This window comes from Mesoplodon bidens (assembly GCF_964165515.1).
Source record: "Mesoplodon bidens genome assembly, chromosome: 17".
Taxonomy (NCBI): domain Eukaryota; kingdom Metazoa; phylum Chordata; class Mammalia; order Artiodactyla; family Ziphiidae; genus Mesoplodon; species Mesoplodon bidens.
The window spans coordinates 21,959,697-22,248,054 of record NC_138174.1 but is presented as its reverse complement, the minus strand read 5'-3'; the positions used below and the strand labels follow the sequence as shown (position 1 = coordinate 22,248,054).

The window sequence follows — 288,358 nt, the reverse complement described above, 5'->3', positions numbered from 1 at the left end:
CCCTGTTTAAGAGTAATTTGACTTTGCAGGAAAGGAGTGGACTTTAGGTTTGAATCTCGGATGCTTGCACAAAGCCAGGTGACTCTGGGCAACTCACTCTTCTTTAAAATGGGAATAAAGACATGTACCTTGCAGAGTATTTGCAAGGAGTAGAGATAAACATGTAGAACCCTTGGAACATAGTAGACGGCCAATAACTAGAGGCTGTTATACTTCCCTTGTATTTACTGCATCCTATTTGAAAGCGAATCCCACCCTCCACTGCTCTCCCTCCTCCATTAACTCAAGGCTTTATACCTATGGGGACGCCATCACAGAAGCCAGCCAGGGTCACCAGAAGCTGCCTGTTGGCCTTTACCTTCTGTGTGCTTTGTACATTCATTCATTCATTCATTCTGCAAGTATTTCTTGAGCACCTACCACATGCCAAGCACTAGATCTTGTGCCCTGTTGCTTTCTAGCGTCACCAATGTCCACTGTTAACCAGACCTGCTTGACCCCTCAGATTCTCCTTTGTTCATTGTCCCCAGGTGCATGCTCAGCCCTGAACCTCCCTCAGGCCACCTGGGACAGTCGTGGAGACTGTGCTCTACACAAGTCTTGCGGCAGCATCCTCAGCCTACTTCTTCCTTCCTGCTTATCCTCCCTGCCTATGTGCACCTAGGGGATCTTTCTGAGCTTATGATAATAAGCAAAACTAATACAGTAAGATCCTAGAACCAGGCTGGAGACCATAGTGAGGGGAGAAAATGTTCCTCCTGAGTATATAAGGCTCATCTCTGCCCCTCGTGCAGGACAACATTCTGCCTGGGGGGCAAAATTATTAATCACTATAGTGCCCATATGTTTGTCTTTTCCTTTAATGCTCAAGGGAATCTTGTGGAAAATGTTATCATTTCCATTTTATCAATAAAGAAAGAGAGCCAGAGGAATTAAATAATTTGCCCAAGGTCACAGAGCCAATGAATGGCTGCGTTAGGACCAAAACTCAGTTCTCCTGACTCCCATGCCCGTTTCCCCATGAGGCAGGTGGTTCAGCAGCACTGTCTAATAGAACTTTCTGTGATGATGGAAATGTTCCATATCTGCAGTGTCTAATATGGTAGCTTCCAGCTAAAGTGGCTATTGAGCACGTGAAATGTGGCTAGTGCAACTGAGGACCTAGATTGGATTGGATTGGATTGGATTTTAATTAATTTAAATTTAAAGAGCTATGTGTGACTAGTGGCTACCATATTGCACCATGCAGGTAGGGCCTTAGTGCTAAACCTGAGCTGCACAGGGAGGAGTTCCGAGTCGCCCTTGTCTTTCCATAGGTACCATGCCCTAGAGCTATCCTTCTCCATTCCAAGCCCCAGACCCAAGTGAACCTACTCATAAAGAATCATGGAGTGTCCCCAGAACCCTTGAAGAGGGCGCTGACCCTAGACATGGTCAGAGCCCACAGACTTCCCAAATGGTTGGATGAGAGCTGGGACACTTACTTACACCTACTGATCACTTGCACCTCCCATGAAACCTCAGTTTTCCCCATCAGTTTCAGTACCTCCAGGTCATGCCTTTGAAGGTGAAAGGAAATTGATTGCTATGAAGCCATTATCACCCTTGGAAATTAATTAGTTGAGCAGTAACCTCCCAGGATTGAGAGACAGGCTTAGAGAGAGAAAGAAAAAGGAACGTGGCATCGCCTAGGACAGAAGCACAGACGAGAGGCCCCCAATGGAATCCAGTCTAAACTCTTATTTTATTTTGGCCAATGTAAACTATAACACAAAAGGTTAAATTAACTGGATTTCCAATATTTAAACATAATAAAATTTCAGATGAAAACTTGTTTTCCCATACGCCTGGAACCTTGGGCCATCTTGCGATGCCCTGTTTCATTAGTATGACTAGCATCAATCACCTGAAGCAGTAGCAGCTGCCCTGTTGAGATGGACAAGAAGCTGTCCAGTTCTCTGCAGCCCCTACCACTGGCTCCCCACGACATCTTTCTTTACTCACTAGGTTGACCTGGCTGATATCTGTAGGCATTTGTGGTTTGATCCCAAAGTAGGTGTGCAGGCATGGGCAAGGTGCCTCTGCAAAGGTCTGGGATAACACAACAGTGCTCGCTTGATGTCTGGAGGCCCAGGGGGTGCATGTTGGGAGAGGCTATAGAAAAGGGGCCCCCAGAGGGAGGAAGCGAGGAAGCTGGAGCACACGCCAATGAAACACCACCACCTCTGCACTCCGCCTCCTACCTCACCTGCATTGCTTTGTGCCAGACGTTTCCTGGAACGTCTTGATCTCCAGCCCCCAGAGCTTTTCACTTCTACTTTCTTCCAGTACCTAGAACAATGCCAACCACGCAGAAAGAACTCAAGAAATGTGAGTCATTCACAATAAAACGCACTCAATTCAGATGCCTCTGTCAGACTCCCCCGTTATTGCTGCAACCTGTCATTTTCCCCACTGAGTGCTTCTGTATACTCCCTCCTTCTTAAACTCACGCTGAATATCTGTAGTTAATCCCCACTGAGGTGGGTTTCTTCCTTCCAGACCTCCACCCACATGACTGGCCCAACCAAGTAATGGCACAACAGAAGATGCAATTCCCTCGTGTCTCTTGACATGGTCCTGGAAGCTAGGTCAAAAATGAGTAGCCGAGCTGTGACCCATTATATGACTTGAACACTTTTTCTCTTTCTCCTTTTGTCATTCAGTCTGTTCGCTCGAGATTTTCGCCAGATAGAGAGGAAGGAATCTGGAAATGTCACTAGCCCATATGCTCTGTGGAAACAGGAACTATGCGTTTTCATTGTACTCCTAATGCTAGAGGAGTCTACGGCACAGAATAGGGGTTCTCCAGATAAAGTTCTGAGTTAGCACAAGTGTGAACAGAAAAATAAGGAAACCCAAGACTAGGGAGGGATCAAGGACACAGGCTCAAAACACTGCTGCACCTTTTTCCACCTATGTTAGCTAATCCACATAATCTATCTGAGCTTCTCTTTCCTGATCTATGAAAAATAACTAGTAATATATAACCTGTTGTTGACTGGTATAATCCTTAGTCAGTCAGAATGTCACTTAGCAGCAAAAAGCATAAAGATTTTTTTTTTTTTTTTTTTGCGGTACATGGGCCTCTCACTGTTGTGGCCTCTCCCGTTGCGGAGCACAGGCTCCAGACGCACAGGCTCAGTGGCCATGGCTCACGGGCCCAGCCGCTCCGCGGCATGTGGGATCTTCCCGGACCGGGGCATGAACCCATGTCCCCTGCATCGGCAGGTGGACTCTCAACCATTGAGCCACCAGGGAAGCCCGCATAAAGATTTTTAAGAATATTGACTCAGTGATCCTGATCCTAGGAGCTTATTTTAAGGAATGAATTCAGCAGAAACAACACTTATGTTTATTAGGAATTATAGTCAGTAATGAAATATTTAATGTTACCTAACTATTCGCACTAAGGAAATGATTACCCACGTATAGTATTAAAACATGACAGGGACTTCCCTGGTGGCGCGGTGGTTGGGAGTCCTCCTGCCAATGCAGGGGACGTAGGTTCGATCCCTGGTCCGGGAGGAGCCCACATGCCATGGAGCAGCTAAGCCCATGCGCCACAACTACTGAACCTGCGCTCTAGAGCCCACTGTGCCACAACTACTGAAGCCCGCGCACCTGGAGCCTGTGCTCCGCAACAAGAGAAGCCACCACAATGAGAAGCCCATGCACCGCAACTAGAGAAAGCCCGCACACAGCCATGAAGACCCAATGCAACCAAGATAAATAAATAAATAAATTTATAAAAAAAAAGACAGACGATTTTTCATCAATAAAAATTAATGTTTGTGAAGACTATTTAAACACACAGAACCTATCATCCTTAATACCACTAGAATATTCCTTTAAACCTAAAATCTCTTCATATTGCTACCCTGCTTAAAATGATTCAACGGTTACAAACTCAGGGATGGGACTGCTTAGTTAATGTTTATGTACATAAGAAACTGCCAAACCATTTTCCAAAGTGGATGTACCATTTTAGTTTCATGTCAGCAGTGTCTGAGAGGTCCAGTTCCTCCACATCCTCATCAGCACTTGTTATGGTGAGTCTTTTTAATTTTAGGCAAGCTAATAGGTATTTACTAGTATCCTGTTATGGTTTTAATTTTCATTTCTTTATGATTAATGATGCTAAACATCTTTTCATGTGCTTATCATATATTTGTATAGTTATTTACCCAAGAGAAATAGAAACTCATGTCTACAAAAAGATTTGTACATGAATGATTATAGCAACCTTACAATAGTTCAAAACTGGAAACCCAAATACCTGTCAACAGATGAATGGATAAACAAATTGTGATATACTCATACAATGGAATACTACCTAGCAATAAAAAGGAATGGACTTCTGATACACCCAAGAACATGGATGAATTTCAAAGATATATTGAGATAAAAGAGAGCATACTGTATGATTCTATCAATATGAAATTTTAGCATAGGCAGAATTAATCTATTATGACTGAAAACAGATAAGTGGCTACCTGGAGCTGGGAATGGAGGAGGGCACTGCAGAAGAGCACAGGAAACTTTTGGGGTAGATGGAAAAATGTACTATATCTTTATTGGGGCAGTAGTTACACAGGTATATATGTCTGTCAAAACTCACCAAACTACACACTTAAAATGGGTGTATTTTAGAAAGGGAAAAACCTGCAACCAAGAATGCTCTACTCAGCAAGGCTTTCATTCAGATCTGATGGAGCGACCAAAAGTTTTACAGACAAGCAAAAGATAAAAGAGTTCAGCACCACCACTTTACAAGAAATGTTAAAGGGACTTCTCTAAGCAAAAAGAAAAGGCCACAAATAGAAACATGAAAATTACAAAAGGAAAAAGCTCACTGGTAAAGGCAAATATACAGTTAAGTAGTGAATCAACCATGTTTAAAGCTAGTAGGAAGGTTAAAAGACAAAAGTAGTAAAATCATCTACATCCACAGTAAGTAGTTAAGGGATACACAAAACAAAAAGATGGAAAATATCATGTCAGAAACCATAAACGTGGAGTGGGAGCAGGGGTATAAAAATGCAGGATTATCAAAAGGTGTTTGAACTTAAGAGATCAGCAACTTAAAATAATCATATATATGGCTATACATAAACCTTACAGTAACCACAAACCAAAAATCTGTAGTAGATATACACACAGAAAAAAGAAAGGAATCCAGGGCTTCCCTGGTGGCACAGTGGTTGAGAATCTTTCTGCTAATGCAGGGGACACGGGTTCGAGCCCTGGTCTGGGAAGATCCCACATGCCGCAGAGCAACTAGGCCCGTGAGCCACAACTACTGAGCCTGCACGTCTGGAGCCTGTGCTCCGCAACAAGAGAGGCCATGACAGTGAGAGGCCTGCGCACCACGATGAAGAGTGGCCCCTGCTCGCCACAACTAGAGAAAGCCCTTGCACAGAAATGAAGACCCAATACAGCCAAAAATAAATAAATAAATTTTAAAAAAAGAAGGAAAGGAATCCAAACATAACACTAAAGGTAGTCTTCAAACCACAAGGGAAGAGAACAAAAGAAGAAAAACATCCCCCAAACAATTAACAAAATGACAATAAGTACATACCTATCAATAATTACTTTAAATGTAAATGGACTATATGCTCCAATCAAAAGACACAGAGTGGCTGAATGGGTACAAAAACAAGACCCATATATATACTGCCAACAAGACGCTCACTTCAGATCTAAAGACACACAGCCTGAAAGTAAGAGGATGGAAAAAGGTATTCCATGCAAATGGAAATTAAAAGAAAACCGGGTTAGCAATACTTATGTCAGACAAAATAGGCTTTAAAACAAAGACTATAAAGAGAGACAAAGACATTACATAATGATTAAAGGATCAATCCAAAAAGAAGGTATAACAATTGTAAACATACAAGCACCCAATATAGGAGCACCTAAATACATAAAACAAATATTAACAGACATAAAGGGAGAAACTGACAGTAATACGATAATAGTAGGGGTCTTTAACACCCCACTTACATCAATGGACAGGTCATCCAGACAGAAAAGTAACAAAGAAACACAGGACTTAAATGACACATTAAAACAAAATGGCTTAATATTAATAGAATTCTATCCAGAAGAAACAGAATACACATTCTTTTCAAATATACATGGAACATTCTCCAGGATAGATCACACACTAGGCCAAATGCCCATCAATAGATGAATGGGTAAAGATATATAATGGAATATTACTCAGCCATAAAAATGAATGAAATCTTGCCATTTGTGACAACATGAATGAACCTAGAAGGTATTACGCTAGGTAAAATAAGTCAGACAGAGAAAGACAAATACCGTATGATTTCACTTTTATGTGGAATCTAAAAAACAAATGAACAAGCATAACAAAACAAAAACAGAGTTATAGATACAGAATACAAACAGATGGTTGCCAGAAGGGAGGGGGTTAGGGGGCAGAAAGAAATAGATGAGGGAAATTAAGAGGTAGAAACTTCCAGTTGCACAGTAAATGAGTCACGCGTATGAAATGTACAGCGTGGGGAATATAGTCAATAACCATGCAATATCTTTGTATGGTGACATATCGTAACTAGACTTATTGTGCTGATCATTTTGAAATGTGTAGAAGTGCCAAATCACTGTGCTGTGTAAAAGGAAGTAACATAGTGTTGTAGGTAAATTATGCTTCAGAAACAAACAAACAAACTCATTGAAAAAGACATCAGGGAGGCTTCCCTGGTGGCGCAGTGGTTGAGAGTCCACCTGCCGATGCAGGGGACATGGGTTCGTGCCCCAGTCCAGGAAGATCCCACATGCTGTGGAGCGGCTGGGCCCGTGAGCCATGGCCGCTGAGCCTGCGCATCCGGAGCCTATGCTCTGCAACGGGAGAGGCCACGATGGTGAGAGGCCCGCGTACTGCAAAAAAAAAAAAAAAAAAAGACATCAGGGAGTTCCCTGGTGGCCTAGTGGTTAGGATTCGGGGCTTTCACTGCCATGGCCCAGGGTTCTATCTCTAGTCAGAAGACTGAGATCCCGTAAGCCAGGCGGCCAAAAATAAATAAATAAAATTAAAATTAAAAAGAGAGATCAGATTTGTGGTTACCAGAGGTGGGGATGGTGGGAGGGGGGATTGGATGAAGGCAGTCAAAAGGCACAAACTTCCAGTTCTAAGATAAATAAGTACTAGGGATGTAATGTACAACATGATAAATATAATTAACACTGTTGTATGTTATATATGAACATTGTCAAGAGGGTAAATCCTAAGGGTTCTCATAACAGGGAAAACTTTTTTATTTCTGTTTCTTTAATTTGGTAACTATATGAGATGATGTAAATTCACTAAATTTATTGTGCTAATCATTTTCTGATGTATGTAAGTCAAATCATTATGCTATACACCTCAAATTTTTACAGTGCCGCATGTCAATTGTATCTCAATAAAATGGAAGAAACAAATAAAATGGGTGTGTCTTATTGTATTTTAAATGTACCTTAATAAAGTTCATTTGAAAAGAAAAAAGTATTCAATTGCTCCTCGTTACTTCAGAATAAACTAAAAAAAAATATTAGTATTACACACAAGGTCTTTGATGATATGACCCCTTTCTATTTCTCCAACTTTATTTCCTGCTAGAATCCCACCCATTTTGTTCCTGTCATACTGAAATACCTGTTGCTTCCCCGTCACTGTATTTTTTTCATGCCTCTATATCTTTTTTTTTCTCTTTTTTTTTTGCGGTATGCGGGCCTCTCACTGTTGCGGCCTCTCCCGTTGAGGAGCACAGGCTCCGGATGCTCAGGCTCAGCGGCCATGGCTCACGGGCCCAGCCGCTCCGTGGCATGTGGGATCTTCCCGGACCGGGGCACGAACCCGTGTCCCCTGCATCGGCAGGTGGACTCTCAACCACTGCGCCACGAGGGAAGCCCATGCCTCTATATCTTTATAAATGTTATTCCCTCTTCCTGGAATCCAAACCCCACCCCCTGCCACCTTGTAATTTGACTCACTCCTATTCATCCTTCAAGATCAACTCAAGCCTGCCTGAATTTCTCTCCAAGGCTGAATCCAGTACCTCTCTGATGTGTTCTCATAGTGTCCCGCATATACCTCTAGTCCCATGTTTTCACACTGTGGTACCATGGCTAATATTCTTACTATGCTCTGAGCATCTTAAAGCCTGGGTCTGTCTTATTACATTCTTAACCCCTAACACAGAGCTTGACACATGTTGCTTAGTAAATGTTGAATGAATGAATGAACAACGCCCTGCCTACCCTCAAAAGGACCCAGTGAGGATCAAGTGAGATAAGGGATGTGACATCCTGTACTCCATTATATGGGTGTTTGATTTGGCTCCGTAATACAGTTGTGCCTTCTGAGAACTTCCACCTCCATCCCAGGGTAGAGCCAGTAAAGAGAACTTGTCCGTTCCTGTCTTGGGATCGGGGTGACAAACCTCCCAAGATGGCATGAGTTTCCGAGCTCTTCAAGAAGCAGTCTAAAGAAGTTTGATTCCACTGACTGACTGAGTTGACAGGCGGTAGGTAGCTGCTACCCCCGTCTGTGGGGTAGCATACCCCAAACCACAGCTGTTCATTCCTACAACATTTTTCTCTGTTCTATATAATAATCGTTAATTGATTTATGTAACTAAATTGGATGTGCACTTCTAAGAACAGCTGTTTTAGCTTAATGTACACTCTTTAATTCCTGAAGAGTCTGACAAGTGGCTGTCACCAATATCTGCCCAGGCAGACACGAGGACCTCGTTCTCCGAGACTCCCTTGGCTATCTACTTGATGACATGGAGTTGAAGCAGCTCCTTTCCACGACTGTGATTTATTTTCTTCACCTTTGCCAGAGCCAGAACTCCGCCAAACCCCTCCCCCTTTCACCGCCTTGCTGTTTCCTCAACATCTCGCCAGCACCCAGTCCATTCTGTCAACATCACTTCCAGCACACACACCTGGCTGATGAAGAGTGACAGCCAACCTAGATGTCATTTTCTCCAATGAAGGGAATGAATGATATTTTAAATCATTCCTTGACCTTTTCCTCCTACTTTTGTTTCAAAAGCCTTCCGGCTAGAATTCATCAGAAAGCCATTCAGCCTCTGGTCCTGTACAATGGTCACTGGTGGTCTTTTTTACTGTCTGACACTGAAGGTCAATCTGGCAAAGTAAATATTGGTGAGTGACTTCGCCAAGTCAGTGCTCAAAAGCAAGGGGGTGAACTTCTAGAGGGGAGAGTAGGGAGAAGGTTGATGAGAGGGGGAAATACCATTAAATATAAAGTTGGGTTTTCAAATCCTCTTTTCAAATTATGAGGAAGGATTCCTTTGTTCATTCAGTCATTCATGCATTCATTTGTTCTTTCAATCTGGCTAGATCTCCCAGAAAAAGGCCAAGTGTGGCCTTATCTCTAATGTGGGCCCAGGGCTCTGGTTCTGTCGGGGGCTCCAAAGTCCCCCAACCTCACTTCCAGGCTTACCCTGGAGAGTGATGTTTTGTGGACATTCAAATCCAGAGCACGTAAACATGGTTCTTTTGGGAGAGGGCCAGGAGATGGAATGGCCATTATCAGCAATCTCTTCTCTGAAAAATCTCAGTCATATGAACAAACAACCTAAGCCTCACATAGTGTCAGGCAGGGAATTTGGGGACTGTAATGTTTGTTCATATTTTCCTAAAATATCCAGTGAACCATGAGCCTAAACTCCACACCTGAGGCAAGCTGGGAATTGCTATTTTAACAAAGCACAGTTTAGAAAACAAGCTGCACACGATTTGCAATTTGGGCCGGCCCCACAGAGACTTCCGGCAGCATTTTACGGGTGACTGACACTCAAGTTAAAAATCAACACGGGTTTTCCAAGCACAGCCTCTCTGAGGGTGAAAGGTAGACTTTTCCCGTGTCTGCTAGAGCTTGCTTCAATGTGCTTTGCCACATGGGTTCTGGAAGGAAGCTTTTCCTGGACATACAACAGAGCTTTTGAGATGTTTGTGAGTATTGTTGTCTAATCTAGGTAGGCTCTCTCCTCTCGGTCTCTTGGCATATCTCTGGCAGAGAAGGACAAGAGAAAGCATGTGTAACGTGAGACAGGAAATGCGCTCACTAATTTCACAAACGTGTAGCGCTCCTCCCTCTCATGGGGCCACGGGGGAATACCACGATGACTAAGCTGCCTTCCAATGAAGGCAGATAGGAAAACAAAACAATGCAGCCAAGTGCTGAATAAGGCTTGTACCAAGGGCCGTGGAACAGAGAGAAGGAATAATTAATTTTGTCAGAGGCAGTTAAGGACGGTTGTGTAGCCGGTACCTTGACAAGTGAGTTGGAATGTCCAGGTGAGACAGGAGAAGAAAGGCTTTCCAGGGGAGGGAACAGCAGACACAAAGCATGCAGGTAGGGGCGGCGTCAAGATGGCGAGCTAGGAGGACATGGAATTTCTATCTCCTCACAACTGGGGCACCTACCAGGTACCGGTGGGGGACCATGGACATCTAAGGGGACGGGAGGGACCCCCAGCAACCAGGTAGGACGGTAAGGTGTGGGGGAAGTGAAGGGGGGACAAGTGGAGGTGGAACGGGACTGGCGCCCCTGAGGGGTGGCTGGGGGATGGGAGAAGTACCTACAGCCAGTGGGACCCACCCACGGTTAGGGGTCCAGCAGCGATGGGGGAGACCCTGGGGGAGATGGTGGGGGAGGGGAGCAAAGGAAGGGAAGGGAACAGGGCCAGTGCTTTCCCTGTCCACTTAGGCACAGCAGAGCCTGTTGGGCTCATAGGCCTAATCCTCTGCCCTCGGAGCCTCCCTCCTGCCGTGCAGAGCCCAAGTCCCGCCCCTACACCCCCTCAGGGCCCCACCTCTACACTCGGAGACCCCCTCTGAGACCCCCTCCAAGGCACTGGGCCTAAGCCCCACCCACACACCCTCAGGCAGGAACCTACCCCCAAACTCCCGATCTCCACACTCGAGAGACCATCCTTTCCACATGCTGCCTCTCCCCTTCCCCACTCAGGTCCTAAGCAGAGGCTGCGCCCCATGCTTGAATGTCACCCCGCCTAGGCCCCGCCCCACACTCAAACGTCAGCCCCCCACCAGCCTAGGTCCCGCCCCTAAGTTCCACCCCCCCAGCCTAAACTCCACCCCCATAGCCAAGGCTTTTTTTTTTTCCTCTTTTCTTTTTTCCTCTTTTAGATTGGGGTTCTGTTTTACCTTGTAGATTCACTATTGTTGATTTTTTAATATTTTTATTTTTCCTAATAAATCTTTTATTTTTCTAATTTTATATTATTCTTTATACTTTGTTATTGTTCTATCCTTTTGGTTTGTTCCCCCTCTCCCTTTTTTTTTTCTTTTTTTCTGTGGTGGTTTTATTTTACCTTGTTGCAGTTGTTTCAATTATAGTTTTATTTTTCCTAATATATTTTTTATCTTTCTAATTTTATTTTGTTTTTTATTCTTTGATATTGTACTGCTCTTTTTTTTCTTTCTTTCTTCCTTTTTTTTCTTTTTTTTTCCTTTACTGTTCCAGAAAGCTTGCAAGATCTTGGTTCCCAGGCTGGAGGTTGGGCATAAGCTCCTGTGGTGGGAGCTCTGAGTCCAAACTGCTGGACTAACAAAGAACCTCAGACCCCAGGGAATATCAAGTGGAGTGAGGCCTCCCAGAGGTCCTCATCTCAGCACCAAGACCCAGCTCTATCCAACTCCCTGCAAACTCCACTCCTGCAAATGTCTCACGCCAAACAACCAATAAGACAGGAATACAGCACCACCCATCAAAAAAAAAAAATGAAATGACAAAAAAATATGTTACAGACGAAGGAGCAAGATAAAAACCTACAAGACCAAATAAATGAAGATGAAATAGGCAACCTACCTGAAAAAGAATTCAGAATGATGATAGTAAGGATGATCCAAAATCTTGGAAACAGAATGGAGGAAATATAAGAAACTTTAACAAGATTCTAGAAGAACTAAAGAGCAAACAAACAGTGATGAACAACACAATTACTGAAATTAAATTTACTCTGGAAGGAGTAATTAAATGCACCAACATCCAAATTATAAGGGTTCTAGAAGAAAAAGAGAAAAAGAAAGCATCTGAGAAAATATTTGAAGAGATTAGAGTCAAAAAATTTCCTAACATGGGAAAGGAAATAATCAAGTCCAGGAAGCACAGAGAGTACCATACAGGACAAACCCAAAGAGAAACATGCCGAGACATATTAATCAAACTATCAAAAATTAAATACAAAGAAAAATATTAAAAGCAACAAGGGAAAAGCAACAAATAACATACAAGGGAATCCCCATAAGGTTAACAGCTGATTGTTCAGCAGACACTCTGCAAGCCAGAAGGGAGTGGCAGGACCTATTTAAAATGATGAACGGGAAAAACCTACAACCAAGATTACTCTATCCAGCAAGGATCTCATTCAGATTCGATGGACAAATTAAAACCTTTACAGACAAGCAAAAGGTGAGAGAGTTCAGCACCACCAAACCAGCTTTACAACAAATGCTAAAGGAACTTCTCTAGGCAGGAAAAACAAGAGAATGAAAAGACCTACAAAAACAAACCCAAAACAATTAAGAAAATGGTAATAGGAACATATATATCGATAATTACCTTAAATATAAATGGATTAAATGCTCCAGACAAAAGACATAGACTGGCTGAATGGATACAAAAACAAGAGCTGTACATATGCTGTCTACAAGACACCCAGTTCAGACCTAGGGACATGTACAGACTGAAAGTGAGGGGATGGAAAAAGATATTCCATGCAAGTGGAAAAAGGAAACCTGGAGTAGGAATTCTCATATCAGACAAAACAGATTTTAAAATAAAGACTATTACAAGAGATAAAGAAGGACACTACATAATGATCAAGGGATCCATCCAAGAAGAAGATATAACAATTGTAAATATTTATGAACCCAACAAACTCAATACATAAGGCAAATGCTAACAGCCATAGAAGGGGAAATCCACAGGAACACAATAATAGTAGGGGGCTTTAACACCCCACTTTAACCAATGGACAGATGATCCAAAATGAAAATAAATAAGGAAACACAGGCTTTAAATGACACATTAAACAAGATGGACTTAATTGATATTTATAGGACATTCCATCCAAAAACAGAAGGTTACACTTTCTTCTCAAGTGCTCATGGAACATGCTCCAGGATAGACTGTATATTGAGTCACAAATCAAGCCTTGGAAATTTAAGAAAATTGAAATCATATCAAGTATCTTTTCTGACCACAACACTATGAGACTAAATATCAATTACAGTAAAAAAAAAACTTAAAAAAATACAAACACATGGAGGCTAAACAATACACTACTAAATACCAAGAGATCACTGAAGAAATCAAAGAGGAAATCAAAAAATACCTAGAAACAAATGACAATGAAAACACGATGACCCAAAACCTATGGGATGAAGCAAAAGCAGTTCTAAGAGGAAAGTTTATAGCAATACAATCCTACCTCAAGAAACAAGAAACATCTCAAATAAACAACCTAACCTTACACCTAAAGCAATTAGAGAAAGAAGAACAAAAAACCCCAAAACTTAGTAGAGGGAAAGAAATCATAAAGATCAGATCAGAAATAAATGAAAAAGAAATTAAGGAAACAATAGCAAAGATCAATAAAACTAAAAGCTGGTTCTTTGAGAAGATAAACAAAATTGATAAACCATTAGCCAGGCTCATCAAGAAAAAAAGGGAGAAGACTCAAATCAATAGAATTAGAAATGAAAAAGGAGAAGTAACAATTGACACTGAAGAAACACAAAGGATCATGAGAGATTACTACAAGAAACTCTATGCCAATAAAATGGACAACCTGAAATAAATGGACAAATTATTAGAAAAGCGCAACCTTCCAAGACTAAACCAGGAAGAAATAGAAAATATAAACAGAACAATCACAAGCACTGAAATTGAGACTGTGATTAAAAATCTTCCAACAAACAAAAGCCCAGGACCAGATGGCTTCACAGGTGAATTCTAGCAAACATTTAGAGAAGAGCTAACACCTATCCTTCTCAAACTCTTCCAAAATATAGCAGAGGGAGGAACACTCCCAAACTCATTCTATGAGGCCACCATCACCCTGGTACTAAAACCAGACAAAGATGTCACAAGGAAAGAAAACTATAAGCCAATATCACTGAGGAGCATAGATACAAAAATCCTCCACAAAATACTAGCAAACAGAATCCAGCAGCACATTAAAAGAATTATACACCACAATCAAGTGGAATTTATCCCAGGAATGCAAGGATTCTTTAATATACACAAATCAATTAATGTGATAAACCATATTAACAAATCAAAGAAGAAAAACCATATGATCATCTCAATAGATGCAGAAAAAGCTTTCAACAAAATTCAACACCCATATATGATAAAAAGCCTCCAGAAAGTAGGCATAGAGGGAACTTACCTCAACATGATAAAGGCCATATATAACAAACCCACTGCCAACATTGTTCTCAATGGTGAAAAACCGAAAGCATTTCCTCTAAGATCAGGAACAAGACAAGGTTGTTCACTCTCACCACTATTATTGAACATAGTTTTAGAAGTTTTAGCCACAGCAATTAGAGAAGAAAAAGAAATAAAAGGAATCCAAATGGGATAAGAAGTAAAGCTGTCACTGTTTGCAGATGACATAGAGAATAGACATACATACATACACATACACAGACATACACAGGGAATCCTAAAGATGCTACCAGAAAACTACTAGAGCTAATCAATGAATTTGGTAGAGTAGCAGGATACAAAATTAATGCACAGAAATCTCTTGCATTCCTATACATTAATGATGAAAAATCTGAAAGAGAAATTAAGGAAACACTCCCATTTACCACTGCAACAAAAAGAATAAAATACCTAGGAATAAACCTACCTAAGGAGACAAAAAACCTATATGCAGAAAATTATAAGACACTGATGAAAGAAATTAAAGATGATACAAACAGATGGAAAGATATACCATGTTCTTGGATTGGGAGAATCAAAATTGTGAAAATGACTGTAGTACCCAAATCAATCTACAGATTCAGTTCAATCCCTATCAAACTACCAATGGCAATTTTCACAGAACCAGAACAAAAAATTTCACAATGTGTATGGAAACACAAAAGACCCCGAATAGCCAAAGTAATCTTGAGAAAGAAAAACATAGCTGGAGAAATCAGGGGCCTGGACTTCAGACTATACTACAAAGCTACAGTAATCAAGACAGTATGGTACTGGCACAAAAACAGAAATATAGATCAATGGAACAGGATAGAAAGCCCAGAGATAAACCCACACACATATGGTCACCTTATCTTTGATAAAGGAGGCAAGAATATACAATGGAGAAAAGACAGCCTCTTCAATAAGTGGTGCTGGGAAAACCAGACAGCTACATGTAAGAGAATGAAATTAGAATAGTTCCTAACACCATACACAAAAATAAACTCAAAATGGATTAAAGACCTAAATGTAAGGCCAGACACTATAAAACTCTTAGAGGACAACACAGGCAGAACACTCTAAGACATAAATCACAGCAAGAACCTTTTTGACCCACCTCCTAGAGAAATGGAAATAAAAACAAAAATAAACAAATGGGACCTAATGAAACTTCAAAGTTTTTGCATAGAAAAGGAAATCATAAACAAGGTGAAAAGACAGCCCTCAGAATGGGAGAAAATATTTGCAAACAAAGCAACTGCAAAGGATTAATCTCCAAAACATACAAGCAGCTCATGCAGCTCAATATCAAAAAAACAAACAACCCAATTCAAAAATGGGCAGAAGACCTAAATAGACATTTCTCCACAGAAGATATACAGATTGCCAACAAACACACGAAGGGATGCTCAACATTACTAATCATTAGAGAAATGCAAATCAAAACTACAATGAGGGATCACCTCACACCAGTCAGAATGGCCATCATGAAAAAATCTCCAAACAATAAATGCTGGAGAGGGTGTGGAGAAAAGGGAACCCTCTTGCACTGTTGGTGGGAATGTAAATTGATACAGCCACTATGGAGAACAGTATGGAGGTTCCTTAAAAAACTAAAAATAGAATTACCATATGACCCAGCAATCCCACTACTGGGCATATACCCAGAGAAAACCATAATTCAAAAAGACACATGCACCCCAATGTTCATTGCAGCACTATTTACAATAGCCAGGTCATGGAAGCAATCTAAATGCCCATCGACAGACGAATAGATAAAGAAGATGTGGTACATATATACAATGGAATATTACTCAGCCATAAAATGGAACGAAATTGGGTCATTTGTAGAGACGTGGATGGATCTAGAGACTGTCCTACAGAGTGAAGTAAGTCAGAAAGAGAAAAACAAATATCATATATTAATGCATATATGTGGAATCTAGAAAAATGGTACAGATGAACAGGTTTGCAGGGCAGAAATAGAGACACAGATGTAGAGAACAAATGTATGGACACCAAGGGGGGAAAGTGGCAGTGGGGTGCTGGTGGTGAGATGAACTGGAAGATTGGGATTTACATGTCTACACTAATATGTATAAAATAGATAACTAATAGGGCTGCAGAATTGTAGTTCTTCTCGCTTCTGCTGTCTGCCCTCTTGTGGATGAGGCTACCTAACCTTATGGTTTTTAACTTGGATAAAGTCAGAAAGGGATGCTAGTGTGGAAATGAGGAATTTATTTTCAGAGCCCTTCACCCTTCAGGTGTGATTTCCAGGTGGAAACATCCAACAGATGCTCGGCAAAGTGAGCCAGAGGCTCCAGGGGCATTAGAGTCAAGACTATACCGAACCCAGCACCTCCATATGCCGGCACAGTGGTGTGGCAGGGCCAGCTCATCCCAGCATGGGAAAGGCAGTGGGTAAATTTTCTGAAATTTTGCAAACTGGCAGTGAATACAGCCATCATTAAAAATCGAGTCACAAAAACTTACACGTAAATGATTTTAAAAGCAAGCATAATAAATTCTCAAAGCTCTCCACTTCCTAATTACTTTACTATAGTTTACCTGTGCTTTTGAGGTGATTTGTATCTATTTTATAAGCCTGGTGGGAAAATCATATAAAGGTGTCCTAGGTGCGTCTCTGCCCAACTCCTATTGACATCAGCCATGTTGTTGGCTTGAAATCAGCCATGGGGAGGAGTGTTTACATGGTGAAAACTGATATCGCAAAAACTACAAATTCAGGCTACCCCCATCCCCCAAGAGCCAGCACACCACTACCTAAAACTGTATCATGATCCTGGAGCCTCATTAAGGTAAAGCAAAGAGAATAAGGCAGAAACTAATACTCCACAAATGAGGGGAAGAAATTAACGCTAAAAACAGTTTCTAATATTGACTGATATTTCCCCAAACACAAGCTTTTTGCACTACTCAAGTCCTCTGGGGTTGCTGCTATTTGAAATAAAGCTGTTTCATTTAGCTCCATGAATAAGATACTTCTAGCCAGAGAAGACATATTTTATATGCACACATAAAAATGCTCTGTATGTATATAGCACCTTCCTTTTAAGGAGCTCACAGCAATTACACATGTGCTGATTATTCCTATGGACACCCTAGGGAGGTAGCTAGGTGGCAGAGGAAATAGGAATGGAAAAAAAAAAAACTGTTAACTTAGGAATCAGGGCATTACCTAGCCTCAGTGCTATAAACAATCTTTCTTCTCCCAGTGTAGGAAACCCTGACTTCAGAATGTTAAAGTGTCCTGCTTAAGAAGGTTCTAGAATTGGACTCCTGTCACTGGCATTTTTCCATGAGCATGGCCGTGGAAACCTCCCACTCTCTCCCTTCTTTTGTCCTGGTTCTCCTGCTAGTTTGTCCCTACCTCCTACTTGGGCCAGGGCTGGAGTCTGCAATCCAAGCTGCCTGGCTTCAGAACCCCAGGGAATTCACCAAAGGGCCTCAGGGAGGGAGCAGCAACCACCTGTGTCAGGCGTTGTTCTCACGTGACTTGCTGCCTCTGTGATGACCGTTCCCAGATACCAATGACACCATCGTCCCCTCTGCACCAGCTGCCTCATCCCACTGGGGATCCCAATGGCTCCTCTGACTTTCCTAGGCCCCTCCCCGTGAGGCTCTGGACAATTCCAAATCGGCCCTTTGGAGTACAAGTGAGCATAATGTTAATGCTGGTATGGTCTCCACGCACCCAGGATTTAACTGTCCATCGAGCAGAGTGTTCACGGTTGCTGGTGATGACAAATAGGGGAAAGATGAACTAGTGTGTGTGTGTGTGTGTGTGTGTGTGTGTGTGTGTGTGTGTGTGTCAGAAACAAAGGCAAAGACAGAAACAGAGACAGAGAAAGGAGAGAGGCAAAGATTTGCTGAAGCTGTGGGAATTCCTGAACACAAGAATTATTTTCTTTGGAGGTGTTTTGTTTTTGACTCTGAATTTTATTGTTTGTTTGTAACTGGTGGGAGGGCAGATTTATAAGATAAATCTTCCTCCTGGGGAGCCCTGGGCTCCACCCAAGCCAGACCACGCGTCGCAGTGTCCCCTTAACAGCTGCCTCTGGAGGCAGCCCTGAGTGGGACTGGGGGGAGACCTTTGGCTGGAGAGCATTGTCTCTGAAAGCATTTGTCTCTGGCCAGATATATCTGGATCTTCAGAGGGTCGGGACCCGGTCAAGTCTGAAAGAGACTCCCTCAGCTTCCCAACCAGGGCCTCCTACTGGCCCCAAAGATGGCAGCGGGTCTCCCGTGGGGAGACTTCTCACCAAGGAGTGGGCTGAGATAGGAGGGCCCTCAGACCCAGCTTGAGTGGCCACACCGGACACACAACAGAAATCAGCCAGTTAAGCAGCTCTAGCGTGAGGGGCAGGAGACAGGTTTTCATCTTCCTGGCTCCATCACAGCTACTGTGGAGCGAGTCTGCTGCTCTGAGATGTCAGGGTGTGAGCAGTTGCAGTCCTTGATTCAACAGTCATTTCCTGAGACCCTGCTGGATGTCAGGGACAGCCTTGGGTTAGAGAAACACAAAGCAAAACAGCCCACCTGGACCCAGGCATCAACAGGCTTATAAGATACACCCTCCAAGGGCCTTTCCCGTCCTAGAACAGTCTCTAAATATTTTCTTACTGGCCAGAGGGCTTCCTTATATCTCCCAAGCTAAAGAATTCATCCCCTACTAAGGAAAAGGAATCATGTTTTGCTTGTCTATTTGTTTACATTTGCGTTCCCAGACTTAACCACTTGGCACTCACAGTGTCTGAGCTGCTCATGGAGCCTCGCCAGAGCCCCTGGGGAGAGGTGAGTGTGGCAACGTCTGCCACACCCAAAAACACTCATTAGGCTCCGGTGTGCTTGGGGCATCTTGTGCTCTAAGTCAAAGAGGCACAGCCCAGCTGTCCAGAAGCTTCTAGAAACCCTGGAGCTTGCCCATAGGAAGGACAAACAGCAGAGCAAACTCTAAGATGGTGCTGTCTGACCAACAAAGGGAACGCAAAGGCAGAACCGGTGAAGTTGGAGGGAGAGAGGGGCTTAGAGAACACGCAACACGGTGGGGAAATCTCTAGCTGTGTCTTCTTGTTAGTCCAGGGTTGCCAGGTTTCCCCCCCACACCTCCCCTGACACACAGGATCTTAGTTTCCCAACCAGAGAGCAGACCCATGACCCCTGCATCGGGAGCACAGAGTCTTAACCACTGGACCCCCAGGGAAGTCCCAGGATTGCCAGGGAATGGTGGAGAAAAGGAGGGTAGTGAGAACTGGGATGGGGACCTAGGAAAAGGGCCCTCCATGACTGCCCCCCAAAGGCTTGGGACATCAGTGCAAAGTCAGAAAGCTGAGGTAAAACCCCTCCAGCTCTTCACTACAACGATGACAGCCTCCTTCCACGCTCCCTCCAGGGCCCTCCTTACCCCCTCTAACATCTTACATAAGAGCCTCCTATTGTGTTAATATCAGGGGGAAAAGTGACTAAGGGCGAGTGTGTGACTAAAGGGAAAGAAAACTAGGAAAGGAGTCTCAAATGCTTGCCCCCATCCCCAGGTTATCTTGGCTCATTCCCTGATTCCGTCAGTTCACAGGCTCTGACATAAAAGGCAGGAAGTTACACACACTAAACAAAGCTCCTTAGATGTCAGGAAATTAACCTGGGAAATCGGAGCCAAAAACGATTAAAGGCGTTGCACTCTGAGTTCAAAAACCACGATGGCGCTAGATCAAAAGCTGTTTGCCGGGCACCCCAGGCTTGGCTCCGCCAAACTGCACATCCCCAGCCCGGGAAACCCCGGCTACAGGGCCTGCATGCCTGTGTGCTGTGCTTTTTTTTTTTTCCAGCCACGTGACTTAATCCTCACTCAGATCTATAGCTTTTGACCCTTGTTGCCGTCGGAGTTTGGATGCCCGCCCTTGGCAAGTCTGCCCCCAGAAGAGCAGCTGGTCTGCCCAGGCTTCCTGATTAGGGAAGAAGATCACACACCTGACCTCAGAGGGGGTCCAACAAGTGGCCCCAGAGGAAACAAAGAAAGCCCTTAAAAGGGGAAGGAGGGAAGGCAGCCTGGGGATCCTAACCTTCCCAGCTATGAAAACAAATGCCTAGTGGAGGGTGGAAAGGTTGGACCAGAGCAAGCCCAGAATTATGAGGATGATTATTTATGTTCACAGCAATAATAACATCTCTTTGAGCCTCGGTTTCATACTCTTTACAATTAAGGGGTTGGACTAAGTGTTCTTTATGATACCTTCTAGCTAGGATATCCTGGAATTCTTAAACGTTGTACATCATAATGAAGTTGTCAAGGGGGTTTGCACCACAGCACCTCATTGTATCTCCAGCAATGGGTATTAACCCCATTTTACAGAGGAGTAAACTGAGGCCCCATGAGGAGAAGACGCTTGCCTAATGCCACAGAGCTGGTAGATAGCAGAGCCTGTAACAAACCCTCATCCAGCACCTCCTGGTCCAGTGCTCTGGAAGGGCAATCGCGGACAATAGCCTTGTCCCCAGAATGACAAAAGTACCTTTGCAATCACAAGCTCAACGTGTTGCTATGCCTTTTTTTTTTTTTTTTTTTGTATTGGGAAACAATACAAAAGGGGTAAGGGGGAACCATTTAACATGTCAGCCTTCTGAGAAGTGGAACACTCAGAGATGTCAACCCCATGATGACCTCATAATAGTGTAAAACCCTCTTCTTGAGTCTGCAGAGGTGAGGTTAGTTGCATTCACAGAAGAGGAAAACAGTGAGAGAAACGTTATTCATTCAAGAATAATAGCACCTTCAAGAACCTGCTGTGTCCCTACTCTGAATGCCCTGGGTCTATGACCCACACACCCCTCCTCCAGAGCTGATTAGACCAGGGAGAATCACCACTGAGAGTAAGTCAGAGGTGCTCTCCCACAGGACTGGATTTGACACATAGAAAGGACAATTAAAGCATCTGTGAGCCTGCAGCTGTACAATCACTGCATTGGTCAGGGTGCTCCGAGAAAACAGAACCAATGGGATGCATAGAGATATAGAAAGAGATTTATTATAGGGAATTGGCTCATGCAGTTATGGAGGCCAGCAAGCCCCAAGATCGACAAAGTGATTAGGCAAGTCTGGCAGGCTTGACACCCAGGAAGAGCCAATGGCTCAATCTGAGGGCTGTCAGGCAGGAGGAATATCTCTCCTACTCAGGGGAGGGTCAAGGTTTTTTGTTCCATTCATGCCTTCAACTGATTGGATGAGGCCCACCCACGCTGGGGCAGGGGAGCTGCTTCACTCAATCTACCAATTTAAACATTAATCTCCTCCAAAATCACATTCACAGAAATGCCCAGAATAATGTTTGACCAAATACCTGGGGTCCAGTCAAGTTGGGGAATGGGGTGCCCAGATGTTTGATCAAACATTATTCATAAAATTACACCAGTTTTCTTAGAGTCATAAAATTAACCATCACATAGAGAGGGGCCAGAACCCAGGCGAGACTGAATGGGGAAACCCAGGGTTATAAGAGAGGAAACTGGGCGTTCTCAGCGAGGAATCAAGATGAGGAGTGGAGAAGGTACTGCCTGGAGGACTTGTGGAGCCCATGAGACTCCCCTGAATCCTTCCAATCCCCCTCCTTCGCTCAGCTGGCTTGAGCGGGTTTCTCTTTCTGGCAACCGAACCTCCTCTGATTATAACAAACACATTGTGGCTTTTACTAAGTTGCCCCATTCTCTAAGCCATTTACCAAGTGATAAACATATTGGGTATCCAGTACTGCCATGTTACATACCACGTATACTTGGTTCTTGAATGATTTACTTTTATAATTTTGACTACAGGCAAGTAACCACATGCAACTGAAATAAAATATTTTCATGAGATTTGGTACTTTGATCTATAGCGCTTCAATGCAAAAGAAATGAGTAACTCAACGAGTGAGTGATCTCACACAGCTGCCCAGCATCCATATCATGGTGCACTGTTGCTGTTCTCAACTCACTGTTCTGCAAGCATTTTCTGAGGAAAAGCATCTATTAAGAGGTTTTCTTACACTACCAAATGTAAAATAGAAAGCTAGTGGGAAGCAGCCGCATAGCACAGGGAGATCAGCTCAGTGCTTTGTGTCCACCTAGAGGGGTGGGATAGGGAGGGTGGGAGGGAGATGCAAGAGGGAGGTGATATGGGGATATATGTATACATAGCTGATTCACTTTGTGATACAGCAGAAACTAACACAGCATTGTAAAGCAATTATACTCCAATAAAGATGTTAAATAAAACATTTTAAAAAGTATAAAAAAGAGGTTTTCTTGAATTGGGAGATTTGTGACAGCCCAGGCTGAATCCCTTACAAACGCTGTAGGTCTACTACACATTGTCACTAACATATTTTTTAGAAACCTCTGTCTCTTCTACTATGAGCTCTTTGGAGGATGAGCTCCCTGCCTTACGCACCTTTGTCACTCTTCTACCCAGAACACAGTACCTGGTACCCAGTAAGCACACATACATTTCTGAGTTAATTCTCTCATTGGATTCTCACAAGAAGCCCATCCGATATATCATATTATTCTCAATTGTATTAATCAGCTTAAGCTAAGTTACGCTGCAATAACATATAACCTGGAAATCTCAGTGTTTACTGTGGCACAGATTTGATTCTCACCAATGTCACCATCACACATGCGCTATGGGTCATCTACGGCCGATCTTCATGTCTTCTTCATTCCAGGCCCCGATGACAGAGAGAAAGAGAGGTGGCAGACCACACAATGGCCCTTAAGGTATCTATACAATAATGACACAATTATTCATAGTCTCTTTTGCCAGCCAAGGCAAATCCCATAGTCAAGCATGATGTCAATAGGGCAGGGATGCCTACTCTTCGACAGGATGGATGGGTGCCAAGAATCACATGGCCATGCCTGGCACCGTGGGACTAGGATGCAAAAATCCTCCACCAGAGAGAGACAGCAAAATTACAAACACTAATACTATGTATCACACCGTTGCACAAAGAAACTAAGGTGAAGCAATTGCCTGACCCAGTATCTTGTTAGTGGCAGACTCAGTATTTGAAGGAAGTCTTCAGACCCCAGGTGGAGGATGCGGTCCACTACAGCACGGTTGTTTCCGCGTCTTCCTCTGGGAGAGATGCATCTCCAGGACCTGATCTGTACCTTATGCCACTCTACAGTAGTGTTCACATCAAGTTTGTAATGTTCGCATCAGTAACGTTCACTACAACACTTGGCCCTTGAATGCTTTATTCATCAGGATCGTGTGTCCAGGAGAATCCAAGTGAGCCAAGGCAGACGAAATTAACAAGTGCCAATCAAGAAATATAGACCGGGCTTCCCTGGTGGCGCGGTGGTTGAGAGTCCGCCTGCCGATGCAGGGGACGCAGGTTTGTGCCCTGGTCCGGGAGGATCCCACATGCCGTGGAGCGGCTGGGCCCGTGAGCCTGTGAGCTGCGTGTCCGGAGCCTGTGCTCCACAACAGGAGAGGCCACAGCAGTAAGAGGCCCACATACTGCAAAAAAAAAAAAAGAAATATAGACAGAGCCAACACTTTAAATCTCAATAAGTGGAGTCATTTTAAATTTTTCTTGGCTTAACCAGACTGAAGATAGAAAGGAGTGGTGGCCCCTGAGAAGGACAAGAAGTTGTCACCCTCTAGGGTGCTGTCCGTTTTCATCACTTCCAGATGATGTCAGCTGGGTCCCTCTGGCCATTGGTTGATTGCATCCTGCAGTAGCCGGATTGAGGGGTCTGGGAAGCTCAGGGACTGATGCTTGGGAAGAGCCTGGCATCAATAATTTACAAAAGGCCTTAACTGTGACCTGGTCAGCGTCTCCAGAGTTAATTATTCCCATGACCACAAACAGCACCCATCCCACATGGGCATCCTGGTCGCCTGTGGTTAATGATCTCTCTGGCCAGTGAGTAATTTTGCTCAAGGAAAGAACCTGACTGCATGCAGGTCTCCAAGTATAGAAAAACAAGTCAGAATTCACTGGAGTTTTTTTCTGGATTATTTCATTTCCTTGGTTACATAGGTAACATGTTTGGTGTTCGGATGGTGCAGGTTATGAAAAGTTCAGCACTCCCACACTTAGCAACAGAAGCTCTGTGGAATACCCGTTCCCCAACTCTGCCAATAACATTTTTAAGGAGATTGGGCTTGATTAAAAAACACATGGTAAGTCATGAATCCAACCTGTCCAGGATGTATCAGGTTGCACAGTGTTATGAAACACACACCATCCTGGATGTTCTTCCAGAAGAATGTGTACAGAAAAGCCTGCCCTTCTGCTAGAATAAAAGCTCCTTTCCAGCCCCCGTGGCTCTCTACCATCAGTCCAAACGCCCAACAAGCTGGAGCGTGCAGGCAGCCTTGACTGAGCCCTGTACTGCCTTGGGATGCTCTATACCATCTCTCCTGTGTTGTCTTGCATGTGTGAGACCAGTGCCAACACCAGGGGGCTTTGAAGGACAAAAGTAAGGAGGCTCCATGCAACAACTTCCACAGCATCTCACTGCTCCGTTCTGCTGGTAAGCAATCAGCAGAACTTCCTATAGAAAACTCAAGAAAATTGGAAGGCAGGCTCAGAATTGCAGCCTGGCTGCAGACCACAGTGTAACAGATATTATGTATGGATGAGCATGTCAAAAACAGCATGTCTATGCTCAATTCATAGGCCTGACGTGGGTCTGTGTAATTGAACACTGGGTAGCTCAAAGCCAAGTCTCTGAAAGCATCCTCCAAAAAACACCCAAGGTTGCAGTTCCAAAGTTACTATAATTTCACTACTTTGCTGTTCATGCTAATAGTACACAGGCAAAAGGATATTAAAAAAGATGATATTAATGTTCAGGGAGGTGGCATTTGCAGGGCTATGGTCTGATGATAAACCAAGAGCATTTAGCAGCCAACCCAGAAGAAATGGATTTACAGCTGAAGTTCCTTCCCAATTTGGGCAGCAACAGCATTCTCTGAACACTCGTTTTACACGCATTTGTTGTGAACCCCATGTGCCAGCCACCATGCTGGGGTCAACATAATACAGAGTTGGATGAGCCGTGATTCCTGGCACGGGGAGGCTGACAGGCGAGTAGGTGAGATAGGACCACACACCAGCGAGTGAAACGACACCCATTAAGTGGAAAGTGCCACAAAAGAGGCGCAGATGAAGCGTTTTAGGAAGTGTGAAAAGAGAGCTTACCCTCCTACAGTGGAGAGACCATGGCTTTATGGAGGACAGGCATTCAGCTAAGTCTTTCAAAGGGGTAAGGATACAGGCACGCGGAGTTGGGGAGGACGAGAATCCATCAGTTGCCTCCACGGATGTAATGGAGGTGCTGAGGTCTCGCTCGGATCCCCTCAGCGGGTAGGGCAGCTGGGGCTTCTGTTGCTCATGGCTCCAAGCTGTTCCCCATCTCTGAGGTTTGCCTTTGGCTGACCACAGCACCCCACCGGAGGGAGCACCTCTCCTGCCTCTCAGGATGGCTGACAGCCAGGGACAGACTGATACAGGGGCACAAAAAGCCAGCCCCGTTGCCTCAGCATGGGGACAATTCTGCACCCCATGCCCCAGAGGATCAGCCTAAGGCTACTCTCTGCTAGGTTCGTTCCCCTTTCCTAACCTGCTTCCTTGCTCTCTGGGGTATGTTTCCTGAGAACGCCTCTTCAGTAAATCAGAGGCATCCAAATCTCTATCTCAGGCTTTGCTTCTAGGGAACCCAGCATAAGCCTTTGACTTTCCCTTTTGCAGCTGCGCAGATGCACCAAGGAATCCTTGGGGGTAGCCTTCCAGTTCCCAGTACAACACCTGTTACACCCCCATTCCTTAGCTTCCTCTGTTCCAGCCAGAACTGCGCCCCCTCTATTTCCACACCGCATGTCTTATTATCGTTCTTTCTCCTGCCTAGAGAGCTTCCTCTCTACCTATTCCTTTCTTTCGAGACCTAACTCAAGTTTTACTTATTCCAAGGTTTGCCAACCAGACTATGCCTATACCCCTAATGTGTGTATTTTTTAGCACTAAGTGATACGTCAAAACATGTACCTACTTTTATTTTTTAGACAATTAGATCAGAACTTAATCATCCAAATTAGATGTTGTCACTTTTCAAAGTACTCATCTTGGGCTATTAATCACTTCCTCCAATAAGCCCACTCCCCATCCTCATTTGGGGATTCTTCTTTTGGGTTTGACTTCAGAGTATGTATCATACACCACTGAACACAATAAATAGCCTACAGCAATTCTCTTTCCTTTGAGGTTTTAGGGAATCATTCAGGTGATTGATTGCAGGTTAGTGAGAGTACATGTGTATTTTGTAATTCCACAATTTACACATCCAGAGCAGTCCCTTGGAGGATAAAACCCTTTCTCCCACAAGGACTGCCCTAAATCCAACCAACCCCAGTGATGGCAAATATTTGTCCTGTGAAAGTGATTTCCTTTCCTCTTTGAGACATTTGAATCCACACCTGATGAGTAATGTAGGTATTGATTCATTCATTCAACAAATATTTGTTGAGTGCTTTCCACACGCCAAGGATTGTGCTACAAGTGAAGCTGGAAAATCAAATAAAACATAGTTTTTACTCACATGGGGCTTAGAGCCTATTAGAGAAAAGTTACAAGTAAATTGGCTTTATAGAATAGTGCGGTAAATGCTGTGATGGGGACAGGCATGGGGGTCTCTTGGAAGAAGAGGAGTAAAGTTAGATTGGAGGGTCAGAGAAACTTCTAGAAGATGTTTTGAAGGATGATTAGGAGTTTGCTAGATGAAGAAGGTTGATGAGGGCATGATGGGAGGAGCTGCTTGTAGGAAAGCACAGGTAGAATTCTGAAACAACAAAGACACATTCAAGACCCTCCCTGTGAAGAGTGAATTGGGAGAATGAACACAGAGATGAGAGAGGCACTCAGGCTGCTCTGAAACCTCGGAGGGCTTATCCTGAGAGCATTAGGAAGCCACTGATGGCTCAGGCTGAGATAGAAACCAACCAACAAACCAAAACCATATTGTGTCACTAAAAACTCATGAAATGATTTTTTTTTCTTGCGGTACACAGGCCTCTCACTGTTGTGGCCTCTTCCGTTGCGGAGCACAGGCTCCGGACGCACAGACTCAGCGGCCATGGCTCACGGGCCCAGCCGCTCCACGGCATGTGGGATCTTCCCGGACCGGGGCACGAACCCATGTCCCCTGCATCGGCAGGCGGACTCTCAACCACTGCGCCACCAGGGAAGCCCTCATGAAATGATTTTAATGTGTGTGCTCAGTACTTCTTCACATGTGCTAGCCTGGTTCATCCTCTAACAACTCTGTGAGAGACACATTGTTATGCTCACTTTAGAGGTGAGGACACAGAGACCAGAGAGGTTAAGTAACTTGCTCAGGGTCACACAGCTAGTAAGTGGCAGAACTGGAATTCAAACTCTCTATCTGTCTCAACTCCAAAGCCCCAAAGGACCCCCTAAAAGAAACCCAGCAAAGGATATGAACAGATACATCACTTAAAAGGAAACTTTAAATTCTAAATATATTTATAATGCTCAACCTGGGCACAAATCAAAGCATCAAAAAGTAAAACAGGGGCCTCCCTGGTGGCGCAGTGGTTGAGAGTCCGCCTGCCGATGCAGGGGATACGGGTTCGTGCCCCGGTCTGGGAGGATCCCATGTGCCGCGGAGCGGCTGGGCCCGTGAGCCATGGCCGCTGGGCCTGCGCGTCCGGAGCCTGTGCTCCGCAACGGGAGAGGCCGCAGCAGTGAGAGGCCCGCATACTGCAAAAAGAGAAAAAAAAAAAAAAAAAAAAAAAAAAAAAAAAAAAGTAAAACAATAATATTGAACCATTTTATACCCATTTAACTAGCAAAACATTACTAACCATGCACAATGCCATCTGTTTTGTATCACTCAATGGACATCAGTACATTTGTAACAGAGAACAAACATGACTCCATATTGGATCTCTTCCTTTAGCTTTAACCTTTGTGCTCTGTTGTCTGTGCTTAGTCATGCTGGCTCTGCACCTCTTATAAAAGACTGTTGCCTATAGCCTGAAATATACAGAATAGCCCATTCTCAAGGCTCTGACCTTTAAAGGTATAGCACTTTTCCATTTGTATAGAGATAAAAAGTTGCAGAATAGAGAATACCATTTGTCTTGTTGGAGGCTTATAGGAACATTGTGACCAGACCTAGTGGACAGCTACAAGAACAAAGGAGTTAGCAACAAGCAGCCACACCCTCTCCCCTTTTAGTACAAAAGAAGCCTGAATTCTAACTCAGGTAAGATGGTTCTTCCGGACACGAGTCCACCATCTTCTAGGTCTGCTGGCTTTCCAAATGAAGCCTCTGTTCCTTGCCTCAACAGCTCATCTCTCGACTATTGGCCTGTTGTGTGGTGAGCAGTATGAGCTTGAACTCGGTAACACTTTGATGGTCATACTGTAAATTTACATAAATGTTTTGGAAAACAATGTAATAATTTATCCAAAGAAAATATTTCAAAAATAGACTCAAAGTTTGTCATTGCAACATTAACAGTGCAAAATTGAGAACAAACTAAATGTGGAGTGACAGGGCAATGGTTTGGTAAACAGTCATACAACAACTCAATGGAATATTGTGTGGTCATTTAACATGATCTTTGGGCTTCCCTGGTGGCGCAGTGGTTGAGAGTCTGCCTGCCGATGCAGGGGACATGGGTTCGTGCCCCGGTCCGGGAAGATCCCACGTGCCGCGGAGCGGCTGGGCCCGTGAGCCATGGCCGCTGGGCGTGCGCGTCCGGAGCCTGTGCTCCACAACGGGAGAGGCCACAACAGTGAGAGGCCCGCGTACAGCAAAAAAACAAACAAACAAACAAAAAACCAAAACAACAAAAAAAACCCATGATCTTTACGAGGATTATGTAACACCATGGGAAAATATTTATAGGAAGTAAACTTGTCACGTGAAAAGGTAGAATAGAGTACACTCTTGACATTCATGAGGAATATAGCCTAATATCTTTGCAAAGTCCCAGATAAGTGAAAAACGTTGTAGCATACAACTGCCCCCTTTAAAATGCAATAACTAAAAATCTTAAGGAACCCCCTGAGACTCTATGAATCTATGAGCTAAGGATTTGCTTATAAAGCTATAAAAATAAATTATGCCAATAAAATAAATTCTAGATTACATTATATCACATCATTAGTGTACTGCAAAGAAACAACATCTTTATCACTTTATGATAGTTCCTTACAAGCTCCATAGGCAAGCACAAAAGCAAGCTGTATTGAAATGCTGCTCCCAGCAATGGTGGGAGGGCTTGTTCACCATATGTGGTCTCTTCCTTTCTTGCACACCAGCTTTTAAACCCAGCCATTTCAAAGTCAATCCCCTGCAAAATTGCAAACTATTGGGACCTTTGATGTCCCAGGCAAACAATTGAAAGTGAGAATGTCAAATTCAAGAATGTCAACAGTCTACTACTATTCATAATATGTAAAATTATATTACATATGTATACATATTATATATACACATGCATTACATATATTATATATAATATTACATATGCAGTATGATTATAACTATTTGAAAATGTAGACATACGGCTAATGCTGCCTAGAAATACAAAATAAAGACAGTAGTGTTGGGCAAAGGAATTCTAAGTAACATTTTCCTTTTAAAATATGTATTAAGTATTATACTGTCATTTTATAATAAAGTTCACACAAACGATTTACTACTCTACAGCCACATTCTTATAGGTTGAACTCGATGGCCTTTAGCCCATTGGTTTTATAGTTTTTAATGTGTGTGCAGGGCTTTTGGGTTGCAATAAATGGGTAAAACCTGGGGAATTAAGCAGGAACTTGGTACAGAGCTAACCACATCATACTTTCTACGGCATTCAACTAGACATGCCAAAATCAGTATGTCTTTCTAGCCATATATACTGGGAAACTACACCAGGACTTGGGCTTCAAAGTGGAGCTGACAGTCAGTCAGATAAGGAGATGTGCCTCTGATTTCTGAAACCCCACTGACTGATTTGACAGGAAGTGCAACTTACATCCAGGGGCTCAGTCCACGTGACACTAGGAGAGGGGGAGGGAGGAAGGGAGAGGAAACACAGAAAGAGGGGAGGAATCATGTATTCATGCTAACAAGCACTGCCAATTATTTTCTTTTCTTCTTTACTTATAGCTCCTGTGTTGACCCCCAGGGGTCATTCTATCTGTCACACGCATGTCATCAGAGATGGGGGGCCGCAGACGGAGCAGAAGAGAGCACCTCAGCCTGTACATGAGTATGTGAAGCAGTCAGAGCCGGGGCTCCCTGATAGTCCTCCAGGGGACTGGGGCATCCAGAAACATTTCACTGAGAAAGTAGATGCCCTCCGCCTTTGCAGGAGGGGACCAGGGAGAGAAGAGCCACAAATGTTAAGGTCCATGAATTTTACAATTTGCAAAACTCATTGTCTTTTCATTTAGTATAAATAAAAACTGAGTAATAACACAGAGCAAGAAATTCTGTTGTTCAAGCATAAACTGAAACACCCTGAGAGCAACACCAGTAACAAAGACTAGCAGAGTGGAGGAGAACAGCAAAAATTACAGTTTAGCTTGGATCTTGAAAACTGTGAATTTTCTGTGACATCTCATTTCCACTTTTTAAATAATGGAACTTCATAACATCTTAAAACTCTGGGTGTATGCACATTTCTTATCAACTATAGAAATTCAAGGGACTTCCCTGGTGGCGCAGTGGTTAAGAATCTGCCTGCCAATGCAGGGGACGTGGGTTCAAGCCCTGGTCTGGGAAGATGGCACATGCCACAGAGCAACTAAGCCCACACACCACAACTACTGAGCCCGCATGCCACAGCTACTGAAGCCCATGCGCCTAGAGCCCGTGCTCCACAACAAGAGAAGCCACCACAATGAGAAACCCGTGCACTGCAACAAAGAGTAGGCCCCGCTCACCGCAATTAGAGAAAGCCCACGCGCAGCAACAAAGTCCCAACGTAGACAAAAATAAATTAATTAATTAACTAATTTTAAAAATATTCGATAGAGATGTAGGATGACGGCCCAGGACAAGAAGAGAGGAGAAAATTCAAGTATGCAGGGTGAATATGTTCTGGAGATCTAATGTACAGCACGTGATGACAGCTAACAATACAGTGTCATATACTTGAAATTTGCTAGGAGGCTAGATCTTAAATCTTCTCAACACACGTGTGTGCACACACACACAGTAACTATGTAGAGGTGATAGATGTTAACTATCTTGATTGTGGTGATCTTTTAACAATGTATAGGTATATCAAAACATCGCCTTAAATATATAGTTTTTATATGTTGATAATGTCTCAATAAAGTTGCTTTAAAAAAAAAAGGAGAAAAAGTTGTTTTTTAATTTTAGGACTATTAACACCTCATTTTTTGTTTGTTTGTTTGTTTGTTTTTTGCGGTACACGGGCCTCTCACTGTCGTGGCCTCTCCCGTTACGGAGCACAGGCTCCGGAGGCGCAGGCTCAGCAGCCATGGCTCACGGGCCCAGCCGCTCTGCGACATGTGGGATCCTCCTGGACCGGGGCACGAACCCGTGCCCCCTGCATCGGCAGGTGGACTCTCAACCACTGCGCCACCAGGGAAGCCCAGCACCTCATTCTTTTTTTTTTTTTTTTTTTAATTTTTTATTTTTTGCTTTATAACAAATTTAATCAGTTATACATATACATATGTTCCCATATCCCCTCCCTTTTGCGTCTCCCTCCCACCCTCCCTATCCCACCCCTCCAGGCGGTCACAAAGCACCGAGCTGATCTCCCTGCAGCACCTCATTCTTTATCAGACTATCCCTCTACTGCTGCTGGAGTGAAGGACGGTAAAGAAAAAGAATTAAGCACACTCACTAAGATTGCATCTCAAGCTTATACAACCAGTACTCACTGCCCTCCCTCCCCAAACTAATAAAAACTAAATACTGAATGTCCCCATTGTCCAGGCACATCCAACCTTCATCCCATTGAATCCTCTCTCAGCTCCACCCTCTTACAGACAGAGAAATGGCAATGCAAGCAAGTTAGGTAACTGAGAGAAGAGAGCAGTGGACCTCGTGGTTGACTCCCTGATGTCCACGCCTCCACACCAGTGTAAACAAATCAGACCATCCCCAGCCAGGAACTAGCTCAGGAATGATCCTGGGACACTTTTCTGATGGAAGTCTTCTGAGGAAATCTTCCCTCTCCTGAGACAGTGTCCTAGATGGGATGCTCTCTCTTCCTCCTCAGATAAGGCTGTGATGCATCCTTTTCCCAGCAAAGATCAATCCAAGGATGGCGGAAGAGCAAGAGGGAAAGACAGCAAGGGTCCTGGGTGGCATCACTGAGCAGCCAACCCCGCCCACCCCACAGCCAGGTCAACCTCTGGACTCCAAGATACACGAGCTAATAAATTTCCTAAGTGTCTACCTCAGGATGAATCAGATTCTATTTCCCTTTCATCAAAAGCAGCCTGGCTGATGCAAAAAGTGGAATCCAAACTCAGGTCTGTCTGATGATCAAGTACCTATTCATCCCAAGAGTTTTCTAGTCTGAGAGTCTGTCTCCCTGGGCATAAAGTCTTGAAGGGTTTCCAACTCAACAGCTGCACTGGCCCTCAAGTCAGACTTGGGTTAAATCCCAGCTCTGCCACTGATATTCTGTATGATCGCGGGCAAATCTCCTCCCTTCTTTACTCCTATTGCCTCCTCTGAAAAATGGGAATAGTATTAGTGCTGGCTGCAAAGGATGTTTGAAGACTCAAGTACATTTCCACACAGTAAGTGACCACTTCCCATTAGCTCCCACAAGAGAGTCGCATGACTTTTAGTGCCTAGATTGTTTTCAGAAACCTTATGATGTTTTGAAGAAAGTGATTTTTTTTTTTTTTTTTTTTTTTTTGCGGTACGCGGGCCTCTCACTGTTGTGGCCTCTCCCGTTGCGGGGCACAGGCTCCGGATGCGCAGGCTCAGCGGCCATGGCTCACGGGCCCAGCCGCTCCGCGGCATATGGGATCCTCCCAGACCGGGGCACGAACCCGTATCCCCTGCATCGGCAGGCGGACTCTCAACCACTGCGCCACCAGGGAGGCCCGAGAAAGTGATTTTATTTTCTCCTGGTATATCAAATCTATGTCAAAATTAAAATGTGGTGTTTCTTTCATGTTTGCACTTACCTGAGCTTTTGGCTTTTTAATTAGTGACCGTCCTAATTCTTTTTTGAAAAGACACAACATCATTAAACAAACGACTTAAAATGTCACCCTTAGTATCACACTACCTAATTAAACTATTTTCATTCTTTGATATTACCTCTTGCGTGTAATATTTACATATCCACAATTACAGTGAACATTCTGTTTTGTTTACTGTTATTTTTACTTAAATTATAGCACTTTTCTCCATATTTCTACCTGTTCTTTATAATTATTCATTTTAAGAGTTTTACAATATTGATATAGCATAATTGACTAAACATTCTCCTAGCATTGATATTTTTACATAAATGTGTCTTTATTTTTTATCTTAAAGATGATGCAGCAGTGAACATTTTTGTTTACACATTCTTTCGTTTCTGTGCATTATTTCCTTAAGAAAAATACCTAGGGCTAGCATTACTGGGTCTAGAGGCATTTATTATCTTTCTGTCTCCTACTATATATAAAACTCTTTCCCAAAGGATTATTCCCATTTGCAGCTGTAAATTTTATCTTAACTAGTCAAGACTGAAATTGAGCTCCTCTAAGCAGTTACTTTTGAAATACCACAAAAGTCTTTTACTTTGGGGAAATCAGTATTTTGATTGCCTTATCACGGGTTTCAAGCTTTATAAGTCAAGTTCTGCTTTCTTGCTTTGAAAGTTCCCCCTCAAACCAGTCAGTCTTATCTTTCATAGACCGTGAACTTTTAAAAGGCTGTCTGCTTTTATCTCCTTGTCTCTCTTCATGAATCTGATTGGATTGATGTAGACCCCCAAGGATGTATAAACGGCTCAAGAACACCATTTTAATTGGATGATCAAGCCCAACTTTATACTTCCTGCAAGAGGCACATTTTTAGTCTGGGAGCAAAGTGGTACAATCATTCCATCCAGATGGAGTAACACTGGTTTCCCCTGGCAAAAGGCCAGGTCCTTGGAAACCTACTGACCACTTCATGAATATCTGGAAACTTAGTAGGTCAAGTAACTAAGAAAAATGCACCCCATGCAAAGTTTAATGTAGACCTTCCTTACACTCCTCCATATAGCAAAAATAACTACCTTCCTTTTCCATATAGCAAAAATAAATACTTTCCTTTTCCCTTGGAGCTGCGAAAGCGTGTTTGGCTATGCCAGGATGAGTCTCTTGCAGGTGGAGAAAGCTTATGTATTTTTCTCTGGCTCTGAGTTGACTTGACTTGTGGGCAGATGCCTCTAAGTCATAGGCAAAGTAGTTAGAACAGCCCTGGATGCTCCTAAAGGGCGTTTGTCTAGCCTGCTGTGAGGTCTTTCCACCTTCTCATGTTTCTAACAGTCATAAACCCAAATCCAGATGCTGCCACTAAAACACAAGGCACTGTGATCAGGTTCTGGAGAAGCTGTGTGGAAGACACAGAGCATGCTCATGTTCACTTTAACTCCAGATCATCATAGACATGAAACTCAACATTTAAAAGTTCCTGTATAGGGCTTCCCTGGTGGGGCAGTGGTTAAGAATCCGCCTGCCAATGCAGGGGACACGGGTTCAAGCCTGGTCCGGGAAGATCCCACATGCCGCAGAGCAACTAAGCCCATGCGTCACAACTACTGAGCCTGTGCTCTAGAGCCTGCGAGCCACAACTACTGAAGCCCATGCGCCTAGAGCCCGTGCTCTGCAATAAGAGAAGCCACCGCAATGAGAAGCCCCTGCACCGCAACGAAGAGTAGCCCCCGCTCGCCACAACTAGAGAAAGCCCACACACAGCAATGAAGACCCAATGCAGCTAAAAATAAAGAAATTAAAAAAAAAATATATATATATATATATATTTTTAAGTTCTGGTATAATTCTAGAAGTATGTCTACAGATCTTACTGGAGTGACAAACTCCAGATGAAGAAACACATCAAGGTCAAGGGTCTAGAGGTTTTTTTCTGTAAAAGGCCAGATAATAAAGATTTTAGGCTTTGTGGGCCATAGGGTCTTTGTCACAATTATTCAACTCTTCCAGCACAAATGCAGCCACAGACAATTTTTAAACAATTGGATATGGTCGTGTTTCAATAAAATTTTATTAACAAAAAGTAGTAATAGATTTGACCCAAGGGCCATAGTTTGCCAACTTCTGATGTAGTTGCATACACTACAGTTCTGTTGTTAATTCGCCTTGTCTCTGTTAATATGACCCAAGACTTCATGTTTTGGTGATGTAGATAGAATTGGTTAAGAAAATTAAAAGTTGGATCGTAGCAGGCAGTATAAATCACTGTTCCAGAACTTCTACTGAGCAATGGGATCGAGCCTATTTTTTGAGTTCAGAGCAGGCTGTTGTGAATGGCTTCTCTAGGGATCAGTGAAGCGTTGAAGGCAGGGGAGCTGCCTGATGAAGCAGAGCCACTGAGCTCTGAGCTAATACTGGTCCTGCAAATATTTAGCTGTGTGACCTCTTCTTGGGCAAGTCGTTTCATTTCTCCAAGACTCAGTTTCGCCTTCTATAAAGCAAGAGATTTGGATGAGATGAATTGGGTTAGAGGAGGCCTATATCTGCTCAGGTTTTGAATATTTCAAGTTTTCTGTCAATTGACCTAGATTGAGAGGCTTCCATTATGTCAGAAAGCAAGCAATTTGAGTTCTGCTTTTTGTGGAGCTCAAGTATATATCTTATTAAGGTCCCTCACTTTGGTTTCCCACTAAATTAGGACATTTCATTCATATTGGGGACCGCAAAGATTATGAAAATGTATCTGGCTTAAAAGTTTTCCACACAGTGTGGAAACCAGGCAACAGCTAACTGTAACCCAAGGCAGGGTGAAACCACGGAGATAAACTGTGGGATTGTGGGGAGAGGAGGTACTAATTCTTACAAGAAGAGGAAGCATCTGAATCAGCCCTGTGGATTGAACAGATTTTAATAAACATTGAAGGGGGTGCCTCTCAGGGAGGTATTAGAATGTTTTGCTAACAGGGGGTAATTGAAATGGAGAAATATGGTGGAAGAATGGAGGCCGCATCCCAGAGTCATCATTCAGAGTAATATCACTTTGTGAGTAAATGTTTTCATTGGATCCTGTTTCTGTTTGTACCGATCTCCAATGGTTCATCAACAGTATTACAGCAAATATGCAATGAGGATTTTTCATTAAATACTAACTCTTTAAACTTTGAGTAAGGCATCTTGATTTACACGTTTCAATTGGTTTGTCCTTCACAACCATGGATGCATGGTTTAAAATAAGGTCAGGTTAAAATGGGAGAGTGATGACTATGATAAATACTGTGACTCAAACTAATAAAAGGAATTATGTTGACAAGTATGAAAAATGTAGATACATGGGTCTACTAGTAAGCCCAATATTAGCAATTTACTTTCAGCGAAACATCAGCTAACATACCAAACAAATATTATTAATTTAAAAGTTATCAATATTTTTGTCTTGTTTATATTTAATTAGTAGATTTTCAATGAGTGTGTAATGAATAAAGCATATAGAATATTTGTACAGGGACTTCCCTGATGACACAGTGGTTAAGAATCTGCCTGCCCACTATTTATAATAGATAGGTCATGGAAACCACCTACATGCCCATTGACAGACGAATGGATAAAGAAGATGTGGTACATATATACAATGGAATATTACTCAGCCATAAAGAGGAACAAAATTGGGTCATTTGTAGAAACATGGATGGATCTAGAGACTATCATTCAGAGTGAAGTCAGAAAGAGAAAAACAAATATAATATATTAACGCATATATGTGGAATCTAGAAAAGTGATACAGATGAACTGGTTTGCAAGGCAGAAATAGAGACACAGATGTAGAGGACAAATGTATGGACACCAAGGGGGAAAGCGGGGGGAGAAGGGGCTGATGGTGGGATGAATTGGAAAATTGGGATTGACATATATACATTAATATGTATAAAATAGATAACTAATAAGAACCTGATGTACAAAAAAATAAAATAAAATAAAATTCCAAAAATAAATAAAGAAAAAAATAAAATGGTGCTGGACCAAAAAAAAGAATCCGCCTGCCAATGCAGGGGACATGGGTTCAAACACTGTTCCGGGAAGATCCCACATGCCACAGAGCAACTAAGCCCATGAGCCACAACTACTGAGCCCGCATGCCACAAATACTGAAGCCTGAGTGTGCCTAGAGCCTGTGCTCCGCAACAAGATAAACCACCACAATGAGAAGCCTGCACACCGCAACAAAGTGTAGCCCCCACTCACCACAACTAGAGAAAGCCTGCACACAGCAACCAAGACCCAACGCAACCAAAAATAAATAAATAAATAAAATTTTTTAAAAAAGAATGTTTGTACATTTTTATATAACTCTATAGAAAAATAATTTGTCAACACTTAGAGTCTATGAGAACTTTGTTTAAAGATATTCATTACTCAAGTTTTCTAAACATCACATTCAATGAACTTGAAGCTTATTTCTTCATATAGCAAATGGAGATGATACTTGTTTATTTTGCAGGATTATTTAAGAGGGTGAAATGAGATAACGGTTGAAAGAGGTCTGGAAGACATAAAGTGCTACATAAAATCAAGGAGATAAAACAGTATTTATTATAAAACAGACACAAGGAAAAGCCAAAACAGCTGCCCGATATCTACCTCTGGGCCTCCACACCCAGGGCTCTTGGCAGAACTGTTCTTATAGGTAAAGAGCAATGACTCACAACTTAGATGTGTCCCTTGGGGATCCCTATACACACAGCAGAACTCCACCCGCCTGACTGCATCATTGTCTCTGTAAACATGTGAACACTCAAGTTTACCCATGGCTCCTCTCGTTTCAATGCAACAAAACTCAGCCCAGAGTAAATGCAGCTGCCAATTAATGAAGCTGAAGCTTCGCAGAATGGTTTGCAAGCAGCTGACGACAGAACACATCTTGAAATGCAAGCTGGAAAGTCTTTGGACTGAGGCAGATGGGCAAGAATTTCTATAATATGTTCTTTAGCATCAAGGGATCCAAATGGTATGCACCTCATAAAACACTCAACCCAGCCTGGGTTCAGGGAGGTGGGTGCAGGCAGGACTCACTAGGCAGTTGTCTTTCCAGCTCAAAGAGTGGAGGACAGTGATGGGGAATCAGGATTTCTGCATGAAGCTGCTTACTGATACCCAGGCATTGGTATTTACCAAAGAGAGGGTGGGTCACCTCCACCCATGAAAATTAAATTTGAATAAGCTAAGCATTAACTAGTAATTTCAGGAGTTTAAATTTTGATCTCTAGTGCCAGTTTTTCAATTCTTTATTCAAAGTGAGTCAATTCAACTTATATACAAATGAGAAACAGGCTCACAGACTTCGAAACAAACTTATGGTAACCAAAGGGGAAAGGTTGCGGGAGGGATAAATTAGAAGCTTGGAATTAACATATACACACTACTATATATAAAATAGATAATCAACAAGGACCTACTTTATAGCACAGGGAACTCTACTCAATCTGTAATAACCTATATGAGAAAAAGAATCTGAAAAAAATGTATATAGGTATATGTATAACTGAATCACTTTGCTGTGCACCTGAAACTAACACGACATTGTAAATCCACTCTAATATAAAATAAAAATTAATTTTAAAAAAAAGTCAGTCAATTCATATTTCTTGGGCATCCAGAGGATGCCTAGATATTAAAGTTCTTAACTTTCAGTTGCATTATTTCAATGACAGTGACATTTTCCTGGATGATAAAAGTTCTTATAACCTCCAAGAATGTTTTTGAACTTCACAATAAGATTGTATTATGATTTTTGACATAGATACCTCTGAACCATTATGCCGAGGATTTTAGTCAAAGTCACTGAGCAAAATCAGTCCTTATAATGACTCTCCTTCTCTTCTCAAATGCCTGACAAATTGCTCTAGTCAATGCATTCTCTTAAAACAATGTACTCTCCCAATTCACTGTTGGTGAGAGTTTAAGCAACTGGACCACCACATAGTGTGAGGCGCTCTCTGTGCTCCAGCTCGCACTAAAGATGGAGTCCTCTTCGCTAGGATCCTGGATGACAAGTGATGCAGCTTCAAAACTCCATCTTATTGCCTGCTTTCCTGGACCCCTCCCAGCACCAATTGTTGCAGGTTGGTAGTGATTCTGGATTCTCTAGAAGCAGACTCTGAGATGGAGTTTGACATACAGGATATTAATTAGGGATCAACAGCTGTGGAAGAGAGGGGGAGGGGGTAGGATTGGCCAGAGAGAGAAGTCAAACCAATACAGGCACAAGAAAACCTTGTCCAATCCCACAATGAGCTCAGGAGCATATGTGACCCATGAGGGTTGTCCCCCACGGGGCTGAAATGGTTAGGTTTTTATACCCACCTCAAACAGGAAATTTAATTTATAGCTCCCTACCTTGCATCTGTTTTCAGGGTCATGGACATTACTCAGCATCTCTCTCTTCTGCTATCTCTATTTGATTGATTCCTCTTATCTTCAGCCACCACATCTGCTGGCCCTAGTGGCTTACCTAGGGTCATGACCCAGACTAGCCTCTCTAAGGAGTATGAGTCCCTGACCACCATGACCTTCTCAGGCCAGGATGTGTGTAAGTGGAGGGAAGCGGAAGGGAGAAAGGAGAATCCATTTTCCTATTTCTCTTTCACCCATTAGAAGGTCCATCCCACTTTAGTTGGTAAAATTAAGAGGAATTTATTTATCATCTTCCATAAGACTTTATTATGCTAAGTGCTCTGAGGAAAAAGTTATAATATACAGATCTGGCCTCTGAGGAGCCTTGAAACAAACCAGTACAGAAAAGTTAAAGCCTCCAGTGGTCCTGGACAGTGCTGTGGACGGTTTTTATCGTGAGTGTGGTTGCCACTGGTGATGGCAAAAGCAGATTGGCATGGCAGCGTTAAGCAAGGCGCCTTTGAGCAGGAGAGATGGAAAGAAGCTGTGTTAAGCATCGTGAAGGAAGTGGGTGACAGAAACATGGAACTCAGGAGTTATTCTGGAGAGCGGTTCATAAAAGGGGCTTAGGGCTTCCCTGGTGGCGCAGTGGTTGAGGGTCCGCCTGCCGATGCAGGGGACACGGGTTCGTGCCCCGGTCCAGGAAGACCCCACGTGCCGCGGAGCAGCTGGGCCCGTGAGCCATGGCCGCTGAGCCTGTGCGTCCGGAGCCTGTGCTCCGCAACGGGAGAGACCACAGCAGTGGGAGGCCCGCGTACCGCAAAAATAAACAAATAAATAAATAATAAAATAAAATAAAATAAAAGGGGCTTACACCCGTGCTGCAGAGGACTCTTCCTCTTCAGTTGAGAATATATATTTTGAAATCCAAAATTCAACTATTCCACGATAGTGACACGCGAAAGAAAACAGGCAGACCCTACACCCTCTCTGTGAGTTGGGCCCTCTCGGAATAAAAATTTAGGAGCTGAAAGGTGCTTTGGGATAATCTAATCCAAGTACTTCATTTCACAGCTAGGTCCTGGGGTCCAAGAAGCGGAACACAGAACAGACTTTCTTCAGGATAAAGTGCATGTCGATGGTGAGGCGAGGGCAAGATGTGGGGTCTCTCCACTTTGAATGTAGTGGGTCTAACTCTTCTTTTTGCCTCTTAGGTCTCTTAAAGTTTCTAATCACTCAGGGATTGTTTGCATGTGCTTTGCAGACTTCCTCTCTTTACCAGCCCATCTGTCTCCCATCCTGGCCAGGAGGCTGAGGCCCTTTGGAGGAAGGTTCTGGTGTGCTGGGGGCATCTGCCTCCGTGGCCTCTGGTGCGGTGGCCCCTGCCCCTGCTGTTGCCAGCAGCATGCTTGACTTGGTTTCCCTGCGGATCAGAAGCAGATTAGCAAAGCTGGCGTGTAGGCCAGCCGCATCCTGGTTGGCTGGGCGGCCCTATTCTGGATCTCACACAGACCCCACCTCCGCCACTCCAAGCTGCTGGCCGTGCTGGCAGAACAGACTCCCTGCCACCTGCCCAGGGCTACTCCTACCTGCTCTTTAGCGCTGGGAGCCCTCACCTCATGAGAGGTTTCCCCCAGCTGGTACTAGCCTTGGGCCCCGGGCCATCTTCCCTAACTGGTGCATTGGGTTTGTGTCTGCAGCTCCTGTAAGAAGCCGTGTTCCTTCTCACATGTCTGTCCCTGTGGCCAGTGACTTTACCACGTATTTAACACCTGTATTTGGGTATCCAACCAACTTGTCCCCATTACCCAGGACTATCCTGGTTTTAAAACTGCGAGTCCCACACCCCTGGAATCCCTCAGTCCTGGGCAAACCAGGACAGCTTGTCACCCTACCGACATGCTTTCTGTGTAATTTCAGGCCCTTACATGCATTTTCACAAACTCTCACAACCTATGAGGTTGGTGCTATCATTGTCCCTATTGAACAGATGAGAAAAGTGATACTCCTGGGGCATAATAACTTATCCAAGCTCACACAGCTTGCACCTGTCAGTCATGATTCAAACCCCCAAATCCACTCCCCACCCATCGCGGCTCCAAAGAGATGCACAGGCTGGGCACCTGGCTTCTTGAGGCTTGTAGCCCCCAAAACAACCTCTTGCATTAAGGATCCAGAGCCAGGATTCTCTTGATCCACTTGGTTGGACTCGTTGCCCACGAGCCCTCCCAGCGAGACTGCAGAGCCCTGGAAAGATAGAGGGCAAAGCCTGGCCATTCGAAGAGGAAACTCAAAACTCTGCTCTACTGTGGAGACACTGTCCTCTCAGGCTTTTACTCCAAGCATTTACACTTAGCCATCACATCACACTTTCCTAAGTGAGCTTCCAGTTTTTAAATCCTGTTAAAAAAAATCATCTGTTAAGGCAGCATCCTTCCCTTGAAGCCTTTCAAAGTCCTTTCATAGTTCTATAGGTGTGAGCGCTCGGCACTCTCCTCTAAGGGTTTATTTCCTGGCAGCCTCAGACCCTTTCTTCCCACCTAGGGGTCAGAGGGCAAAAGGAGACCCAGCCGAATAGGACAAATATGGTTATCCCTCTGGGGAACTGGAGAAACAAAAAGCTACCTACGCAGAAACTCACAAGAGACCGTGTAGAGGAAGCTCCCTTATCATGAAAAAGTCTCATTCATTTTAGGATTGGAATAATATCACATTAGAAAGATATATGTGAACAGTTCTTTACTATTTTTTAAATGCTTTCTAGAGCACTATTATCTCCTAGAGGCCTCTCAAACAGCTCTTTGAGGTAGATGTCATTATTTTGTCTGTTTGTCAGAAAAAGAAACTGAAGTTCAGAGTGGTTCAGTCACTTTTGCGTGACCAGCATGTGAAAGGAGTCTGAATACAGAGTCCTTAAAATCCTCTGGTGATGGATAGTGTCCTGCAGAGAAATCTCCTTTTGTGGTCTCCCCACCTGCCCCGCTTCAGGACTGGGGTCTCATCAATGGCCTCATCAAACTGGATTTGCCCCTTGGTGGGTATCGAGCCAAAAGACACAACCAAGCCGAAGACTGGGAGAAGGAAGGATTTATTACCTGCAGCAAGGAAGGAGAGCACTGGGGATCTTTCCCAAAGCACTGTCTCCCCGAGTAGTAAAGTTGAGGAAGTTTTAAGCTAAGGGTACATGCATATTCCCGAGGGGGCTTGAACAGAGGAGAATTAAGCACAGAACTGGGGCAAAGGTTGACAGAGTCCAAACTTTAGTCGATTGAAGTCCTGAGAGTCAGAAAAGATCAACATCATCATTCCATCTTCCACCTGGATGGGACCCTTAGTTCCTGCAGAACTCAAGACATACTGTTCTGTATATCCCTTGAGGAAGACCTAGGTCTGTGTTTCTTCACTGAACTATTGTTTCTTGACTGCTTTACCTTTTTCCTACATTCTCTCACTTCCCTTAAAATCATTATTTATTAAGAACTGTTCAAGGGCAAGAATTCTGGCCAGGCTTAAATCACAAAATGGCTTAGGGCAAAAATGGCTTCTCTTATGTCAAGAAAGCCATGCCTGGTTCTCTTTCTCTGGGGAGCCCCCTACCCTGTCTGCTTACAAGTGCAGTGGAGCTAAGTCCACCTCCTTCGTTAGAGGCTAGACAAGCCCTGACAGCAGATGTGGGAACACTCGGAGGTTCCCACATTTCTGCAGAGGTCCTGGCTAGGGGTCTAATGTGGGCCTGCTCGGGTCATATCCACAGGACCACTGGAGGATAATCTCCTTTTCTAAGACCCCTCCTAAGTCTCCCTGGAGCCTAGTTTCCTCCGATGTCTCAAGCCTTTGCCTTTAGGCTTGGCCTGTTAAATTGCAAATTCCCCTTGGGAGAGGTCTAGTTAAAGTTCTCATCAGCCTTTTCACTTTAAGATAAACACATTTCAGAATCTTTCCTGGGGGTAGTTTTGTTGGGAAAATGCATGGCAATTGGAGCTTGCACACTCCCTAGGAATGGAGAAACGTGTCCAAGGGGAAAGGGGAGTGGAGAGGAGAAAACAGAGCAGGGGGTCTCCCATTTATTGAGCGTGGATCCTCGCTCCTGTTTGCTGCAGGTTTGGAATTATCTCTAGGAGGGCAGAGCTGTCAGAGTTCTTGGTTTGCAAGTAACAGAAAGCTGCCCAGCTAAGCTCAGCAGGGAAGGTATATTGGAAAGGCTTTTTTTTTTTTTTTTTTTTTTTGCAGTACGCGGGCCTCTCACTGTTGTGGCCTCTCCCGTTGCGGAGCACAGGCTCCCGGACGCGCAGGCTCAGCGGCCATGGCTCACGGGCCCAGCCGCTCCGCGGCATGTGGGATCTTCCCCCGGACCGGGGTACGAACCCGTGTCCCCTGACATCGGCAGGCGGACTCTCAACCACTGTGCCACCAGGGAAGCCCCTGGAAAGGCTTTTGAGGGGAAGACCGGAGGATAGTTAGTCTGAGGAGCTGAGTACAAAGGCAAGAAGCTCAGCTATGCAGAGTCACAGGAAGCCCTCAGAACCCTGAACACATCCCTCCCCAACCGCTGCCTCCACCCAGGACAGGGTGCCGGGGAGAATTCTCGCCAAGGAGGATGGCGTGCTGTGTCAGTCAGTCTCCCAGTGGCAAAGGCCCATTGAGAGAAGGAGCTCACTGGAAAAACGTTTCACCCTTCAACCAAATCAGATGGATTCTAACCTCCCAACTCCAGTATGAGGCAGAGATGCCGTAGATTTTGAATCAGGCAGACCAGAGCTCAAATCTTGGCTTGGCCACTTACTGGCTGCATGACCTTAGGCAAATGATTTCACCAGTCACAGCCTCAGTTTTCTCATCCATGAAATGGGGGTGACATTTTGTCTCTCACAAAATGGTTTGGGGGAGGTTTAAGGAAGTACAAACATAAAATAGCTGGCCCAGAGCAGGAGTTCAATAAATGCTCTTTTCCTCTCTCCTTCCATTCCAGGTTTCTGAATGTCCTTGACCCATCACATCTCCAGCTTGGAGCCCCGTGAGCGCTGGCCACAGTGGTGGGAATGTCTTTGTTCGATGAAGGGAGGGAGGCTGAGACCACATCAGCATTTCTGCAGCAAGGGAGCACTGGGAGCTTGGATTTGGGCCCAAACAACACACGAGGGGACTGTGTGACAGCCCAGCACCCACACATAGCCCAGCAGCCTGCTGGAGCCAGAAACACCGCGCTCCTGGCTGACTCTGCCCACCTGAGCTGAGGGGACGCCAGGCCAAGGGCCGTGGCTTTGTGGAGCTGACAACGTGAAGCTGACAGTATGAGAGCAAAAACAAACAGAAGCAAGAAAGGGCAAGAGACTTTTCCAAGGCCAGCATTTCTAACTATTTAAACCAAACCAAATATTTATTTAAGTTTGTAATACAGAAAATGTATTCTCTTCTAAATGCAAAGAAATCAGGGCATCTTAGAAAAGGAAAAAAGGCTCCCTTTCACATTTTCTTTATAGGGTTAAAGTCAGAACATTAGCAAACCCGGCAAATATAACCTCGAATAAGCCCCTCAAAATCCTTCCCAGGTGGAGCATGTTTGGAGAGAAAATTATGTCCAAGACCATCTTCTACTTGCCTCATGTTTGAGAACATGGTGGTTGAATGCCAGCACTGGAGTTGGACAAAATATTTATACCTCTGCAGTTTTGAACAACAGATGTGATTTCAAATATTCCATGCCGTTGCCCCCCACACAAATACTTGCCCAGGTTATAAATTTGAATTTAGAAAGATGCGGCTGGGCAGACGTAGGTCCACTGTGTTAAGAGGCCCCATCAGTACTGGGTTTGACGGCTGGGCCTGGAAGGAGCCTTGTAGAGCCTTGTAGTGTGTCCTGGAGGCGCTAACAGGAAGCCAACACTTGCCTTGAAGGATGTCACCGGACATGGCTTTCTTTGCAGCAGTCTAAGCCCAGGCCTTTTAATTTTTATTTTTTATTTTTTTGCGGTACACAGGCCTCACTGTTGTGGCCTCTCCCCTTGCGGAGCACAGGCTCCGGACCGCAGGCTCAGCAGCCATGGCTCACAGGCCCAGCCGCTCCGCAGCATGTGGGATCTTCCCAGACCGGGGCACGAACCCGTGTCCCCTGCATCGGCAGGCGGACTCTCAACCACTGCGCCACCAGGGAAACCCAGCCCAGGCCTTTTTAAAAAGACACACATGCGGACCATGGGAATGCCAGTAGTTATGAGGTCCCTAGACAACGTTTCCAACAGAGTAAGTCTCTTGGAACATTTAATAGCAGTTTTCCCCTTGGTTTTGATATTTGTTTTGTTTTTCAATTCCCGTACCAGCCTGCGGGGGCCTGTCATGGAAGTAAGAGTGAGACAGCAAGGGTATATTGGAGCCATATATTGGAGCAGCATGGAAACCCCCCTGTACACTCTGAGAAACAGAGGTTCAAATGTTCAAATCCCAGCAGAGCTGACGGTGCTCAATCCCCACAGGGCTGATGAGGATCAGCCTTTGGGGCAGCCTACTGCCTAAAGCGCTCCCTTACAAGGTTTCGTTATCTTCATGGCAATACCATTGCCCATTTCTATGAGAAACCGGTCCTTTAGCAAAACTTCACACATAAGTACAAATTACTCAATTTTTAAACTCAAAAGTTTACTCAGTTCCCCTTCATTAAGAACTACTTCCTTGGGTTTCCCTGGTGGCGCAGTTGTTGGGGGTCCGCCTGTCGATGCAGGGGATATGGGTTCGTGCCCCGGTCCGGGAGGATCCCACGTGCTGCGGAGCAGCTGGGCCCGTGAGCCATGGCCGCTGGGCCTGCACGTCCGGAGCCTGTGCTCCACAACGGGAGAGGCCACAACAGTGAGAGGCCCGCGTACCATGAAAAAAAAAAAAAAAAGAACTATTCCCTTAACTCTTGTATAAATTACTTACTTTTCATTTGAAATATCATTTAGATATTTAGATATATCATTTCTTTAAGTATTTGACAAGGATGCTGCCTTCAGATGTGTTGACCAGCAATAAGAAAAAGCCAAATATAGGGAGGATGGGAGGGAGGCGCAAGAGGGAGGGGATATGGGATATATTTATACATACAGCTGATTCACTTTGTTATACAGCAGAAACTAACACACCATTGTAATGCAATTATACTCCAATAAAGATGAAAAAAAGAAAAAGAAAGAAAGAGAAAGAAAGAAGGAAGGAAACAAAGAAAGAAAGGAAGGAAGAAGGAAGGAAAGAAAGAAAGAAAGAAAGAAAGGAAGGAAGGAAGAAAGCCAAATAAAGTGAAGAACAGTTCTTTCCCTGGAGCCTAAAGATCCCTCTCCCCAGGCCTCAAATTTTGTTTTGTTTTTTTAACTTTTTATTTTATATTGGAGTATAGTTGGTTAACAATGTTGTGTTAGTTTCAGGTGCACAGCAAAGTGATTCAGTTACACATATACACATATCTATTCTTTTTCAAATTCTTTTCCCAATTAGGTTGTTACAGAATATTGAGCAGAGTTTTTATTTTGAAGTATTTTTATCATCCTGGCTGCAAGTGGCTGCTTAGCAACTGCTCTTATCAACGATTCATGTTTTCTCCTGATTGCCCAGTAAGAGGATAGTACCTTTGGTACCTTCTATTTCTTCTCCTCCAGATGTAATAAGAAATGATTTTTATAAAAGGTAACCCACAAGAAATATAGTTTCCTTTATAAGCACGGCATCTAACAATCATGCAACTTCATTGGAAGATGTATAATAATTAGCGCTGTGCTTCCAACAGTGGTTCTTAAACATTGCTCTGCATCAGAATCTCGTGGGGAACTTCCTAAAAGTACAAAGATCCAGGCCCCCTCCTATTTCAAAGAGCTAGAGGCTCTATATTCTTTTGGAACACACCAGTGTTGGAGAATCACTACCAGACCCTGTATCCACTTGTAACAGAATAACCAACCAAAGCCCTGGTTCCCAAGTGTCCACCTGCTGGTGCCCATCAAAATCAGATCAGTGGGGCTTCCCTGGTGGTGCAGTGGTTGAGAGTCCGCCTGCCGATGCAGGGGACTCTGCATCGGCAGGGTTCGTGCCCCGGTCTGGGAGGATCCCACATGCCGCGGAGTGGCTGGGCCTGTGAGCCATGGCCGCTGAGCCTGCGCGTCCGGAGCCTGTGCTCCGCAGCGGGAGAGGCCACAGTGGTGAGAGGCCCGCGTACTGCAACAAAACAAAAAAACAAAAAAACAAAATCAGATCAGTGCTTGACTTTTCACAAGGGTACTAAGGAGATTTCTCCAATGCTTAATTACAACAGTGGACCAGAGCAAACTAGCTCTCAGAGTTTCTGCATCAGCTCATGTATCTGCCTGCTGTGCACTCAGAGGGGCTCAGGGATAATGTTTGGGTCATGGCCCCCAAGAGACGCAATCTACAAGAACATCAGAGAGAGAAAGGCAAGCCACACCAAGGGGAAAACAAGGTCCAAGTCTGGCTTTCTCCGAAGCTGAGATTTCTGTTAGCTAGTAAAACTCACTCTGCAATCGCAGTGCTCTGAGACACTGAAATTCATTGCAAAAAATGCTGTTGGCATTTCCTTCCCTGGAGACTTCAGGAGTTCATTAAGCCCTCTCTCTGAAGGAGTTTAAAGCGCAGCTCTGGCTACACATATGTGACGTGAAAGTCTGTGACCTTCAGAGAGAAGCAGGCTGTTTCCTGGAAGGGCTTAGAACATTTTCTCCAACCTACAGCACTGGGTCAAACAGGCCGGTACAAACGAAATGCAACTTCTCCAGACACAAGCAAAAAGAAATAGAAAATGTGGAGAAAGACCATGAAGTCAGAAAATACTCTGGACTTTGACAGAATTTCTGCTCCCAAGTTAATTCCCCCCACACCCTGACATAAAGAACAAACTGATAAACTTTTTTGCTTTAAAAAAAAAAAAAAAGACATTTACTAGTGGTTACCAGTGGGAAGACCCAAGTGGGGAGGAGTAAAATGGGGATTAAGAGGTACAAACTAGGGCTTCCCTGGTGGCGCAGTGGTTGAGAGTCCGCCTGCCGACGCAGGGGACACGGGTTCGTGCCCCGGTCCGGGAAGATCCCACATGCCGCGGAGCGGCTGGGCCCGTGAACCATGGCCGCTGAGCCTGTGCGTCCGGAGCCTGTGCTCTGCAACGGGAGAGGCCACAACAGTGAGAGGCCCGCGTACTGCAAAAAAAAAAAAGAGGTACAAACTACTGTGTATAAAATAAATAAGCTACAAGGATATATCATACAGCACAGGGAATACAGCCAATACTTTATAAGAACTACAAATGGAGTATATATAACATTTAAAAATTGTGGGGACTTCCTTGGTGGTTCAGTGGTTAAGCCTTCACCTTCCAATACTGGGAGTGCGAGTTTGATCCCTGGTCAGGGAGTTAAGATCCCACCTGCCTCGGGGCCAAAAAAACCAAAATATAAAACAGAAGCAATATTGTAACAAATTCAATAAAGACTTTAAAAAATGGTCCACATCCAAAAAAAATTTTTTTTTAAATTAGAATTAAAAAAATAAAATTGTGACTCACTATGCTGCACACCTGAAACTTATATAAGATTGTACATCAACTACACCTCAATTAAAATAATTGAGGTTCCTCAAAAAACTAAAAATAGAGTTACCATATGATCCAGCAATCCCATTCCTGGGCATATATCTGGACAAAACTATAATTCAGAAAGATACATGCACCCCAAAGTTCATAGCAGCACCATTTACAATACCCAGGAGGTGGAAACAACCTAAATGTCCATTGACAGATGAATGGATAAAGAAGATGTGGTATATATACACAATGGAATATTACTCAGCCATAAAAAGAATGAAATAATGCCATTTGCAGCAACAAAGATGGACCTGGAGATTATCATACTAAGTGAAGTAAGTCCGACAGAGAAAGACAAATATGATGTGATATCATTTATATGTGGAATCTTTGAAAAAATGATACAAATGAACGTATTTACAAAACAGAAACAGACTCAAAGACTTAGAAAACAAACTTATGGTTACCAAAGTGGAGGAGGGAGGGATAAATGGGGAGTTTGGGATTGACATATACACACTACTATATTTAAAATAGTTAACCAACAAGGACCTACTGTAGAGCACAGGGAACTATACTCAATATTCTATAAGAACCTAAATGGGAAAGGAATTTGAAAAAGAATAAATATATGTATAACTGAATCATTTTTTTGTGCAACTGAAATTAACACAACACTATAAATCAACTATGCTCCAATATAAAATAAATTTTTTTTAATTGTACAAGTACACCTAAATTAAAATAATTACTTTTTTTTAAATTTGATAAACAATAACTTTAAATGACGTGCTTAGAAAACACGTGTCATTCTTCCCTTAGTTGGAAAGACCTGTGGAGCAGACACCGACCACAAGGCTTATGTCCCTGGTAGCAGCATTTCTCAACTTCACTGGCATGTTCACAAATCACAGGAAGCAGAGTTCTCTAGAGTAGATCAGAAAGGATGCTCCTGGCAAGTCAGAGAAGATCTACTCTAGACTTCATTTCCACGTGTCCAGAAGCTCCTTGGCTACACACCCATCCTGAAGTCATAGCAAGAACTGGACTCTGGAGGTCTATATTTTGCACAACAAAAATTAAGCTTTACAGTAAAGTCTAAAAGCAGTCATCTTGTGCAAGTAACACTTTTCTAAGCACTATTGTTTGCTGTTTCATGATTAAAGAAGAAAGGATGACTGACAAATGGAAGGTTGACCATCAAAAGGTAGAAGGAATGGACTCTGGGTTCCACCCACCTTTCAGCTGTGTGGCCTCAGGAACAGTTGCTTAACTTGTCCAGACCTTAGTTTCCTCATCTGTAAAATGAGGAGAGTAAATGTAACCCCCTTATCGGGTTGCTGGGAGGACTAAATTCAATGAGATGGTGCTCGGAGCACAGCAGCCCAACAAAGAAAGTGCTCAGAAAGTGTCAGCTGTCATTTTGCATCTGGAAGGAAACAAGATCACTCTACACTTCAAGCAAAATTCTCAAGTCATTGGAAAGTTGGGCACTGTAAGAAAGAAAATGGAGGCATGGAAGATGGTGGAAGTATCCTGCCTGTTCTCTCTTCTAAAAATAAAATGCACAGGGAACTTAATCAATTATTTATTGAACAACTGAACTACAAGCCCAGGACTGTCCTTGGCATTATTGGGGGTATCAAATAGGGCCCCTCCCCTAGAAGAGGCTGTGGTCAAATTGTATAGACAAACCATACGGTTGTCTAACAGTATAGACAAAGAAAAACTAAGTACAAACCCAAATGCTATCTTCTGTGAAGAAATTGAGAGGAATGAGATTAGTGCAAGCTTGAGAAAGGCTTTTGGAAGGTCCCTGACGTCTCTGTTTACATCAGTCACCAAGGGAAACCCAAGCCTCCCGGACCAGGTCCCGTCCCCTGAACAGCTCTGCATCCTTCTATGCAGACCAAATCTCACTCTCTTTCTAACCTACCTCACCCTTCCCCATACCCTCTGATCCTCTTCCTCTAAGAGCTCTTGTCACCTTCCTGCCCTAACTACACCTGACTCCATGGGAAAGAAGCTGATTCTCCTGCAGCCCCTTCATACAGCAGTCCTTTCGAACACATACCCCCCAGCGACCCGCGGCCACTCTCCTCATTTCTCCTCCAGCCCCTCCTTCCAACCTCCAGCGACCCTCATGCACATACTCTCAGACCAGAACTCCTGGTGGGAATCTCCTACACATATCCTGAGCACATCCCCACTCTTGGAAGTTTTCAGCACTGGGATGATGGCTAATCTCTTCAACATTTCTCCCGTGATGGACAGAATAATGCCTGCCCCCCACCTCACCCTACCCCCCAAAAAAAAAAGATGTCTGTGTCCCAATCCCTGGAACCTGTGAATATGTGACATAGTGATATGGACTGAATTGCATCTCACCAACATTTGTATATTAAAGCTCCAACCCCTAGCACCTGAGCATCTGGCTGCATTTGCAGACAGGACTTTTAAAGAGGTGACTCGGTTAAAATGAGGCCCTTAAGTTAGGCTCTAATCCAAACCGATGGAAGTCTTTATAAGAAAAGGAAATTTGGACACACAGAGACATCAGGGGTGCACACGCTGAAGAAAGACCACGTGAGGAAGCAGTGAGAAGGCAGCTGTCTGCAAGGCAAGGAGAGAGTCCTCGGGAGAAACCAAACCTGCCAACACCTTGATCTTGGACTTTTAGCCCAAGAGGCAGAGGTCAAAGTGATATGATGAGAGAAGGACTTGACCCACTGTTGCTGGCTTTGAAGTGGGAGGAAGGGGCCACAATCCAAGGAATGCAGGCAGCCTCTAGAAGCTGGAAAGGACAAGGAAACAGATTCTCCTCTGGAGCCTCCAGAAAGGAACACAGCTCTGCCGACACCTTGATTTTAGCCCATGAGAGCTGTGTTGTTCTTCTACCCTACAGAAAAGTAAGATAATCAATTTGTGTTGCTTAAACCGCTAAATTTGTGGTCATTTGTTACAGCAACTATAGAAACGAATACAACTCTTGTCATAAGCCTTGGCGACTTTAACATTGCATGGGGTAGACAGTCCATCCAATACCCTCCAATCCCTCAGTTCCTTGAGTTTCCCTCCTCCAAAGGCCCCATTCCCATGATCTTGTCTTTTCCTCAAACCATAGCCTTTCTGTAATCTCACTCTCAAGTATCCCCCTCTCCAATCTCCACTCCTCTTATTTTTCCACCTCACTCCCCTAAGTCCAGAACTCAAACTCCAAAAGTCCTCCAGTTTCATTTTCTCTTACCTCATTCTCTTCCCAGTTCTGGTGTCATTGTCCATAAATACAGTCATTCCTTACATGCACCCTTAAAACTTTATTCCTCTTTCCCTTCTTTGTACTCATTGGAAAAACCAAGCCCTGGAAAATTCAACCCCCCACCTACTCTGTACCTGTACCCAAGCATCTGAACTTGGCTGGAGGAAAATATTCTGTCAGGCTCCTCAGTCTCAGTTTAAATTCATGACTAATAAACTCAAAAGGACCCTCAGTGCTGCCAGGCAATCCTATTGCATCCCCTCCATTCATTCTCTCATTCTCCTGGATGCGTATTTCCTACCTGAACGCTGGCCTTGAGGAGTCACCTCTTACAGGAAGCCCTCCTGACTTATCCCTAGCCACCCCAAGACTAGATGAGAAGACTCTTCTCAGGACTCTTAAAATATTTTGTGCATATTATTGCACGTACCACCTTGGATTGTAACTATCCGTACACCTACTGGATGATGAGATGACAGAGGGCAGAGACCAGGTGCTTTTCCGTGCCCTGCAGTAATCCAGCACAGAGCGGGCACTCAGTACATGCTTGATGAATGGATAAAGAAATGAATGAATGAACTGACAAATGAAGTGGAAGGAAAAAGGTGTAAAAGCCAGATGACTCACAATGTTATATGGTGGGGTATTTTTAGCCTCTGAATCACTTTTTCCCAAAAAAATAGAAGCCAGAGTGGCTGACTGGCCACCCAAGGCCGTTAGTGCACTGGGCAAACATCCTGAGACAGCCGTTGGAAAGCGGGTTGGATATATTTGTTAAAATTAGGATAGATTTCATTTGGAGATGTTCTCTACTGTGGAATCATGGAATCTTAAAAGAGGATGGGTCCTGTGAGGTTATTTAATTTGATGCTCTGAACGTATCCAGCCCCACCTGACAAGTGACCTTGGCTTCAGAGCAATATTGTTTGCCATTTTGGTGGATTTGTTACTATATTAACTATTTTGAACCCAAGTTGTTTAGAAGATGAAAAAGACACTAGAAAAGGAAAATAATCCCTTAAAAAGAGGCCAAGTAAAATTGGCCACTTTTGTACATTTTTTGGATTTGAAAAATTAAGACAGAACCAGAGGGAATGGAGACACGTTTCAACCAAAGTCAGGAAATGAAGATCTGCAGGCTCCCATGTGTACCTGTGTAAATCACCAGACCTTACTGAGTTTGCATCCCAGACAACGGAGGTTATTTATTATACCTCCATTCCCCTCCCCAGACCTGCCTGCATTAGGTAATGCCTGTAACTACATTGTGCTCTCTGGAGAGAGGGTATGAGCAAAAATCATACTGCTATAAATATGCCAACAACAGTGAGAAAATAACAGTCCTTTTCTGTAATTTTTAAAAATTGTAAACCACATGATTTGACCCAGCCAAGTTGTGAGAAATGTCCCTTATGATTTGACTCAGCCAAGTGGTGAGAAATGCAGCTGATCATCCTTTGACTTATGGGATTACAAATGGAAACTTGAGGATGTGGGGCTGCTTTTTTTTTTTTAAATTGAAGTCTAGTTGATTTACAATGTTGTGTTAGTTTCAGGTATACAGCAAAGTGATTCAGTTTTTATATATATATATATATATATATATATATATTCTTTTTCAGACTCTTTTCCATTACAGGTTATTACAAGATACTGAATATAGCTCTCTGTGCTATACGGTAGGTCCTTCTTGATTATCTATTTTATATATGGTAGTGTGTACCTGTTAATCCCAAACTCCTAATTTATCCCTTCCCCCCTTTGCCCTTTGATAACCATAAATTTGTTTTCTATGTCTGTGAGTCTATTTCTGTTTTGTAAATAAGTTCATTTGTGTCATTTTTTTAGATTCCACATGTAGTGATATCATATGATATTTGTCTTTCTCTTTCTGACTTATTTCACTTGGTAGGATAATCTCTAGGTCCATCCATGTTGCTGTAAGTGGCATTATTTCATTCTCTTTTTGTGTCTGAGTAATATTGTGTGTGTGTATATTGCGTGCATGGGTATATGTATAATATATGTATATATGTATATATATATATATATATATATATATATATATATATATATATGTATATCTCACATCTTTGTTCATTCATCTGATAATGGTTAGGTTGCTTCCATGCCTTAGCTATTGTAAATAGTGCTGGTATGCACCCTGGGATACCTGTATCTTTTTGATTTGTTTTTTTTTAACATCTTTATTGGAGTATAATTGCTTTAAAATGGTGTGTTAGTTTCTGCTGTATAACAAAGTGAATCAGCTATACATAAACATATATCCCCATGTGTCCTCTGTCTTGCGTCTCCCTCCCACCCTCCCTATCCCACCTCTCTAAGTGGACACAGAGCACCGAGCTGATCTCCCTGTGCTATGCAGCTGCTTCCCACTAGCTATCTATTTTACATTTGGTAGTGTGTATATGTCCATGCCACTCTCTCACTTAGTCCCAGCTTACCATTCCCCTTCCCCATGTCCTCAAGTCCATTATCTATGTCTGCATCTTTATTAGGGCTGCTTTTCACTAGGAAGAAAGTAAAATGCAAAAATGCAGAAAGCACAGTTTCTCTGAGCCACACCTGTGAGTTTTCCATAAAGAACATATATTTTTGTTTTAAAACAAAACATTTATTCAGCACCTACTACATGCCAGGTGCAGTGTTGGGCTAGGCCAAGATAAATCAAGATGATGAATTGTGATACTTTCAAGAGAGACACTCATATGTGAGGGGGTGGGGGAGACACACATATAAACAAATCACCACAAGCCTGACAAGCACTCCTAAAGGGGATCTACGGTAACCGGGATTTCATCCACCCATATTTCTAGTTACCCTTCCAGGCAGGGGCGAGTTGCTCTAGTCAATAAATGTCAGAGAAATTGATATGGGCAGAAGCATTTAGCTGCCAGTGTGAGACTCCACAGAGTTTTCATCTGGTATCTTAGTGATTGTGAAAGGATGAGTCAAATGCAATGCTAAGTCAACACATGAGGTCAGCGACCCAAGAGAGGCCCCCAAACCACAGCCAACTCTGCATCAACTAGAAGTACATTGCTGTTCTTCTAGACCTGTAAGATTTACGGAGTGTTTGTTATCCACTTCTCCTGACTAATTCAGGTGTCTACTAAGTTCACTGAGAGTAGAGAGGGAATTTGATGAATTGAAGGAAACATTCGTAGTGGAAGTGCCTTTTGAGCCAAGTGAAAGGGCCTGGGGAATGGAATGCGGTCTGGTGTTTGTGTACATATACAATGTATACACCTGGAGGGTGTATATACACAATGTGAGGAGTTCTAATTTTTAAAGAGATTTAGGCTACAGAGCATTAGAGGTCCTGGTAAGGAGTTGAACTGATTCCTATGAACTAGTTTTTTCCAAAAGGTACTGAGGATCAGTGTGCTTATGCCAAGGGTCTTTGGGTGGTTCTGCAACAGGGAAAAATAATATCTAATCGCATAGTGAAAAACATTATTCTCTTAGAATTTTTCTTTTAAAACTTCTAATTCCATCAAGTGTGATGCTCTTCACCTCACTAGAAATAACAGCCCAAGTCCTTTTGATGGGCTGCAAGACCTACGACAACTTGAGCCATGAGCCCTCTTCCTTCATGTGCTCTCCTGGAGCCACACGAGCCTCCTTGCTACTCCTTGTACCCCAGGACCTTTGCACTTTCCATTCTCTCTGCCTGGAATGCTCTTCCCAGGATAACTTGTGTCTCACTCTCTCACTTCCTTCAAGTCTTTGTTCACATTTTATCTTCCCAATGGTGCCCTCCAGACAGCAGTTATAAAAATTATAACCCCTTGGGACTGCGCTGATGGCGCAGTGGTTAACAGTCCACCCGCCAGTGCAGGGGACACTGGTTCGATCCCTGGTCCAGGAAGATCCACATGCCGCGGATCAACTGAGCCCGTGTGCCACAACTACTGAGCCCGCGACCCACAACTACTGAAGCCCACACGCCCTAGGGCCCGTGCTCCGTAACAAGAGAAGCCACCGCAGTGAGAAGCCCAAGCACCGCAACAAAGAGCAGCCCCCGCTCACCGCAGCTAGATAAAGCCCGCGTGCAGCAAGGAAGACCCAACTCAGCCAAAAAAAAAAAAAAAAAATTATAACCTCTTTACAATCTCTTCCCTGATTTGTTTTTTTCAATAGCTCTTATCACCAACTAATATACTATATAATTATAAGCTTATTTTGTTTAGTATCTGTCTATCCCCACTAGGATGGAAGCCCATCAGTGGAAGGGGTTTTTGACACTTTATTGACCACTAAATTCTCAGCTCTTAAGATGAACAGCAGGTCTCAAAAATTTTTTTTAATTTATAGTTTGGTCTCATATTTCGATTTATGGTGTACTTTGAGTTAATTTTTGTGTATAGTGTGAGCTAAGGGTCTAAGTACTTTATTGTTGTTGCTGTTGTGTGTTTGTTTTTGCGAATAGATATCCGATGTTTCCAGCACCGTTTTTGAAAAGACTATCCTTTCACCTTTTGCCCCCCTTTTCAAAAATCAATTGACCACAAATGTATACGTTTATTTCTGGAATCAAGTCTCTACCATTGACCTATATGTCTATCCTTATGCAAACACCACATGTATTTGATTACTGTAGCTTTATAATGAGTTGAAATCAGGTAGTGTAGGTCCTCCAACTTTATTCTTTCACAAAACTGTTCTGGCAATTTATGTCCTTTGCATTTCCAAATAAGTTTAAGGAAGAGCAAACAATTTTTTTTTTAGCTTATGGAAACAGTTTTTATCTTATGGAAACAGTTCTGTATCTCTTCTACTTTTTTTTTTTTCCTGAAAGGTCAGAATTCAATCCGACAAACAACAAAGATTAGTTAGTAGTTTAAAGCACATACAGTTCTGCCTGGGGTATAATAAGCACTAAAGAATGATTAGTTCTCCTCTCCCTTCTGCACCCCAGCTTGCATCTCCCCTAGGAGCTGGGAGTCAGAACAACATAGGCGTAGACTCTGCCTCTGTAATGCACCAAGGGGGTGATCTTAGGCAAATTATTTAACTTCACTGAGCTTCATTTCAGAATCGAGATAATAACATCTACCTCATAGGGTTGTTCAACTATTAAATATTATGTGCCTGGTACATAAAAAGATTTTATGAATATTTCATGGATGAATGAATAAATAAATGAAGAGTTGAGGATTAGTCAAGCTTTATGACAGAATGAACCAATAACATTCCATGGCTTCATGATTAAAGAAACATTTGGGAGAGAAGAACTCATCTCCTGGCTTCCCACAGACATTCCTGGTAGGAAACTAACCTCTCTGATTCTGCCTACCTCTGCGATAGCTGGAAAGGATATTTAACATTCCTCCCACAGGAGTCTCGGCTAAGATTTTCAGAATTCAGCAATCTGCTTTTCTCTTTTTTGTGTTCCATATAAAGCTCTTGGAGCCCAGGACTGCATTTAGTCCTGGGCAAGAGAGAGCGTGTTCTTTGCCCTGAGGGTTGCCAGATTTAGCAAATAAAAATACGGGATGCTCAGTTACCTTGGAATTTCAGACAAACAATGAACAATTTTTTAGTATAAGTATGGAATTATACTAAATCAGTATATATCCGTACATGTAGGATATCTTAGTATATCCTACGCAATTGGGATGTACACTTACACTAAAAAGTTAGTCCTAGTTTATCAGAAGTCAAGCTTAATTGTGTGCCGTGTATTTTATTTGTCCCTGCTTTAGAGGGCCTACATAACACAAACAGTCAAGAAATGTAGTAAAGAAATACATGGGGACTTCCTTGGTGGCACAGTGGTTAAGAATCCGCCTGTCAATGTAGGAGACACGGGATCGAGCCCTGGTGGGAAGATCCCACATGCCGCGGAGCAACTAAGCCCGTGAGCCACAACTACTGAGCCTGCACTCTAAAGCCTGCGAGCCACAACTACTGAGCCTGCGTGCTGCAACTATTGAAGCCCTTGAGCCTAGAGCCCGTGCTCCGCAACAAGAGAAGCCACCGCAGTGAGAAGCCCGTGCACCGCAACAAAGAGTAGCCCCCGCCCGCCGCAACCAGAGAAAGCCCGCGTGCAGCAACGAAAACCCAACGCAGCCAAACTTAAATAAATAAATAAATTTATTTTTTTAAAAAAAGAGAAATACATGGGCACCTCTGTCATTTGTTACTAAGATCTGGCTTTCATCGGTGGCACAGCATAACCTGTAACCATAAACATTCCCTCTGATAATGAAACCATTCTCACAGCAAGCACCATTCAGGCCCCAGTGAATCACCTGTCCACTCCCCTTGCTCTCCTGTCCTTGAAACAATAAACAACTGTATCTAAATGCTGTGAAGGTTTGTGGGTTGGGTCACTGCCAAGGTCAGTGGTGAACACTGGGAACGTTTGAATGACAGAAGCATGAAGGTAAAGACAAATTAATTAACTTGCCGAGATCTTCCTTTCAGATAGCCTGGAAGACACAGACCCTTGCAAAATTAAATACTGTTTCACAGTAGTGCCAGATAACTCATTTGTGCTCCAGGGCATGGTTCTGCAGGTACTCTCAGATTAGCAGGGCATCACAACATGATGACAGAGAACCATTCTGCAGTATTCAACAACTCATATTACTCTTAAAATTGTGTATTTATAAATATACACATGACATGCGAACATGTTGGCAACTAAAGAGACATTTAATGCTAGAAAGACAAATAGATGTATTTTTATAAAATATTTGATAGGATTCAAATATTCAAAGAATTAAATTAAAAACACAACTCTTTAAATCATTTTGATTAAAAGTTTTATATTTCTTAATTATAATCTATAATTTGCCTCAATTTTAAAAGGTAATTTTCACTACTTTAGGAGAAAATAACTATTGGAAAATGTATATAAAATAATTATAAATTTTCATATTTAATTTGCTTTATAAGTAAAATATATTTATACTTCATTACCTTCAAATAATTACAAAGTAATTTTAACAGTTAATATCTGCTATCAAGTGAGCATAAATGATGTGAAAATCTTGATTATAACATAACTAGTAATTAAGCTGAAATAAGGCAAGAAAAATAAAATGTATGTAATAATTATACAATAATTTATTATTATTTAGGCTTTTTAAAATTATTTATTCATTGTCAGCTCATGAAAAGATAACTCAGATATGTACAATGATAATTAAATTCAGTCATCTTTAATTTTTTGTCACCTATTACTCAAGTAAAAACTATAACCCTGGGGCTTCCCTGGTGGCGCAGTGGTTGAGAGTCCGCCTGCCGATGCAGGGGACGCGGGTTCGTGCCCCGGTCCGGGAAGATCCCACATGCCGCGGAGCGGCTGGGCCCGTGAGCCATGGCCGCTGAGCCTGCACGTCCAGAGCCTGTGCTCTGCAACAGGAGAGGCCACAACAGTGGGAGGTCCGGATACTGCAAAAAAAAAAAAAAAAAAACTATAACCTTTCATATATTTTACAATTTTAATGCTGTTTTGTGCGGTGGACATAATATATTTCATTTAGCCGTTAATATTTGCCCCACTGATGAGCTTTCAGTACATGGATGTGTTGGCTGTGGCTCTCCATTGAAACTCTTGCTCTCGCCTGAGCAGTCCAGGTGGGCAGAGCAGTGGGCACGATGCCTTATCGCCCTTAAAGGAAAAACAGAGAGAAGGACCAGCAGGCTCTTTCCGCAGCTGGTTGTTGGGGAAGTCTGGCTCTCCACCCCGTCTGACCAAAGACCTCTCCTCTCGCAGTTGTGCTGGAGGCAACGTCAAGCCAGATGGGGAGGCCATAGAATCGCAGGGACGGAGACCAGGGGGTGCTGGGATTCAAGGGGCAGCCTTGGCTGGGGCCTGGGAACACTCGCGGGCACAAGGTAGAGGGACACATGCACTCGGCACACTGGACAGTGAGGTCCAGCCCATCAGGGGTCCTGGCACAGGACGAGTCCAAGGCCGGGCGAGGGCATGGAAGGCTGCGAGAAATTGCTTCAGATAGGTCCCTGACTGTAAGAAAGGGCAGACTCGGGAGTGATCAAGGTCCACAGAAGGTTTGCTCTACGTAGCTGGCTGGGTAGCCGTCGTCTGGCTCCGTATGACCTGATGAGGGCGAACCACGACAACCTCCGCGGTCCCTCGCTCTCCCTGCTAACAGCTGCCGATATCCCTTCCTCCAGTACTGGCTGGCCCTTTGTCTCCAGCAGGAAGCCCATGCGAGTCACCAGCAGCGGGGCTGGCCCTGCCTGGCCTGCACTCCCATCTCCTTGGCTTCATCTCCCCTCCCCCACCTCGTCCTGTGTCCCAGGAAACTCTGAGCGACACCAGAGGGCTTGCGGGCCCTCCCCACGCTGTTTCACACTCGCCTGCAGTTCTCCTCCTGGTCGCCGCCCTTCTGTTGCCGGGGGACCCCACACACCTTCAAGACCCAGCACGGTGCTACCTCCCACGTGCTGTCCTTCCAGAGTGATGGCCATGGCCTTCCTTGGGCTCCTGTCACACAGAACAGACTTGAGCATCCACGGGCATCCCTTAGTATGGAACTGGTTGAACGGTCTGTCCCCACTACCTGGGAGTGCTTGAGGCTCAAGGGCCCTTTCATCTTTTGTTCCCAGAAACTGGCACAGCTCCTGGCACATAACCAATACTCAATGTTTGCTGCCGAATGGAACATAATCCCTCTTGAATTCACAGCACCCAGGAGAAATGGACATATTATCATCTCGTTTATATAGGTGAAAACAAAGGCTTAAAGTGATTAAGTTCCATGGCCAAAGATCTCGGTGTTAAGTCTTCCGGTTTCAAAGGTCACACACAGGACTTTCTACTACATTGTGAGTGTTAAATTAAATGGCTTTTTTTTTTTTTTTAAATTTAAGGAGGTTTCTGTAGCTGTGAATTCTGTTTGAAGAACAAGGGAACAAGTGGTTCTCACCTCTGAAGCTGTGGAGCAATAGTTATACACTTGGGAATGGTCCTTGGACAATGAGGATTGTTTTTGAACCTTTCCTTTGCATAAAGTCAAGCTGGTATCATTAGTTGGGAAATAATGACAGACCACTCAGCCCTCAAGAGTATTTGTTTTTTTTTAATCAGCCTTTTACAGGAAGCTGGTTTTCACCCAGATAACTGCTGTAAAATATTTACCCACAAAAGAGAAGCAGTCCTCAGCCAATCGAAGGCATCTCTGTTGTGTGACTTCAACTACCTCATTACCCTTTACTACACCGGCCGTGTAATTATCTTCAGTATGGACCACATACCGTTTCCGCTTGCTCAAATGCTCCAACTGACATTTTCTCTGACTTTCCAGAGCTGTGCTGGGAAGTCTCAGTCAGACAGGTAAAGAGGAGGCCTGACTGGCTGAGCCCCAAACCTCTGCCTTCGTAGCCTGTTGGGGCGCAGCCAAACGTAAAGCCTTACCTGAAGGTAGACACACACCTCACCTGGGGAGGTCCCTTGGTCCTTGAGGGAGACGGCTGCTGAAGGAGCAGGTGGCTGCAATCAGGGCACAGGAAATAACGCCCTGGGGTTCACACATGTGCATGTCCTCCGGGTGATCCTGGCTCACCTCTCCCCAAGAACACACCTGAAAACCAGTAACAACTGCCAGAACATTTAGGTGGAGCCTGAACATTGATGGTCACCACAAATCTCTGATAAGCTTATTTTCTATCCTTTGGCACAGCATCACGAGTAGAAGCGGGTTAGGTGTTCTAAAGGGCCAGCATCTAGCAATCCTTGGCACTCTTTAGGTGGTGGGTGCATCACTATAATTTTTGCCTCTATCTTCACATGCAGTTCTCCCTATGTGTCTGTGTGTCTGTCTGTGTATCTAAAAATCTCCCTCTCTCTCATAAAGACACCAGTCATTGGATTTAGGACCTACTGAAACCCAGAATGATCTAATCTAAAATATATTACATCTGCAAAGACTGTATTTCCAAATAAGGTCACGTTCATAGATGCCAGGGGTTAGAACTTGAACATATCTTGTTGGAGGGCACAGTTCAACCAACAATGGTCTGCTCTCTGGTCCCCCAAAATTCATGTCTTTCTCACCTGCAAAATGCATTCACCCACTCCTAACATTCCCAAAAGTCTTATCTCTTTCCGACATCAACAATAAATCCAAAATCTCATCTAAATATGATAAACCCAAGAAGTCCCAAGTTTCATCTTCTAATTCATCTAAATCAGGTATAGGTGAGATTCTGAGTATGGCCCAACCTGAGGCAAATTTCTCTCCAGGGCAAACTTCTCACCTTTAACTATATGGACAGGCTGAGGATTTTCCAAATCATCAGTTTCTGGTTCCTATTAGTTTAACAGTTCCTTCCTCACTTTATCTCATCTCTTTCATTCTATCATAAGCACCAAAGAGAAACTAGGCCATACCTTCAACCCTTTGCTTAGATAGCTTTTTACCTAAATATCCAAATTCAGCACTTTACAAGTTCTACTTTCCACACAAAGTTAGAATACAATTCAGCCAAGTTTTCCGTCACTTTATAACAGAAAGGAGGTGAGCGGCGACGAGCAAGCGAAGCTTCATCTGCCGCTCCCCATCGCTCACGTGACCGCCTGAGCCATCCTCCCCCACCCCCAGTCCATGGAAAAATTGTCTTCCACGAAACCTGTCCCTGGTGCCAAGAGGTTGGGGACCACTGCTTTATAACAAGGGTCATTTTTTTTTCCAGTGTCCAATAACACTTTTCTAATTTCTGTCTGAGAAACTCAACAGAAGCACTTATAATACTCATATGCTTTAAATAACCTGGTTTGTGGTAAGTTGTACAGCAGCCCTAGGAAATGAATACATACCCCTTTAAAATCCATTCTTCTCCCTACCTCCAGCCCTTGCCAACCACAGATCTGTTTTCTGCAACTATAGTTTTGTCTCTTTCCCAAATGTCACACATAGAATCCTATAGTATGTAACCTTTTGAGTCTGGCTGCTTGCACTACACAAAAAACTGTACCCAAATGTCCCTCAATTGGTGAATATATAAACAATCTCTGGTACATCTGCACAACTGAATTCTATTCAGTATAAGAAGGAATGAACTACTGATATACAAAACAACATGGATGAATCTCAAATGCATTGTCCAACCTGTTGGCAATGAATAATTTTTCAAGAAATGCAATAGTTAGACATCCTAATTTATACTGTTATATTTTATAGTGTTTCATAATTTTTTATGTTTTTCCATAGTTTCAATAATTATTTTATGAGGAGTTTCAGAATATTATTTTATTTATTCAAATTTACCAACTCATTTCTACTATTTTGGATAAAAAATAATTAAATAGAAATAAGAAATTAAGAAGTGTTCTCTTAGTTGAAAGTAAAGATTGTACTGTAATGAAACTCCTCCATCAAATATTATTTTGCTTTTTAAAAATCATATTATTAACTAATGGTTAGAATTACTACTCATTCAGTGGTATGCCCATGTTTATGGTTCATGCTATCTATCTACTGTCATATTGCTTTCCAAAAGATTGTCAACTATAATAGCATTAGCACTAGAAATTATATCCACTCATTGCAAACTGGATATGTACTTCATAACAGGTTTTTTAAGAAAAGATTTTATATAATTTAGTGTGATTAAAATTGTAATTTAACTCAATTACTTGATTACTGAAGAGAATGAACATTTCTTATCTGTTTCTTTACTTTTTCTTCTACAAATCTTTTTCAGACTAGGGTAGGATAAAAATAAAAGTACGTACATGAACAAAACTAGATAAATAAATACAGGGCCAGCATCAAACCCCAGCTCTGCCTGCGGCATGTCCTGGAGCAGGTTATTCAACTCACCCAGCTTGCTTCACCATTTGTCATATGTATTTTGTAATTTGTATTTGAGGATAATAGTATTTACCTCACAGCTATTGTGAAGATTAAATAATACAAGGGTGTAAAGTACAGAGCGTAAATGTCTGGCACAGAACCGGCCTGTCACTAAATATTACTTCTCTTCCTTCTTTATCCTCTGTCTCTGGAAGCTGTAGACAGGGATTCTAAGGGCCTGCTCAGAGAACAATAGCTTAACCATCATGAAGGAACCGTGAAGACTGGAAATCACAAGAGCAGAAGCTGCAAATTCAGATTCCTCCTAAGGCCAGGCAGGAGATATAAATAAGTACATCCCATGTGTGGGCACGGAAGCCGTGACAAATAAAAGAAAGCATGCCCATCGAGAGGGCCTCTTGGGAGTATCTTAAATACATAGGAATCTGGCCCAGTGTTAGCAGAGCTTCAATTTTTTTTTTAAGAGAAGCAAGAAATCAAGATATTTATTTGAGAGTTCCCAGTTTTTAAAAGGTGAGTCAAATTAAAATAAATCAGAGAGTTATTACCACAAATAGCTGACATCTGATGAGTCCTTACCATGTGCCTGCATTACCGCATCTAATCCTAACAACCCTCTAGTGTAGGTGTTAAGATCACCATTTTGCAGATGAGAAGAATGAAGCTTTGAGATGTTTCCCAAAATCATCTATTTGTTGAGATGGAGCTGAGATCAGCTAATAAGTACTCCAAGTCCCAGTTTCCTTAACACTACACAAGGTCTAATGCATAAGTGGACTTGAAGAGTTCAAGGACAGGGGCCCAGGGAGAATCCTATTACCTGCATGTCTAGCTGGCACAGATTCTTTTTTTAACTTCTGGCCGCACCTCGTGGCATGCGGGATCTTAGTTCCCTGACCAGGGGTGGAACCCATGTCCCCTGCAGTGGAAACCCAGAGTCTTAACCACTGGATCACCAGGGAAGTCCCAAGTTGGCATAGATTCTTAAGAAACATCGCTTTTATCTGGAAGCAGGACATTTTCTTCCAGGGGCCTTTGTCTGGAGGCGTTTTGTACTCCACAAGCTCATCAGGAAGATTGGTTCCTAAATGTACCCAACCAATAAACCCAGAGAAACCTACACTTAAGAAAATTGGGGTCAATATTTGTTATGGCCTTGTAGTCCTGCAGACTAACAGGATGTGGGAAAAGAGGCAGTCATCAGCCTCAGGGCATGACACATCTCCCACACACATTGTTGGCCACACCCTAGCCTGCCCACCACCTCTCTGTCTGCTGCAAACTCTCAGGTGAGAATAGAGGGTAGACGCCTGATAACCCCTGGGAGGCCGAGTGTTTTGGGACTGTGGGCACAGGCCATTCGGATGAGCCTTAGCGCTTGTAGGAACTAAAACCTCACCAGTAAATTAAAACAACAGTTACCATTTCCCACTCATTGGATTTGCAAAATTCAAAAAGTTGGATGATACTGAGTGTTATTGAAGACGTGGGGGAAATGGGAATTCTCACACTCGGCTGGTAGGAGTAGAAACCAATTCAAACATTGGAGAACATTTGGTAATATGGAAAATGCACACGGCCTATGACCCAGCTAATCCAATCTAGGTTTACACCCTAGAGGGAATGCTCGTTGTGTGCAGAAGGGGGTTGACTATAACATTCTATATGACAGCCAAAAATAGGGGAATTAATCGATTTTGTGGTGTATTCACCCTATGGAACAGTACGCAGAAATTGAAATGAATGAACTGGATTCATATAAATAACATGGTGACATCTTAGGAACATAATGTGAAGGGAACAAAGAAAGTCATAGGATGATAAATATAACATGCCACCATCTCTGCCAATGTTTTAAAAATATACTATTATGTTAAGTAGGGAAAGCAAAGAGACACACTAAATTCATGGTGGTGGCGACTGATGTCTAGGAAGGAGGGAATGGAACGGGACTGGGAAAGGGAACAGAAGGGACTTTGGCTTTCTCTGAAGCAAGTATGGTAAAACGTGTACATCTGTTCCGCCTGGCTAGTGGGCACAGGGTGTTTGTTATATTCCCTGTTGTTTCTGACTTACAAACTTTTCGTCCAAAATAAAAATGGTATCATGGAAAGCACTGCCCCGGGAAGCTGTCCGCCTCCACCCCTTGGCTGCGCCATCCGGGCGTCGCATCACCATCATGTCTCTGGCGTGGCTTCCTCTCTGTCGAGGGCAGCAAGGGCAGCACGTGCAGCCCGTCTGCAGGAAGAGGCCTGAGCAGGTTGGTCTCTTGGCTCTAGTCTAATTATGGGGGCAGGCATCACGTGCAAGTCAGATGTGACTCGTGATTTTAAAAGGAGGATCGGGATTTCCCTGGTGGGCCAGTGGTTAAGACACCCCCACCCCCACCCCCAGCTTCCACTGCAGGGCGAGTAGCTTCCCTGGTCGAGGAACTAAGATCCCACATGCCCTGCGATGCGGCCAAAACAACAACGAAGAAAATAAATAAAATAAAACAAAAGGAGGATCATCTAGGGGTACACAAATATTGCCAGCCAAACGTTTTCTAGCCTTAAATACAGTCCGAGAAAAAGTGAAACTTCCTGACAGGTCAATGTACAATAAAACCCAATGTGGCATAATAGGCTTGGGAATCAGGCAGACCTGGCTCGAAATTCCAGGATCATCATTTACTGGTTCTGAATCATTTGGCAGGGTCACCTATCTGCATCTTGGTTTTCTCATCTGTGGAAGTGTCAGGAAGAATACTTTTCTCATGGGTCTGTTGAGGGAACTCAATGAGTAAAGGAGACGTGTCCTTATTTGTTCCTCAGGCACAATAGACACTCATAGTAGCTGTGTGTAAATCAAGATGTATCATTATTAGGCTATTTTTATTATGAAACATTATTAGGCTATTTCCAAATATATATTGCCAAACCTAAAGGAAAGTGCTAATAAGAACTTAGCTCATTCTAATCCGTCATCTTAGCCTCCTTAGGAAAAAAAAATAGGGCTCCTCCCGGCCCTAGGAGGTTGTATCCCTAAAATCAATCAGCGTAATCTTCAATGTGCTTTCTTTTTCTCCTGCAGGGAAGCCAGAAGGAGAGACAAGCAGCTCAGAAGAAAGTATTAAGTGCACAGTAACAGCAGTAAACAAGCCCCGAGCTCATCTTTTTAATAAGCAACAGAAGTATTTGCTGAGCAGTTTTGATAAGGGGAAATTTGAGAATTTTGAAATATAAAAAAAAAATTGTGAGAGGAAAATAAGGTGGAAATCCTGGGGAAATGTATATAATAAAAACACATATTATAGTTTATATTTTTCAAAGATTTTTCACCTATTTTATTTTAGGTGATCGTCACAATCACTCCACGAATTAAGTGAATAAATATTATTATATTATTCTTGTTTTACAAATCAGACCTGGGAATGAGGCCTGGGAATAAGTAGTGTGTTGAGATCACATAGCTAGAGGAAATAGGAGAAGAACCCAAATGTTCGAATTCTCAATCTAACTTTGCTTTTTTTTAAAAAAAATTTTAATTTTTAACTATGTGTTTAAACTGAAGTATAGTTAATCCACAATGTTGTGTTAGTTTCAGGTGAACAGCAAAGTGACTCAGCTATGTGTGTGTGTGTGTGTGTGTGTGTGTGTGTGTGTGTATCCATTCTCTTTCAGATTCTTCTCCCTTAATTGTTACTACAAGATACCGAATATAGTTCCCTGTGCTACACAGTGGGTCCTTGTTGTTTATTTTATATATAGTAGTGTGTATATGTTAATCCCATCCTCCTAATTCATCCCTCCCCTCCCCGCTCTATCCCCTTTGGTAACCATAAGTTTGTTCTCTATGTCTGTGAGTCTGTTTCTGTTTTGTAAATAAATTCATTTGTATCATATTTTAGATTCCACATGTAAGTGATATCATATGATACTTGTCTTTCTTTGTCAATCTAACTTTCTTCTCAGAGTGATCCAGAAGAAATCACTTTACAAAACTTTTATTCTGTGGTCTGTTACAATGAGCTCGAGTGCCAGATGATTTCTTAGATTTCTTGCTCTTCTGATCACTCTTTCAAACTATTTCATAAACAACAGCAACTGAGTTACTATCCTTTTCTTTCATTCCAACTACGTACCCATACAATCATTTTTTAAAAAATATTTGACAATTTGTCGTGCCAGCAGAAGCCAATGTATTCACTGTCATCCTATCCCAGCCTGGCAATTTTCCCGTGTCTTCTGGCACATTATGATAAAATTACTGCTCAACTTATGGTGTACTTCCTCACAGCCCTGAGTGAATTCCCCTGCCCCATTAATCTGTAGTTGCATCTATCCAAGATGTCAACTTGATATCTTATTTTCCATCCTGCATAACTCAGGAGTAACACAATCTGGGAAACAACACATCAAAATGGAAATTGCTCCTAGAAAAATGCAGCCATGAACACATGTGAAGTTTATAATATGGCAGAATTATTTTTAATACAGTTCAGATAGGATTAGGATATACAAAGTCAAGAATGCATCTGTGTTTTTATTTTCAAACCCAGAAAGTGAGATCTCAGAGTTCTTCAAAGTGTGATTTTGATCTTCAGAAAGTTTGTTGTTAACGGCCCATTGCTGATCAATCATCCACTCTTTCCATGTTCTGGAACGACACAGGAAGATTAATTTGTATTCTGTGGAAACTCTTGAGGAGAAAAGAAGGGGAGGTGAAGGTAAAAGATGAGAAGTCAGAAAAACAAAAACAAAAAAATTCCAGAGAGCCCAAACCAGATATTTTCCCTTCTGGGAACAGTCTCACCAAATTATGATTGACCCCTTTCTGTGAGCAAAGTGCTATGTTTGGTGTTTAATAAAAGCTAGCCCAAGGGCAGATGCAATGGTAAACACCTCAGAGAAGACCTGATTCTTGTCCTTGATGAGCTTACACTCTTATTGGGGAGTAAATCAGACATTAAACACAGACAATGAATGGTCTCCATCAGATGAATGACTCAGAAAAGCGCAGGAGGATTGCAGAGAAAGCAAAAGGTACAGGTCAACTTGTCAGAAAATGCTTCCTGAGGGAAGCTTGGGCCTGAATATTCTGCTAGGAGAATCATTTTGCATCTGTTCTTCTTTTTATCTTTAGGCACATCTGCACATTTACCTTGATCCTTCTGGACCAAGATGGAAGAAAACTAATTCAAATCCTTTCCTCCTTCCTACCTCTCTCTCTCCAAAAAATAGAAAATGATGACAACTGCTCTAACCAAAACATTGAGATGGTCTCCTTGAGTGGCCTGCTTCAGTTCTAGTAGCTTTATCCTACCCCGGCCACAAGTATATATGTTATTTACACTCCCACCCCAAAGGCATTTGAAAGTGCTCTGAATGTGCCCAAGGGCCCACCCTCCAGCTGTTAACTATTTCCTCAAAAGTCCCTCGAAGAAATAATCTTCCTTTTAGAAATCAGCAAGCCCTGCCTATAATAAAAGAAACATAGCCCATGTGATTCCTGTTTCCTAGAAGCAACTAACCCAGTGCGAGCATTTGTAAAAATGGGTCCCTTATCACCATAAAGGAATCTCAAAAATTTGATCTATAACCATGAACCCAGAGTTGTAAATCTCTGTAAGTCCAGCCATGTCAAAATAGAAGCCTGAAATAGACTCTAGAAGTTTAACAAGTCCCTTTCCTCTTGACGTGGCATCCCATCTCTGCTGTTGAATGGGATTTATAGACATTGGGTCAATTAAAGGGAATTATATGAGGCACATAGAATAGGCAGATTTATAAAGACAGGAAGCAGACTGGGGGTTACCAGAGGCTGGAGGAGGGGCAAATGGGGAATTAGTGTTTAATGGGTATGTATGGAGTTTCAGTTTGGGATGATGTGAATGTTCTGGAGATGAATAGTGATGATGGTCACACAACAGTGTGAATTTACTTAATACCACAGAACTGTGCACTTAAAAATGGTTTAACTGGGGAACTTCCCTGGTGGTGCAGTGGTTAAGAATCCACCTGCCAATTCAGGGGACACAGGTTCGAGCCCTGGTCCAGGAAGATCCCACATGCCTTGGAGCAACTAAGCCCGTGTACCACAACTACTGAGTCTGTGCTCTAGAGCCTGTGAGCCACAACTACTGAAGCCTGCCTGCCTGGAGCCCGCGCTCCACAACAAGAGAAGCCACCGCAATGAGAAGCACGTGCACTGCAACAAAGAGTAGCCCCGCTGGTCGCAACTAGAGAAAGCCCGTGCCCAGCAACGAAGGCCCAATGACCCAATGCAGCCCAAAATAAATAATAATAAAATAAAATTTTTAAAAAATGGTTAAAATGGTAAATTTTATGTTATGTATATTTTATCACAATTTGAAAAAAGGAATATAGGGAACTTGTTTCAAAAACATTATTGTCATTTGCAGCAACATGGATGGACCTAGAGATTATCATACTAAGCAAAGTCAGTCAGACAAAGACAAATATCATATGACATCACCTATATGTGGAATCTAAAATATGATACAAATGAACTTATTTACAAAACAAAAACAGACTCACAGACATAGAAAACAAACTTATGGTTACCAAAGGGGAAGGGGAGGGGATAAATTAGGAGTTTGGGATTAGCAGATACAAACTACTACATATAAAATAGATAAACAACAAGGTCTTACTGTATAGCACAGGGAACTATATTCAATATCTTGTAATAACCTATAATGGAAAAGAATCTAAAAAAGAATATATATATAATGTGTGTGTGTGTGTGTAACTGAATCATTTTGCTATACACCAGAAACTAACACTACATTGTAAATCAACTATACTTCAATTTTTGAAAATGTTCTTAAAAAGAAAGCTAAACCCATTATTAGAATATCTAGGGGCAGTAACCAGGGCAATTGCCACCTTTTAATGACAAACCAGTTTTTTGCAAACTATTTGAAAAATACCATGAATGAAGGGAGAGGAGAAAATAAGGATTTGAAGAGCATTATACGAAGGAAAGTCAAACTGTTTGCTAGGAGCCATAGGATGAGTAATTCAGGTAAAATGTGGTTGTTTCCTGGATTATTTAAGGAAAGATTCAGTCCACCAGATGGTTCGTTCCACAATCTGATAGAAGTACACTGGGGCTTTGAGCCAACTATTATCCGTTTAAGGATGCTAAGTCTTCAAAACTGTATTTCAATACCTAAAAGAGGCAAATTTATAGAGACAGAAATAGAATAGATGTTACCACGGGCTGGAGAAAGGGGGGAATGCCTTAGTGGGTATAGAGTTTCTGTTTGGGTTCGTGAGAAAATTCTAGAAACAGTGGTGATGTTTAATGCCATGAAATTGTACACTTTAAAAGGGTTAAATTTTATGTTATGTGTCTTTTACCACACACACAAAGGTAGAACATCTCAGCCACTTGAAGTAACAATGAAATGAAGATATTTTCCAGGGGGGGAAAAAAAAGGCGAATCCTAAGGAAAAGGTTAACAATTGGTAGACACTAGAAATGGGGGAGGAGGGGAATGACACTGTATTTCACCAAAAGGGCTCTTATGGTCACAAGGCAGCATTTAGCCAGTCGACTCTGCATACGTCTATCCTGGATCCTTGGCTGGTAAGGTCTTATTCAGCCAGAAGTTTTCCAAATGGCCCGTCCCTCTTTCTCTGGCCTCCTTCTGAACTATTCAGAACTCTAACTGGTCATTTTCTTTCTTTTATATTGGCAACCTCCCACGTTGGATAAACACAATACACAGGATGGAGGGGGTGGGTCAGGCGGAAACACATTTCAGAGTTAAGAAAACAAATAGCCAATGAAGCAGAAGAGACCACAATTTGACTGAGACAAGTTCAGCTGTGGAAAGAAGTGTCAGAGGACACAATTGTTTCCAGATCTCAGCAGGCCGGGGATGGAGAGAGCAAACCACACCATTTATGGCAGTGAGTTCACGTGGGGTGCAAAGTCAAGGGAATGGAGGGAGAGAAACAAGACCGGGAGTGAAGGTCCCTTTTCATTAAGTTGTCACTGAGAAAGCCAAGTCTGTAATAAAGCTTGTTGGGTACTGATTAGACTCTGTGGGTTTGCACAGGAGAGGAAAAAGGATAAAATACCAATCATGACATGACACCTTCTCCTTGACTCTCACTGGGGTTGTACAGAAAGAGTTGGACCGAACCAAGCACAGAGGCTGCAGAGCCGCCCGGTTCCCATGGGCCACCCAGGTTTGAGCATCTCAAGAAGGATGAAGGAAGCAGGGGGAGATAGGGATCATGGGAAGGTGAACTGGATCCTGCTTGGTACTCGTGACCGTCGGGAGACAGGGAGAGACCCAGGTGGACCTGGTCTTTCTGTGAGCTCTTCACAAGGTCAGAAGCACAAAGGCAACTAGAGCCTTAAAAAAAATCTGTTGTTTGCTATAGTTGAAGTTCATTAGGCCCTGTTTTCTCAGATTAGGAGAGCTGCAGAATGAGCCAGATAAATTGTTTGCAAGTCAAGGCTTCCCTTTTGGGAGATAACAGTATAAATATTCAGCGCTTTCCTATTGTGCAGAGTCAAAATGTTGAATGTGCATTCAGGCAATACTTTGCCCATCCAAAGTCCGTGGGCCTGGATGTCAGTGCCTTTGGCATGGCGACTGTGCAGTAGAACACCGTGGAAGCACTGAACGGAAGGTGACCAGAGAAAGAGAAAACAGGTCATGCAAATATGAACCAAGTGAACACACTCATGGAATATCAGTTATGACAAAGGAGTCATGCAGAAAAGGAGCACCACGCTGCTAAACAAAAAACCAATGTTTAGATGGAGTCAGTCAGGGGAGCGTCCCAGAGAACGGCTTGCCAGTAAAATAGGGAACTTTTGTTATTAAAACAGCAGTGCTAACACTAACCCGAATGAATATGAAAGAAGAATGTTTCTGTTCCTTCAGAGCAAAGAAACAAAAAACCCTCAGTGGAACCAGTCATATTTCCATTCCTTCTAGACTTTGATCCTTTAACTGCCAAACTCTGTTTATGGCTTTTACGCGTGAATGATAATTAACTGTGTTAAAATGAAGGAATGTATTTTAACTACATGTCCTACATATTACCGAAACGATAGAGAAAGCAAAAAAAAATGAGCCCCCCTCTTTCTACACACTCACACACACTCAGATTCGTTGAGAACAGTTTTTGCATATGAAAATGATCACAGTTACCAAGCAACCATCATGAATTTTTCTGCATCACCTTAAATGAGGAGTTGGACTGAATAGCTTCCAAGGTCCTTTTCAACCCTAAAGTCCCATGACTCTGTTCAGGAGGTGGGCTCAGGGATTGTTAAATAGGAAGCCCTGGCAAAGAGCAGAGGGACTAGCAACCTGAACCCTCACCAAGTGCCACCACTGGTATATATGTGACAACCCCCTGGCAAAGTCACATCTGTCACTGTCGGCCATGGTGGTGCCGAAGAGACAGTGCCAGGCATAGAGGCTGGGTATGCTTGAAGTTTTCTTAATTTTATATAGAATACTATGCAAGCATAACTTCAAGACACATTCCTATAATTCAAAAGATACATGCACCCCTATGTTCATAGCAGCACTATTCACAATAGCCAAGACATGGAAACAACCTAAATGTCCATTGACAGATGAATGGATAAAGAAGATGTAGTACATATATATGATGGAATACTACTCAGCCATAAAAAAGGATGAAATAATACCATTTGCAGCCACATGGATTGACCTGGAGATTATCATACTAAGTGAAGAAAGTCAGACAGAGAAAGACAAATACCATATGATATCACTTATATGTGGAATCTAAAATATGACACAAATGAACATATCTGTGAAACAGAAACAGACTCACAGACATAGAGAACAGACTTGCTGCCAAGTGGGAGAGAGGGGTAGGGGAGGGATGGGTTGGGAGTTTGGGATTAGCAGATGCAAACTATCGATATTATATATAGAATGGATAAACAATAAGGTCCTACTGTATAGCACAGGGAACTTTATTCAATATCCTGTGACAAACCATAGTGGAAAAGAATATGAAAAAGAATGTATTATATATGTATAACTGAATCCCTTCACTGTACAGCAGAAATTAACACAACATTGTAAATCAACTATACTTCAATAAAATAATTTTTTTTTAAAAAGGACACATTCTTACCACTGTCCACTCCATCCCCTTTCTAACCAGATTGTTGGCCCTCAGGTCCTCCTTTTTGGGAATTCTGTCACAGTCACCATCTGTGTGCCAGTTTCTCAGCTGTAGACCTGGGATAATAATAACATTGACCTATCTCCCAGTAGTGGTGTGGGGATTGGCTAATCAAGTCCTGTAAATGTCTTGGAAAATGGACAAAGTAACACTCTCTGCCTATCTCTCAGAAGGAATTCACAATGTTTCTGTGGGCCTGACCCACAGTGGATGCTGCAACACTTGTCACTCTTTGCCGGTATTTTGTCACTCTTGGACAAAGGTCTCTGGGGTAAAAGGGCAGCTTAAATCACACACCCTCTCAATATCACGCTCAGAGGAATTCCTGGGAATCAATTTATTGCCGACGACTGCCAGCTGCTCTAAATCACTTCCTTTCCTCCCATAGACTGGCTCTTTCCTGATTTCTGCTTCTAGATGAAATGGGTGTGTATGTGGGTATGGGAGAGGGGCCATGGCTCTAGTCCCAGGCTTACATTTCCAAGTGACATGGGGGTTCTAATGTTTCTATAGTGACCGGAAGGGACTCCCTTCAAAGCTTCCTCTTCTTCTTCCCTCACCTATGTTTCCTCATCCAGGCTCAGATTTCATTGTGATATTGAACAACCTTAGGGCAGCCCCTGCCTAGTACACAGTTCCACCCAGATGACTGTGGGAAACCCAAATGGCCCAGAGCTTTCCACATACAAAGTCACACAGGGATGTTGTGTGATTCAAAAGCTACTGCGGTTTCGGTGAAAACAGTTTCGTGCAAACGTCTGAGCTTTCTACAGATGGTTTACTAATCCGTACACATCATTGCCAATAAGCTCTTTATGAAATCCTTTTAAAGTCCATTAGATGTGACAAGTTTCCAGAAGCTGGGATCATCGGTTTAATGTGCTGACATTCAGAAAGGCCAATAGCATTCTTGATCATCCACAAAGCTCCTTTCAAGCAACTTTGTGATGATGTTATTGAAAGGACTGGATTTTTAAAAAATTTGGTGGGACAGGGATAAAAATAACAACTATAATTAGGAATAAGTGAATCAGACCAGTAAAACATGTATGTTATTTAAAACGGTGATGTAACTTTGAATTTAAATCAAAGGAAACTAACATAGGCAATGAAATTGGGGCATAAAATGTTATCTATTGTAGATGACTGAGTTACAACTTGGAGTACGAACTTCCTTCGTGCACCTAACACAAGTTGACATGTACTCTGAATGAATGAAAAACTATATAAAACACTAAATAGATATTTATTGTCGTTAATATCCAAATCCCCCAAATCCTTTCAGTTTTCACTATTCTTTCATTCAATATTCACTTAATACCTAACACATGTCATCAGACAGCCTCTGGGGATACCATAAAGAACATCCAAGGTCTGTATCTTGAAGGAGCTGACAACCTACTAAAAGCAATTTCTGTACAATAAGGATTGTTCATAAATATAAGTCCTCTTTCTCTAAATTGTTTAGAGCTCTATATTAGATATAAATGTCTTGCGACAGCAAAGAACAGTATTATTTATTTTTTTAAAGTTTAAATTTTTGATAATTCCCTATTATTAGAAAAGTAGACTCTAAGGAAATCCAGAAATGGTCAGGAATATTGCCTATCTGTCCATTTTCTCCTGTGGTCTCTATTGTGACTCACAGACCAAGGAAAGAACTAACCTTGATTAAGGAGACAACAAAGCTAATTGACTACTTAGTGGACAAATTCATGACCTTGGCCTCATTATTGCACTCAGTCCCACTAGGAAAGACTATAAAGAAACAAAAAGAAGTAATGCTACTCACCCAGGAGTGCTTGTCCAATGCCATATAACTAAGAAAAAAATAGTCTGAACCCACTCATATACATTATGGAGGGAGTATATAAATTGATACAACATCTCTGGAGGATAATTTGGCAATATCCGTACACTTTTACACACATAACTTTTGGCCCAGTAATTACACTTCTAGGAAGTCCTCCAATAAATATATGCATGCATTTTTGCAAAAATATATATGCATGGCTATTCATTGATTTTTGTAGCAATAAACTGGAAACCATCTAAATGTCTAGCAATAGGGTATTGGTTAAGTCAGTTATGGTATAGCCATACACAAAATACCATGCAGCCATTTTAAAAGAATGAAATAGATTTAGATATAGTGATATGGATCAATCTCCATGATATGGTATCAAGCGAAAAAAAAAACCAAAATAAGGTACAAATCATGTTGAATAATGGGATACTGAGATTTTTTAAAGGGGAATTAAAAGGATTTTGTAAAGAGCTTATTTAAATATATTATACATAAATAAACATGTATAATATATGTACATATATAAAAATGTATTATGCATACATGCTTGAATATCCATAGAAAGACAGGTAGGGGTTGTTTTGAACTCATTGGGGTGTGAGATGAGAAAGACTGACTTTTCTCTACATCCCTTTGGTATGGTTAATGCATGAAGGTTTTTTCAGATTTTTAAAATAGTTTAAAAGAAAAAAATGACCTGGAAAGATTGTCCACATGTCTCTCAATGCAATGGCTCCTTGAGTTCATCTGGACTTAAAATGTTCGGCAGTGTTTAAGTACCTCAAGTAGACTCCAAACTGCTTGAGGGTAATGACCATGGATCATTGTCTTGACCTTCCTTGGGCAAGATACTTAACTTCTATAAACCAATTTCTTCAGTGGTCTATGGAGATAATAGTAGGGACCGACATTTACTAAATAATGACCAGGGATCCATGCTCTGCGTTTAGTGTTTTTAACATGAATAATTTCATCTAATCTCAAAACAACTCTGTCTATTAAGCATTATCACTATAGCCTCACTTTATAGATGGGGAGAGAGACTTATCACCCAACTAATAAGTGGAGAGGCTGGAATCTGTTTCCAGAATCCATGTACTTAGAGGGTTGTATCAGAAGTGAGAAAGTGCAGGCAAAGCATTTAGCAATGTCTGGCCCTCAGGAAGTGCTTAGGAAATGTTAGATATTATTACTGATGTTATTTCTTCCCTACCAGGAAACTCTTCCAGCCATTAAAAACATGCACCCAACTGAACAGAAACAAGGTGGCTTTGTCCTGAAAGCACGGTTGAAATTTTAGCAGAGGCATGGTCAGGAGTATGATACACAGCTTGAATTCAAACATGAGGAAACACCTCGCATCTCTTTAGCCAAGAGTGCATTGCCATGGGAGGTCATTAGGGAAAGCACTGTGACAGGGGATGATTCTTTTCCCCCCCTCGGGATATGATGGTTTTACTGCTATTAATAACAGCTGTGGCCAGGCAATTACAGACTGGTGATGGGTAATCACATCTTGCATTTTAAAGCTTAGTCTGATCACCTCTAGGGTCAGGGAATGCCATGGTTACTGTAATGGTTAAAGTCTGTCTTGTGTCACCATTTATGGACCAAAGTTCAAGCCTTGGAGGTCTGGAACATAGTTTAGCTTTCTTCTGCAGTATGCATGTGTGTGTGCACGTTTGTGTGTGTGTGATTTATTTTCTGTGCATGTAGAGGCTGCTCCAGATCTCCCAAAGCTGCACCCTGGCTCCCACTCAAGTTTACCTAGTAAATGTTTCTTTTGAGAAAACAGGAAGCCAAGAGGCCTCAATCCTGCTTTCAGCTCGGCTACAACTCCCTTTGCAATTACAAGGCTTTTGCTCATTTGTGAAACGAGGGCAGTCTCCCAAGGTTTACTCCTTTGTCACAACCAGGAGCTTTCTAAAGGCAGAAACTCTTATATCCATCACTGAATTCTCAGTGTCTAAAATAGTGTCTGGCATATAGTAGACACTCAATAAACATGAAAGGAATGACTGAGTTTCCTTCCAGTTACAATGTGACATGATTCTGTAAAGTCATAACCGAATGCATTGAGTTGATTCTAACGCGTGCAGCAGGTAACGCTGGCTGTGAGCTCTCTTATTTTTCTCTGCCTACAGTTGAGACATCATCATGAACGTTTCCACTGGAACATAATACGTGCAAAAGGAGATGATCTGCCAAATTTGCCTCTTCTCCAGCAGTATTGGAAATGGTTTGGATGAAGAAGAAACTGAAAATATTAATTTGAAGTGTCAGTAATCTGCTGGTTTTACTTTTGTAGAGTGTACCTGTCAATCAGTCTCATTCATAATCAATAACTGGCCACCACAGCACCTGTCATCAAGGCCTCTACACTCAGGTCCCCTTGATGAATTAGGTTGAAGAGAGGCCACTAGCTGACGATGTCTGAAAACACCAAGTGAGATGGTCATCATTCCAGATCTGGAAAGGGAAATGACCAAGGAGGACATTCTGGGTTTTTGTCTGTTTTCATGTACATTAATCAGTGTTCTTGGCTGTGAACAAGACATATAAACTCTGGCCAAGAGAAGCAGCAGAATAATTTTTTTAAATTTATTTATTTATTTGGGGGGCTGTGTTGGGTCTTCGTTGCTGCGCACAGGTTTTCTCTAGTTGCGGTGAACGGGGGCTACTCTTCGTTGTGGGGTGCAGGCTTCTCATTGCGGTGGCTTCTCCTGTTGCGGAGCACGGGTTCTAGGCGTGTGGGCTTCAGTAGCTGTGGCACGTGGGCTCAGTAGCTGTGGCACGTGGGCTCTAGAGCGCAGGCTCAGAAGCTGTGGAGCACGGGCTTAGTTGCTCCGCGGCATGTGGGATCTTCCCGGACCAGGGCTGCACTGGCAGATGGATTCTTAACCACTGCACCACCAGGGAAGTCCAAAGTAGGAGAATTTATTGTAAGGATTGCCGGTACTACATAATAAGTGAGACGCCACCACCGGGTCCACCACCACCACCTCCACTACTAGATACTGCTGGTGTCTTAAAGACCCCACCACCAGGGTGAAGTTTAACCTGTCCCTTTATCCTTGCACTGCCAGCTCAAGTTTCAAAGTTCCGAACAGGAGCATCTGACTGGCCAAGCTGGGTCACACACCCCGGCCCTAGCTGCCAGGGTTTGGGAGACCAAGTCCCCAGTGAGCTCCCATAGTGGGAGAAACGGTCCTGAGACTCACACAGGGCAGGAGTCCCCCCAGAAGAAGTGAGGTCTGCATGCTGGTCAGCCACAGAAAAATGACAGGTGTCCACTACATCACAGCTCAATAGAGTCACATCTGTAAGCTTTAATTATACATCATTTATAAAGATGGGTAAAACTCAGTCTCTGTAGTCATAAACCCAGGGTCCTAAATGCAGCAGACTTATGATTAATGGACACAGGTTTGTTATGAATTCCTGCTCTAAAAGTTGACAAACTTACCAGCCTAGATTAACTTTTAATCAGTTAGCAGTTTCCTGCTTCTTTACCCAAGGCAATTATAGAAGTTGTGGTTGAGCACTGCACGCTAAATGTATGTCAAAATTTCTGCCGCCAGCACGATTAACCCAAAGGAACTTTCTACTCTTGATCAAGTTTCCATTCTCCTCCTCAATTCTCCCACCTCAAAAATGCAAGATGGGGCTTCCCTGGTGGCGCAGTGGTTGAGAGTCCGCCTGCCGATGCAGGGGACACGGGTTCGTGCCCCGGTCTGGGAAGATCCCACATGCTGCGGAGTGGCTGGGCCCGTGAGCCATGGCCACTGAGCCTGCATGTCCGGAGCCTGTGCTCCGCAACGGGAGAGGCCACAACAGTGAGAGGCCCGCGTACTGCAAAAAAAAAAAAAAAAAAAAGATATATGTACAGGAATGTTCACTAAAGCATTGTTGGCAAACACACACACACACACACACACACAAAACAAAAACTGTCCACCTATAGTTCAATATATTACTATATAACCATACTATGGAGTACCATGTGCCTATTAAAAAAAGAAGTGATGTGTAAGTAGATGCAATCATATTGTAATAAATTGAGAAAAGCAAGTGGCAGAACAGTTGGCATAGTACGATTCTGTTTGTTTTTAAAAAAGGGATACATAAGTAGGCTTATATATGAGTAAAAACTACTGCAAGGGTAATCTAGAAACAGTGGGAATTAGTGGGAGGGGGCAGGGAACGAGACCTTTGCTTTTCACTTTATACCCTATTTCTGTTTAAATGTTTACTGTGAGTACACAGTCTATAATTAAAACAGACTGATTTAAAATGTTGTAAAAGTGAAGCATAGCAAGAAAAAAACAGTAAAATTGGCCAGTATCAAGCAGGAGTCAGGGGTCAGAAAATATTTTTTTCCTCAACAAGGCAGCACCCCTAAGCCTGAGGGAAGGCAGGCTTCTGATCCTGAGGAACACCTCACTGCTTGCAGGCCCAAATGGAAAAACATCTCTGTCTGTATCTTTTCCTTAATGTTACTCAGAGCCAGGTCTGTGCTCAGCTCAGGGGGGCTCCTACCTTCATGCCACTTCTCCAGAAATCTGGATGAGTTCTTAGGAAGCTGAGTCATGGAGAGGCACGCCCTGGGCCTCACACCACAGCCAGATTCAGCAAGCATAACTGAGGGAGGGATGGCCCTTTCTCCCTTCCCCACCAAGAATTCTTTCTCCCTTCCCCACCAAGAATTCAAGTGTTATAAAAGCACCGCACTAGTTGGGCCTGCTTGGTTTGTGGTCCTGTAAGTACGGGCTGGTGCTGGTGGTAATGGTTAAGCAGATGGAAACTAGTTTGGAAATGACTGATCTTTAGAAGAGAAAAAGAATGACCAGACTTTACTAATGATGCTAGGTAGCTTCTGTGTTACCAAAAGCAGCCCCTAAACAGTCCATATTGTAGTTTGCATGACAAGGAATGGGGAGGGGCATGAGGATGAGCTTAGTAAAGGGCCCCCCAAAGAAAGAAGGAGCTCTCCCTCACCCTCCCACTGCCACAGGGGAACCTCACCCCATAAAACCTGGTAGAAACGTAGCCACGGATGCCCAAAGGGGAAGGATTGGGGTGCATTAGCCAAAGCGGGTCTAACTCACAGCTCTTCTTCCCACCGCTTCCCAAAGCCCCAGATCTTCCAGGCTGAATTCTCCCCTCTTCTCAACTCTTCTGGTCTTCTAAGAGCTAACTCTAATCCCTTCAGCACGGAAAAGTGAGGGACTGAACCACTTTTCCCCCTTCCCCCCAACACTAGACAATGGGTAGGGCCTGGTACCAATGTTTGTGAGTCAGGATAACTTCCACTTTTATCCGGGTACCGCAGGGAAACTCCCAGTTCAGACTCCCGGGGACAAGGGTGGCTGGAGGGGATCCAAGCTGCGCCAGGGGGTCAAAGCGACCCACCTCCAAACAGCAATCACCAAATCCCGCCTGGGCGGCAGGCCTAAGGTCTTCCTCCACTTTTCACTCAGATGTGGCGCTGGCCCGTCTTCCGTGTAACCCACGCAATCACCCAGGCAGGAAGGCCTATCCCAACTCCATCCCCACACCCCGTTTATCCCCATCCCCGGGGACATCCGGCCCTTTTCGCAGCACTTGAGAAAGCTCCTGCAGTGACCTTCCCTCGCGCAGGTCCTTCCCCAGACCCCTTAAGGGGAGGCTCCTTCGGACTGTCCCCCAACAGCGCGGGCCCAGCCCTGTCCTTGTTCAACTTGTCTTTTGAGGACCCCGGGTCGCCACCTCCAGCCCAGCCCTCGGCCAGGGGGCAGCGGTGCGGGAGAAACAGCGCGACCCCGCTCGAAGCGCGGCCGCCCCAATCTCTTCCCCGGGACCCAGTGGGTCCCGGCCCGAGGATCCCCCGGCCGCAATGAGCGCACAAAGCCCGCGGCCGCCTGAACCCTCGGCCCCGCCACGTTCGGCCGCTGGATCCTGACACCCCTGGGGCCCCGGGGCCCGAGCCGCTCGGCGCGCTGCGCTCCGGCCGCCAGGTGCGGGGAGGACGCGCCGCAGCGCCCGCCTCGGGGCCGCGCTGGTTAGGTAGCTGGGGGGACCGGAAGGATGGCGAGGAAGTAGGAGAGGGTTTCCTGAGATGAAAGATTACTTCCGTCCGGGCTCTGGCCTCTCTCTGGAGCCGGCTCATTGGGGGCTGGGGAGCGGGGTGCGCGGGGCTTGGGGGCCGCGCGTTGCCACCTGCAGCGCCCGGGGCCGGCGGGACGCGCTCGGTCCTGTCGGGGGCTCACGTGGGGGGGTGATCCTTGCAGGTGGGAGTCGAGAGCATTTCCTAGCGCCCGAGCCATGGTGGCCAAACAGCGCATCCGGATGGCTAACGAGAAGCACAGCAAAAACATCACCCAGAGGGGGAATGTAGCCAAAACCCTGGTAAGGCGGGGGCGGCGCTGACCGGGCGGCGTGGGGCCGGGCCCGGGCTGGGAGGGCGCGGGGCCAGCCTCCCCCTCCTCAGCGCCCCGGGCAGCCCCTCCCGCGGGGTCCCGCACGGTGGGCGCTGAGGGCCGGGCTCCCCGCGGCGCGGACTTGTGCTCGCTTGAGCGGAGCGGACCCTGGTTGGCCGTGGCCCCTCTGGGAGCGTCTGCTGGGGCTACCGCGGAGGCGCAGAAGGGCCTCCCCAGGAGAGAACTGGGCCTTTGTCTCCGGGAAAGACCAAAGTCACATCCTTCAGGGAACAGTTAAACCAACTGCTTGACGCCGGGGCCTGGAACCTAGTAGGTGCTAGCTCGGTTTTGTTGAATGAATGAATGAATGAATGAGTAAAGGGAGGCCCTTTGCCACGTCTCCCTCCTAGGCTTCATCCCCTGCCCTCCATCCCCAACAAACACACCAAGATAAGGTTTTCTTTCCTGCCCCTTTGTAATGGTCTCCCTGTATAAACGGGGAATTAGGAATGCTATTCAGCCCGTATTTCCCTCCATGCTCCTCTTTGCCTCTTCTGCAGGAGGCCCTGCACCACTCGGCGAAAGTTTAAACGCAACATTCCCCTTGTTCACCTCGTCAATTCCGGCTCATCCAGATAGTATGTTCCAGAACTTTAGAGACTAGCTTATTATTGCCAGGCATTCTGCACCTCCAAAACTGTAGACTAAAGCTTTATAACAATGCTTACGTAAAATCTGTGCCTTAAGTACAGGGTTTTGTGTGTGTCTGTGTGTGTGTTGTTTGTTTTTAGGAAAGCAAATGATCTTCAACAGAAATTGCCAGGCCCATGATCCTGGACATTCAGAGGCGGCCCTCGGATGAGTTGTTGAGTAGTGCTTGTCTCCAAGTGTATGAGCAAAGGCGCATGGAATCTATTATCCCAGACACTTCAGTGGAAGTTCAGCTGAAACTTGAGGTTTGGCTGGAAGAGCTTGCAGACTTGATGAGGCAGTTGCTTTTAGCCAAAGGCATGAAGCTGGTTTGCTTAACTGAGCACAAAGCTGGATCTGCAATCTCTACCAGAATTCTTGCAGAACCAAGCAGTACTATGGCAGAGAAACCTTAGCATCAAATTTGGATCTTTGTAGGCAGCTACAAGCTTAAGTTGTGCTGGAAGTTCTCTCATTTGGGAAAACGCCAGTATGCCATTGAATTGGAACTATTTTTCACGTAGATCTCTGTTTTCCTTATTTTTACTCAGAAAAAAAAAAAACAACTTGCTGTCCAAATTGACATTGAAAAACAATTTTTAATGGATGTTAAAGTATTCGGGGTTTATATCCCTAGGAGATCAATTCTTCCCAGGATATCATACAGACTAGCTGATTTACTCAAAATTTCTACTTGTGTGGTTCCTTTTAGTGAACTAAAAAAACAGGTCACGGGCTTCCCTGGTGGCGCAGTGGTTGAGAATCTGCCTGTTAATGCAGGGGGCACAGGTTCGAGCCCTGGTCTGGGAAGATCTCACATGCCGCGGAGCAACTAGGCCCGTGAGCCACAACTACTGAGCCTGCGCGTCTGGAGCCTGTGCTCCGCAACAAGAGAGGCCACGATAGTGAGAGGCCACGATAGTGAGAGGCCCGCACACCGCGATGAAGAGTGGCCCCCACTTGCCACAACTAGAGAAAGCCCTCGCACAGAAATGAAGACCCAACACAGCCAAAAGTAAATAAATAAATTAATTTAAAAACAAAACAAAACAGAGGTCACTTAATTCTCCTCAGTAGACAACTGATCTGACTGCAGAAGTAACGACAAAACAGAAACTGCTTTGCAGAGCTGTTTTACCCATTAGGCTTGATAAAGGCAGTGTCTGCCATTTCTAGCTTCTTAAGACTACTAGAAAATGTTTGGTACCTGAAAGAAAAATGATTGGCTCCAAAATAAGAAAAGAAGGGCTTCCCTGGTGGCGCAGTGGTTGAGAGTCCGCCTGCCGATGCAGGGGACGCGGGTTCGTGCCCCGGTCCGGGGAGATCCCACATGCCGCGGAGCGCCTGGGCCCGTGGGCCATGGCCGCTGAGCCTGCGCGTCCGGAGCCTGTGCTCCGCAATGGGAGAGGCCACAGCAGTGGGAGGCCCGCGTACTGCAAAAGAACCCAAAAACAAAACAAACAAAATAAGAAAAGAAAATGGAAAAATTGGAGAAAAAGCTGTTTAAATATCTAGGAAATGTAGTCAACTTGACGGCAATTCAACTTAACTTTCAGAGATATTTTCAAATTATGTTTAATGTATGGTCTGAGTGGATTTTTAATAGGTTCTGATATACCATGGAGTGGGCCCTTCAGAAGTGCCTGGCGCCTATGAGTGTTTCTAAATGGTCCTACTCACTTTGTAATGAAAGGTTTCCAAACCAAGCCACAATGTATGTTTATTTTCCTTTGGTTAGAAAGGCTTTTTGGTTAACTTTATTGTAAATGGATCAGCATCCAAAAAGAAAAATGAAATTCTCTTTCAAAAAGAAACGCTTTAAAGCTTAAATCTCATTTTCCTAATTAGAGATCAAACATGATTATACTTTGAAGGAAGTAACTTGTAAGGGGTAACTTGTTCAGAATGAAATTCAATAAATGCAGACACATGAACAGATTCTAACAGAAACTTCAGACTAATTGTTCAGAAATAAACTCCTTTAATTGTATATAGATGCTTGGGTATTTCATTATCAGCTTACAGCTATGGAGTGAATCAGTACTGTTCTCCCAGATAACAGAAATGGAATAATCATTTCATGATTATACAGTAGTAACTTCTTCAGAATGAAAGGGCAATTTCAATTTCAGAGTTCTGAGTTACCCTGCTGGTATCTTATCACAGGGAAAGCCATCCTCTGCATTTTGGAGCCCAGGGAGTGACAAATTCCTGCGGGAAATGAACCATGTCATTTGCAGGATTCTACTGCTTTTCTTACCTTTCCCAGCAATAGATTCAGGCTTAGGTGAATTGTCCCAACAGATTTGTGCTGGGCACTGCTTCCCCAAAAAAGCAACTCCAAGCCCTCAAAAAACGATATATTGGTATTATGACCAGCCAAGGAGTTCTTGAGCTCTGAAAGTCCACAAATAATATTGATTCACTGTGGAATGTCATCAGAAAGGATTTTGTGTTATCAGGATGCAAACTCTGTATCCTGATAATTTGAGTTTTTCTGCAAAGGAAAAAATAAGTGACTCCATTTGGTATCTGCATGAGATCAAAACTCCATCTACAGGCTCCTGGATTCACTTGTTGACTCTGCTGGAGATAGAACTAAATGAATTTTTTCGTTTAGCATCAGTGGGATGACAGCAACAGAATTTGTTTCTGGTCAACTGTCACAAGTGATTAGGAAGTTGGCCAAGGGGCAGAGGGGTGAATGTCACACTCTGTTCAGGTAACTGTATTTAATACCTCTATTACTTACTTGCTCTGATCTTGACCTGGTCTTAAGTGCCAAAGAATGACACAGTACAAATGCTGATTAAAGTTATCCTATGCAATTATTTAAGACTGATTTTGTCTTTCTTCTAGTCAAAAGAAACGATCTATTCCCTTGCAGTGAGATTTGCCACCATACAAGAGTGTTGGTAGATACAAGTGGTCAAGGTCAGAGAAGTGAGTGGTTTTAATCCTTAGATTCTACCTGCCACTGACACTAATCCATACTTCTCTAGTAAGAGAAATGCTGGAATAACCCTATCGCCAATTGGGGAGTATTAAAAGAGCCAATATCCTTCCTAGACCCTTTTTTTTTGAGGTACACGGGCCTCTCACTGTTGTGGCCTCTCCCGTTGCGGAGCACAGGCTCCGGACGCACAGGCTCAGCGGCCATGGCTCACGGGCCCAGCCGCTCCGCGGCATGTGGGATCTTCCCGACCGGGGCACGAACCCGTGTGCCCTGCATCGGCAGGCGGACTCTCAACCACTGCGCCACCAGGGAAGCCCCCTAGACCCTTTCTTTACTCTAGCTGACCTAAGACATCGTATTTAGTGGGGCTTGTATGCTTATTCATTCTTCCAAGAATGTTTATTAAGCATCTATTGTGTTTAAGTTCTGGGCCAGACATTGCTATACATTGATATATGAAAGAGACACAGTGCCTGCCCTTGCAGGGCTTACAGTCTAGCGGAAAGACAGACATCAAACAGAGTATCACAAGAATAAACATCGAGATACAAACTGTGATAAATGCTATCTAAAAAAAGTACTTGGTGATTTAAGTGCCAAGTGAACTCAACTGAGGTAGAAGAGAGAAGCTTCTCTAAGAATGGAACAGGTAAGCTGAGAACCAAAGAACTGTTGCCTTGTCTATGATAAAATAAGTTCTTTAACCTACGTTGGCCACAGCCTATTTTTGGCTCATGCCAGTGAGGGAATATTTAGTGAGTTCTTCATGTTTCTTCACTCTACCTCCTCCCTTTTCACTTGAGAAATTCTCCACATTTTCAGCTGCCTTTCTCAGAAAATATTGGTTTTCCATTGACTGATTTGCTTGTAAGGACCAAGCCTTACCTGCACACAGACCCAGAGGAGTTGCAAAGAGACCTTCCTCTGACGTCTGTGCTTTTGGCTTGAGAAGAGCAGGAGGTACGCAGGGCTGGTCCGTGTGGGAACCACAGTCCCCTTGTGCTTCCCGGGGATGCTGAGATTTCTCCCAAGCATAAGCTTCACTAAGAATTAGGAGGTTTATTACAAAACGCCGCTCCTCTCATCTCCACACACAGCTGCTGTGGTGCATCTACTGTTCCCAGGGTTTCCACTGCAGTGGCTTCCCAGGTTTTTAGCACTTAGAAAGTTTTGAGAAAATGGCTGTGCTCTGTAACCCTGCTTGGAAGCCGCGGGTGCAGGAATTCAAGATGAATCTGCTGGAGGAAAATCCCCTGGCTCCGTAAAGAGGCAGACCTAAACGTGAATCCCAGCTCTTGTTCCCGTTAGCAGACCTTGAGCCTCAGTTTCTCAAGTACAGGATGGAGATGATAATACTGGCCTTGCGTGGAGTTGTGAGTGCTAGAGATCGCAGATGTTGGCTGCTTTCTAGAGTGCCTGGCATGAAGTGTGCTTTCAGCCAACAGAAGCAATGATTAGTAATATCATTTTTGGCTTCCCAAATCACTGTATTGGTTTGTGTATTTATACCTCATCAGTCCCCAGAATATTTAAGAACCACCAAGTTCATTGAGTTACAGGGGTGTAAGTAAGGTTATTGATGAATTTTTCCAAACCAATCTTGATCCCTTAATATTGACTTTGTTCATCTAGATCTGCCTGCTGGCATTGAGACTGGGTCTGTCTCATTCACAGAGGTGTCTAGTGACTAGCCATACTCAGTAAATGTTTCTTGAATGAATGAAGCTAATCTTACTTTCTCCCATTCCCTTTCAGAGGCCGCAAGAAGAGAAATATCCTGTGGGACCATGGCTGTTGGCACTGTTTGTTTTTGTTGTCTGCGGCTCAGGTATGGGTTTCTCGCTGCCCTTATATCCCATGGTCTCCTTTGTCCTATAAAAACACATGTTTTATTCTCAAGGTAAATAGACAAAAACTATATTGGTCTGGGATTCAAGTTAATTGCTGCCTGAAGCCTTCATCTTAATAGGTTTTGATTTCATTTCCATTCCAGCAAACAGAGTAGAGACAGAACTGATATGTTATCAAATCATAATCATAAAATGATTACAGTGAGCAATTAAGTTGGCTGGCTACACTTCAGAGTTCAGTTAAAGCTTTCTCTGAAGACCTAACCTAAAAAGGGCATTTGGAACAGAAAGTGGAGCACCTGTCTGCCTGAGATAATCTACATTCCAGAGAGAAGGAGAGGCCTTCCGCCTTAAGGGAAGCTCTGCAGAGGTGCTGGGTAAAACAGAGCCTTTGACCTGAGCCTCAAGGTGCAGTCACCTGATGCTGGAAGGTAGCAAGTTAAGAGAGCTTTACTTACACACACACACACACACACACACACACACACACAGTGCAGACTTGACCAGAAGGATCATGCAGTTGTTTCTAGTCGACTTCTGTAATTGGGAGCCTTGATTAATTCCTGGTCCCCATGGATTGGGTCTCTGAAGTACTGGTGAGTGGAGGTCACTTCTATCAACAAGGTAGGTCTTTAGATGTTCCCATCCTCCAGCTCCTCACTGTTGCTGAGGGCAGGGAAGGCGAGGAGTACACATCTTCCTGCAAAGATCTAAACCTCCCAGGAAGACGTCATTCCTCCCCAATGGCAAGAGACGCCCACGACTACAGGTGCCTCTGACCTTTAGGAGACCACCCTTCCAAGGAAACGAAAGCTCTTAGGAGGAAGGAGGGATCCGATGGTCTCGGCACTATTGCCAAACAAGCCTTTGTGTGAGTCTCAATTTTTTCAAAGATGATTCCAAGATGAGAGAAGGTCTTCCACTCCAGGAAATGAAAGTGTATGCCATCCCTAAAGATGTGTCCTCAAAGGGAGCCTTTGGTCCAATACAAGGATCCCTCATCTTTAATAGAGTTTACCCGGCCACTGCTGGAATACTTCAGGGGCGCTCACTCCTTCAAAAAGCCTATCCCATTTCTGTGCAGCTCTGATTCTATCAGAAACATCTCCCCTCCTTTGAACCACATGGTGCCGTCTTCTCGGTAGTTCAGGTGTGGATGCCGAAAACCAAACGGCTTGCACTCTTTTGCTTCTGAACGTCTTGACTCCTTGGATATTTCCAAGATGACTGCTTAATGACTCCTTCTACAAACTCAACTTCCCTAGTTCTCTCAACCTTGTCCTCATAAGATGTAGTTTCTAGACCCTTCTGTACATGCCATGACTCTCTTAAAGTATTGCATTTGCAACTGCAGAAGTTGGTCTAGAAATGGTGCAACTGCTACAGAGATAGTAGGTCTGTCCCTGCTTTTTGTCTCATAACCTTGCTTTTATTAATATGCCCCAAACAGTTTATTTATTTATTATTTAACATCTTTATTGGAGTATAATTGCTTTACAATCTATGTTAGTTTCTGCTGTATAACAATGTGAATCAGCTATATGTATACATATATCCCCATATCCCCTCCCTCTTGCATCTTCCTCCCACCCTCCCAACCCACCCCTCTAGGTGGTCACAAAACACTGAGCTGATCTCCCTGTTCTATGTGGCTGCTTCCCACTAGCTATCTGTTTTGCATTCGGTAGTGTATATATGTCAATGCCACTCTCTCATTTCGTCTCAGCTTACCCTTCCCCCTCCCCGTGTCCTCAAGTCCATTCTCTACGTCTGTGTCTTTATTCCTGTCCTGCCCCTAGGTTCTTCAGAACCAATTTTTTTTTGGATTCCATATATATGTATTAGCATACGGTATTTGTTTTTCTCTTTCTGACTTACTTCACTCTGTATGACAGACTCTAGGTCCACCCACTTCACTACAAATAACTCAATTTCATTTCTTTTTATGGCTGAGTAAAATATTCCATATATTCTATATATGTGCCACATCTTCTTTAACCATTCATCTGTCTATGGACATTTAGGCTGCTTCCATATCCTGGCTATTGTAAATAGAGCTGCAATGAACAATGTGGTACATGACTCTTTTTGAATTATGGTTTTCTCAGGGTGTATGCCCAGTAGTTCGATTGCTGGGTCATATGGTAGTTCTATTTTTAGTTTTTTAAGGAACCTCCATACTGTTCTCCATAGTGACTGTATCAATTTACATTCCCACCAACAATGCATGAAAGTTCCCTTCTCTCCACACCCTCTCCAGCATTTATTGCTTGTAGATTTTTTGATGATGGCCACTCTGACTGGTGTGAGGTGATACCTCATTGTAGTTTTTTTTTTTTTTTTTTTTGCGGTACATGGGCCTCTCACTGTTGTGGCCTCTCCCGTTGCGGAGCGCAGGCTCAGCGGCCATGGTTCACGGGCCCAGCCGCTCTGCGGCACGTGGAATCCTCCCGGAATGGGGCACGAACCTGTGTCCCCTGCATCGGCAGGCGGACTCTCAACCACTATGCCACCAGGGAAGCCCTCATTGTAGTTTTGATTTGCACTTCTCTAATGATTAGTGATGTTGAGCATCCTTTCATGTGTTTGTTGGCAATCTATATATCTTCTTTGGAGAAATGTCTATTTAGGTCTTCTGCCCATTTCTGGATTGGGTTGTTTGTTGTTTTGATACTGAGCTGCATGAGCTGCTTGTATATTTTGGAGATTAATCCTTTGTCTTGCAGTTTATTTTTAATAATCACAGGACCTCCTAGACTTACAGAGAGCTAATGGCCAGCCAGGCCCCACCAAGCTCTTCTTCACGTCAACTTGCTGCAAGCTTCAGAGATGCATCTCCGTACCCTCCCATCTAAAGTTGTCCCCTATCTGCATCACACATTGTTTTATTTTATTCATGGCCTTCATCAACATTTGAAATTATTTAATTTGCTTACTTATTATCCATTTCTCTCTACTAGGATATAAGCTTAGGGAAGACAGTATTTAACTTCCACTAAATTTTTAGATACTAGCACAGTTTTTAGCACATAGGGAGTGGTTAATCTCGTTGGCTAGATGGATGGATGGATGGATGGATAGATGGATAAAACCAAATATTCCCCATGCTGTAGATATTAAATAGACTTTTTTTTAGACTTAATATAAAGCTCCATGAACATTTCTATTTTAACTTCATTGTTGGTTGTAAGCTGTTTTTCTACAGAGTAGACATAAAGTATGGAAACATAGAAGAACATAAATAATAAATGGCTTACGGATATTATGTAATAATGTACAGTATGGTTAGTGATGTTACATGATGTATTCAGTGTATTGCATTGCCCTGCATTAGCAATGCATAGTTCAGAGCACTGTGAAAAATTGCAGTGAATGTGGTGCATCAATGCAGTATTTCCCTCAGTGCCTGCATAGTCATCTGTGATGCATTGCCTCAGATGATCGCTCTCTGATTTTCTCCCCAAAACAAAACAAACCAAAAAACAAACAAACAAACCAAAAAAAATGCCATTAGCATGCCACAGAAAATCAAGAGGAAAAATCCATCTGTATAAAAAAGTTATCTATGTTTTCACCATATGATAATCTCAATAGATGCAGAAAAAGCTTTTGACAAAATTCAACACGATTTATGATAAAAACTCTCCAGAAAGTAGGCATAGAGGGAACCTACCTCAACATACTAAAGGCCATATATGACAAACCCACAGCCAACATTGTTCTCAATGGTGAAAACCTGAAACCATTTCCTCTAAGATCAGGAACAAGACAAGGTTCTCCACTCTCACCACTATTATTCAACATAGTTTTGGAAGTTTTAGCCATAGCAATCAGAGAAGAAAAAGAAATAAAAGGAATCCAAATCAGAAAAGAATATGTAAAGCTGTCACTGTTTGCAGATGACATGATACTATACATAGAGAATCCTACAGATGCTACCAGAAAACTACTAGAGCTAATCAATGAATTTGGTAGAGTAGCAGGATAGAAAATTAATGCACAGAAATCCCTGGCATTCCTATACACTAATGATGCAAAATCTGAAAGAGAAATTAAGGAAACACTCCCACTTACCATCGCAACAAAAAGAATAAAATACCTAGGAATAAATCTACCTAAGGAGACAAAAGACCTGTATGCAGAAAACTATAAGACACTGATGAAAGAAATTAAGGATGATACAAACAGATGGAAAGGTATACTATGATCTTGGATTGGAAGAATCAACGTGGTGAAAATGACTATACTACCCAAAGCAATCTACAGATTCAGTGCAATCCCTATCAAACTACCAATGGCATTTTTCACAGAACCAGATAAAAAATTGCACAATTTGTATGGAAACACAAAAGACCCCGAATAGCCAAAGCAATCTTGAGAAAGAAAAACGGAGTTGGAGGAATCAGTCTCCCAGACTTCAGACTCTACTACAAAGCTACAGTAATCAAGACAGTATGGTACTGGCACAAAAACAGAAATAAGGATCAATGGAACAGGATAGAAAACCCAGAGATAAACCCACACACATATGGTCACCTTATCTTTGATAAAGGTAGCAAGAGTATACAACGGAGAAAAGACAGCCTCTTCAATAAGTGGTGCTGGGAAGACTGGACAGCTACTGTAAAAGAATGAAATTAGAACACTCCCTAACACCATACACAAAAATAAACTCAAACTGGATTAAAGACCTAAATGTAAGACCGGACACTATAAAACTCCTAGGGGGAAACATAGGCAGAACACTCTATGACATAAATCACAACAAGATCCTTTTGACCCACTTCCTAGAGAAATGGAAATAAAAACAAAAATAAACAAATGGGACCTATTGAAACTTCAAAACTTTTGCACAGCAAAGGAAACCATAAACAAGATGAAAAGACAACCCTCAGAATGGGAGAAAATATTTGCAAATGAAGCAACTGACAAAGGATTAATCTCCAAAATATACAAGCAGCTCATGCAGCTCAATGTCAAAAAAACAACCCAATCCAAAAATGGGCAGAAGACCTAAATAGACATTTCTCCACAGAAGATATACAGATTGCCAACAAACACATGAAAAGATGCTCAACATCACTAAGCATTAGAGAAATGCAAGTCAAAACTACAATGAGGTATCACCTCACACCAGTCAGAATGGCCGTCATCAAAAAATCTACAGGCAATAAATGCTGGAGGAGGTGTGGAGAAAAGGGAACCCTCTTGCACTGTTGGTGGGAATGTAAATTGGTGCAGCCACTATGGAGAACAGTATGGAGGTTCCTTAACTGAAAATAGAACTACCATGCGACCCAGCAATCGAACTACTGGGCATACACCCTGAGAAAACCATAATTCAAAAAGAGTCATGTACCACAATATTCATTGCAGCACTATTTACAATAGCCAGGACATGGAAGCAACCTAAGTGCCCATCAACAGGTGAATGGTTAAAGAAGATGTGGCACGTATATACAATGGAATATTACTTGGTCAAAAAAAGAAACGAAATTGAGTCATTTGTAGTGAGGTGGATGGACCTAGAGACTATCATACACAGTGAAGTAAGTCAGAAAGAGAAAAACAAATACCATATGCTAACACATATATATGGAATCTAAAAAAAAAAAAAAAAGCTTCTGAAGAACCTAGGGGCAGGACAGGAATAAAGACACAGACTTAGAGAATGGACTTGAGGACACAGGGAGGGGGAAGGGTAAGCTGGGACAAAGTGAGAGAGTGGCATGGACATATATACACTACCAAATGTAAAATAGATAGCTAGTGGGAAGCAGCCGCATAGCACAGGGAGATTAGCTCCGTGCTTTGCAACCACCTAGAGGGGTGGGATAAGGAGGGTGGGAGGGAGACCCAAGAGGGAAGGGATATGGGGATATACAGGGATATACGTATGCATATAGCTGATTCACTTGGTTATATAGCAGAAACTAACACAACACTGTAAAGCAATTTTCTCCAGTTAAGACGTTTAAAAAAAAAAGTTATCTATGTTTTCAGGCTTTATGGCCAAACTGTAGATTGTTAGATCTTGAACCTTAAGCCTTTTATCTAATTATCTCTCTCTCCCAGCTTTATGGTTTCTTGAAAATATATTATTCGCCCAAGGCACTGATAAAAGTCTAGATTTGGAGAAGCCACAGAAAACAATTAGAGACAACTCCCCTCAGGCTGACTTTGAACCTCTCAGCAAAACTCCTGCAAGCAGTCCTCGTGTCTTGAGGGTCCCTGGTGTGCCTGGCACTGTGCGGGCTCTGGAGATACAAACTCCTTCAGGGGGCAGCTGGCACTGGGGAGACAGATAAGGAACATGTCATTGCTCCCAGGAAAAGAGCGGTCTGACAGCAGAGCACCCGGAGGGCTTGGCAAGCGTGGACGAGGGACCGACTTAGTGCCTTCGGGCTGCTATAACAAACGACCATAGACTGGGTGGCTTATAAACAGCAGACATTTATTGCTCACAGTTCTGGAGCCTGGAAGTCACATTAGGGTACCAGTGTGGTCGGTTGGGGGCCCCTTTCCCAATCACAGACTTCTCCTTGTATCCTCACACGGCATCCACACGTGGTCGAAGGGGCTAGGGAGCTCAGTAGGGTCTCTCTTGTAAGAGCACTCATCCAATTCATGAGTCCTCCGCCCTCAGGACCTAATCACCTCCCAAAGGCCCCACCTTCTACCACCATCACATTGGGCATTAGCATTCCAACATGTGGATCTCGGAAAACACAGTCAGACTATATCAGGGCCTTCTAACTCATACTGAACAGAAGAGAAAGTTTCCCAGAGAAGGTGCCATTTGAGCTGAGTTTTGAAGGACAAACAGCCAGACAAAGGGAGGGTTATTCCACATGAGGGAACACTGCATGACAAAGGCACAGAGGCCTGAGATAGTACGACAGGCTCAAGACCGGCCAAAGTCCAATCACAGGGATCTGTGAGCCTCGGTCATCACGTAGCCCTTGTTGTCAGGAACTAAATAGATACAGAGCTGGTGTTTTGGGTTTTTTTTTCTTTTTTGGCTTCAAGATACACAGTAACCGGGGCCCTCTCTGGTCTGTGCCCTTAGGTAGCATATAGGAGAGGGGGAAAAGCCAATAAGTCATTTAGTCTGGCTTATTTTTCTCCAACCTGTGCTATTTCTCAATATCCATCCTTTCCAAAGGGATTAAAAACCTTCCCTAAATTACATCTTAATTAAAATTTTGCCAGGCTTATTGGTTCACATAGTAGGAACTGTACCTTTCCCCCCCCGTTTGGGTAAATTGGGACATTTGCTGACCACAATCTTTTGGAATCTCCCCAGTCTCCATTAGTTTGTTCAGGGATCAAGTACATTGTCTCTGCTATCCTCTCTGTTGGTTTGTCCAGGGGCGTCGGATGGGAGCCTGCAGGGCCTGGAGATTTGGACTTAAAGTGGCCAAAAGGACACACCACTTACTGGCATACTACATCCCCTGCCTGCATGTCTAGTGCTCTTCTAAGGATGCTTCTTTAAATCGACTTAAGACCACTAGCTTCTATGGAAAGGCTAGACATCAAACGGGGAGTTGGGTCCTCTTAATGTTACCCTCTGTTACCATGCCACCATGATCCCCAAGCAACGGACCTCCTCCTTTTTTAAATCATAGCTAAAAATAATCCACCACCATCTCCCTTTTTTTTCTTATTTTCTTTCCTTTCTTTTTCTTTTTTTTTGCCAACTTTTGCATTTTTTTTGCAAGCTTCAGCTCAGGCCAAGCTCTGTTCTCACAGAAATGTGTCACTCTTCTCAGTTCATCCTTGGTACTGTGCCCTTCCTTCTATCTTTGTCCGTGTCCTTTCCTAAACCAAACACGTCATGAAAAACACAATAGCTCCTTTAGATTCATACCCGTTGCCACGTCTCTGGGTTTAGTCAAGATTCAGTTCTTGCAGCTCCTACTCTCCCTCCTGAGTTCCTCCCTTTTCAGAGTCGCAGACCATAGGCTCCTACCTATCTTTTTTATTTAATTTATTTTATTGAAGTATAGTTGATTTACAGTGTTGTGTTAATTTCTGCTGTACAGCTAAGTGATTCAGTTATCTGCCTATCGCTTCTCTTCGTTTAAAAGAATGCGATTATGACCACCTAGAGGGGTGGGATAGGGAGGGTGGGAGGGAGACGCAAGAGGGAGGAGATATGGGGATATATGTATACGTATAGCTGATTCACTTTGTTATAAAGCAGAAACTAACACACCATTGTAAAGCAATTATACTCCAATAAGGATGTTTAAAAAAATGTGATTTCCTCAAATCTAACTCTTCCCTTTATCAGTTCCTCTGCTTTCCGTAATGAGCCTTGTCAGGTGCCTGAATGATTGAAGCCCCTTATCACTGCTCTCTCTCGCTTCTGTTCCACTTTTGTAGCACAGAGTAGGAGAGACCCGCCCCATCTAGCGTCCTGCCATCATCTGCAGTGTGCACAACAGCACCTTCACCCCTGCCCTTGCCTGTCACGCTCGCACAAAATGCATTGGAGTTTGCGGTAGGATTTCCTTACCTCTGTAGACACACCCCTTCCTGTCCCTGTCCAGCGAGTCCCTTTCCTTTGAACAGGATATACCCGTGTGCCAGGCTTAAGTTCCATTTCACCAAGTCCCTGGGATACCTCTGAGGTCATTTGCCCTCTCTGAGTTCATGTGGTTAGTTATTCATATTTTGTAGGTCTTTATACAGACAGGAAACATATGAAATCTTCTAATAGTAGTGAAGATGTTGATCATTGATCTGATTCTCTTGCTTTCGTTACCTCACTCTATTAAACCCACTTTTCTAATTGACGGTGGGCTGGGCAAAGGGCTCTTTTTTAGAAGTAGTGTCACATAGAAAACAAACTTATGGTTACCAAAGTGGAGTGGGGAGAGGGGGAAGGGATAAATTAGGAGTTTGGGATTAACAGATACACATTACTGTATATAAGAAAGATAAACAACGAGGACCTACTGTATAGCACAGGGAACTATATTCAGTATCTTGTAATAACCTATAATGGAAGAGAATCTGAAAAACAATATATATATATATATATACTGAATCACTTCGCTGTACACACCTGAAACATTGTAAATCAACTACACTCAGTTTAAAAAATTATAGAGGGCTCCCCTGGTGGTGCAGTGGTTAAGAATCCGCCTGCCAATGCAGGGAACACGGGTTCGAGCCCTGGTCCGGGAAGATCCCACGTGCCATGGAGCAACTAAGCCCGTGCACCACAACTACTGAGCCTGCGCTCTAGAGCCCGCGAGTCACAACTACTGAGCCCACGTGCTGCAACTGCTAAAGCCCACACGCCTAGAGCCCGTGCTCCGCAACAAGAGAAGCCACCGCAATGAGAAGCCCGCGCACCACAACGAAGAGTAGCCCCCGCTCGCCGCAACTAGAGAAAGCCCACGCCCAGGAACAAAGACCCAACGCAGCCAAAAATTAATTAATTAATTAATTTTAAAAAATAAAAAATTATAGAAATACTGTCAGTGTACCTAGGGTAAATAAATTTTCAGGTGAGGCAAGTCACAAGGAATGCAGGTTTTATCTGTTTTCCTAGTATCTTTTGGGAAAAAATGAAGAATGGTAAAAATGTTGACCTTTAAGTATAGGCTCACTTATTGGTCACCCTTACTCCATTTTACGTGGCAAAACAAGTTAGCAAACCTCCAAGAAGTTATGGGACCCCATTATTATGGGGAGTGATGTGTCACAGCAGACTCTTGGCCCCTTCCTTCTCAGCTTCTTTCCTTGGCCTTCCTTGTTCTCCACACATGCCTTTCGTGCCAGCAGTGCTGGTGCTGATAAGAGCCAGATAACGAAAAGGAAGGAAGAGGAACCAGGGGAGCAGTGAGGGCGCAGCACACAGGCACCCAGAGACCCCCCGGCACAAAAACATGTGCCCAGGGAATGCCCACCCCTCACCAGGGAGGCCCCCCGAGATCCCACCCCAGCCCAAGTCCATGGTTGTAACCAGTCAGAGGACATCTAAATACTAAATACACACCCCCTTCAGAGGAAGGAAATTTCCACTTTCCAGGATTGCAAAAGGTCTCTTAGGCAAGACACTACTTTGAAAACTGACCAAATGGCAGTAAATGGATAGGAGGCTTCAGAGGGGAGGATAGTTTGGGGCTCCACCAGATGTGGGTTCAAAGCCTGGATTCGCTATGTTTCTGCTGAAGAACCTTGGACAAGTTCATTACTCTCTCTGTATTGATTTCCTTACCCATCAAATGGGGATAGGAGGGGACCCTCCAGAGTTTGTCCTGGTACTGAATGGTTCCAGGGATGTAAGTGCTGGCCCACAGCACGCTTGAAACCTGCAGCTTCAGTCACCACCATCTCTGTCCCCATCACCCTCATGTAAAGTAGTGGCACCATGAGTGGGACTGGTGTGTCATGGACACTTTAGGCTCCCATTGTCTTCCATCCTCCCAGGCCACGCCTTCACCTGGCAGGCTCAGCCACTCACATTGGTCTTGACCTTCCAGAGAGCTGTAGACCCCGCCTCTTCACTCCAAGGAGGAGTGTGAGCAATTTCAGTGATAACACTCCCAGTGGGTGAGACTATGTTCCCACGATAAAGCATCAGAATCTTTCAGACCGACCCAGGCAGGAAACAGGAAGCGCCCAGAGGTACACTAAAATCAATGAATAGGGGTTTGTACTTTAAGTTGAATATCAGAAATAAACAAAATTTTATTCCCTTAAAGCAACCCAAATACACCACCGTTTTGCTATTTAAAAAAAAAAAAAGTTTTCTTTGTGAGATGCAAAAGCTCGGTGAACAGAGTGTTCTTTTGAGACGTGGAATTGTCCAGATAGGACATCTCAGGGCCATATCTTGCTTTGTCTGGTTTAATTTGGAAACTAGCCTTATTGTAGTTAGTATTATATACATTCCATCAGTAATCTAAAACCTGTTTCTTAGTCAGATATCTCTTCTGGGTCCTCTCAGGTGACTATTCCAAACAGGCCAGAAACTTTTCTTGTTCAGATCTTGACCCAGGACTCTTGCTTGGGCCTTTTTAACTGGTTGCCTTTGTCTTTATTTGATCTCCTAGGACCCCAGATTCACACTGAAGCCCCAAGGGTTTAAACACCCCCCTCTTAGAGACTTGGCCATTTTTTCTCTCCCGTTTTTATAAAAATATTATCTTCCATTTCTGCAGGCGGTAGGGCCTCTTTCCAGATAAGCAGCTCGTCCTGACTCTCAGTCCCCGGTTTCAAAGCCTGCCTCTTTAGAGAACTGTTTGATAGCTTCTGAAGAGTACTTGTTTTTATCTTGAGACTCAGAGACAAGCGTGACCCAGAATGTCCGTCTGAGGCGGCAGAGATGCCGTCACACAGATACGCCAACTGCTATCTGCGCGAGACACTTGCCGTCTGTGTGTGCTTCCCCGGACCATAGATGAAGCCTGTCCTGCTGGTTGTGCCCACAGCCCTTGCCCCTGGCTTTCCCTCTCCCTTGTGTCCTCATCTCTTTCAGGAGCCTTGTGGAGAAGGGTTCGGAGGCCTCCCCAGAGCTCTGTGATGTGGACGCTGCTGTGCATCAGTAATGTCTGACCTGAACACGGCAGTGACGGCAGGGTTCCAACCCTGGCCTGCCCATCTTACAGTGTCAGTGCCACAGTGTTCACAGGACAACTGTCTTCAGCAGTTTTGACTTTCCTCTTGGCCTAGAAGTTTCACCTGGACTCAGTGACAGTGGGTCTTTCCCTTCACATGCAGTTGACCAGACAGTATGTTAGCGCTTACATGTGTCTTGTGATCCTGTTGTATCATTCACCTCTCCTGAGCCCAGGTGCGTCCCTGTGTGTGGACAGGAAGCAGCAAGCTGCGAGCAGTCTTCTCTGTCCTCATCCCTCACTGAGGCTCCAACCGGGGTCAATGGAACCACCGTTTTTTTTTTTTTGTTTTTTTTGTTTTTTTTTTTTTTTTTATCCATTTTTTTTTAAGTTTATTTATTCATTTTTTTAATTAGTTTCTGCTTTATAACAAAGTGAATCAGTTATACATATACATCTGTTCCCACATCCCTTCCCTCATGCATCTCCCTCCCTCCCACCCTCCCCATCCCACCCCTCCAGGCGGTCACAAAGCACCGAGCTGATCTCCCTGTGCTCTGCGGCTGCTTCCCACTATCTATCTACCTTACGTTTGGTAGTGTATACACGTCCATGCCTCTCTTTCGCCTTGTCACAGCCCACCCTTCCCCCTCCCCATATCCTCAAGTCCATTCTCAAGTAGGTCTGCGTCTTCATTCCCGTTTTGCCCCTAGGTTCTTCATGACATTTTTTTTTTAAATTCCGTATATATGTGTTAGCATACGGTATTTGTCTTTCTCTTTCTGACTAACTTCACTCTGTATGACAGACTCTAGGTCTATCCACCTCATTACAAATAGCTCAGTTTCGTTTCTTTTTATGGCTGAGTAATATTCCATTGTATATATGTGCCACATCTTCTTTATCCATTCATCCGGTAGATAGATAGTGGGAAGCAGCCGCAGAGCACAGGGAGATCAGCTCGGTGCTTTGTGACCGCCTGGAGGGGTGGGATGGGGAGGGTGGGAGGGAGGGAGATGCATGAGGGAAGGGATGTGGGAACAGATGTATATGTATGACTGATTCACTTTGTTATAAAGCAGAAACTAATTAAAAAAAAAAAAAAGAAATCTAGAAACAATAAATGCTGGAGAGGGTGTGGAGAAAAGGGAACACTCTTGCACTGCTGGTGGGAATGTGAATTGGTACAGCCACTATGGAGAACGGTATGGAGGTTCCTTAAAAAACTACAAATAGAACTACCATATGACCCAGCAATCCCACTACTGGGCATATACCCTGAGAAAACCATAATTCAAAAAGAGACATGTACCAAAATGTTCATTGCAGCTCTATTCACAATAGCCCGGAGCTGGAAACAACCTAAGTGTCCATCATCGGATGAATGGATAAAGAAGATGTGGCACATATATACAATGGAATATTACTCAGCCATAAAAAGAAACGAAACTGAGCTATTTGTAATGAGGTGGATAGACCTAGAGTCTGTCATACAGAGTGAAGTTAGTCAGAAAGAGAAAGACAAATACCGTATGCTAACACATATATACGGAATTAAAAAAAAAATGTCATGAAGAACCTAGGGGCAAAACGAGAATAAAGACACAGACCTACTTGAGAATGGACTTGAGGATATGGGGAGGGGGAAGGGTGGGCTGTGACAAGGCGAAAGAGAGGCATGGACGTGTATACACTACCAAACGTAAGGTAGATAGATAGTGGGAAGCAGCCGCAGAGCACAGGGAGATCAGCTCGGTGCTTTGTGACCGCCTGGAGGGGTGGGATGGGGAGGGTGGGAGGGAGGGAGATGCATGAGGGAAGGGATGTGGGAACAGATGTATATGTATGACTGATTCACTTTGTTATAAAGCAGAAACTAATTAAAAAAAAAAAAAAAGAAATCTAGAAACAATAAATGCTGGAGAGGGTGTGGAGAAAAGGGAACACTCTTGCACTGCTGGTGGGAATGTGAATTGGTACAGCCACTATGGAGAACGGTATGGAGGTTCCTTAAAAAACTACAAATAGAACTACCATATGACCCAGCAATCCCACTACTGGGCATATACCCTGAGAAAACCATAATTCAAAAAGAGACATGTACCAAAATGTTCATTGCAGCTCTATTCACAATAGCCCGGAGCTGGAAACAACCTAAGTGTCCATCATCGGAGGAACCACCGTTTAATCCCCATCATGCTGTGATTCTCAGAGGGAAACTCTTACACACCAGCCACACCCCACCTCCCTCCCTCAGACGACTTCTCCCTCATCTATCCCTCATTTCAATTGCATTTCTCTCTCTCTGGCCGAAACTGATACTCACTTCCTAGTTAGAGATTATGTGAATTTTAGTCATTCTTGAAGTCTGGGTTTTCTTGAAACTGATGAGCTTATATCCCCCATCAAAGGGAAACCTCTAGGGTAATAGGATTAACCAGTGACTTATTTCCTTCCTAATTTTCTATATTTTCCAGTTTTGTCAATGAGCATATATTACTTGTATAATCAGAAAAAGTGTATTTTGAGAGCAAAATGGCTAAACTCTTGGTTTTAGCCTTTTCTTTTTTTTTTAAAGCAGTAGACTTTTCTTTCTTTCTTTCTTTTTTTTTTTTTTTAGAGTAGTAGGCCTCTTTTTTCAAAGCTTAGAGGGAAACAAAAGAAAAGCTGTTCTGGTTGAAGCAGGATCTGTTATGTGTCTGTGTTTATGTCTGTGTCTGTGTGTGTCTTTGTATGTATGTGTCTTTGTGTGTTTGTGTATGTGTGTGTGTATCTGTGTGTGTGTGTATTTTTCTATGTGTGTTTGTGTGTATCTGTGTGTTGTGTGTGTGTGTGTGTGTGCGTGTATAGGGGTGCCTCCTGTGTTGCTGGATATACTGATTTTTTATCATCCCCAGAAGGGAATACACATCGGGACCCTCTTTGCCCATCAAATAGGAAATTGTGTCTGGCCCGGCACTGGCCTCTGTGATTCCAGAGTTAAGGCCTTTCCCAAAGAGCCTACTAGGTTCATTTGGCACCATCAGTTGTGAGTAGCTGCACTGTTTCTGGGCAGGGACGTTCCCTTTGTCTGGCAGTTAACAGACTGTACTCTTCTCCTGTATCTGGTAGGCACTCTGCCTGCCGGGGCAGGACTGGGGAGAGATAACGTGTCACAGGCTGGACCATTTTTCAGGACAAACTATTCAGAACAGATAAGGAAAGTGATTCCCTGAGATGTTCTAAGCTGGGCCTGAATGCCTCCTGTTTCAGTTGGTCCAGTGGTCTCCCTTTATGTATGCGCTGGAGGCCTCTCCTTTTCTGGAAGAGCCCACAGCCCCACCCTCCCTAGGACTGGCTCTTTTGTTAAGGATGCTGTGGAGGAGGGACAGGACTAAGTCCTGTGTGAACCAGCTCCAGGGACCAGCCTCCTTGGGTTGGAAACCCGGCTCTGACACCTACTAGTCATGCAGCCGTGTCCATGTTACTCACCCACACACCCACTCCAAGCCTCAGTGTCTTCCGTTCTTAAAAGGGATAGGATGCTATCCGAAAACTCCTAGGATCCTCATGAAAATCAATCCTGAGGATTAAAGGAGACAACTCCAGCGTTTAGTGGAGTCCTGGTAATAGTTTTACAAATGTTTGTTGTTATTGTCATTATGTTGACGGCCCTTAGTTGCACTGTCTCCTTGCCTCTCAACCCCCCTGGCAAGGGGCTGACCAACATTCTGAATGCTTGCAAGGAAAGAAAGATAACATTTTGTCCTTTGTGATGGGGAGAAAACTTGGGGGAGCAGAGATCTGAGATACTGTGGAAGCTGCAGTAACCCCAGCTCCCACCTGGACAGGTAGAGGGCAGGGTTTGCCGGCCAGAGGTCAGTGGTGTCACCTCTGCAGGGACAGCTAGAGCTGGAGCCTCTTCTCTCCTTCTAGAAAGAACTCTTTAAAAACTAGCCAGTGGGGGTGAGCAGAACCTATTCATACAACTATTTTGGCTACCGTTTCTTGAGTACTTATTATAATGCCAGGTCCTACACTTATATTTTCTTTTCTCATCACACAGTCCCTACAAAGAAGCTATGGTACTCATTTTTCCAAATCACAAAACAGAGGTTCAAAGAAGAAATCAACCAGTATCCCGTAGCTAAAAAGAGAGCTAGTACCCAAACCTAAACTCCAAACCCATCTGCTTTCTATTATCCTGCATCCTTCTCTCTTACCATTTCCCCCAAAATACCACGGAGCAGACTTTCCACCAACTTTAGGCCTTTAGCGTATGACTGAGTATTGAAAAGAACTCCTGTTAAAACATCTCCTACTTTCCCTGCCAGAAAATGTGCGTTGTCCAGAGGTTCCAGATGGACGGCCATTCTCAGTCTGCTCCCAGGTGGATAAAGCCCTGCCCCAGCCATGGGTTGCTTCTTGACTGGGCCACCGGGGTGCTCCATCACCTTGCTCTGTCCTGGACACTTGCTCCAGGACACATTTGAATTCACCGTGTTTGCAGGTCGACCACATAAGCACTGGCCTTTCCTGGAGACTGCCCGAACTATCTTGAAATTGTGACACCCAGAGGGAGTCACAGCCCCAAGACTGACAAGTTTGAGGAACTCAGCAGCCCTGGAGAAATCTTTCCATTTCACCACAAAGGAAAGCTTGAGGACATGCGTCTGCTCTGGAACTCCTGCCTCAGGATCTGAGATGGACAGTCTGGAAAAGATGTCTCATCAGCCATTGGCTCCCTCAAGGTGACCTACGGCCTCGCTTGTCATGTGCTTCCCTCTGCCCTGTGGCCCTGTGCTCCTGGGGCCCTTTGGGTCTGTGTATGGTTTCCTTCTCGGAAGAGTGCTTCTGCTGTCTGCCATTTTAATGTGGAGAGAGCATCCCATTCTTTGCTAATACGATCTCTCTTTTAACAGTGCCCTCCTGCCCTCACCTATCCCTGGCTTCCCTCTCTTTACCCTCTTCTCCATCTCCGGAGAAGCCATGGGGAAGTGGCATCTTGCCTTTGACTATCTTTGTGCTAATTCTTTCCAGGAGCTTAATGACCCGCCTTGGCGATGTCTTGTCTCCTAACATCTCTGCTTATTTTTCTCAAGGCCCATACTTTTCTTACCAATGCTTTCATTTTTAAAATTTTTTAAATGAAAAATAATCAAAGTTGTGTGAATTCTAGAGTCGGCTTATCCTCCTAAAGGGTGTTCCTCTGGCCTGTCTTGATCTCTCTTCTCAGCAACTCCCTTGATCTCGCTTATCGTCAACCATTTACTTTCAATAAACGTCGTTTTCGGAAGGCCCCATTGTCTGGCAGGGTTCCAGCTTTCTGACAGTCTCCTAGGGGATCCACTTGTGTCATCTCTGTGTCCTTTGGGCACTCTCAGTTAGCTGGGGTGGGGCAGTCCCCAGGGAAGTGTGGATTGGGCTGGCCCAGCTTCCGGCCTTAAGGGGTTTATGTTCTTGACTTGTGACTTGACTTCCCCTCAAGAACTGAGCTCTTGGAGCAATTGAATCTCAAGGTCGCCGTTTGATGCTGATTCTTTAGGTCTGAAGAGTAATCAGTTGAGGTTTGAAAAATGTATTTTCCTCCATGCTGTTTGCAATTTTTCACCGTTCAGTCCTTCAGTAAATTTTTACTGAGGACCTACTATGTGCCCGGTACTGAGCTTAGGCCCAGGGGTAGAGCTGGGAGCAAAATCATCCCTGCTCTCCTGGAGCTTGTGGTCTAGTGGGGAAGAAAGATGAGTCAAACAAATAATTATGCTGGAACATGTAAAATTTCAGGCATGAAAATGTTTGAAGGAGAGGAACATAGGGCTGTGAAAGCATATACAGGCCAACCTTGGAAACATTGCAGGTTCGGGTCCAGACCACTGCAATAAAGCTAATATCACAATAAAGCAAGTCACATGAGTTTTCGGTTTCCCAGTGCACATAAAAATTTTGTTTACATTATACTGTAGTCTATTAAGAATGCAATAAATAGCATTATGTCTAAAAAAAAGGTATACATACCTTAATTAAAAAGTGCTTTATTGCTGAAAAACACTAACCATCATCTGAGCCTTTCAGTGAGTCCTAATCTTTTTGTAACAGTAACATCAAAGGTCACTGATCACAGATCACCGTAACAAATATAAAAATAATGAAAACGTTTGAAATATTGTGAGAATTACCAGAATGTGACACAGAGGCACGAAGTGAGCAGATGCTGGTGGAAAAAGTGTTGCCCATAGACTTGTTACACACAGGGTTGCCACAAACCTTCAATTTGTAAAACAAAACAAAACAAAAAACGCAATATCGGCAAAGCGCAATAAAATGAGGTGTGCCTGTAATGCAAAGGGCTGGTGTGCTCTAGGGAAATGGTTCTCAAAGTGTGGTCCCTGGACCAGCAGCCTCAGCATCAACTATGAACTTGTTAGAAATATACATTCTCAGTTCCCACCCCAGACCCACTGGATTAGAAGCTCTAGGGATGGGGTCCAATGCCTGTTTTCAAACATTTTCAGGAGACTGTGAGACATAAGTTTGAGAACTCCTGCTTCAGATGGTCAAAGACGGCTTCTCTGAAGAAATAACTTCTGAATTTTGAAGTAAAACTAGGCAATAGGGTAGGGTGGGGAAAGTATTTCAGACAGAAAGAATGGCATGTGTAAAAGCCCAGTAGTAAGAGCAGGGAACTTTTAAAAACAGGAGGGCTGGGTTTCCCTGGTGGCTCAGTGGTTGAGAGTCCGCCTGCCGGTGCAGGGGACACGGGTTCGTGTCCCGGTCCGGGAAGATCCCACATGCCGCGGAGCGGCTGGGCCCGTGAGCCATGGCCGCTGAGCCTGTGCGTCCGGAGCCTGTGCTCTGCAATGGGAGAGGCCACAACAGTGACAGGCCTGTGTACCACAAAAACAAAACAAAACAAAACAGGAGGGCTTACTGTAAGAGAGGAGGAGAGTGGAGAAGGTGAATCTGGACAGGTTTCCAGGGGCCAGGAGATGCAGGTCATGGAGGCTTCACCAAGGATTGGGCAATAGAATGCTTCTGGTGTGTTAGAAACTCAAGGAGGGCACGATCTCACTTGTTTTTATTTAAAGAATAATTCTAGCTACAGTATGGAGAAAGGATTGAAGGCGGAGCAAGAGTAGACCAGTGGAGGTTACCGCAGGAATCAGGGGAAAGATGACGGTAACTTGGACTAGGGTGGTTTCGGGAAGGATGGTGCGAAAGACGCACAATCACGAGATTCTTAGGTAATGCCCACAGGTCTTGGTCATCCATCAGAGGTATCAAGGATGACTCTGGCATTTTCGGTGTGCATGCAAGATGGAGGAGGAGGATGCCAAGCTTGGCAACGGGAAGAGATCATGAGAAGGTCCCGCTGCATTTGACGTGCCTTTGAGCCACTTGTGTGTAGGTATCAATTAGGTGGTGGAAGGTGTAGGTCTGGAGCTCCGAGGAGAGGTCGGGGCTGGCAACACACATTGGTGAGTCAGCAAAAGCTAAGTGGCAACTGAAATTGTGGGCCGGGATGAGATCACCTGGGAGAAGAAATGTAATGAAGAGAAGAAAGCCAGCATGCCCTCTGCAGAACTTCAACATTCTCGTTTACTGGTCAGGAGGAGTTAGGGTGACCCCATAAACCACGTTTAGTGTAAAGAGCCAAAGAGAAGGCGGAAAACTAGAAACTAGGAGAATGGTGTGTCACAGAGGCCAAGGGAAGAGAGTTTCCAGGAGGGAGCGCTCAGCGATGGTAAGTAGGGGCGTATGACAAAAGGCAGCGTCCTTCAGGACGCTCGTTGGATTAAGTGACATGGAAGGTCATTTGTATCTTTAGCAAGAGCGATTTCACTGGAGTGAAGAGAGAAGCTAGAATGCAGTGGAATGAGGTGGAACCCAAAGGTAAGCAAATGGAGAAAGTGAGGGCTTAGACAGCTTTTTGGAAATGGTTGTAAAGAGGAAGAGGGCACCTGTGGATGGGAGATGTGGAGTCAGGAGGGTTGTTCTGGTTGATTTTTGAGTTGCAAGTGCTTCTTGCATGTTAAACCCTAAGAATTTCATTGAAAGGGAATGGTTGAATAAACGAGAGATGTGATTGTCTCAGGTTACCAAGGACCAGGATCCTGTACAGGTGGGAGAGTGCGGAAGCTCCCAGATTCTGTAGTTCCCACTCTAGCCTGGATTTTCCTGAACCTCTGACCTGCCCAAGGCCAGATCCCCTGACCTCGAATGCCTGCCCTCCTTCCCTTTCTTGGCATCCGTCCTCCCTGCTGACTCGCCTGCCCGCAGCCCCTTTCCTGCAGCCCGCTCGGCTGTTTTCTCCACTTTGTTCACCCTCTGTTAAGTTATTAACTTGTCAGGGTCTAGACTCCCCCTTTCCTTTCCCACTTTGAAGCCACTCTTGGCTCCCTTCCCATTCACTGCCTCAGAAGGTCAGCATCGGGGAGGCCAGGGTTGTAGGGCGGGTCATTACTGGCGGTCACACAGAAGTACAGTTAATATAATTGGTATAGGATGGTGAAGGCTTCTTAAAGACATTGACATTGATATAAGCCTTCTTAAAGACAGGGATACAATTCTTAAAGACATTGAAAAAGGAATCATAAAACACAACCATCTCTCCATTATCTTAGAGGTGGAGGCAAATGGTGAACTTAAAATAGACTTTATTCAAAGTAATTTCTCCAAGAGGGTTCAGTTTTAAAGAGTCGCCTGTACCCATGTTAAAGACCATCAGGTTTTTACCTGTTAATTCATGGATTCAGTTAGGGTCAGGAATGATCTTTCATTAGTTTTTAAAGCAGACTCAGAAATAGGTAAGTTGTTTTAATATGTGTTGCTACTCTGAGGCCAGCAAACTTTGTCTAAGATTCTTAAGAGAAATTTGCAGCAGTTCCTTAAAAAGAATTGAGTGGTTTTATCATTACCCAGCACTTTTGAAGTCATGAATTAACTTAATAGGGTCTGATGGACTAAGGGACAGCCTGTTCCGTATTCATTGACCTATATCCTGCTGATAATGATTCCTTGTCTACGAATAAATCTCAGGGAGAAATAACATTTTGGAGCATCTACTATGGGCAGATATTTTACTTATGTCATCATATTTATTCCTTGCAATCCTTTGAGGTACATATTGTCTACAGTTTTATAAATAGAGAAATCAGGGCTCAGAACTATTTAGTGAATTCTGAAAATTCACACCTCTAGAGGGTGGCAGGTAGCACCTGAGCTCTGGTATTCATGCTCATACATGAAAGCAGCAGCCATCATTGTAGTAATAGTAACAGTAATAATAGCAATGACTCCCATGCACCGAAACCTTGATGTGTGTGGAGCCTCATCTGTGTCAGATCATTTAATCCCCGTAGTAGCGCCGCAAGCAGCATGGTCCTCATTTCACAGCAGAGGAGACAGAATTGAAGAGGTTAAATCATTCATGCAGTCACACAGCTATTCAGTGAAGAGCTGGGATTCAAACCCAGTTCCCTCTGACCCTAACATTCCCTTCTAAAGTAAGCCTGTTTGTCCAAATTAGGGATGTTTTCCTGATCCCAAGAACAAAGCCTGAGGCACGGTGGATGTAAATATTTTTTTCCTAGTGTGCCTGAATATACAGCTGTCTTCCAGCACTCCTGTGGAGCCAGAACACAGAAATGTTTATTTAATTTTTATTCCTTGTTAGCTTTGGTAGAGGAGGGTGGAAACATCCGTGTTCCGGCGAGCTTATACATTTGGGTAAGGTACTTTCTCATCCATCTAGCAACTTCTCCTGTTAAGAGCTACCTCCCAGATGAGAATAAGCCAAGAAAACCTCTGAGCACAACCAGAGTTAAATATCACAACTTGTTGAATTAACTCCTTTATCTAGAGAAGAGTCTTTCCGACCTTCACACACAACTGGCTGACTCTAATTTTATACATAGTTCTAAGTCTTTGTTTTTGGCTTAGTCTACAGTAGCATAATAATAGAAGAGGGCCCACTGCAGATTGCTGTAGTAGCACCAGAGATGTGACCAGAGATAAGAATCACTGAGACCAAATAACTGCTAAGAAACAGAAATGAGAGCCCAAGAAGTACAGCCAACCGGAGCTATTTGGGGATCAGATCAAACACTGTGCATCCTCTAGAACCATATTACAGCAGAGTCTTATCCGTTATCACTTTTTGTTATGGTCACACTGAACATTCATGAAACCTTAATATTAAATCATGTTGGGTGTATATCCAATTTAGGAAAGTCGTGATGATACGCACAGTGATTTTTTTAGTTTATGGAAAACCAACTACATTAGTGCTTTATCTACCCTTCAGATCTAGCTGTCCAAGAAAGAGTCCCCGGGGCCCTCGGTGTGAATTATCTTTGGATCCCCAAAGCACAGTGCCTGGCACATAGTATGTGCTCACTAACGTTAGTTGATAAAATGTCAAACTCTTTGTTTCTCGAGGGTTCTGGGTAGCGTATTTCACTATGGTTACTTAGGAAGCAGCATTCCTGGGTATATTCCAGGATGGCTTTAGGAAGGAGAGAAGGGGTAAGACCCCTGAATGTTCTGTGCTTGTTCTGCTTTTACACATGATTACATGATACCCAGCTGCCCCTCAAAAACAACAAAAAAAATCATTCTATATATGTTCGTTGCCATTATTATCATGATTGTCTTCATCACGATTGACCAATATTGTATATGTCATATCTGGGGAGGATGTGAAAAAGAAGTTGGACCTTCCTCTCCTGGAACACATTTAAACCCTATAAACCAAACCAGGCTGGGTGCCATCCAACCAGCTCTTACCAAAATAAGGGGAGGGAGTCCCAGGAATTGTCTGTGGACGTTCAGGCTACCCACCCCTTCATGAAGGAGTTCGGTCCACTTAGTGAAGACGGTGCCCTGAATAAATCAGTGTTGCTCCGGGTGCATTTCAAGTCGAATTTCAGAAAGTTCCAGGCCGCCTGAAGATGCACTTGTATCAGAGGTTATCAGCAGCCCGGGGGGGCCCAGCTCCACGTGTCTGCCCCCAGCACCTGGCCTTCCTTGCAGTTCAAGGGCAGCTTCTTTTCCAGGTCACAGCCATTTTGAAGAGGGAGCGTGGCTGACCTGTTCAATGAGGGCCCTGCCTGCACGAAAACACTGTCCCAGCAGCATCAGAACATTCTGGGGGAAGAGGGCCAAATCTCTCAGCGCCTGAGGGATTTCTGGCCTTCACTCCTGGTGGAATTAGCAGGAGTTATCCGTAAATCCCCGAGGTATCCATCAGCAGACAGGGCAAGGCCGCCTTTTTAAAGAAGTTTGCTGACCTCTTGTTAACTTAACTCCTTCTTAGGAAATATCTAATCAGCTGTGTGCTAACAGGTCCAGGGCCCGGGGTCAGGAGAAGCAGGGCTCGCGGTGGGGCTGGGTTTCCAGCTGTGTGCTGTCTGGTGTCTGAGCCGTCTGCTTTGTTTTCCTCCTTCAGCTATCTTCCAGATCATTCAGAGCATAAGGATGGGCATGTGAGCAGGCTGGGCTTGGACACGGCCCCCTGCCGCTGGAGGGTGGAGGACCACTTCAGCTCTTAGCCGGGTATCTGTGGGAAGCTGACAAGCCACCCAGAAGAGAAAAAAAGGCTCCCTCAACTGTTCCCTGATCGCTTCATCGTGGATGTCAGACCAGATTTCTTTCTCACAGGACATCTCGGTACATCCGTGTTCTCAAGCGGAAAGGACATTTTGCTTTGCAGTTGGCAGGATTGGTAGCTCTCCGGGTGTCTGCAGCAGAGCTGTCTGTCTGCTTTTGCCCTGGGTTTCGCTGATGTCTGCATGTGGGCTTCTGAATGATCACCGCTTTACTTTCTATGGATACAATCTCTTCTCCATTGGGAATTGCTTTTACAAATAAATGTCTTTGTTCAACCTTATACACTGTGTGGGTTCCAGTGAGAAAACCAAAGTGAAGATGATGCCAGGAAAGCTCCAGAGGGATGGGTAGGGTAGGGGACTTGATTATGTAACTGGGGAAGGTCAGGGAATCTGTGGCCCAGGAGCCAGGGCTAGGTTTGCCCAGCCGGGCACTGGCCGCCCTCAAGGTCTTTGCCTGACATGAAGCCCTGGGCAGCTCTAAGGACCTTGGGTTTTCCACACATTTGACAATGTGTGGATCTTTTGGGGTTCTTTCTTTTTTTGGTTCGCCTTTTGTTGTTCTTTTTTTTCAATCCAGAAAAGGTACCTACAGTGTGTGTTAAAGTCCAATTAGCCATTATCTCTTCTGTGGGCTGCATCAGGGCTTGGTGCGTCACAGAGGCCTCTTTGGGAAAATCATCCAACCTCAGGCCCAGCCCTGCCCTAACATAGAGCACCGGGCAGGCAGGAGTCCTGCCAATGGGTGGGTGAGGTTCAAGGTCAGTGGGCGAGACCCTTCTCTCCCTGGCCAGCCTTCCCCACAGCGTCTCAAGGTGTGGACGGCCTGCATCCCATCTCCGTGTGTGTTGGGGGGGCGTAGGAGGATGCATCTCAAAATGCAGACTCCTGGGTTCCACCTCAAGCCTGCTAAATCCAAATCCCCACCACTGGGGCTAAGAAGAAGCGTTTGGGACCAGCTCCCCGGGTGAGGCTCGTGTCCTCTGCGCCGAGATCCTGAGAAATCCCCACCGAGGAGGGAATGAAGTCCTGTCCCGTTCCGAGCAGCAAAGGCAGCCGAGCTTGCTCTTAAGCAAAGCCTCTCCGGGCAGGGACTGGGTGACATTTGGCCTGCCCCCTGGTTGGGACTTCTCATCTTGCCTAAGGAAGTCATAGGGACAGCCACCCAGATGACCTGAAGGATTAAAGATGTTCACCGTGCAACTTCAAACAGGCCTTCACTATTTTTTTTTTAATTCCATCTTTGCATACTTAACCGTTTTTTTCCAGCCCTTAAAACTGTGAGAGTTTTAAAAACAGAGACCTCTCGCCGCCACTTCAGGGGCTTTGTTGTAAGTGGCCCTTTGGAATGGGGGGGGAACGCTTTTTGTCCCCAAGAGTCTTTCCCCCCAGACCTTTTAGTGATATTCTTGAAAGCTTTCTTTTCTCCCATCCTCTGAGTTCCCCTCCTTCCTCTTTCTTTCCCACTGAGAAGACGGTGACAGGGCTGTTCTGAAATGAGCTGCCCCAGGGACAGGCTACCATCCTGAGGCTTCCTCACCCCCCATGGCAACCCCAAACCCCTCCTGAGCTGGCAGAAGATATTCCCCACCACCTGAGGGCTGCACTGAGTAGATGCTTTGTGAGCTGGTCTGCTCATCGTCTTGGTTCTGTCTGGCCATCCTCTTCTTGGTGACTAAGATGTGAGATCAGACCCCACTGCTGCCTGCCAAGAAGCCAGCATAAGGAAGCCCCCTTGATATAAAGTTTCCCTGGTCTGTGCTCCCACAAACACCCCCTCTGACACCCACGGAGCCTGGACTTGATCTAAGGGCCTTCCTCTTCCTTTCCTAATGCCAATAAAAGTACACCTACCAGTCTTCCCTGGTGGCGCAGTGGTTGGGAGTCCGCCTGCCGATGCAGGGGACACGGGTTCGTGCCCCGGTCCGGGAAGATCCCACATGCCGCGGAGCGGCTGGGCCCGTGAGCTATGGCCACTGGGCCTGCGCGTCTGGAGCCTGTGCTCCGCAACGGGAGAGGCCACAACAGTGAGAGGCCCGCGTACTGAAAAAAAAAAAAAAATACACCTACCAGACCATCGTGAAAAGCCATCACTGGGTCTGAGCTTTGAAATTCATCCTTTATTGGAGAGAGTCTTTTCCCTCCCTAATTTGGTCTTTCCCACAACAGTAATAGCCAATGGGGTGATATCCCCATTTCAAGCAAAGGGAAACTGAAATTTGGCCAGACTGGGCTCCAGAAAAACCCAGCTGTTGCCAGGTGACAGGTGTGGTGGGCTGAGTCGCTTGTCTTCCGTAAGACTTCCCATGATGGACTTATCTCCCCAGAAGATGCAGTCATCCACAAATTGGTTTTCTATTAGTTTCCAGGTAGCCTCCCTGGAAGCACTTGTATAGGACAGTCTGCCCTCCCTGGTGACTTCTTCCGTCAGCCCTCTGCAAGCGGAGATGGGAGCTGCCCTAAGTAAATTAGGTTCATGGCTGATTTATACTGTACAGTGGAGACTTTTTGCCATGACACATAAGTAAGAAACACATGGCAACCCGATGCACAACACACCCACCAAAGCAACTATAACGGAACAACACTTCTCCTTAACACATGTGATGCACCCTGATTTTTTTTTCCTAGTCTTTTTTTTTTTTTTTTTTTTTAATGCTGGTTGCACCCTCCTTAAATGACTTTATAACCCACGAGTAGATTGCAACCTACAGTGTGAAAACACTGCTCTTCTGGGGAAAAAACAAGCCCTTCATGGGAGACAGAGAAGCAGGGCTCACGAGGTAAGAAAGTCTGAATCCCACTTTGAGCTCTGATGAGAACCTGACCTCACATCTCAATCACAGTCAGTACCTCCAGGGGCACATTCAGCAGCTTCTTTGGGGACTCAAGGTGCAGATCCTGCAGAGAAAGGACCAGCACCTCCTGAATCCTTTGAAACATTGTGAGATAAACACCAGATTCCGTTTGTCAGCATTCACTTGCTGTGAGTCACGGTTATTGAGGGGATGGAGTTTTTTAAAAGCAGGAATCCACCCCAGGCCTATTGAAAATCAAACTCACCGAGGAAGATGTTCATGCCTATTTTTTTAATATCCAGATGATTTCAATGCTGCCCATCCACTAATTAGTCTTTGGGAACAAGTTCACCAGCAGGCTTGCATTAATTAAATGAAACAGGGACCCAGAGGTAATACCCCTAAACCTAACACTGCATCAACCCTGATGCACAAGAGTTCCTCCCGCCTCTGACATTTTAAGCACCGGGGCTGCTCTGCAGAGCTCAGCAAACATGAGACGCTGTGTCTTGTTTTGTTCCGGGTCTTGTGTGTCTTTGTCAAGAACAGCACAGACCGGGGCACAGAGTACTTAATACTTGGCCCTCAAAAGCTCTGTAAGAGGGAAGCCGTCTGCAGTGGGAAGGCAGAGAGCTCCTTCCAGGTCCTCGCCCTCCAGGGCATCATTACAGATCAAACTCTCTTTCTGAGAAGGCTGTGCACAGGGAGTGTGCTCGCTGCTTCAGAAGAGAGGGAACACACACACAAATACGTAGACACTTTGCTGCTGTAAGACAATTCTCATCCCATCCAGACACAAGAACATCCTGACGTAACATCCCTGCAGTTACTCCACACTTGGTCCCCACACGTGGTCACATTTGCTTTGGAGGCAAAATATCATTTGGGTAATATCCTTTATCGTACACAAGTCATCATCAGGCTTCAGCTGCAAATTGTGAACACATAGTGACAGCTTTCAGCCATGGGCCCCTTTCTTTGAAAATCTTTAAATCCTCAGGCTTCCATCTGCCGGCTGTGGGTCTGCCTTCCTCCCTGGGGATCAGCAGACTTTCTCAGCAGAGGCCAGAGAGTAAATATTTTAGGCTTGGTGGACCACAGGGCCTTGAGACGACTCAGCTATGCTGTTGTAGCTTGGAAGCAGCCCTAGGCAATACATACACAAGTGGACAGGCTTTGTTCCGATAAAACTCTATTTAACAAACAAGCGGGCCCTGCCAAGCCCTGCTCTTGAGTGGCAGTTCTCAGATTGTGATGCACAAGCCCTCACTCAGGAAGCACTGGATTAAGTTGGAAGGTTCTGCACATCCACCAGCCCCTTGTTCATGACAGAAGGTGGACTCTACTAAGAAGGAATTTAGAATTTAAATAAGAAAAGTGAAACAGGCAATGATCTGCCTTGGCAGAGCTGTGAGGAAATCTTTCAGGATGAATACAAAGGATTTTAATTCTATAGGTGCCAAGGTATGTGTGGGAAGTTGGGGTGGGAGGCTGGGACCTTGAAGGCAAAGCAAATTTGAAGGTTGGGCTGGGAAGTCGAGCTCTTTCTGAGAAGTAACTAGAGAGTCTCAGCCTTGAATGTTCAAAACAGAAGCACAGACTGTTACATCATGAAAGCCCCCAAGACACAAGCCTGTACACAGAGACTTCTATTTTATCTCACTGTGACAGATACAAACTTTAAATATTGTATTAGGAACACAGAGAGATCTGAGCAAAGTTGCACAGAGCTCTGGAAGAGAAGTCCAAATGAATAGTTTAAAAATTGGCCCTGAGGGTTTCCCTGGTGGCGCAGTGGTTGAGAGTCCGCCTGCCGATGCCGGGGACATGGGTTCGTGCTCTGGTCCAGGAAAATCCCATATGCCGCAGAGTGGCTAGGCCCGTGAGCCATGGCCGCTGAGCCTGTGCGTCCGGAGCCTGTGCTCCGCAACGGGAGAGGCCACAACAGTGAGAGGACTGTGTACCGCAAAAAAAAAAAGAAATTGGCCCTGAGGGCTTCCCTTGTGGCACAGTGGTTAAGAATCTGCCTGCCAACGCAGGGGACACGGGTTCGAGCCCTGGTCCGGGAAGATCCCACGTGCTGCGGAGCAACTAAGCCCGTGAGCCACAACTACTGAAGACCATGCACCTAGAGCCTGTGCTCCACAACAAGAGAAGCCACCGCAATGAGAAGCCCGCCCACTGCGACAATGAGTACCCCCAACTTGCCACACCTAGAGAAAGCCCACGCACAGCAACGAAGACCTAAAGCAGCCAAAAATTGAAAAAAAAAAAAAAAAAGTGGCCCTGAGACGTTTATAACTCATCCATTATTTCTTGGTGAGAGCAAGATGGAGGTCGCGTATGAGGGAGAGAAAATACGTTACTACTTAAGAAGAAAGGGCCAGAAAGAAATCAGCATTTGGAGTCATCACCCCAAATTTGCTGCAAAGCATTCTTAAGCATTTAACAATCTTGCGCACACATTTGTTGTTTTTTATTTCAGTCTCGCATAAGGTAGGTTAGACTTACTACTAACGCTTATGGCAGGCTTACTCTGGGCCAGATCCTATTCTAGTACCTATGAGTATCTGCTCATTGAAGCTTCATACAATGCCCCTGGGGGGGGCCATAATTACCTCTGTCTTACCGATGAAGAAACAGACCAGAAGGTTTGAAATGCCAGAGGTCATGCTGCAAGTAGACAGATGAGCTGGGATGCAGACCCAAGCAGGCTGGCCCTGCATCTGTGCTTTTCAACACTGCACTGACCTTAGCCAGCACCTGATCCTACGCTACAGGAAGGGCTGATTTTGTTTTGATTTTGTTTTGGTTTTCACTGCTATACCTCCAAGACCTAGAACAGTGCCTGGAGCTCAATACTTATTCATGAAATGAACGAATAAATAAGTCAGCAAACAATAGCCTCTTGGTGAAGACATAGCTTTGGCAAGGCTGGAAGGCAGAACTGAATCCTAGAAACAGCCCAGGACCAGAAGTCAGGCGCCTGGGTTCCTGGCCTCTGCTCATCACTTTGTTCTCTGGTTTGATTTCCTCCTTCATCCATTTGAAGATATCCTGCCCTTCCACATCACAGGGCTGTTGTGGGAAGCAAATGATATGATGTATGTGACATCGCTTTGAAAAAAATTGTAGAATGCTATACGAATTATATATATATAATTATATATATGTATACAACTATATATGGAATTATCGTTGACAATCATACAATAATATAATAGTAATTGCTACTCAGGACAGTGAGGACTACACAGAGAACTGTTGCAATGTATTCAAACTCCTACCTCTTCCAGGGCCCTATCTTAGAACAACATGCTCTCAACAGCAAGAATGCCCAGAAGGGAAAGTGTGGATGGATCAACACAATCCATCCCAGATGATGAAGAAAGAATTCAAAATGTATACACTACTGTCAGGGCCATGGTTTTCTCTGCGATTCCTGTTACTTGTAGTAATTCCTGAAGGTGGAGTTTTAGGCAAGATTCTCAATTAATCTGGGCTAGGGAAGACAACTGCTATCTGTGAAGAGGCTGACCTACGGCTAGTTTCGTTCTGATGATATGTTTGTTACCTTCAAACCTCCAAATAGGTTAGAATGGAGATAGGACATGCAGTCAATTCCCACAGCACTGGAGAACTGGAACTCCAAACAGATGGGGAATGGCGGGAGACGAGGCGGTGGGTAGATGGAGGGAGGGAGAGAAGGAGGAAGGAAGGAAGGAAAGAAGAAAATGGAGGGAGGAAAGGGAGTTTCTGACATTTCAGTGATTCACTTTATCATTCACACAAAGTCACCAGATCTGTTGTGCCTAGGCCAGGTGACAGGGCCCTTCATGTGACCCCTCCCACACTCCCAATCTCCCCTCTCAGAACCACATCCCACACGGGAATTTGTTTTAGGAGGGATGGTAGAAATTGGTCCAATTCCAAGACCTGTATTACTTTTATATGAGAAAAGGGTTAACTTTTTCCCTGTTTTTCATCTGACTAGTGTTATTTTGCTAAACCATCTTCAGAGCGGATAGCTGGGGGTGGCAGGGGACGGGCGAGAGTAGAATAAAGATACATTTCCGGTGACAAGGTGTGAATAGGATAGTCAGGGAGCAAGACACACACAGGAGAAGCGCCCTTGGTCCCGTGGACCAGGTATGTCTTGGGAGACCAGGAAGAGCAGAGAGCAGGGTGGGTTGGGGGCTGTCAGCCCCTTCCTGGGCTCCCAGCCTCCTAAAGGCTCAGGGGCAAGAAGTCACCTTCGGCGTTCTTGGCCCCTTCCTTTCACACGGGGGCTTGATGCACAATCTAATTTTCCTCCTGAGAATGCAAGGTGGCTGCCGGAACACAACAACGTCCACTATGACAGTGACACAGAAAGTATCTGTATATTGGAGATACATCCACAAAAGTGGCGTTTGCGCTCTCTTCTGGAAGGTAATTTGGGGAAATAAAAGAACGATGAAAGGTTGATGACATTGATCCGTGCTCTGCATGTGGGAAAATGTGAGCTCTTTACCCAATAGGAAAACATTTCATTTGTTCCCTGCCTTTAGGGCAGGACATCCTGGCTGGATGTTTCTATTTTACAGCAAATACTGCAAATTTGCAAAGATGGCAAAGAAGCAGGACCGCTCCCCCTGTGAATTAAGGCCACTTACTGTCAGAAGTCACCAAACCTGTATTTCAAGGGCCATATCTGCAGCTCTCCGCCACCCAGATTGGCCCACAACCCTGAAACGAACTGAGCTTGGCTCCCATCCCTTCCCATCTGAGTGAAACCCATAAGACGTCTCTCCCCGTTTTCTAATATCAGCGCTGCTACCTGAGATCATCATGTATTTGTGTTGGAAAAGGTTCCTGCTGCTTTCCAACCTGGCCGGCCTCCCCAGGGGCCAAGGAGGGGAGAAGTCGTTGATGTAATAACCCAGCTTGGGTTTTACTGCCAGTGGCAACAGAGACCTGGGGGAAGCCAGCGCATAGCCTTGCTGCCCAGCATTGCTGCACAGGGAGGCTGGGCTCGGCCCTCTGAGGACCAGCCTTTAAAATAGCCTTGAGTCTTCTCAGGGAGGGCTCAGGCTTTTCCCTAGGAAGCTACCCTCGACAACACATCCGTAGGGGATGTCGGGCTGCCTCCTTACGCCTTGGTGTCTGTGTCCCTCTCAAAGGAGCAGCAATTTCTACTCTGTATCTAACAAAACGGCATATTCTCTGCACTGGCTTTGGGGTGTTTCATAGCATTGCCTCTTCACGCTTCTCTAGCTGTGCCCCCGTGTCCTGTCCTCAGTCCTGCCCTGGGCTGCACACCTCCTTCCCCTGGCCAGGCCAGCCCTTTCATTCTCTCACCAGAGAAACCCCTTCCCTTTTCCCTCTCCCTGGATGCAGCCCAGTGATGTCTGCCCACTGGCTGAGAGGGTGTGGGCAAATGGAAACAATCATTGGGTCTGGCTCTTTGCTCTTTTCTTGACGCAAAGGTGAAGGAGAAGTGTGATTAGTGCACCGCCACTGATACAAGACACGGGGCCGGGTCCCTGAACAGAGCCCAGCCTGCCAGCCCTGGGAGGGAACTCTCCTGCAGGCTTCCTGTCAGTCTCCATGGAGAAACAAGATGGCATTTTTAAAATGTGAACCAAAAAAAGTCCCCCTGTGATGACCTGGATTGTAAATCAACATAGACATCCTGGGGGTCCCAGCAGCCTTGTCCGCTCTAAGCCATTCACAAGGGAGTGGGTGCTTTCAAGTCGCAGGTGGGAGATGGTCTCAGCAGAGTTGCACTGGGGAAGCCTTTCCAGGGCTTGGAGGGACCCAAGACCTATCCCAATCCAGGGCCTGGAGGCTCTGGGCCCCACCTTTAATCCTACACATCCGGGAAGCAGTTTCTTCCTGCCAAAGGTGGGTTGAAGCCCGAACAGTTTGTGGAGGGGAGGGGCAGGCAGGCAGCGAGGGCTGAGGCCCAGGGGTGTTCTTACAGCCCAGGGTGCCGGGGACCAGGGCTGCGACGGACCCCACCGCCCTCTCCCCTCCACCTCCATGCCTGCTGCCAGGCAGGCTTTCCCTGCACCATGCGCTGAGGTGCTTCAGGGAATCCAGGAAAATGTTTTCCTTTACACCATGGAGGCTGTGTTACTTAAGTTTTAAAATACAAAGGGAAGGGAGGTGAGCATAGCCAGTGTAATGGGAGAACAACCGGGCAAGGGAGCGCTGACTGGATTCTACCTTTTGTTAGATTTCAAGGACCTGCTCTTCCTCCCTACCTCCCACCTTCCCTTCCTCTCCCCGCCTCCCTCTCTCTCTCTCTCTCTCTCTCTCTGGCCCTCTGCGATAATGAAAATCACCCACAGAGCCCTTGCTGTTCGCCAGGCCCTGTTCCAAGTGCTTTTCAGATCGTTTAACCCCCAAAACTCTATGAGGGAGGTTCTGATTCTCAGTTGAGCTACCTCTGCCAGGGTGGCCCCGAGGTGCCTTGGTGCTGAGACCCCCTCCCTGAACTTGATTAAACCTCTTGGGAGAGGAAAGCTCACCTCCCTGCATAGGGGGGCCCTGCTCACTCCATGTTGGGCTGTCCAACCCGGCCGGGCACCAGGGCCAAGGCTGGGTCTAGTGAGGGGTCTGTCCTCTCTTCTGTGCTTGGCACGGCTCTGCCCTTTGAAGTGAGGGACGGAGTCAGGCAGAGGGCAAGGGAGAAAGCAACAGAAGACAGTTGCCTTTCCTGGCAAAGGCCATGGTGGCAGTAACTCTGAACAGAGAACAGGGGAGCATGGAGTTGGATGCTGGCCAAGCCACTAACTGCACCTGGATGCCTGGCTGGTCACTTACCCTCTGTGGGTTTCCACTTCTCCCACAGGAAGTTGATTTATACCCGTTTTTATTTTAGGGGCAGTGCCCTCCCTTCAAACAAAATCAGAGAAGCCCGATATATTAAAATGCATGCTCAGTCCAACCCACCCTTCACTCTCCTCCCGGCAGCAGCCCTGTCCAGATTTGTGCATTTAATAAATCCTTCCGGAGGCAGGCTGTGTGGTTTCCATGGCCTCGGGGCGTGGGAATGTTGAACACAGACTCCCAGCCACCAGGAACCTACAGTCCAGAGAGGAGAGGGACGAGAACATAGATGAGGAAGCGCTGGTGCATAGTTACCAGGGGCCACGTGCAAAGAACAGTAGATCAACTCAAGGGGAAGAATGTTCTAAAATGGTGGATCCACTTCTGGGTATATTCCCAAAAGAAATGAAAGCAGGGACTGGAAGAGATCTCTGCTCGCCCATGTTAAAGGCAGCTTTATTCACCACAGCCAAGAGGTGGTTAAAGCAAGCCAGTGTCCATGGATGGGTGAATGGATAGATAAAATGTGGTCTATAACTACAACGGAATGTTATTCAGCCTTTAAAAAGGAAGGCTGATATATGCTATGACGTGGATGAAACTTGAGGACAAGCTCATGGTCAAATGGTCAAATTCCTAGAGACAGAAAGTAGAGCAGTGGTTCCCAGGGGCTGGGCAGTGGGGCACAGATGAGAATGGAGCATTGCTGAATGGATATAGAGTTTCAGTTTCGCAAGATGGAAAGACTTCTAGAGGTGGATGGTGGTGATGGTAGCACAACTGTGAATGTACTTGATTTCACTGAACTGTGCACTTAAGCATGGTTAGGAGGGTATATTTTGTGTTATGTATAATTTACCATAATTAAACATAATTGTTAAACATCTTTGAGTCTGGCTTCCCTGGTGGCGCAGTGGTTGAGAGTCCGCCTGCCGATGCAGGGGACACGGGTTCGTGCCCCGGTCCGGGAAGATCCCACATGCCGCGGAACGGCTGGGCCCGTGAGCCATGGCCGCTGAGCCTGCGCGTCCGGAGCCTGTGCTCCGCAACGGGAGAGGCCACAGCAGTGAGAGGCCTGCGTACCGCAAAAAAAAAAAGAAAAAAAAAAAAAATCTTGAGTCTAGGTGTTAAAATAGTGGCCAAGGTTTGGCGTGGTCTGGGGTGCAGAAATTTTCCCCCTAAATATTTCCTTGGCTCAAATCTACTCGGCTCTCTCCTCACATGTCACCTCCTCAAAGAGCCCTCACTGACACCACTAACTAAAATGATGCTCCCATGTGCACGCGCACACACACACACACACACTCACCGCCTGGCACGTGCCTTAGCTGTGCCCTCGCTTACCACCACTGCCTGTGCTGGTATCTACATATTGGTTTATTTGTTTCTTTTCTGATTCCCCCACCAGGACATCAGCTTCACCAGGACAAGGACTCTGTTCACTGTTCTCTCCCTTGTGCCTGACATATCGTAGGCACTGATAGGAATTTTTGGAAAAAATGACGATGAGAAAACAAATGAACAACAGCTCGCCTGTACAGCGGGCCAAACCTCCACTTTGGAGCCCCATCTGGGTTTGTCGTCTTTGCATTTTTCTCTCTCAAGAAACTTGCAGGGAGGCAACGGCCGGTGGAAGGTGGGGTTTAAGGATTTGATTCCGAATCACAGCTAAATAACATCTCTTACCATCTTCTACCCTTCCAAGCTGGCTTTACAGTTCAGACACTGGGAGAATGACAGATGGTGAATTGGGAGGGGAGAGTCAATTTTAGAGAACATAGAACTCAGTTTTTAAAATAGAATCATACAATTTTTGAGGTGGAGAGGACCACAGACTTGGGCTGAGTTTGAAATGGGGAGAAAACATCCAGTTGCAAGTAGATGGCAAGGCCTGCCATCTGGTGACACCAGCCCCTGGTGCCACGGACTGGCCAGCAGTGTCGTCTTGGTCAAGCTTTACATATAACCAGGGCACTAAGACGTACTTTTGCTGAGGCAGAGAGAGAGCTGCTGACGGCAGCGGGTCACGGAAGAGAGGCCCAGGGGTCCGCAGGCAGACACACAAGATTAGCCTTCCTGTTCACTTTGCTCTGAATTCCCAGGCCTGTGGTCCCCACACTGACTTTTATGAACCGCATGCTTAAAACTGCTCACATACATCGGTGTGTTTGTTTTGTTTTGTTTTGTTGCCATATGCGGGCCTCTCACTGTTGTGGCCTCTCCCGTTGCGGAGCACAGGCTCCGGACGCGCAGGCTCAGCGACCATGGCTCACGGGCCCAGCCGCTCCGCGGCATGTGGGATCTTCCCGGACCGGGGCACGAACCCGTGTCCCCTGCATCGGCAGGCGGACTCTCAACCACTGCGCCACCAGGGAAGCCCCATCGGTGTGTTTTAAGAACTCTCATGTGCCCCTTCCTCCAAATTAGTCTAAACCTAAAAAGGCCAACTTTGAGGAAGAGTTCTATGGAAAACAGAAGATAGAATGGCAATTTTGTTTGATTTTTCAAGGCAATGAAAGCAACTCCCACTAAATCCATCATCCCTGTGACGCTATTACATTGTCACTCGTTGTGCGTTAGAATTCTCCGCTGGAATCCCAGACTCTCCAGCAGGGAGGAAACGTGAAAGGTCACTGGGCTGGAGCTTCTTAAGCCATGGTTGCAACTGTTTTGGGGGGCATAAGACAATTTAACAGACCACAATGAGAATTTGAACTTGAAACAGAGCACAGTTAAATACAAAATACCACAGTGCGTTGCAAATAGTAAAATTAAGCATTGCTTCACCAAACTCCTCACTCAGTTATATATAAATATGTATGTGTCTACTGCACTGCAATTTGAGCTGGGTTTCTTATGATGAGTCTTGACCAAAAAATATTTGAAACCTATTGCCCTGGTCCATTTTCCATACAGAGCTCAACGCTCCTAGATGCAGCCGATGCTCAATCATTCCTTAATTCCTGAACTTATTAAGTGCCCATGGTGTGGAAGGCTCAGTGCTGGGTCCTGGGGAAACAAAGATGAATAGAGGACTGGGTCAGGCAGGGTCTGGCAGGAACCAGGTGGCACGCTCTAATTGGGTAATATGAGGAGAGTTTAATAAAGGAGCTATTTATCTGGTGTGGAAAAGGTACAGGGAAACCTAAAGAGATAGGGCAGAACCCGCGACTGTGAACAGCGGTGCAAGGCGCCAGAGGGACAAATATCTCAGCCTCACTTTCCTCTCTCCCTCTCTCCAAACAAGGCCCAGGGGCCCGGTTATGCTGTCCATATGGGCAGGCAGGGGGAAGAGGGTGGAGAGTAAACATGGACGGCAGACAGAAGACGACCAGTGCAAACAAAATCCCTGCTCTCCAGGAATTTACATCTGATGGGTGAGAAGGCATATAACCCACAAAACCACAGTGATGTAACCCATGCTGGGAGAGGGGTGTTCGTGAGGACGTCTGGATGCACCTGGGAAGAAGCACTTGACTCTTTAGGGAAGGTGAGGGAGGGCTTGAAAGGGAGAAGACATAGTGGTGCATCTCCCCAGCATCCTTTCCTTTGGGAACTCCTTTGCTTCCCTCCCTGCGGACGGTTCCCTGGTCCCAGACACTGTGCCCCGCCCCTCTCTGCTGCAGGGACCAATCAGAGTGAGCCCCTATCCCCTGGTCACAGTGATTGGCTCAGGGAAGGTCCAAAGCTCAGCCCTGAGAGGGGATCTTCGGCAAGGGAGGGAAACTGTCTCTCGCCTCTGAATTCAGTATGCTGGGTGGTTGTAAAGTTAGAGCTATTGGCTGCCATCTCCCCCTTCTCCCCAGTAAGTGTAAATATTCAACATAGGGGAAATAATCAAGTCAGGGTGGAGAATCTCCTTACTGGAAAATGTTTTATATTCAGGGTTACTTTATATTCAGGTATATATTGTATTCATCAGGTAATATATTGTATTGTTTGTTAGCTGGAGTTGCATTTGTGTTCCAGCTTACCGTGGAGAAACCGTATGTGCAAAAGTGGGAGGTGAGAAAGTGCATGGCATATTGGAGGACCTGCTGGGTTTGTGGCCTGGCCAGAGCTGAGGGTGCTTGTGACGGGGAGGGAATAGGATAAAGCTGTTAACAGTGGGCTTAAGTCAGAGGCTGGATGTATGAGTATTTATTAAGAATTTTCAGCAAGGAGTGGCACGAAATGACGTACATTTTAGAAAGTTCACCCTGAGAGCCCTGCTCAGGCCCAGAGGAAGGGGGCTGCTGCAGAGCGTGGGGGAGACACTAGGGTCACCAGAACTCAGCTGGGGACAAGGGGGAACGCAGAGCAGTGCCGGGATCCAAGAGGGATTGAGGGAGCAGAAAGAGTCTAGAATTAGTACCAAGGTTCCTGTTCTTGTGAGTAGGTGGGTGAAAGCATAAGTGGAACCTTCCTTCGGTTGTTTCCTACATCTCATAACTTTGAGGGTCTTTTCTCTCCTGGTCCCCGTTTCCTGAATCTGTTCTGGGTTTATCCATCTCATTTGGCAGATACGGGCCCAGAACAGAACTTATGACTCCAGGTGTGGTTTGACCAATGGAGGAGAGGACGATCACGCACTTATGAATGCAGCCCGTGGGTCCTGAGGATTTCCTTGGAAGTCATTTCACAGTGATGACTTGCACAGAATATATTATTGTGTAAAATCCCTGAGTCTTTTTTTCATGGAGGCTACAGGTCATTTTTAATGGGAGAGTGAATATTTTTACAAATGAGTGATCCTTTCTAAGCCGTCTGAAGTACAGGCCTCTACTATTAAGCTTAGTGTGCTTTCCCTACATCTGAAAACCTTGCTCTCCTGTCCTTTGAATTCAATTGAATCCAACAAGCAAGTGTGACGTGAAGGTTCTAAGACAGATACTGTGGGAAATGTATGGAAAGGAAATGTTCTGACTCTTTTCAGGTAGCGTAGATTCCAGTGAGATATATGATGAAGCTTCTATATATAAAATGATGAAAGATCTTTGGACCAATGTCTACTTGTGAAATGTCAGTGTGGACTCTTCTCTATGATTTTTCCATGAAGTTCACCATAGCATCTTCACAGCTCAGCGAGTCCGAAAGGTTTCACCATGTGAACTCCTCATTGCCTGGATAATACAGATTAGTCACTGGCCTTTCACCTCTGTGACCTTTGCCCTAGAATATGTCCCCTGGGGCTGTGGGTTCGTACCATCCTCTGCCTTCTCTTTTCTGGGGTTGATCTTTTGCTTAATTTCAAAAATCTCACTAACTTCTACAGATCTGCCTTGCCGGGGTGGTAATAGAAAGCAGGCTTCCTAAAATGTCCTTTGTAGGTTTTCTGTAAACGACCTTCAGCTCACTCCTTCCCCCTCTCCTTCCCTCCCTTGCAGGAAACTCCCACCTCCGTTCTCATCACCTGAGATGATTTTCTTTAGTGAGTCCTGCTGGAACCACCACACCATCAGCCTCTTTCCAGTTCTCCTAGATGACCACTCACTCAGTCCAACCGGCCAGGCTGGGGGTCATGCAGTGTGTCCCCTACACCGCACGAGGCCCCCTACCTGAAGATCCATCGGGGAGCCTGACACAGAGATCTCAGGACCAGAAAAGCTGTGCAACTTTCAGTAGATCCATTCATTCTACTGATAATTAACTGAGCAACTACTGCGTGTCCAGCACTCCAGGAGGGAGGGAGGGAGCCGTGGGGAAGGATGTGTGTAACCTGAGAGAAGACAGACCAGCAATTACAGGCAGGAGGTGCTGGATCCTTGGGGAGCAGAGAGCAGCGCTCTCTCACCAGCCTCGGGGTCAGGAAAGCTTCCTAGAGGAAGAGACGGCGAGCTGAGCCTAGAAAAAAAGACTACGAGAGCAGGAAAATGGCTAGCCCGAGGAAGGGAGAAGAAGGTGGGCTGCTCTTTGCCATAGAATGTGAGCAGCTGGTGGGAGCAGAGGAAGCTGTGAGATGCTAGAAGGCACCTGGCTTCTATCTAAGGGCAATAGGAGGCCACCGAAAAATTCTAACCAGAAGTGATATGATCAAACTGATCCTATTTTCTGCTTTCTTTGATAGCTTCGACGCTCAGAACTGAATTTGCAGCCCACTGCTGGCAACTACAGGAGGCCATCCCTGCGCCATTTGGAGATTAATTTACCTTTCTTTCATCTTCTTGTCCCTCCATCCCCACATCCTCATTTATTGACTTCTGTTATACTCTATGCATCTCTGCAAGTCCCATCAGAAATCAAGGAAAGGGCTTCCCTGGTGGCGCAGTGGTTGAGAGTCCGCCTGCCGATGCAGGGGACACGGGTTCGTGCCCCGGTTCGGGAAGATCCCACATGCCGCGGAGCGGCTGGGCCCGTGGGCCATGGCTGCTGAGCCTGCGCGTCCGGAGCCTGTGCTCCGCAACGGGAGAGGCCACAGCAGTGAGAGGCCCGCGTACCGCAAAAAAAAAAAAAAAAAAAAAAAAAAAAAGTCCTGTATGGTATTCACTGTGTCACTTTGTTCTTTTCGAAATACAAAGAGTAAGGGTTTAGTTTGGCTTGCTCATAACACTAAATGGTTTGATATATTTAGAAGGTCTGATGAGAACTTGTTTTTGAAAGATTTTAAACCACCGCCTGGTGATTTGTTCTGGCCACCATTCTGACTCAGTGACTCAGAAACAGGTGTGGAGTGAGAAAACATCCTTACGTGCTCAGGGTCACGGCTGTCCTCAGCCTCACAACTCTCTCTCCCTGGCCATCTTGTCCATTCATAAGGGTTCAACCACCACTTAAAACCTGAGGGGTCCCAAACAGTCCTAAGGACAGTAGCTAACAAGCTTTGGGCACGTCTGTGCGGCGGGCATTGTTCTAAGCCCAATAGGTAGGTTATGTCATCACATCCGCACCACCACCACATCCAGTGCAGAGGAGGAGGCCCGAGAGGGAAAGGACTTGCTCATGGTCGCAGGTGGTAGCACCAGTGGCCCCCAGCTGCCTGGCTCTGCAGCAGGTCCTGTTTACCAGGACAGGACTGTGGGAAGCGAAGCTCCAGCCCAGGGTCCTCTTCTCTCCCGAGCTCCAAATTCCAGCAAACCGCTGTGCCCAGGCTCCCCACCAAGCATCCCAGAGCCCACTCAAAACTGAGCCTAGCTTCCTGCGACCAAACGTGCGGGTAGCCCGGCACAGCACCAGTAATTGCTGGTCCTCCCTCCCGTGGTTTCCTTCCCCCTTCCCCCCGCCTGCTACCAGCCCATTTTATTCCTAGATATTTCTCAGATTGGGCCCCTCCTCCCAGGGTCATCCCCACTGCATGTAGCTGTAGGTTCCCAGGTGGTCTCAGTGCCACAGCATCCGTCCCACCCCAGCCCAGCTCTTCACCCCACAACCTGCCTTCCCCATGAATGTCAGCTCAGGATTTCCAAAAGCGAATCTGAGTACATTGCCTCGGGCCTCAGCCCTTGGTGGCCCCGAGGGTGACGATGATACTCCCTGCCACTCAGCCGGCCACCTCTGGGGCGAGCAGCCTGTCTCTGGCGACAAGACCTGGTTCCGGGCCAGGCGGCCTTGCTTCACACCTCTCTGCTCTTCCTTCCTTGGAATCCCCTCTCCTCTCCTCCTTGCCCCTCCAGGCAGACCTGGTCCTTTCCTCCCTTGCTCCAAGCCAGCCCCTTTCACTGACGCTCACCTAGCCCTTTTCTAGATTCCAGCCATTGACTTTCCTGTCTCTCTTCCCAGGCATCGGGGGCTGTATTTGGTGCTCATAGCTGTATAGAACCTAGAGAAGGTACATACATAGAGAAGATCTCTTTAGATGTAAGTGGATGGATGGATCTGAGGAAGGAATGAATGGTATAAAGGCTGCCCATCAGCCCCGCGTATAAAGCAGCGCACTCCTTCAGGGCCGCAGCCCTCCGTCTCCACCGCCTCCGCCAACGGACCCTGCACGGGCTACTGGTCCCTGGGCCCACATCAATCCCACCAACCCCATCCTCATCCACCCCGGCGCCCTCTGGCCTCCCAGCGGCCCCCCCAGTGAGGCCCCACCAGCCCAGGACGTTGGCCACTCCCCTCAGCACTCCTCATCCCACTCCAAGGGCCTCCCTTAACCAAACTGGGAAGAATGGCTGGAATCTGCCCGGAGGGCGGCCAGAGGGGCCCCGCGGTCTTGGAGGGAGCACGGATGGTTTGCTTTCGCTCACATGAGCACTCAGTAAATATTTGTGGGTCAAAGGCATGAACGGACTATAAATATTCGTTACAATGGAGATGGAATCAATCTCTGAAAGAAAAAGTTTGTGAAGACAGAGCAAAGCATCAGGATGTTCAGACATTTGAAGTTAGCAAATTCTAGAAGCCCAGGTTCTCGCCAAAGGGGTGTGTGTTCCTTGCCCGGAGTCATCTGGATCCCTGTCTCTTCTAAGTGAGAAGAGGAAGTGAGGGCTCAGGAGTGAGGAGGGGTCCACTGAGCCCGGTGGCCCGTAAGCCCATGAGACACTTGCCACTCCCAGGCCCACATCCCAGCACGCCTGGCAGTTTGCTAGTAACAACACACTGGCTTTTGAGTGGCCGAGGCAGCGTGAATCCTGTCTAACCACCAGGATTACTGTTTCACGTTGGGGGTCCTCAAGGGGAGGGCCGTGAGGCCAGCTCCCTGCCAGGGATTCTCACTTTGGATGATGAGACTGACAAATGCTTCAGACATTTCCTTTGCCTTTTTTCCCCCTATTTTTTCCCTTCCTTTTCTTTTCTTTTTTTTTAAGTTGACCTCATTGAATTCACACTGCTAGGAGATTTTGAGTTGCACTCTTGTTTCTGCAAGTTCTTTTTGAAACAAATGCAGTGGTCATTAAAATAAACAGGACAAAAAGAATTCATCTATCCCCTGACAGAAAAACAAAAACTAAAAACAAAACAAAAACTTTGCTCTGAGAAGGGCTCACCAGACACCAAAGAGATCCAAGGAGCAAAAAAAGATTAAGAACCCTGGGGGAGGAAGCTAAGATTTGGGTCCTCTGGATAAACGAAATCTTCTGTTTTATAATCCCAGAATTTCAAAAGATGTCCCTAGTGGTGGAAGGGGAGGGGCCCTTCTGAACCTTTTCTCATCACTCTTTTCCATTTATTCATTTATTCAACAGATATTTATCTAGCATCTACAAAGTGCCAGACAAATTGGAAAAAAAATGGCCCCTGGTAAGAGCATCACTGACCCCGGCAGGTGAGAGGAAGAGGGCCGGGCAGACACGAGGGATCAGGTCTCTGAGAAAACACAGATTCCAGCTGTTCATTGCTTTGAAATCCATGGAGGCTCCTCCCTAAGGTAGAAATTCCATCGGAATCATTCACGGTTCCCCCAGTATAGCTCTCCTCACCCTATGCCTCTCCATCCACTCTATCAAAGCCTTATTCATTCCTCAAGATCCTACCTCTGCTGCCCCTACCAAGCTGCAGTTAATCACCCCCTCCCCCAACACTCTCTCATGGATGTTAGCACTGTCACTTTTTATTTGGGTTATTTATGGTCGGCCTCGCCTCCAGGATCCTGGCCCTCAGCGTGGTGTCTGGTGGCTTGCGGTGCAGTGGAGCCGATCCCCGGAGCCAAGAGGTCTGCTTCTGAGCTCTGCCTTCTCCGGTTCTTAGTTGAGTGACGGGTGCAACTTACTCCCCGCTCCACTGGCCGATGTGCACCCAGCCAGGACTCGGAGGGGCAAGGCTGTAACACGTGCTACCCCGAGACCTCGCTCTCTGACGTTGCCTCCAAATTCCCCCACCGATCAAAACATGATTTCCAAGGAGAAGCACTTGCTTTTCCAACCTGAGGGCTGCTTTAGAGCACAGCTTGCTTTCTGACCTGGTGTCCGCTTCCTTTACCGACACATCTTTTCCACTCATCCACCTCATCTTTTAAGACCGTCAAGTTGCTCCTTTTGGAAGCTTTTCGTGATACTCATCATCCACCCACTCCAACAACCCAGCCACAAATGACTCCTCCTTCCTGTCTCACTGTAACCTGCGCACTTTATTCCAACAGCTGTCTGGGTCTCCTCCCTGGCTAGAAGCTCTTAAAGGCAGGTACCGGGTCGTATTCATATTTGTGGCCCCAGCATCTAAAAGGCAATACTTATTTGCTGAATGAAGAAGTGAGTGAAGGAATGAATGAGTGAATGAATGAATGCCCATCCTCTCTTCCTCTCCCACCTCTCACCAACTTTTCCCTTTCCCTTGCAATTACTTTTGGGTCCAGGGCTGTCTTGGTCACTAACTCTGTGATCATGGAGAAGTGACTTCATGTCCCTGGGACTCAGTGTCCCCTCTGGAAGAGGAGGAAGTGGGTAGAGTCAGAGGCTGCATAGGAACCCCCTCCCCTCTGTCCTGTGTAAGGTAATTCTGTTGTGTAACTTTGTAGGTGTCAGTACTGCCGGGATAGAAGAACCTCCCACGGCCATGCTCTCTGTCCCAAGCATCCCTCCAGCACCAATGTCCTAACTCTGGTATCTAGTTGGTCATGTCATCCTCTCAGTTCTATAGCTTTCATATCTTTAAGTCCCCCAACCACCCCCCGCCTTTCCCTTAAACCACTGCTCAAATCCAGACCTGCATTTTCACTCGTGTTTACTCTCTTTGTCACTGTCCCAAGCACCTCCTGTCTCATCCGAGTCCATCTTCTACACAGCCCCAGACCACCAGTCCCAGAGCCGGGTCCCTAGGCCACCTGATCTGGGGGCAGAGGCTTCTTCAGAGACAACCAGGATCCTGCAACATCTGGATTTGCTATTGGAACCAAAAGTAGTTTTCATTGACAGCTTCCTTCCACAAATCTGTGTGATTCTACCTTCATTGTTTTTCTCAAACTCCCAGCTGCTGCTGTCTGAACTTTCTGCACAGACCCCCATTTCCTAATTCACAGGGGACAAATTTGGTTAGTAGGAGGAACATGCAGCCTCCCAACACCTGCAAATGCATCTGTATTTGCCTCCACCTTCACCCTCCTGCCCTTTCTCTGAGAAGACCTGATTCCTCCACCTGTGTCGTGGTCCTTTAACAGAGGAGAACAAACCTGACTCCATATTGGACCTATCCCTTTAGCTCTAACCTTTGCGCTTAGTCATGCTGGCTCTGTACCTTTGTAAAAGATTGTTGCCTATAGCCTGAAATATACAGGAGAGCTCATTCTCAAGGCTCTGACCTTTAAAGGTATGACAGTTTCCCATTCATACAGAGATAAAAAGTTGTAGAACAGAGAATAACATTTGTCTTGTTGGAGGTTTATAGGAACATTGTGACCAGACCTACGTGGACAGCCGCAAGAACGAAGGATACCTGCACCAAGAAGTTAGCAACAAGCAGCCACACTCCCTCCCCTTTTAGTATAAAAGAGGCCTGAATTCTAACTCAGGTACGATGATTCTTTGGACACAAGTCCACCATCTTCTCGGCCTGCTGGCTTTCTGAATAAAGTCACTATTCCTTGTCCCAACACCTCATCTCTCGATTCATTGACCCGTGTGGTGAGCAGTGCAGGCTTGGACTGGGTAAAAAAATGACACTCAACTCACTTGCTTCAGCTGCGTTACAGACACTCCCAAATGCCTGGGGCTCAGTACAAGCCCAGGTCACTCTTCACTCTCCTCGTGGCTCACTCTGAGTTGGGAGGGCGTGTGGGGAGGAGGTGCCCTGCCCCCCATGGTAACGCAGGGAGCCCGGCTCCTGCAGTTTGTAGCTCTGCCCTCCCCACATCCTCACAGCCCTCCCACTCAGCTAGGGGATGGAGGCCAAGAGAGTGTGGGCAGGCCCCTCGGGGCCATGCCTGCAGGTGGCACACATGCCCTCTGCTCACCATCCGTGGGCAGGACATAGTGCACGCTACTGCAGGAAGGTTGGGAAGGGAGTCTGGCTGTGCCCTGGAAGAAGAGAAAAGCGTGGACCTCATGAGCATGAGAATCTCTGCCAGCTAGCCCAGATTACCCCCAGTCCCGGAGCCATAGGCTGGTCTGGCTAGAGGAAATCTCCACTTGGATTCCTTACAGCCCCTCACTCTGCACATTCAAAACTGAACTCTGTTAGGCTGCCAGACAGGCTCTACCTTCCTATTCCTGCCCTGGGGTGGCACTATCACCCATCCACCCAATTCCCTGAGCCAGAGGCTCCCACACTCCTCCCCCACCCCACCCTGACAAGACTCTACATCCTGGTGTGTTTCTGAGATTCCTCTCTCGCACCTGATCTATTTCAACAGCTCAGTAACAGATTTCTCTGTGTACAGCCTCACCCCTCCTCAATTCTTCCTAAAATGGACTTTATAATGTGTTCCTTCCCTGCAATTCCTTAGCATGATTACAGGGCCCTCCAGGACCTCCCCCACCCCCTCCTGCCTCATACCCCACCAGCCTGCGCTCCAGTTAGAGGAAGCCAGCCTGAAGTTTCCGTTCCTCTCTGCGTTCACAAGATTCCTCCCTCCCCTCTTGGCAATTTACCCTAGCTATGCCTTCTAGGGTAAATTCACAATTTACCCTAGAAGGCATAGCTCAAGTATCACGTTCTCAAGGAGCCTTTGAGGACCTTCCCAGATATAGTTGAGCACCACCTCCATGGAGATTACAGTTGGTCATTTACAGAATGGTCTCAACCATGTGGACCAGTTAAATATGATGTCCTTCATCTACAGTATTAGTAAAACTTTCACACACTAATGGACGCAATATGAAACCACGGGAGGTGGTTCTCTTTCTTCTTTCTTTCTTTCTCTCTCTTTCTTTCTTCCTTCTTTCTTTCTTTCCTTTCATTCTTCCTCTTTCTCTCTCTCTCTCTCTCTCTCTCTCTCCCTCCCCCTCCCTCCCTCCCTCCCTTCCTTCCTTTATCATGAGACAGACTTATCACTCCTATAGAACTTTGGAGACTCAAAGTATACAGCAATAATTATTTCTTCCAAAATTCAAAGTATGCAACAGTAATTATTCCTATAGAAAAAAAAACAGAATTCCAATCTGTTGACAAGGAAACAGAGAAAAGATCTGTACTAGTTAGGGATCCTCTAGTTTGCCAGCCACAGAAAACCTAACTTAAATCAGCTTCAGAGAAAAGAGCAATGTCAGGGGATAGAGCTGACTTCAGATCTAGTTGAAAGCAGGGTTCAAATGATGTCACAAAGATTCACATCTCAACCCGGCTTTCTTTAGGCTGCCTCATCTTCTGGACCCACACAACGGCTCCTGCAGGTGCCGCAAGGTTTCTGCTCATGGCTGTGGCACTTGTGAGCGTTTCATTTTCGAACTGCCAATCCCAGCAGAGAGAGAGACGGGACAAGATTCTGAGTCCTTTGAAGGCTAAAGTTCATTCTGACTCAACCAGGTTGGGTCGCCGTGGCCGGGGGGAAGAGCAGATGTCAAGCAGGGCCATTTCTGTAGTCACCTTGGGGTTTCCCAAAGGAAGGATGAAAAGTGAATTCTGGGCAGCCAACAGCAGACAGTAAGTATTCCAACACCTCTTCCCAAAACAAGCATGGAGTGAGACCAAAATATCCTCTCCAAACTGTGTCTCTTCCCACCCTCAGTTACTTCCCAGACAGAACTGATTCTCCCTGCCAGTTTGCTCCACGACGCTTCAGTGTGCAATGATTTTGAGAGAGATAGTCTTTTGCATTATAATAATCCTTTATACGATCTGTCTTTGCTGCTGGACTTGAGCACCTCAAAAGCAGAAGTGTTTTCATTGTTGTACCTACAGGACGTAGGGGGCTCCCTAAGGTTGGTACACTGTGGGTGCTTAATAAATGTGGTGTGTTTTATGAATGAACGAATAGTTGCACGCTCTAGAGGATCATTTCATTCTCCAGTGATGGCTTTTCTGGGTCAAGTGGCGGGGACATTGGTGTGGGAAAGGTAACTGTCTCATCTAGGCTGTGGATCCATCTGGTGCCATGATGGACGGGAGGACGTGGAGGTCTACTTGTCTTTGTGCTGTATATTCACTTATGGTTCCTCAATCCATACCTAGTCTTCCCCTTGTGCGATAAAATTCCCTCACAAGGACATAGAATCCCATTGGACCCTGCTAGCCAAGCAGCTTAACAGGGCAGGAAGAGTTTGGGGCAGAGTGTTGTGTATTATTCTTTTCTAGAAGAAACAGGACTCACAGGCCAGCCCTCATCTGTGCCGCCACATGCACCCCTCTTTGGTGTACACACAGAGGGACGGACAGATTGCCAGCACTGGGGCTGCCACTGGCCCCAGATATGCTCCACTGGATGAGGCTGCCTGGCTTTGGAAAGGGCCAAAATGGTGGCTAAGAGCACTGACCTTGGTGTCAGTCACAAGTGGTTTGCATGACACTTATCACCTCTTTACACTTGACCTGGCAATTTACTTCGGCTCTCTTCTCCTATAATGTGGGATGACACCTTCCTCACGGGGCTGGCGTGAAGAATAAATGAGATACTGTATCTCAAGTGCTTAGCACACAGTAAGCTCAATAACATGTAATAATAATAATAACAGGGGCTTCCCTGGTGGCGCAGTGGTTGAGAGTCCGCCTACCAATGCAGGGGACACGGGTTCGTGCCCCAGTCCGGGAAGATCCCACATGCCGCGGAGCAGCTGGGCCCGTGAGCCACGGCCGCTGAGCCTGTGCGTCCGGAGCCTGTGCTCCGCAACGGGAGAGGCCACAACAGTGAGAGGCCCGCGTACGGCAAAATAATAATAATTATAATAATAATAATAACAAATGGGTTCCATTTCCTTTTCCCCAAAAGGACGCTGCCAGTCTTCATGCTTTGGCCCAGTTCAATCATGTCTCATCCGAGAAGGAAAAAGCATAAGTCTGCTCCTTTCCAACAGCTTGGGTCTACAAAGCAAAATAAAACCCAAGAGGTGCTAGAACAAGTTCTAGTTCTTTTCTTCTTTAAGGGTTCATATCATGTGAATTTTAAAAACAGGGTTAAAATGAATTAAGCCACCAAATTTTAGGAATCAGATGTTAGAGTCTGGGTTTGGAACACAACCTCAAATGCCTACCTGGGCCAGGTATGCAACCCGATGAGTGAGGCATGATGGCAGTTGACAGAGTGGGCCATCGCAGAGTGGTGGCCTCTGGCAGCTGGAGGCCCACGCCCCAGCTAAGGTCAACAGCAGCTCAACTCAGCAGCAGGTGGAGACTGTCATGCAGGAATTGACAGACTCAAGGTTGCCAGAACTTGGAATGATACCGAGTTTCAGAAGGGATGTCGCTAATTCACTTTTTTTGCCCCAAACACTATGTAAATACGTGTCTGAGAGCCAGCTCTGGTCAGTAGGCTTGATACAGCCCGAGGATCATCAGAGGGTGACCTCTGATCCTAGCTGACTCCTTTTGCTCTCTGGGAGGAAATCCTTGGCCCATTATTCTCCAAAGCTCCAGGCTCCTGCGTCTGGGAGGCTTCCTTGCCTGGTATCCTCCTTGTGTGAAGTGGGTGCTGGAGAAGAATGATCTCCTTGGGAGCTGGACAGCTTTAGATGCCCGCTGCGCCCACTTCCAGCTCCTGTCACTTCTAAGGCCTGCTGGTTATTTGAAGGTTTCAGCAACGTTTTGCTGTCATCGTTGTTATTATTGAAGTCTGGGCTGGCTGGTGTTTTCCTTGGCAATAGAAGTTCCTCAGAAACTTAGCAGGCTTCTCCCTTGTTTGTATCCAATCAATTCAATGTGCCAATAGCATGACCAAAAGTGTTTTTCTGGACAAGATGGTGTTATGATTTAGTACTTGGTCTCGTCCACCTCTATCAGCTCAACGGTCAGCACCTGGAAGCCATTTGAAACCAAAGGCATCTACAGAGAGTCCATACCCTTTATCCCATATTTGCTGAACGGGTGGATCATCTTGTTTAACTGAAAGGGCCTAATGGGCCTTAATGGCTTTTTAGTCTTATTTCCAACTCTTGGGGCTCTAGAAGCAACAGGCTTTTCCAAAACCAGACCACCCCAAATTTCTTACCTTTTCTTCCCCTTCCTACTTACAAACTGAGCTCATTCTTTCCTGAGCTCACCTTTTTCTTGAAAGCCTTTGCCAAACACAGCAAAGAACCACAGGTTACTAACTTTCTGACCCCTTAGAGCTACATGCTCACTGGGCACTTGGGCGGCTCCTAAGGTAGCACAGGCAACAGTTTTACAAAGCGTGTTGCCACTTCACAGTATGGGTCTCAAGCTCAAGCCTCCAATAGTTTCACCACCCAGCCATAGTCAACGCCACACATTTTGGTTCTGACAGCAGCACCCCAGTTCAGCGTCTTCATTTCCATGTTAGTTGGAATCAGTCCCCGAGGCAAGCAATTTCTCAGATGCCTAAAGGCTGACACACTCCAGAAAATGGCACTGTGCTGGCCGGTCCCAGGTTAGTGGGGTAGGACGCTCCTGTCACACACGCGCGTGCGCGCACACACACACACACACACACACACACACACACACACGCTGACAGAGCCTCTGTCACGTCCAAGGGCCCAAGGTCTTCCCATCAGGTCCGCAGAAGGAGCACAGCAGACTGGGTTTCTTATGGCCAGGTGTTCATCATTTCAGCTCTCAATCCATTGACTAAAACTGAGTCCCATGTCACACCCAACATCAAGGGGCTGGGAGGCATGATTCAGCCGTGTGTCCAAGTAGAAGAGGAAATGGGATCTAGGGAGACCAATTTGTCCCAATTTGCCTGGGACTTTCCTGGTTTTAGCACTGAAAGTCCCACTTCCCAGAAATGCCCTCAATCCCTGGGCAGACCAGTACAGTGGGTCACCCTAATGTCTCCACCTCTCTCTCCTCTTAAGGAGAGAAACTCAGTCTTCTGTTTTCTTGGTCCCCTAGTCTGCATTGACTATAAACCACTATCAGGGGATGCTTGAGTGTACTTGATACAATAGGGCAGATTGTTTTACTGAAATACATGTTATTCCTGGAAATTTGGGGCATGTGTGATATAAGCCTATAGCACACACATCTGCAAACACCATCTTTGTCCTTAAATGAGTCAGTTATAAAATGTAGCGGATCGGTTATACTACCCTGAGGAATTGCTACCAATTTAACAATAGTTCTTAACTCCCAGAAATATTTTTGCTGAAGGATTCATCTGAAAAGGAATAGAGGAGTGATTCAGGTATTATGTCACGTAAGGCAAATTTTGCCAGAAAACAAAGTGCCTCACTTCTCTTACAGGCAATACTTGAGCTGCTCTTCAGGGCAGGGGCTCTATACTACCTTCTAGTAAAACGAACAAGCCACAGAAGGTACTCAGGAAACGTTCTCTGAGTAAATTCACACATAGCTTACCAGACAGCCTGTGCCCATTTTCTCTACTCAAAAAAGAAGAGGTTTGGTTTTGTTTTATTTTGTGCTGAAGGGATGAGCTGTCATTTAGGGCAGGAGTCTAGTTCTTGAGGCAGATCTAGACAGTAGGGAGTGGAAACTCGCAGCCTGTGGGCCAAATCAGCAGAGTAGCTGTGCTTTTGTTTGGTCTGCACAGTGTCTAAAAATTGGGAATTTTCAGAGCGAGCCTGGGTTTCTGGATCTTGAAAAATGCGAAGGTCTGGCAACACAGCGCCTAAGTTCCCACACAGCAACAAGTGCATGGAGCTGAGAAGCACAGGCCCCCTGTGTGTGGATGGAGCACACTCTCCAAGGCCACGGTCACTACCACTTCCTATGGTCCCATCTCACTCCACTCAAGGGGCTTCTCTGTCATATCCTACAGACATCTGTGTCCCAAACACCTGGATTAAAGCACAGATTTATATTGTAACAGTGTAGCCATTTTTGCACTCTTTAAAATGGCCACTGAGGGCGGGCTTCCCTGGTGGCGCAGTGGTTAAGAATCCGCCTGCCAATGCAGGGGACACGGGTTCGAGCCCTGGTCCGGGAAGATCCCACATGCCGCGGAGCAACTGAGCCCGTGCACCGCTGAGCCTGCGCTCTAGAGCCCAAGCCACAACTACTGAGCCCGCGAGCCACAACTACTGAAGCCAGGGTAGGTAGAGCCCATGTTCCGCAACAAGAGAAGCCACCGCAATGAGAAGCCCGCGCACTGCAACGAAGAGTAGCCCCCGCTCGCCGCAACTAGAGAAAGCCCGCACGCAGCAACAAAGACCCAACGCAGCCAAAAATAAATAAATAAAAAATAAATTAAAATGGCCACTGAACCTTTTAAAACAGCTGTTGATAAAGCCTGATTACTAATCCCAGTGACTTTGGTCTGCCTGGCCTTCCATAGCACTGTTTTACCTACAACTTTTTTCCATAAGGAAATTAATAATTTAAGATATACTTTCCACCTGTGTGTATTTACTTCTACCAATATGACTTTCAAACATGAACAATTCCCAGTAAATTCTTTCTGACTTACGTAAATCAAATAGCTGCCTTAAGTATTATTTTTCAGATACAGAAGAAATGGTCCATTTCTGTCCATATTCTAAATGGCATTTTTAAATGTGTGTTTTTGTATTAAAATTTTAACAGCCACCACTATTATCCATGCTAAATAAAAGCTATTAGAAAATAAAACTGCCACAACTTTATTCCTGAAAAAAACACAAAATTAAATATATATATATAAACATAAACAAGAGGATGAATGACTCAAAAATACGAGAAAGGCTAACATTTCTTGAACCTTTGCTCTGAACCCATGTCTCTGTTTATGGCTTTCCAGCATTACACTTACAAAAGATCCTATGGAGATAGCATGCCCCCATTTTAACAAGAGGAAACAGACCAGTTAGTAAAGGAACCTGCCCAGGGTCACTTAGCTAGTAACTGGCAAAGCTAGGATTAAAACCAAATTAATTTTAGCCCAAGAAGTTAAACGAACAAACAAAACAGCACACTCTCCCCAAAAAGTTCCAATGAAGAAGCTTCTTCCAATGGAAGAAGCAAAGGACTGTAGCATCTTACAGCAGGACAGAATCTTTGTGAACTGAACCAACTCCATATTTTACAGATGAGAAAGTGGCTCTGAGGTCCCATTCAAAAGGTCAAAGAGCTCGTGACTGCAGGGCCAGGCCTGGCAGCCAGAAGTCTTCATCCTCCGCTCCGTGGCAGGCAATTTTATCTAAGAAGGAGGAAACTTCATTTTCTCTGCCTCCGTTTCTAATCTTTAGGCCATGACTGCTGTGGGAATGCAAGTTGACGGCTAAAAGCAGTTCAGGCTCCTGATAGCTTCAACTACTTATTTTACATAAAGTAAGGGCCGAGCAGTGTCTGAGGAAATTAAGTTTTCATTTCTAATTTCAGTTATGATGCACTTTTATACATTTCTTGTGTCAATTTAAAATTGATTCTGGCATTATGTATTTCACACAATGAAAAATAGATTTTTGCTTTTAAACTATGCAAAAAAAAGCACAGAATTACTGAGTTATGAGCATTGTTAATTTGAAACAAAAAGCAAACATTCATTAAAATCACGTAAAATTTCTTCTGTCTCTCCTTCCCTGAATGGCGCTCTCTCCTGCTGCAATTGCTGATGTCAGGAACACCCAGTGCTGGACAACATTCTATCCCCCTTAAAAATCTCTCCCACTCCACATAAGTATGATATAATCAATTATATAACAACCCACAGGCCAACAAAGGCCTAATCAGGCCTGTAAGCAGATAGTAAAATGCCTTTTAAAATTACCTTAAATATCCTTAAATATAAGTCAATCACTTAAAATGTGTTTAGTAATTACTAAAATGAACATGTACGGAAAAACATCTTTTGATTCTAATAATTCATTCATATTTCACATACAATATTCAGCCCCCAAAATGTCATGGGAGTCTCACATTTTTAATATAAAGGCCCCAAATTCCTTTAAATAATGAAGAAATTTCTCCCCTTATCTTAAACATACATTGACATGACACTTGTCAAATTTCCTCAATTACCACCTTTGCTCTGGAGGATATTCATTAAAAACCTAAAAGATGAAATGGTTAAAGATTTCGATTCAGTCGTTTTTTTTTTAAAGGAAATGGAATTACTATATTATCTCTTTATTTAAGTCCAAGTTATATACCTTCAAACAACTACGACAAAGATTGTTTTAAGTCTTCTCCAAATTCCCCAAACCATCTTCATGGCAACCGCCACCTCCCAAGGCAGTCAGCAGTTTACTGCTTCAACAGGAGTTGGGTCACCCCACCACTTACTTTGAGCTTCGTAACACATGCACCCGGTCCAGTTCTCTTCGGGGAGCTCTGATGTTCCCTCCATCCACCCATCAATCTCTCAGCGGTTCTACATTAGAGGAGGACTCAAAAGAGTTGAGTCCTGTCCTGCAAGGGCTTCCGTAAGCCTTAGAGCTGGGGAATACCTGACTCCCACTGGGCGGAGGGGCAGATTGCAGAGCTGAAAATCCACCGCTCGCCTGCTCACTGGCTGGGCTCCTGCAGCAGAGTGGGACCCCTCAGGCTCACGTCTCAGGGGCCAATTTGCTTTAGGATTCCTTCACGTTTTGAATCTTGACCTATTTTACAGTCTTAAGGAATCAGCTGGGAGGGACTCCCTTGCTTATCTGGTCCTTCCTTCTTCAAATCCAGAAGAGGAAACCCCTGGAATTATCCTCTCTTTTGCTTGGAAATTCCCAGGAGCTGGGAACTCACTCCACACTAGGAAAGACACCCCAACTTAGGGTGACAGAGTTCTTAAAGTGGAAATCAGCTTCTCTAACTCCCATCTTCTGATCCTAGAGCTGCTCGTTGGGATTATACACAGAGTAAGGTTCATTCCCCTAAGCTGGTAAAACATTGAGAGATTAAAACTTCCATGGGCTCCTAGAATTTTAAAGCCACAGAGGAACTCAGAGATTCTCTCTTTCAACAATACCCCACCTTAGCCCTGAGTGGGGGAAGCCACTTGACTGGGTCACACAACTAGTCTGAAGAACTAAGCTCTTGCCTCTTTCATTATGTCTCTTCCCTTACTGCCTGACAGAACACAACGTCTGATTCGTTTTACTCCTCCAGTCAAACCACTAGCACCACTACTTGGCCCAACCCTTTCATCCCCCCACTTCAGGATTTTACTAGTCGAATTGTTTTAACTTTATCTGGAAATAGTTGTGGAAATGACTGCGATTATGTTAACACTAGAACATGGAAACACTGGTTTATCAACATTTTATATGCTTTATTGAAAGTTGACAAGTGCAACAGTTAAATACAGTGACACCTTACAACTGTGTAGAGAACATGCACAGAAACATATGCAGATAACTACTATACAGGTAATATGCAGAACCCCCTACTGGGAAATCCATTTCGTTAGCTAGAACTGATCATATTTCAAAGTATTCAACCAGCTCAATCGAAAGACTTCGGTGAACTGGGACTGACTTCAAGATATTCAGCAGCTAGAAGATTTCAGATTACACAAAGTGACCAACTGTGCCAAATTCTTAAAACCTCTTTAGGTAGGTGTGTTTTTCTTCATGTATTATTTTTTACGTAGATCTCTATATAAAAGACAACCCACACCTCTTCAGACAGCCAATGAAACATCTAAATTGCAATCTGTACAACCTAAATAGTAGTTACAGTCCTCTATTGTACAAAAGTTACACTACATACACAAATATACAATAAGCAAAACAACCTTCAGGGTAAGATAGCCTAGATCCCAGCTACCTGTCACCGTTCAGTCACGCTAATAGTTTTGTGTCATCCACTGTTTTGGAAAGAGGCACAGTACTATTGGTTTGTATGAGTGTCGGTGACAGTCGTCATTTGTACAATGAACTATGTTTCTCCTCATCTGAGGTGAGACTAAGCTTCACTCTTGACTTTCACCTCCCCTTCCAGTTCCTGGGGGGGAGGAGAGAGAGGAAAGTCCAGTGGTGCTCCACTGCTTCGGAACCCCATGGAGTACACCACGTGCAAGCAGGAAGAACTCTCATAAGTGGGGGTAGGGAGCAGGGGAGGGATGGAAAGGCACACAGCTCCTCAGCATGAATGAAACCATTTCTCACGGATCTGCCAAGCTGCATGAGGTCCCAGTATATCCATGCTAATTCTCTCATTAACCTTAAATTCACCCAACTTAAATTTCTTCAAGCCGAAAGCATATGAGTGTTTAATACTGGAAAAAAAGAGATAATGGCATATGTCAATCTCACGTCTCTTTTGCAGCGAGCAATGAAATGGGTGACAGTGGACGCGGACGCCCCCCAGTCCATCTTCTCCGGTTGGTTCAGTTCAGACAGCAGCAGCCAGTTCCGCGGCGGCACAGGAGGCTACGCGGTTGGTCCTGAGCCCTGGGACGCTGCCTGGGCTGGGGGCTGTGTGGTCCCCTGTGGCTGTGTGTTGGCAGCGGGGGAGCCAGTCTGCAGCTGAGCCTGGAACTGGGCAAGCTGCTCGGGACTGGCCAGTGTCTTCAGCAGATTGTTCTCCTGCTCCAGCTGGGAATTTTTCTCTATTAGTTCTTTGATTTGCTCTTTGAGGACCTCCACTTCCTCTCTAACCGCATACATCAAATGGCTTTTTACCAGATCCTGAAAGGGAGAGAGAGAAGAGGGAAAAAAAGGTTTAACTTTCTCTTTACTGTTCCCCGGACTCTGAATTTCTAAAGCATCATTTTGCGGGGCTCTCCCTAACCATTTACATATCCTGCCTTTAGAGCTCATTTAACAGGCCCTAGGGGAAATCTACGGAATACAACCACAACTGTACAATACTTCAGTTTAACATCCAAGTCATCAAACCTTTTTAAAGCCTTTGCTTTCCTTGCAGCCGTTGGCCAGGAATGCCTACGCTCAAGTTTCCTATTCGAGATGGCAAAATGCACTGGGGCTCTGGGGCTCCGTGCAAAAGCCCGGCCCAGGGATGTCCAGTCCCGGAGCAACGGTAGCCGCGTCCCCGCCCCGAAGTCCCTCCCTCCGCCCACCAGACCGCCTCCCTCAGCACCGGCTGCAGCCAGTTCCTACAGAGCGTGTTGCCGCATTTTCCTCCCTCCCCCCATCCCCCCCTCTTTCGTGATTAAGCTGACATCACAGAAACCTGGGCAGCCGTTGCAGCCAATGGGCGCTCGAGTTATTTATAGCTCCGAATTAAAGGTTCGGAGTTTGCCTAGCAACAGTGGGCAGAGAATCCCGTGAGAAGAGCCACAGGCGCTGCTCCAATAACAAAGAACGGCCAAGGCGGAAATAAAAAATAGGAGAAAACCAGGCGCAGGCTGAGAAGGCGAAACTTTTCTCCGGTTCTTTTTCATTGTGCAGTAGCCTCCATCACTGGGGATCCGTTTGGACCCGGTGTAGGAGGCCCCTTCCGGAGGTCCCCACTTCTGTGTCCCTCCCCCCTCCCGGCTCCCTGGTAAACCTTAGGATTCCTAGTAAAGCCACATCACTAGAGATGAGCCCACGACCTGAGGACACGCCGGGCCAGCGCTTTCCTAGCAATTCCCCAGCAAAAAGGGGAACCTCCGCCAAAATCCCGCCGGCTGTGTGAAATCCGTCCTGGAAAGAACATCGAATACCCTCAGGGCCCCTTTCTCGCTCCTTAGCAGCTGTGGTATGTGGCTTCATGCTAGCAGAATGGAGACAGTGCCGGCATTTCTAAATGTATGGAGAGCAATCATCAGTTTAACTATGGATGCGCTTGTTCCATCCCAAGACACCTCGCTTTTTGTACCGTGCCCACATTTAGTACAAACGATTTTTAATCAGTACATACCATAGCTTGCTCGATTTTGTTGTCAATAGCTACCACACTTGCACCAGAAGAGCTGAAAAGGAAAAAAAAAATCGATAAATGGAATCTATCTTAAACATCCAAGACAAAAAGGATTTCCCAATTCCGTGATATTACTAGCATCATTTTTTCAATATTCTTTAATGCTATGTAATATATCATCCTCCAGAACACACCAGCCACTCTTGTACTAATGAATATCCAGACATTTCCCAATTTTAGTGAGCCACAAAGGCTAAATTACATAATGTGGTAAAAGCCTGTTCTCTGGCCAGACCTGCAAAAAGAAGGCTATTCTGAACATTTCAAAAAGCAACATCCATGTCACCGTAGCCTCTCAGCAATGGACAAAGGAATTCGCCAGGCTATCTTTCACCTGCATTATTACAAGTACCTCACGAGTAAATTTTAAAAAACTCTCCCGGCCGACATTTACCTATTGTCAAGTCTCACAGAGGCGTTTTCAGTCCCCAGCAAGGATGACAAGAAAGAAATAGAAAAATGTCTCAGTTGGTAAACTCCTAGATCCATCGCCACGGGTCTACACCATTGGGATTTCATGCAATTGCAGCCAAAAACACCCTCGCAGGAAAAAAAAAAAAAAGAGGGAATACTAGCAGCCTTGTTTGAGCTAGATAAAAATCTTCTAGCTTTATGTAGCTCAGGGAGAAATAGAAAACAGCAGCCCTAATTGAAAGAAACCCGGCTTCTGGGGCTTGGCGATTCCGGAAAGATGTAGATCCCACTACGGTGCGGAGAAGGCTCCCACGTCGGCAGCCGGGCTCCACCAGGCTCTAGACTAGGACTCCCAGTCTCCGTGCAAAATATATGCAGGGAAGGGCCGCGCCGATTGGCCAGCACGCCGCTGGAACCGCCCCCTTCTCCCTTCCCCGCCCTCCTCCTCTCTTCCCCGCCTTCCTCGCCACCCCCACCCCCGCCCCCAGCCCGGCGATCCGCTCTTCGGGTGGGCTGGCCCAGGCCGCAGTCTAAGGGGCCGGGGTGCAGGCCGCCAAAGCCTCCGTGATCAAAGAAAGATGGAGCAGTGCTCCGGCAGAAAACGCCGAGGGGCTCCGAAAAATACGATTGGGAACCCGCACGTGCTTACGTTTAAAGGAGCCAGACCCCGTCTCTGGAGCTGCCTGTCCCCGTGGCTGCCGAACAGCGAAAGCTGCTTATTTGCAACCAGACCCGTCTGAGCTACTGAGCATGCCCAGTCCCACCACTAAAGACTTGCAGGAGCCCGAGTGTCTCGATTTCAGTTATCTCGTTCTTACAGGCAGCAGTAACTGGAGGATTTTATAGGCAGTTTTATTTATAAGGATAACACCATACTGTAATAATACTTTTTTTTTCTTAGCCAGTGAATTTTAGAGGAAAAAAAATCACATTTCCTTTTTGAGAGACTCTGCCTTTCCATGAATTTATCAATTACGTGTAGAAACAAAAAACAGTACATATTCTTTGCTAGGCATATACAAATTGAGGCCAAAAGGAAACCAACAGATATAATCAGGTAGATCTCAAAATGTCCCTAGAGCCATAAACCTTAAAATTGCACCTCCTTCTTCCATTTATAGCTAGGAAAAAAAAAAAAATCAATCCACAGGTTGAATCCTACCCACATAGATCTATTTTCACTAAGTCCCTAAGGCAAGTTTTTGGATGTTAAGTGCAATTCCTATAAGCCTCAATCCTTTGAGCCTTCTTACATCAGAGGAACTGAAATATTGTAGGTATATATGTCACCTTGATGGCCACACTGACCAAATAATTCCCTTCTCTAAACTAAAATTAAGAGATCTGGGTGTAAAATAGCTTAACCCGTTACATAATTTCTTCTATTAACTTAAAATATTTGCAAGGATGTATCAATTGAGATTGCAGTTTAATATACTATAAGTCTAAGGCCTTAAATTCACTTGATTATTACAGGTTATAAACAGTTTGCAATTCAATACATTTAAGAAGGTACATTTAAACCTCTACAATACTGCCCTCTAATGGTATAATCCTATAAAAACAGAAAACAAAAAAACTACAAATACTGAAGACTAATCCATAAACAAGTTGTATCATCACAAATAATTCCAACATAAAATCTGACCATAGAACATGTATATGTACATATTCGATTTACACACATATACAAACACACACACGGAGTCTTTTCTCTCAACCAAGCATTCTCCCTCAAGCAGCATCCTTTAATTTAGGAAATTTTAGTTGCCAGTGGAGCCTCTTAGACATTCTTTGAAGATGACCCAGTGTTGGCAGAGTGCATTTGGCTTTAGAAATTGAAGTCATTAGGAACCAAATCTGGTGAATGTGGTAGCTGATGAAAGGGCAATTCTCTGTTGTGTTAAAAAAACCAAGGCAGTATCATCCTTTTTTTTACTGTAAGGTTCATATTGTTCTCTAAATTTTAAGGCTTTGCTTTTGAATAACAAGTGATATTCAAATATGTGTTGGCATATTTATAATTTACAAAAATTAAATATATATTATCTCATGATACAAATTTTAGAAAGGCACCCATTTTTAGTAAAAGGAAACAGAGTAAGTGGAACCTCAAAAATCATAATTTGGGAAGCAGACATGTGGTCTCCATGTCTATGAATGCTAGGCACAGTTATTACTTACTACATGGTAGTTTCTATATTTTGAAAGTTACAGTTATCACCAAAACTATCTAGGTGATTAAGTCATTTATTTGTTTAAACGGAATTTCAACTGCACAGGAAAAATTAAAGCATGGCTTAAGCTGCAATTAAGAGCTTAGAAAAACAAAACTCTAAGGTCATATAAAGAAATGAATTTTAAATTCCCACTGAAGTTTAAGAAGATTACTAAATTAACTGAATTTTATTTATTGGAAGAAAAGCACATGTTGCTGAATTAGCATATGTGCTACCAATATGCAGAAGTGATTGAACTGGACTCCAGGTAAAAAGGCTCTTAGGCAAAACAGAACAGAATAGAAAAATAAAATCAATAGCAAAGAACCACCCCAATCTCAAATGTCTAGGCTTTTTCCTGTGCTCCAGATTCTTGAAAACAAAGACACAAGTTGGTTATGTTTTCATTTCATTCATTCCAACTGATCATCCAAGTATTAAGCTATAGAAGCCAATATCTGAACCACAGTCTGTTTACGGCGTATCTCTACAGCAGGATGTTATGGTCATCACCAATACTTTGCTATTTTAGATACACTTGCAGGGAACATCCTTGTACATATATCCTTGAATGTTTGTAATCTATTTCTGGAGAATTTGCTGGGCTAAAAGATATACAAGCAAAAATATGATTAGAAATCTATTTCTTTTCCTATCTTTCACATAAATGGGCTAGATTCCTTTAAGATGGATTTTTATATGAAAACTGAAAAGACATAATTTCAAAAAGAAGGTAAAGAAATTGGAGGAAATCTCTATAGAGGAAAACCCATGGGTCAGAAACATCTGAGGCCCAAATAGCTAAAATTACTTTCTAGCCATTACAAAAGTTTCTTCCATTTCCAAAACAAAACATCTGTGAGTCTAGTGCCCCAAGCTTAACCAAGACCAGCTGATAGGACAGGATAAACACTCCCATGCCTCTGGGAGAGACCCCTAAAGGCATGGATGATACTAGTCACCTTCAGGTACTGGGCAGAGATCAGGAGGTCTCACTCTGCTGGGGAATCTGGAGTACAGGAAAAAAAAAAAAAAAAGCCTGGACATTTGAGATCAGGGTGGTTCTTTGAGGTTGATTTTGTTGTTCTATTCTGTTCTGTTTTACCTAAGAGCCTTTTTTTTTTTTTTTTTTTGCGGTAAACGGGCCTCTCACTGCTGTGGCCTCTCCCGTTGTGGAGCACAGGCTCCGCGACCATGTCTCACGGGCCCAGCCGCTCCGTGGCATGTGGGATCTTCCCAGACTGGGGCATGAACCCATGTCCCCTGCATCAGCAGGCGGACTCTCAACCACTGCGCCACCAGGGAAGCCCCTAAAAGCCTTGAGCCTTTTTACCTGGACTCCAATTCAATCACTTCTGCATATTGGTAGCATGTATGCTAATTCAGTAACATCTGCTTTTCTTCCAAACTTTATCTGTCTTGGCCAATATAGGTACAGTTGGGGATCCACCACTCAAATAGGATAACCTGTTTCTCCCTCTGTCCAAACTCCTTGCAAATCTAAAGTGACTGCCAGGGAAGAGGCTAAAGCACATCACTGCGAGCCTGACCAAATCACTGCTGTCTAGGGACCCCCTTTCCTGGTTTACTCTTACTGGGTGCTGGAATTAGGGTTACCAGGGTTAGCAAATGAAACTTCAGGACTCCCAGTTAAAGCTGAATTGCAGGGCTTCCCTGGTGGCGCAGTGGTTAAGAGTCCGCCTGCCGATGCAGGGGACACGGGTTCGTGCCCCGATCCCGGAGGATCCCACATGCCGCGGAGCGGCTGGGCCCGCGAGCCATGGCCGCGGAGCCTGTGTGTCCGGAGCCTGTGCTCCGCAACGGGAGAGGCCACAGCAGTGAGAGGCCCGCGTACAGCAAAAAAAAAAAAAAAAAAAAAAAAAAAAAGCTGAATTGCAGATAAACAACAAATAATGTTTTAGTGTTTGGGTCCCACACACTGTTGGAACAAGAAAGAATGCCAAAGAAATACAAACAGAAAAATTCAACCATATTTTAAATTTCCTTGATTTCCAAAGAAAAGGTGGAAGATAAAGTTCAGAAAATCTTCCCAAAAGTAGAACAAAAAAGAGATGGAATTGTGAGATACAAGAGACTTAAAAGGATCAATCTAGGAGGTCCTACATCAAAATAGAATGAACTCCAGAAATAGAGAATAGAGGGAAGAAAATTATCAAAGAAATAATTTAAGAATTTTTCCAGAACGGAAGGGCACAAGTCTCCAGATTAAATCAGATGACCAGACAGCTACCACAATCAATGAAGAGAGCCCTACACCAAAGCACATCATCACAAGACTAAAGATCACTCAGGACAGAGAAAATCCTAAGAGCGTCCAAACAGAAAAAAAAAAAGGTACAAACACAGGTACTAGTATCAGAATCTGCTGGCTGCCAGGAAACAATGAAGAAAATGTCTATAAAATTCTAAGAGAGAAAGGTTTTTCACTTGGCCAAATCATTTACGTGTAAATGTAGAATAAGAACATTTTCAGACATTTCAGACACCAGTATGGAGGAGCAAATCAAGGAAAAGGGTTTACAGCAAGATGAATAAGTTCTAGAGATCTGCTGTACAACCTTGAACCTGAAGTCAACAATACTGTGTTGGTACACATAAAACTTTTAGAGGGTGGGTCTCAGGTTAAGTCTTCTTACCACAATAAAATAAAATTTAAAAAATATAAGAAATATTGTATATTCCAAAAGAAAAAAAAAAAAAAAAAAAGGAAGGGAAACATGAACCAGGGACTCAAATGCTGGAGAGAAGGAAGGGAATTAACAGGATGATGGGAGGAATTCCCTGGTGGTCTAGTGGTTAGGATTCTGTGCTTCCACTGCAGGGGGCACAGGTTCGATCCCTGGTTGTGGAACTAAGATCCCGCATGCTGGGCGGCGCAGCCCCCCCCCCAAAAAAGCAGGATGATGGGGGAAGGAAATCTGGGGATGACAGGTGCTAATAAGCAAGCCTTAGCAGCAACAGATATGTAACCATGTGGGAAGTGGGAGCCTTTGGGAGTCAGCACTTTGGTGGGAATAAACAGAGACAGGATCTAATACATTTGAGCATTTGCAGGGGCGGGGGGTGGTACAGCCAGGTATGGGACAGATCTAATGGAGCAACTAGATAAGTTCAAAGACAGTTTTACAGAAAACAAAAAAAGAAAGAAAAAGAAGTTACGCTCATAAATAAAATTTACATGACTATATTCGTTCTTAACACTTTTTACTTATTTAACTTTAAAAAGTTAAATTAACTTTATTGGGAAGCTGGTGGGAAGAAGTGTGTGGAGGGAAGAAAAAAACTGTGGTAAGAATGGTTTAAAAATGCTAAATCCTGGGTTTCCCTAGTAGTGCAGTGGTTGAGAGTCCGCCTGCCGATGCAGGGGACACGAGTTCGTGCCCTGGTCCAGGAAGATCCCACATGCCGCGGAGTGGCTAGGCCCGTGAGCCATGGCCACTGAGCCTGCAAGTCCAGAGCCTGTGCTCCGCAACGGGAGAGGCCACAACAGTGACAGGCCCGCGTACCAAAAAAAATAATAATAAAAAGATGCTAAATCCTTATCTACCACGGCTTGATTATAAAATATCTACAATTGATAAAGCAAGAATAACTATATCAATATGACATGCACATCTGTGGGTAAATATGAGAAAGCAAAAAAATTAAAAGTGGCTGCCTCAGGAATAGATTGGGAGATTGGAAAAAAGGAAACTGCTAATATATTTTTTTCTATTCACTCTATCTTTAGGTATGTACAATTTTTTAAAGTAAAAGAGAGAGGATGGAGAGGGCAGACAGCAGAAGCAAGAAGAACTACGATCCTGCAGCTTGTGGACCAAAAACCACATTCACAGAAAGATAGACAAGATGAAAAGGCAGAGGGCTATGTACCAGATGAAGGAACAAGATAAAACCCCAGAAAAACAACTAAATGAAGTGGAGATAGGCAACCTTCCAGAAAAAGAATTCAGAATAATGACAGTGAAGATGATCCAGGACCTTGGAAAAAGAATGGAGGCAAAGATCGAGAAGATGCAAGAAATGTTTAACAAAGACCTAGAAGATAAAGAACACCTAGAAGAATTAAAGAACAAACAAACAGAGATGAACAGTACAATAACTGAAATGAAAACTACACTAGAAGGAATCAATAGCAGAATAACTGAGGCAGAAGAATGGATAAGTGACCTGGAAGACAGAATAGTGGAATTCACTGCTGTGGAACAGAATAAAGAAAAAAGAATGAAAAGAAATGAAGACAGCCTAAGAGACCTCTGGAACAACATTAAACTCAACAACATTTGCATTATAGGGGTCTCAGAAGGAGAAGAGAGAGAGAAAGGACCAGAGAAAATATCTGAAGAGATTTGAGTCGAAAACTTTCCTAACCTGGGAAAGGAAATAGCCACCCAAGTCCAGGAAGCACAGTGAGTCCCATACAGGATAAACCCAAGAAGAAACATGCCGAGACACATAGTAATCAAATTGGCAAAAATTAAAGACAGAAAAATTATTGAAAGCAGCAAGGGAAAAATGACAAATAATATACAAGGGAACTCCCATAAGGTTAACAGCTGATTTCTCAGCAGAAACTCTACAAGCCAGAAGGGAGTGGCATGATATACTTAAAGTGATGAAAGGGAGAACCTACAACCAAGATTACTCTACCCGGGAAGGATCTCATTCAGATTCGACATAGAAATCAAAAGCTTTATAGACAAGCAAAAGCTAAGAGAATTCAGCACCACCAAACCAGCTCTACAACAAATGCAAAAGGAACTTCTCTAAGTGGGAAACACAAGAGAAGAAAAGGACCTACAAAAACAAACCCAAAACAATTAAGAAAATGGTCATAGGAACATACATATTGATAATTACCTTAAATGTGAATGGATTAAATGCTCCAACCAAAAGACACAGGCTTGCTGAATAGATACAAAAACAAGACCCATATATATGCTGTCTACAAAAGACCCACTTCAGACCTAGGGACACATACAGACTGAAAGTGAGGGGATGGTAAAAGATATTCCATGCAAATGGAAATCAAAAGAAAGCTGGAGTAGCAATACTCATATCAGATAAAAGAGACTTTAAAATAAAGAATGTTACAAGAGACGAGGAAGGACACTACATAATGATCAATGGATCAATCCAAGAAGAAGATATAACGATTATAAATATATATGCATCCTACATAGCACCTCAATACATAAGGCAACTGCTAACAGCTATAAAACAGGAAATCGACAGTAACACAATAATAGTGGGGGACTTTAACACCTCACTTACACCAATGGACAGATCATCCAAAATGAAAATAAATAAGGAAACAGAAGTTTTAAATGACACAATAAACCAGATAGATTTAATTGATATTTACAGGACATTCCATCCAAAAACAGCAGATTACACTTTCTTCTCAAGTGCGCACAGAACATTCTCCAGGATAGATCACATCTTGGGTCACAAATCAAGCCTCAGTAAATTTAAGAAAATTGAAATCATATCAAGCATCTTTTCTGACCACAACACTATGAGATTAGAAATCAATTACAGGGGAAAAAACGTAAAAAACACAAAAACATGGAGGCTAAACACTACTACTAAATAACCAAGAGATCACTGAAGAAATTAAAGAGGAAATCAAAAAATACCTAGATACAAATGACCACGAAAACACAACAATCCAAAACCTATGGGATGGAGCAAAAGCAGTTCTAAGAGGGAAGTTTATAGCAATACAAGACTACCTCAAGAAACAAGAAAAATCTCAAATAAACAATCTAACCTTACACTTAAAGGAACTAGAGAAAGAAGAACAAACAAAACCTAAAGTTAGCAGAAGGAAAGAAATCATAAAGATCAGAGCAGAAATAAATGAAATAGAAACAAAGAAAACAATAGCAAAGATCAATAAAACTAAAAGCTGGTTCTTTGAGAAGATAAACAAAATTGATAGACCATTAGCCAGATTCATCAGGAAAAAGAGGGAGAGGACTTAAATCAATAAACTTAGAAATGAAAAAGGAGGAGTTACAACAGACACTGCAGAAATACAAAGCATCCTAAGAGACTATTACAAGCAACTCTATGCCAATAAAATGGACAACCTGGAAGAAATGGACAAATTCTTAGAAAGGTATAACCTTCCAAGACTGAACCAGGAAGAAACAGAAAATATGAACAGACTAATCACAAGTAATGAAATTGAAACTATGATTAAAAAACTTCCAACAAACAAAAGTCCAGGACCAGATGGCTTCACAGGTGAATTCTATCAGACATTTAGAGAAGAGCTAACACCCATCCTTCTCAAACTCTTCCAAAAAATTGCAGAGGAAGAAATACTCCCAAACTTATTCTATGAGGCCACCATCACCCTGATACCAAAACCAGACAAAGATACTACAAAAAAAGAAAATTACAGACCAATATCACTGATGAATATAGATGCAAAAATCCTCAACAAAATACTAGCAAACAGAATCCAACAACACATTAAAAGGATCATACACCATCATCAAGGGGGATTTATCCCAGGGATACAAGGATTCTTCGATATATGCAAATCAATCAGTGTGATACACCATATTAAGAAATTGAAGAATAAAAGCCATATGATCATCTCAATAGATGCAGAAAAAGCTTCTGACAAAATTCAACATCCATTTATGATAAAAACTCTCCAGAAAGTGGGCATAGAGGGAACCTACCTCAACATAATAAAGGCCATATACGACAAACCCACAGCAAACATCATTCTCAATGGTGAAAATCTGAAAGCATTTCCTCTAAGATCAGGAACAAGACAAGGATGTCCACTCTCACCACTATTATTCAACATCGTTTTGGAAGTCCTAGCCATGGCAATCAGAGAAGAAAAAGAAATACAAATTGGAAAAGAAGAAGTAAAACTGTCACTGTTTGCAGATGACATGATACTATACATAGAGAATCCTAAAAATGCCACCAGAAAACTACTAGAGCTAATCAATGAATTTGGTTAAGTTTCAGGATACAAAATTAATGCACAGAAATCTCTTGCAATCCTATACACTAATGATGAAAAATCTGAAAGAGAAATTAAGGAAACACTCCCATTTACCATTGCAACAAAAAGAATAAAATAGGAATAAACCTACCTAGGGAGACAAACGACCTGTATGCAGAAAACTATAAGATACTGATGAAAGAAATTAAAGATGATACCAACAGATGGAGAGATATACCACGTTCTTGGATTGGAAGAATCAACATTGTGAAAATGACCATACTACCCAAAGAAATCTACAGATTCAATGCAATCCCTATCAAATTACCATTGGCATTTTTTACAGAACTAGAACAGAAAATCTTAAAATTTGTATGGAGACACAAAAGACCCCAAATAGCCAAAGCAGTCTTGAGGGAAAAAAATGTAGCTGGAGGAATCAGACTCCCTGACTTCAGACTATTATACAAAGCTACAGTAATCAAGACAATATGGTACTGGCACAAAAACAGACACATAGGTCAATGGAACAAGATAGAGAGCCCAGAGGTAAGCCCACGCACCTATGGTCAACTAATCTATGACAAAGGAGGCAAGCATATACAATGGAGAAAAGACAGTCTCTTCAATAAACGGTGCTGGGAAAACTGGACAGCTACATGTAAAAGAATGAAATTAAAACACTCCCTAACACCATACACAAAAATAAACCCAAAGTGGATTAGAGACCTAAATGTGAGACCGGACTCTATAAAACTCTTAGAAGAAAACATAGGAAGAACACTCTTTGACATAAATCACAGCAAGATCTTTTTTGACCCACCTCCTAGAGTAATGGAAATGAAAACAAAAATAAACAAATGGGACCTAATGAAACTTAAAAGCTTTTGCACAGCAAAGGAAACCATAAACAAGGTGAAAAGACAACCCTCAGAATGGGAGAAAATATTTGCAAATGAATCAACGGACAAAGGATTAATCTCCAAAATACATAAACAGCTCATGCAGCTCAATATTAAAGAAACAAACAACCCAATCCAAAAATGGGCAGGAGACCTAAATAGACATTTCTACAAAGGAGACATACACATGGCCAAGAAGCACATGAAAAGCTGCTCAACATCACTAATTATTAGAGAAATGCAAATCAAAACTACAGTGAGATATCATCTCACACCAGTTAGAATGGGCTCATCAGAAAATCTACAAACAACAAATGCTGGAGAGGGTGTGGAGAAAAGGGAACCCTCTTGCCCTGTTGGTGGGAATGTAAATTGATACAGCCACTATGGAGAACAGTATGGAGGTTCCTTAAAAAACTAAAAATAGAATTACCATATGACCCAGCAATCCCACTACTGGGCATACACCCAGAGACAACCATAATTCAAAAAGACACATGCACCCCAATGTTCATTGCAGCACTATTTACAATAGCCAGGTCATGGAAGCAACCTAAATGCCCATTGACAGACGAATGGATAAAGAAGATGTGGTACATATATACAACGGAATATTACTCAGCCATAAAAAGAAACGAAATTGGGTCATTTGTAGAGACATGGATGGATCTAGAGACTGTCCTACAGAGTGAAGTAAGTCAGAAAGAGAAAAACAAATATCGTATATTAACGCATGTATGTGGAACCTAGAAAAATGGTACAGATGAACCGGTTTGCAGGGCAGAAGTTGAGACACAGATGTGGAGAACAAACGTATGGACACCAAGGGGGGAAAGCCACAGGGGGGTGGGGATGGTGGTGTGATGAATTGGGTGATTGGGATTGACATGTATACACTAATGTGTATAAAATGGATGACTAATAAGAACCTGCTGTATAAAAAAATAGATAAAATGCAAACATTTTTTAAAAAATAACTAATACTAAACTTTCTTTGGGTTATTTGTATGGAACTATGTTAATATAAATGTTTCAGACATTACATGAAATTCCAAAAAATCTTATATGTTCTGGTATAACGTTATAAGTCATAATTCTAGTTATTATTTTAAAGTGTATATCTCAGAAATAACTAAATTTCCTAGTCAACTGCATTATTATGAACTTTCATCAATCTTTCACCGTGGTCATTTTTAAGTCTTTCGTCATTTACAGGCAGTTCTGGGTGTAGTCTGATGCTTTTGCAAAAATGTTCCTACAAAAGGGTTTCATCTTCAAGGAATTCATGGAAAAGACTCTGACAAGTACAGGTTTCTGGTAACTGACTACACGGCTGAACTGAATGAATAAGCATTTTCAGAACTCTAATGGAAAACTGATGAATTCATAAAAGTGCTAACAAAAGATCAAGATGAAAAAAAAATTAATTACATGGGACTGAGTGAACTGATGAGGATCATTATAATTTTTGTGACTTTCTGTTTGAAAAAACAAAAAAAAGAGAGAGAGGATAGGACCTGCAGGGACCGTGCCCCTCTGCTCGCAGGCTTCCCTGGACGACTTAGCAGCACACGTGAGGAGACTACCCAAGGCTGGGGAAGGAGCCACCCGGAAGAAGCAGGAAGAACAAGTTTTGGAAATCACACAGGGCTGGGAATAGTTGGTCTTACCACCAGCCTGGGTTAAAAAAAAAAAAAAAAAGACAAACCTTGTAAACGTAGGGTACCAGATATTCAAGGAGGAAAGTCATGAGGAAAAGTTAGTTCTAGACTGAATGGTGTTTTGGTCTTGTGTAAAGCAGTTTAAAAGGAAGCCTTGAAAAGATCAAACTGTTTCCAAGTAACTTATTTACTTCCCAAAACAAGCCTCGAGGATATTAAATAAAATGCAGCTAGCAACCAATAATTCACAATGTCTGGCATCCAATGAAAAGTACCAGGCATATAAATAAACAGGGAAATATGACTCATAATGAGGAGGAAAATCAATCAATCAAAATGACCCAGATATGACAAAGACGATATAATTTGTAGACAAGGACACTCAAATAATTATTATAACCATATTTCATATGTTCAAGAAAGTAGAGGTAAACAGCAGCATATTAAATAGAGGTATGAAAGGTATAGAGAAAACCCAAATTAGATTTATGAGGATGAAAAATACAATTTGAGAAGAAAGATATGCTGCAGGCGATTAACAGCAGATTAGACAGGGCAGGAGAAATATTAGTGATATATCAGCAATAGAAACTACCCAAAACAAAACAGAGAGCAAAAAAAGCTGAAAAAAAGAACAAAACAAAAAAAGAAGAAAGTATCATTAAACTCTGAAGCAATTTCAAACAACCAAGTAAATCTTTAGTGAAGTCCCTAAAGAAGAGAAGAGGGAAAGAGAGGGGAAAAAATATTTGAAGTGATAACAGCAATTTTCTCCAAATTTTATTTAAAAAAAATAAATTCACAGATCCAAGAAGCTAAACAAACTTCAAGTAAGAGAACCGTGAAGAAAACTGCAGCAAGGTGTATCATAATCAAATGGCTTAAAACCAGTGATAAAGAGATCATCTTAAAAGCAGCCCAGAGAAAAGAACTAGATCATACACAGAGAAACAAAGATAAGATTGGGAGCAGACTTCTGGTTGACAGAAGACTGTGCAGCAACATCTTTCAAGTGCTGAAAGGAAATTCTGAAAAGCCTGTCAACCTATAAGTCTATGCCCAGTGAAAATATCTGTCAAAAATGAAGGTGAAATTCTTTTTCAGACACACGAAAGCTACAAGGATTCAATCACTGGCAGACTTGCACTATAAGAATTGTGAAGTCAGTTTTTCAGGCAGAAGGAAAATGATACCAGATGGAAGTTGAGATGTACACAAAAGAATGAAGAGCATCAGAAATGGTAACTATGTAGTTAAATACAAAAGATATTTCCCTTAACTATTTAAATCTCTTTTAAAAGATAAATGACTATTTAAAGCAAAAATAATAACAATATATGAGTGAAGAGGGGATATATCATATGTAGAAGTAAAATGTATGACAAAAAACAACACAGGCCGGCGGGGAGAAGGGAAGGACAGGGCTGCAGGTTCTTATATTACTTGCAAGTAGATGCGGTAAGTTAAAAATGTATGCTACAGACTCTAAAGCAATAACTGAAATAACAATACAAAGAGTTACAGCTAATAAGCCAACAAAGAAGATATCATGGAATCATTAGAAAAAATACAATCTAAAAGAAGTAGAATGGAAGCAAAGAGGAATAAAGAACAAAATAAAAAGTGAATAGTAAGACAGTCATTCAAACCAACTATAGCAATAATCACATTAAATGTAAATGTTCTCAATTAAGCCCCTTAATTAAAAGGTACAGATTGTCAGATCAGATAAAAAAAAAAACCCAAGACACAACCATTGCTGACTTTAAGAAATAATATTTTAGGACTTCCCTGGTGGCGCAATGGTTGAGAGTCAGCCTGCCGATGCAGGGGACACGGGTTCGTGCCCCGGTCAGGGAAGATCCCACATGCCGCGGAGCGGCTAGGCCCGTGAGCCATGGCCGCTGGGCCTGCACGTCCGGAGCCTGTGCTCCGCAACGGGAGAGGCCACAACAGTGAGAGGCCCACGTATCGCAAAAAAAATAAAATTAAATTAAAAAGAAATAATATTTTAGGACTTCCCTGGTGGTGCAGTGGTTAAGAATCCGCCTGCCAATGCAGGGGGACACGGGTTCCAGCCCTGGTCCAGGAAGATCCCACATGCCGCGGAGCAACTAAGCCCGCACGCCAGAACTACTGAGCCTGTGCTCTAGAGCCCACGTGCCACAACTACTGAAGCTTGCACGCCTAGAGCCTGTGCTCCACAACAAGAGAAGGCACCGCAATGCGAAGCCTGCGCACCGCAACATAGAGTAGCCTCTGCTCTCTGCAACTAGCAAAAGCCCGGGCACAGCAACAAAGACCCAACAGAGCCAAAAATAAACGAACAAATAAATAAATAAATTTATTTTTTAAAAAAGAAATATAAAGGCATAATTAGGTAAAATAAGAGGATGGAAGAGGATCCTCTATGTTAAAATAATCAAAAGAACACTGAAGTGGCTATATGATTCAGAGAAAGTGGACTGCAGAGCTAAAATCATTTCATAATGAATAAAAGGGTCAATTCATCATGAGGTCATAAAAATCCTAAATGTTTATACCCTGATAACAGAGCTTCAAATTATATGAAGCAACAAACCGATAGAATTATAAGGAGAAACAGAAAACTCCACAATTAAAGTTAGAGTTTTTAACGATCCTCTCTCAGTAATTGAAAGACAGTAAGCAGAAAATAAGTAAGGGTACTGAATACTGGAATAACTCTGTCAACCACTTGACCTAACTGTTTTTTGTAGAACATTCCATCCAATAACAGCAGAATACACATTCATTTCAAGCACACATGGCATTTTTACCATGATAGGCCATATTCTGAGCCACAAAACAAGTCTCAATAAATTTTAAAGGGTTCAAATCATACAAAGCATGTTCTATAAGCACAATGGAATTAAATTAGAAATCAATTACAGAAAATAAATTACAGAAAATTATCTGGAAAATCTCCAAATATTTGGAAATAACACATACCTAAATAACCCATGGGGGTCAAATAAAAGGGAAATTGGGAAGAATTTTGAACTGAGTAAAAAGAAAACATGGCATATCAAATTTATTTCAGTAAATATGACAACTTAGATGTAATGGACAAATTCCTAGAAAAACACAAACTACCAAAACTCACTCAAGGAGAAATGGGTAACTAAAATAGTCCATTGTATAAATTAATTTGTAATTTAAATCTTCCTACCCCAAAAAACTCAGGCCCAGATGGTTTCACTGGTGAATCCTACTAAATATTTAAGGAAGAAACTATTCCGATTCTACACAAACTCTCTTCGAGAAAACTGAAGAGAAAACACTTCCCAACTCATTCTACAAGGCCAGCATGACCCTAATACTAAAATCAGGCAGACATTATTTAAAAAAAAAAAAGTTGGGGGGGGGAGAAAATTACAGACCAACAGCCCTAATGAACAGAGACGCAAAAGTTCTTTAAAAATTTTTGGCAACTTGAATCCAACTATATATAATACGAGTAATAAATACATCAGGACCAAATGGCATTTATCCTGAGAATGCAAGGTAAACATTCGAAAGTCAATGTGATTCACTATATAAAAAGTACAGGGTCATCTCAATAGATGCAGAAAAAGCAATCTGACAAAATACAACATCCATTCATGATAAAAACTCTCAGCAAAACAGGAATCGAAGTTCTTCAACCTGATAAAGGGCATATACAAAAACTATTCAGCTGACATCACACTTAATGGCAAAAGAATGAATGCCTTCCCCCTAAGATTGGAAAAAAGGCAAGAATGTCCACTCTCAGCAATACTGTTCAATATACTGGAGGTAATAGTAATAGGCAGGCAATAAGGCAAAAAAAAAAAAAAAAAAGAAAAGAAAAGAAAAGAAAGAAAGGAAGGAAGGAAGGGACAAAAGAAAGGGCATCCAGAGTAGAAAGAAAAAAAAATAAAACTATCCTATTAACAGATAATATGATTGCCTACACAGAAAATCCCAAAGAATGCACACAAAAAACTACAGGAACTAACAATAAGAATGTTTATCAAGGTCACAGGATATAAGTTCAATCAGAAAAATCAATTATATTCCTACGTATTGGCATGAACAATTAACAGCTGACATCTTTAAAATTTATTTATTTATTTATTTTTGGCCACGTAGGGTCTTCGTTGCTGCGCGCGGGCTTTCTCTAGTTGTGGCTAGTGGGAGCTACTCTTCATTGAGGTGCGTGGGCTTCTCATTGCGGTGGCTTCTCTTGTTGTGGAGCACAGGCTCTAGGCGCACTGGCTTCAGTAGTTGTGGCACGCTGGCTCAGCCGTTGTGGCTCACAGGCTCTAGAGCACAAGCTCAATAGCTGTGGCGCACAGGCTTAGCTGCTCTGTGGCATGTGGGATCTTCCCGGACCAGGGATAGAACCCGTGTCCCCTGCATTGGCAGGTAGATTCTTAACCACTGTGCCACCAGGGAAGTCCAAAAGCTGACATTTTTTTAAAGTTCCATTTACCTCATAAAAATACATGAAATAGATATAAATTTAACAAAATATGTATAAAATCTGTATGCTGAAAACTATAAAACACTGATGAAAGAAATCCAAGAGAACCAAATAAATGGTGAGATACACTGTGTTCAACTGAAAGACTCAATATTGTTAATATGTCAATTCCCCCTCCCCCAACTAATGTAAAGATTCAATGTAATCCCAATCAAAATTCCAGCAAGACTTATTAAAAAATGACAAAGTGATTCTAAAATTTATACATAAAAGTAAAAGAACTGGAATAAGCAAAACAATTTTAGAAGAATAGAGCTGAAGGGCTCCCACTCAAGACTTTCTGTAAAGTTACTCTCATCGAGATAGTGTGGTATTGGTAAAGGGACAGATGTGTAGAGCAATGGAACAGAATAGAGAGGTAAGAAACAGTCCCACACATATATGGCAAATTGATTTAACAAAGAGGTAAAAGTGATTCAGTGCAGAAAGATAATCTTTTCAACAAATAGTCTTGAAACAGCTAGATAGAATATAGAAAACAAAACCCAGTTTGATCCATTCCTCCCACCATATGAAATATTGACTTAAAATGGATGAGACTTATATGCAAAATCCAAAACCATAATTCCTTCAGACCTTGGGTTAGGCAAAGACTTCTTGAATGTGACATGAAAAGCACCATCCATAAAAGAGAAAAAAAAATCAATGAACAAAATGAAGAATTTCTGTTGTTTGAAAGACACTGTTACAAGAATGAATACACAAACTATAGACTGTAATTAAATATTGCAAGTCACACATCTGATAAAGGACCTATATCGAGAATATATAAAGAACTCTTAAAACTCAATAGCAAGAAAACAAACAATGCAATTTTTTAAAAAATGGGCAACAGACACTTTATCAAAGAAGATACATGCTTGGTAAATAGCACATGGAAAAATGGTAAACATCATTAATCATTTCAGAAGTGCAAACTAAAACCATAATGAGATACAGCAACACATCTACTAGAGGGGCTAAAATCTTTCATTTAAAGATTAAACCTAAAAATATCAACTGTTGACAAGATGGCAGAACAGTTGGAATGCTCATATACTGATGGTGGGAATGCAAAATGGTACAACCACTCTGCACAACAGTTTAGCAGTTGCTTATAAAGTTTGACTCTCCATAAAACCCAATAATCCCAGTCTAAGTCAGTAACCTAAGTGAAATGAAATTTATGTTCTCACAGAAATATGTACATAAATGTTTGTGGCTTTATCATAATCACTCAGAACTGGAAACAACACAAATGTCCTTCAACTGGAGAATGGATTAACAAACCATGGTACACCTATACCACGGAATACTACTCAGCTATAAAAAGAAATGAACTACTGATACACCTAAGAACTTGAATGAATCTCAGATATATTATGGTTAAATGAAAGAAGCCAGACTTAGGCTGCAAACGATGATTCCATTTACAGTGACATTCTAGAAAAGGCAAATCTATAGGCACAAAAAACAGGCCAGAAGTTGCCAGAGCCTTGGGGTAAGGGAGGGGAGGTTTTTGTAGGCGATGGAACCGTTTCATTTCTTGATTGTGGTGGTGGTACAACCACTGTTTGTTTGTCAAAACCTGAAGAACTGTATACTGAACAGAGAAACTTCACTGAGTTACACTCTAAAAAAATGAAAGAAGAACGTGGCTGCCTCTAGGTAGCAGGTGAGAGGGTGAAAAAAAAAAGGAACTGCTAATATTTTTTTCTATTAATTCTACTTGATCTTTATAAATGCACATGTATTTTCTACTATGGTAAAACACATATAACCTAAAATTTATCAATTTAACCATTTTAAGTGTACAGTTTAGTAGTGTTAAGTGTATGCACCTTGTTGTGAAACAGATCTCTAGAACTTTTTCATCTTGCAAATCTGAAACCGTACCTATTAAACAATTCCCCGTACCCCTTCCCCACCTCTAGCCCCAGTAATCATCATTCTACTTTCTGTTTCTATGAATTTACTACTTTAGATACCTATACATGTATTATTTTGATTAAAAATATTTTAAAGTAAAAGCAAAGAGAAAAAAAAGCTACTAAAAAAGTTATAGGGACTTCCCTGGTGGCGCAGTGTCTAAGGGTCCGCCTGCCGATACAGGGAACACGGCTTCGATCCCTGATCCAGGAGGATCCCACATGCCGCGGAGTAACTAAGCCCGGGCGCCACAGCTACTGAGCCTGTGCTCTAGAGCCCGCGAGCCACAACCACTGAAGCCTGTGTGCCATGACTGCTGAAGCCCATGCGCCTGGAGCCCGTGCTCCGCGACGAGAGAGGCCGCCGCAGCGAGAAAGCCATGCACTGCAGCGAGGAGTGGCCCCCGCTCGCCTCAACTGGAGAGGGCCCGCGCGCAGCAGCGAGGACCCAACGCAGCCAAAAATAAATACGTAAATAAATAAGTAAATGAAAACATAAATATATAAATAAATAAAAAGAAAAAAAGAAGTTAGTTATAATCTAAGGACTTGTATACTTTCATTGATAAGACCTAAAAATGTCTACTTTAGACTAATTAACTGCTCTACAATCATTTGAAATGTATTATTGAGTTTGAATTTTAAACTATAATTTTGCTTTGTCTTAAAGCTGCCGAATTTGTTGGTAATTAACCTGCAGGAGAACTAACTCAGGTATATTGATACTACGGGTTCCCTAAATCCCACATGAGGATGAAAAGACTTAACAAATTACCTGCTCAGGGTGAGAATTTCAAAATTCCTAACAAAATACTAGCAAATTTAAATATAACCTTTTATTTATTTACACACACACACATATATATATAGCATATAAGGCTCTCTATAAATATATTTTTCCTATATCTTTCTGTAGATTTTCTCTCTAAACATTTACGAATTGCTTTTAAATTATTTTACAATTCTAGAAACAATCTCTGGTTCTTCCATACTTGTCTGCACATGCCTCTATTTCTTTGCTTTATTTAACATAACTATAATTCTAAAAGAACGCCCCTATTCTAAAAGAGTAAACAGGATTCAAAGGGTTAACATTCTCCCTTTCTGTTTATATCTTTGTGAAAATAAGCTCCTCAAAGACAAGTTTCTTCATAAATCACCGCTTTTGCTAAATCATGGTAGATTATGAAAATCAGAAGCCACGGGCAAAGGGCATCATAGATTTTGAAACCAAATGATAGCCTACATAAAACATCTGAAGAAGTGACAAGTCGTCCTGATTATGATTTGCTATTTCAAGAACCTCGTGAAAGTCTATCAGAAATGAATACTATTTCTATTTCACTTTTGCACAGCTACGCAAGACAGATGCCTCAAACTCTTCTCTCACTTTTGAAAAGTAACTACTTTAAGCTATTTTTTCACGTTAAATTCCATAAGATAACAACAGCGATAACCAATAGAGAAAGAAGAGCCAGTGGGAACTAGATTAACCATTATTCTCTGCACACAGAACCACTTAGGGCCATTAGGGTCAGTCCTTGGTGATCCTCAAACAATAAGATGAAGCTCAACTGTACAGTTTTATTTACAAAGGCGAAGATAAATTCTAGAGGATTACACAGCTCCTGAATTTCTAATGCAGTACAGACTTAGGTAAGCATGAACAAATTGGAAAAGATAACTCTGTGCTAGGGATACTGCGTGTTTACCTTCTGCTTTGATCAAGGGACCCATTTCCATATTATGGTCTCTCAGAGTCCAGGCTCTGTGACTTCACTGGGGCCCGAGGGTTTCTTTAATTGGTCTGTTCAGAATTTTAGAGCTGAAATCATCTAGTTCTCATTAGAGATCATCTAATTCAGAGATCACCTAGTTCTAATTTCCTTCATCTGTAGGTTTAGAAATTGAAGCTCAAAGACATCGTGTGCTTTTGTCCAGCGTTTATCTCATTCACTGTAGGATGGGGCAGAGAACCATCTTCTGATTCAATATGCTGTCCTCTAGACCAGGAATTCCAGATTCATATACAGAGATCTAGACTAAGGAATATTAGTGCGGGAAGAGAAAAGGGGAGACCCCTCCTGCCAATCTCAATGGAACCTCAGTAATCACGTAAAGTTGCCCATTTTACAGATGAAGAAACTGGCCAGGAATCTGTGTGGAGACCAAAGCCAGAGCCCCAGGCGGCATATGGGCCCGGCAGCCTGGCTGCAGAGTCTCCAGGCATTGTCCTGAGTAGAGATGTTGAACCCTTGGTGAAAGCCGGCCCTCACCCGTTTAGGATTATTAGATTACGGTGCTGGAGAGCCTGATGGGCACCCAGGCTAGTCCCAGTGCCAACGAGTTCCACAGTCTGAGGAGGTGCTTTCCAACCACTGGGAAGAGGTCCCAGGGTGAGCGGGGCCACCGCAGACACACAGACACAGCCAGCTGACAGGCACATTACTTTGCAAACGCGCCCAAGACTGATTTTCCAATGTCTTTTCCATAAGCCCTGGTAGTTCCATGGAGAGCCCTCAGAGCTGTGAGAAGGATCAAAAGGAACCCAAGTGGACCGCAGAGAACAATGTTCACTCATAAAGAAGGCAGGCATGGGAATTCCCTGGCGGTCCAGTGGTTAGGACTCGGCGCTCTCAGACTGCTGGGACCCCGGGTTCGATCCCTGGTTGGGGAACTAAGTTCCCGCAAGCCACCTGGAGCGGCCAAAAATAAAATAAAATAAAAAAATAAAGAAGGCAGGCAGGCTGTGTCCCCAAGGCTTGGGGCTGAGGCCGAGACTAGTAGGAGAAAGCAGCCTTGTCGGCACATCACGCCCAGACCGTCCAGCTTCCCATCACAGTCCCCATGGATCTTTACTCTCTGTGGTCATCACCTGGGATGCCCTTCCCATCTCTCTGCCAGAACGTGACTCTGACGCTGCTACATTCTCCTTCATTCACAAGTAAGAGTGGGAAGACAACATAATGAAAATAACAAAGTCCTGCGTGGGCTGCCAAGGCCAGTGGAGTGGGAAATATAAATCCGCAGTGATCATTAGGGTCACTTCTTAGTATCTAAACTCAGTGCCAACCACTGTAAAGGAAATGGTCACTACAACACATCTTAGCTAGGATACGAACTAGAAGAAAATTTTTCTACACATTAGCTCTTCAGGTGTGCCTTTGTTCATTATTCATACTTATTCAGCACTGAGCACCCACGAAAGGCCAGGAACTTTAGGCTTGGTCCTAAAATTATCAAGATGTATAAGGCATAGTCTCTGCTTTCAGTGACCCAGGGGCACTTGGCGGGTGGGGAGAGGAAGACGTGTGATGCCTGGGATCATGTGGGTAGGATGATTAGCAAAACGAAGCCAGAGGATGTTTCTGAGAGCAGAAGATTCCCTCTGGGCCTTGAAAAGCAAGTGGAAGTGTCTGGTTGGACCACAGGTACAAAGAGAATGAGGACCCTCCATGAACAGGGACAGGCCAGGGAAAGCCTGGGTCTCGGAGCATCACGCCGCGTCCCCGGGCCTCTATCAGTGGTTGAGCGTGGCCATGGAGCAGGGAAGTCAGGGTCAGTGGTGGGGCGTAAAGAGAAGCAGTAGAAGGAAAAAAAGGCTGCTCCCAGGCTGGGGCCTCAGAGGCCATGGGATGGAGACTGGACTTTGGTCCGCAGGCAGCAGGGGTCCCCACAAAAGGGTTGTAAGCAGGCAGGTGATGTGACGGGATTTGTGCCTTAGCGAGACCACCCTGACCACAGTGTACAAGTCTAAAGGACATGGGATTTGGAGTAAAAGGAAGGAAATAATGAGGACCAGAACCAAGAAGGGGCGGGGACACAGAGAAAAGGGGGAGGAATTCAAAAGATGTTTTAATCTGCTGATACTACTAATGAGGCTGAACATACTTGCTTACTTCTGTTGACCGTTTGCTTTTCTCTTCTGTATGATTGCTGTTGATTTATTTTGCCCATTTTTATAATTCTTTCTGAGTCATTTTCTTATTTGTAGATAGTCTTTGAACCTTACAAATTTTAACGTCTTTCTTTTAAACATTTGATCCAGGAATAACTTTTACAATGTAAATATGAACTAGTATAAATTAGAATTGAAATGTTTTCGTAATAGATACTGTTCTTGGGTCAAAGATATGCAGTGAATAATTGCTGTAAACAGTGTACATGGTGATAGTCCCCTCCAACAGTTCTTTAGTATTCTGAAGTTTTTATACCATGAATATTATAGTGCTCTTTGTGACTACTTTTAGAATCTAGATTTTTCCATTTCCTGTGTCTGGTCATTACCTAAAGTGAGTGCTTTACTTGAAATGAGTGGGTATTTGAATTGAGGCAAAAGAGCCTAGCAGTGAGTAGTGATTGTATATTTTATTGTTAAGAAAATTAAATCTAATTGCTTCCTCAATCTTTAAAAAAAAAAAAAAGATATTTGGGAGACAGGACTGGCTTACAGGGAGCTAAGGGGGGCTGGAGGACCCCCAGGCTCCTGGGTTACATGAATGGGAGGAGGCAATGCTGCTAACCAGGATGATGCTGAAGTCACGGGGAGGAACTGGATCCGGGAAATAATGGTGAGAGGACGCCCTAGGCTATGGGAAATGTGGTCTGGGAACTTAGGAGAGATCTGGCTTGAGAAAAAGATTTGGAAGTTGTTAGGTAACAGTGAACAGTCGTCGGGGGGTGGATGAGAATGCATACAGTAATGCATGCAGGAAAGGGACAGCAGAGCTGACGGCCACAAACATCAGGGCAGCCATCTGTCTTGGCAAAGACACCTGGGTTTTCTGTGGGTCTAGGGGGCACCACAAAGGTAGCGAGGCTTGAGTCGTTTTGCAAGAACTTTGCCCAGGAGAGCAGCCTACTAGATGCAGAGACCAAGAAGCAAGAGGACGAAGGTGATTTGACTGTAGAGCAGGGGAATGAGGAGATCAGGTCAGATCTCCAACGCTAAGGGTTCCCCAAAGAACTGCCAGATGTTTCCTACGAGAGCCCACATGTGAATGGCTGCCTCACAGAAAAAGCCAGCAGTCCAGACAGGGAGACAGGGAAGCAGCTGCCACTCACACAGAGGAGTGGGCCACCGTAACTACCTCTGCTCTTTCCACCCACCCACCCAGCCATGGCGGCCACTGCTTGGGAGACGAGGGGGCAGGGGGCACGCATGTGAGAGCCAAGCGGTACCCACTCCCCCAATGTGCCAGGATCCAGACTAAGGGTTTTTTTTCCTTTGGGGGGTAAGAGTGGGCAGAGTAGAGAGCTTTGATTCCAACATGAGAGTCAGGTTTCGAAATGAGAAAAAGTGAATTTTTAAAAACTGTGACTGTTTCATGGGACTTCCCTGGTGGCGCAGTGGTTAAGAATCCGCCTGCCAATGCAGGGGACACGGGTTCGAGCCCTGGTCTGGAATATCCCACACGCCACGGAGCAACTAAGCCCGTGCGCCACAACTACTGAGCCCACGAGCCACAACTACTGAAGCCCACATGCCTAGAGCCCATGCTCCACAACTGCTGCACACTCATACCTCTGAAAAATTAAGACTTCTCAATAAGCTGGTTGTACATGCATTTTCTTATGGAATACTTCTAACAACTCTGAGGTGGTAGGTACCATTATTTTCTTCATTTAAAGAAAAGAAAACGGAGGCTTACAGTGGCCAAACACGGCCCAAGGTAACATAATGCTTAAATACAGCAGAGTCAAGATCCAAACTCAAGCCAGCTGACTCTCACATGCAGCATGATGCAACCATCCCACAGAACTGAGAGGTGCCAAGCTGTTTCTAGATGCCTCAGAAATGCCCAATTCAATGAACTTAGTGAAAAACTGATGCCTGTCCTTAAAATAGCACCTGTACTTACAGCCATTATGGTTAGATACGTTGGAACAATTTATATCTCAAATCTACTATTTATCAGATTATTATTAGATATGTGTTTCTAATAAAAAAGAAATACTCTTGGACTTCCCTGGTGGCGCAGTGGTTGAGAGTCCGCCTGCCAATGCAGCGGACGCGGGTTCGTGTCCCGGTCCGGGAGGATCCCACATGCCGCGGAGCGGCTGGGCCCGTGAGCCATGGCCGCTGAGCCTGTGCTCCGCAACGGGAGAGGCCACAACAGTGAGAGGCCCATGTACCGCAAAAAAAAAAAAAAAAGAAATACTCTTAATTGAATATGCTTTAATTTTAATAGGTTCATAATTGGTTTGAAGGTAGTTAAAACATAAAATGATTAATTTAGTCTAATGTAGAAAAATTAAATCCTTCTCTCCATTACACAAATACTACATATACTTGAAAATTCAATCATATTATGTGGACTAAAACAAGACATTTTGCTAAAGTCATTAAAATGGTGTCAGTGACAAAGCATAAATCTCATCACCCTTTTACCCCAAGTTAGGATAATCCTGCACAAATTGCATAAAACTGAATACTTCAAATACATATTGTGGAAAAAAAAACAGAGCCAATTAAAAACAACTATGACTGCCTTTAATAAATGGGGGGAAGGGATGGGGCCAATTAGGTTATATTAAGGGATTTTCTTAAGTCAAGTATCTTACCTAATCAGGATAATTAAATTAAATGAATAATTAAGCTGTTTCAGCACTGAAGTATGCTTGAGACAGAAACGATTTTTTAATGAAGTATTTAAAGCATATAAATACGTGTACCATATACATAAGTTATGAAGAATAACAGTAGAACAAACACCCCAAAACCCACCACTAAACTAAGAAGGTGACCACCACCACTGAAACCCCTGTACACCCCCCTCCCTTCTCCCCCAGTCTCCTACCAAGGGCAGCACTTCCCTGGCCAGAAAGTGTTAAAAGCCATTCCCGTTTATTTAGTTACTATATTTATTGTCTGCCTCCCTCAGCTAGAAAAGGTTGGGGCGTGGAGTGGAGTGTTAACTGTTATTTACAGGCGTGTCCTAAACACCTAGACCTGAGCCTGATACATGGTAAATGCTCAATACGGTGCCACTGAAAGAAGGAAAATGAACAGTAATAATAACCATAGTGATGACAATAGCAGCAAACGCTTAATTACACTTAGTACTTGCCAGCCCCTAGTCTAAGCCTGTTACATATATTTATTCTCAGTAACCTGCGCATCTAGGTACCATTACTATCCTCATTTATGTAGATGAGGAAACCGAGGCACAAAGGAGTTATGTGACTCGATCAAGGCCATACTCATCATCACTATGAACAGCAAAAAATATTTCTGCAATCTTAACATAACGGATGCCATCATATTGTATATTGGTAACCCTAAGTCTGCTGAAAGACTGGTTATGACTAGAATATACTGAAATAGTTGGAAAATTGATGGAAACCCGACGCCTATATATTGAGCACCTGCTCTGTGCCAGGCACTGAGGATTCGGTAATGAACAAAAAGCCCTGCCCTCGTGGAACCTACATGCAAGTGGGATTGAAAAACTAAACAAGACAAACATGCAAATACAAAGTACGTGAGATAGTGACGATACTGAGGAGACAAAGAATGGAAGCAGGAATAGGCAAGGTCAGAGGAGATAAAATTTCAGATAAAGTCATCAAGAAAGGCCTCCCTGAGAAGTGAATTTTGAGTAAAAACCTGAAAGAAATGAAGGAATCAGTCACGGAAGAGCTTATCAAACAGGGAGAATAGGAAGAAACAACGCTCCTCTGATATTCAAGGGTCTGTACAAAGTCAAGCCATCATGAAGCACCGCAGGAACGTGCAGTAAGCAGTATACGATGTAAGAGATGGCCCTGGCTTTCTTGGTATTTCGAAAGACTCCTCTCTTCTCTGGTAGAGAAGAGTATTTACTGAGATCAGCATTATGATACACAGTGCGTTTAAGAAACACTGCTGTGCATTTAACAGCAGTATAGCCACTTGGTATGCTCCTAAACTAGTTTCTTCAAATATTATTTTGGGGTGCTTTTCACCTTCCAATGAAACTCAAAATTTCTTCCTGCCTGGAAGTATAAACAAGTGATATCCTTTTGTGGAATCATCTGCCTACAAAGTTCAAGCACTAGAAATGCAATGACAGCTCTTTTCTGAATCTTGGTTTGGGTAGTTTCATGAAACCATGAGAATCTCACAGGGTTTATTTTCTTCAACTACAAAGCTGTTTAAAGCTACTTCTGAGTGAATATGGTAGATTGAATACATTCATTTATATTATCTCTCTTGCTGTCTACAAACCGCTAAAGAGATAAGAGAATCCAATTTTAAACATCCAAGGATAGAGTAAATGGGAGAGATGTCAATTTCAACAGCCTAGAAAAAAGATGGCAATTCATCAAGCTGAAACCTAAGCAAGCCCTAAAGAAAGTCCAGAAGATAGCTGATATGCATTGAAGAATCCAATACTTCTAAAGCACAGGCTTCTCAAAGTACAAGGTACAGGCAAAATGAGAGTCTGTAGAAAACAAAACAGACCCTTACCTATCCTTACCAACTGAATAACTGAGCAAGGGCTAACCATCCTCTAATAGAACCATCACCCAGGGAAAAAAAAAAAAAAAAGGAACCTGGAGGAAACAGAGACAGTGTAGGGGAATGAAGAAACTTTAAAGATCCTAAAAGATTACATGGATAAAATAATGAGGATGGGGGAAGTAGAAAACAACAAAACACTACAAAAAGCTCTTGGTAATTGAAAAACTGATATTATGAGAGCACAGGTGAAAATTCCCTAGAATGAATGGAAAGTAAAGTTGAAGAAATATCTCAGAACTAGAACAAATACCAAAGAGGGAAAACTAGGAAAGAAGAGAGAGAGCAGTTTAGAAGGACTAACATCTGCACGACAGAAGCTTCGGAAGCAGAACAGAGATTATGGAGGAGAAGAAAGCATCATAAAATAATTCAAGAAAATTTCCTAGAACTACAGATCATGCTTTTAGAAATTAAAAGAGCCTATCGGTCTTCCCTGGTGGCGCAGTGGTTGAGAGTCCGCCTGCCGATGCAGGGGACGCGGGTTCGTGCCCCGGTCTGGGAAGATCCCACATACCGCGGAGCGGCTGGGCCCGTGAGCCATGGCCGCTCAGCCTGCGCGTCAGGAGCCTGTGCTCCGCAACGGGAGAGGCCACAACAGTGAGAGAGGCCTGCGTACGGCAAAAAAAAAAAAAAAAAAAAAAAAGAGCCTATCAAGCACAATCTGTTCTGTTATAAAGCTTGTTGGGAAAACACAAATTTGTTCCAACACAGTCTATATGACAGAGAACAATTAGAGCATAATTCATATTTCACATTTTGCTTATGCTATGTCTTCAAGAAATACTAGCTGAACACAGGAAACTGCACCCAGCTGAATCAGGCTACCTGGAAAAATACAAACACACACATCTCAAGCATATACCAGCTACTCAGTTCACGTTTGTTATCCTACAAGACTGTTTTGCTATTCTTTTGCAAATGTTAACTTTTCTATATGAAAAAAAGCACTCAATCGAATCCCAAACACATCTAACCACCTGGTTCAAAAATACCAAGCAGTAGTTTGGGATTAACATATACACACTACGATCTATAAAATAGATAAACAAAAGGACCTACTATATAGCACAGGGAACGATATTCAGTATCCTATAATAACCTATAATGGAAAAGAATCTGAAAAAGAATATAGTTTATATATATATATATATATATATATATATATATCTGAATCACTTTGCTGTACACCTGAAACTAACACAACTTTGTAAATCAGCTATACTCTAATTTTAAAAAAATACCAAGCAGTGCATGCAAAAGAAAAACTTTTAACTATTGAGGAAGAAGCTAAGAATAGGGTGTTTTGAAAGACATGAGAGAACATGTGATATCTCCAGAGCAACAAGCATAAAGGAATCCATGTTCTGGACCACCAAAGATAACACATGAAAATAAAAGAAACATCTATAGCTAGAGTAACTTCAAGTGCTGTGAAGCCAGTAAGAACAAGCCCTTAAGAAACAGAAGGAATGGAAAGATTGTTGATACATGGATTGAAGAACAAATAGCAAAACAAAACAAAAAACCAAGAACAACCTGTTTCACAATCAAAGAGAAAGCACTATCTATACACAAAGACCTTAAATGGAAATCGCCAGGTCATCCAGCAGGAGTTGCTTCTTTTAGTGCTAGTAATGACTAGGTTAGTAGTCTCAAAAATCTCTATAATTTCAAAGCTTTCAGCTGTCATTCTCTGTGAAGCAGAGAATGCAGATAAGAAAACTGCTGAAGAATTTCCAGCAATGATATACAAGTTAATTGAAGAAGGAGGTTTTATATATACATTGGATCAAATTTCCAATTCTGATGAAACAGGTATCTATTATAAATGCATGCATTTGGTCTAAGATCTAAGGCTATTGACAGTGTTTTATATTATTGGATGGACTTAGAAAACTAAGTTTCCAAGGATTTCAAAGTCTGCTTATATCAAAATGGAAAAGTTCTAGGATCTATTTTCACTTTTCAAATGGATCGGTGAAGACTTTGATTATTTCCAAGTCACTATGTTCTATCAAATGTGAGCCTTCCAACGTTTCTCGTAAAGATTCTGATAGCAACGAACACTCTCATCCTCTAATAGCACACATGATTCTATGTGGCCTAAGGGAGGTAAACCAAAATGATGCTGACTTATCCTTTGTAATTCCAATTAAAATATCGCCTCCGAACAACCCTTAAAAGCAACTCTGATGTTATTTTAGTTATTTGACTCCAGATATGTTATGGCAAAACTTCAAGTCTGTTTTTTTTTTGTTTTGTTTTGTTTTTGCGGTACGCGGGCCTCTTACTGTTGTGGCCTCTCCCGTTGCGGAGCACAGGCTCCGGACGCGCAGGCTCAGTGGCCATGGCTCACAGGCCCAGCCGCTCCACGGCATGTGGGATCTTCCCGGACCAGGGCACAAAACCGTGTCCCCTGCATCGGCAGGTGGACTCTCAACCACTGCGCCACCAGGGAAGCCCTCAAGTCTGTTTTGCTCCCTGATCAGTAATGACTTTTTAATGCTGCTTTAAAGAGTAAAGGTCAGATTTTATGCTTTGGAGTTAGACTTTAATCCAAATGTCCAAAAATCATTTCTTTCTATATAAAATGGGGAGATAACACAAGAAAAGACCTGGCATTTCCTACATCAATCCGATGAGCAATTAAGGTTATGACCTGGTACTCTGAACTACTTGGTTTCAGCCATACCCGTGGTTAATCAAAAGAGGTTATTAGCGGGCTTCCCTGGTGGGGCAGTGGTTGAGAATCTGCCTGCCAATGCAGAGGATACGGGTTCAAGCCCTGGTCTGGGAAGGTCCCACATGACGCGGAGCAACTAGGCCCGTGAGCCACACTACTGAGCCTGTGCGTCTGGAGCTTGTGCTCTGCAACAAGAGAGGCCGCGACAGTGAGAGGCCTGCGCACCGCGATGAAGAGTAGTCCCTGCTCTGCCGCAACTAGAGAAAGCCCTCGCACAGAAACAGAGACCTAACACAGCCAAAAATAAATTAGTTAATTAAATTTTTTAAAAAAAGGTTATTAGCACATTTCTCCACTTACTTTTTAAAGTAGAAAGTTGCCTGAGAATAGCCTAATTAATAAATGGTATTGTTATAGGTTATATCCAAAAGAAATTTTTTCAACTATGAGAATCCCTAACACATAAAAATTATCCCAAGAACCAATTAATAATAATATCCCAAGAAAGACGTCACTGAGTTGGTAAAAGGGCAATGAAAGTTTTGCTTTAATCTCTTGTGATATGATGAAATAGTTCAGAGAGTGATTCCTAATATTTTTGTTTTATATCTTTAGAGAGAATCCCCTCTTCTTTTCTCACCTATTTACTTGACGTCCCAAACTATGTTCCAGTCCTGGTCAGCCTCCTTCATAGAGCCCAGAAATAAACCCACCCATATACAGTTAATCAATCTACAATAAAGGAGGCAAGACTATACAATGGGGAGAAGACAATCTCTTCAATAAGTGGTGTTGGGAAGACTGGACAACTACCTGTAAAAGAATGAAACTAGACCATTTTCTCATACTATATACTAAAATAAACCCAAAATGGATTAAAGACTTAAATGTAAACCTGAAACCATAAAACTCCTAGAAGAAAATATAGGCAGTACACTCTTTGAAATCAGTCTTAGCAGTATTATTTTGGACCTCTCTCCTCAGGCAAGGGCAACAGAAGCAAAAATAAACAGATGGAACTACATCAAACTAAAAAGCTTTTGCACAGCAAAGAAACTATCAACAAAACGGAAAGGCAACCTACTTGAGAAGACATTTGCAAATGATACATCCAATAAGGGGCTAATATCCAAAATATATAAAGAATTCATACAATTCAATATCAAAAAAACAAACAACCCAATTTAAAAATGGGAAGAGGACTTAAATGGGCATTTTTCCAAAGAAAACATACAGATGGCCAACAGGCACATGGAAAGATGCTCAACATCACTAATCATCAGAGAAATGCAAATCAAAACCACAGTGAGATATCACCTCACACCTGTCAGAATGGCCATCATCAAAAGGACAGGAAATAACAAGTGGCAAAGATTTGGAGAAAAGGGAACCCTAGTACACAGCTGGTGAGAATGTAAATGGGTAGAACCACTATGGAACATAGTATGAAGTTTCCTCAAAAAATTCTAAATAGAACGACCATACAACCCAGCATACCATCTAGGTATTTATCTGGGTTGTATGTATTAGTGTTTTCATTTTTGGGAAGAAAATGAAAACACTAATTCAAAAAGAAATATGCACCCTACTGTTCACAGTAGCATCATTTACAATAGCCAAGATATGGGAGCAATCTAAGTGCCCACTGACAGATAAACAGATAAAGAAGATGTGATACACACACACACACACACACACACACACACACACAGGAATATTATTCAGCCATAAAAAACAATGAAATCTTGCCATTTGCAACAACATGGATGGATGCGGAGGGTATTAAGCTTAGTGAAATAAGTCAGACAGAAAGACAAATACTGTCTGTTTTCACTTTCATGTGGAATCTAAAAAACAAAACAAATGAACAAATATAACAAAATAGATTTACATATACAGAGAACAAACTAGTGGTTACAGGGAGAGGGGGTGGTGAAGGGGTAGGGATGGGCAAAATAGGAGAAAGGGATTAAAAGGTACAAAATACCAGTTAAGAAGTAAGTCACAGGGCTGTAATGTACAGCACAGGGAATACAATCAACAATCCTATAATAACTTTGTATGGTATGTAATCTGTAAAAATAATCAAATCACGGGCTTCCCTGGTGGCGCAGTGGTTGAGAATCTGCCTGCCAATGCAGGGGACACAGGTTCGAGCCCTGGTCTGGGAAGATCCCACATGCCGCAGAGCAACTGGGCCTGTGAGCCACAACTACTGAGCCTGCGTGTCTGGAGCCTGTGCTCCACAACAAGAGAGGCCACGATAGTGAGAGGCCCGCGCACCGCAATGAAGAGTGGCCCCTGCTTGCCACAACTAGAGAAAGCCCTCGCACAGAAACGAAGACCCAACACCGCTAAAAATAAATAAATAAATAAATAAATAAATAAATAATTTAAATAAATAAATAAATAAAATAATCAAATCACTATAGTATATACTAAAAACTAATATAATATTGTAAGTCAACTATATTTCCATTTAAAAAAAAGATGGTGAATGTGTCTGGAAATATTAAATATTTCATATTTAAATATTTAATACTTTAAATACTCTATCTGTGAAAAGTAAAGCTTATGTTAACATACATAATGTATAAAAATTAAGTTAATGTACATAATTATAAACAAGATTTTAGATGTATGTTACACTTATTGAAGGCTTAAGAAATTTGAAAAATAATTCAAATCATGCCACTCTTTTCAATAAAAAGATCCACTTAGGGGCTTCCCTGGTGGCGCAGTGGTTGAGAGTCCGCCTGCCAATGCAGGATACATGGGTTCGAGCCCTGGTCTGGGAAGATCCCACATGCCACGGAGCAGCTGGCCCCGTGAGCCACAATTACTGAGCCTGCGCGTCTGGAGCCTGTGCTCCGCAACATGAGAGGCCGCGATAGCGAGAGGCCTGCGCACCGCAATGAAGAGTGGCCCCCACTTGCCACAACTAGAGAAAGCCCTCACACAGAAATGAAGACCCAATATAGCCAGAAATTAAAAAAAAAAAAGCTACCAAACTAATGTCATTCCCTTCAGTTCCTTAAAAAAAAAAAAAAAAAAAAGATCCACTTAACAATTTTAGTCCTTATCCCTGCTAATCCTAATCCTGAAAAAACAAAAACAAAATTAAAATTGATCATAAAAAATATTATACATAAGTTTCTCAAGTGTTTGATCAAAGGGATCAATTTTACTTGACAAAGTAATAAAAATAGACATAATCATCTATGTATAAACATAAAGAAAAAAGTACAAATAGATATAAAAACTACATATATGTGATTTCCTAAAATTATGGAATTTCAGTTTAAAAGTCCATGGAAATTTCTTTGAAGTGAAGTAATAACCTAACATCTGTAAATCGCATTCAACTCATTTGACATGTTCACAAACTTCTCACGTACCTGTATTAATCTTCAGTCTGCCCAGAATTACAGAAACAGTAGCTTTGGCTAAACTGCAGCTCAGTGACTGGCTGCACTCTTGACTTTGGACTAGAAGTTAAGGTAACACACTATGGGTAACACACAACGGGTTAGCCCATGGGTAACACACTATGCACTTGAAGTCAGAGATGGGTCAGTGGGAATAAATTCAGATAAACTACTGAATTTCATAAGGAAGTTTATATAAAGAGAATAGTTCTCTCTTTGAAGATGGCTTTTTGAAAGAAATGTCTAAATTCTTAAATGTGTGGTATTTCATTCAAGGATTTCATTAAAAACTTATATTTGCAAATTTATATTCATTTGCTCTTAAGATATAATAAGAGAGAAAAAGTTTAAAAGAATTCTTACCTGCAATCCAATCACAGTAATTGTCAAAGAACAACGCCAGGAAAGTAGATCAAACCATGAAAGAAAAAAGAAAAGAAAAATCAGTCATTTTCCTAACTGTTTACTGTATCCATAATTCAGTTATTTACATTCAGGGATATAGTGGCAAATTTTAAAGGCTTAGCTATGTCTATAGAGGGTTCTCAATGCCTGCTGAATTGAATTTTAGAGAAAATTAAGTATAACTATTACATTTTATAATCTCATGTTTAGAAACAAAAGAAACTAGGGAGTTATAGACACCAAAAATAATAGAAACTAAGTATGAAAATACTTCTATGTTAAGAGAACAAAATGATGTCCCATGGTGACAGCTATCAACATGAATGCATATATGTGGTACCCGGCCTTCAAGATGGCCTCCAGTGATCCTCCCCTCTTGGTATTCACACCTTGTATAGGCCCCCTTCCACAGTGAAGAGTGCTGACCTGGGGAAAAAGTGCTGCACAGATGATGGTGTGTGACAAATGATGGTGTGTGACTTCTAAGACTCTTTGATCACTCCCTCTGGGAGAAGACAGGTGTCATGTCATGAAGAGCCTCATGTGGCCCTATGGAGAAGAGGTCCACATGGCAAGGAACTAAGTGGCGTGCTGCCAACACACAACATCAACTTTCCAACCATGTGCATGAGCCATCTTGGAAGTGGATCCTCCAGCCTAGGGTCAAGCCTTCAGATGACTGTAGCCCTGGCTGACATCTTGACCATAACCTCCTGAGAGACCCTGCGCTAGAACCATGCAGCTAAGCCACTCCTGACCCTCAGAAGCTGAGCAAGATAATAAATGTTTATTGTTGTTTTAAGCCACTACATTTTAGGGTAATTTGTTACAGCAATAGAGAACTGATAGAATGTATATTTCAAAAGGCTGTGTAGTAATAACAACAACAATAATAATAGTACTAGAGTATGACTGTAGTAGAAGAAGAGCAGGGATGATTTCTTCCTCTGCTTTCTGAGCTTTCTGTAAGGTTATGTCACTTTCACTGTTCCATTTTTTGAAAGTATACATTCAATGGGCCTATCTGTAATTGCTCCCACCACTTTCATTAGAGAAGTTCTAAGTCATTCATTCATTCTGCAAATGCCTCCTAGGATGGATGGGAAGTCAAAACAGTCACAGTCCCTGACCTCAAGGAGCTCACATTCTAGAGGGTAAGAGGGGCCTTAATCAACTCATGTCACAAGTTAGTCCGGGATTACATGGTATGATACAGTCTTTTTTGCGATCACATGTGTTTCTGGAAGGCAAATTAATTCTGAAGTGATTAGTAAATGGAAAAATGATGTCAGTCTAACACAAAAGTTGTGTTGATTCACAAGGGTTTTTCCTACACAAGAGGAGCCAGAACAGCCAGTGAATTACAACCTTTGGCAAGAAAGGAGACAGCGCTAGGCTCTGCTGCTGTAGCAGCAGCAGGAGGCCTTTCACGTGTATTTAACAAAACCTGAAAGCAAGCGCTTCCCCAGGAGCGCCCACTCTGTGCAGCTTCAGCTTCTGCCAGGGGTGCTGCTTCCTGTTCCCAGCCTCAGGCAGCCCCCCTGGCTTGGAGCTCCGTTTCCTTCTGCCTTGTCTTAGCACCTACCGCCTCTGCTCTAATTAACACGTTGCCGGCATTTCACTCTACTTTTCTGTGTGTATTTTTGGTATCAACCACGAGAGCTTCCAGCTCTATATCGAGCTGGTACCAATTTCTTTGTTTTCTTGGTGCTCTGGTTACAAAAGCTGCCTAAGTGTTGAGTGATCGGCCCCAACTCTGTTTTCTCCATCAGCTGTCTTATTTTTTGCATGCAATTTTGAAAAATGAAAAGGTCTTTGGAAACATACGTATCGTGGTACAGAAGAAACGCCAGCACTATGAAGGACAGTTTTTACAGTTCTAGAAGACCTTGATCGAATATGGGAATAGCATGTGTGAAGGTCTAAAGCACAGAGACAGGAGTACAAGGAGAGTCCATCCGGAAAAACACAGGCTTCGGAAAGCTTTCCCTTTATCACCTCAAATTCTCTGCCAGACTAGGAGAGCTATGTTCACTTCAGATGGTTGAAGCATTCGTTTGTCCAACAGAACTGCAGCCGGGTGGGGTAGATAAGACAGACTAATTCAGTGCTTCTCAACCATGGCTGAACCTTAGGTTCAACTGGGGAAGCGTTTCACAAATCCAGATGCTCAGGTCCATCCTGATTTAATTGCTCTGGTGCAAGTCCTGAGCATCGGTAGGTTTTAAAAGTTCCCCAGGTGATTTCAAAGTGAAGTCAGGGCTAAGAACCACTAGACCAGAGCAAGACACCAGCAACAATCAGAGGATTGGAGAAAAGGTCTTAGGAGGAATTTTTAAAAAACCAGAACCAAAACCTGATATTAGTTATGCATTAAAAAAAAAAACTTTGCAGTTGTAATTAGTCAGTAAGACTGTATATTCATTTTCCCCAACAAAGTTTATAAGGCTATTTCTGAGGGCACAGGTAGGGCTGGAAATAGGCAGAGTTGAAACGTGAGGGCCCAGATCAGGGAGCTCTAATCTAGGCTTTCAGATGAAGCAGCATGTAGGTCTGGCACCTAAGGGCTAGTATCCTCAATTCCACTGGGAGACCAAGGGGACAGGAATGGGGGTGGGGAAGGTTTGAAGGAATTTCCAGAGGGATTTAGATAAGCTATTCAAAAGGAGTTCCTGACCTAGCGCATTAAAACTACTGCACATACCATTTAAAAACATGGCCATCCTTGGAATGTCAAAATAAAGGGGAAAAAATGGATAGAGAGGTTTAAATACAGTCTCATTATATGGAGGTAGAAAAGCAGGTTTCAACAAGTTTTCAAACTTGGTGATCAGAGCTGCAAGAAGGGCTATTTTTAAATATACAGATTTCTGAGCCCAGTGTCAAAGGTATGAATTAGAATCTCCAGAGGTAAGAAACGATAAATTAATAACAATAGTGGCTACCATTTTTTCAGCATTTACAGTGTATCAGGCAATCTTCTAAGCACTTTCTATGTATCATCGGATTTAGTGCCCATAACAACCCTAATAGTTAACTGGGACACAGAGAAGATAAGTAACTTGCCCATGGTAAACGGTGGATAGATACAGGCTTCAAACCTGTAGACCTGCATAGAGCCTGTGCTCTTAACCATGACATTCTGCATTCTTTAAAACACCCTCCCCCGCCCCAAGAAACCAAGGCTGCTAGTATTTTGAGAACCACTGCACTATGATCTTTCAAAGTCAATTGTAGCATATCATTCTGTGAAATCAGACTCAGTATCGACATTGTCTTCCATTATTGGGCTTTGTATCAAGTAGCAGTATCTCCTTTATTATGAAGAATTTGCAATATGCTAAATGTACAGAAATAGTTTTCCTATAGGAGATGGGCTTGTGTCTAAGACTTGTCTGACAAAAACAGAAATTTTATACAACATACCTTTTTCTTAACTGCACTTAGCAATTTGCTGTCTTGTCAACTCCTCCCTGCTAATACCTCTGCCTTTAATTCTTTTTCTATTACCAACACCTTAATCCAGACCCATATCATAAGACTTCTGGATTATTGCCAAATTATCCCCACTGGTCAATCTGGCTCTAATCTCTATCCAGCTGGATCCAAGCAAATCCATCTTGTATACTGCCTCCAGGCCAATATTCTTAATTTTCTTAACTTTCTTGCCTGTCACTCATTCAATTACAAGTCTTTTAATGATTACACACTACCTATAGGATAAAACCCCAATCTTTAGCTTGACATTCAAAGCCTGTAACTAACTGCCCTTACCCATCACTAACTTCTTTTTTAAAAAATTCAACTACAATGTATTTTTAATCCAAAATTCCTTCATCAAAACAAGAATTAAATATATCTTAAAACTACGTTTAAAATGAGAAAAATACTTAAATTGTGGGCTAACACTTTTAATGAGATTCTATCTTGGGGTTAAATGTTCAAACGTGGTACCACTTCAAATGAGCTGCTTTTGCTCGCAGTTCTTAAATTTTTTTGCAGAACGTGTAGGAGGAGGTTCTTAACACAGCTAACCTCTTGCATCTCATCTTTCAGGTAATCTCAAAGTTACAGTTAATTTCGTTTCAGAGTGTACAGTTACACAAAAACTGCCCCCAGGCAACAGGGAGAGTTCGAGCTGTTTCTTAAAGCATGAATCTTTTAAATAATCCACGAAACCCATCTGCAAATCTTGAAGAAGATCACTTTTCCTTAAAAACATATAATACCTTGCCAGGAGGAAAGTGTACACATCCTTAAATTACAAGCTAGGGAAGTTTATCCATATATTTCAGTCATGAAATGCTTACCTCCTCATCTATTGTAAGTTAAAAAAAAAAAAAAAAAGAAAAAGAAAAAGAAAAAAAAAAGTACCACTGAGGAGAACCAAGAAGATAGGATCAAGTGTCTAGGCTCTGATATCCATTTCAGATGGAGCTAACTTAGCAATCATTTCCTGGGGCTTCTCTGGAGCCCTTACAAAGTTCTCTAATTACCCCAGAAGGGCTGAATGAAAGATGAGGGGAAAAAACCAAACCTTCCATAAGTTGATGATCACCAGGGAGAGTAGGGAAGGGGCAGGCAGGTAGAGGAACATTCCAGAGAGCCAGAGAAACACAGGGGTGCTGCTGGAAGCCACGTCCTCTTCCTCTCCCCTTCATCAACAGAGCTCAATAGTGCTTTACCCGTGCTTACGGGAGGTTAAATGGATTCCTTCTGAAATTTGGTCCAATGAATTCTATACATGATATCTTTTCAAAGATTAGAAAAATATGCAAATAATTAATGAAGGAAACAAATCCAGAAGAAAACCTATCTTTAGTCCAAAACTATTCTGTAACAGGTTCACAGGACAACTCGAGCTGGAAGTGTACAGGAGGGGAAAAAAAGGTTCTGGCAGAAATGCAGCCTCCAAGAGACTGAAGATTTTACCCAACGCTTGCTGTATCGCCAATAAAGACACAAACTGCCTTGAAACAGCTCTCCCGTGACTAGGACAGGAAAACAAGAGTCACCATGGAAATACATCCATCCCTAAATATGTCTTTTATAATCAATATTATCTCTTTCATACAAAGTATGTACAACTCAGAGTCTAAAATATTATCCTAGGAAACATTTCTGAAAGTTGCTCCACAAGCAGCTACATTAGTTTCTAATAACACTCATAGCTACAGAATCCTAGCCCTCATGGTCTGGGGCTGCCTTTACCAGAGCGGCCTTTGATGAAGACTTTCTAAAGCCTCATTGTTTATTTTCCTTCCCCCCCCCCCGCCCCCGGGAGAAGGCAATGACTGCCTTCATTTGCTGTTTAATTTTGCAGAAAGCAATTATGTTCTACCACACCAGAGTCTGGCACTTGACATGACTCACTTCACCTTACTAGGAAAAAATGTAGATAAGCAAAAAGCAAGCTAACGCAAACACACATTTTAAGAGCACAAGTTCCAGAGTCTCTGCTGGGACCAGTCCTCATTCCTCGCACACTACCTTTATCTCTCAATTCATCTTAACCACGATCCAGTATCTGGTATTCAAATGGCTTATTGTAAAGGCTGAGTTATATTTTTCTGCTTACGAGTTCAGGAAAGCATGGAATGTACTTTAGAAGGTTTCCCATCAGAAAAGTTAAAATTTAAAAGTTCTGGTATATAAAACGCTTAACAGTTAACCACATGGAAAACTTTGATTTTAGATAACCAAGAATTTTCAGTACATCAAAGCAAAAAGAATCTACAAAAATACAATCCTGCCACCTTGTGGTACCTATTCAAAAGGCCTTCACCACTTCATACTTTAAAACAAATTCTGATTTTTAAAAATGTGCTTATGTAAAAAAGTATTCATCAATATAAGACTTATTTTAAAATCTTAAATACTGATTTTAATGTTCCTAAAATTTGTAAAGATGTATTAAATTGTCAATGTTTAGCTTCATGAAACTGTTTCTAAGGTAAAAACTAAAATTGCCTCTTCAAATATAAGATGTAGAAATGCAGCTGTGAGCACTTGGAGCTCTCAATAAATTCTTCACATCGATTATGGATTATGCTCTCCTTTCTGGTAATTAAATAACCATCCTGTTAAATAAATGGAGCTGCAAAATTTTTACTGCCCACTAGATAGCATTGCTTGATCAACTTTAAATGATGAAGTAGGCATAAATGAAGTATGGTAAATTTCTGTAGTACCTTGACTTACATACATTCTATAATTCTTAAATTGTTCAGACTCCTTGATGAATCTAAATAATAAATTATGAAGTTTCTAAACATCATGTTGACATAAAAAGACTAGTATTAAAATAGTGGATAAAAATATAGGACCACTGACATTTTCAGAGCACCATCTGTATTAATTCATTTTAAGAATATTATTCAATGAAGACTAAGTCTCTTTTGACATATAAAGGATTGGACATTTATTCTGTGAAAATATGAACACCAATTACAGGAAAATATGATGACAGCAAGATTAGGTTGAACCATATGAAATTCTATTTATGTAGGTCAAAAATCGTTGAATATTGCTCAACTGTAATTTAATTTATTGTAATAAGTAACATTTATTGAGAGTTTCTTATAAATCTGTGCTAGGTACTTCACCTGCTCTAGCTCACTTAATAATCCTGTTAATCTTGTGAAGGAGTAACCACTCTTATCCCCAAGTTACCAAGAAGGTCATTGAGGCTTAGAGGTCAAATAACCTGTCCTAAGTGGCAGAGCCTGTCTGCTTCTAGTTTCCAAGCGCCCTAACCAATAGAATACATATTTACATAGATAAAAGTAGAATGTCTGCTTAAAATGTATCTGAAAAGATTATGCTGTTTTCTTTATGTTAATGATGACTGAATAGCACTTATGTTTCCTTCTAACTACTGAAACTTTCAGGAGAGAGGGCAAAGAGAGACTGTTGCATTTTTCTGTCCTACAGCATCATTGGAATTTACTTTTTTTTTTAAAGAGGATTTCTTTTTCTTTTTTTTTTTTTTTGGCTGCGTTGGGTCTTCATTGCTATGCGCGGGCTTTCTCTAGTTGCAGCGAGCGGGGGCTACTCTTCATCGAGGTGCACGGGCTTCTCATAGCAGTGGCTTCTCTTGTTGCGGAGCGTGGGCTCTAGGCACGTGGGCTTCAGTAGTTGTGGCTCGTGGGCTCTAGAGCACAGGCTAAGTAGTTGTGGCGTACGCGCTTAGTTGCTCCGCGGCATGTGTGATCTTCCCAGACCAGGGCTCGAACCCCGTGTCCCCTGCACTGGCAGGAAGATTCTTAACCACTGCGCCACCAGGGAAGCCCCTGGAATTTACTTCTTTAACAACAGCCGGTCATCTCTTTTATCTCACAGCCCCGGAACTATGCCTTCTCTTTTTTCATATAAACTAGCAGTTTTTACCTTGCATACTGGTATCAGTCCCTCAGATACTTAAAACCACTGGCGTATCTGATTTCTCTCTCCCCTCTCACCCAATCATCCATCCAACACATATCTGAGAACCTGCTATGTGTACCAGGTACTGAGAACAAAAACATGAAAAAGCATAGTCTTTACTATTAAAAATTTATCTTTTAGTAAGAGAGGCAATGAGACAGTAATGATAAGTTTTTCAAGACAAGTATGAAGAGAGTATAACGGAATTGGGGAAGAATGGTAGCTAATTTTGTTCTGAGGTATCTATTTTTGTCCATTCCTTCCACGTTCAAAGTCATTCTCCAAATAAGCTTCACATTTAATTGTACAGCTTTGCTAAGTGTTTCTTTTTATAGTAGAAAGTCTCATACTGTGTTAATAGAAAAAAGTGCAAAACAAAAAGTTTTATCAGGGATTATGATTATGCAATACATGTTTTCACAATCTTTTTATCTTTTCTGTCGATAAGTTACGATGTCCAAAGAACCTACTGAATGGCTACAGGAGAAACAAGGACACCAGTATTACCTATAAATTCCATAAGTAAACTCATAAAACAAACAGCTTTTCTTAACTTTCTCCCTAAATGTCCCTAAAATTGGACATAAATTCCTCTAGAAACACTTCTTCGCTCACACCAGATCAACTAACAGATTTTAAATTGCCAATAAAATATCAGTTAAATACATATACATATGTAAGTGTATATATGCACATATGTATATATATACACACACACACCATAATATACACTATAATTATATATTCTTAATGTACATATAGATATATAATTATACTTTTATATATCACAATCACATACAAATGATATCTGTGAGATAATTTTTTTATCTTTCATCAAATGCAATGTAGATGAATTTGAAGATGACTCTTCCCTTCCAATTTCTTGTATCTTCCAAATTACTTAAAGAAATTTCTAAGTAAATCATTAATAAGTACAATATATATTGCTTTATGATAAAAGTTATTTATCATAAAAATCACTCAACAAATATTTATTAAGCATACTTTACATGTACTACTACATATATATAAAAAGTACAAACTCAGGAGCTGAAAGACTGGGACTTAGTCTGGCTGGCTACTTATGCTTCCATAAGTAGCAATCTCTTGACTGCAGTTTCTTCACTTGTAAAATAAGGATGAGGATATTTGCCCTACCTCCCTCACAAGTTATTCTAAAGATCCAAATGAGACAATACATGCAAAAGCACTTATAAAGTATTAAGTAAGTTACTTCTAAAGCCAATAATCAGAGAAGCAAGTCATATTAAAAAACAGCTGGGCAAATAAGATCACCTAATGCTATAATTGAGATGAAAGTTATCCTATATATCCAAAATATTTTCAATTAACCATTAATTTCAGTGAGCTATTCATTTGTAAATCATAAGTTCTATTTGGTTTAACAAAAGTGTCTTTTTTAAAATCATCACAAGCCAGTTCCTAAAAAATCATATCATAAACAACAACTGGTGGTTGTCTATTTAAGCAATAACTAAAGTTATTCTAAGTTACTTCAGTGATTTTTAAAAAAACAATTTTTCCATCTGTATCTATATTGTTATGAAAACAATAGCAATCAGGTACTGAGCATTGACAATTAGCAATCAGATATTAAATGATCTCTTAGTTCCCTCATGACTTTAAAATTATGGGACTATTTTATTACAAAGTTTACAAACACCTCAGGAATCCATAAATCAAACATAAATTAGAATTTTAAAAAACAGATTCATTAGTTTTTCACTAAAAATAACTACAAAATTTTGCCATCATATGCAAGAGTTAATTTAGGTAAAAAGCTTGTTTCTCCTTTAAGATTCAAGACTTATTTATGCTAAGCAGAAAATTTCCCATTTGCAATTTCAGCTCTAATGTATAATATAACTTTTCTTCAAACTGTAAGTATTAATGAGATCTACACATTTAACTTTAAAAGACTTAAAAGTTTATTTGTCCATTATCTTTTTGGTTCACCTCTCTTTAAATAAAACTATCGATATAATCTGTGTCTTTTTATAGTAAGCCAACTGCAAAATTCCTATAATTATTTTCTCTAATTTTAAGCTAGTGAACGAAACTCTTTTTTGAAACTTAAATGGTTTTAAAATTGTAATTCTTAATTTTAAGAGTTAATACCAACTACTCTGAAGTACTTTAAATTTATGTGGAACTATACAATTGGATGAGCACTTTCCCCAGCATTCAAATCAGCTTAAGTTACAGAAACAGTATATATATATACTGTTATATATATACATAACAGTATATATATATACTGTTATAAAATATACATAACATTATATTTAAATTAAGCTAGGATTCACCAGCTCTTAAGATGCATTCACAAAAATTTTGAACAATTCAAAAGAACCATGCAACTGATGCTTTACATATGGATCTAAAGACCTCTATTTTGAAAACATACTATAAAGTACAGCCAACATCATTTTCAAGTATGGATAAATGAAGGCCATATTTTCTGATAGAAAAGCTCAACATAAAATTCTAAATCATCTACAGTTTTAAGTCAATTCACAATAGCTTCATCTGGGGAATCAAAGAAATTAAAAAGCTGTTATACAACTAAGTTTTTAAAGCTCTTAAACTAAAAAAGGACTTTATACAATTCATCTCAGTAAACAATAGAAGGAAAAACTTCTTCCCTTGATAATCTCCAAATAATCCTCCAAGTGGTTTAAAAAAATATCTTAAAATGTTCCAACTAGGGGGGAAAAAGTGGCTGAACTGAACCTTATTTCCCCCTCCAAGATAAGTATTTAGAAGCCAACTGCCTTTCAAGGTAATAAGCAATGTATAGGACCACTGAGGGACAATTCTTTCCACAGTTATTTGAATTACAGTTAAGTACTCACAGATCTCTCTACCAGACTACAGAAAAAGTTTCATGGTACACACACCAGTGTGGCTTTCCTAGGGCCTCTCTTACCACCCAGGCCCAACTGACACTCCTGGTGGACCAAGGGCTTCAGGAAGCATCCCAAGTTCCGTCTCTCCGCCAGGGTGGTTTCTATTTAAAAGGGCAGTGACCCAATTTCTTTATGATGGCTGGCTTCAGAGAGAACAAAAACACTATCAATACAGTGACCTGCTCTGTTTCAAGGATTTTAAAAAGGGCATACGAGATTTCCTTTAGGTTTTCTTAGAAAGTAACAAGTCAGTGCCATATGGCTCCCATGGATCTCCTTGATCCAAAACTCAGGAGGATCTAAGAGGGGGTTTTTCCAACTTTTGAAACATACTTGTGTATTGCACGTGAGGGGAGTTTGGGGGCAGACAATGAGGATTCAAGAATGGAAGGAAGATTCGAGGAAGAGAAAAGATGAAGGAAGGGATGAAGAAAGGAAAGAAGGGGGTGGGGAGGAAGAGAGAGAGACAGGGAGGGAGAGGCAGGGAGAAAGGGAGAGAAAGAAGGAACAAAGGAGGGAAGGAAGGAGAGAGCGAGGGAAGAGAGGAAAAGTCAAGAGGCCAAGCAAAGCAAAGCAAAGCTGAAACCAGCAGACATGGAAGTCTCAGAGAGAGATGGAGAAACCTACTGCCCAGCAGCTTTTCCATTCCCAAGAGGCCCCATAGTACTTCCTGCACTTTGCATCCAAGATATTCTACTCTAGTCCTATAAATATACCATTTTACTGGAGCAGAGGTGGGGATGGGATGGGAAATAAAGAGAAACACATAGTTCTTCATTTGTTTTCGTCCTACACAGTCTGCAATGCTACTCCAGAAGGTAGAAAAAGACTGACAAAATCAACCAAAGTGAAAGGAACTAACATCAGCAACAGCAGGATGGATTTCTGTTTTTATCAATTAAAAAAGAGAAAAAAACCCAGTAAATGTCCAGGTTGGAGATTTTTTTAAAAAAATAGATTAAACTTTAGAAAATCAAAGAAAATTTGTAATAGAAAAATATAATGCAAAGGGATCAACATCACAGATTTTCTACTCAATTATGAGATTAAAATGAATAACAAATAATCAAAATTGTAGGATGCAACTAAAGTAACAGGAAATGTATAGTCTTGAACATAAGAATAAAGGCTAAAGATTAGTGGGATAAGGCTTTATCAAGAAAACTGGGGGGAAACCCAGCAAAATAAAAGAAAGGAGATAAAGATAACAGCAAAAGCAATTAAAATGGAAAACATATATGAGATCAACAAAGCCAAAAACTGGCTCTGTGAAAGAGACTGTAAAATAAACTGTCAAACCCCTAGTATGATAATTAAGAAAAAAGAGAAGGCAGAAATAAGCAATATCAGGAATGAAAAAGGAATATAACAATAATTTTTAAAATATAGATTAAATGGGCAAATCATTAGAAAAATATAATTTACTGAAACAGACTGATGAAGAGATATGAAATCTGAGCAGTCCTATATTGCCACTAAATAAAATTAAATCAATAGTGAAGAACCTTTTCACAAAGATTTTTGTAACCAGACAGCTTCACCAGTGAGTCCTAGAAATCATTCAGTGACCCAGCCCTGGGAGGTCCCCGCAACGGCCAAGAAAAGGATCAGCAACAAAAACCACCAAAAGAGGCACTGCCTTGTGATCAGGACACAACCTTAGTGGGTGGCCCGAAGAGATGGAGAAAGTTAAAAGTAATGCCAAGTGGCTGACACTAGATAAGGCACATGAGCCCGTGTGAGACTCTGTCGGACGCTAAAACACACTTGGAGGTGGGGCATCTGCAGGTGAAGGCATAGATTGTACAAACATCACAAACTATGATTCTAACAAGACATGCTGAAGTCCTAAGAGATATGGAGTTTCTAAAAGTTAGCTGAAATGTCATTGCTGACAGAACAGGTAAATTAGGTATCACTCAAAGTCTGTTCAACTTTCTACTTTAACAGTTACATGAACTACAAACTACAGAACAACTTGTGCAATTTATTTCTGGGAATACAAGTACAGAAAAAATACATTAGAATTATTATAAAACAGAATGGTTAGCTCTAAATCAGTCCAAAAAAATCTATTATTTGTAACTTGAAATAAACTTAGAATAATTGATGAAGTGATTCTCCTCCTTTTTTTGATTATCATCTAATAAATGGTGCAATTTACAAAAACACGGATGTGCTCTATTTTTAAAAAAGAAAGTGATGAAAATTATTCATTAACTACATGATCTGACCCCGACATTATCAAGAATAAATATCTTATACTTGAAATAATCTTTAATATTAAAAGCATTGAATCAAATTTTGATTGTTTTCAATATTTAATGTAATTACAATTTACATTAAAAATCATATTCTTACATTTTCTTAAACATATTTTATTAAGAAAAGAATAGACCACCACAGTTATTGATTAAAAGTTTTAGGACTGTTAAACAGATCTGCCTAGATAGAATACATTTAACAGTAAAATACCATAACTGCACAAAAATAAGAATTCATTAATTTTTTAAAAATACACATTCTTCATATATAATGGTTCCCTTCCATCTCAGGGCACTTAATCAATCATCTCTGCCTGAAATGCATGCCCCGCCATGTCCACTCCGTTTCTAGTTAATGACACTGACCAGTCTCTGGACTTCATCTCAAGCTCCTTCCTGAAGGGAGTCTTTCCTGAACCCTTAGACCAGGTGAAGTCTCCCTTTCAGATACTCTCATGGATCTGAATACCACTGCCTCAAAGCATTTAATCACCTGTATAATAGAATGTAAGACAGTCTGAGGCCCCTGTATGCTCCATGTATAGAGGACAGGGAACACGTGTGCTTTTCTCACTGTTGTACCCCCTCGTGCCTCACACTGGCTGGAGGTCAGATGTGTGTGAAGGAGAGAAAAGAGGGGACCATGGAGAATAGAGCAAGTACTGCACCTATTTTTAAATAAAGTCCTTACGTAAAAGGTAAAAGAATTTCACCACATTCTTTGTGGAAGCTGGGACAGAACTTAAAATTTGAACTACTTTTAGTTTGCTTAAATAGTCAAATCACAACATTCTCTTGGAGATGCTGGAAGATTCCAGAAGTTTTAAGTTTGAAAACATTTTTTAATTTACATTTTAAATTTACATGAAAAAATACATTTCAAATGCTTGCCACAGGAAAAATAATATAGAAAGAATAACTATATTACCACTATTGAGTGACTAGCATCCACACACTATTCTAAGTACTTTACATATATAGTATAATCCCCATAATAACTATTTTACCATTTTATAGCCGGGAAAACTGAGTCACAGAAAGACTAAGAAACATGCCCAAGTTCATAGGTGTAAGTGAAAAATTTTTTGAGTTAGGCTTAGAATCTGGCAGCCTGATGCCAGAATGTACAGCCCTATTGCCTCTACAAAGAACAAATATGACAGTTTAAAATTTGAAAAAAATAAAATAATGGGGTATTGGAATTTTTTCCCTATGTTTAATACATAGCAATGCTTTATATAATTAAAATAAGGCAATGACAGTAAATTCACATCACATCCCAAAACATAAGCTAGCATCAAACTATTTATGGAAAACTCACACTCAGTTTGTTTCCCACATTCTGTCGGAGTAGCTAGTCTTTCCTGCTATGCCCACCACCCAGCAAGAAAGCCCAGTACGCACACACGAACACTGGTCTTTATAAAATACAGCACTAGGAGGGGGACTCCGGGCATGAAATAACAGCAACAAGGTAAATGAATACACGCTATGAGTGTATTAAACACAAACACACACATGTACTGTGTGTATGTTTGCAAGTGTTTGTGTATATAGACTTTCACTCAGGCCCTCCATCACCCAAGATTCAAGCCCTCTGATTATTACTGAAAGAAAAGAAATTAAGGCCTCTTGCTCTGTCCCAAATGACTCTATGAGCAGATGCAATGAAATAAACTCTCCAAGACTGACTGATTACATTTCAGAAAACGCCAGAACTAGGTGAACCATAAATGAACGGAAGTGCACCCAGGTATCTAGAATCAGCAACCCTAACTAACCTTCAGTACGCAGTCTAGAAACTCGAAGAACGAAGACTAACTGAACAATGGAAGAAGCTCCTGTAAAGCCAGTACACCAAAGAAATACACTCTGTTCCTTAGATCCTGTTTGAGAATTACTTACTGACTCCTGTTCATCATACAATTCTTTTTTTTTTTTTTTTTTTTTTGGCGGTATGCGGGCCTCTCACTGTTGTGGCCTCTCCCGTTGTGGAGCACAGGTTCCAGATGCGCAGGCTCAGCGGCCATGGCTCACGGGCCCAGCCGCTCCGTGGCATGTGGGATCTTCCCAGACTGGGGCACAAACCCGTGTCCCCCTGCATTGGCAGGAGGACTCTCAACCACTGCGCCACCAGGGAAGCCCCATCATACAATTCTTAAAACCTGATTATCAGGCTTCCTGGGACTCAGGATATTAAAAACAATCACATGAAAGGGCAAACTGTTACCAGTCACACAGTCTCAAGAAGAGATCACTTTTCTGTCTTGTTAGGCTGAGAGCTTAGTAGTAGCCTCCATACAGACAAGTCACCAGCCCTGAGCTGAACCTGAGCCATCATCAAACCTGTAACCAACTCAAAAGGTTAAAATAAGGTTAGGAGGTTAAAATAAGGTTAGGCATTTAAAAGTTTGTTTCAGTGAGCCCCATACTTCTCTTAACTCAAACACTAGAACCACTGGAAAACCTATGTAAATAAGTTGTAACCATTTAGAATCTGGAACACACCATCCTCTCTTACACTATTTATTTAGGACTGAAATGGAAAAAGTCTACCCTTCCAAGAGTGGCCCTGAAAGGATAATGGGAACAGTTTATTTCAAAAATGACAACAAATGGAGGGTACAGTATGCATTTAACAAAAATGTAACTATCAAACCACCATTTGAGAGCATCCAAGGAACAAGAATAGTACCGAGAAATATTATTAAACAAGGAAAATTGGATTAATAACATAAGACTGAAGCAATTGGAAGTGTACAAGTTCCAAAATGTATCGATGGCATATAAAAAACTCTCTTGTAGGGCTTCCCTGGTGGCGCAGTGGTTGAGAGTCCGCCTGCCGATGCAGGGGACACGGGTTCGTGCCCCGGTCTGGGAAGATCCCACATGCCGCGGAGCGGCTGGGCCCGTGAGCCATGGCTGATGAGCCTGCGCGTCCGGAGCCTGTGCTTTGCAACGGGAGAGGCCACAACAATGAGAGGCCCACATACCGCAAAAAAAAAAAAAAAAAAAAAAAAAAAAACAACTCTCTTGTAAATTGAGAAACTATGAAAGAAAACAATATTTCACTTTAATATAACATTAATTTAACATTCTTTAATGTAACATTTTTTCAAACGAAGACCTATTGTTTTATAGTACTTTGGTATTTTTTGGTATAATAGGGTGATGCTATTAATTCCTTGGGGTCTAGGGACTGGTGCTAAATTTATTTCTACATATAAAAATATTATCATATAAAATTATGACAGGTACTTGGGACATAAAGACTCTAGTGAAAGAAAAAGACACTGATCAAATAACCATAATACAACGGAGTACATTCCATCGTAAATGAAAGATACTAAGGCAGTAGTTCTCCCAGGACTGGCTTGTTACATAAGATAAGAGAGAAGCAGCAGAGTTTAGGGTGATTAGGGTTTGGCTCTGACAGAGCGCACGCCTTGGTACTGTTAACTGGCAGAACACAGGAGGAGCAGACTGTCTGAAAGGAGTGATAAATGAGGAACCCAGCTTGGATGGGACATGCAAGGAGATATGTTCACAGGGAAACTGAGGCCACTCAAGGGTGGCTCCAGAATTTCCACGGAGGAGCAGGTCAGGGGCAGAAAGGGTTAGAGGTACTTCTTGAGGCTGAGTTTCCATACCAAACGTACTACTTCTGCATGATTCTGTGTTTTTCAGTTGTTTGTTTTACACAGATTGTATGTTTACTCAGGGAAGCTTTCGTGTGTTGACAGGTGATGGAAGTTATGAGGGGCTACAGCCCATGCCCTCTGCCCCCTGCACTACCAGGGTGAACCTAGGATCCCACAGATATCACCACATCTAGGCAGGGTCTCTGCAGTGCAAAGAAAACCTATAGAGTGAAGAAAGGGAGGCCAACGATAGAACCTAAGGAAACACCAACAGTTTAGAGGGCTAGGGGAGGAAAAATAAACCAGTACATGAGACTAAAAAACAGCAGGTCAAGAGAGAAAAACTAGGAGAGCTTGGCGCACTGAAGCTGAGGGAGGAGAGCATCGGGCAACGACAGCAAAGACACAGACCAAAGGAGGTTAAGACCGAAAAGCGTTCCTCGGACTTGAGACTGGACAGTTAGGAAGTCACTGGTCACATCTGCAAAAGAACTATTTCAGGAGCTTGGGTTGCAGGGGGGTGAGGAAGAGGGAACAGCCACCCCACAGCCCCACTGATGGATGGGAAGTGAGGAAGACGGTGTCTGAGGTGGGGGCACAGGGGGCTTGCTGGTCCACACAAGCTGCCAGTAAAGAGGAAAAGATGAAAGGTAAGAGATGATGCAGTAACCTGATGAGGTAAAGACCCAGAGGACACGGGAGGGAATTAGCTCTTTATATTTATACGCAGAAATTTAAAGTAGCATGTGATAAGAACACTGGTTTCAGCTGGTGTTACTACTGTGATGCGGAGGCTTTCATTTGCTTGTTCATGGATTTACAAGCGTGTACCATGTTCAGTGTTGATCAGTTACTACCACGTACAGCCCCTGCCCCATCTTGAAGACTTGGTCCATAATGCTGGTAGATAACATGTAATCGGGAAATATTTCTATCAGTCCATGAGTGGATTTTATCTTCTTTATGTCCTCCTAGGATACCCAAGGGGCCACAATTACTAAAATGATGATGATGATGATGATGGTGATGATGGTGATGGTGATGGTGACGAGGGAGGGGGGAAGTAAGCTGGGTCCAGTATAAAAAGTATTCCTCCTTTGAATTCCTAAAAATTATTTCTTGTATAATTTATTTAACAATCATGTACAAATATTACTACATTACTCAAATTTTTTTAAAAACCTTCCTATATTTAGATCCTATCTCCACAATTATACTCCTCCAAGATGTAACAATTTCTTTGTATCCTCTCAAATTCCATGTCGTTCAAACATAAAGATACTTAACATCTTCTATTTTAGCATGAGTAACATAAAGCAAAATTGTAGAAGTATGTGCATGTTAGTAAACTTGTAGTATGTTGTTACTGAAAGAGAGAATTAACATCTATGTTCTGTTAGTCTACAAAATGCCAAGAATAATGGCTCTATACATACACTGTATCATTTAATCCTCAAAAAACTCCATTTTTCCCATGAAGAAACTGAGCTCCAGAGAGGTTAAATCATTTACTGCAAGTCACACTGCTAGTAACTGACAGATCCAGGCCCAAAGACCCAAAAGGCCTTGTACTTTCCACCTACCATACACCCTCCACTCTAAATGACGCGCAGAAATAAACAGTAAACATTTTGAACATTTATATTCTTAAGCTACAATTTTATTCAAACATTATGGGTTTTTAGAAAGGTATTAGTGACTAAGATAAAAATATATTTATTAAAACATTATATTCACTTTGAATATATAAACAGTGATCAAAATATTAATGACAAATAACTAACATTTATTGAGTGTTTATTACTATGTGCCAGAAGCTACGCTAAGTGCTTTAGAAGGAATATTTTATTTATGCTCTACAATAATCCCAAGAGGTAGGTACTATTGTTGTATTCTCATTTACAAATGACAAAACTGAGGCTCAGAGACGTTAAGGTTAATGGTTTCAAGATCACAAGTGGTAAAGTGAATAGCATTACATGAACCTATTTTTGTAATGTCCTTTCCATTAACAAATTAACTCCAAGAAATTTAATATATTATTTAGACACAGGTTTTCCTTTAAGTTACAAATACACTCAATACTGTGCTATGCAGATTTGGACAACTCAATTAATTAAATAACAAGCAACATATGGAAAATAGTTTTCCACGGACAGTCTTTCAACTACAAAGGGGACATTCAATTTAAATCCCAATTTTAACCCACCAGTCTTTTTATAGCAATGGTCAATCGATCAGCAAATTTTAAAACAAGGATGCTATATGGAAAAGTAGAATAATCAGCTAGCTTTATTTTAAAATCCTGCACTGCCAAGGATATTAAAGGAAATTCGCCACTGCTACTTCGACAAGAATTATGAAGCAAGATCCCCCAAAACTGCCCAACTCTAAACATAGATTGGGTATCATTTGAATGTCCCAAAACACCCAGACTTTACAGAGTCGGGACTTAATAGGGGCTGGGGAAAAAATCCAAGTATACACAAAGACGTGATTATTGTTACTCAACAGTAGATGGCGCTAACACATCATATCCTATTTTTTAAAAAAATACCTGTCCATTTCCTTCTAGAAGAATATTTTTATGTACACAACCCAGGCTATATTAAATTAAGTATAGTTTTATTTATATAAGGTTCTATATAATTTGATATCTAACCTAGTTTTTTAAAGCTGAACACACAGGCATCTAATACACAAATCTGGACCATTATTTTTTTAATGTATTGCTTAAATACACAATTAAAAGCTGCAAAATTTGTTAACAAATTTAATAGACATACTGTCACAAAATTTGAAAAGCTGAGAAAAAAAAGAACAGATAAAAGAAACTCAAAAATAGTACATGAATGATTTGAGGTTAAAGTAGCCATAAAGTTTGAAAGTATTTCTATAGTCAACCATAGGAATGTTCAAACAACCCTCTAAAACCCCTAGTATTTACAATAATGGATTTCCCTATCTTTCTATGAAATCCTTTAAGACTATGCAGAATATTCCAATTTCTTCGACAGGTAAAGGAACACAGTCCTTCCCCCTTCCCATACTAGTCTATTTTTATACATCATAAATAATAGTGCCAACCCAGTAGTAAATAATGTCTCTGAATGCTGGGCTTTAAGGATGTAATAAGTTATTTTAATTAGTCTGGAAGAGAAAAAACACACTGTTATTTATTATTACCTGTCATGTTAATCTAGGATGGGAGCTGGGGTAGGAGAAGGCAGGGAGTGACAGAAATTATAAGTACAAATGATACTCATGATAAACATATTTAATGATTTGGGGCATAAGATAGCTATCTCAAATCCTACAAGTAAATCTAATTGTACACCTTGAAGCAACACAAAACAACAGTACAGCACTCTTTTTAGCTGAAGTGCTCTTCTGCATGTCTAACATCAAGCTACACAGGTGGTTATCCAGTCCACCTACTGATCTGCATTAAGAAGATTGCTTACCATAGGATATCTTAACTTAAATGAGACCAGAATTGTAGAAAATACCTGAGTACTTGTGTTTTGACTCCTAGTCCCAACACATATATTATGATACCTCAGGAAGTCACTTAAATAACTTTCAAACTCAATTTCCTCATTTATAAAATGGAAGTACGGTGGGATTACAGTGAGAACTAAAAAGATACGTAGAGTATATAGCTTGAGTGATATACAAACATTCAGTGAATGTAAGACTACATTTCCTTCCTTTTATCATATTATAGAAGTAGTAAGGAGGAGACAGAAATAATAGTAAAATCCACTTAAGGCAATAGTTAGAAAATAAGGTTTTAAAGACTGAAATGCAGACAGCCTGCCCTCTTATCACCAAGAACTAAAAATGAGTTTCTGAAAAATGGGTGCTTAGTATAAGCAAATAAAAACTCAAGATCATAAACAATATTAGTATAAATAGTGACCCTAGCTACAAACCTAAGGGCAATCACCACACATATGTGTATAGAAATTTCTATTAGTCATATTTTAATCTTTAAATGTATAGCTATTCTGCCAGTAACCTAATACAAACTTTTTACAAGGTTATTAAGAGGCTTCTTAGTAAGATTTTTATTGAGCCCACACATAATAAATATTAGATTTTTGATTACATTTTCATTAGAAAGACATTTCAAAAATGTTCTGCTATTGTGGAAAGAACAAATGACAAGGATAACCCTCAACCTAGAACTGGGTACCCAAGACCTTTCAAGAACTAGAGTTAAATAAAGACCATTTCAGATAAATATAAAATAAAAATTTATCACCATTTAACATTCACTAAAAAAAACTCCCCAAAAATATTCTTTAGGAAGAAGAAAAATGCACCCTTAAAAAGGTCTGAGTTACAAGAAAGAATAGTAAGCAAAGAAGCTGGTAAACATGTACGTAAAACTAAACAAACATTGTCTATAGAAAAATAATAACATCAAATTTATGGAACTTTTAAAAAATGAAGTTAAAATGGTTGATAGCAGTATTATGTAATTTGTGGGGAATGGGGAAGTTAGTAATTAGTGTTAAAATGTGATAAGACTTGTATTTTTTCTAGAGGGAGTGGGTTTTAAGATATTGATTAACCTTGTTGACTATACATAGGAAAAAAAAACACAAAAACTCTCCCTACACACACTAAAATCCTACAATATATAGTATTTACAAGAGACACACTAAAATATAAGGGCACAGAAATACTAAAAAAGACGGAAAGTGGAAAAAAGATATCACTGGCAATACGAACTAAAAGAAGCTGGAATGACCTTGGTAAAGTAAGACAAAACAGATCTAAGCCAAAGGCATCACTAGAGATAGAGAGTCAAGACGTAACAGCTTCAATGCACCAGAAATATATACGAATTCTCAACTTGTATTCACTGAATACACATAAATACATAAAGCAAGTTTGATAGAATTATAAGGGAGAAAGTGTCAAATCACCTTTCTCTACTATTGTTAGATCAAGCAGACAAAATCAGCTGAGATATTAAAGATCTAAACAAAGTAATTAAAAAATTTTACTAAATGGACACAAAGAATTCCCGACTTCAAAATTAAAGAATACACATCCTCTACAAGCATGCATGGAACATCTACATAAACTATTCATGTGCTAAACCATAATTAAAAGACTAAACAAAGTTCAAAGAATCGATATCACACAACCGAGTTGGTAGACCACAATGCAAATCGTTTATACATAATTTGCTAACAAAATGATAAAAATGTAAAAACACCTACATTTGATCATTTTAAAACGAACTTCTAAATCATTTCTGGGTCAAAAATAAAATCACAGGGAGAATTTGAAAGACTTAAAATGAAAAGAAAATGCAGACTTGTAAGATATGCTGCCAAAGTAATAACTTGGAAGAAATTTTATAGCCTTAAATGCTTACAATGTTAAAGAAGAAAACTTGAAAATTAACGAGCTAAAATGTCAACTTAATATGATAGAATGGGAACTAGAATAAACCTAAAATGCAGAGGGAAAGAGACAATGAATATAAAGCAAAAATGAATGAAATTTTAAAACAAGATTCAATTTTTACATGTTTGGCCCTTTGAAAAGTCTAATAAAATAGGTAGGACTCTGAAAAGATTAATGAAAATGGGATGCAAATATAATTAGCATCAGGAGTAAATAAAAGGGGGATATAATCATATATACAGCAAAAATTAAAACATATTAGAGTACTATGAAATTTAAGGCAACACTTAGAAACATCAGACCTAGAACCTACTACATGTAAATTTTTATCAAACAGCCAAGTAACAGAAGATGACATTCTTATAAAATAAATCTAGTAGTGAATAAAAAGACATCATGTCCAAGTTGAGTTTATTCCAGCAATACAAAACTGGTTTATCCTTTGAAAATCTTAAAATTTTACTTGTCACCTTAACAAATTAAAGGAAAAAGAAAAGATCATCTCAAAAGATTAAAAAATTGACAAAATTCAATGTTTCTTATTAATAATAAAACTTTTTAGTAACTAAAAACAGAAGAAAGCCTCTTTAACCACATAAAAGATACCTACCCAAACCTACAGACCATATCCTTCTTAACGGTGAAATGTCAGAGGCATTTGTTTCAAAGTTAGGAACAAGATAAGTCTGCCCAGTATCAGCACTCTAGTAGAAATTCTAGTCCTATATTGACTAATATAGTAGCCACTATGAGCAGTTATGAGCATGTGGCTATGAGCACTTGAAATATGGCTAGTCCAAAGTCAGATGTGCTGTAAAGGTTAAATGCATACTAGCTTTTGAAGATCTAGTACCAAAAAAAGTTAAATATCTCAATAATTTTATATTGATTACATGCTGAAATAACAATATTGGGTTAAATAAAGCATATTATTCCAATTAATTGCACCTGTTTCTTTGTATTTTTTAAACGTGACTACTACAAAGCCTACATACCTCATACGTGTTAGAATGGCTATTAGCAAAATGACAAGAAATAACGTGTTGGCAAAGATGTGTAGAAAAGGGACGTGTAGATGTGTAGAAAATGCAACCCTTGTGCATTGTTGGTGAGAATGTAAATCGGTGTAGCCACTGTGTCAAACACTATAGAGGTTACTCAAAAAATTGAAAATAGAACTACCATATGACCCAGCCATTCCACTTCTGGGTATTTATCTGAAGGAAATGAAAACACTAACTCAAAAAAGGTATCTGTACCCCCATGTTATTTGCATCATTATTTACATTAGCCAAGACATGGAAACAACCTAAGCATCTATCGATGGATGAATAAAGAAAATGTGGTATACATATACAATGAAATATTGTTCAGCCATGAAAATGAAGAAAATCTTGCCATTTACAACAACGTGGATGGACCCTGAAGACATTATACTAAGTGAAATAAGTAGACAGAGAAAGACAAATACCGTATGATCTCACTTATATCTTATACACTTATATATACTTATATATATATATATATATATATATATATACACACTTATATATTCTTAAAAAGCAAACAAACTCATAGATACAGAGAACAGATTAGTGGTTGTCAATCTATTGGACAAAATGAGTGAAGGAGGTCAAATGGTACATACTTCCAGTTATAAAAGTCACTGGATGTAATGTACAGCACAGTGACTATAAATAATAATACTGTATATTTGAAAGTTGCTAAGAGAGTTGTTCTTAAAAGTTCGCATCACAAGAAAAAAAAATTGTAACTATGTGTGATGATGGATGTTAACTAGACTAATTATGATCATTTTATAATATAATATATATAGAATCATGTTGTACACCTGAAACTAAAATAATGTTATAGGTCAATAACATCTCAATAAAAAATTCTGAATAAAAATCATAATCAAAAAAAGAACAGAATGTAGAAATGGAGATATATATATATATGAGTTTAAGACAAAGACAGCATGGCAAAGAAGGGAAAAGATGGTCTTTTCAAATATTAGTGCTGAGCCAATTAATTAGCTGTCCCTAAATGGAAAAAATTACTCTTGATCTCTATCTCATACCATATTAAAAATAAATAAATAAGATGGATTGTAGCTCTAAATGTAAATGGTAAAACAGTTTCTAGAAAATAACATAGGAGAATATCTTGAGGATAGGCAAAGATTTCTTAAACAGAACACAAAAGCATTAACTTTAAAGGAAAAAATGAACAAACTGACCTACATCAAAACTGGAAACTTATGTTCATTAAAAGACAGCAATAAAAGAATGAAAAGATAAATCACATTGTGAGAGGAGACATTTATAATACATCAAAGAGCTTATATAAGGAATATTTAAAGAACTCCTAGAATCAATAAGAAAAAGACAGACAACTGAATAGAAAAATAGGCAAGAGACTTGAACTGGTATTTTACAAAATAATATATCCCAATAGCATGTCTGTCTGCTTTTCTATCTATCTATGCTCAGTCTCATTGTTAATAAGGGAAATGCAATTTAAGACCACAACGAAGTAACACTACACACCCACCGAGATGGCTAAAATAAGAAAGACTGACGAGTAGATTTAAATGTAAGTGATGGATGGAATTTGGAGCAAATGGAACACTCATACATAGGTGGTAGGTGTGAAAATAGGTACAACCACTTTGGGAAACTGGTAATATCTACTAAAGATGAACATACACAAACCAACCAGCAGTTTTATTCCTAGGACTACCCTCAACAGAAATGCAAACATTTGTGCACCAAAAGGATATACATAAGAATGTTTATAGTTGAATACTCATAACAGTCTCCAAATGAAAACAACCTAAATGTCTATCAATAGAAAAATAGAATGCCATACACTTACACAATGAAATACTACATAGCTATGAAAATGAGCGAACTTCCATTAAACTCAAATGGGTGAATCTCACAAATACAACCAGAAATAAAAGCATACATAGCATATAATTTCATTTATATAAAGTTCTAAATGGGCAAAAGTAACTGACACTGTTAGAAATCTATACACTAGGTATCTTTAGGGAGAAGAATGAGGGTATAATTAGGAGTTGGTTTGAAAGGGAATTCTAGAATGCTAGTAATGTTCTATTTTTCTTTAATCTGGATGGAGGTTACTCATCCATTATTTTGTTATAATTCATCAAGTAATACAACATTTACATTTTCTCTCTATGCTACGCTTCATTTAAAAAATTAATTCTTGGTGGTTAAAGATGTAAATGTGCAAAATGAAACTTTCATACTTTAGAAGAAATTATAGGAAATTGTCTTGATGGCCTTGAGGTAGTAAAAGACTCCTTAAACCCAAAAATCACAAACTGTAAAAAATATATACATAAATTTGAATACATTAAGAACTTCTGTTCAAAGGACTTCATAATGTGAAAAGGCATACTACAAACTAGGCAATAATATTGATAATATACATAGCCAATAAAAGATTAGTATGCAGAGTTCATAAAAAGCTCCAACAAATAAGTATAATACAAACAATCCAATGGAAAAATGGTAAAGGGAATTTTATAGACGTGGTAACACGTATGACTAATTAACGTATCAAAGAGTACTCAGCTTCAAATTAAAACCACAATGAACTAACATTTACATGCACTCTATTAGAAAAACTGAAGCAGTATGTAATATCAAATGATGGCAAAAATACCGATCAGTGAGATTTTTTATATGCTGCTGGTGGGAGGGCAAATTGGAACAACTGTTGTGGAAAGTCATGGTACATCAACTTGTAAAGGTCAACATGTGTCTCTTCCTTGATTCGACCATTCCACTCCAGTGGAAATACTATACATGTCCTGTGCACATGTATAAAAATGTCCACAGTAGCACTGTTCATGCTGGCAAAAAAAAAAAAACAAAAAACCTGGGAACAAACCTAAATGCCTCTTGAGAGGAGACTAGGTAAACTGTAGGGCTTCACACATCTAAATTTTATGCATTCATGAAAATGAACAACATACAGTTATACACAGAACATGGATACTCTTAAAACAACACTGAGTGAAAAATGTAATCCAGACAAGACTCCCTACAGGATTCCATTTTTATAAAGCTCGTAGACAAACAAAACTAACAACACATTGTTTAGGAATACGTACATATCTAGATAAGCTGATGTGGGATCTGTTTTGTTTTAAAATACAGGAATATAAGCCCCCCCTCTCACCCCGCCAAGAAAAATCACTATAGTAGTTACCTCTGAGGGTAAGATGGGGAAGGTGGAGGCTGGGACTGGGGGGATACAAAACAGTTTCAAAGATACTCCAATGTTTTACTTTTTAAGTTGGCTAGTAGATTCACAGGTGTCTATTTTGTTTCATAATTTGCTTAAATGTTATATAATGCTTTTACATGAATCCCATAACAAATGACAAAAAAAACTTCTTAAAATATGAGTTCTAACATTTCCCTTGCAAAGTGCTCAAGAGATACACTCTCCCTGGGTAGCTATCTACATCTGATAACTCTCAAATCCCACTTCCTCTTTAGCTCAGACCCCCTTCACCTCTCCCATCAAAGGTATTCCTCCAAAAGCCACCTGCGGGAGTGACAGCAACAAATATGGTGGAGTAGGTGGCCCCAAGGGCACATCCCTCCAGAGAAACATGCTCCAAAATGAGCAAAACTATCAGAATCAACTTCGTCAGAATTCTGGAGAATAGGCAAAGGTTTATAAGCAACAAAGCAAAGAGTGAATCAAAAAAGAGGATACGGGAAGATGGTAGGTAAACTTTGCAGCATTTTTACTTGCCCACCCAACTCTCTGGCTCTGCCGTCATCTTGGTGATGACAGCCCTCATTCCCAGTGTGGGACTCCGGTCCCTGGCTGCGTAGGGAGCAGGGCAGACCTTGTTCTCAAAGAATCGTGTTTGTGTTGACCTATCTGGGGACAACCTGAAGGACTGACTCAGACTCACTCACTCAGGGTGGAAAAGTAGCTAAGTAGAGGGCATTCCTAGAAAACAATGAAAGGCTTATGAACAACCCAGCTGTCACCTGAGGCAAAAGATTACAGGTAAGGTGCACAAAAGATATGCTGAAAGTCTGGGGAGAGGGATTCTTTGGAAAACCAGTATAGTGGAAAGCTACCGTATATACCGGGGAATTTAGAAAGCCGAAGTGCACACCCAGGACAGGATGGGAGAAGACCCCGAAATGTCACCCCTGGCTGATCTTCAGGTTCAGGGCAATGAGGAAGTGAAGGCTAAGGGAGACTGTAAGTAGCCTAGCTCGGCTTTAAAGGAATGTCCTCATACAGGGCCAATCTACAAAGACTGGGAGAGTTGGGGTTATTTGGTGGAGGAGAAGGTGGGGTCCAGGTATTCAAGGCAATCTCTGTCCAAGTACTAGCTGACCCCAAGCTGAAGTAACAGACACTTCAGGGATCAACCACGACAAAGATACAGAAAGGAGACCCACACAACTCTGGCCAACTGATTTTAGAAAGGGATGCCAAGACCATTCAACAGGGGAAGAACAGTATCTTCAACAAATGGTGCTGGCATACTGGATACCAACATGCAAATGAATAAAGCTGGACTCGACTCACACCATCTACAAACTCAAAACAGACCAATGGTCAAAATATAAGAGCTAAAACTAAAAAATTCTTAGAGCAAAATATAGAATAAAATTTCATGACCTTGGATTTGGCAATAGATTCTTAGATATAACACCAAAAGCACAACCAACCACCACCACTACAACAAAAAACAGGTAAGTTGGACTTCATGAAAATTAAAACTTTTGTGAATCAAAGGACATCATCAAGAAAGTGAAAAGATAACCTACAGAGTGGGAGAAAATATTTGTGAATCATATACCTGATAAGGGTCTAGTATATATTGAACAGACCTTTGGGGTATATACCTAGGAATGGAATTAAGAACACATACAAATGGCTAAGAAGCACATGAAAGATGTTTAACATCTTTAGTCATTAAGGAACGCAAATCAAAACCATGGTAAGGTATCTCTTCACACCGTCTAGGATGGCTGTAATTAAAAGTATAGAAAATAAGTGTTAGTGAGGATGTAGAGATATTAGAACCCTTGTACCTTGCTGGTGGGAATGTAAAATGGTATAGCAACTGTGGAAAATGGTTTGGTGGTTTCTCAGAAAGTTAAAGAAATACCGTACGACCCAGCAATTCTACTCTTAGGTATATATCCAAAAAAAATTGAAAACAGGTACTCAAAGAAATACCTATACATGAATGTTCTTATCGGCACTATTCACAATAACCAAAAGGTGGAAACATCCAAATGTCCATGAACAGATGAATAAAAAAAATGGGGTACATACACCCAAGGGACATTATTCAGCCATAAAAATAAATGAAGTATTGATTCATGCTGTAACATGGATCAACCTCAGAGTCATCATGCTAAGTAGCCAGACAACAGAGGTCACGTGTTGTATGATGCCATTCATACGAAATATTCGGAATGGGTAAACACATAGAAACAGAAAGCAGATTGGTGGTTGCCAGAGCCTTAGGGCAGGGGGAAATGGGAATAGCTGCTTAATGGGTGTGGAGTTTTCTCTTGGGGTGATAAAAAGGTTTTGAAACTTGACAAATTACACAACATGGTAAATATACTTAATACCATATTTCAGTCGTAGTTTATTGACTTCAAACTAATTAATTGTATGTTGTTTACATTAAATTGAATTTCACCTCCATCTGAGAACAAAACAAAAACCCGTGGCCACAAATGATCTTCAACCCCTTTTCTCCATCACTGCTCACACCCCATCTGGCACCGACTCAAAGCAGATCCTACGTCCGCTTTGGAATGTGACCCTCTCCTCCTTTCCTCACCACCGTCCCTGCCTCACTATCACTTCTCACTACTAATTACAAAGTGTCCCAGATAATCTCATTGCCAACAGCACTGCTCTCCACAGCTCATCTCTAAGTTGCTGCCAGATCCATCTTTGCAAAATGCAAATATAATCATGTAATTTTTCTACTCAAAATCCTCCCATGTTTCCCTGTAGTTCTGAGGATAAAGTGAAGGTCCTTATCCTAGCACAAAAGGTCTTCCCCATTCTAGCCTCTTCCTATCCCTCTGGCCTCATCTCCTGCCATTCCTTGTCTTTTCCCCAATATACAAAGGGTATATATACTCTTCCTATTTTAAAGACCTATGCTGCTTAAGGGGTGTCCTTTCTCTAAGCAGGAGATCCTTTCCCAACTGAGTAACTTCCCTCAAAATTCAACTAAATGTCTCATCCTCTAGAAAGGGTTATTCCCCAGCTCCCAATTTACTACTTCCACAGCATACCAAGCATTTATCAGAGCACTTGTGACTTACCACTTAATTGGCTGACTTTCCCATAGACTAGATAACACCCTAGGGCAGGGGCCATGACTTTATCATATTTATTTCCCTGGTATCTCACTCAGCAAATGTTCATCTATTCAGCCCTTTACTCAGTCAGGCAAACATAAAATAATTCACAGATCTGCTCACCCTTTGCTACTTGATTGTTAGGTCTTCATGGCTGGCCAATATCTGAGAAAATAATTAGCAACTTGTTTATGCAACGTTTCTGCCTAGGAATCCCTCCACAGACTAATTAAAACAAGAGCTTCTGACTTGATTAATGCGTTTAATACATGAAGGAATATTTTCTAATCCTTCTTACTAAAAAAACTGCTCTAAGTCCATCTAAGGAAATGTAAATCTTTTTCTTATTAAATAAGGCCACCATCAAGGTAAAATCCCTTAATTAGCTTTGAGATGAACAACCTAAATATAAAAATTTAACTAATGGTTCTCTCCCTCACTGGAAATAACAACTCAGTTTTGGCCTGTGGAGTTGGCTATCGGTTATGCTCACTCTTGCACCACTAGCTACCAACTCCCTGGGCACACTGCCGTGTTCTTAGCCTCACCAAATCACCTGGATGTCATTAGATACTATGCTAGAAACTAGATTCTTTCAGAATATTTTTCAAAGGAAGTACTCTCTACTCTTTTCTTTTACTCAGTTTCTGCTGAAAACACTTGACATCTAAGAATGTTTCGACAATCTGCATTTGAAGGTACCTAGGTAAGCCCAAGATAAGCAGGGATATACCTCCAGACTGCCTTGATGATTAGGGGTAAACTGATATTTGGAAATATCTAAAACCTACTTCCCATAAAATAGTACTTGAATGACAAACTATAGTTATAGTGTTTTTATTGGTAATGGGGTTTAGTTTTACTCTATTTGTTCTAATCCAATTGAATTCTGCCCACGTAACAACATCTATAGATTTCCAACACTTGAGAGAATAAGACAATGCTATTAACTGACTTATTTTCTTACGGTCAAGACTGATTTTTCTTAATGTTATTTCTGCTGACCCAAAACATGTTCCCCATTTTCATTAGTTTATAAATTCCCAGAAAAGACTTCGGACAAATATTTTCTCAATGCCAACAAGTCTTGTGTTTTGCTTAATTAATTCATTTGTTTTACATCGTACAGAGCTGGAATTAGCAATTACTATTTCCATCTTCACATGGGCAGCTAGAAAGCCCACAGGTAATTTATGGCCCACTTCTAGGCTTCCTTATATGTTGCCTGGGTAATATGTTCATTCTGAGCCCCATCTTATCCTTTTTAATGTATATACTTTCAACATATACTTAATTTTATTTTGTCATGCTGGACATATTTTTGTAAGCTTCCTTTAACTCCTTCTGGAATATACTCCTAGAAAAATTTTATATACACACTGACTAATTATTAGCCAGTCTGCTTCCCAAATGATACAGGAGCCAGACCTAATCAGTCTTATTCCACAGCTGTTCAGCAATCCATGTATACATTCTTATTTGACTATATATCCATTCCCCATATAAACCATTCTATACCTTGTTTTTCATTCTCTTAGAGCCACTGCAATTTATCTCACTGTCAACAAGCAACATTTCTACCTAAATTTCGGAGATGATAAAGCCGATCAATTAAATTCCCTCTCTCTCCTCCCCACACTGCATCTTAAAATTTCTAAATTATAATCTCAACCAAAAGAAAGAAAGGGCTTCCCTCTGGGTTCTTAATGCTAAAACTTGCTCAGTTTTTTCCTATAGCCTTACTTTATCTCATATATTTAATGGTGTCTCCTCTGCTGGCTTCTGTCTTTGCCAGAAGTTTTATTAAAGAACATCTCACCCTCTGCCGCTGTCATTTTTCAGGCAGTACCAGTGGCTCCTGCAGTAGGAACCTGGAAGAGATAAGGATTTGGAACTAGAAACTGGGGGGTGGGGAACCAACAGTGGGCAGTGATGGAAAATTTAGCAGGGATAAAACAGGTAAAACCCTGAGAGGCAAAGGCAATAATAAGGCAGGAGGTTAGTCTCAGGGAGTTTCAGCATCAATCAACAGATGCCCCAACTGATGGGACACTGCAAATGTCATACATCAGAGAAAGTCTGCCTCTGAGTTTCACGAATAGGCCTAGAGTTATCAAAGGACTCTGCAAAGAGAAATAAAAGTAGCCCAGGTACACAAATTGGGGTGCAAGGTGGGGAACTCATCATAGGAACAAAGCCGTGCACCAATTATACTACTAAACAATAAAGCATCAAGTTAGCAACAAGTATCCCAACTGCTCCATCTGCCAGTATTGAACTGGACCTCTTTAAATCTGCCCTAAGGTCAGACTCAGTTCCAGAGGCTGGAATGAGGAAGGAGTGGGCATACTAGTCGGGGTTCAAATGGAACAGATGAAAGAAAATGATCACAGGTGTGACAGGCAGGATAAAATGCAGGGAAAAGGGGACTCTGAATGTGAAATGATGAGTCTAGCGTAGTAAAAAACAACAAACTTCTGAATAAGCATGTTAAGTGTATCAAAGCCATAGGAATTTACAAATATATTGAAACTGTGTGTGTGTGCATGTGTGTGTGTGTGCATGAGAGAGAGAGAGAGAGAGAGGGAGAGGGAGAGGGAGAGAGTGTGAGCTCTAACACATGCTCGGTGGGGTGAACTCCATTGAAATGACTCTCTCCCAGTGTCACCAATGACCTTTATACTCAGCAGCCAACTGTTAGTACTTAACCTACCTAAAGTTTTGCTCCCACAGCCCTCTAGGTCAAATGAAACAAATATCTCTCCAATTTGCCTTTATATGCAACAAAAAATAGATATGTAACCACCCAAAAAAAGGTGTGTCAATTTATCTTTCTGGCATATTAAATGCTTATTAAGAAGCATTATTTTTTTCCTATGTACAACCCTCCTTTCAAATGCTCCATGCTTTTCTGACTGATGACTAAGTTGTTGATTTTCCAAGTCCCATCTCGGTCCCACAGACACAAGTAACTGGATACTTGTTTGAGATGGAAAACACTTTCAGATAACCTTTAACTTCTCTCAGCCTGAAAAACCCTTTTACCTCTAATTAAATCCTCTTTTTTTCAGAGTTTAACAACAGTAATAATTAACACTTTCAAGCCCTGTTCCACATGATTTATTACTCATTTAATCCTCAACCAGGGTTCCTTATTGGAACCACTACACACTGAAAATTATCTGAGGCCTGTTTTCTCAAATCTCCCAAGGATGGTTCATAACTAGTGCCATTCCAGATGCATAGGAGAGAAGTCAAGTCAATATATAAACAGAAGCCTGAGGTCATTAGGGCTGAATTTTCTCAAGAAACCCCTGTTTAGAAAGGCCACAAGTCAACAATCCCAGTAGGTAAGTTTTATTATCCCCATTTGACAGATGAGAAAACTGAGGCAGAAGTTGCATTACTTGACCAAAATCACATTGCTAATTAAGTGGTGGAACCAGGATTCAAGTCCAGGCAGTCAAGCTCCAGAGTCCTTACTTACTACTGCAGTAAGTCCAACCCAGTTGCTCTGAATCCACTTAGCTCTTCCTTCCTTTGTAAGCAATACTTTATGACCTAATCCTTAATGATTTACTATTTTTATAATTATTTCACACACATACATACTTTTCACAACAAAACTGCAAGCTGTTTAAAATAAGGACCACAACGAACTTCCCTTGTATTCCCACAGCCCTAGGCTCACAAAAAAAAAAGCATTCAGAATGTTTAACTCATCATTACAACTAAGTGTAACCATAAGAAATCAAGAAACAAAGCGTGAATTCAAATAGTCGAGACTAACTTACTTGATACAAGATTTGCTTGAGCCAAAGTACAGTCATCAGTCATTAGAGATACGCTAATATGTGCATATTGAACATAATGAAATTTGAAGATAAAAATATAGAAAAAATGCACACAGCATAGACATATCTACAATCAATAATTTTTAAATTATCATAGAATTACTAATATAAAGGTTGTTTCTTCAGCAATTTTACTTCCTAGTTCCTTTGTATAGTTTCTAATGTACCCACACAAGATACCTTAAAGTACATAGGAAAAACAGAGGGCAGCAAGGTGATACGGTAAAAGATGAAAGTCTCTAGAAATCTGCTGGGGCTCTATTTTGTTATATATAAATCTAGACTAGAGTTAACAAGGCAGAAGAGAAAGGAAAATAAATGATTTCCAACAAACCCCAGGATGCCACACATAAATACCTTTACATTTTCATATTGCCATTGCAACTAAGTTTGTAAAACAACTATTTTCCCAAGAATTTTCATCAATTTGGGGTGGGGGGGGAGGTGAAATCCAGAATGTAAAAATCTTTCAGTATTTACAACTCTAAAGCAGAGAGAGAGTTTACAGCATAAACTCTCAGTGTTTCAACACTAAGGTTATAAAGACAAATGAAATAGAAACAGAGGGTAAGACTTGGCAAGTGGATGAGGAGGTCATTCTACTGCTGATGAATATTTCATTACAATTACCTGATACCTTTCCTCCTTTTACTTAAATACTGATCTGTTACAAAACCTAGTTTTACAGATTCTTAAATATATCTATGTTTTTGACTAGAAATACTTACAACACTTTAACATTAAAAATTTTAAATAAGTTCATAACAAAATGAGGAGAGATTAACTGAATAAATCTCACAGCATATTAACATTAAAAGATGGAAATTTAGTTTTTTACTCTATTAAATATGTAAGATAATATACCTAGATTTTATTATAAATAATGATTAGTTCATGGGAATTTGAGCCCCTGGGTTAATTGGCATTGCAAGTGGTTCTTTGGCTGATGCTTCACGGCCCTGTAAAATCTACACAGAAAAAAAAGCTGCTTTACCTGATTATCACCAAATATTTTAAAGTGAGGAAAATAATTTTACTTTCTTGGGGCATTTAGCCAGGTTTCTATTTACTGGTGAAAATTCAATTTTTCTTCTCTGGAGCCAGAAAAATTAAGCCCATACTTAATGGATATTTCTTCCCTTTTTCCCATCAGAACCAAACATTACTCTGTAGTTTACCTGTGGTCTAGTTTTAGAGCTCCTTTAAGTTCCTATTAAAAGTCTCAAGCAGATTGATAAAATTTCAATGAAATGTCCAATGATAATGTTTCTTTAAAACCATATAAATAAAACTACTACCTGGTATGATTTCAAATATTTAAGCCTGAAACATTGTTACCAAAACTCACAATTATCATACAAGACCAACAGCAAATATTAGTCCTGGATATCTCTTATTCAATTCAATACTCAAAAACACTATTTAAAAAAAATTTTTTTTAAAACACTATTAAATATATCTTGAAAAAGCCAAATGCATACGTAAGTTAAAATCCCAGGATGGAGCCTAAAACTAGTGTTCTTGAAAGAAAATTATAGGTAAGCGACTAGTTCTACTCTGGGGTGCTTTCACTTAGAAGGTTATCTCTATTGCATGCAAATTGTTGTCCAGTATGATTCTTAGTTGTTGTTGTTGCTTTTTAAAACACTAAAGCTTATGTTTTAAGAGTTTTAGTGTTCAAAGGTTCACTATTTCATCATCGTTGTGTGATTCTGTTTAGAATACATTTTTTAAAGTACGGTTGGTTTTTTTCCAAACCATGTAATTAAACAAGGAAACAGTATACTTTACTACTAAATTATTCCAGAAAAACTCTGTGACCGCATATTCTGACTGTTGAAACTCCCCTGTACAAGTTTAAACAATCTTATTTCAAAACCAAAAGTAGCTGTTATTGGACAACTGGATTTTTCAATAAATTTCAATTTCATTCAGTAAAAAACTTATTAAATGCCTACTAAGTATAAGGTAACTTGATAGATTCTGTGGGGCATTCCAAATAAGAATGATATCCCCTACCCTTAGGGAGCTTATGGAATAAGATCAATCTTTTTAAAATATGTGATAATAGCAAACATCTATATGGTATAAATATATAAACATATAAATATGTTTTAAACATATAGTAATAAGTCGCTTATTCCTCACAACAACCCTGTGAGCTAGGTACTATTACTGCTCACAATTTACAGATGAGAAAAATGAGGCTCAGAGAGGTTAAGTAATCAGCTCAAGGTGTAGAACTTGTAAGAAGTGGAACTGGGATGAGAAGGCAGGCAATGCAGGTCCAGAGTCCATTCTTTTAACCATTCTGCCTGTGATGACTCAAAAAAATGATCAAGGCAGGGTGTGGATGAGTGGCAGTTTTCTTTAAAGTATAAAATACACACACACACACACATGGATTGAGCTTCCAAAAGATCACATCCAATTGGGTAGAACTTGAAATGTGGTCCCAGGATAGGTAAGCTTCAGGGAATTCTAGGTAAAGAGGATGCATAAGAATAAGCAGGGGGTTACATTAAGGTAGGTAGCATTTTAAAAATGTGAGTAAGTAGTCAGCTAGAAGAAAACAGTAGGAAGCCACTAAAGATTTCTGAACTGGGTTGATAGGGAATGTTTTAGTAAGATTAATCTTACGACTGGGAAGGTGGCAGGTAGGCTTGGAGGCTACGTAGTCAATAAGGTATCTCCCACGAATAGTCCAAAGAGCTAGTAACAGCCTGGACTATGGTGGTGATAATGGTGGTGGAAGGAAAAAGAACAAAAAAGCAAGACATATTACAGAATCAGAGATTACAGAACTGGATAACCCAGAGCATCTGCTATGAACCAGGCACTGCGGACTCAGGGGCAAGCAGGTGGGGGGCATGAGAAAGTGGAGTCAAAGCGACTAAGCTTTGGGAGCCTAGATGATGGGAACATCAGGACCATCATTAATAGAAGCTCCAAGCTCAGGAGAAGAAGCCCATGCAGGACACGAGGCAGTTAGTCAGCCACCCAGGACGGGGCAATGGGAAAGAGGCCAAGGCTGGAGATAAGGATTTGGAGTCGTCGGCAGAGTTTAGAGTTTAAGGACTGTGGCAAAGGCTCCAGCAGTAAGTTGACAGAAAGGAACAGAACTAAGGAGAAAACTTTTACGTATCTATACATAGCTCATGGGAGGAGCGGTAAATAGCCAAGAAATAAGATAAAAAGAGCAGAAGTAAGGAGTAAACCAGAGTAGTGCAGTGTCAAAATAAGGAAGGCTCAAAAAGGAGTGAAAGACCAAGCTTAGAGAGGCCTAAAAAGGCAACGACTCAGACTAATATTATACTGAAGAACTAAGGATCTGAATTCCTTTCAAAATTTTACACTCAAAGTAAAATATCTTATGTAGTGGTAGGGGATTAAGAGGTACAAACTGCTACGTATAAAATAAATAAGCTACGAGGATATATTGTACAACACGGAGAATATAGCCAGTAATTTATAATAACTATAAATGGAACATAACCTTAAAAAATTGTGAATCACTATGTTGTACACCTGAAGCTTATATAATACTGTACAACTCTACCTCAAAAGAAAAGTAAAAAGTAACTTATATTATTTTTTAAAGCTTACAAAGTCTAATCATGTAGGTATTGATGTTATTCCCCTAAAGCCAAGATAGGAAACTTCAAGTTCACAAAATACTGTAGAACTGTAACTCTTCACACTGGAGAAGATAAGAGTATGCTGAAAATAGAGGAAGTCACAGCTCCCTGTGATGTCAATCTCGCTCGGTGTTCGGTAATTTAAAATACTATTTCATATAACAAAACTGTATTATGGAGTGAAATAAGACTTCACAGAAATTTCACACTTGCCTCAAGTTGATTCAAGTTTGTTTCTCCAATTCCCCCATTTGCCTTCATTCTCCCTTAATTTTTTTTTTTTTTTTTTTTTTGCAGTACGCGGGCCTCTCACTGTTGTGGCCTCTCCCGTTGCGGAGCACAGGCTCCGGACGCGCAGGCTCAGCGGCCATGGCTCACGGGCCCAGCCGCTCCGCGGCATGTGGGATCTTCCCGGACCGGGGCACAAACCCGCGTTCCCTGCATCGGCAGGCGGACTCTCAACCACTGCGCCACCAGGGAAGCCCCTCCCTTAGCTTTATCTTTGTCCTCAAAGAGCCTTATAATTCAGTATAATAAATGCTTAACATAGGGGAAGGCATAAGGTGCTATAAAAGCATGTAAGAGGGGCCTTTTCCCAGTCTTGGGGAATCAGAAGCAATTACACAGAGGAATACACACCCTTTTATCTGGGACACCAAAATAATAAATGCCAAAAACGTGCATAAAACTCTCAAATTTCACCTATGCCCTAAAGTTATAATGGATTTGGAAGGAATTAAACTAAAAGCATGATGTTGACAAAACGGTGCCTGCAGTCAGGAGAAACTGACAAATGTTTTTTTATTTCAGTACTTTTAATGACTGTATGTCCTACGTCCTATTCTTCACGTATAAAATAGGCATATGAATTACCTTTCTGAATTCACTACTACATAATTAAAGTTCATTTAACCTCACCGGGATGTTCAAAGATAGTTGACAGTGAACTTCTGAGATTCATAGGCAAACTATATTTAGCCTGGGGTTAGCTAGCTTGGTTAAAGTATGATATTAATGAACCCATCATTCTGAGGTTTATACATTCTGATAAGTCTCACTTTTCCATGGAGTAAACCTGGCAAGTTATTTTCAGTTGTGCTGCAGATGGTCACAAGATGGATTTAGTTAAAAAGAAAAGAGAGAGATTGAGAAAAAGGAAATAAATCAGGATAACAGTGCCGCCTGGATTACACACCCAGCATCCCAACACATCTCCCTGCTTCTACTCTTCTTCTTCTAGAATCCATTTTTCCCCATCCAGTAGCCAGTGTTATCTTTCAAAAAACACACATAAGACTATGTTGCTCACTGCACTCCAGCTTCAGTTAAAATCCTTCAACAGAGTTCTATTCACAGTGCAATAGGAACCTAACTCCCATGGGCCCCACAGCATCTGGCCCCTGCGACTTCATCGCACACCAACACCCCCTTGCCCCTCACACCCAGCCACCAGGCCTCTCTTCTGTTCCTTGAGCAAATCAAGCTCCTTCCCCAGCAGAGCCTTTGTACTTCCTGTGCCCTCTGCCAATAAAGAGAGAAAGAGATAAACACACAGCCCCCATGCTCAAGGAGCAAAGTGTCTCATTGAAAAGAACAAACCATAGAACTATCTCATGAGGCCCCATGTGATGAGCATAAATTGGCAGATGAGCATCAGTCTTAGCAGAACAAATTAAGTTTAGGGAAAACTGAAATTAATGCTAATAAGCCATATTCATTGAATGAGGGACTCTAAATTATTAGTAACAACCTAAGATCCAATGTAAACGAGAAATCTCAGCTTCTGCACCTACACAGCATGCTTCCACACCCAGAGAAGCCAACAAATCTCCACAAAGTTATTACAAAAATAGTAACCAAAAGAATGGTTCACTGACAATAAGAATGTTACAGGCAACCCCGGTGAAATTTTAAAGCCAACGTTACTATGCTAGCAGAGTTGTAAAAATGACCAAGAGGGTAGGATGACAGTGATTCACAACAATATGAGTGTACTTAATGCTACTGTACACTTAAAATTGGTTAAGGTGGTAAATTTTATGTTATGAGTAGTTTACCACAATTTCAAAGTGGGGGCAGGAGTAGGAACGTGTCAGTACATCTTTAACGCTAAAAACCCTGGACATCCTTGCCCTGGCAAATCGTAAAAGCTAAGAGGGTTATGCTCTACATTTATTAACTCATGACAGAGAGAGTAAGAATTTGCAAATGCTCACTGAATTAATTACTAGAACTAAAAGAGGAAAAAAAGAAGATACTCAAAAGAATATAACTGTACTTTTAATATGTTTATCTTCATTAATAATCAAAGCACACATTAAAACACATCAAATTAGAAATTAGCAAAAAAAGGTAAACAATAATAATCTGGGTGAGGGAAATGAATATACTCACACACTGCTAGTGAAAGTAGAGTCAAGGCCCTTTTGCCTCCAGTAACCTAAAAACACAACCTAGGGCTTCCCTGGTGGCGCAGTGGTTAAGAATCTGCCTGCCAATGCAGGGGACACGGGTTCGAGCCCAGGTCCGGGAAGATGCCACATGCTGCGGAGCAACTAAGCCCGTGCGCCACAACTACTGAGCCTGCACTCTAGAGCCTGCGAGCCGCAACTACTGAGCCCGTGTGCTACAACTACTGAAGCCCACGCGCCTAGAGCACGTGCTCTGCAACAAGAGAAGCCACCACAGTGAGAAGCCTGCGCGCTGCAATGAAGAGTAGCCCCCGCTCTCTGCAACTAGAGAAAGCCCGCGCACAGCAGCAAAGACCCAACGCAGCCAAAAATAAAAATAAATTTAAAAAAAAATAAAAACAACCTAGAATTACATTGTCTGATCTACCATGCTCCCTTCTAGTCAAGAGATCAATGAAGTGTTTATACACACGTATACACGTGCGTGCATGTGTTTGTGTGCTAACACAAATACATGTATAATATATAAATATAATTAGATCCAGACTGTATGTGTGTAAAATACACACCACACACACACACACACACACCTTTCAGTCATTAGAGGTAACAACTGAAATGGAAGCTAATTTTCAAAACTTAATTCATCATGGGCTATGGCCCATTTCACAAACTAATATTTATTTTCTTACACAGTGTATCTATGACCATTACATCCTAAAAACAGGAGAGCAATGGTAACGTCATTGTTACTGTAACAAAAATTAAATTATTTCATACTCACTAAAATATTAAGGAAAAATTGGAGAAAATGAACAGTGAGCATAAATCAGAAGATCTCCTGGAAGAACTTATTAAACCCTAAAATTTCTAAGACACATCAGTAACAGAAAATAAGCATTAAATTTTACACTGAAAATGTGCAGGAACATTAAAATCTATTTTAAGTGTGCAGGATCTATCAAAACCTGAGCGTTTTAAAGTATTTTCCAGCCTAATGCTGTTATTTTCTTTAAGTGTCTACAAATTAAATCAATCTCATGAATATGTCAACATATTCAAAAGTAGTTTTGACAAAGAATGAAGATAAATATCCCATAAGAAAATGAATATCCTGCTCCGAAGTGGAGGTAAACAAAGTATATGTTAAATCACAGAGAGTATTTCTAATTAAACAAATTGTCTCATCCCCCTCAAAAGGGCAAAGTTAAAAAGAGACTGCTGGGCTTCCCTGGTGGCGCAGTGGTTGAGAGTCCGCCTGCCGATGCAGGGGACACAGGTTCGTGCCCCGGTCTGGGAAGATCCCACATGCCGCAGAGCGGCTAGGCCCGTGAGCCATGGCTGCTGAGCCTGCGCATCCGGAGCCTGTGCTCTGCAAGGGGAGAGGCCACAACAGTGAGAGGCCCGCCTACCGCAAAAAAAAAAAAAAAAAAAAAAAAGAGACTGCTTATTTAATTCATGGACAGTCAGTCCTAACTGTAACATGTAGCTATCAAAGTATCAAGGTTTCATCAAATCTTGCTTTAATATTTATCTAAGACCCTACAATGGTCTAATTCAGAAAGAGTTCAATAACCTCGGAAATGAAAACCTTTGAGGGAAATAAGGCGATGGAAAAAATCGTGAACTGTTAAATGAGGCTGACATTTATTTTAATTGACATGCAAATTATTTTAATCTTGAAGGACTGTGAGAGAGAAAAACCCAATTTTTAAAACCATACTTTAAAATAGTAAACTCCATAATAGAGTATAAAAGATAATCTACTGATATCTGGTACAGGAAGAAAATATATTTAAAAAATTTTTTAATCTTAAAAAGTTAAGTAAGACACTGAGCTGTGCTGATATTTAATATGTAAATTGACACCGGAGCCCTCGATCTATCCCTTGGTCGGATGGTCTCGTCGATTAGTGCTCACTCAAGCTGTGTTCCAGTTAAGGTTTCCTCAGTGGTAGTTCCATGAAGGTAGAGGAATTTTTAGTAGCACTTTTACTTGATCATTTTCAATGTTATAAATTTTACCGCAGTTTATGGGCATCTGATTAAGTGAGTTTTATTAACTAAATAACCCACACTAAATGAGAAATGGCTTTAAAATATTCCTGCAAAGGAATATAGGATTAGGATGATATTAATAACACAAACACGAGCAAATGAAAGGAAAATGGCATAGGTGAATACTTCTCCTAGCGCGAACACCCTATCAACCACAAGTTGACAAATGCATCATGCTAATCAGATCTACAAAAAAAGAAGCCCCACAAAACTATCAAGAATTCATCTGAAATATGTATGTCCACCACCGAACAGGCAATCACAGTCCTAAATATATATTGTGCTTTGATAATTGAGTATGACACCATCACTGTTAGCAAGATATCTAAAAATTGAACATCCAGAACATAAAATATCTATATTTTTTAACAACATGTTTTAAGCCATGCAATACTCAATCCAGTTCGCTCAACATTTTACAACACTCACAAAATATTCCTAACCAATAGTCATGTCATATTAGGAAAATACTTTGCTCTTCCTATGGCAAACATGAGTAAATATTAAAAAAAAAAAAACAAAAAAACAGCATAGTAACAAATTAAAATGCAATCCTCAATCAGTAAAACACTGCCAGAATTATAGGAAAGATTGCTTAATGTTTGAAGAAAGAAGTACTGGAGCAAATTATGTAGTCCAAAAGGTTGGATATAAGATAAAAAGACACATTTCTTACATGTCTCAGCCTATGCTATTTGCTAGATTCTGTTTCCAATATAAAAACATTGTGTTTTTGTGTATATGAAGAATTAAAAGTTTTACTGGAGAAGATGTACTCTCCACAGCAAATTTCTTCTTTTATAAATGTATAAATGTATGTGTAACTTCTGATGGAGCAGCTGCTTTAACTAGAAATGGGATTGTCAGATAGCAACTCATGTGAAAATCAATGAGTCATTCCGTACAGGCAAGTTATTGCAGCAAAGGAGTTGAAATAAGAAGTGTGCACTAGTATCATCAATGTGGTTAATTTCATTTAAAAAAAAAACAACCTTAAAAGTAGAAGAATCATTAGGGTATTTTTAATGAGATAGGGAAGAGCTAAAAATTATTTTTCCTCTATTAGGCTTGCTAGCTATCTACTGTAAAGAACGTTAAAGAATTGTTGAACTTAAAAGATGGGCAATGGATTTTTTCTTTTACAAAAAGAAAAACATTCACAATTTGCTGAGCTTTTCTGTGATGACAAGAGGTTAAGTCACCAAGCACAATCTTCAAAACAAACACACTGAACTTGTACCTTCGATGTAAATGGAATGTTTCAACAGTTTCATGAGAAAAAGACTGCCTTTTGGGAGTAACTTCTATGGGAATTTTAAAGATGGATGTTTCAAAACAGCTCCATCATTTTGTGATTGGTACTAAAAATGTTGAGAGAGTAATTTTTAAAAACTTCTCATTTAAAAGCTTGGAACACCCAAAAGCTTGGAAACAGAATTTTTAACCCCTTTCAAAATCTCCCAGAAGAAACACATAAGGTTTCTAATCCATTTCTTAAAATGATGGAAATTAAAATCCCTCCCATTAGGTGCAAGGTCAGACTATTAGGGGCCAGCCAAATATCACCAAAACTTCTGCATAACTGCTGGATGGTATTAAAATCTTAGTATAATGATTTAGGAATCATTGCCATTTGAATCTATGTATCTTTGTGAACCATCTCTGACAGCTATTTTAAAAGTATCAAAATAAACTGACCATGGAATCCGATTCATATTGCTGCCAAAGAGATTAACCAAGATTTTAAAAAATTATGAAGCATGTTACAGATGTTTAGAAACATCCTCACCATTTTGTAATTTGTACTGAAATGTTGAGAGTGATCTAAAAAACCTCTCATATCTGCACACTCAAAATACATACTTATATTAGGGGTGAGCTTAAAAAAACTTTTGATGTATAGAGGTGAATATAACAAACTAATTTATGTAACATTTGATCCCCCATTTCCTATCAAGAAGCCAAACTTGAACAGAAAATAAAATGAAGCCCAATTGACATATATATACACTAATATGTATAAAATAGATAATAAGAATCTGCTGTATAAAACAATAAATTCAAAAAAAAAAGAAAATGAAGCTCAAAAGCAGAGCCAGTAAGTAGTATCCAATTTTTCACTGGAAAATTATCAAGATAGAATTTATATATAAATATCTCTATTCCTAGTGGAGTTTTCATGTCACAATTGAATACATTTCCAAGAATGTAAAAGAGGTGTTAAATCCTTTAGGATAACTTCCTCTTCATTATAGGTAACCTGACATATTTAGCAGACTAATGAAAAAGGTAATCTAAATTTGGCAATACCGATATAGACCTATTAAGAAACTGTATTTTAGGGAGATGAATGTATCTAAACAAAGGTTTCGGAATTTAGACTACTTAATTAGAAAACATGCATAAAATGTATCTTCATTCGAATAGTCCTACATCTACCACCAATACCAAGAGTTCAGAGAACAAAGAAGGTAACTGGGAGGAGGTGATTACTGGTTTGTTTTTGTCTTTAATGCACTGAATTGTGCAACTAAAACAGCAAAGCTCCGGTTCATATGAAAAGTGGAAGCAAAGCTGATCATTGTTAAAAACGTGATAGCGATTACAAGATTGTTTTTAATGACTTTTTAAAGACAATATTGAAAAATACAAGAGTTCATTATTAAGTCATGTTTTCCATGAAGAAAAGGCTTATATTTAGAATAGCATAATGCCACCAACTTAAAAAGTGGACAACATATTTAAAATGTTTTAAATTACTTATGAAAAAAATGACTGAGCCCTTATAGTTCAAACTAGAAATTTTAGGAAGTATTTTATAAGCTATTTTATACAGGTATATTTTAATTAATGTGATAATAGTGACTGACTTTTAAATATGAAGATTATTCTCTGCTTTCAAAGGACTATTATAAATTTAATTTTGAAAGTAAAGAAATGCAGTACCATTCTTAGCGAAGAAATTTGTTTATAAGTTTTTAAGACGCCCAAGGTAATTAGTTCCCTATCATTTCAAACATATTCATTTTCTCAAACTTATCAGTACCTCAGCAAGAAAAAAAAGTTCTATACCTCGGTGTACTTTTTGCTCTACAAAAAGACAACTTGATTGGAAGGGAATAAATAGTTGTTGTCCCGCAATGTTCTTTGGCACCACTCAGTTTTCCAAATAAAAATGTACGTTAAGCTCACAAGGGGCACGGAGCTATTCTAAAGAATGTTGGGCAATTCAAGCAAGAAAAACAAAAAGAATATAATGTACATTATCTCAAAACAATGACTCACAGTTAATGAGTATTTTAAGTGATTGCAAAAGGCTGAAGGGATTAGTTTATTCCAACTACCAAATGCCAGGCTACCAGGAGTGTTTTATTACTCAGAATCTAGAAAAACAGGCCTTCCTTAAAACTACAAAAAGGTTTTTTTTGATAGATTTTTAAAGTTTCCTTTGAGAAATACAATGTTAAATGGCAAACTGAGTTTTTCCATTCTAAATTTCTCTAACACAAAGCGTAAACTGAGTCAAGGCAAAAATTAAGTCTTATAGAAACGACCCCTTGGGTCCACTATAGGAACGGTGCAGAGAACCTCATGAACTGAGGAATGGAAACGGAAATGCTGACAGTGCGTGTCTTCCTATAAGAATGAAAGTATGAGAGAAAAACAGTAAATTAATGAAAGGAGGAGCTAGACAAACAAGATTCACATCACCGTAAATTTTTTTTTTAAGTATTGTTCTTAAACTCAAACTCTCACTAAATATCCCTTTCCCAGAGATGACCACAAGTCAGCATCACTTGAGAGTTCAGGAAATCATCAAACCTGCATTTAAAGACAAATCAAAACTAGCTTGAATATTTTATTTCCAAAGTTAGAAACAAATCTAATTTCTCCGCTTCGGAAGCCCTGAATAATGGAACCATGATTAAGTGCCAAGTATTTTCGTACAGTATCAGAGTCTAGAAATAAACTCTAGGATATTTTTCTCAAATTACATTCTTTTATCATCCGAGAAAGGCAGGGGGCTGGGAGAAAATATAACAGTTCAAGTTAATTCAGCTTTTACAGAAAATTCTTTCAATAACATTATTGTGAGCTTATCTTCCATTGATTACTTTCCTTCTTTTTATTCCTTAGTAGAAGAAAAATAAAGGTGGCATCTTAAGAGCTGATGAAATGAAGGGTACAAGCCAGTTACTGTGCGAAGTACTGGCAAATGGTAAGCAAAAGCAAACAAGATCCTTGGTCTCTTAAGGACTTTTAGCTAGAGGGAGAGATGGCACACCAACATGTAAAACTGAAAGCATGGATACAATAGGTACATGGCACTATGAAAGCAAACAGATGGTGATCTGACCTGTTCAAGCACATCCAAGGTGTTCCTGAGGTAAGGAAATGACCACCAGCTAAGGTAAAAAGGATGAGGGAGAGACAGAGTGAAAACAATAAGAAGTGACCAAGGATGACAGCAGAGGGGTAAAGAAGAACTTAGTCTTTCTGGGTTTCACAAATGATATTCAGGATTTTTGTCTCTATTCTACCCGTGGATTCTAACTAAGAGCAATAGGAAGCAGCTGATTGTTTTAATTAAAGGTATAATATATATAAAGGTATAATGTCAATCAAACTCGTATCTTCAGACACATCACTCTGGCTGTACTGTGGAGAATGAATTTGATTAGCACAAGGATGTATACAAGGAGACCGATTAGAACTCTTATGGTTCAAGTTAGGAAATAATAGACGAAGCCAGGACACTGACAACAGAGAAGGTTACTGAGATTTCAGACACAGAAATCAACAGGACTGGATGACAGATGGGGTAAAGGAGGTGAGGAATACACATATGCAGAATGTTAACTAGGATTCCAGCATGCATAACTTGGATGCAGGGGGTGATAGTCACTAAACTGGGGAATGCTAAAGGAAGACCACATTTGAGGGGGGAAAGATCATAAATTCATAAAACATGTTTGAAGTGCCCTTGGGGCACACAGAAAGGAAAAGAGATGCCAAGTAGGTCGTTCGATCTCTAAAATTGGACCAGTATTATGGAACTTGAGTCATCAGTATAAAGGTAATTAGTCTTAGAGTATGGATAGAGACGCAAAGAACTAAGAGATAACGACTGAGGAAACAAGCCTTAGAAACTCCAATATGTAAAGTAAAGCCTGGGTAAAGAATGGGTCTGGGGCTTCCCTGGTGGCGCAGTGGTTGGGAGTCCGCCTGCCGATGCAGGGGACATGGGTTCGTGCCCCGGTCCGGGAGGATCCCGCATGCCGCGGAGCGGCTGGGCCTGTGAGCCATGGCCACTGGGCCTGTGCGTCCGGAGCCTGTGCTCCACGACGGGAGAGGCCATAGCAGTGAGAGGCCCGCGTACCGCCAAAAAAAAAAAAAGAATGGGTCTGCAATACAGACTAAGAACCAGCCTGAGAGATATGAGGAAATCAGGAGTGAAGACTCAAGAGTCCGAAATGTCAGAAGAGGAGAATTCCAGCTATCACGCTGAATGCTGAGAGCACACGTATGACAAGGTATGAAAACGGTCTGTTTGATTCAGTGATAAGGTCACTGTTCACCTCAATAGTATTACTTCAATGAATTTAAGAAGTAGAAAACAAGCTTGGAGTAGACTGAGAAGTGAGTGGCACTGAAAGAAACGGAGAGAATGTTACAGAGAATGTTAAGTTTGCATACATACAGGAAGAGGTGGGGCAGTGCCTACAGTTAGATACCATTTTTTTAAATTGGAGACACTTTAACATGTTTTTGTGCATATGAGAAAGATCTAGTTGAAAGGAAGAATTATGAAAAGGAATAAAAAAATCATCTGAGTTTTTTTAAGACATCTGAGAAAGCAGAGGTAATATAACGTAGAGCACAGGTAGAGGATAAAAAGGATGGGTGCTGCAAAGGTAAGATTCATGTTTGGCATCAGAATGAAGTCTTTCTCTTTAAAGTAGGAAGGGAGGTATCTATTGAGGAAGCTGCATATTACTCAAGTTAAGTGTATTCTAAAATAATAAAATTTTAGTTAAATGAGGGGAACACTTTTATGTTTACTTCAGTATCTGGCACATGGAAAAATGCTTTATATAGATTAGTCTATTTAATCCTCATAACAACCCTGTGCAGTATGTTTATTAGCTCCTCCACAAATGAGGAAACTGATGCGCACAGAGGTTAAACAACTTGCCCAGGGTGAATGGCAGCACTGAGTACTCAAAACCAAACACTGACTCTATAGCCAAAGCTCAATCAGTATGCTGGATCATCTCTTGGTGGGCTTGAGACTGTCCCTAAAGCACCCATACTGTCAGTACAGATTGATGGTTTCTGAAACACTTAATATCCTAAGTCTCGTACTGCTTGGATGAAAGTTATGTTGACCCCATTATTAAATAATATTTTTATTTATGGCCTAGGCAGTAAGGCTTCATAAATAAGCCTAGGTAGTAAGACTTCATAAATTGACCTCTGTAATCACTACTTCACACTACTGAGAAAGAATCCCAAAGATTTTTTTAGTCTTCTATTGCTTATTTTCCAGGACTATGACAACTATCCAACAGCATTAAAGTGGCATTGCAATTCACCTATTCATGTGTGGATCTCCCTCACTAGATTTGGGCATCGCAAAGGCTGCCTACGTCTTCCTCACTGAAATATTTGTTCAGTGCCTACTGTGTGACAGCTACTCTGCCAGGTGCTAAGAAACAGTATAAACAAGACAGACGTGATCCCTGGTCTCAGGAAGTCAGGCAATAAATCGATAAACAATATATGCTTTTAAAGTGAGAAAAATACTGGGAAGGAATCAATATGAGAGAATGGAGGTCAAGATGTAGAACTGGATGTTTAGCTATAGTGACTAGGGAAGGCATCTCTGAAAAGGAAACATTTAAGCTGAGATCTAAAAGCAGAGGAAGGGGCATTCCAGTCGCCGGGAATCCCCTAAGATAGGGGATAAACAATTTAGAGACTAAATGAAATAAACCCAAGGGTGGCTGGAGAGCAGGAGTAAGGGTAAAGCTGGAGGTGAGATCATAGGCCATGATAAAGAATTTGGAATTTATAGTTTTTACAAAGAAGAGCACTGAGTATTCAGCAGGAAACAGGTACGATTTTATTTATACTTTAAAATCATTATAAATCCTATTCTATGAAGAACATAGAAGTCAAGAGGTAAAACAAGGAGACCAGCGAGGCCTACTGCAATAGTTCAGGTGAGGGATGATGGTAGCCTGGAGCAGAAGTTGGTAGATGGAAATGGTGAGACGTTGAACAGTTTTGAGAGAGATTTAGGAGGTAGATCTGATCTTTGAAAAAGGAGTAAAGGCAATTCAAAGGTGAAAGGACAGTCTTTTCAGAAAATGGTGTTAGAATAAACATCCACATTGGGAAAAAGATATATCCATCTAAACACTGGCCTTATCTCAACACCGAAGAGGATAGAGATGGAAAATAAGCATATGAAAAGATGCTCAATATCGTGCCATTAGGGGACTGCAAATTAAAACAGTGAGATACCACCACACATCTATCAAAGTGGCTACAATTCAAAACACTAACAACACCAAACGCTGGCAAGGATGTAGAACAACAGGAATTCTCATTTACTGCTGGTGGGAATGCAAAATGGGACAGCCACTTTGGAATACACTTCGGTGGTTTCTTACAAATCTACGCATAGGCTTACCGTTTAAGATCCGGCAGTTGCGCTACTAGGTATTTTTCCAAATGCACTGAAAACGTACATCCTCAAAACACCTGCACACAAATGTTTACAGTAGCTTTCTTTACTCGTAAGTGCCCCAAATTGGAAGCAACCAAGATGTCCTTCAATAGGTGAAGGACAAACTGTGGCAGATCTATACCGTAATAAAAAGAAATGTGCTATCAAGCCACAAAAAGATAAGGACAATCCTTAACTGCATATTGCTAAGTGAAAGAAACCAGCAGAAAAGGCTACATACTGTATGATTCCAACTATATGACATCCTGAGACAGACAAAACTAGAGAGACAGTAAAAACATCAGTGGCTGCCAGGGATTGAGGTGGTGATAAAATATCCTAATGGTGGATACATGAAATTACACTTTTAGCAAAACCCATAGAACTGTTGACACAAAGAGTGAACCCGAATGTAAACTATGGACTTTACTGTATCAAAACTGGTTCGACTACAACAAACGTACCAAACTAATGCAAGATGGTAGCAAGGGAAACAAGGGAAGGGGAATTAATATAGAAACTCTCTGTACTTTCTGGTCAATTCTTCTGTAAACCTAAAACCGCTGTAAACAATAGTAACAATGTTTACAAAAAAAGTCCCAAAACAAACAACTGGACTAACAAAAAACAAATAGATTGTATATGGGAGGTGAGGAAGAGACCACTCCATGGTTTTTCACATAATGAGATGAACATCATGATTCTGCACAGAGATGAAGAGAAAAATAGTCCAAGGTTGGACATGTTTTTTAATTTAAGTAGTTTAATTAAACCACTTGATATCCAAGTGGATATCAAGACTGGAACTTTGAGGAGGTGGCTGGGCAGGGGATAAAAATTGGGGGAGTTAAAAAAAGAAAAAGTATTAAGCCATGGGAACGGATAAAATCATCTAAGTGTAAAGGAAGAAGAGGTGAGAGGAAAAACTCAAGGACTGAGAAGGGCATTTCAGAAGGTTGGAGTGTTCAACTACACTGAATTCTGCTAAGAGGTCAGAAGGCACAGGTAAGCATCCAGTGGATCTGGCAACAGGGAAGACCTGGGTAACTTTGATAAGAGCAGTCACAGTGGTCTGAGATGCAAAAGCCACATCGGGATAGACTGAGAAGTAAATAAACTTGGAGAAATTGTAACAATATGAGTAGACAATTCTTGGTAATAAACGTGAGTAGAGACTGCAGTAGAAGTCAGAGGGTGAAGAAAAGGTCAAGTTGGCTTCTTTTTTTTTTTCTCTCTTTTTTTTCCTCTTTTGGCCACACCACATGGCATGCGGGATCTTAGTTCCCCAACCAGGGATCGAACCCACATCCCCTGCATTGGAAGTGCAGAGTCTTAACCACGGGACTGCCAGGAAAGTCCCGCTTCCTTTTCTTAAGATAACATATGACAGCATAATTAGATGGTGATGGGAATGATCCAGTAGAGAGGGAAATTCGCTCATAGAAAATACTAAAGCCACAAAATCCTTGACAAGATACAAAAGATAGATCCAGGCTCTAGACAACAATGGGAAAAAGCCTTTGAAAAGAAGGGAATGGGGGTAGAAGCATCTCAATATCTCCAAAGCTTGGGAGATGCATGAAATTTGGTAAGTGGATGCTCAAGAGAATTAAATGAATCAAATTAAAGTAGTGAAATGCTTTTAGAAGGCGCCTAGCAAAGCACCACTATGTGTAAATGTTAGGACTCAAACTAAATTGGAATTATACTTAATATCAAAGAAGACAGAAATAGAGTGTAAGGCAAAATAAATTTTAAAAGGACAAAGCCAATGAATATAAAAGTTACAAATAAGATAGATATAGAGGCCCAGAAAGAAATGAATTCCTGCTGATGTCTTGATTTTAGCCCAGGGAGACCCATGTTGGACCACTGATCTAATCAACAATTTCAATAAATTATTTTCAATACTAAAAAAAAAAAAAACTAGATATAAATCCAACTATATCAGTATTGCTTTAAATTTAAATGGTTGAAATATACCAATTATAAGACAGAGGCTGTCAAATGGATTAAAGAAAAGAAAGACCTAACTGTACACTGTCTATAAAAAAAACCCACATTAAACACAAAGATAGAGGTAGATTAAAAGTAAAGGGATAAGAAAGATACTGTGATAATACTAATTAAAAGAAAGCTAGAATAACCACATTAATTTCAGGAAAACCAGACTTCAGAACAAGGAAAAGTTATCAGGGATAAAGAGGGGCATTATGAAACAATGAAGGAGTCAAGTCTCCATGAAGATATAACAATCTTTAATATGTTTGCTTAACAACAGAGCATCAATATATGTGAGCCAAAAACTGACAGAACTGAAATGAGAAATTGATGAATGCTTAAAAGACTTCAACACCGCTCCACCAGTAACTGATGGATCCAGCAGGCAGAAAATCAGTAAAGACAGTTGAACTGAACAGCACCATCAATCAACTGGATCTAAGTGACATCTAAAGACTACTTCATCCAACAACAACAAAATATACCTTCTCAAGCTCACATGGAGAATTCACCAAGATTAAGGGCCATAAAACACACCACAAAATTTTAAAAGAATAGAAAGCATACTAAAAGTACACTCTCAGACACAAGGGAATTAAACTAAAATTAGTAAGATACCAAATATTTACAGATAAATGAAAAAGCCCTAAATAGTTAGAAATTAAACAACACCTCTAAATAATACATTGGTTTCAAAAGTCTCAAAAGAAACTTTTAAATATTTCAAACTAAAAGAACATGAAAGAAGAATTTATCAAAATTCTGGGATACAGCAAAAACAGTGCTTAGAAAGAAGAGCGACATAAACCTAAGGCAAGTAGAAGAAAAGAAATAAAAATTAGAGAAGTCAATGAAACTGAAAACAGTAAAACAGAAAAATCAACAAAACCAAAGTCTGGTTATTTTATCAATAAAATTGATAAATCTCTAGCTGGGCTAACAAATAAAATGAAAGAAGACACAAACCACTAATATCACAAAGGAAAGAGGAGCCACTACTACTGATCCCATGGATATTAAAAGGATAGTAAGGAGTATTATTAACAACTCTATCTCCACAAATTTGATAACTTAGGTGAAATGAACCAATTCCTTAAAAGATACAATCTACCAAAACTTACACAAGAAACAAACTGAAAAGGCTTATATCTATTAAAGAAACTGAATCGACAATTAATAACCTTCCCTAGCAGAAAGTACAAAGCACAGATGGTTTCACTGATGATTCTACCAAATGTTAAATAAAATGACACCAATTGTCTACAATCTCTTTCAGAAAATAGAAACGAGAACGATTCCTTACTCATTCTATGAGGCAAGTCTAATATCAAAATCAGACAAAGACATTACAAGAGAGAAAAATTACAGACCAGTGTCCCATTAACCTTGATACAAAAATCCTTCACAAAATATCAAGAAATTGAATGCAATAATATGTAAAAAGAATTATACACGGGCTTCCCTGGTGGCGCAGTGGTTAAGAATCCACCTGCCAATGCAGGGGACATGGGTTTGAGCCCTGGGCCGGGAATATCCCACATGCCATGGAGCAACTAAGCCTGTGCGCCACAACTACTGAGCCTGCTCTCTAGAGCCCGGGTAACACAACTACTGAGCTCACGTGCCACAAATACTGAAGCCCGTGCGCCTAGAGCCCGTGCTCCGCAACAAGAGAAGCCACCGCTATGAGAAGCCTGCACACTACAACGAAGAGTAGCCCCTGCTCACCGCAACCAGAGAAAGCCTGCGCTCAGCAACAAAGACCCAACAGAGCCAAAAAAGTAATTTAATTAATTAATTTTAAAAGAAAAAAATAATTATACACCATGGCCAAGTTCCATTTATTCTACATATGTAAAGCTGATTTAGTATTTAAAAATCAATTAGACTCATTAACAACTAAAGAAAAAACACAATCATATCAATATATACAGAAAAAGCATTTGACAAAAGCCAACACCAGTTCATGATTTAAAAAAAAACACACAGGGCTTCACTGGTGGCGCAGTGGTTGAGAGTCCACCTGCCGATGCAGGGGACATGGGTTCGTGCCCCCGTCTGGGAAGATCCCACATGCCGCGGAGCGGCTGGGTCCGTGAGCCATGGCCGCTGGACCTGCGCGTCCGGAGCCTGTGCTCCGCGATGGGAGAGGCCACAGCAGTGAGAGGCCCGCGTACCACAAAAAAAAAAAAAAAAAAAAAAAAACACCTCACAAACAAAAAACCTTTGAGGAACCAGAACTAGAGAACTTCCTTAATGTGATAAAGAATATCTACAAAAAACCTACAGCTAACATCATACGTATTGGTGAGAAACTAGATGCTTTCCACCCAATATCATGAACAAGACAAGCAAGTCCCCTCTCACCATTCGTATTCAACATTGTTGTGGGAAGTCCTAGCCAAAGCAATAAGCAAAGGAAGTGAAAGGTATAAAGACTGAGAAGGAAAACATAAAACTGTCCTTGTTTCCAGAAGACATGACTGTGGATACCCAAAGTCCCTAAAGCAAGGAAAAAATACTGCAATTAGTAGGCAACTATAGCAAGGTTGCAAGATACAGGTAAAGTCAATTGTTTTCCCTATATATCAGCAATGAACAACTGGAATTTAAAATACACCATTTGCACTAGCACCAAAAAAAAAAAAAAAAAAAAAAAAAACTTAGGTATAAATCTAAGAAAATGAGTCTATGTGAGGAAAAACTACAAAATGCTGATGAAAAATCAAAAAGATCTAAATAAATGGAGAGTAACTGCATGTTCATAGATAGGAAGACTAAATATGGTTAGATGTCCGTTCTTCCCAACTTGATCTTTAGATCCAATGCAATCCCAATAAAAACCCCAGCAAGTCATTTGTGGACAAACTGATTCTAAAGTCTGTATGAAAAGGTAGAAGACCTAGAATAGTAGGCACAATACTGAAGAACAAAGTTAGAAGTTTGACACCCAATTTTAAGACATACCAAAAAACTATAGTATTCAACACAGTGTAGTATCAGCAAAAGAACAGACCAATAGAATGGAATAAAGGGCCCAGAAATAGATCCATACAAATATAGTCAACTGATCTTTGAAAAAGGAGCAAAGAAAATTCAAAGGAAAAAGGACAGTCTTTTCCTAAACACTGGCCTTACACCTTTCACAAAAGTTAACTCAACGGATCACAGGCCTAAAGGTAAAACTCAAAACTGTAAAACTTCCTGAAGATAACATAGGAGAAGATCTAGGTCACCATGGGTTTGACAATGAGTTCTTAGATACAGCACTAAAAGTACAAAAAAGAAAAAAGAAAAAAATTAAAGAAAAAAATTGATGAAGTTGGCTTCATTAAAATTTAAAACTTCTGCTAAGAGACTGTTAAGAGAATGAAGACAAGCCACAGACTAGGGGAAAACACTTGCAAAACACTTATCTGGTATAGGACTGATATCCAAAACATTCAAAAAACTTTTAAAACTCAACAAAAAGAAAACATTTTTAAATGGGCAAAAGATCTGAAAAGACACCTCACTGAAGAGGATATACAGATGGAAAATAGTATCATTAGAGAACTGCAAATAAAACAGTAAGACGCAACTATACACCTATCAGTGGGACTACCATCCAAAACACTGACACCACCATACGCCTGCAAGGAGACAGGACAACAGGAACTCTGGTTCATTGCTGGTGGGAAGGCAAAATAGTCCAGCCACTTTGGAAGACAGCTGGGCAGTTGCTCACAAAGCTAAGCATAGGCTTTACTGTAAGATCCAGCAATTTCACCACTAGGTATTTTTCCAAATGAGTTGAAATCTGTCCTCCAAACACCTACATATAAATGTTTATAGCAACTTTGTTCATAAGTGCCAAAAATTGGAAGCAATCAAGATGTCCTTCAAAGATGAATGGATAAACAAACTGTGGTAAATCTATACGATGGAATACCATTCAGTAATGAAAAGAAATATGTTATCAAGTCACAAAAAGACATTGTATATCGCTAAATGAAGGAAACCAGGCTGAGAAGGCTAAAAACAAAACCACAGATTGCCAGAGGTGGGGAGGGGCGGGAAGGGAAGGATGAGTATAGGTGGAACACCATTTGTAGGCAGGTGAAACTATTCTGTATGACACTATAGTTATGATACGAGACATTATGTATATGGCAAAACCTGTAGAACTGTATGACACGAATGAACCCTAATGTAAACTATGGATTTCAACTAATAATGATGCATCAGTATTCGTTCATTAATTGTAACAAAATACACAAGATGTCAACAGCAGAGCAAACTATGGTAAGGAAAATTGTATAAATTGGGGGGTAGGGGGAGGACTGTACTTTCTGGTCGGTTTTTCTGTAAAACTAAAACTACTCTTAAAAAAATGCATACTAAATCAAAAATCCCTTTTACCTACTTTAAACACTGAGGTTCTATGTGAAATTTTCCTGAGAATATGCATTCTTTTTGGCAAAGATATTTGACAATGGTGTGATAGAATTCTTTAGATTTTGAGAAATCATCTTTTAAATGCCATTTTTGTTGCTTATGTGCCCTTGGGCAGGTGTTGTAACCTCTGAGTTTCAGCATCTTTGTGTGTAAAATAAAAAATTACCTTTCTCATAGGTCAACCGGATCTAATTAGATAAATATATGTAAAGCACCTAGCAAAAGCTGCACAGAGTAGGCATGTAAATGGTTGTTCTTTTCTTTCTCCCTCATTTGTCCCCCAGTTCTAACTCAGCTAAGGTAGAACACAACCTGTCTCAAACCAGTATTTCTCAAAGGTATGCATACCCTAAAGGTACATGCAGCCATTAAATAAATACCTTGTGTCTTCCTGGAGCTCAATTTAAAATTTGGGGGAAAAAAGCTATTTAACTGGTAACTTAAAACACTGTTATACCAAAACAACGTTGCTTGAGTATTTGCACTATATTTCAAGAAGCAACATAAGACTGTGCTTTCATTACAGTTTTGGTCACACTCTCAGACTTCCAGGACCACTTCTCCACCATCGTCAGCTGTTTGGGGTGTATCTCAAACTTCTCCACTGAAGCACTGACTTTCCTTTCTAATTTTAATTATGCGACTAAACACAAGTTCATTTTCTTCTCACTGTCAGTGCCGTGTCAACAGTTTAGCTCCAAAGGGCCTGGCTCCTCTTTAATTACTAAGGACAACCTGAAAAATAACATTTTACATTACACAAGCCATTTAATATGGAATTTATAGTTATGTGAGTCAGAATTAAACAATAATTGAAATGAAGGTGGTACTTTTTTGATTGCTTTCTCAAGGTCTTAGCTATTACCTTGAGCCAATTTTTTTCTTTTCCTCTGAACTGTGCACATTAGTCTGTACTGGCCTAATTTTTTGAAACAAAATTTTTGCATATCACTATGTAACTCTTTTGTCCAAGAGAATCTTGTAAAATTAAGCACCTGACTGGCTAAATACATAAGGATAAACAAAATGGTATGAGTCACAGGGCTAAACACAGGCTGAGCGTGTACTGTGTTGGTTCAGTGTCACACATTAAGAATAATAATAAACTGAAGCATATTCAGAGATCTACAAAACTCTTAAGGATTTCAAATCCATGCTACATGAATAAGAGCAAAAAAAAAAAAAAAATGGAGGTGTGCTTAATCTGTAGAGGGGGGCAGGAAACTTGCACTTGGAATTGATGGAGTATAACAGCCATCTTAAGATACCTGAAGGCTATCATATTGGAAGGGCATCAGACTCGCTCTATGTTGCCCAGAACTAGGACTAACATGATGAGGCAATAAAGTACAGTTAAGTATAGATCTCTGAGCCTGGAGTCAAAAGAGACTTGAATCCTACAGCAGACCTTTAATAAACTATGTGATATTAGAAATACATGTATTGTTCCCAGATATCAATTATCTTGTATGTAAAATTTTACATATTTTATTTTACAGATAAGAATGCTAACCAAGCTAATTTCTAAGGTAATTTTCAAATAAAAAATGACATGGAAGCATATTCTGGGTCAACTTCTTACCATCAGAGCATCCGTGAACATGGAATCAGCTACCTCACTGATGTAGTGGGTGCTGTCACTAGATCACAGCAATATGATCATTTGCTCTGCATAAAGGCAAGTGCAGAATAGACAGCAAACTATTTTAAATAAAAGCCAAATGTCCACGAGCTGATGTCCTTATAAAAAGAATCAAAAAGACAGGATGGAAGGTTACTGTGTTTTCTATATTGCCATCTACTGAGTAAATTATACTAGTAATGTAATTCTAGAAAAAAATTCTAAATCATTTTTTAGCTCACCTGTACTGAATACTGCATTTTCCTTTGTTTCTGGATATACTATATATTATGCTAACACTTGATTCTTTGAACCTACTTAATATACCTTACAGAATAACAGTATAACTTTCTTGTGTGAACAATTTTATATACTAGCCAACAATATTATTTCTTAATCCTTAATATAACAGATTCCCGAATTACAGTGTAAGTGAATGTTTATAAAACTCTAATTTCTCAAACCGAAGTTAAAATTACTCAGTACAGCTACTGTTTTCTAAATTCTAGGTTTCATTTAATAGAAACAGGCATACACAGCAAACATGAGGCCAGGCAAAATAACCTCAAAGAATCTGTACTCAACTTTCCATTCAAAGTACAATATTTTAACAGTTCTCAGGGCTTAAGAAATACTAAATTAAATATGGATCATAAACATTAAGAGAGCAAGGGTAGGAGATGCCATGGAATATATTCAGGCCAGGTACCAAAAGGGTACAATGTCTGCAGATATTTGTTTCTAAATGCACTCCAAAGTCATACAAAAATAAATTTGTGGTTTATCCATTGCTCTTCTCTGGGAGAGATTTTTTGTGTGTGTGTGTGTGGTGCGCGGGCCTCTCACTGCTGTGGCCTCTCCCGTTGCGGAGCACAGGCTCCAGACGCGCAGACTCAGCGGCCATGGCTCACGGGTCCAGCCGTTCCGCGGCATGTGGGATCTTCCCGGACCGGGGCACGAACCCGTGTCCCCTGCATCGGCAGGCGGACTCCCAACCACTGCGCCACCAGGGAAGCCCTCTGGGAGAGATTTTTAAGAATTTTCCTAGTTCTACATCTGTCTGGAAATCAAAGGATATCTGTTGTAGTTTACTTTATCATCAGACATTGCACTGAACACATTTTGAACATTTTTCTACCTATTCCATACCTTACCTCTTGAGTAGAGATCCCTTTGATCGTAATTCCTGAAAACTCCGATGCACCCGTCATAGTTCCCTAACGTTTTTTTTACTGCAGTGCTCTAATTACCTTAGATGCACATTTAGTGGGGAAAAACTTTAAAGAGCACCTATGTGCTTATTTTGGAAACACCAATCTTTCATATTTCAGGACTACGTTAATGTGAATTTTTTTAAATGGGAAATAAAAATACCTGAATTTTAAAAAATCAAGAAATCGCTTAGGACATCTAGGCACTGATATTTTGCTCAATTGTTTCAATACAGCAAAATACAGTAAGATCTGTGCACATATTTACAATAAGCTACAAGGTCAGTACCACACTGCTTATGTTACATTTACCTTTTATAAAACAGAAGCTATGTTAAAAAAAAAAAACTGTTTCCTCACTAAAGAACAAAACAAAACTTTTTCCTATAGCTAATTCCATGAATCATGGTGAAACAATAAGCCTACGTTCTTACACCTCGGAGATAAAGCCATGTTCAACATTCTGTAATGTTTTTATTTTGAAGCTATTGACAGTGTAGGGAAAAGTCCATGTAATGAAAATTATTTAAAACTCTAATTTCACCATTACTTTTACGATATGTTTGAAATTTCCAGTGCAAGATTTTTATTTAACCCCCAACCCTACCCTTCTATACACATATAGTTAAGGCTTATAAATTTTTTTGTATTCAAGGAAAATACAGCCTTCCATCTTCCATAGAAATACATTATATCTGTAAACCTTTTAATAGCTTTAAATCTAAAAACAAAATTTTATCCACACAATCTTTACTCATCTTTCCCAAACTTACCAGATTAATAAAGCCAAGAATTTTAGCTCCTCTCCCGCTCCCCCCAAATACAGTAGCTATTCTAAATCATAATTTCCTTTTATAATTCTCATTTTTCAGAGTATAATTTCTTCAGGGAGCCAAATTCTTTCATTTTAATCCACAAATTGTCATTAATCAAACTTTTATTTCTTGCCTAGGACCCTATCATAAGGTTCATTTTTAATTCTAGGAGTCCACTTCTTATGAGTTTTCTTCAAATAAAAAGGGGAATCTCTTGCTTCTAGCAGACTCTGCATAGGAAAGGTAAATTGTTCCAGTGGCTTTGATTAAGTTTATGTAGATATAAAGACAAGAATCATTAAAACCCAATTTTATCCTTTTCCATGTTGTTTTGATAAGGTTAAAAGCAAGAGACTCTAAGATTTCCCCTTCTACAATTATTTGTTCAAGGAGAATATTAAAATATAAAACATTTTCTTCTCCTATTAACAGCACCCACAAATTGGGTAGTTCTCCAATCAGCCATTATTTTCAAATATTCTTTTTCTGAACAGAGGAACTGTCTTTTGTATGCTATGTTATAAGGGTCTTTGTTTATCAAGATCTCACTTTAAAAGATGTGACCATATTACTCCTGATATTGACGATATTAACTCAAGAGTTTTAATGGTTTGCAAAATTGGCATACAAAAACGGCATCTAAAAAAATCCAATTCTGGAAACAAAGCTAAGATGAAGCTAATCAGGAAAATGCAAAAATAGACTAAATAGATCACCTATTTCCTACATTTGGCACTGGGTGACCCAATGAGAATCATTTTAATTCAACAGTTTAAAATAATTTTTTTTCTCAAAAAAGTTTAACATATACAAGGATAGGATATATATTCAGAAATACTCAGAGGAAGACACATAAAATTAAAATACACTTAAAAATACTGTTGTAGTTTCCATTTTCTACTCCTGAAAGAAAAATAAGCCATTTATCAGTAAGTGCATTTTTTTATGGAGAAAATATTTATTAGTTTTTCAAATGATCACATAATACAAATATTACACAATTAGTCATTCTAGAAAAAAATTAGCTTATAGTAATATCCATAAAATAAACACTGAAAAATATAGGATTGCATATTGTGACACGAAATATTTAAAAATCTGAAAGGAAAATGTATCAAAATAAAAGTTTAAACACATCAGTTCACATTAATATACATAAAGTTTCACTTTTAAATAGCTTTTAGTGACATGAGATGAATAGAAATGCACTTACATTTCTTTTGCACACTTTAAGGAACAAAGCTAAAATTTAATCAAAGCATGAGATTAATGGGATTAAGAGTTTAAATCACTTCTTCAAAACTGAAACAAAAGGCTAATAACCTCACAGGCCATAAACTCATTTGTACTGTGGTTCGAAGAAGAGTTCAACTAAATTTCCAAGCAAATCTCACTTTCAGTTCCCTAAGTTCTTTCTAAAATGTTGAGTGAGTAGTTGTTTTTTAATTTATATGTGTTTGTAACAACTATCTTATTAACTTTTAACAAAAACAAATCAAGAGTAAAAAGCTGTAATTGTTTATGGTAATTCAGAGCTCTCTAGGGAAGTTTTAGCTCAAATTGATCTTTTAAACTTACTTTTAAGTACTGTACATACAAAAGTTTATTTATAATAAATGAGGGGAAAACAGGTCTCACAAATAGCCGAGAAAGACTAAAGGCCAGGTTATAATCTAGCAAATGTGGTTTCCAAAACCTTTAAATTTCCTAAGACATTTAGATGCTTCCATATTATTATCTCTAGAATTTCTATTCTTAAAATTTATACCAAATAAAACAAACTGGCAGCATTGCATAACTTTTAAAAACTTCTTTAACAGCTTTTGACTGACCAGTTAAATAGATACCAAAAAGAGAAATAAAACATTTTGATCACTACTGCCATCAATTTATCGACAGTTTGGATAACTATCTTGCAACACTTATTCACACATAGAAGCTTAGCCTACTACTACTAATTGCTTTTGCTCTATAAAATACCTCTTTTTTTTCAGTATCATTCAACTTTAGAATACCTGCAATGCAGAACAATACCTCAAGTTTAACAGGTATTTACTACTTTAGAAGACTGAACTCAAAGACGTCTCTACTCCTATACTGGAATCTTTGTTGATTTGACAAATAAGAATAAGGCTCAAGGCTAGAAAAAGTTAAAAAAGTGCATCCTAACATTAAAAGTAATTTGGGAATAATTAAGAAGTTCACCCTTTATATTTCCTAGTTCCTTTCAGTGTCAGGCAACAAAAGACAGTTTCATTAAGTTTTCTGGATCTCCCAGACTACTAAAAAATAAAAAGTTTGCCTGCTTCATTAAGGTGATTTTCAATCCCACAAATCTTTTAAGTGAAACAGATACAGAGAGCTGCTTTTTAAAGAAAGGTGTCTCTCATGCTTCCTCTGTTTCAGTCTTGTGAATAAAAAGGAATTATTTTCATGGCCATGTAAAATTCCAATCTGAAAAAATTATGTCATTATTTGAGCCTTTCCGTTTCCAGACCAAGAGTACACCAGAGTAAATCTTAAAGTTTATCAATGACAAGATCAGGTGGCTCTCTCATCCTTGTGTCTTCTAGATATAATGCATGGCTCCGTTCACTGCCTTCCAAACTGCAGCTGCTGCATGTGTGACAGATATCATCCATGAAGGCTCTGCTAGAAGAGTTCCTTTTGCTGAAGTATGATGTTTACCAGTTGAAAGAAATCTGGGCAATTAGAGAACAAATAAACCGGTCTCCCATTATCAAGATACCTGGAGTCACAGAAGGGATCCAGCAAGGAGAAATGAAAACCTGCCAAAGGCACCAACTTCACGTTCTACCCACTGTAGGTGAGAAGAACTTCCTGGAATCAAATCCTACCCTTGGCATCAAAGAAACTAAGAGAAAACCATCTTAATGCCATGGGGAAAAATCTAGGAAAAGGCTCTTTTGCCTTGTTATATCCTGAAACTCATATTCATTCATATGTATCTTATTAAAGAATGAAGCCTAGACTTGACAGTAAAACCATAATGGTACTATCATTGCATCTTGTTTAAAGATCTACTCAATTTGAAGTCCTAAAGTTCGAGGTAGGAAAAAGACCAAAAAGTTCTCACTAACAGGGTAGGATAACACCTGGACATCAGACTGTGTAAATTAGGAGAATTCAGATGCCCAGCTTGCCCAAAGACGAAATAAAGAAACTTCTTAAATACTGGAATAAAAAAGAGCACTTAGGGCCTCCCTGGTGGCGCAGTGGTTGAGAGTCCGCCTGCCGATGCAGGGGATACGGGTTCGTGCCCCGGTCTGGGAGGATCCCATATGCCGCGGAGCGGCTGGGCCCGTGAGCCATGGCCTCTGGGCCTGCGCGTCCGGAGCCTGTGCTCCGCAACGGGAGAGGCCACAACAGTGAGAGGCCCGCATACCGCAAAAAGAAAAAAAAAAAAAAAAAGAGCACTTAGAAGTACACTAATACCAGTAAAGGCTAAAATGGGCAGATATTTCCTTTTAAAAATTCCTGTGGACTACACAGGCATTCATCACCAAATCAAGTGCCCCCAAATCACCCACTGCTTTAATTATCTGGAGAGAAAATTAAAATAAATTTTAGGTCTCTTTTCTGAATGGGCACTAGTTAGCATTCTTAGAAAAACAAACAGATTGCAGCCCCACTTGGTTCTTATATGAACCCAAGGAGTTTAACAGTAGAATTAAATGGGCAATGGAAGGACACTCCAATCTATAAATAAACCCAAGTAAATAATGGAAAGCACCCACTTGTTTATTATCCTTTCCCAACTCTCTCCAGAAGCTGGATATTCTGCCTCCAAGGGTTCAGTGGAGAAAATGGACCCCTGACGTCAAAAGCTCTCCGTGGTCTTGGCTGTATCTGTGGTTCTAGGATCACTCCTTGCACCTCTGGTAGGAGAGAAGCACTGAAATAGAGAGCTGAATATAGATTTAAGAAAAAATTCTTATTAAGAAATTACATTCTCCGGTCATTTGAGCTTGTAATGACTTATCCTCAGGATAAAAAGGAGCTACATTTGGGCATACCTTCCTTAGTGCCTTCTTAATTTGAATTTTAGAAGTCTGTCACCACACATGATTCATTCCTCAGTAACTATTAAGAAGGGACCTATCTTGGTCTAAGCCGTAACACGTTCTGTGACAAACCACTCAACTTCAAGTGGAAGACCAAATCAAAAAATGATAAATTAGGACTGGAAAACAAGATCAGTTGTTTCAAAGGGACAGGGAAAGGCACTAGACCTCAGATATATCAAGGAAGTCCCAGTTAATTCTTCTGTCAAAGAGAAGAAGACGGATTGAAAAGTAGAAACAGAATAATCAAGCCTATTAACAGGAACACCACTAAACCTTGGGAATTGTCTAAGAAGCTGAATTTGTTCTCAGTGTTTAAGTTTTCAGTAATTTAAAGAATTAATCAGACTACAGTCCCATATTATAGCAATATAAAACTAAACCTGAATTTTATCAAGCTATGACTACTGTCACTGAAAAAGATTTATTCTTCAAGCACTCATATTTAAAAGCGGGAGGGCAGAACTGTGGATACAGGCAATACAGACTAAAAATCTTTTTCAAACGCACGATCATTTGGTTTTGGGTCAAGAAGGACCAGGAAATAATCATTAATGGCTACAATGCAGAAATTAAAGCAGTGAGATATACCCAAATAATAGATGATGATAAAGATACTGGAAAATAGTTTACTTTATTATAGAAATTAGGTAACCAAGAGAAGGAAGTTCAAGGGACACAGCATCTGAGCAAGCAAAAGCTGAAAGGAGAATAAGACAGACAGATAGGTATTTAAAGTTATAGGGACTGCAGGATAAATTTTAACAGTAGAAAACAGATCAATTGTACTTTGTGGTACAGAGTGATATGTGAGTATTAAATTTCAGATCTTACTCTAAACAGAAGGGTGCTGCGTATTCCTGCTGGATGGAACACAGGCAGTCACACTACCTGACTTCAGGGACATGTTACATTTTGGGATAAGTTAAGAAAAAACGCTATCAAGTAATCTCTCTCTCACACCACCTGGTCATCACAAGGGTTCCTTACCTGTCAGTGGAACGAGGACTGTGCTCTCCTGTTCTCTACCAATCCACCAACAAAGGTTAGAGTCTCAGCACTAAGAAGGTGGCAACCAACCAAAGTTAGTTTTTAATGCCTTCATTTCCTCCTGGCTCTGCCGGCCAGTTTGGAAATATGCCAGCAGCTGAAAAGGAATGGTTATTCCATTATCTAACAACAGTTAGACTAAATGTTTTTTTTTAAAGCCTGAAGATGAAGGAATGAGCTAATAACCCTTCTGTACTTTAGGAATATATTCAAGTCTCTACAAGTGAAAAATGTAAACAGTTTGGACTAAGAAAAGAAAACCTACAAATTTAAGCATCAAACCTGTAATTTCCAGAATTTAAAGAAAGAAATGAAAAAACAAATCTAAAGAAGTCAAAGGGGTGAAACTGCCATCTAACATGAGGTATCAAATAAATAACGACAAAAGTTATGAGCCTATGTGGCAGCTATTTTCTATTATACGTTTCCAATAGATTTTAAATCCTGAAGTCTTTAGACAGTATTCTACAGTATAATCACATTGAGGAGGAACCTGAGGGACGACAAGAGGAAAGGAACACAAAAAGAAAAAGATCTGAATACTGAATATCTCAAGAAACACAATCTAACCAGGTATTTGCAAGGGTCCAAAAATCACAAATAGAATAGCAAAGTATTCCACAGCTGGAGTTCTTAAGAGGTGGCTTTTTAACAGATGAGAAAGAGCTTAAAATCGATACATCAGAGCTATTTTATTTATTTTCATTGGACCTATACAGTGGAAACAGGTGCTACAAAAGTGCTTTCAAAATTATTAAACAATCATCCTCCAGCCTTCTCTAATCAATTTCCTTGACAAATCATTCTTTTTCACATCTAATAATATTTCAATATAAACCGTGAAAATTTTAAAGACTCCCAAATGAACGAGATCTAAGTAAAACTTAACTACTTTAAGATACAGTTTAAACTATATTCAGAAACTATAAATAAGATATGATTTTCCAACTTTCCCAGTTTTCCTTCATTTCTTAAATACTAATTAGTAACAATATATCTGATTGAAAATACAGGCAAAAGGGGAGCATTCCATTATGGAACAGAATTACTTGGTAATTTAAGTTCAGAAGCCCACTTCACTTTGAAAATGAAAAACAACTCCCAAGAAATCATATCTTGCTCAGATTAATAATGGTCTAAGTTTACAATTTCTCCTTCAGTAGGAGCTCCAAACCCTTGACTTATTTACCAAACCCCACAGAGTATACAAATTAAAAATGCAACAAACTTAGATTTAAAAAAAAAAAAAAGTCCTTAGGTTAGGTTATAGGGTAAGTTAAATATGAGAGTTGGCTGAAGAAATAATAGATCCACTTATAAACTTCTCCCAAGTCAGATTACTTTCAGGATATAACTTCTTTGCTTTGCCTGAAGTATGCCAAAACTTGTGGATTCAACATATTCATACTTAAAAAAAAATTAAACAAATTTCCCTAAATAGAAATTATTTTGAATCATTGAGGACAGCTGCATCTCCCTTGCTTCAGAAGTTAATAATCTATGGAGACTGTGGATTAGACAGTGTATCATATCACTTATGTAGAAAAATGTAAAGGCACTTTCAAAATGAGATCATTATTCAAACAAGAAAGGACAGCCTTTGCAAGACTACTACTGATGGAGGCTCACAAGAATGGCATAGTAGGACCTACCCTAATTCTGTTTCAGTATACAGCATTCTTCTATGTCATGTTTCAAGAGGGAAAAAAGAAATTACTCCACTGCAGGGCTTGCATTTCAACCACTAAAGAAGAAATTCCAAACCAAAGCTAATAAAATCAGCAATGCTGAAATGCCACAAAGGAACTCAAACAAGGTGTTAGAAGGTCTATTCATCTACGATTTTAATATTTTCCATTAATACTTAAAAGTTTAAAGATTCTTACTGAAAATCAAGTCACATTCAAATCAGAAACAATCTAAGTATTTTATATATAAATACCACTCTGAGAAATTCTCCTGAAATGTACAAACTAAACTATTTGCGATATTTGTTCTCAATACTAAATTACTAAATGAGCATATACTGTTTATTACTTTTAAGCGTTTCTAATACCAATGAACGAGGGAAAGCTACACCTGATCATTTTTAAGCAATGAAATAGAAGGTAAGACATTTCTACAAAGACTATGATTTCTACTCACTTGTGTTATAGAAGACCAATCTGAAGTCAAAATTACTAAATTATAGATTTACGGATTATTTACAAAACAAAACATTCTACTACTCTAAATTGGGAGCAGGACACAGTAATATCTTTTTCTTATTCATCTTTTATCATTCATTCTTACTAGTTGTAAGACACTTCTAAAAAGAATAAGAATTTCCCACAAATCCCTCCAAGTGTCCAGATCAGCCCCAGCTCGCATTAAGAAGAAAATGAAAGAACAACCTTAAGAGAAGCAGTGAGTCTTTGCATCTCCAGCCCCTAGACTACACACTGAATTCAATAAATTCAGTAAACATTTTACAAATGAACGAAGTCTACTGGTCAAGAAACAAAAAGTAAGCAGAATTTTGTCAAGTGGCTGGTATCTAAAGTTAAACTTTCTTATCCTAAAGGAAATAAAAACTATCGAAAGTGTATTAGTTCCATGGATTCTCTTTTGGGGGTCATCAGCTTCTAGGATTAACTTCTAAATATGATCAGCAGAAACATCAAAGGTATTACCCTGAGGTGACACAAATTTTAGCTAAATTACAACACCCATTATAGATTTTCTAATGTTCTTTTCCAGACCTAAAATTAGTAAACAAACAAAAAAAAACCAAACCGGATATTGCCAGAACATCCAATTTCAATTTTTCAATTTTAAAAAGTGAGAGATCTTGTCAAAAAGCAGACAGACAAACAAAGCCCAGCTTGCTTAGAATTAGTTAGCCATGGTACTGTATTGACTCTGGAGGAAAAGGTTCTATCTAAACCAGAACCTTGTATATATTGTCAAACGGGATACACCTTATAAATACTTATAAACATAAGGAAGAAAGCCTGGAACTTTAAGGAATGCACAGCATGGAAAGCAATTACCTAACAGAGAAGAAAGTTGTAATGAAAGTGAAAAACCCTATTAGATTGTTTTAAGAAATCAATATCTAACCAAATTCCAAGATTTACCAATATATTTTCTCTTCAGCCTTTTGGAAAAGATACTATCCTGAAATGTTATTGGGATTCAAGTTACTCCACTAGGTTTAAATGTCAAGTGTTTGTTAAAAGATAGAAAAGAAAAAAATAGCTAATCCAATTGTGTCCTCATGTTCCAGGGACTATAAGATGAGGAAGTAAAACAGGTAAAAAAAGAAAATGCACAATACATTTTTAGAGTAGTTAATGCTCTATAGAATAAAAGATAAAAGGCAATCATAAAAATATATATCGATTATAAAAAAAATTCATAATCAAGTTGCCTTTAAAAAGGCAACTTCAGGGTCAAGATGACTAAACACAGAAACATTTAAATTGACCACTGCCTCCTTTGAATGAAAAAGGCTCCATTCTTTGAAACAAAGAAAACCTTAGTGAACTTAACTTTATGTTAAAATTAGTGGAAGTATTTTGAGAAACAGTATTTACATAGTCTTAAAATATCTCCCCAGGGGCTTCCCTGGTGGCGCAGTGGTTGGGAGTCCGCCTGCCGATGCAGGGGACACGGGTTCGTGCCCCGGTCTGGGAGGATCCCGCATGCCGCGGAGCGGCTGGGCCCGTGAGCCATGGCGCTGGGCCTGCGCATCCGGAGCCTGTGCTCCGCAGGGGGAGAGGCCACAGCAGTGAGAGGCCCGCCTACCGCGCAAAAAAAAAAAAAAAAATATCTCCCCAAATATACTTATTATTTACAAAGGGAAAAAGAGTAAATCAACAGTGTAGACACCTGGCAGTCACCTCCATAATCAAATTATCTTTTATCGCCACCAGTAATGGGACAAATCGATATCATGTAACTCCTGATATAATGTACTGATGTAACATCACTTCAGTTGAATCTTTTCCAAAAATATATAATTCTCAATCTGACCATGAGAGAACATCAGACACACAAGTTAAGAAATATTCCAACTAGCTAGTACTCTTCAAAATTGTCAAGGTTACAAAAGGCAAAGAGAATGAAGAACTAGCTCAGATTGAAGGAGACTAAAGAGACATGACAATTAAGTACACTGTGAAATTCTACATAGGATCCTGGACCAAAAAAGGGTGATTTAATGGACAGTGGTCAAAATGCAAATAAGCTTACAGATTGGTTAGTATTAATGTTAATTCCTGATTTCTGTATTTGTTCTATGAATATTAGGAAAAGCTGGGTAAAAGTATATGGGAACTCTACGTACTATTTTCGCAACGTTTTGTTAAGTCTAAATTTATTTTAAAATAAAGTTAAAAATATATAACAAAAGGTTCTGAATAATGTGACATACCTATGGAATGTTCATTGAGAAGAAATATAAATGTACAATTTTTATTGATAGAAAGTTCACTCCGGATCTTTCTTTAAAAACTAATTCTAGTAGAAATGACAGACAGCATTATGTTCTGTACTAATATCAGAAAAGTAATCAGATGGTGACAGTCTTCCTTATGCTTTTTAATTTCTTTGATAAATAGTTCTCTATACAGAGAACTTTGATTCAGAAGAAAGTATGAGAGATCAAAAAATATCTTCTCTCCTACAAAGAGGAAAACTGAATTATGTTTATGTTAAACTAGCGTGGAAATTAACTTTAGAATAGAGTAAGTGGCTAAAAAACCAGAAGTCTTCAAATTTAAATTACCATGTATGTATACACACTACTACGTGCAAAATAGCTAGCTAGTGGGAACGTGCTGTATAGCACAGGGAGCTCAGCTCGATGCTCTGTGGTGACCTAGGTGGGGGGGATTGGCGGGGGTGGGAGGGGTCGGGGGTCCAACAGGGAGGGGATAGATCTGTACATATAGCTGATTCACACTGCTGTGCAGAAGAAACTAACACACCATTGTAAAGCAACTATACTCCAATAAAAAAATAAATTACCATGTATGAATTTTTATTCCTGCATAATAAAAATGGAAGGAATAAAAATTTCTGCTCATTTTCTTTAAAAACTTCCATAAGAAACAATGTATAGCACCATAAATATCCCTCTAACATTTTTTTGCTAAAAATCATATTATAAAACTCCCAAATAATATACCTTCACTTATAAAATCAGTTACAATATTCATAAACTTTTGTTTTATTTTGTTAACATTTATTGAGAGCTTAGTATACGGCAATATATTACGCATTATATATATATATTGCTTCATTCGATCCTCACAATAACTCAATGACATATACAGTACAATCATCACAATTTTACAGATAAGGAAACTGAGGCACAAAGTAGTAAAGTAACTCGGCTAAGATCACACACCTAGTAGGCTGTCGAGCAGGAAACTGAAAACCAGTTTGTCTCCAAGATCCTCAGTTTTCACTAATTTTATACTTTTCCAAATCATATTATTTTGATTAACAATTATTTTCTTTCAAAATACTTAGTATATGATAAAATGCTAGAATAAATGTTTTAAGTAGAATTCTGAAATTCTCTCCTTCTATTTCATTTAAACATAGATCAGTTGACAGTTATTTGCTTTGCCATTTATATCAACCCAGGAAAGTTTGACAAGGCAATAAGAGCTAGAAATAAAATACAGCAAAATTCAATATCAGCAACATAAATATCTAGGAACAACAGATGTTTCTACTGAAACTGAAAGACCTGTATCTAAAACTTTTTTGAAAAGGTAATCCAAAATTCCTCTCATCTTTAAAGTATCTACAAAAAAGCAAAATGCAGAATTTTAATTTCTAGTTTATATGTCACATATCTATTGACCTGCCTAACAAATTATACAGGATACTCTCTTAAATGTATAAAAATCTCAATGAGTTTAATGAGTTCAATTACCTTAATGTACTTTAAAAATTATATAATTTAAGTCATCATTTCTGTCATGAGCATCATTAGAATAATGATCTAGCAATAACAAATTGGATTTTATTCTCTACTAATTCAGAGCTCAATTCTGCTACCCAGAGAACAGTCTTTAGTTTGTCACTGAGTGTATAATATTCGGTATGGACGTTGTAGTTGTCCTAAATTTTAATATATTTTAAAAATTATTTACAGATAGCTTTCACTATATCTACTCAAATCCTTCTGTACACAAAGACAAAATCAAAGGAAGGTCATTCCCTTCCTCGTCCCAACCTGAGTCTAATAAAAGTCAATATAAATACACTCATCTCAATGTAAGTATGATATCAGAAGCACTCAACACTTTATACAAGAACAGGATGCTTTCAAATTCTTTATCAATAAAATGGGGTAGGCTTTTGAAAAGACAGGACAAATATCTAATTACAAATAACACCTTTAATCTACCCTATTCTAATTTATATAACTTGTCTGGCCATTGAGGCTGCAGTGACCAAAAAAAGTCATAAGGCCAACACATCCATAAGTCTTAGAGGGAGGGCATCCTGAACTTCAGGGCCCATGTCAGTAAACCATCAGAAATTAAGAAAGCCTGTGTTTGTCAAATACTCATCAGGTAGTTAATATCTACACAGTAATGAAACTACAAACCAGAAAAATAAAAAATGCCTAACCCGATATGCTATACTAAATTTAAATCCTGGAAAAAACCTTTAATCCTGGTATTTTACCAACCATTCACAGCTTTCGCAGCCGATTCTACTTTCCAAACATTTTGTAAATAAGATTTTACAGTCACAATCCAGGTCCTGAAAAGTAAAATACTGCCAAAAAGAAAATGGTGAAAAGGTACGAAGGGAAAAGAATATCACCACCATCAATAATCAACAATTTAAGAAATATGATTTGATATAAAACAGATACATGAAGTTTAGTTAACATTGTATGGGCTATCAACACAACTTTGTAAAGCCATCACAGATCTTGGGTTAAGGCCTTGAAAGTGCCACTACTACCAGAACTCAAGTTTTCAATTTAGCAAGTGAGAGAAAATGACAAATGTGGACATACCTCCTCGAAGAAATGAAACTCATGCATACTCCTTCACATGTTTTAATAAGGCACTCCTTTAAATTTTACTCAGAACACCAGATTATAGTATTTCTGAGTAGGAAAAAAGCCTTTTTCTGTTCTTCCTTCAAAACTTGAATCAAATCTCTGATACTGCCGGATGCAGCTAGTATTAATACTTTAAAAGTTCTGACCTCCTGCAGTTTTATGGTGGTGTGTCTTCAAAGACACGCCCAAAAGAGCCAAAAATACCTTAATCTACTAATACACCTTCAGGAACATCTCCAATATCCATTCTTTTCACCCCTTTGATAAATCCTTTTAGTCCCCAGAAGACTTCAATTTTTCTCAGAATTTGACATCCCTTTCGGTACTCCTTTCTTATTCCATTGCTCAAATAAGTGTAACATAGGAAATGGATAAATGGGAGATAAGAATGTTTAATTGGCTCCTTTGTTAGCAATGTCAAGCTTTAACTCTAAAGCATAAGAAAAACAAAGTTAGTAAAATTTCTATATTTTACTAATGAAAGCATAGAACAAATTCTGATTAGCTTCCCTATCTTTGAATGTTTATGGAGTTAACTAGATTTCCCCCAGGAATATACTAAACTCATATGAAGGCCATCCCTAAAATCTGCAAACCATTCACAATGACAGGACCAATTAAAAGAGGCTGCAAATATGTCCGTGCTATACTTCTCAAAATATGTTCTTAAACTTCTGCCAGATGATATATACTTGGTATATACTTTCACACGACAACAATTATATTTTTATTTCTAATATAAATCAAATACTTACAGAAAATAGGGTGGTATAGCAGAAAAAGAACTGTTCACATAGAATAATAAATGTAGAGATGGGATCCAGTTGAGGCCTGCCATCACTTGGCTATACGACCCAGAATATTTCTCACATATAAAATGAAGCAGATCAATATTTCCCAAAGTGTATTCCAAAAAACACTAGGTCTATAGGACATTAATAGGTGCTATATGTTCAAAGGAGTTGGAGTCAATAAGTAAAACTGTCTCCCTTCTGCAGAATTTCTCAATCTTCAATAAACTAAAATGCAATGTCCATCTCCAAGATGTATATGTCAAAAAGCATTCCCCCAAATTCCTGGGCTCTAGAACTATTTTTTTTTTTAACTTGAAGAACTAGTATTACCAAAACACTAGTTTTGAAACTTTTAAATTAGATTCCAAAATCCAGTTCAATGAATCTTTGAAACTTAAAAACCAGGTACTGACTCATTGTCTTATTTAAAATAAACTGATTAACTCCATTCATTCTAAGGAGGTAAGTGTTCAGTCCCATATGGGACCGAGTATGGAACAGATGGTCTTCAGGGCATTATGCCTGTCTAAAACAATCTTTACAATGAAAGAGTTTCAGAATCACTTGATTAGGGAAATGGTTGCATTGTGGAGTATCACCAAACTGCTACATGACACTCCATTCCTTCTACATATTCCCTGGCCCCATTAAGAAAGAGGAAAGTGTGCTTTGTAACAACTTTTATTTCCGTAACTTTCGGAAGTTTGAAGCACTTCTCCAATAGTCAGATATAGTACTAGCCTCCTGGGATTCAGCAAAAGAATTAATCCCTGATGCTTCCATTATATATAATACATTCACTCCTCTTTTATGCATCTGGAATGGTGATACTATATACATTATTCTTAAGAGAACTGAGAAAGTAGTCACTCTTTTCCTGTAGGCATTAATTCTCTTATGGAGCCCAAGGTGAGAAAGGCTACAACCAAAAATGTCACAAAGGCGCAGAATCACTTGTCTCGAAGGCTATAGTAGGGAGACAGTCTCTAAATATGTAGACAAGTTTTAATTTACAGTGGGTAAGAAAGGGATGGAATCATTCTTATCCGGCACAATAAGAGAAGCCACCGTTTACAAAACTAAGAACTGAGCTAGGTGCATTACTTACTTTATCTCCTTTAATCCTCCCAACAACAGTGTTTAAGGACAGCTATTACTCCCATTTAACAGGTAAGGAAATTGGGCTTACAGGTACATTTACAAAGGTCATACAATGAAGAGGTAGCATAAACAAGATCAGCACCACATCTGATGCCAAGGCTAATGCTCATTAAACTCTATCTCATTATGCTCTATGCTCATTAGTCTACAGCCTAGATTAATCAACCTGTGTGAATAAAACAGCTGTCATGAGCATCACACACAGAATAACTAAGCATAATATAACTTGGGATAATTCGGAAGATACATCAAGATCCTAGGATATTTCTTCAGGGTTCTAGATAAAACTCTTTAAGACCAAAATCATGACTTTTTTTCTTTGCATCCTTGGTACCTTTGCTCAGTGTTAACATACATAACAAGCATTTAATAAATATTTCTTAAATAAATAAACCATCACAATACCAAAAAAGAACAGAAATACTGTAAATGTAAAAAGCCTTCTGGGCTAACAGACAATGGCTTACCTAGTTTAGGTAATCTTTCTAAAATACTTTATATAGCTAGATTTACAGATGTAGGCAACAAAACTGTTTAATAAATTATGACTGTCACCAGATCCTCCTCTTTCCCTACCATCGCCTTTAATGGTCTTCTACTACCTTTCTATTTCTCTGTTTTTTTCTCCCCTATTCATGTTTTGAGCCTCTAACTCAGACCACTGGTATCGATGGCATTTAGGTCACATATTCATAAGCCCAAATATAGCACAACTAGGTTTTTGTTAGGCCAATGTGTCTACTTGTTTTTGCTTTTGCATATTGGATCGATTTCGTAAAAAGCTAACTGAAGCTACTGGTAGATCCCTCATGGGCTAAGAATCTGAATGTAACTGGAAACACAGCTAAACCTTTACATAAAGAAAAAACGCAAAGTGAGTCTGTTAGTTAGCCTATCCATTTCACAGTGGTAACCGCACTTTAAAACATTCTCTCTTCAATGTGACCGCCTCATGGATTGGGAAGAGTGGCAGATTTAGGCTGTTGAAAGCATGTCAATAAGTAAAATGTCTAGAAATGCAATCAACTGTACAAGATGTGAAAATTACTGACTTTCAGCAGCTTTTGGCTATTTCATATTACTGGAAAGTAAAATTATGGAACATGTGAGTAAGATTTATACTACATTACTATTAAATGATTAATTAAGCTACTATATCCTTTAAGATAAATCTTTACTGTTAACTACAATTCAAAAAAAAATTCCAATTGCTTCTTTCTATAGTTCCAATGTTTGTAAATGAATCAGGAAAAATATAATAAAAATTAAGGAAAGCAGCTTTACTATAAAAACTTTGAATTAATACGTAATACAATTGTCTTAGATTTAAAAAAATACACTTCCCCTTCTAGGTTAATGAGCGAAAAGACTAGATAAATCCTGTTTTTCAACTTAATATAGAAACCTTCATGTAAACTAGCATTTCCTTGTTCCAATAATAAGCATGTGATGTGAATATAAGCTGTAACTGTACAAAATTAAAGATGTGAGTCACAATGTGCTATTATGATTGAATTGATTAAAGTGAGTTTTCTACTTTAAAAAGTACTGTAATGTAATTTGATCACATGAAACAAACAAACAAAATAACCTAAGTATCAACAGCTTATAACACTTAAAGCTCACTGAGACCAATGGAAGGCTACCAGTCTGATTTATTGAAATGTCCACATCATAAAACTATCTCTATATCAATTTATTATTCAGAAATTGGATGCCACTTAAGCAGATTTTCCAAATTAAAAGTTTATTCTTCAGCAAAAACTTGGAAAATTTAATCATTTTGAATAGAAAATGTATCAAGAAAAAGTAACTGAATTCAGATTGCGAGGACCATCATTAGGAACAGCAAGTCACTGTACCACTCTATAATGAGGAGCCAACGAGAAGTGTCCAAGGCCAAATGGCTCCATACTCGCAGGCTAAGGACTGTTTATTACAGTTGTCCACTGTCACCTCTTGCTGCTTACCAGTGGGCCATGGCAACCTCCAAAATGCTTAAGAATACAGTCATTGCTCGGTATCCACAGGGAAATTGGCTCCAGGACCACCTGTGGATACCAAATCCACAGTAGTATCAATACTATTCGCCTTTCCCATCTGTGGATTCTGCATCCTCAGATTCACCCAACCAGAGAATGGTCGAATCCATGGACGGAGAACCCACGGATACCGAGAGCCGTGTCCGTGTACAAGAGTACAAGCTTTGGAATCAAATCACCTAGTAGAATACTAGCTCCATCACTTAGTAGTTATGTGACCAAGCTACCTGACAATATTTTACCCACAGTAATATATCAGCCAGTAATACACTGAAAGAAATCTTAGAATCATCTGTCGTATAATCCTCAGGTCCCCAATGAATTTATCATCAATTTTATACAAATTTACAAAAAAGAAGAGTTAAAGAGGTTGCTAATCCAAATATTATTTACCTTCAATAAGCATTAAATATACTTGTTCCTAAAAGGACGGGGATGCAGTTTCGTGGTTTATTATTATGGGATTCAAGAATGGAGGCAGAAAACTAGTTACGCTACCTAGTTTGGACTTACCCTACCTCCTCATTCTGGATCCACCCTTCCTCCCTGGAACCTCAAAATAGGTAAAATTCCTAATAATAAAATATATCCAGTGTACAAACATATAAATCCTGATGTCATATCAGAGAATAACTGGTAAATAATGTTTGGTAGATCCCCAAAGAGGAGAATAACACAATGAAGATAAAGAACAGCTTAGGAATCGGTCAAATCCCTTATTTCAAGATTCTATGATATTATGGAACATCCACCAAAGACAAGACGTGGCACCATGCTTGACTCTGAAAGAGAAGTTAAGACAAACTGTACAGTGGTCAAGCCTTTTAAAACAGGAAGAGAAGCAAAGACCCAGACATGGGATGGCTCATTAGCACATGATCAGTGGACAGCACTATAGCCAAAACCAGGCATTCACTCAATTCGCCTCACCACGCTGCACCCAAAACAATACACTTGAAGAAACAAAAACCAAGCAAAAATGGTAACTACAAAGCAGCATTTTTCCAAAATAAATTGGCTAATGTAATAAGTTTCACTGAATACCATCTTTCAAAAGTAATTTTTAGAACATGAGAGTATTTCCCTCAATAGAAAGAGAATCCTTGTCATTGTTGAAAATACCAAAACAAAACTGTCTAAAAGGACACAACCAAGCAAACAAAACTATATTAAGCATAAACAAAAACTTCCTTATGAAAGAAAGTAAGTGGTTTGGGTTATCCCTTTCTAAAAAAAGAGATTAAAAACATCTGAAATGAGAAATCAGCTTTCCTTGATACAATTATTTGATCTACTGTGTTGAAAAAGGTAATAAAAATATTTCAAAGGAAAAACTCAGGGGGAATAATATTATAGCAAAATAATAAGTAGGTATCTATACAATACCTCATACAGAACAGGTAACTGTATGTCACTTATTCATCAGTAATTTCACTAAAACTACAAATCATTAATAATAATTATTTCAATCTTAGCATCTATTAGGGGCTTTTAATTTTACTACTGAAAATATTCTAATTTCTATCTGTAAAGGTCTAACACTTATTTATAACACATTATGAATTTCTTACAGAATAATCTTACCAGCCTGAAAGCTAGGAAAACATGAAACACTTGCCCTTACTTTAGAATAGGAAAAAAGCAACATGGAGCAGTACATTAATTTGTCGATGGTTAAATGATACAATGGAGGCAGACAACTAAAAATACTGTCTCTTTATACTTATCCATAGTTCAGTAGTTAACACCATTGAGAATGCATTCGTATTCATGCTTCCTTAAAATAATATACAAAACGTAATCTAACTTTCAACTGGTGAACATTCAATACCATATCAAATTTCTTTGGGGTTTTCTTAAAATTTCTAACTCCTACCTTGCTGTCAGGCTATAAACTGCTACTTTCCCAATGTCACCTTACATGCCTCAGAATCCCCTTTTTTTTCCCTTACCCTCCCCTCATCTGCTTTAAAATGATAAAGCTAGTAAAACGTAAGACTTGAAAAAAAAGTCTAAAAAGGACCAGAAATGCTATGCAAAAACAGTAAGGGGGGAAAAAAAAATAGCTTTACTTTGTGATGGCAATTTCAAGCAGTTTTGGAAGCCAGAGCTGTGTCTCAAGGATTAGGTTATCCACTCTGGATAAGTGGAGTGTTACCATGTGTGGACTGGGTCCTTACCTTCTTAGCTTTCTTAACGAGGCCAAGGTCACTGGTTCAAACCATGACCTCAGATTACAACCACAAAGAAAATGTGCCTCCATTTCCACCAGTGACAGAAAAGGAATTACTGAACTTCTCATACCCCATTAAGGAAGGAAGCAACTAGACATCCAAAGTAAGGTCCTAAAACACAGCACTGATCAGGCCACTATACAAAAACAAGAAGCGTTCTCCATTCCAAGTCCAATTAAGTCCAAACTTCACAATCCTGCCTTATTATTATTATTATTATTATTATTATTATTTTCGGTACGCGGGCCTCTCACTGTTGTGGCCTCTCCCGTTGCGGAGCACAGGCTCCAGACCGCAGGCTCAGCGGCCATGGCTGATGGGCCCAGCCGCTCCGCGGCATGTGGGATCTTCCCGGACCGGGGCACGAACCCGCGTTCCCTGCATCGGCAGGCGGACTCTCAACCACTGCGCCACCAGGGAAGCCCCACAATCCTGCCTTTAATTAAGGCTTTTCAAAGTTAGCCTTGTCTTCTACATTCCTGTATACAGACACTATCTCTTACCAACTTAGACTATGTCCCGTGTTCTCTTCTATAAATACTCCCCGTACCTTGAACATTTTTGGTATGTTTTCTCCACTAAAGTGACTTACTAATCCCCATGGCTATCAAACTTCTCTCAAATGTCACCTCCTCAAAAGCATGTGATCTTTACCTTCTGTCTCCCAATACTGCTTTATTAGATCTCTTATGACACACCATATTCTACCTTGCCATACTTTTCCCATTTATTGGCTTTCTATCCCAAGTCATTCCCTAAAATGTTTCAAGCAGCTTACAAAGATAGATATAAATACTCTTAAGATACAATAAATTATAAATGAGTGAGAAAACTTGACACAAAGGACCAGGAATACAAGAGTAATATAAATTGAATCTGTTACCTGTTATCTTTTCCTTTCATGTATACGTATACGTATATATACACATACACTTATTCTTAAATTCAACGTAGGCTCTCCTTAAGGATATAAAGAGTGCTATGCATGTACACAGTCAATAAATTACATCCTTTCAAATACCCAGGAGATTCTGTAATCTAAGGACATTTTCAAAACATCTCTTTAAAAAATTACATTCCTTTGTATGTGTACCCACACTTACATGTATATATTCTCGAATTTTTTAAATGGCAAGCAAAGTGAAACAATGCACCGACATATAAAGGAGTAAGTTTTGTGGCACTTTAAATGTCAGTAAAATAATCAAATTACTCATATTTATTGTCAATGACAGCATTAATGCTTCTCTCATTTAAATAAATCTATACCATTTCCATTTTGGTAGAGACCTAGGAGTGCTCAGGAGATAGAAAGAAATAATTCCACCTCTTTCCAATGCCTGGAAGAGACTGGCAATGGAACCTGGTTAGTATGAACAGAAAGCAGCTACCATCACTAAAGTAAAGAACCAATCCTAAACACTTAGTTCACCTTCACTTGGATTTCTTTTCACTACTAAATATTTTGGGGACACATCTGCTTTGGATTATAGACACAGATAAACCCTATGAAAAGATTAAATTGCCAAAATCCTACCTGAAGGTTATAACCACTTATCCTCAGACCTTTAAAACTGCAGCTATAAATAATAGCTTTCCTGGGAAATTAGGTTATTTTTTTTCTTTTTCAACACAAGAGAAACAAAACATTGCTTCAAGGGAGGAGAAGGTAGGAAGGTGAATACAGTATTTTTATAAACTGAGAAATTTTGCTAACCAAAGCATCCTTGTACTCAATCATTTTACAATGGAAATCACTCTCCCCCTAATTTCTTTCTTTCATTCGTAAACAAATAACAGAAAAACATAATTTCCTAAGTTCTCCTCCCTGTTCCAAGCGTACCCCCACTCCAATCCAGATTACGTACCCCCACTCCAATCCAGATTACGGATTCCTTTGATACTAACTTTCCCTGAACATCAGTTAGTTAGCAAGTGTTGAGGGCAAAATCACTCCCCAATTTAATCTTCAGTCACTTCCTATCACCTCCTTAAGACAGACTTACTCCATTAAGCCCAACTGTTGCCTTACTTATGCCCAGACTGTTCTTATTTCCTCCCATTTTTATTAACCCTCTCCTTCCTCAAACTTTCTCCTTCAACGCAAGACTTCTGAAAAGTCAGTTCAAACAACACTGCTTTCCTAACCTTCCAAAGGTCAATTCTATCCCATCTGTGAACTGTGAATGCAATTTCCTATGTCATTTTGGAGGCTAGCGTTCCAGTTACAGTCTAAGAAACATTTTGTAGCACGGTGTAAGGAATTCACGTAGCCTCTCTGAATTTGTTCCTCTACCTATAAGCCAAAAGTTGAATGGGATCAAGATTTCCAGCTCAAAATTTCTGATTCTTTGATTTCATATTTCATGTTGTTTAAAAGTGTTATTTAGGGCTTCCCTGGTGGCGCAGTGGTTGAGAGTCCAGCTGCCGATGCAGGGGACACGGGTTCGTGCCCCGGTCCAGGAAGATCCCATATGCCGGGGAGCGGCTGGGCCCGTGAGCCATGGCCGCTGAGCCTGTGCGTCTGGAGCCTGTGCTCCGCAACGGGAGAGGCCACAACAGTGAGAGGCCCGCGTACCGCAAAAAAAAAAAAAAAAAAAGTGTTATTTAGCTCCTATAATTTCCCCGTGTATATGTAGCATACACTGCTTGAGAACAAGAACCATGTCAGATTACATCTGTGCCCACACCGTTACTAGATATAATGATTTACACCTAGAACCTACTCAATAAATATACCCATTTGATAGGCCAGTGAGGGGGAGACAGAGAACTTAATGTAACAGGTACAGTAACATATCCGAGAAGAACTGAACCTTACTCCTATCAAAACCGCTATGCAATAATGGTAACAGGATGGCAAAGTATTTGGCAATAATTATATCCCTTTCCCTGATGACTGCGGGGTATGTCTTTGCCACACGTCTGCACTCACTCATTCAACAAATATTTCAGAACATACTATGAATCAGGTTGTACTGCACACAGTGGAAATACAGAGGTAAAAACAGATGGGTAACATGCTTCCTCTCAAGGAGCTTACATTCTGGAGTACAAGAACAAGAGGAGCATCCCCACCCAAACTTCCAGGATCAAAACAAGAGCATCTGAGGATATAACGAGTTAAATATCTGCAGCTCCCAGTGCCTTCCAATGTAGGAAGCAACAGTCAGAACGCCTTGGTTTTGAGCATATCCTACAGAGACAGCAGAGCACAGAAGTCATTAAGGGCACAAAATCTAGACCCAGACTGACCGGATTTAAATCCCAGCTCCCACTTACTAGCTATGTGACCTTGAATAAATGACTTAATCATTCTATCCCTCAACTTCTATACCTGCAAAATGCAGATAATAATGGTACTTACACCTCATAAGGTTGTTCTGAGAATTAAACAAGGTGATATATGTAAAGTGCTTAGAACAAGCATATAACAAGTACCATAATTTTCAACTACTCCTACTACTATTATTACTAAATTGCTGTAGTCTGTCCATGAAAAGCTAAAAACAGCATACGACACATGGTAGGAACTCAATATTTAATTACTGACGGAATAAACGAACCCAAGACTCAGTTTCTTCCTCTGTGAAAATGGAAGAAAAGCATCCTATCCATTTTAGGACATGGGCTTCCCTGGTGGCTCAGTGGTTAAGAATCCGCCTGCCAATGCAGGGGACACGGGTTCAAGCTCTGGTCCGGGAAGATCCCACATGCCGTGGAGCAACTAAGCCCGTGCGCCACAACTACTGAGGCTGTGCTCTAGAGCCCGCGAGCCACAACTACTGAAGCCCGCGCGCCTAGAGCCCGTGCTCCACAGCAAGAGAAGCCACCGCAATGGAAAGCCCATGCACCACAATGAAGAGGAGCCCCCGCTCGCTGCAACTAGAGAAAGCCTGCAAGCAACAACGAAGACCCAACGCAGCCAAAAATAAATTTAAAAAAAAAAAGTACTGAAAAAAAAAAAATTTAGGACTGCTATGACTCAAGAGTACATAATCTATTTCAGAGTTTTGTTTAACGCCCCCCAATCACACAAGAGGCAGGTTTTATTACTATCACCACTAGAAACTTATCACAGCCATGTGTTAGCAAAAAATTAACGCTAGACAGTATTTCAATTGTACGTTTATATGTTCCTAACTAGTCAGTATGCTGTTTGTTACCATGTAAATATACACTAACCCTAATAACCAAAGACATTAGATAACTAGGTGAGCTGGGAGAGAATGAAATCTTACCAACAATGAGTAATTTTATAATCAATCCATCCATCTACAATTCACTCAAAAAAGGAATACTCAGGCATGTACACAGAGTATCAAGAGTTCCTCAACTTAAGTAGTGACCTGATATTACAAAAATAACCTGGGATGCCTGGAAAAATAAGATGCCATCTCATCTGTCTTATCCCCATGAAGCTCAAGAGTACCCTTTACCCTATGGCTCAGTGAATGAGAAAAGGCAATAGCATTCACCACGACCTAAAGTTAATTCTTTAATAAGACCGAGCCACAGTAAATCTTCTCCACAGTCAACACAAATATGGTTTTAAGCCAAACAAGGTTTAACACTGGTATGTCCACAAAAAGAATATGAAAACGTTTAAAGACTCTCAGAACTAGCCTCTGATGATCACCCCACTACAACATCAGATTCTATATTTTCCCTTCTGTTTTTAATTACCCCAACCTTAAAAGTAAAGGCCTCATATCTTAATACTTTTTACTCCCATTTAATACCCATGTAGAATCAATTAAAATTATTGCTAATTCTAATCACTGCCAAATCTTTTCCATGGTTCTTTTCCCTTAATAGAATCCATAACTTACTAGTTTAGTAACAATCCCTTGTTGTCACTACAACGACCATAAGTAAAACAGATCAGTTAGGAATTTTAAACAAGTAATTAACTCAATGCTTACTAAACTGTCTAACAAAGAAAACTCCTTTAATACAAACAAGTGGCATTTCACCAGTGAAATGCTTATATTTTAAACAGCTGAAACTGCAAAGAACTTCCAAGGTAATACTTAGATATTTGAGAATCATTTATGCTAAATAGCTGAACCAGTCAAAAGGAGATAAGAATACTGACATTCTAATTTAGAAATAAGTGGAGTTTTTTGTTTGTTTTATTCAAGTTGGAGAACTTTTACTGTCATAAACATATGTAAATACAAAGTAAACATACAATGCTTGTTAAAAGCAGCAACTAAGCATTGTTTTGCTCATAAATACAGCAAAAAAGTAATCAATTCTCAATCATCTCTATTAAAGGAGAAAATAGTGATAACACATGATCTATAAAGAACTTATCTAACTTTCAAATATATCATAATAGTGTTTTTAAGAAGAAGCTGAACTTATGCCAATATTAAAAATTTTTTTCTTCAGTTATCCATTAAGCAGATTTTTATTGAGTACCTACTGTAAGGCACTGAAATAAACTTTGGATATACAGTAGCAAACCAAACATCTCTTTTCATGAAGCTTAAAATCATCAAACAGATAATCCCCCAAAACAAAAACTCATTATGCAATACAAACTGTACTAGCACTATAAAAGAACAAGGTGATCTTAAACAGTATTAACAAAGAACCTAAGTTTAGATTGGTATGTCACAGAAGGCCTCTCAAAGTGACAGTGAGGCTTAAGGAGGAATGGAGGGAAGGTGACACAGCGCATGCCAAAGCCTGGAGGAGAGAGCAAGAAAGGATGGCAACCCGAGGAATCCAAAGGAGGCAGCTGGGGGACACAGAAAGTGAGGGGGAAAGTGACACATGAAGCCAGAAGTGAGCAAAAGTGAAATGTAATTACCTTAAAAGAAATGGGAAGGCTTCAGGGGTTTGGGGGCAAGTGAGAGACCTGAACTGCCTTCCGTTTGAAGAACATCACTCTGACTACAAGACATAAAATCAGAGAAAGGCAAGAGTGTATGCAGGAAGTTGGTGAGGAAGCTACTGCAGGGCTTTAAGAGCTGACTATGTTACCTTAGACTAGAGTGGTGGCAACCCAGATGGGGAAAGAAAAGATAAATTCAAGATATATTTAGAATGTAATGGTCAGAATGCAGAGGGTGGGGGAAACGAAGCTATCAAGAACGACTCAGGTTTCTAAAGTTAAGAACTAGAGTAAGAAATATTTATTAAAATGAGCATGACTAAAAGAGAAATTTGAGAGGGTCAGTAATGAAGAGGTTAAGTTTATGATCTGTTGAGACTGAGAGGCTGTGAGAATATAAGCAGAGATAACAGGAAGGCAGAGGACCGGAGCAGTCTAGAGCTAAGAAGAGAAGTGTGGGCTATGATGCGCATTCAGGAGTTGAGAGCGTACAGACCATGGAACAGCAGATTACCTAGGGAAACGGGAAGAGGGAAAAGGCAGTAGGTGGGAAGAGGACTCAAATCCAAACAAACTCCAATGTTGAGAGTCTGACAGAGGAGCTGAACTGAAGGAGAATGAAAAGGAGTGGCCAGAAAGGTGGGAAGAAACTAAGCAGGATATCACTGAAAGCAAAAGAGAGTGGGTGTTTCAAGGACGGAAAACAAAGATCAACTAGACCTATTGAGACTGAAAGGTCAAGTAAGATTTTCAGGTCAAGCTGACTAGTAAGGAAGAAGTGGAAGGGTTGGGGAGAGTGGGACATTTGAATATATGTGAGACTAGTAAAAAAGTCAACCTGGAATCCAAAACATTATAGGTCATTCTTTTCAAATAATGTAAACATCCTTTATCATTTTTTTCCCTCATGTAATTTCTTTTAATAAGCCATTAAAGCATATTCTTACCATGACATATTAAAACCTAACGACACGGTGACAGCAAAAACCAACCAGGGTTCTGATATTGTCGCACCAGAACAGGGCATGCTCTGCAGTTTCATATTTTTAAATTGAACTTTCTAAATAAGAAATAAAATCTACATGTTTTGCAATTCTGAAGTCAGTATTACAAAGACAGAATTTAAATTATTAGAAAATTAAAATGGTTTTCCTGAAAAGATAATTTTCATACAACTTCCCCCAAAAATGTTAAAATTAATTCATTTAACATGTCTGTCTACTGTATTCCAGGTACACCACTCTTACAACTTTACCCACTTTTTTCTCACCAAGGGCTCATACGTAAATGTTGGTATGTTCTATGACAATTCCATTACTTGTACTAATACACAAGTCAATAAAGCCTGCCCTTTTTCGGGTTTTCAGCCGCTCTATTATTACTTATGGGCATCACCCTTACCTCTTTGTTGGCTTTATGAGTAGTAGAAACAGCACCAGATTTTGAATTGGAAAAACGGCTTTTAATCCTACTGTTTACTGTTATGTATATAACTTTACTGTTATGTATATAACCTGACACGGCTTACTTGGCTTCTCTAATAAACTAAATAAGCTTCAGTCTATTCACCAGTAAATTAGAAAAAAACTTAATTCTGGTTGTTGAGTGGTTAAATGTGACAATAAATATTAACTGAATCTAATCCTAACATTCTTAATCACTTCTGTGAGTTGAACTACCAAGCTATATGCCATTATTATTTCTGCTGAATATAAGCCAAGCAATTCCACTCAAAATTTACGTACTAGTTATAGATCAAATCTCGGAGCATGCATTGTTAAAATTAGTATCATTCTTTACATTTAACAGTGCAATATTCTACAACTGAAATAGATGTGTAATGTTAAATGCACATCTATTTTACACTCCTTTCCTAAAAACCCCACTAAAATGACAGAAAAGGAATTTTTTAAGATACAAAGCCATAAACCCACAAAAACTGAGAGAACGGGTAGAAAAGACAATAGCAACAAAAATTTGGAAGCTGGAAAGCAGATGGTTGAGTGACAAATGACTTATTTAGCAAACACTAGGAAATCAAATCTTTAGCAAACAGTGGGGAAAGCCAAGAACAAACCCAATTTAAACTGTAAAATCCCCAAAAGACTCAGGAATTGGCAGTACCACATACATCTGAAGTGGGATGTGGGAGAGAGAGAGTGCTAAAATAAGGAAGATTGTTTAAAAGTCTGTTTAAGAAGCAACCAGCCCCACAAATCCCAACTGCCCCTCCCCAGTCCCAACAAAAAACTGAAAATATATTGTCTGGTGAATATAAAACACAAGATCCCAGGACTGAGGAAATGAGGTACAACAGTATGCAGGAGAACATACTGAAAACAAGCTGACTGAGTGAAGAGACACATACAGGGATGCTCGGCCAGGTGACCATAAAGCAAAGCTAACGAGACTCTCAGAATTTTGAATCAGCATTTTACTCCCCTACTCTCACACACAACCACCATCTAAGGAAAGGCTATAGCACAAAAGATAAAGACCGAACAAATAAAAACCAAGAAAGCTAAAACTGGAGGACACAGATCACACAGGGATCAGACAGCTAAGAGAAAGTACTATTGTTACTAGAACAGGACAGATATTATTTAAAAGGACCAAAGACAAAAGCTCTTGGAAATCAAATACATGATAATAGATGGAAACTCAATAGAAGTAAAGCAAAAAGAAAAAGAGATGGCAAATAGGAAAGAAAATATGAGAAAATTAGAAGACTGGTCAAGAAGGTCCATTATCCCAATAAAAGGAGTTTGAGAAAGAAAAAAGAAATGGGAAAGAAATAATCAACAACTTCATTCAAGAAAAAGTCCCAGAATTAAAAGATGTTTCCAGACTGAAAGGGGACACCAGTACTCAGCACCCTGAATGAAACGAAACCCACATAAGAACCCATCATCGTAAAATTTCAGAACACTAAAAACAGATACAATTTTAAAAGCTTTCAGAGATTTAAAGAAAGAGAGAAGGGATGGAAAGAGAGATTAAACAAGAGTATAGGGGGAAAAAAGAAAAAACAAAACACATACACACAGGTCACATGTAATACATATAAGGAATCTGAATGGCTTCAAACTTCTCAAAAGCAACGTGGAAGCTAGAAAGTCATGGAGCAAAACTATAAAATAAGGGCTTCCCTGGTGGCGCGGTGGTTGAGAGTCCGCCTGCCAATGCAGGGGACACGGGTTCGTGCCCCGGTCCGGGAAGATCCCACATGCCACGGAGCGGCTGGGCCCGTGAGCCATGGCCGCTGAGCCTGCGTGTCCGGAGTCTGTGCTCCGCCATGGGAGAGGCCACAACAGTGAGAGGCCCGCGTACCGCAAAAAAAAAAAAATTTATAAAATAACACAATTTCCAATCCAGTATTCTTTACCTAACCGAAGAATCAAACAAGTAACAGGGTAAGCTGAAGCCATTTTAAAACATCAAGTGAGCCAAGAATGAATAATGACATGAGTCACTGGAAAATGGAGATCCAAGCACAGAAGACAGTGAAAGGAATCCCACAAATATTAATAGTTGCATACCAAGTCTAAAAGGCCATCAGTCCAGAATGAAGCTCAGAGAAATATGAGAGAGACTTCCTCAGGAAGATAAAATTGATAACAGTACCTGATATGGCTGAACATCTCAAGGGACATTTGATGAAATGATGAATCAGTGATTACTACAGAGAAAATTAAGAGGGGGCAGGGTGGGTGGAGACAATGAATTCCAGACAAATCACCCTATGGTAAAGCTAACAGCAAGTCACATTGAGAACTTCTTATCAGCTCTTTAGTCTCCTACACTTAAGTACAAGCAGAGGACCAAGACTTGCCAGACATCTGAAGAAAGGCTCTATCATAAAAGGTTAAGCCCAAAACATACAAAAATGGGAGAAAGGCAACTTGGAGGAAACAGATGATTACAGATGAAAACTTGGGTTGGAGGACACCACTAACATTTCTAAATGCTAAATACTATACAGAAATATACATATAAGTGTACCACACATACTAGATGGCTGGGGTGGGAGGAGGCAGGCAAGTGCAGGACATTAGACAGGATAGGAAAAGTAATCATATTTTACAAGAACACTGAATAATCAATAGTGATGCAATCATAACTATTAAGAGGAGGGGGGACCAGGAGGAAGGAGGACCAGCTGAGTAGGTCATGACAAAGTTAATCTTCATTTTCTACCCAGGAAGTTAATAAAAACAAAAGCAAGGATGGACTTCCCTGGTGGCACAGTGGCTAAGAATCCACCTGCCAATGCAGGGGACACGGGTTTGACCCCTGGTCCAGAAAGATCCCACATGCCGCGGAGCAACTAAGCCCGTGAGTCACAACTACTGAAGCCCGCACGCCTAGAGCCCGTGCTCCGCAACAAGAGAAGCCACAGCGATGAGAAGCCCGAGCACCACGACTAAGGAAAGCCCACACACAGCAACAAAGACCCCATGCAGCCAAATATAAAGAAGGAAATGTATTTTTTTAAAAAAAAAGTAAGGGCTTCCCTGGTGGTGCAGTGGTTGAGAGTCCGCCTGCCGATGCAGGGGACACGGGTTCATGCCCCGGTCCGGGAAGATCCCACATGCCCCGGAGTGGCTAGGCCCGTGAGCTATGGCCGCTGAGCCTGCGCATCCAGAGCCTGTGCTCCACAATGGGAGAGGCCACAACAGTGAGAGGCCCGCGTACCGCAAAAAAAAAAAAAGAAAAAAGTAAGGAGTATTTTATTTAACACACACATATATAGGGCATATGAGTTAGAAACAGTTCTAAGGGCTTTGCAAATGCATTGAATTCTTATAACAACCCTATGAGGTAGGTACTATTTTCCCCACTTTTTAAAATGAGCAAACTGAGGCACAGAGAGGTTAAGCAGCTAATAAACAATAGAGGATGGATCAGACCTAAGCAGTCTAATTCCAGGGTCCATGGCTCCTAACCACCTGGCTATGTTGCACATCTAGTAGCAATATAAGCAGTTAGAGACTAGGAGGTAAATATCACAGTCATCATCTAAAAAAGGTGAAAGTGACTGCTTCTGGGAAATGAAGCAGGCAGGAAGCTTTTGTTTGTTTTGATAACCATGTAAACTATTTGGCTCTTTAAACTGTGCAGGTACAACCTAAATAAAAAATTAAAACTTATAATTTAGTATTTTACAGTTAAAGTATTTTATCTGATGCTACCATCCTAAGAAGTAGGCAAAATGAGTATTATTCCTACTTGATAAGAAAACTCATTCCTCTTTAGTAAATATGAGGGCCAACTCTGTAACAGGCACTGTATTTAAAAAATAGATATCAATTCACCTCATGATATGAAAAGGCAAAAGAGGTAGAAAAAGCAAGTATTTTCATTCATTTCTTTTCACTTTGTTGCATTTAATTATATGATCCTACAACCTGAACAGTTGTGCTTAAGGTGAGAGGCAATACAAATTTTAAATCATGATAGAAAAAGCAGAGAAAGGTCTGCTCATTAATCCGTTCAAAAAAGATTTAGCTCTTGCCCATGAGGAACTCACAGTCTCGTGGGGAAAATGGGTAAACATAATTCAAACTGAATGTGTGCAGTGCCTTGAATAGAGGAACACTAAAAAGGGCTAAGGAAACAACATTCCCTGGGTGAAGAGACTGCTTCAGAGGGAACATCTGAGCTGAGCCTTGAAGGATGAATAGAAGTTTGACCAATTTATTTCACAGAAGAGGCTGTATTAACAACCACAAAACACTAAAGACTATACATCAGTGTGAAATACCTGTATCTTCCCTGTGTTGTAAAAATAAGTTCACATTAAAGGCTAATGTGAGACATTAAGAACTTTTTAATGAGAATGATTTTTTAAAATCTAGATACATAATCTTAATGCCTGATCCATGTTTCTGATCTTCATAGTCTCTACCAGTAGCCAACTGAAAGCATTTTCCACATGTGTTAGAAATATTTTAAAATTTAAAGTGTTAGAATATTATTTCAAAAGATGACTAAAGAACAACGAATCTTCATTTGTCCTACCATCCTAAAGTTTTATTGTTAACGTGTTTTCTAAGTCATAATACTGAAATTACAAGGTACTCTTTTCTCCCATGGGAGACTAATAGGTGACCAAGCCCAGAAGACGCAAATGACACAGAAACTAACATGGGAAGAAAAAGCAAAAAGAATTTTTTTAACCATTAACACTTTAAAAAAATAAATAGAAACTCATTATCACTTTTTTCTCTTGCAGATATTCTCAAATTCCCTTCCAAGAACCAATTTAAACGGAACATTTCTTTTTCCAAACTACAGTGATAAAAGAAATAATCTGCAGGAAAGCACAAGGAAAATAATATACAAATTTACCCTATCTGACCTTTACAGGTATTTTAGGGGTCATTTTGATTTTTCAGAATTTAAAGGATACCTCTGAAAAAAAATTTTCTGGTTTTGACGACTTGACTTTGATGTTAACAAAGGCTCAAATATGTAGTTCATTCAAAACAGGTACAGTCAACTCAAGTTACTTTATACCAAGAGTTAATCATATTTCTCAGTATCTGTTTTTGTCCCTTTAATTTCAAACCTTCCTACATAATTTGCCGCTAATTAATGTTCCTCTCAGTTACTATATGGAAAAATTAATTTTGTAGTAATATCTTAAGCAGGGACTCTATCTCTACAGTTAAAAACCTAGCTGTAAAGTCTCCTGACTTTAATCATCTGGAACAGCATGTTGTGTTAAGCTCTATCATGCCCTACCACCAGGAGGAAAACAAAAAAGGAGAAAGTCATGCCAGGAGACCACAAACAGTAATTAGCAAAAATCATGGCAGGTTTGAATTCAAAATATGTGGTTTTCATTTGTGTATCTGACCCATCTTTTATTTCTCTAAATTTAGCATCCACATAATGTACCCGTGGGCTTTACTCAGATCACACCCTTTAAATTTAGAACATATTAATATTTGGGGTAAATAATTCTTTAAAATTACAGATAAGTATTAGCATGATTTGATACATTGAAAGGTTTAACAATAATTATAATAGGACTCTTACGGGAACCACCTCCTAGAAGAGGTCTTTTAATGTACAGTTTTGTACACATGATACAGAATACATTTGGCTAGGTAACGAGATTTTAATTATATGACTTAGAAAAATAATAAACATCTTGAAAGACAAGACTTTAAATTATTTCAATTAATCATGCCTTTACCTTGTATCTTTTAAGTAACTAAAAAAAAAAAAAAAAAAAAAAAACAAGAAAACCTCACTGAAACATTAGGCCTTTGTTTTTCTAAAACTGCAATTCTTTTGAAATATGCTCAGTATTTCCAAAGGGAAAATCACAGATATACATTTTGAATGTAAATGTTCCAACTGGTTTGATAGAAGTTCAATCTTAAAAATCTCCAACTAATACTAAAATAATTAAGTATCTTTCAAGCTTATTCAAAGTTCCACAGTGAAGATGAATAGCCTTTGTCATAACTCCTATATTATTTTGATCAAGGTTAGTCACAGACTGGCAAATTTGTGAAAAGAACATTCCTTTAAAAATCAACTTAGTTTAAAGCCATGTAGTAGCATGAGAGATTTCACAACTTTTCTAGCTAGCCAGCTTCAAAGACACAATTTGATTCAATAAACATGATTATCACATTATTTCCAATCCAATTAAGAAAACGCTGGTTTAATAATGTACTTTAGGCTTTATGTATTTTTTTGGTAAGAGAAGAGAAGAACAGGTGGAGTAAGTCCTGTAGGAGCGCAAAGTCGGTTTCATGTCTCTATAAATTCAACCCTCCAAGACTTTCTTTCTTTACCCTTTAAAATGGCTACCACTTGATCTACTATGCAAAAGGAAAAATGTACAGCATACTACTATCAACGGTAAATCTGGTTATTTTTAAGAGTGTATGGCCTCCTACCCCACGGAACACTTTTTAAGATTCCCATTCCTTTACTGTTCCGATGCAACGACCATTAGATAAGTACACAAAAGTTGGTCAATTAGTTTGAGGGCAACCTGTATAACCCAGCTTAGGTCATCTTTCCTGTAATATTTGATGAGGAAAAGCAGCTAACGTTATCTTTCACAGACTAAGAGCAAACACAGTAGAACTGAAAACGGTTGTCCTGTCCAGTAAAGGAGAAACAAATGTGGGAACCACAACCTCCCCTCCCGTCCCCAAGAGATGATCATAATGATTTTAGTAATTCAAAAGAACAGACTATTAGATGGGTCAGCAAAAACTAGTAACTCTAAAAACCATTTTATAAATAACAAAACCACCTGGTGCTCCCAAACCTATTCTTAATGCTCAAAAACTAGCCTGTCAAATAGTGTTTACATAATACTTACACCACTTCCTGACCAACTAGTTTGAGACCGCTCCATAACACTCTTGCTCTAGAAAACTTACCAGAAAAATGCAGTTTCACATACAAAAAGGAAGAAATGCATAATGCTTTAGACTAATCTTGTGCATATACACAGCTACTAAACAGATTAACTCTGAATCTGCTGAGTGTCTGCAGAAACACGGCATGACCTTACCTCTCATCCTCGCCATCCACCAGGGGTGTCGTCAGCGGTAGCACCTTCAACGGGAAAAGAGAAGCCGAGGCTCCTAGGCTGCCGCCACTCCCATCTGAAACTGCCGACATTCCCCCACTGTCACCACTGAGAGTCTGAGGTAAGCCAACTAAGGAGGGTTCCGCTGGGCGCCTGGCAACTTCAATTTGGCTTCCAATTGCCTGAGCTAATGATTGTGCAGAGAACTGAGTAAAACTTAGTGGTATCTGCTGCGCCAAAGGCAAATTTATATTAGATGCTGCCATCAAGGGAGGCTGACTAACACTCTGAACCAAATTACCGTTTTGAGTGGCAGGCGCTTGTGCTATATTCTGTGATGGAACCAAGTTTGTTGGGACCGAAGGCATTCCAGAAGGACCAGGTGAACTAACCTGATTCGTAACAGAGATACTGCTAGCAGAGGGCAAAGGACTAACTGCAGGCAACTGCTGCGAGACAACTCCTGGAGCTACTGACTCCACTCCTGGCGGCTGGGGAGGCGCAGTTAACAAGGTGCTCTGGGGTGCCATGGCCAACTGTGGAGGAAGGCTGGAAGCACTAGCTTGAACTCCCTGATGAAGAATCGCAGCCTGAGCGGGTGGAACTATCTGCGAAGACGGAGGAGCACCTTGCGGGATGACTGAAGGTGTGACTTGGGTAGAGGGCTGCTGCGCTGCCGTAGGTAGGTTTGTCTGTTGACCAATATTTGCAATTTGACTGCCAGGAGGTACAGCAGATACTGCCGTCTGCGCCTGGCCAGCGGGTTGGCCAGACGCCCCTGCGGGCTGCGCCTGGACTGCTGCGGGCTGCGCCTGGACTGCTGCGGGCTGCGCTGGCAGCTGGATGCTCTGTGGCTGAGCCACAGGAATCACCGCGGTTCCTGCTCCCACCCCCGCAGAAGTGGGCTGTGCAGAGGGCACTGCCGTTTGCAGAATCGGCTGCTGCTGAACATACTCGGAAGCAGGATTCGGAGTCACTGACGGGCCGTGGCTTGGGGCCACCGGTGTGGAGAGAGCTGGCGGCTGCTGTCCATAGTGTAACTGCTGGGGTGATGTGCCTGGCAGGGGAGCTTGCGCCGGAGGGGCCGCCTGAGAATACGGCAGTTGGGGCTGAGCCAGGCTGGAAACGGAAGGCGGCTGACCCAGAGCTGAAGTTGCACCCACCACGCTCACAGGTGATGGCTGGATACCAGCTGCAGCACTGAGAGCGGCTTGCAGAGGTACTGGTTGAAGACCCTGCTTCTGCTGATAGCTCAGTTCTTGAGACTGCAACTGCACTTGCGAGATCTGTGACTGAGAAATACTCTGTGGCATACTAACGGCAGAAATGCCCGCCGGAGCAGCGCTACTGAAGTCCATCTGCGGGAGGGCGACACCTGGAAGAGCGGGCGGCTGCTGCATCACGGCAGCTGGGGCCCCCACCTCTCCGCTTCCCACACTCTCCGTGTAGTGGCTCAGCGTGCTGACACTGCTGCTCACTGAGCTCCCGCTGGTGCTCTCCCTCTCAGAAGTCACTTCTGCCGGGTTTTGTTTTACACTTTCCACTGCTTTATTTATCACCACCCCTTCGGCGGCGGGGACAGCGTTTTCTTTCTCATAGAACTCGGTGCAAGTCCATCTACCTTTCTTGAAGGGCTCAGAACTCGAATCTAACTTCACAAGTCTGAACCTGGACGTGTTAACTGTTGGTTGCGGCTGCTGACTTGAAACTGATCCCACAGTCATCCCTGCAGCTGCACTGGCAGTGCTGTTAATGAGAGCGGAGGACAAAATCGTACCGTTGCCCAGGCCGCTCAAGACAGTCACGTTAACACCGCTGCTCACTCCAGGCCCAACGCTCACACCGGCAGCACTGGGAATGCTGCTCGCACTTAAATTAGCATTAGCAAGCATGCTGCTGGTCACGTTAGGATTAAAAACGCCCACAGCCGTAATGTTAACATTTTTCATCGCATTAGTGCCTGTAACAGAATTTATACCTATACTGCCGCTTGTACTCGGAGCACGGATACTAGTCATTACAGATGCAGGTGAGCCACTCGATGATACGGCAGAAGTTGGTGCAACTGGCATAACACTGTCAGAGCTTCCAGTTATAGACAGTTTTCTGGATACTGGGCTTGCGGGTGGCCCTCCCGGAATGGGTGTACTGGCCACACCGGCATGGGATGGATGGTGGTGACCGTGATGGAGGTGGTGCCCATGATGAATGTGAGGGTGGTGATGGAGGGAGTGGGGATGAGCATTCCCATTGATTACAACATTCTGTTGTGGAAGGTGAGGCAAATGAGGCTGTGGAAGCGGGGGCTGGTTGGGAGAGACTGCCCCAGGTGTCTCGGCTTCCTGGAAGTTATTGAGAGTTTCTTCTGAGGAGCTGCGTTCAGGCTCCCCTAAGTCGGTAGCCCTGGAAAGTGACACATCAAGGATCTCGGAAGACGACAGATCTTCTGTGTGAGATTCATCCAGATCATCGTAGCTTTCGGTGTCCTCTGCGATGCTGTTGTTAGAGCTGATGCTAGCGGAGATCTGAGCCGGGGTCACGCTCGTTATCTGGAAGCCACTTTTCTTTTTCATTTGAGTTCCGCCTGGCGCAAGAGGCTGTGCCTGCAGCTGAGCCTGCGAAAGGAGGTTCAGGCTTTGTGGAGGCGGAGGCTGTGGTCCCGACAGAGAAGATGCTGCAGGAGGTGGCGGCTGGAGCAGCGACGGAGGCGGAAAATCCTCGGAAGATGGGGCACTACTACCAACGCCGGTACCTGCTGCACTGAGAGCAGACGCGCTGCCACCACCACTGCCCCTCCGAGGGAACATTGCCGGGTGCGCCATCTTCCTAGCACTAATGTCTGCAGCGGCCGAGGCCGCGGCCGCGGCGGCGGTGGACTCGGGCGGCTGGTGCATTGTGCTGGGTACCGGGGGGCGGAGGAGGCGAGTGCAATTTCCTTCAGCACCGTAATCTTTGTATTCAAGACGCCGAGGAGGAAAACGGGACCTGACGCTCTGCCCGGCGCGATTCCTCCTCCTCCTCCTCCTTCTCAGCCGAAGGCGCCGGCCGCTTCTGCCTTCGAGGGCGAGCTTCGGGAAGGGAGGATGAACGAGGGTGAACAGAACAGCCGGGGACCCGAAGGGGGGACCCCTTCAGTCCTTCGCCATTCACTTTCCTCTCTAGCCTCACACCCCCCTTTATATTCCGCTTCACGTGGGGTGCGGGGCAGGAGGGAGGGGAAGACCAGGGGAGGGGGGAGGCTAGGGGAGGCTAGGGGAGGGGGTGGGAAAGCCGAGAAATGCCCACCTTCTCCGGACAACTCCGAAGCCACCTCCACCCCTCCTCCCGCCGCGGCGGCGGCGGCCGCTGCAAAACCCTCCCGGTCGCTCTGCACGAAGGCGGCGCCGAGCGAGTGTCGCCTTCCCCTCGCCACCCCCAGCCCCGCCGGCGAACCCTGAGCTCAGTGTGGCTCAAACCTCCCCTCCCGGCCCCGCCGGCCCCGCTCGGCCCTCCCCCCACGCCCCGCGGACCCTTTCAAACCCCCTGGCCTCGCGGCGGCTGCTCCGTGAGGAAACGCTGGCCGCGGCTGGGGCCGGCGCGGCGAGGCTCGAAGCGGGGCGGCGGCGGGGCGCCGGGTACGGTGAGCCCAGCAACGGGGCGCGGGCGGGCGTGCAGAGACGCCGGGTCCTCGCGGAGCACGGCCGGGGCGCGGCGGCGGCGGTGGCAGCGGGAGCCCAGGGACCTCTCCATCACTGGCAGCCATGGAGCCCGAGCATTTTCCTCCCTCCAGGCAGGCGCCTCGGCTCGGCACACGTCCTCGGGGAGGAAGGGGCCGGCGCCCGAGCCTCCCCGGAGGGCGGCGGGACGTGCGCTAGCGCCGACGATGCGCGCCGCTCTAGTCCTCTTCCTCCGCAGCCGGTTCGTCCGCACCCCGCTGCTCCCGCGGCCCGGGCGGGAGGGGGCCGCAGGCGGCGGCGGCGGCGACTCCTTTCTCGGCGGCGTTGGTGGCCAGAGGGGCTGCTGCAGCGACTGCAGCCGACGCCGTTCAAAGGAACGAGAGGTGGGGTTGGTCGGTGTCGGCGAACGGGGCGGGTGAGTGGGTGGGTGCCGAGGGAGGGCGGCGGGCGGAGAGGGGGCTGTGGTGGTTGTTACTAGTGCTTTTCTCCGGCTCCACCGTATCCCCGGGTCTCTCGCGGCATCGGCAGAGGAGGGACCAGCGCCCGAGCGCAGGAGGAGGAGGGGCGACCGCCGGCCAGAGGAGGCGGCGGCGGTGGCGGGGGGAGGTGACTGGCCGAGAAGGAGGGAAGATGGCGTCTGCGCATGCGCCCCGGCGCCGCAAACATAAAGCCGGGTCTGGCGGAGGAGGAGGCGGCGGGTCTTCGAACCTCGCCGAGCGCCGGGTCTCCTGGCGGAAATTTCCGAAGGCTGGCGGAGGCGCCGACGACGTCTGCGTTGGTGGTGGGGGGTGGGGAATTTCGGCCGGGGGAGCGAATCCGAGTCGGCCGGAGAGAGTCGGCCTGATGGGGGTGGGGCAGGGTGCGGGGCGCGCGCAGGTTAGGTGTGTCCGCTCCTTTTTCACACGCGGCCGGCGCGCGCGCGCGCAGGCACGCGGTAGGGGAGGCGGCGCGGCGGGGAGGGTCTCGCGGAGGCCGCTGGAGCCCGGGTCTCGGGTGTAAGCGCTCTGAGTAGTGTCCCCCGCCTGCGGAATGGGTAATGAGGCTTTTCTCCGCAGCAACAGCATCACGAGTTTCAGTTCCCAGGAGTCCGCCGCCGCCACGACATGAGTCAGGCTTTCTTCCTCGGCGCGTGAAGGAGCCCTCCTCCTCCTCCTCGCCGCACCTGGGCTCGACCCCGGCCCGCGCGTCCCTCGCCCCCTCGGAGGGTGCCCCAGCGCTCGGAGCCGCGGGGTCCACGGAAGGCCGGTGGCTCCTCGGGATAGACGCTCCCTTTTGTGCGGCGCAGTTGCAGCTGCCATGCGGTCCCCTCGCCTTTCGACGGGCACGGGCTAGCCAGCCCGGCAGATATTGCAGCTGTTTGCAGTTAACTGCCTGAGCTCTTCTCTGGAGAGGGAGGGTTTGCAATCCGTCGTTACCTGGAGGGAAGCAGTAGCCTGGCCTAGTAAATAACTTACCTCAACAGGTGGAGCTTATCTCCAGCAGGGATAGCATTTCGCTTAATTGTCCAGGCTGTAGCCTGCATAGGTTTGACTTAAAAGACAAACTGGCCTAGTCATGGTGGCAACACGATGATCAATGAAGACTACCCTTTAGGGTTAGAAAAGAGAAAGAACCGTCTGCAATTCCAGTTTAAAAAAAAAATAAAATAAAACCTGCATGGATCTGAGCATGGTGCTACAGAAGCAATGTTAGGTTTGATGGGAGGCAGTTTACTGGAAGTTGCTTCCCTGGCATTACACGTCAAAACATTCTAGCTCTAAGCATTGTTTACTGCTAGGCGACAGTGTACTTCTCAACCAGGAATTAAAAAACAACAAAGTATTATAATATAGAAAACCCTAGGGAGAAATGTGGGGTTTTTTTTCAACTTAGGTTGTTGAGAAACTGAACGTTTATGGTTAGACCTATGCTTCAGTCAGTCTCACAGACTTCCAGATCTACAATCCTATTTTGAGCCTGTTAAAACATAAATGGCATAATTGTCGATTCAACACGTTACTTTAGGTTTCTCTAAACTTTTCCCCTCATTCCGTCTCCCAAGAGGTTAGGAATATCACCATTCTATTACTGAATAGAAACGCACCCTCAACATCCCCGTATAGCCTGTATCAAAGTTTTGATATGTTGGTTTTTCTGTGGTGTCCCCCACTAAACCCAAAAGGTAGGACTACGTGTTTTTAATGTGGAGTTCCGGAGTAGGTACAAAGTAGGTGCTCACAAATATTAAAAATGACATGGTAGTAAAAATCAAATTCACTTGAAAAGATCAGACTTGTTTTATGTTACTCATGAATTAATACGTGAATGATTGGGGTTTTTTTTTTTACACAACTATGGCCATTTGTGTATTTTACAAAAATAATTTCTTTTTTAATGTTACAACAGCTTTTGTTGCAAGAAATACACCTGATTAATGGCCGCCATTCATTGTTGAAATGCAACTCTGACATGCTTTTTTCAACAGTTTTTGAACGGAAAATAGGAAGTATCCTAATGAACTGAAACTGCAATAGAATTTAGTAGGGCAAAATGTGTTTGTGAGCTACAGTGTGAAAGAAAATGCTCTAGATCCCAAAATCTTGCCTTAGGTCAAAATTTTAAATTACCCCAAACAACAGCTCAACACCACCTGGTGTGTTGAGCTAAATACCTGCCTCCTAAATACCAACTATGATAGGGTTTGAAACAGAAGAAACCCATGTAATAAAGTCTTCCGGACTTCCCTGGTGGTGCAGTGGTTAAGAATCCGCCTGCCAATGCAGGGAACATGGGTTCGAGCCCTGGTCCGCGAAGATCCCACACGCCGCGGAGCAACTAAGCCTGTGCGCCACAACTACTGAACCTGCTCTCTAGAGCCCGCGAGCCACGACTACTGAAGCCCGCACGCCTAGAACCCGTGCTCCGCAACAAGAGAAGCCACTGCAATGAGAAGCCCGCGCACCGCAACGAAGAGTAAACCCCGCTCTCCGCAACTAGAGAAAGCCTGCGTGCAACGAAGACCCAACTCAGCCAAAAATAAATAATAAATTTATAAAGAATAAAAAAAAATAAAGTCTTCCAGCGTTGACAGAATGAGTCATTGAGATAACCTGTAAAAGCAGATACTTCTAATAACAGGTAGTAATGAGTATTGTTATTTTGGGCTATTTTGATGTTGGGGGTTAGTGGGTATATTATTTCTTTTAAAAGAAAGTTGTTATTGTTTTAACTTTTCCAGGATAACATAAGACATAGAAAATACATCCTTTTGAAATGTGTTTCACTTTTATCTGCCATATCACCTTCAAATTCCTGGTTAGGCTGCATCAAGTCCCACTGAGATATGATGAGCAGCTCTGCAATTACGGCAACCTGCGTTTGAGAAACATCGCTCTCTCTCCCTCTCCTTTCTCCAGTTGCCAACATTTCTATGACCAGCAATACATAAATATAAATCCATAAAAACAAGCAGAAGCACTTGAACAACCCCATGTTGTTATCATGTTACCACCTTTTAATCTAAAAGGTCTGGATTTTTTTACATTAATATCAAATGCACACTGCTATGTGCAATGAAGTCATTAATTCCTTTGAACCCAGTACTTGGAGTTACCCTTTGTCTTTTGAAAGACCGCATTTCACCTGTTTACATTCTGAAGGTATAGTTCTGAATTACTCTCTGTTATGGAAAAGATTAGTCCATAGTGCAGTGTTCACTTAAATCTCGTTATTGTGACATTGCAAACCACCATGTATATTTGGCTATTGTTACCGAAAGCTCCACCTCTCTGTACACCGGTGCTGAATCGAATCTTGGGGACAGAGTTTGGGGTGAAGTAGAAGAAGATAGCTTTATTGCTTTGCCAGGCAAAGGAAGACATACCGGGCTTCTGCCTCAGAAAAAATGTCTCAACCCCAGAGGATTTGATGAAGGGATTTTATAACAGGGCTTCAAAGGCGGGGTCTTTGACAAGATTAGGGTGTGAGCAGGGCCTGCACTTCCTCAATCTCCTCTCAGATGCTCATCGCCTCATCTTGATGAGCTTCTCTGGTCCCTTTAATCTGGCCTCAGGTGGTTTCTTGGCGGCTCCTCCCTTGATTAGCAACTGTCCAGAATCTACCCTTTGGAACTCAGGGAAGGTCACGGAGGTGGAGTCTTGCCAGAAGAAATAGGGAGACAAAAAGGGCCTCTGTGCCTGGGAGCCCCACAGGGCGCCTGCTCAGTTTCACTATGTATAGACTTTTTTCTACCATAAAATAGAAAATTTCCTGACCATTATAACTCAATTTACCTATTTGTGACAACTCTGAAATAGATCTGTATTTAAAAACAATTAATACTCCAAGAGCAATGCCCTTGAAGAACAGGAGGGGAATACTCGGACTCACAATGGCTGTGAGTGCAAAGATAAATACTAAAGAGAAATGGGTGCAGAAAATACACCACTGATCCACTCCAGTAATTTTTCTGGCTAACCAGTGCTTCAGTCCTGCAATAGTAGTTATCTGTAACTTTTAAATGTCATCTGAAAAAAAAATCAAACTTTTTAGTAATGAGTTATAAACATGAAAAAAGTCACATTTTTACATATGAAATTTATGCACAGGGATATTACAGCATGTTTATAAATCAATTTGCTGTCTAGAAAATTCTTCAAATGAGACCAGGAGTCGTATGTGCTATTTGACTTTTGTAAATTGCACAAAATACTTATTTTGAAACTTTTCATTCAAATTTCAATGAGTATAGCTTAGCTTGTAACTGATTAAATTTTGCAGCACTTGTTAAATTTTCAATATAAGTGTTTCTGGTCAGCTAAACAATTTTATATCCTCAAAGGAGACGCGATTATAAAATGAAAAAAAGTACAGAAATTTGAATTTATGGTTCAGAAGGCACACTGGTATACATTAGCTTGTTAAATTCTACCCTTTGAGGGAGGAGGCATTATCGTTCTCATTTTAGAAGTAAGTGATCACAGAGAGGTTAAAGAACTCATCCAAGGTTTATGCCTAAATCTGGGTACTCAGGTCCTCTTAATTTCAGATTCTATGCCTCTGTGCTGAGGGATTTTTCTGAAAAAGCAGTCTGACCTCTAGAGACTAGTATTTTTCAAAGCTCTTTTGGAAATTAGAGAGTGTTCTTTTAATGCTTTTGAATGCCAGTGAAGATACACTGCACACACACTAATTGCACATAGCATTTCTTCTACGTGAAGAGGATAAAAGACTTCTTCCCTGTTTGAACCAATGTAAATGTTACACATGCTTCCACAGTCAGTCTTTGCTGACTTACGAATGTGTTAATTTGGAGAATTTTCTTGCAACTCAAAAAAAAATCATTTCTAACTTCTGCTACAGAACTGTGAAGTGACATTGAAAAAAGAAATAATTTGTTAATTTAGGGTTTTTTTAAGTTTATAATCAAATAATCCTCCAGATCTCCCCAGATGATAGCTAATATTTATTTAATGCCTACTCTCAACCACACATTTTCTAACATCTTTAAGTGTTTTAGCTCTAATTCTCACAACTGTATAATGTACGAGCTATAATTACCCCATTTTGCAAATGAGGAAAGTGGGGTACAGAGAGTTTGAGGCCTCACAACAACAAGTAGTAGGGCTAAAACACAAATCCATACCGTGTAACCACCTCTTACTTCACAGCTGCCTCTTGAGACACATTGTTATATCAGGTTCCTGCCAATTCTAGCTCCCAAGTTAAATTTCTACATAATACTCATGTTTTAATTTTTCCAAAGAATGTAGGAGCACCATTTTCTCCTGATGCAGAGACATTCTAGGAAAGAATGAACATTTTAGAGTCTCTACTGTGGCTGCGTAGGAATTGGACATAAATGAATAGAACAACAGCTTGATAAGTTGGATGATCCTTCACTGATCAAAAACAGATGTCAAATGCTTGGGGGAAAAAAGGCATTAATCACACATAATTGAGGAACACTGTCTATACAGGACAAGATAAATGTTTTCCCATTTTAGCAATTAGTGTTCATTTAACATGAGAGCCTGTAAAATAGGGACAATAATAATCTAGTCTTTCCAACATGTTCTAAGGACCAATTTGTATTTGTACATGTTTTTGAATACTTAAAGTTACAGAAATAAACAAATTTGTTGTTTTTCTCTGTATCATAATTCCAAGAAGGCCTCTGTCCTTCCACCATACATGAACCAAAACCAGGTCAAGAAGTACAAACAAATCATGGCAGCCAGTATTTCTTTGTATTTAAAGATTAGGTTCACAAACACTTAGGTATATCTCCAGTCTCAAAGCTCAAGGAAAAAAGAATGGCTGTTGAAGTCATTCCTCAGTGTGGAATTTTCCTTTGGTCATTCATTTTTCTCCTTCTACTCTGGGTTATCTTTTAGGAGAAGAAAATCAATAAAATAGTTTTCAGTAACTTATACTTAAATTGACATTCCCAGTTAATTTCATTGTAGAAGAAAACCAAGAAATCAGTAGTCATAAAGGCCAAAATCTTTTTGGATTAATATCTTTGAATAAAATGAAAAGAAAATCTTAGATACATGCAAGCTAAATTAGAGTCAGAAACACAAGATAAAATCCTTTTACTAGGATGACCGTAGGACTTCCCTGGTGGTGCAGTGGTTAAGAGTCCACCTGCCAATGCAGGGGACACGGGTTCAAGCCCTGGCCTGGGAAGAATCCCCCATGCTGCGGAGCAACTAAGCCCGTGTGCCACAACTACTGCACCTGACTCTAGAGCCCGTGAGCCACAACTACCAAGCCCGTGTGCTACAACTGCTGAAGCCCGCGTGCCCAGAGCCCGTGCTCCGCAGCAAGGGAAGCCACAGCAATGAGAAGCCCACGCACCACAACAAAGAGTAGCCCCCACTTGCCGCAAGGAGAGAAAAGCCTGCACACAGCAACAAAGACCCAACGCAGCCAAAAATAAATAAATAAATAGGATGACCGTAGACCATTAAATGTACTGTTTGCCTATGGAAGGTGTTTACAAAACCTTCCTGTGTGAATGATAAAATTAGAACAATTAAAGGGGAAAGGTTGGAATTTCAGAGAAAAGCATGAGATGGGATTTAGAAGAAAGAGCCTAACAAAACTGATTTATTACATGCAATATATACACACTTGTCAAATTCAAGAAAATTAAATGTATAACTCGCTCAGCCCCTTCACGAAGTTAAACATAGAGTTAATTGCAAAGATGCCAGCAAAGCTTTCCATCAAAAACTGGAAACAAAGGTCCAGGTGCTTTCTTGCCCCAGTTATTTATAGACAGGAATGGGATCATACCATAATGCCAACTCAGTGGTTTAAGTTTGATGTTTTGCAAGAGTTTCTAAACACCCTATTTATCCAAGTCATAACTGACACACAAAAATGGTTGTTGAATTACACCTCTATCAATACATATTTTGAATAAAATGGGGTAATAATACTCTATGGTACCCCAGTGTCAATCCTAAATTATTTAATAAAGAAAAACAAGCATTTTCAAAGGAATACTTCCAATGAAAAACATCTTGGAAAGGGAGCTAAGTTCTCTTTATTGTCAAGCATATGATAGTAACTCAATAAGTACTTGTAAAGAATTTCTTAAATCCCACATTTACGCAATAATATTGTCAACATTATTTGTCATACGAACTTTCACTACTGAACTTTTCACAAGATGTTTCTGCAGAACATTAGGTTCAGAAATTATGACATTAGGAAACAAGCTCGCTATTAAAATTTTGGTCAAGGGCATCCAATGGTATTACATTTCCTTCTCCGTTCTTTACTTGATATCTGTAAAATTCTCCTTGCCCAGCCTAAGCTTATAACAACTTGCTGACTACTCCTTCATGGAGCATCATGCCCAAAGCAATTTTTTTTTTTTTTAAGAAGCAAAGTTCAGTGAAAATGGTAAGAAGATACGAGTAGAATCTGCATCCTCTTTTCTGGTAGCTTTGCATTTGTTTAGGGACAGAGCATTATGTTAAATACTGTTTAGAACTGGAGCCCTTAGCCTCTGTGGATTCTGGAAGTGCATTCCTTACATTCTGGCTTCAGGATATGGAGAATTCACGTGCTTCAGTCCACTCAGATGAGCTCCAGAACTATCTTCTAAGAAACTCAGTTGGCATGACTAGTCACAGAGCTCATACGTTTTCAGATAAAATGATCAATTTTTAAAGTTTGACTTAGTTAATATCTCTAAAAAACTTACTACCTGTTTATTGGTCAAAACTTCCATTTTGAAGTCTTAATACCAAATGAGGGTTCTGCTATTATTTTTGCATTTCTCTCCACATGAAACACTTTTTCCTTTTATTAATGATTGTGAAGGGTAGCAAGGCATACCACCCCAAAATATGCCACTTTGGTATATTAATATTTTGGGCTGTAGGCACTTGGAAAACAGCAAATGCAGGGAGAGGCTTTCTCTGAACTTCCCTTATCTGCCTAAAGACAGATCCTCCAGAAGGAACTCAATTGTTACAAATCCCCTCCCCGGGAGTTTCATCAACCAGGGAAGATGGACTCATCACAGGAGAGAGAACTAGAAGTCGGCACCACACTCAGACAAACTTCATCACAAACTACCACACCTCCCATCTGTGCTTCTAAGGGTCCATTCATCTTTCCTAGAAGTCACTAACTCTGCCGTAAGAGACCTATATCCCCCCTACCCTTTCCTATTAAGACGGTATTTAATCCTGAATTTTAAGCCACCTGGGAGAGTTACTCATTTTTCCTGGGCATCTCCCATGTATGCATAAGGTACACATGCTAATAACCTTCTAGGTTTTTTTCTCTTAATTTGCAATTCTTGTTTGTAGTTCTCTTAATATTAATCTGTCTTTTATAACAAGGGCCTCAGCTAAAAACTCAGAAGGGTAGAGGAAGAATTCTTTTTCCTCCCCTACAATTGTCAGTATAATAATAAAAAACAACCTTCTTTCTATAACTAAGGTTAAAATAAGGAAGCTACCTTGTTTATTATTATGGATATGTTTTTAAAATTAAGTACATGGGGCTTCCCTGGTGGCGCAGTGGTTAAGAATCCACCTGTCAATGCAGGGAACACGGGTTCGAGCCCTGGTCCAGGAAGATCCCACATGCTGCGGAGCAACTAAGCCCGCGTGCCTAGAGCCTGTGTTCTGCGACAAGAGAAACCACCGCAATGAGAAGCCTGCGCACCGCAACGAAGAGTAGGCCCTGCTCGCCACAACTAGAGAAAGCCCACATGCAGCAACGAAGACCCAACGCAGCCAAAATATATATATATATAAATAAATGTATTTTAAAAAATTAAGTACATAATATTTAGCCTTGTATACAAGCGTTCAATAAGTTCTTTTTTAATGATAATGATTCTGTAGCTGAGCCAGCTCTGCATTATTAAAATGTCCAGAGAGAACAGTCTTCGGCACTGTTTCCAGTGACTCTGTTCTAATAAGACATTAGCTTAACATTCATCTTATTACTAGTTGTACCAGACGAGTCACCCTGTTAAGACTCAGGCCTTACTCAGGCCTTAACATATTTTCAAATGGCTTTGATCTACAAGTCAAAAATGTTTTGGAGGCTGAATAGATTTTATAATAGCCATCATTCCCCATTCCTCTTTCTCTTCCCTCATGTCCAGTGCTCCAACCCGCCCCTCCCTCCACTCCCATTTCCCTCACCATACTCAGAAATTGAGATTACAACCATCTTCACTTTAATGAAATCCCCAAATAGTAATATCTCATTTTCTTCTTGGTGACAATTGTGCAGCATCAGTCAACTGATAACACCACTTGCTCTTTTGTTCATCCTAAGTACGTGATGTGTTGTACTTCATGAATAAGAAACTGCTGCAAAAACATAAAATATAAAAGCAAATAAAAGGACATCGACTAATTTTTTTTAATTTAACATTCCACAAATACATATTAGCAGTCATGGCTGATCTCATCTGAGTTATATTGCAGATATTTTTCACCTTATTGGGTTAAAATATTTTTCCCTGGAAAGTAAGTAGAATTAACTCAAAATATATAATAATTTGTGGTCTGCTATACTGGTAAGGATAAGATAATGGGAAGTTCTCCTTAGAAGAACTAGGAATAGGAAAGATAAGATTGATCCAAGTTCAATATCATTAATTGAATATCTACTGCCTGTTCTGTAGGAGACAAAATTGCCTGTACAATGGTCTTTTATATATCAGTGAGGGCACAAAAGGAGGCAACCTTACCCCGGACCCCCACCCCCAGCTCAAAGGTGTATTTATATAACCTTATTTTAAACAAAGGACAAATGGAAAGCAGCAGGAGAACAATTAGGTTCACGTTTCACCAAAGACATTTTTCCTCCAGGTTAAACTTAACCAGAGACTTCCAAGTCATTGCAAGCACCTCTTAATCCAGCAGTTACATATAGGCACAATATGGATCTTCAAAAATTAGATAAGAAAAAATTTAATGTGAAACAATAGCAACAATGTAGTTTAGAAACCACGATGCCTCACTGATGCATACATCTGCTGGCGAACAAGCATATGGTAGTGCCCAATACAGATGTAAAAAACCCTGCAATTATAGCTCTTTAGTATGATAATTGACTCTGAGTAAGTGTATGGGTTTTGTTGGTTGTCTTAATTTTTTGTTGTTGGGTTTTTGCTTTTGTTCATTTTTTAATGGCACACATTTGGGAGGAGGAAAGCCTCTGTGTTCCTGGTGTAACTAAATCTAGCAATATTACTAATAAAATACACCAAACTTAACAGAAAGCAGGGGCAATAACAACACACAAAAGGTTCTTTGAGGCTCCTTATCCCCTGACAAATGTCATGAGAGCAAACAACCAAGCCTGGGATAAAACTATGTCCGTATCTCATATGTTTAACATTCACTGATTTTATTCTATGGCAGCCCACTATCTATATAGTGACAGAATGTTCCATAAGGAGAAACACTAGAAAGGGGATTTTACATTTAAAGATAAATGACAGTAATAAGTTATCAGCTTCACATTTAAAGCCCTAAAACGAAGTTTTTAAAACAAAAGCTTGAGCTCCATTTTCAACAAGGAAGCTAGGGACCATTTTAAAAGCTTAAACTTGCTGGTCCTGTTCATGAAAGGCCCCTGTCCTACTAACTTGGTTATGGCAGTCCCAGGGCCAGAAAAGCAGAGCCTGAAGTCTATTGCAGAGATTGAAGTGCATTTTAATCAGTATTGCAGGGACAACCGTCACCTCATTATCTGCATGTGAATTTCCTGTGGGCAGTTTGCATTCCCAGACCATCTTGAACCTCTCAGTCAACTCCAGTCGGGTCCTCCATTCCCCATTACAGTGTGTGCATGAGGGATGGCAAATCCTTTAGAATTTGGTCTAGACCAAAAGAGAAAAAAAGTCTAGTCTGGTAACACTATTGAGGGGTACGTCTAAGTCTATTATACTTTATCCAATAAATCCAATAGATACTGGTCTGATGGTGGTCCACACCAATGAGACAGACCAAGCACTGTCCTCTCCCACTTACATAAAGTCAGTCAAGGCCTGTGTGGCATTAGTGAGTGCTCTAGTAAAAGACAGGTCCAAGAGGAACTAGCCGAGGTGTCTGGCTATCACAGTACCTCAGAACTGATTGCCACAATTGGAATCAGAATATGATTTTCTAATTCTGATCAAATATCTTTTAATTAGTATTTTATAGGCGCGTTAAAATTTACCAAGAATAACCTCATTAACACTTTTGAGAACACAGTGATACGTCACTAATTCAGACTACATTAACCACTGTGGCTCATGGACTAGAGTAAATTTGCATTGGTATTACCTATTTTTTGAAGAAAGGATATGCTTATAAATTAACCTATAAACCTGCCTCCAAAGAGCATTTTTAAGTATTTACCTGTACCATCACCTCTATACAGACAATTATATGTTGGTGGTTACCTCTAAAACTGGCCATAATAAACATTCAAAAATCAATTGCTGAAAGAAATAAAATTTGAAACTGTAGTTACAAAGCAGCTTAATCCATTAATTAAGCAATGAGTCTTCTGTGATCCACTACTAGCCTGTGTATTTTAAATTTATAAAATATGTTTAGAGAAATAGTCTATAAATCAGGTATTCCTTTACATCTAAATGACTCCAGGAAGTCTGAATTAATGATGCTTCTCTAGATAAAAACAAGGAAAATCTAAGGATAGAACAGTAAGATTCTGTTGGCTATTTCTCAAGTAATCCTAATAGATTTCTCATACCTTTTATGTCTCTTCAAATTGAGATTGTGTGTTTCATTTGGCTAAAGTCTTTTAATCTGTATTTTTTAAACAACTGAGATATCATTTATATACCATTAAAATCCACCTGTATTAAGTAGAGCATTCAATGAATTTAAGTATATTTACAAGGTTGTACAACCATCGCCTGTATCTAATTTTAGAACATTTCCATCACCCTAAAAGGAAACCTCATGCCCATTTTTAGTCAATCATCATTCCCACTCCCAATCCATTTAATCTATTTTCTGTCTCTATATATTTACCCTTTTTAAAGATATTTTGTATGAGGAGCATAATGCTTTTGAGGGTCATCCCTATTGTTAACTTAGATCTTAGATCTAAGATCTAAGATCTTATATCTAGTCTTTTTCTGTCTTTCCTGCCACTGACATTTTTAAAGATTGCAGACCAGTCATTTTGCAATATGTCCCACAAGCTAGATTTGTTTGATTATTTCTTCATAATGAGACACAGGTTAAACTTTTTTGGTGGAGTAGGAGGGGTGAGTGCTTGGAATACTACATATGTGTTATTTTGTCTTCTCACTGCAGTAAAGTACATCCAATCTTTTTAAAACATAATTATTATGTATGCATTTTAATGTTTACATGGTAAGTATATTCTATACAAATGTTCATGCCCTGCCTTTAAAAAAAAAGCATTATATCATCATTTTCCCATTATATGAAAATTCTTCAAAATCACTCTTGATGGATACATAGTAGTCCATCATATACTATTACCATTTGTTTGATCAATAAATACTCTATTGGGCTTCCCTGGTGGCGCAGTGGTTGAGAGTCCACCTGCCGATGCAGGGGACATGGGTTTGTGCCCCGGTCCGGGAAGATCCCACATGCCGTGGAGCAGCTGGGCCCGTGAGCCATGGCCGCTGAGCCTGCGCGTCCGGTGCCTGTGCTCCACAACGGGAGAGGCCACAACAGTGAGAGGTCTGCGTACCAAAAAAAAAAACTTCCATTATTACACATTTAAATTATTTCAATATTTTACTATTATAAACATTAAGTAAACATTAAGTTTACTATCTTAACCATTTTTAAGTGTACAGCTCCGTAGTGTTTAGCATATTCACATTGTTGTACAGCAGACCTCTACAACTTTTTCATGTTGCAAGTCTCAAACTCTATACCCACTGAACACTAATTCTACTACTGTCTTCACACCAGCTCTTGGTAACCACCTTTCTATTTCCATTTTTATGGTTTTGACTACTTTAGATACTTCATATGAGTGAAATCATATGGTATCATCTTTTTGTGACTAGCTTATTTCATTTAGCACAGTATTCTCAAGGTTCATCCATGTTGTAGTATGTGACAAGATTTCCTTCCTTTTTTAAGGCTGCATAGTAGTCCATTGTATATATATACCACATTTCCTTTACCCATTCATCTGTTTTTGGACGTTTGAGTTACTTCCACCTCTTGGCTATTGTGAATAGGGCTGCAATGAACATGGGTGTGCAAATATATCTTTGAGATCCTGCTTTGAATTCTTTTGGATATATGCCCAGAAATGGGGTTGCTGGATCATATGGCAATCCTATTTTTAATTTGTGGAGGAATCTCCATATTGCTATCCATAATGGTTGCACCTCTGATCACAATGTATTTCTTATACATTTTTGCACATGATTTGTTAGTATTTAATTTAGAAATTTTGCATCTAAATTTGTGAGATTGGCCCATTACTTCCTTTCCATAAATTGCCTTATCTGGATTATTTCCCAAAACCAGCCTTTGGTATTGCTGATAATCTATATTTTTATTATTTTTTCTGTTTCTTTAATTTCCATGGTTAATTTCATAATTTTCCTTTTCTACTTTGTTTTTCCTAGCTTTTTGAATTGCACATGTAGCTCACTCATTTTCAATCTCTTATATTTTAAATAAATTCATTTA

General features: G+C 41.5%; 2 protein-coding genes across 8 annotated transcripts; one reads left to right on the top strand and one right to left on the bottom strand.

Annotated features, from left to right (window-relative positions):
• The first annotated feature begins 83,053 nt into the window (after positions 1–83,053).
• On the top strand, positions 83,054–111,768 carry SERP2 (stress associated endoplasmic reticulum protein family member 2). The gene is made up of 3 exons (XM_081214800.1): positions 83,054–83,164; positions 88,577–88,649; positions 111,676–111,768. The coding sequence occupies exons 1-3, from the start codon at positions 83,081–83,083 to the stop codon at positions 111,714–111,716; spliced, it is 198 nt and encodes a 65-aa protein (XP_081070926.1). The 5' UTR covers positions 83,054–83,080; the 3' UTR covers positions 111,717–111,768.
• A 30,754-nt stretch (positions 111,769–142,522) lies between these two features.
• TSC22D1 (TSC22 domain family member 1) lies at positions 142,523–273,911 on the bottom strand (the record flags this gene model as incomplete). Of its 7 annotated transcripts, none has more annotated exons than XM_081214454.1 (3): positions 142,523–143,903; positions 145,081–145,132; positions 270,508–273,911. In XM_081214454.1, the coding sequence occupies 3 exons, from the start codon at positions 273,417–273,419 to the stop codon at positions 143,646–143,648; spliced, it is 3,222 nt and encodes a 1,073-aa protein (XP_081070580.1). In that variant the 3' UTR covers positions 142,523–143,645. The 7 variants fall into 7 exon arrangements, 4 of the variants coding, with proteins under 4 accessions (XP_081070580.1, XP_081070583.1, XP_081070582.1 ...); XM_081214457.1 differs by lacking the exon at positions 270,508–273,911 and adding an exon at positions 146,204–146,260; XM_081214456.1 differs by lacking the exon at positions 270,508–273,911 and adding an exon at positions 145,535–145,905.
• Between the last annotated feature and the right edge of the window lie 14,447 nt (positions 273,912–288,358).

What these genes read in the sequence shown, in the direction of transcription:
- SERP2 (XM_081214800.1), top strand. Translation starts at nt 83,081, where the DNA reads ATGGTGGCCAAACAGCGCATCCGGATGGCTAACGAGAAGCACAGCAAA. An exon ending in GGAATGTAGCCAAAACCCTG is followed by an intron (nt 83,165 to 88,576) that starts GTAAGGCGGGGG and finishes ATTCCCTTTCAG; the next exon opens with AGGCCGCAAGAAGAGAAATA. An exon ending in TTTTGTTGTCTGCGGCTCAG is followed by an intron (nt 88,650 to 111,675) that starts GTATGGGTTTCT and finishes TTCCTCCTTCAG; the next exon opens with CTATCTTCCAGATCATTCAG.